The sequence below is a fragment of the Bos mutus genome, chromosome 25 (assembly GCF_027580195.1).
Source record: "Bos mutus isolate GX-2022 chromosome 25, NWIPB_WYAK_1.1, whole genome shotgun sequence".
NCBI classification, from domain to species: Eukaryota; Metazoa; Chordata; class Mammalia; order Artiodactyla; family Bovidae; genus Bos; species Bos mutus.
The window spans coordinates 39,342,045-39,613,218 of NC_091641.1; the positions used below are offsets into that span (position 1 = coordinate 39,342,045).

The following is a 271,174-nucleotide window of genomic DNA, read 5'->3' on the forward strand; positions in this document are numbered from 1 at the left end:
GCAGGAATCTCCTGTCCACATCTGTGGACACCGTCCACGGCGTGCTAGGCGTGAGAATGAAGCTAGGATTTCTTCCACGATGCCGGCGGCGCTTGCAAACATTATCTGGTTGACTTCCATTATCAACCTATTTGACAGATAGGAAAACAATTTCAGAGAAGTGGAATAATTTGCCCAGGTCACACAACTCCTAGATCTTGGAGTCCCATATTGCCTCACGACTCCGTGCAGCTTCCAAACTCATCAACATTTCAATGCAAGGTGAGGAGCAGGAATGAAATGACCAGAGCACCAAGAAGGAGGGGTCAGCTCTGCCAGTGATGAGGAGTAGGAGGTGGAAGCAGAGACAGAATTAGGTAAACCTAACCTCAAAGGATGCATGGAAGGGAAAGCAGTTGCCTTTGGCGGTTAGGGACTGTGTGCTCAAGGCCATCCTCCTAATAGGGGCCATATAAATACTGGTAGAACAAACAACAACATTTTTTCCGATTTTTTAAATTGTAAAATGTTTGGACCTCCCTGGTGGTCCAGTGGTTAAGACTCCATGCTTCCACTGCTGGGTTCACGAGTTCCATTCCTAGTGGGGGAACTAAGATCCTCCATTCCACATGCCCCCCATGGGGCAGGGGGGGCGGCATGCAAAATGTTTAAATACTTAAATACTTAAAGAGTAAAATGAATACCCACTTACTCTCCATCTAGATTTAACAATCAAAATAAATAATGTGTATAGCACTTTAGGAGAAGGCAATGGCACCCCACTCCAGTACTCTTGCCTGGAAAATCCCATGGACGGAGGAGTCTGATGGGCTGCAGTCCATGGGTGCAGAGTCGCTCAGAGTCGGACGCAACTGAGCAACTTCACTTTCGCTTTCCACTTTCATGCACTGGAGAAGGAAATGGCAACCCACTCCAGTGTTCTTGCCTGGAGAATCCCAGGGACAGAGGAGCCTGGTGGGCTGCCGTCTATGGGGTCACACAGAGTCAGACACGTCTGAAGTGACTTAGCATAGCATAGCATAGCACTTTATGGGGCTTCCCTGTGGCTCAGATGGTAAAGCTTCTACCTGCAGTGTAGGAGGCCCCTGTTTGATCCCTGGGTCAGGAAGATTCCCTGGAGAAGGGAATGGCTACCCACTCCAGTATTCTTGCCTGGAGAATCCCATGGACAGAGGAGCCTGCAAGGCTACAGTCCATGGGGTCACAAAAGAGTCAGACACAACTTAGCAACTAAAGAGCAAACACAGTACTTTATAACATATAAAGCCTCTGGTTTAAGGTTACCATAATGCAAATGAAGCTCTCATTTGGTGACCTATTCTGACACTCTTAATGCATTACCTGGGACAGGTCAAAACCACCCATCACACCCCACTTTGGAGAGTTGGCATCCTCTCCCACTTTTTCCACCCACTGAGGGAGTCAGAGGTTGTCCCAGAAGTTGGTTCACCCTCAGAGACAACACCCACTCCAGTGTTCTTGCCTGGAGAATCCCAGGGATGGGGGACCCTGGTGGGCTGCCATCTATGGGGTCGCACAGAGTCGGACACGACTGAAGTGACTTAGCAGCAGCAGCAGAGACAACAGCTACAATATGTTTCTCAGAGGGAAGTTCATTACCTGGAAACTCACTTTGAACTTGAATGGTTAGCCTCTCAAAGTCTCAGATTTCTCCCTTAAAATTCAATATACTGGTGGATGAGGGAGAGTTTGGGTCACAGTGGGATCCATTATTTTCAACTTCAGATTAACACAGGAACTCTTCCACAATCTTCCCAACAGGGCTTTCTATTCTCTTAATAATAGATATGTATTATGTTCAGATCCCCTGGAAAAGGGAATGGCTACCCACTCTAGTATTCTCTAATGGAGAATACCATGGACAGAAGAGCCTGGTGGGCCACAGTCCATGTGTCACAAAGAGTCAGACATGACTGACTGACTAACACTTTCACTTAATTATATTCAACGTCATAAACCTCTTTTATCATGAGGGTTGGGGAGACAGGATTGATATGTGCTTTGAAGCTAAACTAATTATGAAATGATTTTTTAACTTATCTTTTTTCTTATTATAAAGGTAATACATATTGATTTTAAAGGCCCCAAATGATGCAAACTTGAATATTGTCGAATGTGATACCCCTGATGACCAGGAATGGAGAAAAAGTCAGAGTGTCAGGGCTGACAGCACAGGTTGGACCCTTGGCAGCAGTTCCACTGGATCTAGATTTGTCATGTCCCCAAATAAGCACACAGACATGTATAGTCACAGATGTACAGAAAGAAGAGCTCATCAACACTCCATTTGTTAATCAAACATCTAAAATGCATCCTGAAGACTATAATGCTATTTTCACATTTCTTCATTAAAAAAAAAAAAAAATCACTGGGGACTTCCCTGGTGGTTCAGTGGTAAAGAATCTGCCTGACGATGCTGGAGACACGAGTTCAATTCCTGATCCAGGAAGATTCCCACATACTGCAGAGCAACTAAGCTCGTGTGCCACAACTATTGAGCCTGTGCTCTAGAGCCCGGGAGCCGCAAATACTGAGTCCATGTGCTGCAGCTACTGATGCTTGGGCGCCCTTGAGCCCGTGCTCCCTGACAAGAGAAGCCACTGTGTTGAAAAGTTGGCGCATCACAACTAGTGAGCAAGCCCCCGCTCTTTGCAACTAGAGAAAAGCCTGAGCAGCACCAAAGACCGAGCACAGGCAAAAGTAAATAAATAAATAAATAAATTTTTAAAAATATATCATTGGATGGGACTTCCCTGCTGGTCCAGTGGCTGGGACTCTGAGCTCCCAATGCAGGGTGCCTGAGTTCGAACCCTGGTCAGGGAACTAGACCCTACATGCCGCAACTGGGGATCCCGCACTTGGCAACGAAGATCCTGCGTGCCTCAACTAGGACCTGGGGTGGTCAAATAAATAAATATTAAAAAGGAAAAAAATAACTGGAACCGCAAAAAATGAAAGCATTGTGAGCCTCTCTTGACCTAGGAAAGCCTCAGCAGCAACAAAGCACTATCTTTCAATACCTCTCTGCCTCAGAATTGCTCCTGTTGCAAAAAGCGTCACTGAAATTGCAAAACATCCTGCTGTAGAGTGGAAAGTCCCACTTCCTACGAAGTTTAGTCATAGGTACCTTAGTCTTAGCTTAGAGGAGTTTCCTGGCCAGTCAGATCAGCGTCAGAGCTCCCAGGAACCGGAAGGATGCTTTGTGGCATTGCACAATTTCATCACTTCTGTGGAAGCAGTGGGAGACTGCCTTCCAGAATCTTGTGCAGGTCCTGGTCCCAGAAAAATCCCAGTTAAAACCCTTCTGGCCCAACCTGAGAATTTCACACATCTGATATTTGCACCATAAAGGTGCATTTGAGTTCATCCATTTTTTTAAGGGAAGATGTTGGGTTTGAGTCTTATTTTCTCACCAGGATCCAGAAAACCAGATGTTATCAGTTGTTAAATCCCAAACACTGAATAGTCTGTAAAATACAAAGCACATGGACCATCAATATAAATTCAACCAATTGAAACTCAAGGAAGCCTTGATCCCAGGTTGATCATACTCAGGGCTGTTTGTTCAGCCAGACATCAGAATGCTGTCACTGACCTGCTGGAATGATCAGCATGGCCCATTTTGAGCCTCATTGGTCAGCCGTAAAGGTGACATCCAGGGTTAATGATGAATAGTAAAATAAAGTATCGTTATTGGAGGGAGACAGTATTACAAAGTGGTTAATAGAGTGAGTTTGAACCCTGACTCTGGGGCAGGTCTCTAACCCACTAATCCCAGCTGTAGTGAATCCTGAATGAATCCTGCTCTGAAGGGATGCTGCACAGATTTTAGAGAACAATGGGTATAAAGCACAGAGTTTAAAAAAAAGGCACAGAGTAAGCATCATTCAGAGGTAACTGTATCACCAACAAAACATTTGGAAAAATATCTGTAAGCCAAACATTTCATGACAAAGACAGCAAGTTTCAATCAGGATATGGCATTATTTGCCAACTCAGTGATAGAAATGCCACCATTTTGCAACCACCATTCTAGCAACTGATTTAGGAAGGGATCATCAATGAAGGCTAACACCATGGGGTGAAAGACTGAGAGCACAAGACCCTTCCACATGCCAGTTTACATGTTAATAACAAAGAAAGAAAATGACCTTTTACAATGGAGAGATCTCAAGGATAAACAGGATATATCCTCAATCTAATAATGAGGAAACAATCGCACAAATCTACACTGAGGGACATTGTGCTTGGAACAGACTTTTTTTAAAACATTAATGTCTTCAAAGGAAGAATTTCAAAAGGTGAGGGGTGGGTTTCCCTAGTGGCTCAGTGGATGAGAATCCACCTGCCAACTCAGGGGTCACAGATTCAATCCCTGGCCTGGGAAGATCCCACGTACTTCGGAGCAACTGAGCCCATGTGCTGCAACTACTGAAGCCTGAGCACCCTAGAGCCCATGCTCTGCAACAAGAGAAGCCGCTGCGATGAGAAACCTGTGCCATAACCAGAGAGTAGCCCCTGCTCTCCGCAGCTAGATAAAAGCCCACACTCAGCAATAAGGACCCAGCACAGCCAAAAATAAACAAGTTAATTAATTTTAAAAAGTGAGGGGAGAAAATTCCCTGGTGGTTCAGTGATTAAGACTCTGTTCCCAGTGCAGGAGGCACAGGTCTGATCCCTGGTTGGTGAGCTAAGATCCCACATGCTGCACAGCAAGGCCAAAAAAAAAAAAAAATTAATAATAAAAATGTTAAAAATAAAAGATGGGGGGATGTGAAAGTGTTCTAGATGACAGGAGACTACAATGATATGACAACTAAAAGCAATGCATGATCTCTGACTGGATTCTAGTTAGGAAAAAAAATTTTTTTTAATGAGCTATCAAAGACATTATCAGGATAACTGGGGCATTTGATTACAGACGGATTGTAGTATTGTTAACAATATTAGATTCCCTGAGTGTGATAACAGTATTGTGATTATTTAAAATAATATCCTTGGAAAAAAAAAAATATCCTTGGGAATTCCCTGGCGGTCCAGTGGTTGGGACTTGGTGCTTTCACCGCTGTGGCCCAGGTTCAGTCTCTGGCCGGGGAATTAAGATTCCATTCCGCAAGCCCAGAGGCGTGGCCATAAATAAATACATAAGTAATTATCCTCATATTCTTGTTCTTAATATTTAGGATGGTTAGGGTATTTGGAATGATACCTGATATGTTTTCAACTTATTCCTAAATGCTTCAAAAAAGAAAAAACAGAAGTGTGCACGGGTGTATGAGAGGGAGAGAATCACCAAACATAATATGTAAACAACTGATGAACAGGGGTTGAGAGCATATACGTGTTCGTTGTACTATGCTCTTAACTTTTCTGTGGATTTGAAATTTTTCAGAAACAAAATTGAGGATAAAAATCACTGTAGCAGAGAGAGAGCAGTTAAGAGAGGAAGAAGTCACTCCGCCCACACCACGTCCATTAGCTTCGGGGCCATGGCTGGGGCCCCACACTGGGCTGTGAGCCCTAAGGACACCTTTTCACCCTTGTTTCTCCAGCATCCTGGCCCAGAACATGTGTTCAGTAACCGTACGTGTATGATGCCCTCCCTCCGGGGTCTGCTCCTAGGAAGTCATGGCAGAGTCAACTCTGGGACAAATGAGTCACGGTGGTGGTCCCAGGCGTGGCATTCCTAGGCCTTTATGTTCCTGGAAGAACCAGACAACTGGAACTACTTCCACAGGAGTGATCCTAGGGCTTTTCTCTTGGCATGCCTCCAGACCTCGCCTGTCTCCTCTGACAGGGAAGGGCAGAGTTGCAGGGCTGTATCTGCTGCTCCTCATCCTCCTACCATTGGCTCCAGAGGGTTAATAAAACCCCAAGAGTCTGGAGGAGAGAAGCTGACCAGAGGGACTGACCCTCATTGTGATTCTCTCCAGCATGGGACCAGGGACTCTGTTCCCCACTCCCACTCCCACCTTCCTGGGAGGAAGGAGGGAAGCATCTGAGAGGCTTCCAAAGATCAAGAATCTGGAATCCAATCCCAGACCCTCCCTCAAAGACTAACCCACCACTCCGAAGTCCAGCCTGGGTCAGTGACAGCTGGCGTGCAGGACCACCATGTGTCTGACAAGGCATTGAGCCCTCCCACCTGGAAAAACCTCTGATTCTTTGAAGAAGAGGATGCAAGCCAGCAATGACACACTAACAGCCTTAGTCTTGGTTCCCCACCAAAACACAGAGCACTTCCTGTGCCTTTTCCGTTATTTCACAAGCTGCATCTTTTCACTCTCTGGGCACCAGGACAGACAGTAGTTTCTTCCCTCAGAAGCAGGACGACTGCCTGCAGTCTCTTCTGGTCACCACCATGGTCAGGACCCGGAGTGACCATCTACTCTACTCCCTGGAAGAGCTTTTGCCCTATGACTTCGAGAAGTTCAAGTTCAAGCTGCAGAACACCAGCCTGGAGAAGGAGCACCTCCGGATCCCCCGGGGCCAACTGCAGACAGCCGAGCCAGTGAAGCTGGCCTCTCTGATGGTCAATCACTATGGGGAGGAGTATGCCGTGCAGCTAACCCTGCAGGTCCTGAGGGCCATCAACCAGCACCTCCTGGCAGAGGAGCTTCACCAGGTGATCAGCCCAGGTAAGCGGCCCCAAGCGCCCTCCTCTTTCAGTGCAACTGCTGGCTGTTCGTGGAGTTGGGAGGAAGGTACAAGAGGGAACTTGTGTTCAGGCCAGTGCATACTGACTTGGGGGTCCGGAGTCCCAGGTCTGCGACAACTCCTGTGACTTCTTCAGCTGATCAAGTTCTGTCCCCTTCTCTGGTCTTTGCAGCTGGAGCAAAGCTAAAGCTCCCAGTGGCTTTAAAAAAACAAACAAACCCAGGAGGTTGAGGTTCTGATTATGGGGCCAGATCAGGAGAGGCAGGGGCTGGATGCCTGCTGGTAGAGTCCTTCACTTCATTTGACATTAACACCTACAGACGAGTATCTTCGGTTGAGCAAGAAACTAACCACTCCTATCAACTGGGTTGATGGGTAACATTGTTATCTCTTTTCAGTTTTGAGTTCTCCTCTAACACATGTCACAAAAGTATTCTAAAATTCTCAAAAGGGCTTTCTCCTTCCTTCCTTTTCTTTCTTTCCCTCCTTATTTCTCTTTCATCTTTTCTTTCTTTCCTCTTTTCCTTCCTTCTTCTTCTACCCCTTTGCTGTCACTTTCTGATTTTATTACACTGTGATCAAAGAATGTGGTCTATTGGATTTCTGCTTTTCGAGAGTCTTTTTTTTTTTTTTTTTTTGAGATTTGGTGGGGGCAGGGGCGCTACTCTGGGACCAGTTTAAAAAAACTATTCTTCGATGTCTGAAATTTTCTTCTATATCTAGATTTGTTTTTTCTTTTTTTTTTTTTTCAAAATACCGCAACGGCGAGGGGCTGCGGCGGCTGGGGGGCACGCTCCTCCACACGACTTCGCAGCGCCTCTATATCTAGATTTTAAGAATATATCAGGAATGCTTTTCATGTCCTTCTATGAGGTAGAGCAGTTTACATAACAAAATTTCTCTGCTCTTTGAAAGAGTGATAAAGCTAGACTGTAATCTGAACCTGGTATAATTTAATGAGGATAATTTTTAATTTTTTTTTTATTTTAAAACTTGGTTATGAGCCTCTTCAGGGTTTTTCACCAGTTCCTGAGGCAGTTTTTGTAAAATATGTTTTCCTGGAAAGCCAACAACAAAGTGTTTTAAGCAATCTTAATTTTACTATGGACTTTTTCAAACCAAAAATTAAGGTGCTAATTATAGGTTATTTTCTTTAGTAGTGGTTTTCAAATTGTATCCCAGAAAGACATTTCAGGGATTCTTTAGAAAGTTGGCAAATACTTGATTCAAAATTTATGAATTGTTTAACTTACAAAACTAACAAATTCATATTAAAATGTGCCATTAACCAAATTTTAAAATACTGGAGGCCATCAGTGTGATAGTTCATACTATACTTGAACTCCTTTTTATGGAGATGTTGAAATTCAGCCCTTTCTGTCATTTATGTTTAATTAAATATTGCCCTGACATTTCCAGGCAAACTTGTTTTTTAAACTGTTTACACTGAACTGAATAAGTTAGGATTTTATTCATTTCATGAAACCAAATTTACAGCAAAATATTAGCTTCTAAAGTTTTTTTTAATGTGAATTTATTTAACTGGAGGCTAATTACTTTACAATATTGTATTGGTTTTGCCATACATCAACATGAATCCGCCACGGGTGTACACGTGTTCTCCACCCTGTTCCTCATGACCCTTGATTTCAAACTTTTGCACCTATCTTTATTGACTGATAACTGAGTTTTGTAGATCTGTAAATCACACACAAATGTATACCAATTACTGTATACCAATAAACTATTCTATGTAAGACCTTATGTTGGAAACAACTTCTGCATAAAAAAGTTTGAAAAGTACTACTTCAGAAATAAGACAGCAGATAATGAATATGATCTTATTAAATGCTAATTGACTGCCATTGTCTAGAATGTCCTGAACTTCCCTAATTTCTGAGGGGGTTCTCTCTTCTCTCCCTTTCCCCAAATCTTGACTGTGAGCACCGGGCATTCCCATGCCTTTTCATCTCATTGTCTTTTCAGAGTGTCGGATACAAGAAAGTGACACAGACAGCTCAGCAATGTCGGGTTCCTCTGGGGAGATGAAGCCCAAGAGCCTAAAGACCCCAGATGGTCTGGAAGGTGACAAGCAGCGACAAAGTGCTGATGGGGCTGGCTGCCCACCCTCCAGCCAGCCTGAGGCTAGCAGGGGGCCCCAGAAGAAGCCTCTGGGCAAACAACGAGATCAGAAAGGTTCTGAGGGCCTGGAGGTGCAGAGCAAGCTGGGGGCCAAGAACACGACTCTGTCTTCCAAGAGAAGCCCCTTCCTCACCAAGGTGCCGCGAGAGAAGGAGAAAGGGAGCTGTCCAAGCGTCAGGCTGCGGAGGAACGCCAGCTCTGCAGGAAGGCTCCAGGGACTCACCAGCGGGTCGTTGGCTGGGTCCCCAGGAAGGAAAGAAACAAAGATATCGGAAGTATATTTACCTTCAGGAAAGAAGCGACCCAAAAGTCTTGAACTTACCATTTCTCCAGAAGAGACAGGACCCCTCAATCCAGAAATTCTTCTGCTTCAGGAGAAAATGAACACTGAGAATCCAAGCTCAGCAACCACTGCCAGCGAAGTGGCCACTCTGAAAACGGGACCGACCGTGACTCTGGAGAAAGGCTTCAGGAATCCAGGGCATGCCACGACCCTGGAGGGGACAGCACTCAGGAATACACCTTTAAGTGTACCACTGGCTGGAAAGATGATGATTGGGGAGCATCTAGAACCCACAGCTCCTTCAGAGAGGAGTGGAACTGGGGCTCCGAAGGCCTCCAGTGTGCCCCATGAGCCTTCAGATCCAGAAGTCTCTCCATCTTCAGGTAAGAAAGGACCTCAGGGTCCAGAAGACCTGGTATCCTTAGGAATGATGACTGGTGCAGGTTTTCCCGTGTGTGTGCACAGTTGACTCTTTGTGACCCTGTGGACTGTAGCTCGCCAGGCTCCTCTGTCCATGGAATTTCATAGACAAGGATACTGGAGTGGGTTGCCATTTCCTACTCTAGGGCATCTTCCCAACCCAGGGATCAAACTTATGTCTGTGTTTCCTGCGCTGGCAGACAGATTCCTTGCCACTGCACCACCTGGGAAGATGCATAAGCCTGCTTTTGTCTCTACTCTAACCATTTCACTGGACCCTTGAGTCCACCTTGAGGGCCTCAATCCTTTGAAAATCTGATTGTAGGTTCTGAATCCTGAAAAAAGGCATATCTGCACATCTTCACAAAATGTTGCAATGTTGAATACATTTCAGCTAGTTAGCTCTTAGACACTTCTTTAGAATCCCCAAGGGCTTCTGAACCTCAGGTTGATCATCTGGGAAAGACTAGGTAAATATCACCTTACAGTACTCCATGGCAGTATGTCAAGGGGCTGAGATTCTGCCAGTCTGTCTCTCTGAGCAGAGAGGAAGCTGGTGGCCAAAATTGTAGGTCTCTTTTACTAGAGGCAGAACTTAGGATGATGGGTTGTGAATGACAGAAACACCAAAGTAACAGAACTGAAACAAGATAGACATTTGTTCCCCTTTCACAAAAATGACACATAGTCTGGGATGAATGTGGTACCCTCTGGCTAGGAACCCCAGCTCCTGCTGCTTTTCTGCTCCACAGAGTTTGAAGCTCATGGTCTCAGATGGTAGCATCCTCATTCCAGGCAACAGGATGGAGGGACAAAGGAGAATGGTATCACTTAGGGAAGGTTTTTGGAAGTTTCTAGATGCTGCCCATGATGCCTCTGTTTACAGCTTCTTGGCCAGAATGTACAGACATACCTCAGCAGTAAAGTGGGTTTTGTTCCAGACCACTGCAATAATGCAAATATTGCAGTAAGCCAGTCACAGCAAAGTTTTGGTTTTCCAGTATATATGTCTACACTATATTGTAGTCTGTATTAAGTGTACAATTATGTCTAAAAAAACAATGTATATACCTTTTATTTTTGTCCTCACTGCATGGCTGTGTGATCTCCATTCCTCCACCAGGGACTGAACCTGGGCCATGGCAGTGAAAGGGTTGAATCTAACCACCAGACCACCAGGGAACATCCACACCTTAATTTAAAAATACTTTATTGATAAAGAATGTTCACCATCATCTGGTAGCACAGGGATGTCGCAAACCTTTATTTTGTAAAAAATGAAGTGTCCCAATAAAGGGAAGTGCAATGAAATGAGGTGTGTCTGGAGTCACATGACCACACCTAACTGCTAGGGAGGCTGGGAAATGTAGTTTTGGGGGAGCAGGGGTGAGGAAGCAGTAATATGGACCACAAACAATGTCATCATAAGGGAAGAGGGAAACTGTCACTGGGGAGCTCGCAGTCTCACTTACAGATATGAGTTCCTGGGACCCTGAGAGAGGAGGTGGTGGGAGGGGACTCGCGGATTAAGTGTGTTTCTATTTCCTCTTGTGTCTCCTATTATTTCTGTTTTATGAAGCTGTGCTGGTCTTGGAGCAGAGCTGGTCACGGCTGTAGGTCATCACGGTGGGTTACACCCTTCAGCCTTGTAAAATTACTGCTGTACTTTCACATCATGTTTTCTGAATTACAATGTGAGCAGTGGCTCATTCATTCCTTCATTCAACACACACGTCCCAAATGTTTACCAGGTGCCAGGGGTTCTGCTAGGGTCTCTGGGTTCAACCATTAGCGAGTAACCATCCCCTGAGAACTCAAGTTATGCACCCTCTCAGTGGTGGTATGTGGTAAAGCCAACACCAGTAGAATGTCTTCCCATCTTTATACCACCTGTGTCAGTGTATGTGCAGGAGGAAGGCATAGAATTTATAGCAAAACGCCTTTCTTTAGGATAAATGCCTGACAATTCCAAGTTTCAGGACTGGCATGAGATCCAGGCCTTAGCCCTCAGTCCGAGTGTTCTCACTGGAGGGAAGTTGGGGGAGGCCAAGCTAGGAAAAGGCCTCAGTCTAACAGAGAATATTCACATCCCAGGCACAGATTCTCACCACGCTGATTTGCAGCGTCCCCTGGTAGCATCTTGGGTTTGTCACTCAGGAGCTTTTTTTTTCCATTGCTGTGTCCTCAGGGAGGCTGCAGGACAAGGCTGTGTGTCCTCTCTGCCGTGCCCAGGAAGGAGACCCGGTTGGTGGCAGCTGTGTGCACATCTCCTGCAGCTGCTCTGCGGCTTCCAGGGACCCTGAGGCCTCACTCAGCCGCTCAGCCAGCTGCCCCCGGTGCCAGGACTTGCTCCCGGGGAAGAGCCATGGAAGCCGTGAGTGGCAGGAGGGCCTGCAGATGGCCAGTCTGAACCCCAAGAGCCTGCCACAGTGTGAGCGTCACATGAAGCAAGCACAGCTGCTCTTCTGCGAGGACCATGGGGAGCTCATTTGCCTTATCTGCCGGCTGAGCCAGGAGCACCGGGGCCACCGGGTGCGCCCCATTGAGGAGGCTGCCCTGGAATACAAGGTAGGGCTTCCTGCATTGGGACCCTTCTCTGCTGGGCACCTGAACACACCAGAGGGGTTCCCTGAAACGCTAGGAGCTGGTGCATTAGCCAGCATTCTTGGGCTGTAAATGGCAAACACATACAAATAGAGCCAGCAAAGAGGGATGCTGCACGTAGCTCAGAGGTCTATGGGAATCTAACTTCAGATTTGGCTGAATCCAGGTGCTTACAAGAAATCTTCCTCACCACCTCTTGGCTCTGCTTCTTTTGGTGTGATGGGGTCATTCTTCCTCTGGTTACCTCTCCCCATGCTCCTGGCTGCAGCACCCCCAGCTTTATTCCCTGAAGCAAATTTTCCCATCTAGGGTTGGCACCAACTAAAGATGGCAGGGGCCAAAGTTTAAGCTTCAACAAATGTTTTTTGTGTGTGTGTTTTTCAGGAGCAAATTCAGAAGCAGTTGGACCATCTGAAGGAGTTGAGAAAATCTGGAGAGGAGCAGAGATCTCAGGGCGATAAGAAAACAGTGAACTCCCTGGTAAGGTTGGGGGTGGTCTGTGGCCTGTCATTGACTGGGTTCACCCCTGTAGAAGGAAGCAGGGAACCCAGAGTGAGCAGGGGTCCCTCAAGTCCTGTACTGGCTCACAGGGAAACATAGCTGATCACATATTTAGAGTCGTCTGCTCCTGGGGGGCAGGGAATAACAGGTGTCCAGAGATGGGCTTGTCCCTGGGGATGGAGTCCACCTCCAGCAAGGGGCATCTCCCAGGACCCGGTCACACTTTCTTAGACTCACCACAAAATGGTTTAGAGAAACGGATGCTGTAAGTGAGGAATGAGATTGAGGAAAGGGGAGGAGAGACTTTCTACTTTAAATACTGCTCCATGTTGTTTTCATAATTGCTGTTATCTTTTTTTTTACAAAAGCCGTATTTATTTTTAAAATATATGGTTAAAGTGGACATTGTCTTTTAAAACTGTGGTTCTGTAACACTGCAGATTCCAATAAGTACCACTTAGTAGCCTTCCTGTTAAGGTGTCGTCCAGACTCTTGGATGCTTTAGTTGCTTCTGTTTTGCCTTCGTGCGGAGGTGCCTAACCCACAGAGCCTTGATTTGTCTGATGCATTTCTGTTGGTTGGATTTCATCTCCCTGAATTCCAAACTTGTCAGGACCCACCACACGGCAGTGAGAAACAGGCAAAGAAAACAAAGGGCAGGATGAGAAGGAGGGGGGGTGGCAGATGTCCAGGTGTCTGACTTTTGGGAAACTGCTGAAAGAAAGAAAGAAAGTGAAGTTGCTCAGTTGTGTCTGACTCTTTGCAACCCCATGGACTGTAGCCTACCAGGCTTATCTGTCCATGGGATTCTCCAGGCAAGAATACTGGAGTGGGTTACCATTTCCTTCTCCAGGGGATCTTCCTGACCCAGGGATTGAACCCAGGTCTCCCACATTCCAGGCAGACGCTTTAACCTCTGAGCCAGCTGAATGGTAGTCAAATGAAAACCCTTTCCTATAACCCCAGGTGGCTTGAACTTGTGGGTGGAGCAGAGGTCAGGGGTGCTCCTGGTGGAGTGGAGGACGCTGAGGCAGGAGCCTGGGCTGCTCAGGGAAAGAAAAGTGTCCAGCCTTCCCTTCAGATGCAGTGACATGGGCCCTTATGAAAAGGAAATGCTGTTTTCAGGCCTTCACCTCCTCCTCCTTTTTCAAATAATGAAAAAAAAATTTTTTTAATCATAGAAAAGAGGGTAGGAAACCTCCTTTTTACAGCAGAAAGCCAGCTAAAACAAGTACAGAAGAAGAATAATTGAACTAGAAGATTTCCACTATACAGTTGGCACCAACAGGGATCAGCAACAGAAGCTAAATTTTTTAGGAAAAAACCAGCAGAGAACAGCATACTTATATACTCTCAAACTACCACTCCCCAAATTACTTAGTAATTATAAAGGAAATAATATATATTTACAGTAGTGACCGTAGACCCCTCCTTAACCAGTTACCAACCATAGAATCCCTATACTGATGATGGCAAACTGGATAGTCTTTGCCTCCCAATGGGATGGGCTAGAAAGAGCATGGCATTAGGTCTATGGCACCCTCACCCCCTACCCCATGTTTCTCCTGAATTTAATCATGAGCAAAACTATCAGAGAATTTTAGAATATAGGCCATTGAACAGGACGGTTGACCCGTCCTCTTAAAAAAAAAAAAAGTCCACATTACTGCCATCAACCACAAAAGGTGTCCCAGATTCCATGTTTAGGAACATCACATTGGAAGCTTGAGACTCACCACATGTCTCAAGTTAGACACATGTGGGAGTATCTATGCCCACATGTTTAGTGCTTAGTTGCTCAGTCGTGTCTGACTCTTTGCAACCCCATGGACTGTAACCCACCAGGCTCCTCTATCCATGGGGATTCTCCATGGGGATTCTCCAGGCAAGAATACTGGAGTGGGTTGCCATGCCCTCCTCCAGGGGATCTTCCTAATCCAGGGAACAAACCCAGGTCTCCCGCACTGCAGATTCTTTACCGTCTGAGCCACCAGAGAAGCCCATCTATGCCACAGAAACAGCAAATGCCACAACCCAGTCTTGGTTTTGTTGTTGATAGTCTAGACTCAGACAGTGAGTGATGGGGAAAGTGACTCGTGCGGACCAGAGGCACAGGTGTGTGTCTGTGGTGCTGTGCTGTAAAGACTGGGAGAACACTCTTCCACATTCGAAACCCAGCATGTGATTCAGCAAAGGCTGCTGACTGTAACGTGGAAGGTGTGTGGTTCTGCACGCATCGAGTTCATAGTCTTACTCCTTAATTACAGAAAAATACCAGGCAGTGTCGAAACCACTATCATATGTCAACTAGGAGACCACAGGTGGCAGGGGAACAGGGGCCAGGCAAACATCCACAAAGCGTCCTGGGAGGTCCTGGGCTGTCTGGAATTTACACCAGAGTTCTACCCACTAGCAGTCTTTGCTGTGTCTAGCAGTTTAGCTAATCAATGAATGTGCCCATATTAAAAATTAACAACAAAAGGTGCAGAAACATTTTTGGTTCAAAAGAACTTGAGAGATTTAGTCCTGTCCTTTTGAGCCAAAAATGAGGTTTCTTCTATACAGTCTATGTGAAGGGTCCTCTCCCTCCTTGGATGAAAGAAAGTTATCCTAGAGCAACTTCACCTGTCCATTGCAACTTTCTAGTGATGAGAAAGTCATGGGTGGCCAGTGTGCAAGAGTATTGGAAGTCAAGTTCACTTGCATCCAAATAGATGGACTGACTTGCCCCCATTCAGGGGGAGGACAGAGGACTCCCCCTTTGGAAGGTGGCCTTCTGGGTATTCCCTGAGCACACAGGCCCTTACACCTCCCTGACTTCTGTTCCCCAGAAACAAGCTGAAACCCAAAAGCAGAGAATCCAGTACCAGTTGGAGCAGCTGTGCCAATTTTTAGAGCAGCAGGAGCGGCTCTTTGTGGCCTGGTTAGAGGAGTTGGGCCAGACCATCGGCCAGGTTAGGGAGACATATGGCACCCAAAGGACGAGGGACATCGTCCTTCTCGACAAGCTGATTGGGGAGCTGGAGGCCAAGCAGTGCCAGCCAGAGTGGGAGCTTATGAAGGTGAGTGCGGCTGAGCCTGGCCTTCCTCTGTCCGTTGTGCCCAGTAGGATGACAGGGGCTCCCAATACTGCCATCAGCTCTCCCCAACCCAGTGGTGAGGCCCTTGGGGCTGGGGTGGGACTTGTCCTTGCTGACCCATAATGCCTCTTGTGCCCAGACCCCTGCAATGCATTTTCAGGAACCCATGGTGGCCTAGAATCTAGGGGATCCCCCGGCATCTCCCAGGTGTCAGCAGACTTTGGGTACGGTTGTGGGCAGGCCCCAGCTGAGTTGCCACCTTGGTGATTAGAACTGGGGAGAGGGGCCCTGTTTTTGCTGATACTCTGGGGCAGGGAGAACAGGAGTGAGCACAGCCCTTACAACACTGGTGATGGAGAACTTCCCTCTTTTCTCTCCTAGGACATTGGAGTCACCTTGCACAGGTACCAAGAGGTCCCCTGATGATCCCTTGGTGGGGGGGGGGGGGTCCTGCAGGCAGCATCTGGAGAGGCAGCCCTAGGAGGGAGATGCTCCCAACCCTGGGGATGTGCCTCCTCCCATCTCCTGCAGCTTCCAAAGGCCTTTCTGGATTTGTGTAGGGAGAATGGGAGCATGATCAGGAGGGGAGTGTGGGATTGAAGATGGAACCCAATGAACATGCCTGTCACATGGTGGTGGCTTCCTAGGAAACCTCCCCGAACAGCCTGTGTCCTGTGCAATTCACCTTGTGAAAACTGTTCCTGCAGGACTGCCTGCTTGCAGGCACAGGGAGAGAGGCACTTTCCAGAAGTGGATCTTCTAAGCCCAGCAGGCAGCGGTGGAGGGGGTGGGCAAGAGAAGGGGAAGAGATGGGGAAGGGAGGGGAGGAAGGGAAGGGGAAGGAGGCTGGAACCTACAATCACTCAAGGGAACATTACAAGATCTTGACATTCAGGCCCTGGCTGAAAAATTAAATCTGAATCTTCAGGGGTATGACCCAAGCATCCATTTTTTTGAAGAATTTTTTTTGGTGGTGAAATACATGTAACACAAAATTTGCCATTTTAAGCATTTAAAAATGTACAGTTCAGTGAGTACCTTCATATCATCATACATCACAGTACTGAACATCACCATGATCCAACCCTAGAACTCTCTCATCTTCCCAAAAGGAAACTCCGTACTATTATACAACTTCCCAATCTCCCCTCCCCCAACCCCTGGCAACCACCATTTTACTGTCTTTATGTATTCCACTACTCTAGCTACATCATATAAGTGGAATTATGCAGTATTTATGTTTTTGTGTTTATCTCACTTAGCGTATCTTCAAGGTTCATTCATGTTGTAGAATGTGCCAGAATTCCATTCCTTTTATTTTTTTACATTTATTTTATGGCTGGGCTGCATCTTGGATCTTAGTTTCCCAATCAGGAATCAAACTTGTGGCCCCTGCAGTGGAGTCTTAACAAGTGAATCACCAGGGAAATCCCCTATTCCTTTTTAAATTTTGGCTGCACTGGGTATTCCTTGTGTGAGTTTAATTGCTCTGCGGCATGCAGGGCCTTAGTTCCCCAACCAGGGATCAAGCCTCACCCTCTCCACTGGAAGCTCGGAGTGTTAACCACTGGATTGCCAGGAAAGTCCCCTGGTGTCTGTGGTTTTTAAAACTCCCCTGGAGAGCCCACCCCCTGGCCAGTGTTGAGGACCAGTGTTTAGAACTTGAAGCCCAGGAAGGAAGCTTTCTTTTTGAAGTGGGTCTGGGCTGGGTGTGCCTGGTGGAAGCTGCACCTCCCTTCCAGTTCATGAGACCTTGGGCCACCCCCATGCTCCAGCCCTCTTTTGCCAATGGTCTTTTTGCCTCTAGGGCCAAGATGGTGACTGTCCCTGAGCTGTGGGCCACACCACCAGAGGTGAAAGAGAAGATCCACCTGCTCTACCAGAAATCAGAGTTTGTGGAGAAGCGCGTGAAGCACTTCTTGGGTAGGTGGGCTTGCAGGAGAATGGGAGGCGCCCCCTCACCTGCCTTCAAGAGCCATGTAGCCCGGACCCCCTGGCGTCCCTTTTCTATCTTCCTTGTCCTTTCTGACTCTGCCTTCAGCCTGTCCCAGATCTGTCCCCATCTGGGGAACCTAACTCAAACTCCTTCTCTCCTTTTAGAGACCCTGCGCTCAGAAGTGGAAACGTTCAATGGTGAGTATGGTGGTGGTAGTTTGTGTTGGCCAGGGGTCCCTTGTGCTGTTGATTTCTAGGCATTATTTAGAAGATTAAAAAAAAAAAAAAACCTATAACAAAGGTGGGAGAAAAGTCATGACAAGTTCTCATAGTCTCTGAGCCAGGGTCACTGCCAGACCACAGAATATCCAAGGCCGGCTTGGGTGCCAGGGAGGAATGGCAGCCTGTGAAGTCAGAGGAAGCCAGGCAGGTCCTGAGCAGGGAGGAGGGGTCCTTGTCTTTCCTTGTTGTGGGGATTGGGGCAGATGTAGTCCCTCTGACTGGGGATGCTCAGCATTGCCCGTATCTCCTTTTTCTCTGTAGTTGCAGAACTGATTGGTGGTCAGGCACCCTGAGGCGAGTAGCCTTGGCCTGCTGGGTCCCTGCTCGGTCCCCCAGTGCGTTCCTGAAGAAGGACCCTGTCCACGTTTCCTGGATGTGGGGAAAACCCTGTGGGGATGTTGTCCATGGACCTGAAGTCAGGAATTCTGTTCTCTCTGCAGTTAATGTGATTCTGGAAGCAGAAACTGTCCACTCCAACCTCATCTTTCATCTTCTCTGATGATGTGAAGAGTGAGAGCCTTGGGGAAAAAAAGTGCGACCATCTACCTGCTAGTCCAGGAAAATTCTATAGCTGATTCGTGGTGCTGGGCTCTCTGAGCCTGCTCTCTAGCCACCATGACTGAGAAGTGAAGGTGGGAGACAAGCCAGGGTGGGTCCTGGGTGTCTGCAACGCAGCCACGAGCAGCAAGGAGAACATGACTCTGTCACCAGAGAATGGGCATTTGGTAGAAACAATGAGGCAGTAAACTGAATGCCAGGCATGCACCTTTCTCCAGATCCAGATGGGGGAGCCCTGCTGGCATGGGGGCATCTCCGTTGACTACAAGATGGGGACATCTCCTTTTACAATGTGACAGCCAAATCCCACATCCCTCACAGCCACTGGCTACTTTCCCCCTGGGCCCCTTCAAACTATCCTCAGCCCCAGGACACATGATGGAGAGAAGAACATGGATCCTCTGACCATCTGTCCAGTGGGGGTGGCCACGGCCTCCCTGAATACCGGACACTTTGCATCTCCCTTCAGGCTCCTGGCTTTGAATCTTGAATCCATACACTCGACAGTCATTACTGGGTTCCAGTGCTGTGGGGAATATAATCAATAAAAAAACAGTCCCCGTGCCCAAGGAGTTTATGGAACAGAAGCAGAAGTAGGTCACAAATAGTGGTAAGGATAAAGAGAACACACATACAGATGATACAAGGCTTTCAGAGTACACAGCTGTTGCTTAATAAATCCTTAAGAATTAGCACCTAAGATGCTCCTGAGACAGAGCCCATCCTCATTTTCCCTCAGGACCCTTGGCAAGGATGTGTTCCTTCATTCTACCTTCCCCTGTCTTGAGGACTTAGGAAACCTGAAGAAAAACAAGCAGACTAGATCACTACAAATCACTTTTGTACCTGGATTAATGAACTGTGGCTGGACCTCATAAATAAATCGCTTAGAAAATGTAGTTGTAATTGCATTTGTTGTCACTCAGTTGATTACTGTGAGATTCTGTTTGCATACAGAAGACCATGAAGGAGATGGGGCTGCTGTTACTATTCTTCCTGAGCTCTATCGGCCAATCTGTGGGTCTGTGGAATGTTAGGTTCTAGTTCATTCTCCATTTAGAGAGACATAAAGAGAGAGGGGGAAGGAGAGGGACAGACTCGGAGTTTGGGGACAGTAGATGCAAACTATTATGTTGAGAATGGATAAACAACAAGGTCCTACTGTATAGCACTGGGAACTATATCCAGTCTCCTGGGATAGACCAAATGAAAAGGAATATAAAAAAAGAATGTCTGTATGTGTATAACCAAGTCACACTGCTGTATGGCAGAGATTAGCACAACATTGTAAATCAACTATACTTCAAAAGAAAAAAATTAACACAGCCAAAGAATAAAATGACATATAGAGAGGGATGTAAGAAAAGAGGAGGATCAAATGAAGATTGAACCACAAACTCCTGCTACCCCAACTCCTCTTCCCATCTTCACAGTGGAGCCTAGATTCTCCATGGTTGTGACCAGAGCACAAAACACATGCTTTCCTTTCTTCATGGAGCTTTGTTCTACATGCATAATCGACATGCTGACACAGCTCACGTGCCCTGTTTGCTCAGCTGTTCCCTGGGTTTGGCATTTGTTGTTACCAATTCTCCCTTGCTATCTTTCCATGAACAGCTTGGTGTACGTTTTCTGCCACCTTCCCATACACACGATTTTTCCTCCAATTGTTCCTAAAACTGTTTCAGAACGTGAACTATTTGACAATACTTTCAGTGGTTGGCCATACAATCCTTCAGAAAGATTTTAAATGTTTCATGCCTGAAGCAGTGTTGATCATTTACAAAATTTTTGCCGATATGATAGAAATGTAATGAGATTTTACCTGTGTTTTACTTCATTACCTGAAATTGAGGCTATGAATTTTTCCATGTGAACTTCTACTTTTTTGCTTCATTCTGTCAACACACATATTTGATAAACAATCCATAATAGTAATAGTTTCATTCAAGCCAAACTGAGGACAACAGCCTGGGAGACACAGATTTAAGAAGTACTTGAACTGTGTTCCATAGAACCTCAAAATGGGGGGAGGTTCATACAGGCAAAACCCCAAAGCTACATAAGTTGTTTGTCAAGAATTATAATTGAAGCTGGCAAGAATAAGAGTGCTTATTAAGTAAGGACTGGTTGGGGTCCAAAATGGTTGCAAAGTTACAAGGGGAGACCTTGGCCCATTAGGTTGCAGCTGGCAGCTACTAGCAGATACATTTCTGAGAATGGTTTGTGCTATCCTTGAGTCTGATACAGTTCAGAAAATTGAGGTTCTCAATGATGCAAGCACAAGTCTGAAATTAAATCACAATCACTATCCTGCTCTATTTTGGATGCCTGAATCACAGTCTTATATCTTGGCAGAACAAGGAACATTGGGCTTCCCTGGTGGTCCAGTGGTTAAGAATTTGCCTTGCAATGCAGGGGACACGGGTTCGATCCCTGGCCAGGAAGATTCCACATGCCGTGGGGCAACTAAGCCTATACTCCACGACTATTGAGCCTGTGCTCTAAAGCCAGAGAGCTGTAACTACTGAGCTCACGGGCTGCAACTATTCAAGCTCAAGACACAGCAAGAAAAGCCACAATGAGAAGCTCACACACTGCAACAAGAGAGTAATTCTCACTCCCAGCAATTACAGAAAAGCCCACGCACAGCAACAAAGGCCCAGCATGGCCAAAAAGTAGTATTAATAAAAAAGAACAAAAAACATCAAACATGACAGGTTTCAAATGAGGCAGATTAGCATGCACACAACTAGTTAGCATGACCCTGGTGTCTGGGAAGAGAACCTCATCTTTAATGGAGTACTAGCATTGGCGTTATGGGGGTGGGAGGGGAACATTTATCCCTATCTTCAAAGAGGACATTTTCAACAATCTGGTAGCTGTAGTCTTTTTTTTTAATGGTTAAAGAATATGTACAATGTAAGTCAGACAACCCATAAAACAGGCTATTCTAATTAGCATAAAGTTCAAGCCAAATCATTTTTAAGCAAGAATGACTTCCCCATACCTCAACATGTTAAAAACTGCTTTCATCAAGTCTATAAAAATGGTACAGTTCCTTTAACTACTTGCTATGTGGGATCCAGATACTCAATGAGTTTTTTGTAGTACTTTTACATAAATATTTTAAGTATTAAATATTTGTATTTGTAGGATGTAATTTTCCCTATCAGGTGGTTTTTTTAAATTGAGATATAATTCACATATCATAAAATGCACCCTTTTAAATACACAACTAAATAGGTTTTAGTATATCCACAATGTGTGGATCAACACTAATTCCACAACATTTTCATCACCCCCAAAACAAGCCTTGCACCCATTAGCAGTCACTGGTCTTGCCCCTCTGCCCTCAGGCCAAGACTACCACTAACTATTTTTTATCTCTATGGATTTGCCTGTTCTGGACATTTCACATAAGAATTACAATATATGGTTTTGTGTGACTGGTTTCTTTGGCTCAGCAGTGTGTCAAAAGTTCATTCATGTTGCAGCATGTATCACTGCTTTGTTCCTTTTTACTGTTAAATAACTCATTATATGGATATACATCTTCTTAATCTGTTCTGCAGACAAGTGGGTTGTTTCTACTTTTCAGCCAGTATGAACAATGCTATTTGTGTATAGGTTTTCATTTCTCTTGGGTTTATACCTAGGAATGGAATTATTTGATCCTATTGGAGAAGGCAATGGCAACCCACTCCAGTACTCTTGCCTGGAAAATTCCATGGACGGAGGAGCCTGGTGGGCTGCAGTCCATGGGGTTGCTAGGAGTCGGACATGACTGAGCGACTTCACTTTCACTTTTCACTTTCATGCATTGGAGAAGGAAATGGCAACCCACTCGTGTTCTTGCCTGGAGAATCTCAGGGACGGCAGAGCCTGGTGGGCTGCCATCTATGGGGTCGCACTGAGTCGGACACGATATGAAGCAACTTAGCAGCAGCAGCATAGTAATTCTTGATGCTTTTGAACTATTGTGTTGGAGAAGACTCTTGAGAGTCCCTTGGACTGCAAGATCAAACCAGTCAATCCTAAAGGAAATCAGCCCTGAATATTCATTGGAAGGACTGATGCTGAAGATGAATCTCCAATAATTTGGTCACCTGATGAAAAAAACTGACTCATGAAAGAGACCGTGATGCTGGGAAAGATTGAGAGCAGGAGGAGAAGGGGATAACAGAGGATAAGATGGTTGGATGACATTACTGACTGGATGGACATGAGTTTGAGCAAGCTCTGGGAGTGGATGATGGACAGAGAAGCCTGGCCATGCTGCAGTCCATGGGGTTGCACAGTCTGAAATGACTGAGCAACGGAACTGAACTGATAATAATTCTATGCTGATATTTTGAAAGACTGCCAAACTGTGGCTAAGCATCTTTTCTTTCTTTCTTTTTTTCACTACACTGTCATGCATCCAATGTCTTAGTTCCCCAACCAGGAATTAAACCAATGGACTGTCAGGGAATTCCCACTAAATATCTTTTCAAATGTCAGTATCATTTAGCTTTCCTCCTCTATGGAATGGTTCCATGGCCTTTGCCTCAGTCTTCGGTCAGTTGGCAGGAGCTCTGCGCGCTGGGAATGCCTTATTCTTTATTTGACTTATCTTGCACAATTACATTCCAGTCTACCGCTTGTTTGACTTTATCAATATTATTTTCTAAAGTTTCTTTTCTTAATACATTCTCACAAGTTTATATTCTACTTTAAGGCACCTCAGTTTCCTACTCTGTCTCAATATTAAACTTAGCGTTCTTGTAAATATGCTTTCATTGGCTATTAAATCCCAATTTGGGGGTATATAAAGACAGGAGTCTTCCTTTTTTCCAGGAAGAACAGACAACTTTTGCTAGTACCAAAAAGCCACCCTTTCATACAAGTCGACATATATTCAGACCAATTTTAGCATTTATTGTTCTATTTATTCACTCGTAGTTCAAACTATACAGCTTTGATTAAAGAAGGTTTTTGTTTTTGTTTCGTAATTTTGATGTCTGGAAAGACAGGTATTCTTTAACTTGTTGCTATACAGTTTTTGTGTTTTTTTTTTTTTGCCACACAGTTTTGACAATAGTCTCTTCAAAACACATTTTAGACCATGGCTGAATCACCCAGTTTCCGTTAAGAAACGAGACTCGTTTATATTTTCACTTTAGTCATCCTGACTGACAGTGACTTTACACAGAGAAATAAGGCAATCTCTGCTCTTGTGTGGCCCAAAATCTTGACCAATACCTCCCTGGCGAATGAACCGAGTATGTGAACAAGGCAGAAAGAAAAGATAAACGGAGAACGGAAGCGGAATGGACAATTACGATTCCTCAGAAAGTAAGATGGCCGGTCCAGACCGCAGTGTAGGAGTTGGCATACAGGAGAGGGGAGCGTCGCCCGGCTCTGACCAACGGGCGGCCCCTACCGAAAGAGACGGCTGTAACAGAACCCTAGACCTGATAGAGGCCAGAACCCACCACCAACTCACCGCCACCTCAGTTTTTTGATAGACCCCAGGTGCTGCGGCGGAAACTGCGGCTACCTAGCACAGACTTTCCGGTCCTCCCGACAGCCCACTTCCGGTCGAGCCCCGATCCTGCTCGGCCCCAACCGCTGAGCCTGACGATCTCCCATTGGCTGTGTGGCGCTGAACTACATTTCCCAGCAGCCCTGTAGTTAGCCCTTCCGTACTTGGAGTGGTGCCAACCAGGTTTGGCGGGCTGGAGCTAGCCTTTAGTTTTCCGTCTCCCAGGTACAGCCGCAGAGAAAGCAGATGCTGCCAACCTGGCCTCCCTGCGGTCCTGAAAGTCCTGCTGGTCGGCCTCGAGCCTCGCCTTCTGAAGCGCAGACTGCCCGCTCCAAGCGAGGAGACCAGGCTTCCGCACCGGAAACAAGGCACCGGGCGTGACGTCACGGCCGCCTAGGCACCCGGTCTCCCAGAAGACACCGCGTCCCGGTCGTCCTCACCAACTAACCGCAGCTCACACAAATAATAGCTGGCTGACAGTGAGGACACCCCGAAGGGCGAGGGTTGGGCTGGGCCTCTCGCGCCTAGTTTCCCAGTCTCCCCCCTGAGTCTGGGTCCGGGGTTGTCCCCAGCGTGCGCCCAGGCACAGCAGAACCCCAAAAGGTGAGGGGCTCCGGGAGGGCGGGAACCAGACTGAGGCGGCCTCTAGGGAGCGAAACAGGGGCCATTGCTGGAGCGCACCCCAGGCAATGCCGCCAGCTGGGCTTTGCGGTGAAGATGCTCCTTGGCCAGTGGGAGAGGCTGCAGAGTGGGCCTGGCCCGGTGGGCCCTACTGGGATGCCCCCTGTTCCTCTTACAAGACTTTGAGGGCGGAAAACAGTCGGCTGGCCACATGTAGACCCTCTCATGCAGCCTTGCGGTTGCTCCTTGGGCCAACTGCCCCCTGAAGGACATCCTAGGGACATGAGGTACAAGGGCTACGATGAGGCCAGGTTCAGTGGCCAAGCTGACCTCTAACCAGATGCCCTCGTTATTGAACCTCGGATTTCCTGTCTTTTGTCCCTCCCCCCTTTTTTTTTCCAGCGTGAGTGAAACCATTTTTCCTAATGGAGTTTGCCCTTCACATTATCGTGAGGAAGACCCTTGGTCTTCTGCCGGTTGTCTTTGCTCCGTTGAGGTTTGGACATCAGCTTCCATTCGCAGGATATTCCTTTCAGGTCTTGCTGAGAGTATCAGGTTCAGGGGTCTTCCTTTCAGTTGTGAGTTCCCTACCCCAGCTTATCTTTCCTTACTGATGTAGATTTCACGTGGCCTCACTGCCCAAGAAACATATTGGAGTAGAGGTATGCTCAGCCTGACCCATGGTTTCTCTCATCTACAGCTGACTGACAGGTTTTCTCCAGTAAGAGGTGGCTCTTGAAGCTCTGCAGAAACAAGTGTGGTGTGTGATTTCAAAGCACGATGGCTGCAAAAGTGGTCCCTATGCCCCCCAAGCCAAAGCGGTCCTTTATACTGAGAGTCCCTCCCAACTCCAAGCTGGGCCAAGACCTACTTCGAGATGCTACTAGTGGACCCAAGACCATCCACCAACTGGTTCTGGAGCACTTCCTCACCTTCTTGCCCAAGCCAAGCTTAGTCCAACCCAGTCAGAAAATCAAGGAGACCTTGGTTATTGTCAAGGATGTGAGCTCAAACCTTCAGAATAGAGGTAAGAAGCATATACTGTTTCACTAGAAGAAAGAGGGTGGTACTGGAGATTGAGCTAGGCTTCCATAGTAATAGGGAATTCAAGTTAGGAAGGTGGGTGTTGAAACAAGGAGTTGATTCCAATAAGTCAACATGCCAGGAAGAGGGAGTTTGTTTTTTTTTCCTTCAAGCTGGGTTTGAGTGATTTGCTAAGTGTGTGTAAAGCCATAGAATAGACTAACTTTTTTTGTAGTGTCACTTTTACTCACACATTGGGGAGGGGGAATCTTTTTTTTTTTTGCCATAACATGCAGCATGTGGGATCTTAGTTCCCCAACGAGGGATCAAATCTGCGCCCCCTGCGTTAGAAAGGTGGAATCTTATACACTGAACTGCCAGGGAAGCCTGGGGAGTATATTTTTACGATAAAGAAACGTTGATGAATTATTGAATTGACTTCAGCTTATGTGGAATCTTGTAAACTTTTGTGCTTGCTATGGACATCTTCAGACTTTACCCCAACCTTCCCCTTAGTGGTAATGGAAACTTTAAAAGGTGCTTAGGGGAATCACCTTTTTTTTTTAATGAAAAGACGCCATGTAGGTTCAAGACCCTGTGGTTTGAGGCTTGACCTCTGACTGGGCTCGTAGGAGCAGAAAAAACTATGAGTTACCTACCGAAGGAATGATCTGGCTTCAAAATGTGGGTAGAATCTTTGTATTAGAGTCACTGACTTTCCTTTAACTGCAGCTTCCTCTTTCCCCAGGGCAACCTCGCCCCTTAGTGAAGCTTCTACCTAGAGAAGAAATCCAGCAGAAACAGGAGACAGTATCTCTGTGTCTGAAATCTGAATCTGAGGTGGGTTCAGCTTTCCTGTTCACTGTTTGGGTGCATCGCCCTCTCTGCTCTCGCAGCCCTCCCACATATAAAAACACACTCTAGGGAGTCAGCAGGGAGACTGGGCTCATTCTTCACTGCCTTCTTAGACAGTTGTGTTCTGTTTTTCCTCTGGCTTCTCTCTGAGCCTGGCTTTCCCGTCTGCGTGAGACTTGTAGATCCCTTTCACCATCCCTTCCCCAATCTTTGTGTCTCAGTCTTTCTTAACAGCGAGGCTGTCAAGGAACCTCTGTTACTAAGAGGAAGGGGGCCTGTTGTTCTTTCAGAAACTGGTGGTCTTTGAGGATTTGAATGTATTTCACTCCCAAGAAGAATGTGTAAGCCTGGATCCTGCTCAGCAGCCCACCTCAGAGATGGAAGAAGACAGCATTGGGGAGATGATGTTACTGGGTAAGAAACCAAGTCCCTTGTAAGTTTAGATTGAAGGCTATGGGAAAAGCATGATTCTGTTTCATCTCAAATTTTTTTTTGAGACACTGGTCACACCAGCTAAGTACATGTTCACATGCATATTTTTGTTTTATTATATGTGGCAGAGCCTTCTCCAGCTGTGAGTGGCCATTTTTCCTGTATCTTTGGGGCAGCAAGGGTGGAGGGCATCTCTCTTAGTAATCAAGACCTGTGGCTGATGTGCTAACATGAAACATTTAAGCAGAAAACGCACGCATACTGTTTCTGAATCCACTTTCTGCATCCAGTGGTATTCTCAACAGATACATTTTACATCACTGTTTTCGTTGGACACTTGATAATTCTTTTTTAAGTCTTATTTTGTCATTGGTGTTCAATAGCTGTGAAGCCTACTAGTGTAAGAGAAAATATATCCCATTTTTGATGGAAGTATTATCTAGCATTTGTTAAGCACATGTATGCCAGTATGTGCTAGACACTATTCTAAGTACTTTACGTGCATTTATTATCTCATGTAATTCTCATGATAGCACTGTGGGGTATAGGAATCATTGTTATGTTATAGGTGATGGAACTGAAGTAGAGAAAAGTTAAATTTGCTGAAGGTCACACAGCAGTAAGTAGTAGAGCAGGGTTTTTTGTGTTTTTTTAATAATTATTTATTTGGCTGCATCAAGTCTTACTTGCAACATGTGAACTCTTAGTTGCCGCATTCGGTATCTAGTTCCCTGACAAGGATTGAGTCTGGGCCCCCTGTATTGGGAGGACAAAGTCTTAACCACTAAACCACCAGGGAAGTCCCACCATTATCATCTTTAATGGGAAACACTGAGAGGCATTCCCACTAGAATTAGGATACAACAGCAAAGCCCACTATCACTACTACTATTTAACATTGTGTTTTGGGTGGCCTCCCTGGTGTTTCAGATGGTAAAGAGTCTGCCTGCAATTCAAGAGTCCTGGGTTCAATCCCTGGGTTGGGAAGACCCCTGGAGAAGGGAATGGCTCCCCACTCTAGTATTCTTGCCTGGAGAATCCCATGGACAGAGGAACCTAGCAGGCTATAGTCTATGGGGTTGCAAAGAGTCGGACACGACTGAGCAACCGACACTTTCACTTTCTTTTCAGGTGTTAGCTAGTACAGTTAAATGAGAAAGAAACTAAACATACAAGAATTTAAGAGAAAGATAAAACTACATCTATTTACATATGGTATAAATGTGTAGCTGGAAAATTCTAGAGAATGTCTGAAAACTTATTACACATAATAGGTGTATTCAGTAAGGCTGCTGCTGCTGCTGCTAAGTCGCTTCAGTCATGTCTGACTCTATGACCCCAGAGACAGCAGCCCACCAGGCTCCCCTGTCCCTGGGATTCTCCAGGCAAGAACACTGGAGTGGCTTGCCATTTCCTTCTTCAGTGCGTGAAAGTGAAAAGTGAAAGTGAAGTCGCTCAGGTTGTCTACTTGAAAGTTACACAGTCGTGTCCGACTCCTAGCGACCCCATGGACTGCAGTCTACCAGGCTCCTCCGTCCATGGGATTTTCCAGGCAAGAGTACTGGAGTGGGGTGCCATTGCCTTCTCCGATTCAGTAAGGCAATGAGATGTAAAATTTTTATACAGAAATCATTTATGGAAATACAGTCATTTAGAACAGGGGTCCCCAACCTCCAGGATCTAATGCCTGATGATCCGAGATGGGGCTGATGTAAAGTGCACAATAAGTATAATGTGGTTAAATCATCCTGAAACCCACCCTCCTACCCAAAGGGTCCATGGAAAAATTATCTTCCCATGAAGCCAGTCCCTGGTTCCAGAAAGGTTGGAGACCAGTGATTTAGAAGATATGCATTAGGAACAAAAAAAGATTAAGCATCTAGAAATAAACTTAAGAAATGTACAAAAATGATGAGGAAAATAAAACACTTCGAAAGGACACAAAAGTAAATTTGAATGAATGGAAAGAAATATCATGTTCTTGGTTAGAAAGATTTAATACTGAAAAGGTCAGTTCTCCCGAAATTAATTTATGAATTCAATGAGTACCTTTACTAAAACCAGTAGGATTTCCCCCCCTGGAACTGGACAGTGTGATTTCAAATTCAAGTGGAAAAATAACTGCAAATAACCAGGAAAATTGGAAAGAAGAGCAGTGAGGCAGGAGAGTTATAGCCTACCAAGTGTTTAAGCAGCCTCTAAAACCTTTCATGAAAACAATATATAGTTTTGGCATGTGAGTAGCTAGACCAGTGGGATGGAATAAGAAGTGCAGCTGCTGCTGCTGCTAAGCCACTTCAGTCGTGTCCGACTCTGTGTGACCCCAGAGACGGCAGCCCACCAGGGTCCCCCATCCCTGGGATTCTCCAGGCAAGAACAGTGGAGTGGGTTGCCATTTCCTTCTCCAATGCATGAAAGTGAAAAGTGAAAGTGAAGTCACTCAGTCGTGTCTAACTCTTCGTGACCCCATGGACTGCAGCCCATCAGGCTCCTCCATCCATGGGATTTTCCAGGCAAGAGTACTGGAGTGGGGTGCCATTGCCTTCTCCGAAGAAGTGCAGAAATAGCTTCAAATACACATGGGGATTTAGTTTGTGATAAAGTTGGAATCCCCAGTCAGCAAGGTAAAGAGGGACTTTTTGATAAAAGGTCCAATGAAGACTTAGCCTCTTGGTGAGTCATATCTTACTTTGCACACCAAGAACTCCAGGTGGGTCAAAGATTTTAAATGTTTTTTAAAAAACAATTAGAGCATGTGGGTGAATTCCTTTATAACCATGGGATAGGATGACTTTTCTGATAAAGACTCAAAAATCCAGAAGTCTTAAAAGATCAGTAAGGTAAATACATAAAAATTTTTAAACTTTTTAATGGCAAAATAAATATTTAAACAGATAAAGTGTAGTAAATTCTAGGTACATACATGACTACTGGAAAAACTATAGCTTTGACTAGGTGGACCTTTGTCAACAAAGTAACGTCTCTGCTTTTTAATATGCTGTCTAGGTTGGTCATAGCTTTTCTTCCAAGGAGCAAGCGTCTTAATTTCATGGCCACAGTCACCATCTGCAGTGATTTTGGAGCCCAAGAAAATGAAGTCTGTCACTGTTTCCATTGTTTCCCCATCTATTTGCCATGAAGTGATGGGACCAGATGCCATGATCTTAAATTTTTTTAATGTTGAGTTTTAAGCCAACTTTTTCACTCTCCTCTTTCACTTTCATCAAGAGGCTCTTTAGTTCTTCTTCGTTTTCTGCCATAAGGGTGGTGTCATCTGCATATCTGAGGTTATTGATATTTCTCCCGGCAATCTTGATTTCAACTTGTGCTTCATCCAGACCAGCATTTTGCATGATGTACTCTGTATATAAGTTAAATAAGCAGGGTGACAATATACAGCCTCGACATACTCCTTTCCCAATTTGGAACCAGTCTGTTCCATGTCTGGTTCTAACTGTTGCTTCTTGACGTGCATGCAGATTTCTCAGGAGGCAGGTAAGGTGGTCTGGTATTCTCATCTCTTTTAGGAATTTTCCACAGTTTGTTGTGAGCCACACAGTCAAAAGCTTCAGCGTAGTCAATGAAACAGAAGTAGATGTTTTTCTGGAATTCTCTTGGTTTTTCTACGATCCACCAGATGTTGGCAATTTGATCTCTGGTTCCTCTGTTTTTTCTAAATCCAGCTTGAACATCTGGAAGTTCTAGGTTCACATACTGTTGAAGCCTAGCTTAGAGAATTTTGAGCATTACTTTGGTAGCATGTGAGATGAATGCAACTGTGGGGTTGAACATTCTTTGGCATTGCCTTTCTTTCTTTGGGATTGGAATGAGACAGGAATTAGAGTAAGGCTTTTCAGTGTAATTTTCATATTTTGATTTAGAGCCATATAAATATATCAGCTACTAAAATTCTTCTCTATTTTTAAAGTTAGTACAATGAAGGAATGTAAAATGCAATTGAGTTTCAGTTAACTGTTCTCAAAACAGATATTTAGTTCTTTAATTTAACCTAATGTTTATAAGAAAAAGGGATTAGGGAGAATAAATATTGGAAAAGAGGGGGAATCAAAATGTGATTTATATTTATAAAATTTAAAGGATCAATTAAAACATTATGATATTTAATAGTTTTACAGTAGGTCAGTAGGAATAAATAAATAACTATCAGTAGCATTCTTAAACACAAAATAATGAGAGCTCTCCTTCAGAATGACTATAACATAGGAGGAATATAGAGAGATGTTTTATATGGTAAATAGAAGAGATTTTTTGAATATTGGAGAGAAACAGGTCTAAAAGGGAAAACTAAAATCAGGTAAAGATATCAGTGCCCTCCAGACTTATACTGTAAATGTACTCTGTCAAATTGGTGAAAGAAGTGAATGTTCTGACTAACTCTACCAATATTAGACACGTTACGAACAACAAACAGTGTGATACTAAACTTCAAAAGTATCAGAGTTAAATAAAAATAAGTCATAAAAGAATGGCCAGCTCTTTCGCTCAGGCCCGTGGCGCCGGCAGGATGGGCAAGTGTCGCAGTCTTCGTACTGCCAGGAAGCTCCGTAGCCACCGACAAGACCAGAAGTGGCATGATAAGCAGTACAAGAAAGCCCATCTGGGCACAGCCCTGAAGGCCAACCCTTTTGGCGGCGCTTCTCACGCTAAGGGAATTGTACTGGAAAAAGTAGGAGTTGAAGCCAAACAGCCAAATTCTGCAATCAGGAAGTGTGTCAGAGTTCAGCTAATCAAGAATGGCAAAAAAATCACTGCTTTTGTACCCAATGATGGTTGCTTGAATTTTATTGAGGAAAATGATGAAGTTCTGGTTGCTGGATTTGGTCGCAAAGGTCATGCTGTTGGTGACATTCCTGGAGTCCTCTTTAAGGTTGTCAAAGTAGCCAATGTCTCTCTTTTGGCTTTATACAAAGGCAAGAAGGAAAGACCAAGATCATAAATTTTGATGATGAAAGCACGATAGTAATAAATTTTCCTATACCAAAAAAAAAAAGAATGGCCAGAAAACAATAGAAATTTATTGGATTTTAAAAGACTGATTTTCTGGTTTTAAGTTGTGGGGTTATTATAGAAAAAGAATTTAATTTAAAAAATATCAATGATAAAGAGATTAAGATTTATAATATATACAATTTATGTATTTTTATTTATTTTTGGCTCCATTGGGTCTTTGTTGCTGCAGGCTAGCTTTCTCTGGTTGCAGTGCTCGGGCTTCCCAATGCAGTGTCTTCTCTTGTTGCAGAGCATGGGCTGTAGGGTGCTTGGGCTCTGTAGTTGTGGTGCACAGGCTTAGTTGCTCCTCAGCATGTGAGATCTTCCTGGACTAGGGATTGAACCCATGTCCCGTGCATTGGCAGGTAGATTCTCAATTCCTGGGTCACCAGGGAAGTGCTATAAAATTTATTTAAATTTATAAATGTGTCAGCCAATAGATAAATTATTAGTTTGCAATAATCAAAGTGCAAAATAAAGCTACAATGAGAAACCATTTTATACCTATTAAATATTTGAAAATTATATCTACTACCAGCAAGATTAGTTAAAATTGATACCTAGCCACATGTTGATGGTTATATTGAAATCTGTACAGTTCCTTTGGAAAGCAGTATGTCAGTTCATCTTAAGAGCTGCAGTAAAAAAAAAAATTGTCCTGTGCTTTGGCCCAACATTTTCATTATCCTAAGGGGATCATTAAATGAAATAATTTTTTAAAAAAGAAATCTATTGGTGTGAAAGTGCTAAATCCAGCAGAGATTCACATTCTGGCTTTAGGATCAGTCACATTATCTAAAGTGGTTGATTTCATCCTTTAATTTCACTAAGTTGCCCAGAGTCAGGCAAAGTCCCTTGTCATTCCACCTGTTCATAGCATACTTTTTTTTTTTTTGCTTTGTTATCCAGTCTTTGTAATCTGGTGGGGTTTTTTTTTTTTGGAACTCTTCACAAATTTGCGTGTCATCCTTGCACAGGGGCCATGCTAGTCTTCTCTGTATCTTTCCCATTTTAGTATATGTGCTACCAGGAGCAAGTGCTGTAATCTGTCATTTTACACAGGCTTTTTTTGGAAATACAAGTCCTAAGTATACAGCTCAGATTTCCACAAAATGAACACATTTGTCTAAAATCAACTAATACCCCAGATATCCCTCTTGTGATCCTGTTCAGTCACTAGTTTCCATTCTCCCCCGAAAAATGACAACCATTGACTTCTACCATAGTTTTCATTTTATCAATTGTAGTAGTCTTTTTTTTAATGTAGATCATTTTTTCTCTGTGGCTACACTGTGCAGCATGCAGGATCTTTAGTCCCCTGACCAGGGATCAAATTCAGTGGAAGCACAGGTTCTTAACCACTGGATTGCCAGGAAAGTTCGCTGTAGTAATCCTTTCATGTCCTAAAAAATAATACACTGTGTGAAAATACTTTGCTTCCTTTAGTTGTGGTCATTTGAATTGTTTGCAGTTTTTCACTATATTGGATGTTATAATATTAGCTAATATTATAATATAGTGAAAACCTGGAAGTAACTCATCTTACCATTTACTTACTAGCCTCCTAAAGATTACAAGTAGTACCTTTTAATATTTATGTCCTAAAAAAGAAAATATTTATGTCCTTCACCCACTGGTCCTTATTAGCTCAGTGATTTACACATAATATAAGATCAGTATGAACTTGTTGAGTAATTGGTGCCTATTCAGAAAACAAACATGGAAATCTTTCAGTCTAGTTCCACACATTTCATTAAAAAAAAAAAAGAGAGGACTATGTGCTTTCATTATGGGTAAGGGAAGATTTATCAGTCATGTATCTCATCCTCAATAAGGATGAGGAAGTGTTGATGGCAACTGTTTGCCCGTCAGATTTCTGATTTTCAAGGTTATGGTCTCATGAGAAATCTAACTTGGGTTTTCCTGCATGGTATCATATCCCTCAAAAATTATTATATTTTCTCTCTGTTTCAACAGTCAGTGGCAGTAATCCTGAGGGTGAAGAGCTTCAGACGGAACCTGTAGAGGATGAAGATCATAGAGAAGAGTCTTCAGATTGTGATGAAATGGATTGTTCCATGGTCCCTGAGCAGTCTCCAGATTGCCAAAAAGAAGAAAGATTAAATACATCTATTCCAAAGGAAAGGAAAATGAGAAATCTTTTAGTTACCATTGAAAATGATACTCCTCTAGAGGAACTCTCAAAATACGTGGATATTAATGTTATCGCACTTACCCGAAATCGTAGAACAAGAAGATGGTATACTTGTCCACTGTGTGGGAAACAATTTAATGAGAGTTCTTACCTTATTTCCCACCAGAGGACTCACACTGGAGAAAAGCCCTATGACTGCAGTCACTGTGGGAAAAGCTTTAATCATAAAACAAACCTTAATAAGCATGAGAGAATCCATACAGGAGAGAAGCCTTATTCATGTTCTCAGTGTGGGAAAAACTTCCGTCAGAATTCTCATCGAAGTCGCCATGAAGGAATCCATATAAGGGAAAAGATACTTAAGTGTCCAGAATGTGGGAAAACCTTCCCAGAAAACAAAGAGTTTGTGATTCACTTGCAGAGTCATAAGGCCAAGAGGCCATATGGTTGTAAAAAGTGTGGGAGAAGATTTGGTCGGCTGTCGAACTGTACCCGGCATGAAAAAACCCACTCAGCATGTAAGACCCGAAAACAGAAGTGACATGAGGGAAAGGTCTGATGATACCACCTCAAACTGAAATACTCCATAAATAATTCTGAATTGCCAGGCTGTTTGAAAAGTTACAGATAAGAAAACCTCATTATAGCCAAAATGGGATAAATATTCAAGTTTGCTGAAACCTCAAGTTTTTAGAAAATTCACAGGGAAAACAAAACATCCTCAAGGGCTATACCTCAGTTAGCAACCAGGCTTTTTGGACAGAGAGCTTTCTTTTGTGAACTTACGCAACAATGTACAGCTCACAGATCCCTTTCCCAAAAAAGGCTTTGAAATACAAGTCTGGGGGCTGCTTACTTTAAGGTGAAGACTGATAAGTGTACTGAAAGTATCAGAATATTCCATTCCCCCCCCCACACACACACACATAGGAATTCACACCTGAGAAATAATGTAAAGATCCTTATCTGAAACTGTTCCCCTAAAAGAACCAAATTGCTGACTTGGTAATAAGTCAACAGCTTTTATCAGCCATTCATATCACCATCTAAAGATACCCTGAAAGCTTGAGATGAAAGGGATTGTTTACTTTGGAATATAGGAAAACACAGCAACTGAATGTCAAAGACTTACTCCATCATTTGTATGTGATCTAAAAACTAATGATCAATTTCAATAACTTGCAGTTTGTGGTGAAAAGTGATGTTTACAGAAATCCTCTTCACAGTGTAATTTAAAAGTGTCTGCTGTTCTTATTGTATTTTGTGCAGCTGTTAATTGCTCAAACAGCTCTCTCATGCCTTTGCCTTGCCGGAAGAAGTTTGGGTCACTCAGGCCTGGCCACCCAGCCCTGCTCCTGGAAAAACTTCTGAATTTTGTCCCTCTGTTGAGTCAGGAAAACCTGCCAGGAAGGAAACCCCAGGAACGTACAGAGGGGGAAGAAGACATAGGCTTGGATCCGTGGCTGGTCAAGAACCTTGACATTTGTTTAGTCCACATCAGACCTTTGGCAATGGGTGGTCACTACCTCACAAGCATAGTGTTTTACTTTTAGACATTATCTCTCCAGTGGCTCGCTCACATTACCCCTCAGGAGATAGGGTTCCAGTGTCCTCATTGTAGTGGACATTTGTTCTCTGTGGCTTCCTGGTACCCACACTTTCCTGACTTGTCTGCCGGAGGCAAGGCCAGCGGTGCCTTCACAGGACCCATCCTATGATGTGTCGTTTTCAGATTCTCCATCAGTCTTGCTTCTCTTAGATTTCCTTAGGTTGTAATTTGGTATCTGGATTGGAATAGGCCAAATCCTGTACACTAGTGGTGGAAAATTACCTTTACACGTTTTGTTCCCATCCAGAAACCTACCTTCCATTGATTAGAGTATTCTGAGTATGTTTTTTTCTAATTTTCTTCAGGTAAGTTCTTCACAAAATTTTGTTTTTGTAAATAGTTGTTTTTTTTCCCCCAATTGTATTTTTCTAGTTGGTTATTGCTCTTGCATAGGAAAGTTATTCTTAATTATATATTTGCAAAACTAGCTACTTCTGTGAATGTAATTTTCAGTAATTTCTCGGTTCTGTTAAAATTTGTGATTAAAAATTATACCATCTATAAATAATAGTTTTGTTTCTTCCTTTCTGCCTGTTGCTCTTTTTTGTTGTTGTTACATTTAAAATACGTGGTTCTAAACTTTGTTGTGGTACAAAGCATACTAAGAGAAGGATGTTTTATGATACAGTTGTCTTGAGTCGTAGTCCAAGATAGAAAAAGGAACCCCAACACTTAAAAGCCACATTAAAACAGGCCTTTATCCATGTTGTGTATTTCAAGCCTACTGTACCCTTTAAAATAAGGGACAAAACAGGCTGTCAGCATTATTCTCTTACTCATTTGCAAGTCTGGCCAGGGTTTACCCAGTTATGCAGAGGGACCCACCTGCACACCCAAAAAAATTCAAAGGCTAAATGACTGTTGGACAGAAAAGGGCGAGGGTGAGGTCCCAGAGGTGAGAGGGTCCTGTCCCCTGCCCAAGGTTGGGCCACAGAGTCCCCAAGATGTTTGGGTAGGTGACTCTCAAGAACCCTACCCCTTCCCCACACCCAGCAAATGCCTTCCGTGCCCCACATGTAGAGCGTGCAAAGTCAAGTTCCCAGGGAGAGCACCCCGAGAAGCTGTTAACAATTTTAAAAGCAATTGGATAAGATAATATGTAGGTAATTTATTGACTATGCCAAAGCCTTTGACTGTGTGGATCACAATAAACTGTGGCAAATTCTGAAAGAGATGGGAATACCAGACCACCTGACCTGCCTCTTGAGAAACCTGTATGCAGGTCAGGAAGCAACAGTTAGAACTGGACATGCAACAACAGACTGGCTCCAAATAGGAAAAGGAGTATGTCAAGGCTGTATATTGTCACCCTTCTTATTTAACTTATATGCAGAGTACATCATGAGAAACGCTGGACTGGAAGAAGCACAAGCTGGAATCAGGATTGCTGGGAGAAATATCAATAACCTCAGATATGCAGATGACACCACCCTTATGGCAGAAAGTGAAGAGGAACTCAAAAGCCTCTTGATGAAAGAGGAGAGTGAAAAAGTTGGCTTAAAGCTCAACATACAGAAAACTAAGATCATGGCATCTGGTCCCATCACTTCATGGCAAATAGAAGGGGAAACGGTGGAAATAGTGTCAGACTTCTGGGCTCCAAAATCACTGCAGATGGTGATTGCAGCCATGAAATTAAAAGATGCTTACTCCTTGGAAGGAAAGTTATGACCAATCTAGATAGCATATTCAAAAGCAGAGACATTACTTTGCCAACAAAGGTCCATCTAGTCAGGGCTATGGTTTTTCCCGTGGTCATGTATGGATGTGAGAGTTGGACTGTGAAGAAAGCTGAGTGCCGAAGAATTGATGCTTTTGAACTGTGGTGTTGGAGAAGACTCTTGAGAGTCCCTTGGACTGCAAGGAGATCCAACCAGTCCATCCTAAAGGAGATCAGTCCTGGGTGTTCATTGGAAGGACTGATGCTGAGGCTGAAACTCCAATACTTTGGCCACCTCATGTGAAGAGTTGACTCATTGGAAAAGACCCTGATGCTGGGACAGATTGGGGGCAGGAGGAAAAGGGGACGACAGAGGATGAGATGGCTGGATGGCATCACCGACTCGATGGACGTGAGTTTGAGTAAACTCTGGGAGTTGGTCATGGACAGGGAGGCCTGGCGTGCTGCAATTCATGGGGTTGCAAATATTTGGACATGACTGAGCGACTGAACTGAACTGAATGTATTGTTGGGCCTATAGCACATAGAAATGTAACATCTGTGAAGCAATATAGTTCCCAATAACAGCAAAGAAGCAAAGTCCTATAAAGCTTTATAGGACTAAGGAAATTATGGCAGACAGTAAGGTAATAATTATAAGAATGTATTGTTTGTAACATTGATACAATATGTAAACCAATAATACATAATAATGCTTAAAATGGGGAGGGAATAAAACCATATAGAAGAAGCATTTCTGTATACAATAGGAATTAAGCTAGTATAAATCTGATGCTGATGATCAGTTAATCCTAGAGCAACCACTAAAAAACCCAAAAAATATAGTAAAAATTACTGGTGTTAAAATGCTACATTAGAAAGTACAGAATAAATGCAAAAGAGCAGGAAAGACAAAAAAGGCACAGGACACAGAAAACAGAAAGTTAAATGGTAGATATTAGTATTACAAGTGAGTGGGGGTACTTCACTGGCAGTCAGGTGGTTAAAACTCTGTGCTTCCAACACAGGTGCACCGGTTCAATCCCTAGTCAGGAAACTAAGATCCCACATGCTTCCCAGTACAGCCATAAAAAAAAGTGAGTGGGTTAAAAATCCAATCAAAAGTCAGAGATCATTAAACTGGATTAAAAAACATGATCAAAGTATATGTTGTCTACAGGGTACACACTGGATTCAAAGACACATTGAATTGAAAGAAGGATGCAAAGAGATGTCATGCAAATAGAAACCACAGAAGACCTGAATGGTTACAATAATATTAGACAAAATATTAGACAAGTTTTTACTCTAGATAAAAGGGATACCTTATAACAGTAAAAAGATAAAACAAGATTATATAAAACAGATAAATATGCCTGTATCTAATAGAGCACAAAAATACATGGAGCAAAGGTTGGGGATTTCTTTCAGACTTTGGAAGAACAGGTATTGTCCCTCTTATTACAAATAATTCTTGGATATATAAGACTAAAAATGGAAAATGCTTACCATTTATCCCTTTAGACAAAAATACCAACACACAATTACAAAGAATATAAAAAATTGTTATAAACAGAAATCGCCTTGGATTCAAATTCTGTCCATTTTCATAAAAGATATCATCGTAGCTCTCTCTGAAGTTAAGGGGAACTGCCCTATTTTTTGTCTTTATCCTTCATCCTTCTCAGTGATGTTTTAACCAGTTCCATCTATTTATCAATGTTTTATTTTCTGCAGTCATTTTCAAAATATAAAGTTGTACTTTTAAATAGTAATACTTCCTTTATGTTTTAATTAAGTAACAGGGTGACTAGTGAGTTTACTTTGCTAGAGCAACTTGATGGAAATACAGAAGGGAAGGAAAATAAAATTGTGGAGACTATTCAGAAGTTTAGAAAGACTATTATAATATGTAAGTGGAAGATCATGATATAGGTTTCTAGTATAAAGATTAAAAGACAAATTTTAAGTTTTACATGATGGAAAAAATAAAAATATAATTTTCTTAGAAATTAGTTCCCTTTGGGCTTTTCTTAGCCTATTTCATTACTGAGCAGAAAAAAATTTCATAGCAATCACTTTTCCAAGAGCCCCTTTTATGTCCTGGTTTCTCAGGCTGTAGATGAAGGGGTTCAGCATGGGGGTCACCACAGAGAACATCACACCAGCTGCTACATCTGTCTCCGCTGCGTGGGAGGACAAAGGGTTGAAATACAAAAATATGATGGTGCCATAGAAGAGGAACACCACAGCCAGGTGGGAGCCACAGGTGGAGAAGGCTTTCCATCTCCCCTTTGTGGATGGGATCCTCAGGACAGCACAGGTGATGAGGACATATGAAGCCAGGATGCAAACGAACGGGGTGATCATGATCAGGGCACCCTCAGTCAGAATCATCACCTCATTGAGGTGTGTGTCAGAGCAGGAGAGTTTGAGGAGGGGGGTCACATCACAGAAGAAATGTGGGATGGTATTGTCTGCACAGAAGGAGAGTCGAGCCATCAGCAGGGTGTGCAAGAGCATGTCCAGAATGGCAGTGACCCACGACCCAGTGACCAGCAGGGCACAGAGCTGGGGGGTCATCTTTGCTGAATAGTGTAAGGGGTGGCATACAGCCACAAAGCGGTCATAGGCCATCACAGCCAGGAGGAAATTGTCCATGTCCATGAACATAAAAACAAAATACATCTGCGTCAGACACTCAGAGAAAGAGATGGTCTGGCTCCTGAGTACGTGGTTGGCCAACACCTTGGGGACAGTGGTGGAGGAGAAGCAGGTGTCCACGAAGGACAGGTTGCAGAGGAAGAAGTACATGGGAATGTGCAGGTGGGAGTCCATGATGATGGCTAGGAGGATGAGCAGGTTTCCCAGGACTGTGGCCAGGTACATGGTCAGGAAGAGCAGGAAGAGGAGCTGCTGCTGCTGCTGGGGCTGCCTGGAGAGCCCCAGGAGGAGGAACTCAGAGACTCTCGACTGGTTCGCCTCTACCATGGGGCTGGACTAAGATGCAGAGATGAGAAGCAGAGGTCAGAAACCTAGAAGCTAATGGTTTGGGTGCAATAATCAAAGCTCCAGCGGCAAAGGCAATGGCATCCCATTCCAATACTCTTGCCTGGAAAATCCCATGGACGGAGGAGCCTGGTAGGCTGCAGTCCATGGGGTCCTGAAGAGTTGGACACGACTGAGCGACTTCACTTTCACTTTTCCCTTTCATGCATTGGAGAAGGAAATGGCAACCCACTCCAGTGCTCTTGCCTGGAGAATCCCAGGGACGGGGGAGCCTGGTGGGCTGCCGTCTATGGGGTCGCACAGAGTTGGACACGACTGAAGTGACTTAGCAGCAGCAGCGGCAGCAGCAACCATAGTTATGCTAATAAACCCTCCCTCAGAGTTGCTCAAGGGCTTCCCAGGTGGCACTAGTGGTAAAGAACCCACTGCCAATGCAGGAGACATAAGAGAAGCAGGTTCAATCCCTGGGTTGGGAAGATCCCCTGAAGGAGGGCATGGCAACCCACTCCAGTATTCTTGCCTGGAGAACCCTATGGACAGAGGAACCTGGTGGGCTACAGTCCATGGGGTCACAAAGAGTCGGACACAACTGAAGTGACTCCATGCACGCAGAGTTGCTCAGTCAGAATCTGCCCCTACTCCCCACACCCTCAACTTCCAACTCCCAGTCCTACATGATGCTGGTCCCATTGGATTAATTTTTAAAATTATATCAAATATAACATAAAGTAATGCACAGCCCTCCCCTGCCGCTATGTGTGTCTCTATTAAGGTTCCCAGTCTTTCTCCTACTTAGTAGTTCGTAGAGAGAAGAGAAACAGTTGGTATTGGGTTTATCTCAAGCTCCAGCTGAGGACAGCTCCTACTCCCTGGATCTGGAAGATTTAATGAAGGAGGTCCTTCCACAAACTCCACCCATTAATAAAGAAATATTTAGACTTCCCTAATGGTCCATTGGTTAAGATTCTGAGCTCCCACTGCAGGGGGTGTGGGTTCAACCCCTGGTCAGGGGACTAAGATCCCACATGCTATACAGCACAACCCAAAAAAGAAAGAAATATTGACTGTTACCATCTCACCTGGAGAAGCTTGTGCTGTTGCCATCAAGTGTGCTTCACCTTTGAGGAACTGGCCAGGGCTCCTCTTTATTATAAGGTTTGGAAAGCCTTGGAAGGATAGGTAGGTCCTGAGCAGGTGAGGAGCAGAGTGTTCATGACCTCAGCTTTCTTTGCAGGAAGGATGTTTTTTGGAGAGGGGGGGGCAGGGTTGGCCAGAAATGGTTACTTACAGTAGCCTCCATGGCCATTGGGATCAGATTCCCTGAGAGCCTTATTAGAGACAAGCAGAAAATAATTGTCCCACCTGTTTCCTGGTCCCTATGAGCCCAACAATGAAAACAAAGTATATGATCTAACTTCAGGATCAGAACTTGGAGATAAAGCAGTCTGAGTGGAGAGGAGTTCCAGAGAAAATCCTTTGAAATCTCCAATTTCATCACCTTGCTAATCTGGGCTTGTGCTTATGTATTTGACAATTCAGCTATTAAAAGGTCTTCTTCTTAGCTCAGAAAGTGGGGTTATTGCAGTGTTATCTGAATAAGCCTCTTCTTTGTAGAGCTAGTGATGTATTTGCGGATAGGGAAGCTGGGGTGGGGGAGAGTTGTGCTTCTTCCTGTAAAGCATCTGATGTAAAGGATCAGCCTGGAGGGAGAGATGTAGCAGACAGCACAGCATCTCCCGATTGAGAAACTCCAGGCTCCCAGAGCAGACTTCTGTGGGGATGTCTTCCCAGCACACAGTGGGTCACCCTTTTCTGGGGATGGTCATCAATCCATACTCACAGGAGTGTGGGCTCCAGCAGCCCAATTTAGAACCCACCATCTCCTCCCAGTGAGGATTTGTGATGGATTTGGAACTTTGCACTGATGCTGAGGACCTGTGGGTTATTCCCAGTATGACTTGGTCTGGATGGGGAAATCCAGAAGCTTGCAACTCTCTCTTGTCTGCCTCATAGATGGAGAAGGAACAATCTATGCAGAAAAGCAAAAAAAAAAAAAAAAAAAGCACAGAAACAACAATGAGCTGGAGAGAATATTAGTGGCCACCCTGTTCAGAGTTCAAGTCCTTTCCTTTTTAAAAAATATTTCTTTGTTTAAATGTTTCTTTCTTTGTGTGTGCTCGTCATGTCCAACTCTTTGTGACCCCATGGACTGTAGCTCGCCAGGCTCCTCTGTCCACGGGATTCTCCAGGCAATAATATTTCAGCAGGTTGCCATTCCCTATTCAGGGAATTCCCTGGTGGCTCAGATGGTAAAGAATCTGCCTCCAGTGAGGGAGACCTGGGTTTGATCTCTGGTTTGGGAAGATCCCCTGGAGGAGGGCATAGCAACCCACTGCAGTATTCTTTCCTGGAGAATCCCCATGGCAGAGGAACCTGGCAGCCTACAGTCAATGGGGTCACAAAGAGTCGGACAAGACTGAGTGACTAAGCACAGCACATTCCAGGGGATCTTCCCAACCCAGGGGTCAAACCCACATCCCCTGCATTGACAGGCAGGTTCTTTACCAGTACTGCTACCCGGGAAGCCCCTAATATTTGTTCATGTGGCTGTGCCCAGTCTTAGTTGCAGCATGGGGACTCTTAGTTGCATGTGGGATCTAGTTCCCTGACCCGAGCCCCCTGCATTTGAAGTCTTAGCCACTGGACCACCAGGGAAGTCCCTCAAGTCCTTTTCTGATGGTTGGGTACTGTGGCCTCACTCACAGTTCTTAGGTGAATATAATAGAGTCTTGCCAATTAAGCAGAAAAATATTTCTTGAAACTGATAATTCTTACTTTAAAAACATGGAGCAACTGGAGAAGTAGGCTCAGGAGGTCACATGGCAGCTAGAGTGGCCCAGATCATCCACAGCACAGGCTGGATTGGCAGGTTTATCCCAGCATGAACCTCACAGCTCATGACTCCGACACAGCTAGCACTGGGCACAAGTTGCCACCAGAAGCGCTGTTGCCCAGCAATCCCTTGTTGCTGCAATAGCTGCCACTGCTAGGAAAATCTCCTTGCTCCCTTTCTTGTGTCAAGGCTGACTCAGGATATCTAATGGGTCCACACATGCCCACAGCTTAGCTCCTAGAGGGGCTGGGATAGAAGTGATTCAGAGTTTTCTGTGACACAGGAAGAAGTAGGCTTTTCTTCCCCATCAGAATGACAAGGTAGGTATTTTTACCTAAGCTTTGGAAGGAGTCACAGAAGTTGGGAAGCCAAAGAAGATAAACTCCCATTGGAATCCATCCTCCCAGCTGTAATATTAACACACAATCCTCTCACCTACTTACCCTTCAATAGAGAAATTCTCTGGTCTAACGTAATACAAGTATCCTTCTCACCACAGAAGAACATGAGTTACTGTATCCAGGAGCCAAACTAAAATCTTCCCTTCTCCAATCATGATCCCAATATGACTTTCTATAACTTCTGAATCAAACTTGAAAGCTAAGCAATAACTACATACACTACATACATGTAAAACAGAAGGACGGAGAGAAAAGAAGAAAGCTAACTACCTCGAGAGATAAATATAAGCATAACAGAAAGAGGGAAATGTGACTGAATGATGTAATATTCATTTCCATAGGTAGTCACGAATGATTAATTGATATCAATAATTTCCTTTATCCACAATCTTTAAATTTTTTTATTTATTTTTATTTTTTTGGCTGGGCTGGGTCTTCATTGCTGCAAGTGGGGACTACTCTCTAGTTGCAGTGCGTGGGCTTCCTGTTGCAGTGTCTTCTCTTGTTACGGAGCACAGGTTCTAAAGTGTGGGCTTCAGTAGTCGTGGCAAACCGGCTTAGTTGTCCTGTGGCAAGTGGAGTCTTCCCAGACCAGGGATTGAACTCGTGCCTCTTGCATTGGCAGGGGGATTCTTAACCAGTGACCCACCTGGGAAGTCTCCCTTATCCACAACTGAATTCATGTTCCATTTACCTTTAGCCAGCATCTCAGCTACTCAAGGTTTTAAAAAAATCTGAATAGTAACCTAAATTCTCATGTCTGAGAGATCTGACCTTCTTATGATCTTGCCCATATAAGACTCTCCTAGAGAAGGCAATGGCACCCGACTCCAGTACTCTTGCCTGGAAAATCCCATGGATGGAGGAGCCTGGCAGGCTGCAGTCCATGGGGTTGCTAAGAGTCGGACACAACTGAGCGACTTCATTCTCACTTTCCACTTTCATGCACTGGAGAAGAAAATGGCAACCCACTCCAGTGTTCTTGCCTGGAGAATCCCAGAGACAGGGGAGCCTGGTGGGCTGCCTACTATGGGGTCGCACAGAGTCGGACACGACTGAAGTGACTTAGCAGCAGCAGCAGCAGTCTTTTATTAACTCCCATCACAGGACATGGCAATTCCAGAATCTCTCAGGGAGATCTTTCCACCCATAATCATCTCTGCTACCACTGTGCAGCAGAAAAACTACTCTCTATAGACAGTCAAACACCTAACAATATTAGAATCTCCTTTTGTTCAGTTTATCCAGCAGCAAAAGGATCCCAAATTGGCCAGCAGGAAGTCTCTTCAGAGCCCAGTACTGCTGGGGTAAAAAGCAAAATGTTGCAAGTACATCAAGAGGTATTACAAAAAGAGGTGCCTACTTCTACCTCTTGTTTCCTTGCCCCATAAACTGCTACCTGGGAAAAAAGTTTGGCATATATTGTCCACTGGTATGAAACTTATACTGTATTCTATAAAACAGCACCCTAATCTTACAGGGTAACCTTGCTATGTGCATGTGTGCTCAGTCATGTCTGATTCTTTACATCCCCATGGGCTGCAGCCTGCCCGGCTCCTCTGTCCATAGAATTTTCCAGGCAAGAATACTGGAGTGGGTTGCCATTTCCTCTTCCAAGGGATCTTCCCAACCCAGAAACTGAATCCAAGTCTCCTGCATTGGCAGGCAGATTCTTTACCACTTAGCCACCTGGTAACCTCAACTGGGGTCAAAACTGAGTCTTTAAAAGACCATTTCTCTATTCCTAAGGTCAACTGTTCCTGGTAATGGTGTGGAAGTAAACACCAAAGAATCCCATGGACACCGGCCTTATCCTTTGTGTAAGTTATCTGTGGTCAAGTAACAAGTTATATCAAAACTTTGCAACTTAAAACAATAAACATTTATATCACACAGTTCCTATAGGTCATGAATCCAGTCATGAATGGTTTAGTTGAATGGTTCAGGATCAGGGCCTCTCATAAGACTGCAGTTATCTGCAGATTCTCAGTCATCTGAAAGCTCAACTGTGGTGGAGGATGAGTGTCCAAGATGGCTTGCTCACACATTGCTATTGGCAGGAAGCCTCAGTTCCTCGTGTGGAGTTCTCCAGGGAGCTAACTTGATATGTCCTTGCAACAGAGGAGCTCATTTCCCCCCGAGCAAGTGATTCAAGACAGCAGCATAGAAGCCACAGTACCTTTAATACTGAGCTCTAGAAGTCACACAGCATCATTTCCGTAAAAACCTATAACTCACACAGTGCTGCAGACCGAATATCCCAGCAAAATTTGTATGTTGAAATCCTAATCCTCAGGTGATGAAGCCTATGGAAGGTGATTAGCTCATGAGGGCAGAGCCTTCGCCAACAGGATCAGCACCCTTCTAAGAGCCCTGAAACAGCTCCCTTGTCCCTTCTACCATATGCAGTAGAACTGCCATCTATGATCCAGGAAGTGTGCTCTCACCACACAACAAATGTGCCAGGATCTTGATTTTACACTTTCTAGCCTCAAGAACTGTGAAAAATAAATTTCTTTTCAAAGAAATGTATTGGTTGCATCAGATCTTAACTGAATTATGTGGGGTCGGTTGAGGCATTTGAACTCTTAGTTGCATCATGTGGGATTGAACCCAGGCACCCTGCATTGAGAGCTTGTGGAGTCTTAGCCACTGGACCACCAGGGAAGTCCCCCAAATAAATTTCTGTTATGCACAAGCTACCCAGTCCATGATATTTTGTTACAGAAGCCCCAGTACATTGAGACATAAATCAGCCCAATTCACTGTGTGAAGAGATTACACAAGACTAGGATTGCCCACGGAGAAGGCAATGGCAACCCACTCCAGTATTCTTGCCTGGAAAATCTCATGGACTGAGGAGCCTGGTAGGCTGCAGTCCATGGGGTCGCTAAGAGTTGGACACGACTGGGTGACTTCACTTTTACTTTTCACTTTCATGCATTGGAGGAGGAAATGGCAACCCACTCCAGTGTTCTTGCCTGGAGAATCCCAGGGACGGTGGGGCCTGGTGGGCTGCCGTCTATGGGGTCGCACAGAGTCGGACACGACTGAAGCGACTTAGCAGCAGCAGGATTGCCCAGGACTATCCTGACAACTGGCTACCACATTCCTTTTACTATAAAGTGAGTTCCTTGGTTAGAAACGATGTTGGTGGGATGCCAAGTTGATGAATAGATTCATTCATCCCTAACACATATGCTATCAGTCTTTCGACTTCAGGTTGATTAAGCACGTCCTCGTGTACATCAGTTTCCCTTTCCTGACTGCTTCTGCACATTCCCAAATAACCATGCTCACCATAAACTGTATTTATATCACCCCTCACCATCACTTTCCTTATGTCATCTTGATTAAGTAGTAGCAGAAGCAATTATATATATCAACACTGCCTCCTAGACTAGAAATCTCGGGAAGCCGAAGGCAGAGATTCTCAAAAATTAACCTGCACAGAAATCATCTAGAATGTTTTTAAAGTGAAGGTTCTGACTCAGAAAGTCTGGGATGGAGCCTGAGCTTAGGCATTCCTAACAATCGCCCAGGCAGTGACGCCAGGTCCTCGGATCACACTGGGCGGTAGCAAGCCCTCAGCAATGGAGTAAAAGGAGCCCTTACCCCGAATAGGGTACACCGGTTTTTGCGGTGCTGGTTTCCCAGTCCACCTTGCCTTTTGAAAGGACATCCAGATTGGAACTCAGACGTTGACTTCCTAGAGTTTCAGGCTCTGTTAGTAGGAGATAGGAATCCTGAAAACCTCGGGACCCATCCTAACCGGGAACTCCAGAGAGATTGAACAGAGACCTAAAGGACCGGGACTAGGTGACGTGTGGAAGCCTCATGGGATCCACCAGTTGCCCAGATTTAGCAGGCACCAACCCCAGAGGGCCTCTTTGCAGCATTTTGAGGTCAAGGCAGAACCACTAACTACATCGCTGAACATCCGCTCCACACCGGAGGTCCCAGCCTGCGGTACTTCCGGTGAAAGAATCCGCCCCTCTTTCCCAAGGAGACCGCGCAGAGCTGAGACTCCGCCTCCCGCCTATCTAATTGGGCAGGAGCACGTGGGTGCGGAGCGGCAAGGGGCGGAGCAAGGCAAGCCTGTCCACGCCGCCTCTGACTGGCCCAGTCGAGGGCCTGTTCAGTGCTTCCGGGAAGAGGTCCCACCGTGTCCGCGCCTCCTGCCCTGCGCATGCGCGTGAGGGGCGCGCATAGGGACGCCCTGTAAAGGGCAGCAGACTCCTTAACACCGAGGTGGGGTTGTGGGTGCTGGAGATGGAAAACTCCCGGGACCCCCGAAAGCTTAACGTCCAAAGTAAAGCGTATTTCAGTGCAGTGGGGTTTTTGTTGTTCTGTTTTTTTTCGCCTTGCAAGTGCAGGGCCTCAAAAAGTTGGGTAAAAACTCAGAATTGTTCCTTTCTGCAGAAATCTTTAATAAAAGGCGAAAGAGTTAAATGTTCTGAAAAGAAACCAGAGTATCGATGCGGTGTTTTTTCAAAGCGAAATCAATGCAAAAAAATCTTGGAACAAAATATCAAAGTTTAAAGACAAACTCAGTAAATAGAGCTTCCGTTGATCAAGAGAAAATATCTAAGACGGCAGTTCTTTCTTGAAGCCAAAATAGGAAGAGAACTAGATTTTGAAAATATTACTGATGTTTGATTCCACTGAACTTAGTGTCAAATACAAACATCAACCAGACATTAGTTAAAGTGGTGAAGCCGACTCTGTTCAATACTTACAATGATTCCCCCTTATCCTTGGGGGGTATGATCCAAGACCCCCAGTGAATACCTGAAACTATGGATCTACTGAACCGTCTATATAGTATTTTTCTTGTACTAACATAATTGTGATACAGTTTAATTTATAAAATAGGCACAATAAGATATTAACAATAAAATTAATAAGATAGAACACTTACAGTGATATACTGTAATAAATGGAGAAGGAAATGGCAACCCACTCGAGTATTCTTGCCTGAAAAATTCCATTGACAGAGGAACCTGGCAGTCTATAGTCCACCAGGTCCCAAAGAGTCCAACATGACTGAGCAACTGAGCACACACATTGTAATAAAATTATGTGAATATTGTCTCTCTCAAAATATCATGTACAAATGAAATGCCATTCCGTCTTAACTAAGCACTCATTACACACAATGGCTGTAATTTTTGCACTTTGGAGTGAAACAGCAAAACTTGCACAAATTTCTTCCGTTCAGTTCAGTCACTCAATCATGCCTGACTCTTTGCGACCCCATGAATCGCAGCAGGCCAGCCCTCCCTGTCCATCACCAACTCCCGGAGTTCACTCAGACTCACATCCACCAAGTCAGTGATGCCATCCAGCCATCTCATCCTCTGTCATCCCCTTCTCCTCCTGACCCCAATCCCTCCCAGCATCAGAGTCTTTTCCAATGAGTCAACTCTTCACATGAGGTGGCCAAAGTACTGGAGTTTCAGCTTTAGCATCAGTCCTTCCAAATTTCTTACTTTTTCACAATTTCAAAAAAGATTGTTATGGTAGATCTTAGCAATCTCAGCATATTTTTTTCATCCTTTCCTTATCAGGTTGAAAACTTCGATCTTTTTACTTAAAAGAAGCACTTTATGGCTTCTCTTTGGTGAATCTGAATTTCCAGAATCACTACTCTCGTACTTTGAGGCTGTTAATAAGTAAAATAAGGGGTGACTTGAACACAAGCACTGCAATACCAGGACAGTTGACCTGAAAACCCAGAGAACTGCTAAGTGACTAATGGTCAGGATGTGCTGGATGAACAGATAATTCACGTCCTGGGCTGGACAGAGCAGAGGTGGCATTAAATTCCATCAGGCTACGCGTAATCGTGTGAAACTGAGAACTTATGAAGTGTTTATTTCTGGAATTTTTCATTTAATATTTTTCAAACCACAGTTGACCATGAGTAGCTAAAACTGCAGAAAGTGAAACTGTGAATAACGGGGCAGGGGGTGGGGGACTAGTGTACTGACAGCAAGGGAAGAAGCTTGAGCACAGTTTCTGCAGAGGTTATTGGGCCTTTTGAAGGGAGATGAGGGAGTCAAGAGAGGGGATGGTGGGGGCTCAAGGAGAGAAGTGAAAAATTACAGAAAGCAGGACAAGAGGGTTAATTTTTGTGAAAATGTTTTGGAAAAAATTAACCATTAAAAACTACATTAAAACATGTATATAGGCTTCCATAACACTTGAAAGGTGGTGGAGATCTGAGCCAAACCCATCAGCTCCTTCAGGAAACTTTCTCATCTACCTCTCCAGTGACTTCCCCATATTGATTCAGTCATATAATCATTTATTTAGGCAAATAATAATTCTAGAGCAACCACTACATGCCAATTGAAAAAAAATTAAAAACTTGGTCCTTGCACTAGTGGAGATACAGTCTAACTGAGGTAGGGAGCATGAGAATGAAAAAACAAAATAATTACTTCAAGGAAATTGATTTAAGCTACTTACTCATTCTTCATGAAACATGCTACACTTTACATGAACCAGACCCAGTGCCCAACGCTGAGTGTACAAATGAAATGCCATCCATCTTAACTAAGCACTCATTACACACAACGGCTGCAATTTTTGCACTTTGGAGTGCAACAGCAAAACTTGCATAAATTTCTTACTTCTTCACAATTTCAAAAAAGATGACCCAATCCTTATTGCCAGAATGGAAGACCCAAGAAGAATGCAAAAAAAACTGCAGAAGACAGTTATACAGGAAAAGGCAAGCAATTCTGTGGGGATACCATATTAGATTCCAAGGGCTGCTGTAACAAAGTGCCACAAACTAGATGGCTTTAAACAACAGAAATTTATCTCACAGCTCTGGAGGCTAGAAGTCCAAAATCCAGGTGTTGGCAAGGTTGCTTCCTTCTGAATGTTCTGAGGGAGAATTCATTCCACTGTCTGGCTGCAGCAACCCTGGGGATCCTTAGGTTGCTTACTGCCAGCAATCCAGATGGTGCTTGTAAATGCATCGCTCCAGTCACTCAGCTGATTGCCAACTGAGAAAGTACATTGGGGTTCCCTGGTGGTCTAGTGGTTAAGAATACACCTTCAAGCAAGGGACAATGGTTAGATTGCTGATTCAGAAAGATCCCACATGCCATGGAGCAACAAAGCTCATGTGCCATAACTACTGAGCCAGGACACCTAGAGCCTCTGCTCTGCAGCAAGAGAAGCCACTGCAATGAGAAGTCCACATGCCACAATAAAGAACAGCCCCTGCTCGCCACAACTAGAGCAAACCCAACTGCAGCAAGGAAGACCCACCACAGCCAAAAACTAAATAAATAAAACTATTTTTTGTAAGTGCATTAGAACCCCTAGGGAAACTTTAGGGGGAAAATAACTAATGCCCAAGTCCCAGCACAAAGATACTAATTTAACTGGTCAAGGTTTAGCCCAGCATTAGTATATATACTTTCAAAGCTCCATGGCTGATAATATCAAACATCCGAGATTGAAAACCAATAGTGGTTTCTGAGAATATTTCCAGAAGGGAAATGCAAACATATTTGTTATGTGTAACTTTTAAAAGTGATCACTTAGAAATGAAAACGACCTTTTGGCAAAGTAATTTAAAACACAGTAACTAGAAATAAATGCAATTACCTGTTTAAAGGGTTGTACTTAAGTCCCAGTTCATTGCTAAGTATCTGCTGAGAGTATTTCTTTATTCTGAGTTCTTTGTAGACACTGACAGATTGCTACATTTCAGGGAATTGGCAAAGATTTACACAACTGCCAATGAAAGATCTATGGTACCATCATCAAGAAGAGCATGTTTTCCTGCCAATCACTTTTTGCAAGGCCCCTTTCAAGTCCCTGTTCCTCAGGCTGTAGATGAAAGGATTCAGCATGGGGGTCACCACCGTGTACATCACAGTAGCTACAGTGTCCTTCTCAGAAGAATGTGAGGATGAAGGGTTGAAATACACAGCAATGATGGTGCCATAGAAGAGGAACACCACAGCCAGGTGGGAGCCACAGGTGGAGAAGGCTTTCCATCTCCCCTTTGTGGATGGGATCCTCAGGACAGCACAGGTGATAAGGACATATGAAGCCAGGATGCAAACGAACGGGGTGATCATGATCAGGGCTGCCTCAGTCAGTATCATCACCTCATTGAGGTGTGTGTCAGAGCAGGAGAGTTTGAGGAGGGGGGTCATATCACAGAAGAAGTGGGGGATGGCATTGTCTGCACAGAAGGAGAGTCGAGCCATCAGCAGGGTGTGCAAGAGCATATCCAGAATGGCAGTGACCCATGACCCAGTGACCAGCAGGGCACAGAGCTGAGGGGTCATCTTCGCTGAATAGTGTAAGGGGTGGCATACAGCCACAAAGCGGTCATAGGCCATTACAGCCAGGAGGAAATTGTCCATGTCCACGAACATGAAAACAAAGTACATCTGCGTCAGACACCCAGAGAAAGAGATGGTCTGTCTCCCGAGTATGTGGTTGGCCAGCACCTTGGGGACAGTGGTGGAGGAGAAGCAGATGTCCACGAAAGACAGGTTGAAGAGGAAGAAGTACATGGGGATGTGCAGGCGGGAGTCCACGCTGATGGCTAGGAGGATAAGCAGGTTTCCCAGGACGGTGGCCAGGTACATGGTGAGGAAGAGCAGGAAGAGGAGCTGCTGGTGCTGGGGCTGCCTGGAGAGCCCCAGGAGGAGGAACTCAGAGACACTCGACTGGTTTGCCCCTCTCCTAAGCTGAATCTGGGTGAAGAGACAACAGCGAAATCAGAAACCCAGACAAGGAAGGTCAATAACTGCGAAATCGGGCTCCAGGCAGGATCACATTTGCAAATCAGTTTACAGATTTGCTGCTCCCAGTTGTGCACCCCACCTACGCTCCTGATCTCCAACACTCAGTTCTGATGTTTTCCCCACTGGACTCACTGATTCTTATGTTATTAGAATCCCATGGACAGAGGACCTGTAGGGCTACAGTCTATGGGGTTGCAAAAAGTCAGACACGACTGAGCACCTAAAACTTTAGCCCTCGTGTGGCTGCTTTGGGGAATGACAGTCTTTGCTGACTGGTCTGGAAGAGCCCTGAATAGAACAACCAACTGCTTGTTTAGTAGCAAGGCCATGTTCAACTCTTTGTGATTCCATGGACTATCGCTCACCAGGCTCCTCCATCCATGGAATTCTCTAGGCAAGAATATTTAAGTGGGTTGCCATTTCCTCCTCCAGGGGATCTTTCCTGAACCAGGGATCCAACCTGCATTGGCAGGCATTGCCAGGCAGATTCTTTACCACTGAGGCACCAGGGAAGCTGATGAACAATCAGCTGATGGTGTATTATTATCTTGAAAATACCATTGCTTTCTCCCCTGTGCTTTATTGAGGATTTATTGAGGCATAACTGACAAAATTTTTATTAAAAAAATCTGAAAACAGGCAAGCTTCTACACAGCATGACTCTTTGACTATATGCTGCTGCTGCTGCTAAGTCACTTCAGTCATGTCTGACTCTGTGCAACCCCATAGATGGCAGCCCACCAGGCTCCCCAGTCCCTGGGGTTCTCCAGGCAAGAATACTGGAGTGGGTTGCCATTTCCTTCTCCAATGCATGAAAGTGAAAAGTGAAAGTGAAGTTGCTCAGTCATGTCTGACTCTTCGCAACCCCATGGATTTCAGTCTACCAGGCTCCTCTGTGCATGGGATTTTCCAGGCAAGAGTACTGGAGTGGGGTGCCATTGCATTCTCCCTTTGAGTATATAGTCTCTGCTTAAATACTCCAGTTCTTCCCCTACCCACCTAACTCATACATGGCTCTTAAAGAAACAAGAAGAATGGTTGATCATTACTGGGTTCATCTTGAGTGACACCTGATGGACTCATGACCTCCTGCTATTAACTTCCTGTATCTGGAAGACATGGCAGAGGAGGTTCCTTTAAAGATTTCCTGTCTTAATAGATATCAGTGTCTTCACTGCTGTATTCTTACCTGGGGGAGGTTGGTGCTTACTGCCATCAAGCGTTCTTCATGTCTGGATAAGTGGTCATCAGTGCTTCTATCCATTTCGAGGACCAGAATGTCTTAGAAACACAGACAGGTCCTGTGAGTGGGGAGCAGGGTTCATGGTCCTAGTCCCCTGTACAGGAATAATATTTGGGGCAATCACAGAGCAGGTGTTTGCAAGAACTTCACAACCATTGGGACCAAATTCCCTAAGAGCCTCATTAGAGAGAAGAACAAGGATTTAATAACTGAGTCTCTCCATCTACGGGCACAGGCCCAGATCAGCCAGGTCCCAGGTTTGAGGTCCCAGGGAATTTTGTCTGGGATTTATCGCCATAGTGCTGTCTTCATTTCTTTTTTTTTTCCCAGAAAAAATATGGAATGCTTCATGAATTTGCATGTCATCCTTGTGCAGGGGCCATGCTAATCTGTCTTCATTTCTAGTATCTTCAAGTTTTGACCCAAGAGTGACATCTAAACCTTAGACAATATTTTTTACCACCATCATGTGGTACAAAGAGGCCAAAAAGTAGGCAAGACAATTATTTATGCAGTGGCATTGTGTTTTAAAAAATGAACATACCTTACTTTATTTTAAAAATAATGTTACATATGTATTAACTGTTGGCCCTGCTTGGTCTTCGTTGCTGTGTGGGCTTTCTTCTAGCCGCAGCCAGTGGGGGCCACTCTCTAGTTGTGGTGTGCAGCCCCTCACTGCGGCGGCTTCTCTCGTTGCAGAGCACGGGCTCTAGAGCGGAGGCTCAGTAGTCGCGGTGCACAGGCTTAGTTGCTCCACAGAATGTGGCATCTTCCCAGACCAGGGATCACACTGTGTCTCCTTCATTGGCAGGCAGATTCTTTACCACTGAACCACCAGGGAAGCCCCATACCTTACTTTAAAAATACTTTTTTTTTGCCAAAAAAGTGCTAACCGTTATCTGAGTCTTGAGAGAGCCAGAATCTCTTGCAGTAGTAACATCGAAGATTACTGATTATATGTCACTATAAAACTATCATAATAATGAAAAAGTTTCACATATTGCAAGAATTACCAAAATAGGACAGAGACACAAAGTGAGCAAATGTTTCTGGGGAGAAGGCACCAAGAGACTTGTTTGACACAGAGCTGCCACCAACTTTCAATTTGCTAAAAAAAAAAAAAAAAATGCAGTAACTATGTAGCAAAATAGAATGAGGCACGCCTGTGTTACTCCCAGCAGGGGCAGGAGCCAGAGTGCCTGCATTTACACCAGTTCCTAAGCCCCGATTCTCAGAGAATGATGTGATAAGGACAAGTACCACCTGCATACACAATGCATGTGTCACAGGAGAGGATTCCTCAGCTTAAGAAATCAGATCTTGTCACTGGGGATAAGCCTGGCTGAACTTTGCCCGAAAAGAATACATTACACTGCTGCTGCTAAGTCACTTCAGTCGTGTCCAACTCTGTGCGACCCCATAGGTGGCAGCCCACCAGGCTCCCCTGTCCCTGGAACTCTCCAGGCAAGAACACTGGAGTGGGTTGCCATTTCCTTCTCCAGTGCGTGAAAGTGAATGAAAGTGAAGTCGCTCAGTCGTGTCTGACCCTCAGCGACCCCATGGACTGCAGCCCACCAGGCTCCTCCATCCATGGGATTCTCCAGGCAGGAGTACTGGGGTGGGGTGCCATTGCCTACACTGGATGGTGAAAAATCTGCCCTTTGCTCTGGAAAGACACACTGTTTCTATCTTCCAGTGCTGTTCATTATAGAAACATCCTTGAACAAATGGTCTAGAACAAAAGAAGTGAATGTCTCTGGTCACAAAATGTGCAGAAAAGCAATAAACACATGGAGAACTGTGTCTTACAAAGCACGTATTAATTTTATACTCGTGATTTTTTTTAAATAAATGTATTTATTTATTTTTGACTGAACTGGGTCTTCGTTGCTGCACAGGGATTTTCTCTGGCTGTGGAGAGCAGGAGATACTCCCTAGTTGCGAGGGCTTCTCATTGCCATGGCTTCTCTTGTTTCAGAGTCTGGGCTCCAGAGTACAGGCATCAGTGGTTGTGGCAACAGGCTTAGTTGCCCCGAGGAAGGTGTGGAATCTTCCTGGACCAGGGATGGAACCCATGTCCCCTGCATTGGCAGGTGGATTTTTAGCCGCTGGACTACCAGGGAAGTCTGTTTCCTTTATTTGTAGCCGGGAATGGGAGATGGAAACATTCATCAGTGACTATTCTTTCTAAGTATAGAATTATATTCTAATTTTCTCTAGTGTACTAGAAGCTTAAAAAAAAAAAAAAAAAGACACTGACACAGGGAAAGAACCCTTCATCAAGTCAACTATTTTAGAAAGTCTGAGAGAATGAATGAACACAAGCTGAAAGGAAGTAGAGATGTGATTTTAATATTAACTAAAGCCTGCTTTAAGATGAAAAAGGATTAAAGAGGATAAAGATCTTTCAGTTCCTAACAGATACAATCTATGATGAATGTGTAACATTCATGAAGCTCCATGCCCTCCATAACCCAGCATCAAATCAAAAGGTAAAATCTATTTAATATACAGAGAAAATAGTTGAAATGTTTATTACTTTACAGATCAATCAACATCCAAATATTATAGAGAAAATAGTTAAAATGTTCACTACTTTACAAATCAATCAATATCCAAATATTATCATCTTCATATACACTTAGGTGAATCCTGATTCACAGATACAGCTATGATGTAGAAGAAATCTGATTGAAGTCCATTCCACATAAAAAAAGACCCCAAGGATCCAGCAGGAATCTCAAAGGTAGAAGGGTAAATCTGAGCTGGGTGTTCACGGGCAGAGCTGGTTTGACAGAGTGGAGTTGGGAGCCCCCATGCATGGAGCCACCATGGAGCAGAGTCAGAATTTTATGGAGGATAAAATAAACTTGACCTCCAATAGCTGTGACCCGAGGCCAGAGGTGGACCCCCAAAGGGATGTGAGCCACGAGCATCAATGCTGCAGCAAAACAGGCCTCCAGGAGATCAAACAAGATCAAGGTTCAGTAGCTACACTGGGTTCTAGCAACTCACACAATCATGGCCTTGGGCGGGTCCAACTTCTCCATTCTCTCTCCACCTGGCAGCAGAAAGCAAGACTGACTGACTCCTTTGAGTGAATTTCTGAGATGCTCTGACACCAAGAGAAAGGTACTGACTTCCTGACAGTTTTATCAGGTGGGGTGGGACAGAAATAATGAAGAAATAAAGGAATGATGACCTTAATTTTTACTCCAAGTTTGGGCAATAGGTATGTAGGCTAACTGTGACACTAAGGAACACAAAGATGTCTACACCAGGAAGTGTACAGCTGTGTTATTTATAGCACAGAGACACTTTAAGTTGTCCAGAGTCAATGAATAAATAAATTGCAAATCCATGAGTGGATAAAATATTATATGGCCATTAAAATCAAATTTCTAAGACTTTTACTGAGATGGGAAGAAGGAGGTGGAAAATGAGAACACAAATGAGAAAAGTGCAGCCAACTTTTCTAAAGCTATGCTAACTCACTTCAGTCCTGTCTGACTCTGTGTGACCCCATGGAAGGCAGCCCACCAGGCTTCTCCGTCTGTGGGATTCTCCAGGCAAGAACACTGGAGTGGGTTGCCATTTCCTTCTCCAATACATGAAAGTGGAAAGTGAAAGTGAAGTCGCTCAGTCCTGTCTGACTCTTAGCGACCCCATGGACTACAGCCTACCAGGCTCCTCCATCCATGGGATTTTCCAAGCAACAGTACTGGAGTGGGGTGCCATTGCCTTCTTCCATGTGTAATACTGAAGTTATCTTGGAGCAGCAAATTTACAAGATATTTTGATCATCTTCTTAGTGATTTTTTTAATGTTCCATAGTATGTAGGTATTACCTGTCAAGTAACAAGTGATTTTTAAATGAGGCAAATTTTAAACTCCTTCTCAAGCAAGAATGTTCAAATTAAAAGTTAAGGCAAGGATTTCCCTGGTGATATACTGGTAAAGAACTTGCCTTCCAATGTGGGAGATGCGGGTTCCATCCCTGGTTGGGGAACTAAGATGGTATATACCTCTGGGTAACACAGCCCCTTCACTGCAATGAAGACCCAGCACAGCCAAAATAGATAAAAGTTTAGGCGACATTCATTCATCCTTTTTTTATTTTTCTTTCAGCTAGATCTGAGTATTGCCTTTGGTCTAAGAGCAGTGCCAGACACTAGGGAATAAAGTGAATAGCATGTGAATTTGGGTATGGACTGTCTCATAATATGTGGGAAATCCTTGTGGCGGGGAAGAATAAACCAAAGGAAAAAACAGAGCTCGAGAATCAGAAGGGCTCGTGGAGGACGAGGTGGCATTTGACTTGGTTTGAAGGTTGTGGCAGAGGGTTGCTAGCCAGGGAGGAAAGCAAGGGACGTGGGTCCCGGCAGAAGGAAGAGCAAATGTTGATTTGGATTCCTAGTATCAAAAATTGCCCGGATGACCCCGCCCCCTAAGATCAGACAGCCAATCAGGATGCTCACAGGGGTTTCCGCATTCTGTGCCGCTTCGCCTCTCCAAGCTCTGAAGCAAAAGTCCACCTGAGCCCTGAGTCTCACCTGAAATATTACTATCGACTTTAGTCCTCATATTTCACTCGGTTGTTTCTTTATCTGCGTCTCATAACCACTCTTGTGAGCGTTTTTGTGACCCAGTCTTTATGACTCACCATGACAGAGAGCACGTAAGATGATGGAGACCAGTGATTCTTCATCCCGACTGCACAATAGAATCGCGAGATTTCTAAAATCTCAGTGTTAGGGCCCCACATCCAGAGATTCTGATCTAGTTGGTCTGTGCTGGGACCTGGACATCAGTGGGTGGGCAGTAACTTCCAGGTGACTTTAATATTCAAAAATATGTGGAACCTGTATCTTTCTAAACATACCACTTAAAAATTGGATGTGGTTGTAAAATAATTCAAAAGTTAGTCATTAAAAAAAAAAACGTCTCTTTACTTGGTAGATGCAGCAGGGTTATAGGTGAATTAGGTCCACAAATAAATAATGATTGTCTTCTACATGCCCCTCAGTTCAGTTCAGTCGCTCAGTCGTGTCCGACTCTTTGCGACCCCATGAATTGCAGCACGCCAGGCCTCCCTGTCCATCAACGTTTCCTTCCAGACTGCCCTTGGCAAAATGGCTCAACAGCTACTTAGTTACTAAGAAAATAAATCTGCATGGGGAGGAGGCTCAGTTTTGATTGTCTCCTGAGACAGAAAACATTTTCCTGCCAACCACTTTTCCAAGAGCCCTTTTCAAGTCTCTGTTCCTCAGGCTGTAGATGAAAGGATTCAGCATGGGGGTCACCACCGTGTACATCACAGTAGCTACAGTGTCCTTCTCCGACGAGTGGGAGGACAAAGGGTTGAAATACACAGCAATGATGGTGCCATAGAAGAGGGAAACCATAGCCACGTGGGAGCCACAGGTAGAGAAGGCTTTCCATCTCCCCTTTGTGGATGGGATCCTCAGGACAGCACAGGTGATAAGGACATATGAAGCCAGGATGCAAACCAACGGGGTGATCATGATCAGGGCACCCTCAGTCAGAATCATCACCTCATTGAGGTGTGTGTCAGAGCAGGAGAGTTTGAGGAGGGGGGTCACATCACAGAAGAAATGGGGGATGGCATTGTCTGCACAGAAGGAGAGTCGAGCCATCAGCAGGGTGTGCAACAGGACATTCAAGTTGGCGATGATCCACGACCCAGTGACCAGCAGGGCACAGAGCTGAGGGGTCATCTTTGCTGAATAGTGTAAGGGGTGGCATACAGCCACAAAGCGGTCATAGGCCATCACAGCCAGGAGGAAATTGTCCATGTCCACGAACATGAAAACAAAGTACATCTGCGTCAGACACCCAGAGAAAGAGATGGTCTGTCTCCCGAGTATGTGGTTGGCCAGCACTTTGGGGACAGTGGTAGAGGAGAAGCAGATGTCCACGAAAGACAGGTTGAAGAGGAAGAAGTACATGGGGATGTGCAGGCGGGAGTCCATGCTAATGGCTAGGAGGATGAGCAGGTTTCCCAGGACGGTGGCCAGGTACATGGTCAGGAAGAGCAGGAAGAGGAGCTGCTGCTGCTGGGGCTGCCTGGAGAGCCCCAGGAGGAGGAACTCAGAGACTCTCGACTGGTTTGCCTCTCCCATGTGGCTGGGAGCCTAGACCCAAAAGCAGACAGCAGCAGGAAAAATTCAAAAGTCTGGAAATGATGGTCAAAATGGGGCAATTAAGAAGAATGCAAGGAAAAAGGCAGTGGTATTAAAACCTTGCTGAGGCATTAGCACTTTTCTCCAGATATGTTTTGTGCCTCTTTTATTAGCAAAATGAGGGCTGTTTCCCTATGCTCGTGCTGTACCTCTAGAAGGACACTGAGAAAATGTGACAGTGGTTTTGTCCATAATTTTTGTGTATGTTTAAACTTTCTACCATAATCATGTATTTTTTAATGTAAGTATCAGAAACACTACAGATACAGGAATATTAATAGAGACTTTATTATTTATGATGAGTACTGGATAACACAAGTGTAAAAGGTTGACATAGAGACTGACATGTAGTAAGCATATACCCTGAAACAGAGTACTGATGTCATTGATATTAATATCATTAGTGATGTTGCCTTAGAGAATATTTTTTAGTTCCCTTACCTCTAATCTGTAGCTGTTACACATTCCTAGCACACCTGCTCTGAGGATGATATAATGATCAATCAAAAACTGCTACTAATGATAGTATCGCTGCTACTTCTTCCTGGGCTCAAATTTCTGGAGCAATTTACAGAGCTCTGAGTCAGCCTTTTTGGCTATGTGTGCTGAGCTCCCTAACTCAAATTCCTAAAATTAAAATGGAAACAACCCAGAGGATTGGCAGAAACTCAGTCCATTTGTTTTCCTCACAGTTCAGAGTCTCATAAACAGATAAAACATTCTGGCTATACCCGAGCAAGAACTGCAGATGAGCTCAGAACTGTTTCTACAAAGTCACTAAAGGAAGATGTAATGAGGAGCGCCCCCTTAAGGCTTTACACCTTGCTGCTGCTGCTGCTGCTAAGTCCCTTCAGTCGTGTCTGACTCTGTGCAACCCCATAGGCAGCAGCCCACCAATAAATAAATTTACATAAATAAATAAATAAATGATTGATGAAGTCCCACCCATCTGACTCTTACCCAGGAAGAATGTAGTCTTCATGGTCCCCAGAATTCCCATGTTTGCTTCTCTTTTCTAGACCTGGCAAGAGATTTTTTTTCTGAAGGAGAGGGACTCATCTTTGGGTTTTTAGGCTGAGTCTGCATGAACAAGGGGATGGGGTGCACAGACACAGCCCTTTGTGCAAGAAGGATGTTTGGGTATCACATGGTCAGCTCTTTACAAGAGACTAGATGGCCACTAGGGCCATATGCCCTGAGGGCCTCATTAGAGACAAGCAGATAGTCACTGTCTCCTCTCCTCTGTGGGCTTTTTTTGGATCCAACACTGGTAATAAAGACCTGTCATCAGAGTTATATAATTGCTGCTTCAGGACTTGGCAACACTGGAAATGATGTAATCTTGGGGATCGTCAGCATCCGCAACCCTTCTGCTAGAGAAAACTCCCAATTCTATATTTTATCCCCCACCTAGCCTTGCTGGGAAATACACATGAAGCTGGATAAGGGTTAAACTTTGGATAACCTAGATCAGTACTGAATTCCAGACCCACATCATCGGTTGTATGACTTTGAGAAAGCTACCGATCTTCAGAGAATTACAAATTTTCACTCTCTGTAGAAAGGAGAAATAATAATCACCTTGTAGAATTGTGAGATTAAATGAGGTAATTTATGTTAAACACCCATGACCTCTAACTTCATCAATGCACTAGGCTAGGACCATGACCACTAGGTGAAGGTTAAAGTTATTTGTGATGTTTATACCCTTTGTTTTCTGCTTAATCACCTGTGTTTGGGATAAATAACATTTGGAAATAGTGTCACATATTTATCTTCATATGTCAATAGTTATTTTTACAATGGGTCAGTGGAAAAATCTTTCATTCTATATTTTAATTTGGGGGTAAATGAGGTAGAAATAGGAAACATTGCTGAATTCATTTATAAATTGGTAGAACACGGATGTTAATGAGGAACAGAGAATTCCTGAGTCCAATACATAGTGTTGTATTTGTGCTGAGGGCAAGATCTGGCTTTAAGATGCCCAATAAAGCCTTTAATCTTATGCATTGCAATTTACTTCCTGAGTTCATAGTATTAAAGGGTTACTCATAAAAACCATACACCTGGGTCATAAGTGACTGTTGAACTCCTTTAAAAAAAAAAAAAAAAAAGAGGTCCTTTAGACATCAGAGTGTTTCTGCTTCCCTGGTGGCTCAGAGGTAAAGCATCTGCCCGCAATGTTGGAGACCTGGGTTCAATCCCTGGGTCAGGAAAACCCCCTGGAGAAGGAAATGGCAAGCAACTCTGGTACTCTTGCCTGGAAAATCCCATGGACAGAGAAGCCTGGTAGGCTACAGTCCATGGGGTCGCAAAGAGTCGGACACGACTGAGCGACTTCACTTTCACTTTCTAGCTAGTCATCCACTACTTGGGTTATTGATCATCAATATATTTCCTATGCTAACTAGGGCATTTTAATAAACATCTTTAACCAGCTCCCAGTAACTCAAAGGGTTTCCCAGGTGGCGCTAGTGGTAAAGAACGCACCTGCCAATATAGCAGACAAATGTGGGTTCAATCCATGGGTTGGGAGGATGCCCTGGAGGAGGCATGGCAACCCACTCCAGTATTCTTGCCTGGGGACTCCCATGGACAGAGGAGCCTGGCGGGCTGCTAACCATGTGGTTGCAAAGAGTCGGACATGGCTGAAGTGACCCAGCACGCATGCAGTAACTCAAAATAAGAATCTCAGGACTGTAATGAGCCTTCACATCTCCATCAGATACATGCTATGACATCAAGTTCTCTACATTCCATCTCCAAAAATAGGCCAATGTCCCCACATACGAAATTAATTATCAAAGATCTGGGGAGGGGGAGGAGAATGGTGACTGGATTATCAGCTTAAGGAGAAATAGACTCTATTTGTTGATGTAACTGCAAAGCCTAAAGTTCTTCTTGCAAAGCCTGTGTGTTTCAGACAGGGCTAGATTCAGGGGCCCAAATAATGACATCAGGACCTGTATTTCTCTATCCTCTACTCTGTTTGCTTCTGTTTGTCTTCACTCTGCAGACTGTCTCCATGTGGCAAGAAGGTAGCCATCAGTACGTCCAAACTCACATCTTCCCAGACTAACCATAGAAGGGCGCTTCTATCAGTTTATTGGCACTGTTGTTAGGCAAGATTATGATCAATCCTTCTTGAATCATATGCCCAGATCAGAATTAACCATGCCTGGTGGGAAAGTGGGGTATTCTGGTCAACATGTGTCATAAACCCAGGCCATTCCATACGGGAATTCAGTGATGGAAATTTATCACCAGGACTAAATGGAGGAAAGGAGTAGTCTCACAAATATATCCAGAAGAAAAGAGAAAGGAAAGAAATGGGAAGGAATGCTATGGAACACATATACATATATGTTCCATATATATGTACACAGAACACAAACATATATGTTTTATATATATATATAAACAAAATATATAAATATCAGTTACTATTGTCACGCGAGTGTACGTTCCTCAGTTCTTTGTCTCATCACAACAAAGATTTGGAGTGACGGACATTAAAGCCCTCGGCGAGTCACAGCTCTTGGGTCTTGGACAAACCGTGTTATAGCTCTTAAGCAAATCAGTGTTACAGCTCTATTTTATTTAGAAGATAACAGGAGAATCCATCCTCGAAGCGTGAGGGCATGCCAACCCAAAGACTCGAAGAGAAGAGAGTGGAGGAGCGTGCAGGGGAGGGGGAGAGAGAGAAAGAGAGAGAGAGAGAGAAAGAGCGCAGCCCGCAGGAGAGAAAGAGAGCAAACGCTTTGGCTCCTCCTTTTATCTGCTTTTTCCTCCACCTGGGCCTGCTCTATGTAAATTGGGCTTAGCCAGGAGTGCTGTTTGTTCTACCTGAAGTCTTCACTCTGGTCCTCGGACCTTCCTTTGACCTTCCTTTGTTCTATTTTCTCTGGCTTTTCCCTTCCTTGCCTTTTAGCCACCGCCAATTTGGACTCCTTTTCCCTATTCTACCTACGTAACACTATGATCCACTAGAGTCACTCCATCAACTGACCTGAGTTAAGCAAAGGATTGGAGAAGGAATATTCAAGACACAAGAATAAATTAGTAAGCGATTTTAAAAGTTAGAGTGAACTAAAAAAAAAAAACCATAATTAATGACAATCCAGTAGCATTCAGCATACCTAGCACCCAGATCTTGGTTTCTAAATACCATTCTCTACTAAAAGGAAACAGGATTCCTTACAGAAAGGGCTGTTTCCAGGTGTGGGCAGAAAAAAAGTAAGGTGAGTGAGTCTAGAACATTATGTGTGTGCCAAAAAATAAGGAAAGGCTCAAAGTCCAATGTGGATGTATATGAACTGCAAATGACTTTCAAATGGATCACCGTATCCATATATGATGCTTAATGTACTATTTTATTTTGTCCTGCCGTGAGGCTTGTGGGGTCTTAATTCCCAGGCCAGAGATTCAACCCACACTCTGGGCAGTGAGAGCATGCAATCCTAAACCACTGGATTGCTGGGGAATTCCCTGTTCTATTCTTTCAACTTTCAATTTTCTTCAGGATTGAAAATTTTCAAATTGAAGATTTGTGATAAACAGAGATTTTTGAAAATAAACAAAGATGCTAGCTTGAAAGGGCTCTCCCACTGGTTGAATCTGGAATAATTTAAGCATCAAAGAGAATAATAGGGAATTCCCTGGATGGCCAGTGTTTAGGACTCTGGGCTTTCACTGTGGAGGGGGCAGTTTTCCACCCCTGGTGTGAGAACTAAGATCCCACAAGCTGCATAGTGCAGCCAAACAAAACAAAACAAAAACCTATAAGTGATTAAAAACTACTTCTTTTATTTATTTATATATCTCTGGCTATGCTGGGTCTTTATTGCAGTGCAGGCTTTTCTCCAGTGTTGCCTGTGCAAGGGCCTCTCATTGTGATGGATTTAGAGCTCAGTAGCTGTGGTTCCCAGGCTTAGTTGCTCTTCTGCGTTTTGGATCCTCCCAGCCCAGTGATCAAACCCTTGTCTCCTGCATTGGCAGGCGTATTCTTTACCACAGAGTCCTACCAAGTGTTGGGACCAGCGCAACAACGAACCGACCTGAGGGAGCATTTCTGCAGAAGAATAAGGAAAAATAAGACTCAGAAATAAGGTGGGGATCAGAGGGCTGATGCCGCTCGCAGGCAAAAGCCCAGATCCTAATCCTTGCATGCCTTTTATTGCTAACATCTACTTCCTTGTAGGAAGTCAAGAAACACCTGAAGTAACAGGCAAATTTGGCCTTGGAATACGGAATGAAGCAGGGCAAAGACTAATAGAGTTTTGCCAAGAAAACGCACTGGTCATAACAAACACCCTCTTCCAACAACACAAGAGAAGACTCTATACATGGACATCACCAGATGGTCAACACCGAAATCAGATTGATTATATTCTTTGCAGCCAAAGATGGAGAAGCTCTATACAGTCAGCAAAAACAGACCAGGAGCTGACTGTGGCTCAGACCATGAACTCCTTATTGCCAAATTCAGACTTAAATTGAAGAAAGTAGGGAAAACCACTAGACTATTCAGGTATGACCTAAATCAAATCCCTTATGATTATACAGTGGAAGTGAGAAATAGACTTAAGGGCCTAGATCTGATAGATAGAGTGCCTGATGAACTGTGGAATGAGGTTTGTGACATTGTACAGGAGACAGGGATCAAGACCATCCCCATGGAAAATAAATGCAAAAAAGCAAAATGGCTGGGGAGGCCTTACAAATAGCTGTGAAAAGAAAAGAAGAGAAAAGCAAAGGAGAAAAGGAAAGATATGAACATCTGGATGCAGAGTTCCAAAGAATAGCAAGAAGAGATAAGAAAGCCTTCTTCAAAAACAAAAAAAAAAGAAAGAAAGAAAGCCTTCCTCAGCAATCAATGCAAAGAAATAGAGGAAAACAACAGAATGGGAAAGACTAGAGATCTCTTCAAGAAAATTAGAGATATCAAGGGAACATTTCATGCAAAGATGGGCTCGATAAAGGACAGAAATGGTATGGACCTAACAGAAGCAGAAGATATTAAGAAGAGATGGCAAGAATACACAGAAGAACTGTACAAAAAAGGTCTTCATGACCCAGATAATCACGATGGTGTGATCACTCACCTAGAGCCAGACATCCTGGAATGTGAAGTCAAGTGGGCCTTGGAAAGCATCACTACAAACAAAGCTAGTGGAGGTGATGGAATTCCAGTTGAGCTATTTCAAATCCTGAAAGATGATGCTGTGAAAGTGCTGCACTCAATATGCCAGCAAATGTGGAAAACTCAGCAGTGGCCACAGGACTGGAAAAGGTCTGTTTTCATTCCAATCCCAAAGAAAGGCAATGCCAAAGAATGCTCAAACTACCGCACAATTGCGCTCATCTCACACACTAGTAAAGTAATGCTCAAAATTCTCCAAGCCAGGCTTCAGCAATACTTGAACTGTGAACTTCCTGATGTTCAAGCTGGTTTTAGAAAAGGCAGAGGAACCAGAGATCAAATTGCCAACATCTGCTGGATCATGTAAAAAGCAAGAGAGTTCCAGAAAAACATTTATTTCTGCTTTATTGACTATGCCAAAGCCTTTGACTGTGTGGATCACAATAAACTGTAGAAAATTCTGAAAGAGATGGGAATACCAGACCACCTGATCTGCCTCTTGAGAAATCTGTATGCAGGTCAGGAAGCAACAGTTAGAACTGGACATGGAACAACAGACTGGTTCCAAATAGGAAAAGGAGTACGTCAAGGCTGTATATTGTCACCCTGTTTATTTAACTTATATGCAGAGTACATCATGAGAAATGCTGGACTGGAAGAAACACAAGCTGGAATCAAGATTTCTGGGAGAAATATCAATAACCTCAGATATGCAGATGACACCACCCTTATGGCAGAAAATGAAGAGGAACTCAAAAGCCTCTTGATGAAAGTGAAAGTGGAGAGTGAAAAAGTTGGCTTAAAGCTCAACATTCAGAAAACGAAGATCATGGCATCTGGTCCCATCACTTCATGGGAAATAGATGGGGAAACAGTGGAAACCGTGTCAGACTTTATTTTTGGGGGCTCCAAAATCACTGCAGATGGTGACTGCAGCCATGAAATTAAAAGACGCTTACTCCTTGGAAGGAAAGTTATGACCAACCTGGATAGCATATTCAAAAGCAGAGACATTACTTTGCCAACAAAGGTTCGTCTGGTCAAGGCTATGGTTTTTCCTGTGGTCATGTATGGATGTGAGAGTTGGACTGTGAAGAAGGCTGAGCACCGAAGAATTGATGCTTTTGAACTGTGGTGTTGGAGAAGACTCTTGAGAGTCCCTTGGACTGCAAGGAGATCCAACCAGTCCATTCTAAAGGAGATCAGCCCTGGGATTTCTTTGGAAGGAATGATGCAGCTGAAACTCCAGTACTTTGGCCACCTCATACGAAGAGCTGACTCATTGGAAAAGACCCTGATGCTGGGAGGGATTGGGGGCAGGAGGAGAAGGGGACGACAGAGGATGAGATGGCTGGATGGCATCACTGACTCGATGGACATGAGTCTGAGTGAACTCCGGGAGTTGGTGATGGACAGGGAGGCCTGGCGTGCTGTGATTCATGGGGTCGCAAAGAGTCGGACGTGACTGAGTGACTGATCTGATCTGACTGCCTTGTACGTGCTCTAGATATCTGTTTTTTTACAATCTCAGATCAGGGATAAAGAAATATAATGCACAGTCCTCAATGTCAAACCTTCAGGCCTTTCATGACTCTGTTTAGCCCCACAGCTAGTGACAACCTTTCTCAGCAACTCCCTCAAGACTCTGGTTATGAGAACCTTCACTAATGGCATTCCATCAGTCATATCTGTACTTCAACATCTTGTTTTCAAGATGTTTTTCCATGATATACTTTTTACTGCTCCCAGCCCTTTGCCTGGGGGTGGTGAGAAAGTCATTCTTATTTTTCAAAGAAGCCCTGTTAATTATAGTACAGGCCTGTGCATAGCATATTCCCTACACCAAGGAAGTCCTATAAGTGATTATAAAATATTAAATATGTCAAAATTTGTGAATCAGTATTAACGCTATTTTTAAAAGAGAAAATTTAAGGTAATTTGCCATAAACAAGTTTAAGTGTTAGTCGTTAAGGTCTGTCCGACTCTGTGCGACCCCAGGGACTGTAGCCCCCCAGACTCCTCTGTCCATGGGATTTTCCAGGCAAGAACACCGGAGTGGGTTGCCATGCCCTCCTTCAGGAGATCTTCCCCACCCAGGGATCAAACCGGATCTCCTGAATAACTGAAGGTGAAAATGAACAATTAAAGGAATGAACTTAGCATTTACTCTTTTTCTTCTTCCTTCTCCCTCTCCCTCTCCCCTCCCTCTTTCTCCGCTTCTTTAGGAGAGTCGGCGACAACGTCGTTGCTTCGGGGAAGGAAGTCGTCCAAGGGCTGTGGGTGAGGCAGGTCCGCTTCTTCTCCAACATCACAGGCTGCGGGCTGCGCAGGACGGCGCGCGCTCTGCGGATGGCGGCCGCGCGCAACTCCGGCGGCTGCGGTGGATGGCCCGGGCGGTCGTGGGGCTGGTGGTCCGCACGTATAAAGGGGCCTGCTTTCGCGGGCCGGAACTCCGCTCCATCACCACCTGACCCCTCTGCAGTCAGCAGCGGCTCCGCACTCGCAGTCTTGGGATGAATGAGCCCGTCTTAACTGAAGGCATTGCGGGCCTTCGGCCTATTGGGTTCGGTGCTGAGTCTGCTTATTCCTCCTGACCTAGAGGCTGGAGGTTCCACACGCCCATCCCTTGCTTATGAGCCTACAGGGCGGCAGCTCCTCTCCTTGCGACGGACGGACACGGGAAAAAGCGAAAAGTTCGTTATATAGACTATGCCAGTTAAGAAATACAGAAAACTGATGCTGATGGCAGGCAGGAAAATATACCACTTAAGACCTGCTTTTATGAAGTCTTCTGCTAGTAGTGAGGCTCTGATGTCACCATGAAGGGATTTAGTGCTTTTCTAGATATAAGGAGATGCAAGGATTGAGATCATAACGTGAAAGTGAAAGTCGCTCAGTCATATCCGACTCTTTGCGACCCCATCAACTATACAGTCCATGGAATTCTCTAGGCCAGGATACTGGAGTGGGTAGCCATTCCCTTCGTTTGGGCATCTTCCCAACCCAGGGATCAACCCAGATCTCCCACATTGCAGGCAGACGCTTTACCCTCCGAGCCACCAATGGCAATCCACTCCAGTACTCTTGCCTAGAAAATCCCACGGAGGGAGGAGCCTGGTATCCATGGGGTCGCAAAGAGTCGGACACGACTGAGCAACTTCACTTTCACTTTTACTTCACCTTTATGAAGTCACTACCACCAATCCTCTTTACCAGCAAAACAACAGTTACCAAGTTACCAGAAAACGTTAGTAATAACTCCAACTCCAGTGCAACACCATAGGATTTGTTGAAGCCTTTGCTTTCCAACTCCACCAGCAAGAAATCTGGCTCCTGCTAATCTCAATATAGTAACGTATTTGTGAAGTCCTCTTGTTGTTGCTGTTGTTGTTCAGTCACTAGCTCTTTTTGGACTCTTTGCGACCCCATGGACTGCAGCACACCAGGCTTCCCTGTCCTTCACTATCTCCCAGAGTTTGCTCAAACTTATGTCCATTGAGTCGGTAATGCCATCTAACCATCTCATCCTCTGTTGTCCCCTTCTCCTGCCATCAATCTTTCTCAGCATCAAGGTCTTTTCCAATGAGTCAGCCACTTCAGGTGGCCAAAGTACTGGAGCTTCAGCTTCAGTATCTGTCCTTCCAATGAATATTCAGAGTTGATTTTCTTTAGGATTGACTGGTTTGATCTCCTTGTAGTAAAAGGGACTCTCCAGCACCACAGTTCAAAAACATCAATTCTTTGGCACTCAGCCTTCTTTATGGTCCAACTGTCACATCCAAACATGAGTACTGGGAGAACCATAGCTTTGACTGTACAGCAAAGTCCAGCAACTTTGCCTTGCCAACAAAGTCCCCTGTACACAGCCTATTTCCTGACCTTACCAGGCTGCCTTCTGAGTTGGCTGTCTCAGGATGAAATGACCCTGCCATCTGGCCCTTGTCAAGTTAGCCCTCCTGTCAGATTCCACATGTGAACTGTTTGTACCAGTATGTATGCCCTTGGTTCTCTAGACAAATGACTCCAACTAGAAACAACTTTGCCTCCCAGAGGACTTTGGACAGTGTGTGGAGACATTGTTGGTTGTCACAAGGAGGCTACTGACATCTAGAGGCCAAGGATATTGCTAAACATTCTGCCATGCACAGGCAACCCCCCTTCCCCCCACCCCCGACAGAACCATCTGATTCAAAATTTCGGAAGTACTGAGGCTGAGACTATAATGCATCTCATTGATAATTTGTATATTATTATGTGGGAAATTATAATAACTTAGTTATGGCTCAGCAGGTAAAGAATCTGCCTGCAGTGCCGGAGACAAGCAGACATGGGTTCAGTCCCTCGGTGGGGAAGATCCCTGGAGGAGGAAAATAGCAGCCCACTCCAGTTATTCTTGCCTGGAAAATCCCATGGACAGAGGAGCCTGGTTGGCTACAGTCCAAGGGGTCGCAAACAGTTGGACATGACTGGGCGACTAAGCACAGATAAGATAAAATATATTATTTTATTGACTTCATTTTTAAGAATTTAATGAGGCTACTAGAAAAAAATTTTCTAAAATATTTATTTATTTGGCTGCACCAGGTCTAGTAGAGGCATGCAGTGTCTTTAGTTGAGGCATGTGGGATCTAGTGCCCAACTGGGCCCCTTGCATTGTGAGCATAGAGTCTTAGCCCCTGGACCATGAAAAGTGAATGTGAAGTCGCTCAGTCGTGTCCGACTCCTAGCGACCCCATGGACTGCAGCCTACCAGGCTCCCCTGTCCCTGGGATTTTCCAGGCAAGAGTACTGGAGTGGGTTGCCATTGCCTTCTGCATGAGGGAAGCCCCTACTAGAAAATTGTTTGTTACAAATGTGACATTTGCTGCTTCCAGGATTCTCTCAGGAGGCATTATATCTGGCTGTCTTTTTTTATTCTGTTTTCTTTTTTGTAATTGTTTTCTTGGTTGCCCTTTTTAAAAATTGATATAGTACTATAGATACCATCTTTCTAAGTCTTGCTAAATTTAAGAACTTTCATTCAAAGACACCTTTTGGTATGTATTTAAGAGAATCCTGGCTTTCGTGCCTTCCCCTGCAAAAAGGAAAAAAAAAAATCTGCACGCCCAACGTGGGGCTCGAACCCACGACCCTGAGATTAAGAGTCTCATGCTCTACCGACTGAGCTAGCCGGGCTCACAGGGAATCTACACTCTTCAGGAGATAGTGTGCACCTACTACCTGACAAGACCCTGAAGATGAAGTGGGACCACCACCAACAGCTGCTGCGGGAGGATAAGAGTCCGGTCGGAGCAGGGACTCCTTGGGCTGGGAGCCAGCGAAACCCACCGAACTGGGCTGCACCGCCTGGCGGGGAGCATGCATTTTCCCATAAGCTCTGGACCCCAAACGTGTCCCAACATACCAGAGGTCACTCGCCTAATAGAGTCATCCATTCACTCAAGTGTTGATTGAACGCTTAATGTATGCCAAGCACTGAGGATACCGCAGTTGACAAATTAGATTTTTAAGAAAGAGGAAGAAAGGGGGCCAGACTCCAGATCAAAGGAAATTGCTGCTGTTCATTTTTGTTTCCTTCTTCACCAGACTCGACGCCTGCAGTTTGTTAACACAACAGGCAAGCAGGAAGTGCGGTAGGAGTCTTTTAAGGGGTGATTCTCTCTTCCCTGTTAGGAAACTTGCCCTGCCCTCTTCAGTTATTAAAAGAAGAAAGAAAGAGAAAAGAAAATAGATGTTTCTGAGGACATGGGGCACTTTCTCCTGGCCTGTGATTATAAAAAGTCACAAAAGTAGCTATACTGAAATAACAGAAGTCCAGGCAGAAAATCGCCCACAGTCCTAACCCAGATCAAGTCAACGTTATCATTGCCCCCCTTACTTTCAATTCTCCCCTAAGTACCCCTTCAGTTCTTACACCCACATTTCAAAGGGGCAAGCTCTGCTGTCCACATTTTCTGTTTAGTTTTTGATCTGTGTATTTCTGCATTTTGCTAGAGCTTCTTTTTTTCTCCCCTTCCTTCCTGGGTCCTTCCACACCTGATTCCTTTCTGTACAGTCATGCAGGGACAGCTGCAGCTTAGGAGTTACTGTTTGTTATGTAAGAAATGCATCAAGCACGCCTTTCAGAGCAAGAACTTCCAAGTCGACTGGGATAGACTGAACATTCTTTTCTGAGGTTGAACAGTATTAATGAAGGAAAGTATATTCCATCTGTCTCCCACAGATGGCCATTCCCATCTCCCTTTTATTTATTATTTACCAAACTCTGCTGCAATAAAAACATCCTTGTACTTACATCAGTCGTTTTATCTCTGAGACAGATTCAAAGAATTGGAATTAGAGGATCAAAGAATAGACTGCTTTGCAAAATTCGAACGAAACCACACATATTCCCACATTAAGATGTATGTGTAACCACATATTTTTTTCCCATTTAGATGTATGGGAACGCCGTCTTTGTCCTTCCTTGTTAGAGATTGTGGGGAATCTTTGTATCTTACGATCTATTATGATCTATTTATCTAATGATCCAAAATGCAACTCTCCATTTAAGGAAAGACAGGCCATCTTTCATACTACCCCAGGTGGGACTCGAACCCACAATCCCTGGCTTAGGAGGCCAGTGCCTTATCCATTAGGCCACTGGGGCTGCTGCCAAGACTGTCCCCAAGAACTTGGGAAGAAGGAATAACTAGTGGCCAGTAGTTAGAAAGTGATTCAGGAATTGGTTTGGGTGCTTATTAGAAACCTGGTTGAGTCCTTACAAGGTCCCAGTCTCTGTTCAAGTCGCCAAGGAACAGAGTCCTGAGCGAAACAGACAATCGCGACTCGCGACAGAGCTCCTGTGCGCGCCGCGCCCTCGCCGCCCGCCGCGCCCTCCTCTCCCTGCATTCCCGCGGCTCCTCCAGCGCTCCCCGGAGTCCGGTTTGTCGGCTTCCTCCAGCGGGAGTCTCAGGCTCCGGAACGCCCTGGGTTGTCCTGCGGATGACAGATGCAGCGAGCAGTGAGGGTCCCTGGCTGCATCAGTCCGCGGCGCGTTGGGCAGGACCACCCTGCGGCGTGTGTGATAAACGTTCAGTCCTCCGGGGACGCGGCTGGACAGAAGACCCGGGTGAGCGCAGGGCTGGAAGAAGGCGTGCGGGGCCAACACCGCGAGCAGGGGAGGCGACCCCTCCGCGCCCGCCGAGGCTCAGCCGCAGGCGGCAGTCAGAATTTCCCCCAAAGCCTCCTGCGTTGGGCATCGTCACCCAGGGCTTGGCAACGTCCGGGAGACCGCCCGCCCGCAGAATACGCCCCGCCCGACCTCGCTTTTCCAGGCCAAACCACACCCTTGGAGCTGCCCAAAGCCGAAGTCCGCGGGATTGGGACACACCCCCTGCAATTTCCCTCGCCACCCACCTTTCTTTCTTCACTGAAGTTCATAATTAATCCGAAGGGTAAAAAGTCAGCAGAATCCAGAGCCGCTCAAGATCCGACCCCCACCCCCACCCTACCGCATCCCCTCAGGAGAGCTCCCGGGACCTCAGATTCTCCTCTCGTCACCCCCTATCCCGATTTCATCCTTTGTCACTCGAGCAACAAGATTATCCATGCGCAGTCCAGATTCCAATCTCCTTCAATCTCCTCCAATAAGTCCTTTATGACTAAAAAAAAAAAAATCCAGGACAGAATCAGAGGACAAACTTTGATTCAGTTGCCGCGGCTTCTAATCTCCTTTGTCCTGTTGGTCCTGGCAGTCTGGCCACCCGCCCGGATGAAGCGGCGGGCTAGGAGTGGGGGGCGCGGGAGCCACCGGCCCGGAGACTGGGGAGAAACCAGCCTGGGAACAACACGGCGGACGCTGAGAGGAAACAGGATGCTGTAGACGTGGGCCCCTTGTGCCTCGGGTGTACTTCGTCCCACGGGGGCGCGCGGTCTCTGCACAGGCTCGCCTTTTAAAGCGATTGTATTTTATTTAGTAAAAGGGGCCGGGAGGAGGAGACGCCGGGGAACACGCATTGCAGAAGCAGCTGGCGGCGTTGTGGCGGGACGACTGTGTTCCTGTTCATACTCGTCTTTGGGGGTCACAGATTCCAGGGGGGACCCAAGAGCAGATCCTGGGCTCTGCCTCGGTCTCCCGGAGCCCAAGGCGGTCACGTTTGCCGAGATTGGCAGGTGTCCCTGGTCCCACGGCAACTTCGGGCCGCCATCGTCTCTCTGGTTTGCCACATCCGTTTAAATTGGGCCCGGAATTTCTTGACTTTTCCAAAAGCAAGCTCTTCACTGCCTTGAGGTTTGTTTGTTTTTTATATCCAACATTTTCAGTTGTTTTTATAAAGAGGGTTGGTCCCCAAAACCCATTTGTGTTACTGGAAACCTTGACTCTGCCAGGGTGTTTTTCTTTATAACTTCTTTAAAACTGTTTATAGTTTTTTAACCAATAAGTTAGTGTTTTTGTTTGTTTTTTAACAAATTTGGAGAGAGATGGTTCCCCCACTCCCTCCAGGAAATCAAATCCAATAGTCGAATCAGCCTTGGAGTTCTGCAGCAGACTCTGGAAAAAGAGGAGATTTGGCCTGAGGGATGGCCCTGCTCTCCGTCAGTGGTGACCCAGACCTACAGGGTGACTGACCCTGGCATGTGGTTGCCCCTGGAAGTGGGGAGTCTTTGCGCTTTACTGAAAGCAGCTCTCCAGATTTGGAGCTCCTTAAGGGTCAAATTCAAACTCCACCTGGACCCCCAGCCGCCAAAAATGGGGCCCAACACAGCCTGAGGTTCAGAGCGGGGGACAGGACCCCTATCCTGACAGCATGGGCCCCAGGTCTCCATGCCCAACCCTGGCTCCCGGAACCCTTCCCTGACCTGGGGCTGTGAAGCCAGGGCAGACCTGGGAGTGCCCAGGTGAGGGGCGACAGTAGACAGAGAGAAGGAGGAAGAGAAGTGAATCAAGAAAGAGGAGGAAGACCTTGGGTGCCGGAATCAGGCCCGATACATTACTGGACACTTAGCAGGAATGTTTGAGTCTCAGTGGAGTAATTAATTGCTGGACTCGAAGCCTGAAAGGTAGGTGATCTGGGGACACTGTTTCAGGTTTTCTCCCCCGCCGGCCTTAACCTGACCGAAGCCCCGAAGAAATTGCTCCGCACGGTGATGTCCACACCCCTGAATCCCCAAGACTCCTACTAAAAGTTTAAAAGTATCTGGAAACAGCTTGAAGCTTTTAAATGTTTTCTCTAATTCTCTCGAAGTGTGGAGCTTTGAAGTACAAGATCTGGGGACTTGGAATCCCCAAGACTCCTACTAAAAGTTTAAATGTATCTGGAAACAGCTTGAAGCTTTTAAATGTTTTCTCTAATTCTCTCGAAGTGTGGAGCTTTTAAGTACAAGATCTGGGGACTTGGCGTAGTTCTCAAATCTCTAGAGAAGAGCTGTTTTCATGTAAAAACGGAAATAAACGGGCTCGTCCGGGATTTGAACCCGGGACCTCTCGCACCCTAAGCGAGAATCATACCCCTAGACCAACGAGCCACACAAATTGTACCCTCTGGGTCTCTTCTGTGACTCCGTGGCATCCCCGATATGGAATTCGGGAGACCAGTAAGGTGGGGCGGGGAGGAAACTCCAATTTCAGACCCATGGGAAAGTGTTGAGCTCATAGATTAGTGGGCAAGGGGAGGACGCCAGAGCTTCCTGTGCCAGCAAGTTGGGAAGCAGCCCCTGGACCCTACCCGCACCCCCGCCCCCAAGCAAGTCTAGTGGTCCCTGTGCTCAGATTACAATAAGCCCAACGCCGGGAAAGACGGGCTGTACTAGCATCCCGGCTTGGCCTTTAGGTGACTTTGCTGACACTTCTTGCAGCCAGGAACATGTTTGAGGAGGAGCTGGGGTAAAAGCCAGCAAGGAGCTGTGGGTCCGGCTGGGCAGTTGAGTGCCCTTTGATGGCAGGTCACAGGATTGCCTTGCTTGGAAAAGGCGCTCCCCAAGGTGTAGTATCCTGGTATTCATCTGATGCTCACTGATGCTCACCTGCTGAGTTTCTCCGGACTCCAAAAGGTGCAAACGAAGAAAAGACAACGCCCAACGTGGGGCTCAAACCCACGACCCTGAGATTAAGAGTCTCATGCTCTACCGACTGAGCTAGCCGGGCAACCATGAAGAAACCCTACCCTTGCATATATTGATGGGGTAATGTGAAGGTGATGGGACCTAGGTGACGGGTACTGACTTAGACGTGGACACCAGGGTCGGGTGGTCAGTAGCCAAAGGTTCCTGGGCCTCACAGGGAGTCCCTGCTTCAAGCTCCACTCTCCATCTACGATCCCTTCTACGATAACAGTTCCTCTAGTCCAGGACTTCCCTCACCACCCCGTAGCTGGGGAACCCAGTCTGGCCCCTGTGCCCACCCAGCTCACCTGACGGTGGGCTTAGGGAGGAGGAGCTGGGCGAAGTCGCACAGAGAGAGCAGCACAAACCTAGGGCGAAATGCACAATTGACCCCTGGGGTGACATCTGGATTATTTCCAGTTTCTTGGCTGTTTTGAATAAAACAACTATAGACTTGTGTACAGATTTTTGTGTGAACAGAAAGAAGTCTTCATTTTTCTGAGATAAATACCCAAATTGCTGGGTTATATGGTGGTTATAAGTTTAGTTTTTAAAAGAAATGCCACAGTGTTTTCCAGCACGAGTGTACGATTTTACATTCCCACCAGCAATGTATGGGGTGACTCACTGTCTCCAATAAAATGTTCAACAGAAGTAGAGAGTGTCAGCATCCTTGTTGCATTTCTAACCTCAGATAGAATATTTTCAGGGTTTCACCACAAACTTGAAATTTGCTGCAGTATTTTGTAGATAATTTGGGCAAGTTATGGGTACTAACAGCTTTCACAAAGTTATTTAGAATATACTTTTATTATCTTCTTAATTTATCCAATAACTGTAAAGTCATTCTCTAACATGGGTTATGTGTATCTTCTGTCATTATTTCTTATTCAGTTTTTGCAGAGTTCATCAATAGCATTAACTTTTTGTCATTAATCTCTATTGTATGCTTGTATGCTTGTTTTCAACATCATTATTATCTTTTTTTTTTTTTTTAGTTCAACCAGTTTATTGCTACCAACCATCTCCCTCCAGCCTCATGTATGCGTGCTCAGTCATGTAACTCCATGGACTGCAGTCCGCCAGGCTCCTCTGTCCATGGACTTTTCCAGGCAAGAGTACTAGAGTGGGTTGCCATTTCCTTCTCCATCAACATCATTATTTTCAGCTCTTCATCGTTTCTCCCCTTGTTCTAATTTATCTGGGTTTATTTTTTGCTGTACTTTTTCTAATTTCTTGTCATTAGCTTTAAGCTTGTCTTCTTTATTATACACATCTAAGGCTATCAATTTTCCTCTAACTACTGCTTTAGCTGTGTCTTAAAGGTTTTGATATATAGTATTTTTCATCATCATTTACTTCAAAGTATTTTAAATCCTACTGTAATTTCTTCCTTAACTCATATAACTTCTAGAAGTGTATTGCTTAATTTGTAATATTAGGATATTTTAGGTTTTTTGTTTATTGTATATTATTTATTTTGACGTATTTTTAGTTTACCATTTCTTTCATATTTCGAAACCATTGCATACATCTATTGAGATTTGTTTCACTTTTTGCGTATTTTTAAACAAATACAGTCCTGTTTCATTCTTCTAGAGCATTTTACATAGCTTCGGTTCTCAAATATATTTTCATTATTGTCTTTCATATCTTTATACATAGTAAGGATAGTTGTGTTATAATCTGTATCTATTAATCCTAGCATTTTTCCAACTTTATTTTCACATCTATTGTTCACTGGTTGTTGCTCATGATGCCTAGTTTCCTTGTTATTTTTCATTGTGGCGTCCCATGGCACTCTTTCCAGCATATGCTGAAGACATCCCGGCAAGCACCTGAGACCCCACAGGGGGGTGGGGGTCCCAGTGTCCACCTCTTGCACCTCAAAGGCGGCCTCCGCAGAACAGGGCAGAGGGGATTTGGCTCCTGTCAGGCGCTGGGGCCCAGGACCTTGGGTACCCAGGGGTGCCGGAAGTCCCTGGACTCCTGCTGACTTCCGGCAAGGAAGGAGGGAAGACGCATGAGTCCACGCCAGGTAGAGTGACTGGATTTAGAGTGATGCGAATGCCTGCAGCCCATCGCCTCTCCCCAAGTGGATGCCTTGCCCTCTTGACTAGGGACTGTGGGGCCCAGGCTTGACAGTTCAGAGGCCTCCAACCGAGTAAAAACTGGCTCTTTATGTACAGAGGAAGGAAACACCTCTCCAGTCTTCCGTGCCTGGAACTTGGACTAACAAAGCAGCTTGTGGCCAGATTCGTGGAGACACTTTAGCTCCTGGGCCTCAAAAAAAGTTTTAAAATGACAAGGGGAAGCACAGAGTGGCTCCTGAGACCCGCCGACTGGGGAGGAAAAATAGGGCTCGTCCGGGATTTGAACCCGGGACCTCTCGCACCCTAAGCGAGAATCATACCCCTAGACCAACGAGCCACATGCTTACGCATCTTGGATCTCCTCTTCCACCCGTGGGATCGCGGCTGGACCGGCCATGCCATGGAACTGACGCGGAATGGAGACTCCAATTTCAAGCCCACTGGGAAATGCAGAATCCCAGGACTGATGGACCCGGAGAAAACTGAGCGCTCCCCCAATCCGGAGCCCCGCGTCGCCTCCCCTCGGCCCTAGGACGACAGAGAGCCCCGGACCAGGAAGGGCGGCCGGCCTCTGTCCCCGGGCCGCTCATCGGTCATCGGTCACTTCGCAGGCCTCCTCGCAGCCGCGAGCGCAGGGAACCTGCTGGACAAAGCCGGCGAGGGACTCCGGGGTGCGCGGGAGCGCTCGAGAGCGGGCGGGGGCGCGGAGGGTCCCGGAGCCGCGATCTCTGGGACGCTCGCTTTGGGGGCGGCCGAACCCCCAAGACGTGGCCCCCGGTGATCGCTCAACAAACGCCGGCGGAGTGCACGGAGGGGACACCGCCTCGGCCTCGGCCTCCCGCGCTGCTCTCGCTTCTCCCGGGTCGGCTCCCAGCTCCCGCCCCCGCAGGTCAAAACCTAGAAAGCGCGTTTCGGACGCGGGGCCCCCAACCCACAAGGTTGACTGTGAGAATCGCTTTGTTCTACCGACTGATCCAGCAAAGGTCCCGGCCTCAGATGCCCTAGGATGGCCTGATCTGGGGGTGGTCCCTAGAGGGGGGCGGGTTAGCCCATCAACCAGACCGCGCACCTGGACGGGTCACGATGCCCCTCCCAGCCCAGCTGGGGGAGGAGGCGGGCCCTGCAGTCGGGCTGGGGAGGAGGAGGCCGCCCTCGGAGCAGCGAGAGCCCGCGTCCAGGAGTCGGGGGTCAGGTCGGGGCAGAGTCTGCAGTCGATATGTTCTCCCTCGACGTCCAGCCACTCCCCAGCCCCTCCGGATACTTAGCCCCATTTCTTCACCCTCTCATCAGGGAAAGCCCCGGGGACGATACCCCGACACAAGAATGAAATTGTGCCCAGGGAAGCCCGGGAGTCTCTTTCTCTCTCCCCGCCTCCCCGCCACTAAAATGCAACTTTAAGTTACAGTAGGGCTGATTGGGGGCTGGAGCAGTGATCCTCCCGAATCATCAGAGACCTGGAGCCCAAAGGCAGCCTACGAGGCACTTTCCTTTACTCTGTTTGCAGGAGCGTTACCGCATGTCCCTCTCTCTGAGGACGCTGTCTAGTCTGCGTCTCCCCGATGCTTCCACAAGACCAAACCTCAATCCTCCGCTTAAAGAAAAGGGACGGGCTCGTCCGGGATTTGAACCCGGGACCTCTCGCACCCAAAGCGAGAATCATACCCCTAGACCAACGAGCCACTACATCATTCTCTCTCCCGCCTCCAGTCCTTCTGCAGGTGACTCCAGTGAAGCTCGCTGCCATAGCTCAGATGTCAGCGTGCGCACCGGAGAATCCGGCTCTCGGGGATCGCCGGGTCGCGGGTTCGCAGCCGCAGTCCGGTTTCAGAGCGACGTTTCGATTATCTGCTCCTCGTGCGGCGGGAACTGGAGGAAGACACCCCCCCACCCCCACCCCCCGATCCAGCTGCAGCTTTGCTCAGTTCTGCCTCAAATAGAGGCAGGAGATTTCCCTCCCAGAACACCTCGCCCGCAAGAGGCCTCTCTTAGGGACCGAAGGGTCCCTGGGCCTGAGGCAAAACAGACTCTGGAACTACTGAACAACCCTATATCCCTCTACTTAATCGACACCTGAACCAAATTTCTCCCCCAACAGAGCAGTCTCTGAGCGAGAGGAGGAGGAGGTTCCTCAGGACCGCTTATTGTCCAGGGGTAGGAGTCTCCATTAGGTGCAAGAGGGTCAAATTCCCAGAGCAGCCTAGGTCTTCACACCTTTTAATTTGGGGGACTTATCAGCCTTTAAGGGCGCTGGTTCTTCCCTTGTCCTGAACTTACTCTCCTAGCCTTCCAGAAATGGGAGTCTAGAAGTTCCCATGTGAGGCCCAACCGTTACAAGAAGCAGACAAGGCGAGGGCAGGGCCCAGCGTGGCTTTCTATGGTGAGCAGGAATCTGTTTATGTCTGCACCCTGTGCCTCCAACAGGGCACTTTTTAGTCGGGAATGGACAGCTGGGAGCAGAAACCAGCACACGTGGCACTGGAATCCACAACAAGCAGCAAAAACTACACCCAACGTGGGGCTCGAACCCACGACCCTGAGATTAAGAGTCTCATGCTCTACCGACTGAGCTAGCCGGGCGGCTGAGGGTACCCGACTATGGCCAGGTTTCCGAAGTTGACGGGGTGTGGACCGCCCCAAACGAAAGTATGGAGCAGGTACCAGGGTCAGTGGGTAAGTGGAGTGCCTGGATTTGAGGTGGGGGTGGGCTCCGGCTGCAAACGCCAGCAGCGCATCGCCTCTCCCCACGCCGATGCCTTGGCCTCCTGACCGAGAACCTTCGGGTCCAGGCTTGACGGTTCTGAGACCTGCCACCGGCGAAGAACGGGCTCCCGATGCAGAGGAAGGAAACATCTCTGTCTTCCGTTCCTCGTTCCTCCAGCACAGGCTGACACTGTAGCTTGTTAGGAGACTCACGGAGACACTTTGGCTACTGGGTCTCAATGAAAAATTTTAAAACGACAATGGAAGGGCTCAGAGTGGGCCCTGAGACCCGCAAGTGGGGAAGAAAAGCAGGGCTCGTCCGGGATTTGAACCCGGGACCTCTCGCACCCAAAGCGAGAATCATACCCCTAGACCAACGAGCCGCACACACCTGGCTCCCTCCCGCGGTCCTTCCGCAGGTGACTCCGGTGAAGCTCGCCGCCATAGTTCAGTTGTCGGTGTCCCCACCTGCGAACCCCAGGTCACAGGTTCGTAGCTGCAGTCCAGTTTCAGAGGGACGGTTGGATTATCTGCTCCTCGTCCGGCGGGAGCTGGAGGAGACCCCGCAGCTGCAGCTCTGCTCAGTTCTGGCCTCAAACGGAGGCAGGAGACTCCGCGCGCCCAGGGCACCTCGTCTGCAAGAGGCCTCACCTAGGGACCGAGTGAGGGAGGCCTGAGTGAGGGAGGCGGGCAAAACAGATTCTGGAAGAATCCTATATTCCTCTAGTTAATCGACACCTGAATCCAATTCTGCCCCAACGGAGCAGCGTGACTGAACTAGAGGAGGAGCGGGGGGCGGTTTCCAGCCATGGCTCCCTGGTCCAGGGGAAGGAGGAGGGGCTCAGGTTTTCACACTTTGTTTTTTTAAATTGGGACCAGTGTTCCCTGAGGAGGAAAACCCCTGTGAGCCTTAAATGGCGTTGATTCTTGCCTTGTCCTGATCGGCTTACTTTCTTGACCTTCCAGGAATAGGAGTCTACAAGCCCCCATGAGAGACCCAACCGGTACAAGGCGCTGACAAGGACGAGGGCAGGACCCAGCATGGCTTCCGCTGTTGTTCAGCCGCTCAGTCGTGTCCGACTCTATGTGACCCCATGGACGTCAGCACGCCAGGCCTCCCCGTCCATCATCAACTCCAGGAGTTTGCTCTAACTCACGGTCATTGATTCAATGATGCCATCCAACCATCATCCTCTGCCACCCCCTTCTCCTCCTGCCTTCAGTTTTTCCCAACATCAGGGTCTTTTCCAATGAGTTGGCTCTTGGCATCAGGTGGCCAAAGGATTGGAGCTTCAGCATCAGTCCTTCCAATGAATATTCAGGGTTGATTTCCTTTAGGATGGACTGGTTTGATCTCCTCGTAGTGCAAGGGAGTCTTAAGGGTCTTCTCGAACAACACATTTCAAAAGCATCAATGGAGATCAGAAATTTGTGTGTGTCTGCACCCTGTGCCTCCAACAGGGCACCTTTTAGTCGGAAATGGACACCTGGGAGCAGAAGACCAACCCATGTGGGGCAGGAATCCAAATAGGCGGCAAAAACTACGCCCAACGTGGGGCTCGAACCCACGACCCTGAGATTAAGAGTCTCATGCTCTACCGACTGAGCTAGCCGGGCGGCCGCACAAAGCCACCTGCAGACAGGTGTCGGAATTTGACGGCTGTGCTGCTGCTGCTGCTAAGTCGCTTCAGTCGTGTCTGACTCTGTGCGACCCCAGAGACGGCAGCCCACCAGGCTCCCCCGTCCTTGGGATTCTCCAGGCAAGAACACTGGAATGGCTTTCCATTTCCTTCTCCAATGCATGAAAGTGAAAAGTGAAAGTGAAGTCGCTTAGGTTGTCTACTTGAAAGTTATACAGTCGTGTCCGACTCCCAGCGACCCCATGGACCGCAGCCCACCAGGCTCCTCTGTCCATGGGATTTTCCAGGCAAGAGTACTGGAGTGGGCTGCCATTGCCTTCTCCCACGGCTGTGGACCGCCTCAAATGCAGGATGGAGTAAGTCCCGGGGTCAGCGGGGCCATGGGGTGACTGGATTTGAAGCGGGGCTGGGCTCCAGACGCAAACGCCAACAGCGCATCACCTCTGCACGCCGATATCCTGGCCTCCTGACCTGGGACTGTGGGGCCCAGGCTTGACGGTTCAGAGACCTGCAAGCGGAGAACCACCGGCTCTTGATGCAGAAGAAGGGAACCTCTCTCAGTCTTCCGTGCCTGAAACTCGGACTGAAAAAGTAGCTTGTTAAGACACTCGTGGAGACACTTTGGCTACTGGGCCTCAATGAAAATTTTGAAACGACAACAAGGGGAGGCACAGAGTGGACCCTGAGACCCGCAAGTGGGGAAGAAAAGCAGGGCTCGTCCGGGATTTGAACCCGGGACCTCTCGCACCCTAAGCGAGAATCATACCCCTAGACCAACGAGCCGCACACACCAAGGATTTTAGCTCCCCTCTCTGATGCCGTGGTGTCTGGGAGCTGGACCCGCGACGCCAGTGAAGTGGTGCAGAAGGGAGACCCCAATTTCAGACCCACTGGGAAGTGCGGGGTGCCAAGAATGGTGCGCGCGGAGAAAACCCAGCGCTCCCGGGCCGGCAAAACGGACAGAAGCCCCTGCGCTCCGACAGTCCGGGGTCCGCGCCGCCTCCCCTCCGCCGTCGGACGACAGAGAGCCCCGGACCAGGAAGGGCGTTCGGCCTCTGTCCCCGCGCCGCTCATCGGTCACTTCGCAGGCCACCTCGCAGCCGCGAGCGCAGGGAACCCGCTGGACAAAGCCGGCGAGGGACTCCGGGTCGCGCGTGCAGGTGGGGAGCGCTCGAGAGCGGGCGGGGGCGCGGAGGGTCCCGGAGCCTCGATATCTGGGACGCTCGCTTTGCGGGCGGCCGAACCCCCAAGACGTGGCCCCGGGTGATCGCTCAACAAACGCTGGCAGAGTGCATCGAGGGGACACCGCTTCCGCCTCGGCCTCCCGTGTTGCTCGCGCTTCTCCCGGTCAGCTCCCTGATCCCGCCCCCGCAGGTCAAAACCAAGACAGCTCTCTTCGGACTTGGGGCCCCCAACCCCCGAGGCTGAATGTGAGAGTCGCTTTGTTCTACCGACTGATTCGGCCGGACAGCAGCGGTCCTGGCCTCAGATGCCCTAGGCGCGCCTTGAGTCTCCCCGAAGCTTCCACCAGGTGTGCCTTCAGTCCTCCTCTTAAAGAAAAAGGACGGGCTCGTCCGGGATTTGAACCCGGGACCTCTCGCACCCAAAGCGAGAATCATACCCCTAGACCAACGAGCCAACACACACCTCCCACCCCCTCCCCCCGTCCCTCTGCAGGTGACTCCCGAGAAGCTCGCCGCTGTAGCTCAGTTGTCAGTGTGTGCACCTGCGAAACCCGCTCTGTGGGTTCTTGAGGTCGCGGGTTCGCAGCCGAACTCCGGTTGCAGACAGACGGTTAGATTATCTGCTCCTCTTGCGGCGGGAGCTGGAGAGAGACCCCGCAGCTGCAGCTCTGATCAGTTTTGGCCTCAAATGGAGGCAGGAGACTGGCCGCCCAGAACACCTCGCCTGCAGTCGTCCTCACACGGGGACCGATGGGGGGCGGGGGGCGGGGGGAGGCGATGCCTGGGCCTCCTGAGGAAGTGAGGAAAACAGATTCTGGAAGAACCCTAGATTTCTGAATCCAATTCTGCCCCAACGGTGCAACGTTTTTGAGCGAGAGGAGGAGGAGGAGGCGGTTTCCGGCCATGGATCCCAGGTCCAGGGGAAGGAGGAGGGGCTCAGGTTTTTACTCTTTTTTGTGTTTTGATTGGGACCAGTCCTGGTGGGCTGCTGTCTATGCGGTCGCACAGAGTCGGATACGACTGAAGCGACTTAGCAGCAGCAGCAGCAGCAGTGTTCCCTGAGGAGGAAAACCCTTGTGACCCTTAAAGGGCGTTGGTTCTTGCTTTGTCCTGACCTGCTTACTCCCTTGACCTTCCAGAAATGGGAGTCTAGTTATCCCGAATAGAGGCTCATCTGCTACAAAGAGCAGACAATTCCCAGGGCAAGATCGAGGCTGGCTTCCTAAGGTGAGCAGGAATCTGTATGTCTGCACCCTGTGCCTCCAACAGGACAGTTTTAAATCGGAAATCTACAGCTGGGAGCAGAGAATCCAAATAGGTGGCAAAAACTACGCCCAACGTGGGGCTCGAACCCACGACCCTGAGATTAAGAGTCTCATGCTCTACCGACTGAGCTAGCCGGGCGGCTGCACAGAGCCGTCTGCAGACAAGTGTCGGAACTTGACGGCTGTGGACCGCCCCAAATGACAGGATGGAGTAAGTCCCGGGGTCAGCGGGGCCATGGGGTGACTGGATTTGAGGCGGGGCTGGGCTCCAGACGCAAACGCCAACAGCGCATCACCTCTCTGCACGCCGATATCCTGGCCTCCTGACCTGGGACTGTGGGGCCCAGGCTTGACGGTTCAGAGACCTGCAAGCGAAGAACCACCGGCTCTTGATGTAGAGGAAAGGAACCTCTCAATCTTCCGTGCCTGGAACTCGGACTGAAAAAGTAGCTTGTTAAGACACTCGTGGAGACACTTTGGCTACTGGGCCTCAATGAAAATTTTGAAACGACGACAAGGGGAGGCACAGAGTGGGCCCTGAGACCCGCAAGTGGGGAAGAAAAGCAGGGCTCGTCCGGGATTTGAACCTGGACCTCTCGCACCCTAAGCGAGAATCATACCCTAGACCAACGAGCCGCACACACCAAGGTTTTAGCTCCTCTCTGATGCCGTGGTGTCTGGGAGCTGGACCCGCGACGCCAGTGAGGTGGTGCGAAAGGGAGACCCCAATTTCAGACCCACTGGGAAGTGCGGGGTTCCAGGAATGGTGCGCGCGGAGAAAACCCAGCGCTCCCGGGCCGGCAAAACGGACAGAAGCCCCTGCGCTCCGACAGTCCGGGGTCCGCGCCGCCTCCCCTCCGCCGTCGGGCGACAGAGAGCCCCGGACCAGGAAGGGCGGCCGGCCTCTGTCCCCGCGCCGCTCATCGGTCACTTCGCAGGCCACCTCGCAGCCGCGAGCGCAGGGAACCCGCTGGACAAAGCCGGCGAGGACTCCGGGTCGCGCGTGCAGGTGGGGAGCGCTCGAGAGCGGGCGGGGCGCGGAGGGTCCCGGAGCCTCGATATCTGGGACGCTCGCTTTGCGGGCGGCCGAACCCCCAAGACGTGGTCCCGGGTGATCGCTCAACAAATGCCGGCGGAGTGCATCGAGAGGACACCGCCTCCGCCTCGGCCTCCCGTGCTGCTAGCGCTTCTCCCGGCTCAGCTCCCCGCTCCCGCCCCCGCAGGTCAAAACCAAGACAGCTCTCTTCGGACTTGGGGCCCCCAACCCCCGAGGCTGAATGTGAGAGTCGCTTTGTTCTACCGACTGATCCGGCCGGACAGCAGCGGTCCTGGCCTCAGATGCCCTAGGCGCGCCTTGCGTCTCCCCGAAGCTTCCACCAGGTCTGCCTTCAGTCCTCTTAAAGAAAAAGGACGGGCTCGTCCGGGATTTGAACCCGGGACCTCTCGCACCCAAAGCGAGAATCATACCCCTAGACCAACGAGCCAACACACACCTCCCACCCCCTCCCCCCGTCCCTCTGCAGGTGACTCCCGAGAAGCTCGCCGCTGTAGCTCAGTTGTCAGTGTGTGCACCTGCGAAACCCGCTCTGTGGGTTCTTGAGGTCGCGGGTTCGCAGCCGAACTCCGGTTGCAGACAGACGGTTAGATTATCTGCTCCTCTTGCGGCGGGAGCTGGAGGGAGACCCCGCAGCTGCAGCTCGGATCAGTTTTGGCCTCAAATGGAGGCAGGAGACTGGCCGCCCAGAACACCTCGCCTGCAGTCGTCCTCACACGGGGACCGATGGGGGGTGGGGGGGGGCGGCGGTGCCTGGGCCTCCTGAGGAAGTGAGGAAAACAGATTTTGGAAGAACCCTAGATTTCTGAATCCAATTCTGCCCCAACGGTGCAACGTTTTTGAGCGAGAGGAGGAGGGGGAGGCGGTTTCCGGCCATGGATCCCAGGTCCAGGGGAAGGAGGAGGGGCTCAGGTTTTTACACTCTTTTGTATTTTGATTAGAACCAGTCCTGGTGGTGGAGAAGTGGTACTGTTGCCTGGAGAATCCATGGACAGAGGAGCCTGGTAGGCTGCAGTCCATGGGGTCGCTGAGTCGGACACGACTGAGTCGACTTTTCACTTTCATGCATTGGAGGAGGAAATGGCAACCCACTCCAGTGTTCTTCCCTGGAGAATCCCTTGGACAGAGGAGCCTGGTGGGCTGCCGTCTATGCTGTCGCAGAGTCACACAACTGAAGCAGCAGCAGCAGCAGCAGTGTCCCTGAGGAGGAAAACCCTTGTGACCCTTAAAGGGCGTTGGTTCTTGCTTTGTCCTGACCTGACCCCTTGCTGCTACTCCCTTGACCTTCCAGAAATGGGAGTCTAGTTATCCCCCGAATAGAGGCCCATCTGCTACAAAGAGCAGACAATTCTGAGGGCAGGACCCAGGCTGGCTTCCTAAGGTGAGCAGGAATCTGTATGTCTGCACCCTGTGCCTCCAACAGGACAGTTTTAAATCGGAAATCTACAGCTGGGAGCAGAAGACCAACAGTGAGCCAAGAATCCAAATAGGTGGCAAAAACTACGCCCAACGTGGGGCTCGAACCCACGACCCTGAGATTAAGAGTCTCATGCTCTACCGACTGAGCTAGCCAGGCGGCTGCACAGAGCCGTCTGCAGACAAGTGTCGGAACTTGACGGCTGTGGACCGCCCCAAATGACAGGATGGAGTAAGTCCCGGGGTCAGCGGGACGTGGAGGGACTGGATTTGAGGCGGGCTGGGCTCCAGACGCAAACGCCAACAGCGCATCACCTCTCTGCACGCCGATATCCTGGCCTCCTGACCTGGGACTGTGGGGCCCAGGCTTGACGGTTCAGAGACCTGCAAGCGAAGAACCACCGGCTCTTGATGTAGAGGAAAGGAACCTCTCAATCTTCCGTGCCTGGAACTCGGACTGAAAAAGTAGCTTGTTAAGACACTCGTGGAGACACTTTGGCTACTGGGCCTCAATGAAAATTTTGAAACGACGACAAGGGGAGGCACAGAGTGGGCCCTGAGACCCGCAAGTGGGGAAGAAAAGCAGGGCTCGTCCGGGATTTGAACCCGGGACCTCTCGCACCCTAAGCGAGAATCATACCCCTAGACCAACGAGCCGCACACACCAAGGTTTTTAGCTCCCCTCTCTGATGCCGTGGTGTCTGGGAGCTGGACCCGCGACGCCAGTGAGGTGGTGCGAAAGGGAGACCCCAATTTCAGACCCACTGGGAAGTGCGGGGTTCCAGGAATGACGCGCGCGGAGAAAACCCAGCGCTCCCGGGCCGGCAAAACGGACAGAAGCCCCTGCGCTCCGACAGTCCGGGGTCCGCGCCGCCTCCCCTCCGCCGTCGGGCGACAGAGAGCCCCGGACCAGGAAGGGCGTTCGGCCTCTGTCCCCGCGCCGCTCATCGGTCACTTCGCAGGCCACCTCGCAGCCGCGAGCGCAGGGGACCCGCTGGACAAAGCCGGCGAGGGACTCCGGGTCGCGCGTGCAGGTGGGGAGCGCTCGAGAGCGGGCGGGGGCGCGGAGGGTCCCGGAGCCTCGATCTCTGGGACGCTCGCTTTGCGGGCGGCCGAACCCCCAAGACGTGGCCCCGGGTGATCGCTCAACAAATGCCGGCGGAGTGCATCGAGAGGACACCGCCTCCGCCTCGGCCTCCCGTGCTGCTAGCGCTTCTCCCGGCTCAGCTCCCCGCTCCCGCCCCCGCAGGTCAAAACCAAGACAGCCCTCTTCGAACGTGGGGCCCCCAACCCCCGAGGCTGAATGTGAGAGTCGCTTTGTTCTACCGACTGATCCGGCCGGACAGCAGCGGTCCTGGCCTCAGATGCCCTAGGCGCGCCTTGCGTCTCCCCGAAGCTTCCACCAGGTCTGCCTTCAGTCCTCTTAAAGAAAAAGGACGGGCTCGTCCGGGATTTGAACCCGGGACCTCTCGCACCCAAAGCGAGAATCATACCCCTAGACCAACGAGCCAACACACACCTCCCACCCCCTCCCCCCGTCCCTCTGCAGGTGACTCCCGAGAAGCTCGCCGCTGTAGCTCAGTTGTCAGTGTGTGCACCTGCGAAACCCGCTCTGTGGGTTCTTGAGGTCGCGGGTTCGCAGCCGAACTCCGGTTGCAGACAGACGGTTAGATTATCTGCTCCTCTTGCGGCGGGAGCTGGAGGGAGACCCCGCAGCTGCAGCTCGGATCAGTTTTGGCCTCAAATGGAGGCAGGAGACTGGCCGCCCAGAACACCTCGCCTGCAGTCGTCCTCACACGGGGACCGATGGGGGGTGGGGGGTGGGGCGGTGCCTGGGCCTCCTGAGGAAGTGAGGAAAACAGATTTTGGAAGAACCCTAGATTTCTGAATCCAATTCTGCCCCAACGGTGCAACGTTTTTGAGCGAGAGGAGGAGGGGGAGGCGGTTTCCGGCCATGGATCCCAGGTCCAGGGGAAGGAGGAGGGGCTCAGGTTTTTACACTCTTTTGTATTTTGATTAGAACCAGTCCTGGTGGTGGAGAAGGCAATGGCACCCCACTTCAGTACTCTTGCCTGGAGAATCCCATGGACAGAGGAGCCTGGTAGGCTGCAGTCCATGGGGTCGCTGAGTCGGACACGACTGAGCGACTTCACTTTGACTTTTCACTTTCATGCATTGGAGGAGGAAATGGCAACCCACTCCAGTGTTCTTCCCTGGAGAATCCCTTGGACAGAGGAGCCTGGTGGGCTGCCGTCTATGCTGTCGCACAGAGTCGGACACAACTGAAGCGACTTAGCAGCAGCAGCAGCAGCAGTGTTCCCTGAGGAGGAAAACCCTTGTGACCCTTAAAGGGCGTTGGTTCTTGCTTTGTCCTGACCTGCTTACTCCCTTGCTGCTAAGTCACTTCAGTCGTGTCCGACTCTGTGCGACCCCGTAGACGGCTTACTCCCTTGACCTTCCATAAATGGGAGTCTAGCTATCCCGAATAGAGGCCCATCTGCTACAAAGAGCAGACAACTCTGAGGGCAGGACCCAGGCTGGCTTCCTAAGGTGAGCAGGAATCTGTATGTCTGCACCCTGTGCCTCCAACAGGGCAGTTTTAAATCGGAAATCTACAGCTGGGAGCAGAAGACCAACCCACGTGAGCCAAGAATCCAAATAGGTGGCAAAAACTACGCCCAACGTGGGGCTCGAACCCACGACCCTGAGATTAAGAGTCTCATGCTCTACCGACTGAGCTAGCCGGGCGGCTGCACAGAGCCGTCTGCAGACAAGTGTCGGAACTTGACGGCTGTGGACCGCCCCAAATGACAGGATGGAGTAAGTCCCGGGGTCAGCGAGGACGTGGAGGGACTGGATTTGAGGCGGGGCTGGGCTCCAGACGCAAATGCCAGCAGCGCATCTCCTCTCTGCACGCCAATATCCTGGCCTCCTGACCTGGGACTGTGGGACCCAGGCTTGACGGTTCAGAGACCTGCAAGCGAAGAACCACCGGCTCTTAATGCAGAGGAAGGGAACCTCTCTCAGTCTTCCGTGTCTGGAACTCGGACTGAAAATGTAGCTTGTAAAGACACTCGTGGAGACACTTTGGCTACTGGGCCTCAATGAAAATTTTGAAACGACGACAAGGGGAGGCACAGAGTGGGCCCTGAGACCCGCAAGTGGGGAAGAAAAGCAGGGCTCGTCCGGGATTTGAACCCGGGACCTCTCGCACCCTAAGCGAGAATCATACCCCTAGACCAACGAGCCGCACACACTACGGGTTTTGGCTCCCCTCTCTGATGCCGTGGTGTCTGGGAGCTGGACCCGCGACGCCAGTGAGGTGGTGCCGAAGGGAGACCCCAATTTCAGACCCACTGGGAAGTGCGGGGTTCCAGGAATGACGCGCGCGGAGAAAACCCAGCGCTCCCGGGCCGGCAAAACGGACAGAAGCCCCTGCGCTCCGACAGTCCGGGGTCCGCGCCGCCTCCCTTCCGCCGTCGGGCGACAGAGAGCCCCGGACCAGGAAGGGCGTTCGGCCTCTGTCCCCGCGCCGCTCATCGGTCACTTCGCAGGCCACCTCGCAGCCGCGAGCGCAGGGGACCCGCTGGACAAAGCCGGCGAGGGACTCCGGGTCGCGCGTGCAGGTGGGGAGCGCTCGAGAGCGGGCGGGGGCGCGGAGGGTCCCGGAGCCTCGATCTCTGGGACGCTCGCTTTGCGGGCGGCCGAACCCCCAAGACGTGGCCCCGGGTGATCGCTCAACAAATGCTGGCGGAGTGCATCGAGAGGACACCGCCTCCGCCTCGGCCTCCCGTGCTGCTAGCGCTTCTCCCGGCTCAGCTCCCCGCTCCCGCCCCCGCAGGTCAAAACCAAGACAGCCCTCTTCGAACGTGGGGCCCCCAACCCCCGAGGCTGAATGTGAGAGTCGCTTTGTTCTACCGACTGATCCGGCCGGACAGCAGCGGTCCTGGCCTCAGATGCCCTAGACACACCTTGCGTCTCCCCGACGCTCCATCAGGTCGACCTGCAGTTCTCCTTTTAAAGAAAAGGAACGGGCTCGTCCGGGATTTGAACCCGGGACCTCTCGCACCCAAAGCGAGAATCATACCCCTAGACCAAGGAGCCGACACACACAACAACCCCTCCCCCATTCCCTCTGCAGGTGACTCCGGGGAAGCTCGCCGTTGTAGCTCAGTTGTCAGTGTGTGCACCTGCAAAACCCGCTCTGTGGGTTCTTGAGGTCGCGGGTTCGCAGCCGAACTCCGGCCTCAGACAGATGGTTAGCTCATTGGCTCCTCCTGCTGTGGGAGATGGAGGGAGACTGGGAAGCTGCAGCTCTCCGTTCTTGGGAGGTCCCTGAAGCCACCCACCCACCTGGCCTCAAGTGGCTGCCGTTGACTCCAGCCCTGCACCTCGCCCGCAGGCGGCTCTCTCCAGGACCTATCGGGGGTGCCTGGACCTGAGGCAAAGCAGACTCTGCAACTACCGGAACAACCTTTTATCCCTCTATTTAATTGACATCTGAACCAAATTCTCCTCCAAACAGAGCACTATCTCAGCAAGAGGAGGAGAAGGCGGAGGTTCCCAGGGAAGGCTCACTGGTTCAGGCGTGAGTGAAAGTCGCTCAGTCGTGTCCGACTCTTTGTGACCCAATGGACTATACAGTCCGTGGAATTCTTCAGGCCAGAATACTGGATCCATAAGCCATTCCCTTTTCCAAGGGATCTTCCCAACCCAGGGAGACGAACCCAAGTCTCCTGCATAGCAGGCGGATTCTTTACCAGCTGAGCCACTAGGAGTCTCCATTAGGAGCAAAAGGGTCGAATTCCCCGGGCAGCCTAGGTCTTCACACTTTTTAATTGGGGGGCTTGTCAGCTTTAACGGGCATTAGTTCTGGCCTTGTCCTGAACTCCTTACTCCCCTCGCCTTCCAAAAATGGGAGTCTACAAGCCCCCACGAGAGGCCCAAACGCTCAAAGGAGAGGACCACAGCGAGGGCAGGACCCAGCATAGACGCCTATGGTGATCAGGAATTTATGTGTTTCCACTCACTGAGCCTTTAACAGGGCAGTTTTTAGTCGGGAGTGGACAGCTGGGAGTAGAAAACTAGCTCACATGGGACAGGAATCCACAATATACAGAGAAAAAAAAAAGGCATCGAAAAAGTCGCCCAAAGTGGGGCTCAAACCCACGACGACCCTGAGATTAAGCTAGCCGGGCAGCTGCGCTTTGCCACGTGCTCCGAATTTCCGAAGGTGACTGGCTATAGACCACTCCAAATGACAGGAGAGGGCAGGATCGGGGTCAGAGGGGACATGGAGTCCTCTCCGGGCATTCTGAGTGTCTAGACTGCCTAGAATCTGTGGTGTCCTCAGACAGAGGAGGAGCTGTGCGGGGCTGCAGTGGGGCTCCGCACTGACGGATGGACGGCAGTTGGCTGGTGGCTCAGCGGCGGCCAGAAGCCCTGCAGCATGGACAGAACTCAGGGCAGACCCAAGCGGGATGATCTCACAACGTGTAGACGGACACTCGGCCCCAAATGAGGATGGGCCCACCTACTTGCTGTTGCCAAATATCTGTTAAAGCCACGTCTGGGCTCAGGATGATGCCAGGGTCTGCTTCAGATTATGGGTATTTTCAGCTGCACAGGTGGCCCTCAACCCAAACCACCAAAGTCAGACGCAGCCTGAGATCCCGGATGTTGCCTGGTACTGAGTTGAATTCGGTCTTTCTCTGGGCTCTGACACAGCCTGAGGCCCACATGTTGACTCCAGTCCCCACCATGAGGCCAGGGGATGTGGGTGTGTCAGCTTGAGGAGGCGCCAGGAATATGAGGACACAGCTCCTGCCTCAGGGTGGTGGAAAGCAGGCCTGAGCCGTGGGTTCCTTCTGCCAAAATATTTTGCTGAGCCCCAACTGACTCTGAGTCTGGTCGGATCACTGATGGGAACCCTCAGGATCCAGAGCTAGAAGCTGCCATCTGGGACAAGACTCTTCAGGTTTCTGCCCAAAGTGGGGTGGAAGAGAGTGAGGTGTGGAAGAGTGTGGGACAAGAGTGGGCCCAGGGAGCTGGGAGGGGGCCTCAGAGAGAAAACCAGTGCTTCCAGCAGCCCAGAGTTGCCTGGCTCAGGGAGGTGGCCTGTGGTGGGCAGACAGGATGGAAGCTCAAGCAAGAATTAGTTTTGCAGTCTTGAGACACTGTTCTAAATGATTTACCAAAAAAAAAATTAACTTAATATCCCAAGCAAATCTTTGAGGCATGAGCTGCTATTATCCCCACTCTACAGATGGGGCCCTTGAGAGGCCCTTGAGAGCCCAGGCTTGGTGGGTCCAGATCTGTGAAGTCCAGATGGGGAATAGAGGAGCCTGGTCCTGTAGCCCTCCCCCAACCCTAAAAGAACTGCCCAGGATTTGCATCCTGGACCACTCACACCTAGAGGGAGGCTCAAAACCCCAGGCCACCAGCCACTTGGGTGTGGAGATTTCCTAGATCTCCACAAGGTTACTAGAGTGCTCCTGAAACTGAGGTTCAGGGACAGAGTCTGTGCAGGGAAGTATGGATGTGTGGGTCAGGGACATAGATCAGTCCACAGTGTCCCAAAGTGATACCCAGGGCAAGGGGGGGAGAGCAGGGCTTGGACCCCAGGACTCCCTGTCACTACCTACTCCCTCCTGTCTCAACCCCTTTGCTCTCCATCATAAAGTAAAAGCACCTGGAATCAGAGTCTGTCATTCCAGGCACACCACAAAAATGTCCTGAGGGCAAGGGAAGGGCTTGTCCAGCATTTGAATCTGCCCACAGAGAGGGATCAGAGAAGGCAATGGCACCCCACTCCAGTACTCTTGCCTGGAAAATCCCATGGATGGAGGAGCCTGGTAGGCTGCAGTCCATGGGGTCGCTAAGACAGCGACTTCACTTTCACTTTTCACTTTCATGCATTGGAGAAGGAAATAGCAACCCACTCCAGTGTTCTTGCCTGGAGAATCTCAGAGGTGGGGGAGTCTGGTGGGCTGATGTCTATGGGGTCGCACAGAGTCCAACATGACTGAAGTGACTTAGCAACAGCAGAGAGGGGTAGGATGTGAGTCTCACTTGGTGTGAGGGCACCAGGGGCCCTATGGAACCATCCAAAGCCATCTGAAGAGTATAACTGAGGCACGGAGACCCCAGTCAGTCAGGGAGCAGAACCTACACCACAGCAATAGGGCAGGGACCCCTCCAGGCCTGGCTTTGTCTTTTCTTGTTTAAGACACACCCTCCCTGCTCCCTCTGCCCCGAATGTCTCCTGAGGGGAAAATCACACCCCAAATCGGTGTCCTTTCTTCCTCCTCATACGATAAGGTGACTAAGACTTTGTGTTTGTTTTCTCAGAAAAGTGAAAGTCGCTTAGTCCTGTCTGACTCTTTGCCACCCTCCATGGACTATACAGTCCTTGGAATTCTCCGGCAAGAAAACTGGAGCCATAAACTGTTCCCTTCTCCAGGGGATCTTCCCAACCCAGGGATGGAACTCAGGTCTACCCACATTACAGGTGGATTCTTTACCAGCTGTGCCACCAGGGAAGCCGTTTCTCAGGAAGATTTCTCCAAATCGGATTCGGAGTTATTGAAAAGCCCATGCAAAGCCTATGCAAATGACAGGGGTTCCCAAAATAGGAAACCCCGCCCAACGTGGGGCTCGAACCCACGACCCTGAGATTAAGAGTCTCATGCTCTACCGACTGAGCTAGCCGGGCCTTGCTAGAACAGGTCAAGCCCACGTGACTGGCTGGCTACTCCTACATCGCCTTTTCTTCCCATCTTCTTCCTCCTGCCAGAGGTTACAGGCACTGAATCGCGGAGCTGCTGTCTTCCACTCTTGACCCAAGCTCTAGGTCCGCAGAGGAAAGTCGGGTCCCCAGTCCCTCGCTCCAGCGAGTACTCGCTGGAGCCTCCACAGCGAGTCCCCTTTGCTCCGGTAGGGGCAATTTGTGGTCTGGGGTCGCAGAGTCCTCAGCCTGGACGCCCGGAGTGCGAGAAGCTGCGACCTCCTCCCTTCCTTAGCATCATCCCAGATCGGGTCCCGGATTCGAGCCCCAAGGGCGTCGTCGTGGGACAAGGTGCCGCGCGCGGCTCGGAGGACGAGTGCGGAGGTTCTGAACTCCATCTCCTTCCCCAACTCGGTCCTTGCCCACAGGTCCCATCCGGGTCCCGTGGTCCCCCTGAGTCTCCAGGTGAGACGAGCAGAGGGTGAGGGACACTTCTTCCAGCAGGAAAAGTCTGTAGCCACCGCCTTCCCTGTGCTGGGCACTAAAAAGGGGGGAGAGGTGATGGATCCCCTCCTCCTGGAGCTTTCCCGGCTTGCCCCTCCTGAAAGCGACAGTGTCTGGAAACTCGGGGATGCCCAAGACTGTCGTGAAGGGCCAGTCGCCCCCAAGGCCAGCACCGTACCCTTAAACCAAAGAGCCAGAACGAAGATGACGCATTCTGGTCCTTGGTCGCCCTGACACCGCCCTTCCTCCCCTCTCCCCCGCCCCCCGCCCCGCAACTAGGGCAGAGGCGGGATTCTCTGCTCCGAGAGAGGGAACCTGGGGGAAGTTTCGGTGCCGATACCCTGAAGGGGATGGTGAGGTTATGCTTGGTGTTCTAGGGTCCGGGGTTCGGTGATACACACTCAGGGTGGCTTCCACCACCACCCCCACCTCCACCCCGACTCCCTCCTCCATCCCCACCAGGCGCGGGGGGACTTGGGCAACCCTGGGACCCTAGGGTACCGGGCACAAGGGTGCATATATCCCAAGCCCGTGCTTGTCCCTAAACAAAGGAAGCAGCGCAGCAAAATACTGGAACAGAAGTCTCGCGCTCTAAGTGTAGAAGGGGCGGGTCCTGGACAGGAAGCGAGCGCCTGAAGAGCACGCCCCGGTGGCCTAATGGAGAAGGCACTGGCCTCCTAAGCCAGGGATTGTGGGTTCGAGTCCCACCCGGGGTAATCGGTCACATTTTGGCATCTGTATGTTGGGGTGGCTTCTGTCAGCAAAAACTGTTGTCAACCTCATCCCTGAGAGCTGCACCTTCTAGGACCCCCAAAGTTGGAGGACGGGTGTTTCTTTAGGTGTCTCCAGTGAAAGTGAGGAAGGAAGGGAGCTGGCTAGGGGATAAGGGACATGTCACAGAGGAGCAAAATCTTTAAAGTTCTGATATGTCCTTAAACTATTTAGAATGTTTACATTTAAAAATCAATGTACTTTTTATAGACTGAAAAAGACCATATGATCATCTCAATACATGCAGTAAAGGCACTTGATAAGTCCAACCTCCATTCCTGATTTTAAAAACTCTTAGCAAACTAGTGTTTGAGGGGTAGATGGAAGAGATAACAAAGCCATGAGAAAAATGTTGAGGATGATGAATTTGTTCATTATTTTGACTCTGGTGATGGTTTGGGAGTACACAAAGGTCAAAATGTATGAAATTGTGTACTTTAAATGTGTTACACTCTATTATATAAAAATTTTTAAAAATTGAAGTATAAATGATGTACAATATTTTATGTTACAGGTGTACAATATAGTGATTCACAATTTTAAAGATTATACTTCATTCATAATTACTAGAAAAATTGACTTTATTCCCTGTGTTGTACAGTATATCATTGTAGCTTATTTTGTACATAGTAGTTTCTACCTATTAATCCCTTATCCCATATGCCCCTTTCCCTGTTCCATCTCCTCACTGGTAGCCATTGGCTTTTTCTCTAAATATCTGTGAGTCTGAATAAAGCTTTTTTTTTTTTTCTTTTTTAATGACCACAAATTATTTGACACTCTTTGCAGTGAGGAGTGGGGGTCTTTGGACTGACCCCACTTGAACCTCAGTGAACTGTGGCTGTGACTTCTTCATATAATAATGTAGGGCTGAAGTGACACTGTAGGACCTTCAAGGTTGGATTCTAAGCGGCTGCAGCTTCCATCTTGTCCAGTAGAACACATACGTGGGGTTCCAAGTTGCCAGGTAAGAAATTCAATGAGCTAAACTAAAAGTTGGCAAATATATTTTTTTCTTTATTTTTTGATTGGAGGATAATTGCTTAACAATGTTGTGTTGGTTTCTGCCCTACAACAATGTAAATAAGTCATATATATATATATATATATATATATATATATATATGAAGGAAATGGCAACCCACTCCAGTACTCTTGCCTGGAAAATTCCACGGATTGAGGAGCCTGGTAGGCTCTGGTCCATGGGGTCGCAAAGAGTCGGAAGCGACTGAGTGACTTCACTTTCTTTCTTTCTATAGTTCCTTTTGGAGAAGGAAATGGCAACCCACTTCAGTGTTCTTGCCTGGAGAATCCCATGGACGGAGGGGCCTGGTGGGCTACAGTATATGGGCTTGCAAAGAGTCAGACACCACCAAGCAACTAACACACACACACACACACATACACATGTATAAGCCTCCCTTCCAATGGTGAATGTATGTAGTGGAAGAATTTTGAATTCTGGAACAAAAGAAGAATGCCTTCAATCAAATTTCTATTTAACATCTTATTAGATGTCAGATCTTAACTACTCTATTGGGGATCAACCCGAGACTCCAGCAATGAAAACGGCGAATCTTGATTAACCACTGGACCACCAGGGAATTCCCACAGATTTTTAAAATAGTAACAAAAAGGTGAAATTAAGTGCAGTATATTTTAACTAAACCAATATATATCTAAAGTATCATTTCAACAAGTTATCAGATCTCTTACTTTATTTGGATCGAGTTTTCAAAAGCCAATGTGTATTTTTACACCTTTACCAACGCATCTCGGACCAGCCGGAAGAAACCCGTGTCCAGTTTCGGGAAAAAGCTGCGTGCGGGGAAGGAAGAACCGAGCAGAGCTGTGCGCTGGAGCAGGGACCGTGAGTTCAGGTTCCCGGGCTCGGGAGAGGTAGAGGGGTGTGAGCCGGGGTCAGCATCAACAAGGAGGGGCCTGAAGTGGAGCGCAGCAACCGTGGCCGGATAAATCTCTAGGTTTGCTCTCGGTTCTCCGGGCTCTAAAACTATGGGTAACCCGGAAAGGGTAACCTGGGCTCGTCCGGGATTTGAACCCGGGACCTCTCGCACCCGAAGCGAGAATCATACCCCTAGACCAACGAGCCACCCCTGCAAAGTCGCTCTCAACTCTTCGTTTACAACTATTCCCATCCTTGCTCGAGTCAGGTTTATTCCGAAGTAGACTGGCAGAGGGGCCCTTGAATTGGGGCGGGGAGACCCAGGAAACCCAGGCCAGCAGGGGCAGAAAGAGAGGCCCGCTAAGCCAGGATCAGGAAGGGTTGATTCCTGGACCACAGGGGGATTGATCCCCGCCCTAGGGGAGTGAGCAGCAGAAACATGGGGGCGGGGGGCGGGGGGCGTGGGACCAGAGGCTTGGATGAGCGGGAGGGCATCTTACAGGACGAGCACCGGCAGTCCAGGGGACCCCGAGCCTCAGGCTGACAGCGTGGGGCTGTGGATTGTGGCTACGGAGCAGGCAGGCACAGGGGACTGGCATCAAGCAGGCGCCGATCCCCTAAGGTGGGGCCTGTGCCCTAGAACCTCCAGAGGAGGAGGATCAGGGGAAGGAGGTGACCGCTTCGCCTTATGCGCCTGGCCCCAGGACTGCCAGCCTGTGCGCGGGAGAAGAGTGGCGGATCCCCCTTCTGATCCCCAAAGCCCCACACGGTGGGAGAGGACCACCTTGGGAGCCTCCTGCGGTTCTGGGCAAATCCCTTCCATGGGAAAAGTAAGGCAGGGTGGAGTCAACAGGGGCTGGCTCATTTGAACAGTTCAGTGGGTTTTAGGGTGTGGGGGCTGGGTGATCAAGCCCTGGGTGATTCGGGCCAGGGGAAATATTGGCTTGGTGTGTGAAAGTTAGATAAAGACATGACTCAGTGTGTGGACTGAATTTGTTGGTTTGCAAACTGTTTACTTCCTCTAGGAATTAGCTAGCCCTGGGGTTGGGAGTCTGTCACCAGCCAGCAGGCACCTCCAAAAGATCAAACCATCAAGAAATGAAGATCTTCCCTGTCTCCTTCTTTATGAAAGTTCCATGCTTTCTCCGTGACCCTAGGTCGTCGTTGTTGCTTAGCTGCTCAGTCGTGTGGGACTCTTTCTGACTCTGGACTGTAGCGGACCAGGCGCCTCCGGCCATGGGTTTCCTAGGCAAGAATACCGGAGTGAGTTGCCGTTTTCTTTTCCTAGTTCGAGGTCTTGAAATTTGGTCCCCGGGATCTGTGATTGGTGTGGCTAGGACTCTGTGAATGTTTGCTTGCCGCATAAGACTCTGAACTCCCCTAACGCAGCTTAACAAAAGCTACGCCCAACGTGGGGCTCGAACCCACGACCCTGAGATTAAGAGTCTCATGCTCTACCGACTGAGCTAGCCGGGCGGCTCTTTGATCTTTTTTTCTTTGAAGGAACCACCCCTGTCCATAGGTCCCTGCTGTGCACAGCTTGGCCCCTTCCAGTTTACTTGAGAAACAGCCAAGAAGCCTCAGGTTTGAAGACTGCGAGGGGGCAGGACGGCCTCGACTGAAATGCAGAGACTTGCCTAGGGTGCCCAGGGAAGGGGGGAAAGGGGAGGCTGACCCAGACGGACAGATGGAGGCCAGGTGGGAGCGTGCAGCGCTGGGAGGTCAGTGCCTGGGCCCCTGAAGCCCCATGCACGGTCCCAGGACCCCGCACGCAGGAGGCAGCCCCATGAAACTGCCTTCTTGCTTCCCAGATATGGGATCAGAACCCAAGTTTCCCCCGACCATCCCTCCTCCCGTGGGGTGGGAAGATCAGGACCCTCTTGCAGACGGAGGACGGAGTCCTGAAGATTAGGCTCACTAGAAATGGGTAGCACAAGGCGTTCTTATCTACGGTGGTCTTGGGGTGAGTCGCCAGGGCCTGCAAGAGCTCTTGAGGACGAATCTGGGCCCCGTGGCCCCCGCCCCCAATACACACTACCCACCCCACCCCAACCTACACCCTGATTTAGGGCGGACCGTGTGGCCTGAACCGGAATGACCCAGGAGACCCGCTGCAACCCTGGAGGGGGAACCCGGTACCCAGGGGGTGTGACGCAGTGTCCAGCCAGGGCCAACTTCTTCCTTCCCAGTCAGTTTCTGGAATAAGGAAGGGAACTGTGAGGCACCTAGAGCTACACGGGGGCTTTGGGAGCCCAGCCCAGGAGCCCCAGGGTCTGCCCTGGACCCTGGTCCCCCTTCCTGTAGGGTGAACTTGGCTTTGATCCAAGGTCAGTGGCTGGGGCTGGCCAGTTGGTCTTGAGTTTGGGTTTCAAGGGGAGCCCTCATGTGGTCCCTGCGACTGGGCCTGGGCCAGAGGGAGGGCCCAGGGGCAGTGGATGGGTGGAGAGGCGATCCCCTGGCCCCTGGGGCCCAGAGTGTCGATCTCATTTCTCTCTGGAGAGTAAGGCAGATCCTCCAGCCACAAGCTCTGCTTCCCTCCAGGGAGGGAGGATCTGGGGACCACCCAAACTGAGTGAGGGAGAGGAGAGAGGAGGACGTGGATGACACCAAGGAAAAATAGGAGCCCATATGCTGTGGCTTGTTCGTGTAGGGGTGTGATTCTTGCTTTGGGAGTGGGAGGTCCTGGGTTCAAATCCCAAATGAACCCCTATGGTTAGCTGGTTTAGGGGTTTTTGTTTGTTTGTTTTTTTTTTTAGGAAAATCTGTCAGTGGTTCAGCACCACAGACACTGGCATTCCAGACTGCAGAGATGAGGATATACATCAGACTGAGAGAGAGCAGATGCCAAGGACCACCAGCCAGAAGGACTTCTCTGTTCTGAGGGTGCTTTTCTTGCTTTAGATGTGAGAGGTCCCGAATTCAACCCCAAGAGTTCTCTTCAGAACCAAGCAGGCAGGGCCTGGCTGTACTGTCTGTGTAGACCAACAGCCCTCGGTGTTGGAGCCAGCTAGGAGTGTGGGGCTGCTGGCTCAGGGTGTCACTCAGGCAGACAGGGCCCCCTGGGGCAGGGGGAAAGACTGGGCTCAAAGGGTAGCCCCTTCCATAGCAATCACCCCCACACCCAGCCCAAGGGGCCACCTGCAGGAGCTGTTTCTGATGGCCTCTTCTGTTCCTAAACCACATGACTCCTGTACTCAGGGCAACACTTTTGGCCTAGTTCTGCAGTCCCCAAACTGTGTGTGAAGGCACCTTTATGGCATTTTAAATTTTCCAGGGATGTTTTGAAGTTTTGAGAGAAAGAGCAATAGTCAACATCCATTAGACACCATTCTATGTGAACCACTGGTTCGAGGCCGTTCAGTTTCAAGTTTTATGATTATATATATATATATATATTTTTTTTTTTTTGCAAAGTTAAGTTTTCTGTGGCTTCTGTGGAAAAAGCAAGCACTGCTGGAAAATCAATGTGAGTGGGAACTTAGAGTGGCGGTGTTCAATCTGATTCTGGGGTTGGAGAAGCTGTACAGGGCCCATCAAGTGCACACACTCCATTAGAAAATAATGATGATTATTCAAAAGGAATATAAAAATAGTATTAACAGTATTCTTCTCAAAAAGGCACTGTGCTGGGTTGAATGGTGTCCTAATGCTCATGGTCATCCAGAATCTCAGAAGGTAGGGTGCCTGAACAGTAGTATATTTATTAGGTGTTATATATATATCTCTCTCTCAGAATCAAACATATATAGAGCGTCATAAAACTTGAAACTGAACTGCCTTAAACAAGTGGATTTGTCCAGGATTTGAACCCAGGACTTCATGCACCCAAAGGAGGAATCATACCCCTACACCAACAAGCTATCATAATCTTACTGACTGTCCTTGGTGTCATCCACGTCCTCCTCTCTCCTCTCCCTCATTCAGTTTAGGCGGTCCCCCAGATCCTCCCTCCCCGGAGGGAAGGGGGGCTTGTGGCTGGAGGATCTGCCTTACTCTCCAGAGAGAAATGAGATCGACACTGTGGGCCCCAGAGGCTGGGGAGGTCGCCTCTCCACCCATCCACTGCCCCTGGGCTCTCCCTCTGGCCCAGGCCCAGTCGCAGGGACTGCATGAGGGCTCCCCGTGAAACCCAAACTGGAGACCAACTGACCAGCCCCAGCCACTGACCTTGGATCAAAGCCAAGTCTCACCCTCCAGGAAGGGGGACTAGGGTCCAGGGCAGACCCTGGGGCTCCTGGGCTGGGCTCCCAAAGTCCCCGTGTAGCTCTAGGTGCCTCACAGTTCCCTTCCTTATTCCAGAAACTGACTGGGAAGGAAGAAGTTGGCCCTGGCTGGACACTGCGTCACACCCCCTGGGTACCGGGTTCCCTGTCCCAGGGTTGCAGCGGGTCTCCTGGGTCGTTCTGGATAATTCAGGCGGGCCGCCTAAAGCGGGGCGGGGTAGGGCGTGGCGTGGCAAGTGAGTGGTGAGTATTCGGGGCAGGGGTCAGGGGGACCAAGGTTTGGCCCTAGGAGCTCTCGCAGGCCCTGGGGACTCACCCCCAGACCACTGTAGAAAAGAACGCCTTGTGCCACCTATCTTAGTGACCTTGCCCTCCCGTCTGCAAGAGGGTCCTGATTTCCCTCCGGCCCTCACGGGAGGGAGGGACGGTTGGGGGAAGCTTGGGTTCTGATCCCATATCTGGGAAGCAAGAAGACAATTTCGTGGGGCCGCCTCCTGCGTGCGGGGTCCCGTGACGTGCATGGGATTCAGGGGCCCAGGCACCGGTGTCTCAGCGCGGCGCGCTCCGGGGCCTCCATATGCCTGTCCGTCTGGGTCAGCTTCCGCCCCCCACCTCGCCCCTCCCCGCCCCGCTAAGCAAGTCTCTAAATTACGGTCAAGGCTGTCCCGCGCCCTCGCAGCCTTCAAACCTGAGGCTTCCTGGCAGTTTTTCGAAAAAACTGGGAGAAGCCAAGCTGTGCACAGCAGGGACCTATGGACAGGGATCGATCTTCCAAAGGAGAGACAGGGTAAACAAGCAGCCCGGCTAGCTCAGTCGGTAGAGCATGAGACTCTTAATCTCAGGGTCGTGGGTTCGAGCCCCACGTTGGGCGCAGCTTTTGTTAAGCTGGTAAGGGAGTTCAGATTCTTCCATGTGGAGCAAGCATTCACAGAATCCTAGCCACACATATCTGCAGATGGGGCTACTGGTAAAGCAGCCACCTGCCAATGTAGGAGACAGAGAGACGCAGTTTCGATCCATGTGTCAGGAGGATCCTCTGAATGGCAACCCACTCCAGTATTCTTGCCGGGAGAATCCCACGGACAAAGGAGCCTGGCGAGCTACAGCCCATAGGGTCGCGAAGAGTCAGACACGACTGAGACGACTTAGCACGCACACACACAAGTTGCCCAGATTGTGGTAATTTGTTAGGGCAACCACAGCTAACACTGGTCCTGAAGGTAAGACTTTTCCACCCCTCCCATAAAGCTACTAAGGTATACGGACCTAACTATTCTGTACCCCAGACCGTTCTTTCTTTTCACCTAAGAACACCAGGAAATATTCCTGAGACTAAGTGTGCCTTAGTCTGGCCGGAGTAGCAGCCTGGGTCCTGGGACCTGGAGTTCCAAGGGTCCGGGGGAGGGGCAGGGGCAGCCTCGCTGATGGCACTCTAAGAGAAGTCTGGGTTCCTACCAAAAAAGAAAGCAAACCTGCTCCCGTCAAACACCCAGCCTGCCCTTTTAGAAGGCTAGACCCTTGACAGAAAACAAGAAAATCCGTTGATGGAAACTGTATCCCGTCATCCTCGCTTTCCCCCAAATCGGGAAGCGAAACGCCCCGTGTCCATGTCCTTTTTACTGGGGAGAGTGGAGCAAAGTTGAGAGCCCCCCCCCCTCCCCCCGCCAAATAAGAGACCACCGATTGCCGGGCCCGGGGGTGAGGGGCGGGTTGGGGAGGGAAGTTCTGAGCAGCCCCTCCTCAGGCACGCGGGGAGTCCTGCTTCGGAGGAGCCTCCTGATGGCGCTCCCCAAACCTCGGTGCCTGGAACTGGCCGGGGCGCTCCGGGCCCGGAGAGTCGCCCTCCATCCCCGCCCTGCCCACCCCCGCCGCCGGCACCTACACCCCGGGCGGCGGGCACCTGGGGCTCCCGGAGTCCGGGGTTCTATGAGCTCCTAGTCAAGTGCAGCGGCGCCGGTCGCTCGGGGTTTACTAAATCTAAGATCCAGGGGCTGGGCGTCTTCTCGGGCCAGGTATTCAAAAGCTGGCTGGCGGGCCAAAGGTCTGAACCGCTTCGCTCAAGGTGGAGACGGAAGTCTGCGGCTGAAATGTGTGACGATCCAGGGAACCGATTAGGTTGCTGGCAACGTAGGTCCCCTGGCTGCCTGTATCGGTAAAAACCTCTGGAAACGGTTCTTAGTATTTTCCTTCTGGTGGTGTGCCGCCCCTGTGGCCTCTTCATCATCCAAAAAGCACACGCCCAACGTGGGGCTCGAACCCACGACCCTGAGATTAAGAGTCTCATGCTCTACCGACTGAGCTAGCCGGGCTTAGACGAGGGGCGTTTTTGACTCCCCGCAGCTGAGTCCCAAAGGCGGGTCCTGCAAAAAAAAAGAAGAAGAAGAAAAAAAAATCGGCACAGGTGCGGGCGTCCTGGAGCCCGCCCTCTGGGCATTCAGGCGGTTGGCACAGTCCCTGGACGTCCAGCTGGGCATCGTCCCCCCTCCGCCTCCCCGCGCCCTCCGCCGCCTCTCCCCGGACCCCCATTCTCATGCAGTTGTCGGCAGGCAGGGATTCTTTCTCTTACTGTTAAAGTGGAACTTTTGGCCTGGGGCCATTAGTCACAGCCCTGGGTCAGGGTCTCTCAGGGTGGTCCTCGGGGGTTGAGGGTGGGGGCAAGGAACAGCCCCTCTCCTGGGTCCGAGTATGGCTCAGAGGAGCCCGGATCATGGCTCCCTCTGCCTATGTAATCCGGAATCTAACTCATGATTGAGCTCCCATCTATTTATGGCTTCAGTTGTTTAAAATGACCTTAAGAATCAGCCCCTTGCGCTCCTCTTCTGACCTATGCGCAGCACCACAGAGTCCCAGAGGGGAGGGCTCGTGGGCTACTCCTTTGCTCCTGTGTAGGGTCCTCGCATCCGCGACTCCAGGGAGCCACTGCTCTGCCCACGACCACCTGTGTCTTGGGACTATCTTGGAAGAGTCAGAAACTGATCCTGGGCCCTTCCCAGGATGCTTCGTCTGTTCAGAAGGTCTCTGGGACGGGGGTGGGGGGATGGGGGGATGGGGGGTGGGGGGTGGGGCGGGGGGGGGCACATTGTTTACCATTCCTGCTGAGCTTGGAAAACCCATCCTGGGTAGGATTGTGTTCCTGACCTCTCTCCTCTTACCCACAAAGTTCCAGAGTCTAGAAAAGCTGCCGCTACTGAAAAGTCAGAAGGACTAGACTGGGACATTCCAGGGACCCCTTCCTGCCTCCCTCCCCCTGCCCCCCCACAGTACCAAGTGACAGCTCTAGCTTTGAAGGTCCATTGGAGGAGATCAGAAATGCTAATACCCAAAGCTGAAGCTCCATTTGCCCCAAACCCGGGCAATAGAAACCTTCTCCAAGACCCAACACACTGTTCCTGCTCCGGGTGGAGCCCGGGCCCAGGATCCCTGGCTTAAAAGGCCAAGAGACCCAGCAGGCCCTGGGCCTTCCCCCACAACAAGGCTAAGTCTTCCCATCCTTCCACCCGTGGACCCTGCATCAGCCCCTCTTCCAACACCCACTCCAGTCAACCCCACTGCCTCTGCTCTGCCCCACATCTCCCCCTCTTCTCTCTGCCCCCAGGTCAGCACTCGAACCAGCCTTCCTGGCCTTCCAGGTGTGTGTGTGTGTCTGCTCAAAGGTCACAGCCTCCCCCACTGGGGCTGGTGCCCTTAGAGCTGGTCCCTGCAGAGTTCTCAGCACAGGGCCTGGTACATGGAGTGTGTGGGATGAGTCAGAATGCACAGTGGGGAGGAGGGTCACTGAGGTCGCAGGGTCAACAGGGACATGCAAGGGTGGTATCTCAGGTCTGACAAGTCCCGGCAGAATCTAGGTGTGAGCTCTTCTGAACGTTTTAGGGCCTGGGCTTGGGTGTACAGGGAAGAGCGGGCCCTCTGCCGAGCTCTGAAGAGGGCAGAGCCTCCGGGCAGGGGCCCGGGGATGGTGGTGGTGGCGGGTGGCCTGTGGACAAGGCCACCAGCTCAGGGATGGAGGCTCCCGCGGGAGGGCCCTGGGAAAGGCCCAGGCCACATTAGTTGCTCCTCTGGGGTGACCAGTGCACGTGGCCCCTAAGCCTCAGGAGACCCACATTTCTCTGAATATAATTCTCTTCCATGGAGAAGACTGACAGCTGTGTAGCTCGTGGCCTTGTCGGGAGCAGAAGAATCCAGGCACCGCGGCTCCAGCTCTGTTCCCAGTCCCCAGCCTTTGGTTGTAGAGAGAGGAAAGGACCCTCAAGTTCCTCTGCGGTGGAGGCCTCAGTGATGGTGGCCTGGCGTCGCCAGTCGAGCCAGGACTAGGGGAGGCAGAACGGAGTACCAGATGTCCAGAGGATCAGGCTCCCGGACCTGGTGCGCACAGGGGCGGCGACACTGCACTCTCCTCTTCTAGACGGCAGAGAACTGAACTTACCGGAGCCCTTTGTGAAGCACCTCGGAAGCCCTTTGTGAAGCACCTCGGAAGCGGGGAGCCGTGGCCCTGAGGCTGGACAGGGAAGTGATGTGACGATAATATGGAATGGGCAAAGAAAGTGTTACTGTGGCTCGTTGGTCTAGGGGTATGATTCTCGCTTAGGGTGCGAGAGGTCCCGGGTTCAAATCCCGGACGAGCCCATCTTTTTATCCCCAGAACTCCCAGTGTACCTATTCCAGGGCCTCTTGTGGACACCAAGTGTGGTCTGATGTACCATCACCCGCCCACCCCATCCACTCAGCCCGCTAGCCTGAGCGGAAGGGCTAGAGGTCCAGAATCTGAGTCCTGAATTTGGGCTCCACATTAAATAGCTTAGCGGGTGGGAATTATGAAGAGAGAGCCCCAGGCACAGCGGGCGACCACAGCTCCCGCCTGGGACGCCGAACCCTGCCCGCGTCCCTGTGCCGCGCGGCACAGGCAGGTGGTTTTCCCCGCCTGGCCGCCAGGGGGCGCGCCGCGCCAACGCTGCCGCGCGATGAAGAGCAGCGCTTCCTCCCCGCCCGGGTCTGGGAAGGCTCCCGGGTCCGTTCCGGCCGGGGGAACATCTGGCCGCCCGGCTTTGCTGCTGCTGTTCTTAACGACCCGTGCGGGGTCGGGCGGAGAAGGCAATGGCACCCCACTCCAGTACTCTTGCCTGGAAAATCCCATGGACGGAGGAGCCTGGTTGGCTGCGGTCCATGGGGTCGCTAAGAGTCGGACACGACTGAGCGACTTCACTTTCCCTTTTCACTTTCATGCATTGGAAAGGAAAATGGCAACCCACTCCTCTTGCCTGGAGAATCCCAGGGACGCGGGAGCCTGGTGGGCTGCCGTCTATGGGGTCGCACAGAGTCGGACACGACTGAAGCGACTTAGCGCAGCAGCAGCGGGGTCGGAAAGCTCCCCTGGACCACCACCCCTCTTCCCACGGGGTGAAAGGAGATAGTAGGGAGCCCGTGCAGGACTGCTCCGAGCATCCACCTGAGGAAATGGACCCCTTAACTTCGGCCGAAGTGTCTCCTCACCTCCCTTTTCCCCTCCTGGGACCTGAAACGTCGGGGCCGTTGGCCCAGCACCTAGTAGCAGCGTCCCCTCCTCCCCCGCCCTGCTTTAATCCGGCTTCTAATGATGGACATTAACGTTCCCCCCAACCTTCTCTTTGTTCACTCGGGGAGCAGTAGGAGGCGCCCCTCCTGCCTCCTGCCAGGGGCCGTCGGCGGAAGCCTAGTGGACAGTATGAACTCTCACTCCAGCCCAGCAGGTCCCATCCTGTGGGAATTGCCCTCAGCAGACAGCAACAGGGTGACCCCCTCTTTCCCTACCGGGGGGCGCCTGCTCAGAGAAGGCTGCTAACCCGGAAGATTTAAATGAGATCTAGAGTCTCATAATGCCGAAACTGTCCAAGATGCAATTGAAAACCACTGATGAAACTGAGAACCAGAAAAATGTCAATTTGAAGGATAAATGACAATCAAGAGAAGCTGACTCAGGTATTGGAACCATCGGCCAAGGAAGGCAAACGTGGTTAAGCAGCCATGTAAAAATGCTTCAGAGAGCAATTACAAGCCACTTAAAACAAATTTAAAAATGAAAGTCTCAAATAAATAAAATAAAGAATAACCAACTGAGAAGCTTAGAACAGAAACATACAATAATCAAAATAAAAAAACTTAATTGACAGGCAATGGCAGGATCAACAGGACAGACGAATCAGTTGAAGATATAACAATAGATATTACCCAATCTGAAGAACAGAGAAAATAAACTTAAAAAAATAAACCAAGTAACAGAGCCTCAAGGCTTTGTGGGGCTTTAACAAAATATATAATATTGGAGTCTTGAAGACCTAAGAGAAGAGAAAGATGGGGCTAAACAGTGTTAGAAGAAATAGTAACTAAAAAAAGAAAAAGAGAAATGAAATCGCTGAAAGTTTCTGGTGGATTAAAAAAATAAATAAAATTTAGAAGAGGATGTACTTGCACCTCTCCATTCTTTGATCAAAGAATAAAGTTTTCAAAATAAACCTTACTTTTAAAAGTTTTGAAACAAAAAAATTAAGCAGAATCACATAACCCCTCATCCCCCACCCCCACACCAGAGCCTCCCCTGTCTCTGTGTATATTTGAAACCTGTGTACGACATTGTTTCACCCATAAAAGTTTTTTGCCTTAACTCTACAAATAAAGTCCTCCGTTTTAAAATAATCTAATGCCATATGCACATCCAACAGCATTAAGGATGGCCCCACAGTATTCTATGGTGCTCAGTGCCTGCAGGCTCCTGCTGCCTCCTAACCTCCCTTTGCATTCGGCTGGCTGGTTTCAGGATGCAGGCCAGCTCTGCACATGGGGACTGATGGAGTCTGAAATCTCAAGGGATCCTCAGAAAATTCTCTGAAGCACCCTGTCTCCAGAATTTGGGGTAGCGGGGATGGGGGGGAGCAGATAACCTCTGCCCTCACTCCCAGTCCACTGTATATCTGAAGTGGCTTTCTGCTCTAGAGAGGCAAGCTGGGAGGGGGATGTGGCAGGGTAGCCTCATCCTCAGCCTACCCAGGTCTCACAAGTGCGGGGCAAGCATCTGCTTTCTTCCTCCAGGGCCACCTCACTTCTGATTCTGAATCCTGGGAGACTGGCCGAAACAGGAGTGAGCAGGGTAGGTGTCCTGGTGGGTGCCCCGGGGTCTCCAACCCCTTCCAGCAATCCACCACCAGGTCCTTGGTTCCAACAATTCAAGATCACCCAAAGGACAGACCGAGAAGGGTTGGGCAAAATAAAACTTTAAATAAAAAAAAAGTTTATTTTAGATAATGGGCAGGAAGCATGGATGGTGTCATGTGAACATAGAATCCAGTAGAATCCAGCATGTCTAACAATTCTTTTCAGTTCACGGGTTTGTTTGTGCAAATACAGTGGTGGGTCCCTTGCCATTGCCCGATTTCAGTTGATCTCCTCATCCAGGAGTATCCCGATCAGCTTGGGCAGGTCCACCCTCAGTTCTGTGCCAGTTGCAGGGCTCCTGGCAGCTGCTGAACAGCTGTCTGTCTGTCCCTCTGTCAGTGTGGCATCTCACCCCACATGTCCCTTACTCTATCCCAGTCCCCCTACTCCCCTCGACTCCCCCCACTTTCCCTGACTCCCCCATTTTCCCTCACTCACCCACCCCTCCCACTTCCCCCCACTCCCCTGCCCCTGCAAGGCTGCTTTCCTGCTGGGGATTCGGGGAATTCTGGGCAGTCTAAACACACAGAAGGCCCTGAGAGGACTCCACATCCCTGCTAACCCAGGGACGTACCCCACCCAGTCATTTGGGGTGATCCACAGCCAGTCAAGTTCTGAAGCTTGGCTGGAGTCTACCAGTCACATGTGCCCGGCTAGCTCAGTCGGTAGAGCATGAGACTCTTAATCTCAGGGTCGTGGGTTCAAGCCCCACGTTGGGCGTCCTTTTGACAGGATCTCTAAGCAATTCCTGCCTTTCTGTTTAGGAACAAAATGCACCAAAGGTGAAGTCACGCAGCCTGTGACTTTGCACCGCGCTACCCTGCCCAAGCTCTCATAAGCCCAAAATGTCCACTCCTTACAGTGGATCTGCTAACTCACCAGATTTCTCAACTTCTTTAACCAAAGGAACCCTAGAAATAGATCCATTAACGATTTGAACCTGGATTCTAGACCAAACCCACACACCAGTTTTTCCTTTGGTTTATTTAGGGGAGCGAGCGAGCCAGCTACTACTATCTCTGCATCTGCAGGACAACATGTCCACGGTCATAAAAAGCTCAGCTTACACTAGGATGCTCCTTTGGGAGTCAGGGGAGAACCGAGTTCCATGTTCTCTCTACCAGGAGTGGCCCTGTAGATCTGAGCAACCCAGACCACTGCTCGGAAGGATGAGGATGACAGCTGAGGTGGGAATATCCATATCCGGTGAACGTAACAACAGTGTGTCCCCGGGACACAGCCTTTTATTAAAAGCAGGGCTCGTCCGGGATTTGAACCCGGGACCTCTCGCACCCTAAGCGAGAATCATACCCCTAGACCAACGAGCCACACAATGGTAGTCTCCTCCCCTCCTGATGAACTCAACATAGCTCTGTCCTCCCTGGTCCGGGACTGTCCCTGATTCCTCAGTCCATGGATGGTTCCCTTTTCCCCGTGAGTGTCATGAATGGAAGGATTTGATTCCGTGGACGGGGGTGGGAGAAGGGGTGGGAGGGGGCGGACATGGGACTTTCCTCATTGTCCCACGCTGAGGCTCCAAGTTGGCGAGTTCCAATGGAGGTTTTGGAGGGTTCGGCTTCTCCCCTCTCCTTCTCTGTACAAGGAACACTGAGGCGATCAGCTCAGCAGAGCACCCCCATTTTGCCTCTGTCACCGGACTGAGGCCTGGGCTGCAGAATGAAGCTTGAAGTAGAGTTCGGATCCCGTCCTCGACGTCGCGGGCTCCTAGATGCCTCCAGGACCACCTGGCTCCGCCAGCACCCACTGAAAACACCTGCCGAGGGGTTGCCAGTCTCACAGCTGGTCCAGCCTGGAGAACCGCCTCCAGAGTCCCAGACTCGAATCCCAGTGCAGACCGCAGCCAGGAAGGGGCCCCAGCGATGGGTGGGGGTTTAAGTAGGGAGTAAAAGGACAAGGGAGGAAGTTGCTCAGAAAAGATGCCCCAAGGTGCTGTCGCCGCTGATGTGACCTGGGTCACGGTGACTTCCTGTCTACTGAACACACACGGACCCCTGACCTCAGTGACCCTGTTCTGGCCACTTGCATCCAGCGGGTCTGGGTCCACCACCCACTGTGCCTGCCCCATGATCCATTCTCACAGGGCCAGGACCCACACCCGCTCTGCCAGGAGTTCTGTTTCAGCCCTAAGGTGACCAGAAAAAGCAAATGGGGCTCCTTGGGGATTTGATGCCAAATTTGATGCCAAAAAGCTCCACAGGGAGCTTCCTCTGCAGTGCTCACTTCCCGTTCCCTGGACAGATGACAGTCAGACCCCAGCTGCAGGCAGAACCTAGACTCAGGGCCTGCCGTAGAGGACAGCAGACCTTGGGTGCCCAAGTAGGGAGGGGGTTGAGGCAGCTCGGAGGGAGGGGCAGCCCTGACACAAAGATGAGTGGACCTGCTGCTGGAGGCAGTGGTGGTTTCCCTTCAAGGAATGCGAGTCTTAAAAGGTTCTGTCTGTGGGGGAAGAAAGTGCTGGCCAGGGAGCCTGGTTACCCTGGTTGATGCCCACTAGGCCTCAAAGGCCAAAGAGGCCTCCCTGGACATCCAAATGGGACCCAGGGTTCTGTTCAGGAAACGCACTCAGTAGGGGACTTGAGAGTCAGGAGGCATGAAAGGGGCACCGAGCATGCAAGACTCCAGGCTTAACCAGAGAAACTGGGGCGATTAGATCAGAGAAGAGGGTCACCAGCCCCCTGCCCCCTCTGCATGTGCTGGGCAGCTCTGGCCCTGTGGCAGCTCGCCTGGCAGGGGCTCTGTGCCTTAATACCCTGGGGAGGCCCGACTCTGGGCCTGGGATCAGAAAGCCGCCTAGATTGGGGGCCCTCAGATTCCTACCAAAGTCTCAGTCCCTTCCTGTATCAGCCATGTCTTTTCTGTATTCTGTTGTTTAGACGTCTGGAACCTTGCTGACTCTGGAGCAAAGGCCTCTCCCAAGGTTGGGCAATTCTTTTTTTTTTTTTTTAACATTAAAAACATTTATTTTTGAATTTTTAATTGGAAGATAATTGCTTTACAGTATTGTGTTGGTTTCTGCCATTCATCAACGTGAATCATGCATAAGTTATATGTCCCCTCCCTCTTGAACCTTCCTCCCTGGTCAATTGTGCTCAGTTTTTCAGTCGTGTTGGACTCTTTGCGACCCCATGGCTTGTAGCCCGCCAGGCTCCTCCGTCCATGGAAAATTTCCAGGCCAGAATATTGGAGTGGGTTCCCATTTCCTACTCCAGGGGATCTTCCAGGCCCACCGACCTGGTCAGTTCTTCGAGACAGCAAACAATTCCTCCGTCAGCAGGCATTTTTCAAAGGTAAACCAACCAACCCAGGGTCCACAGCCCACGACCACCTGTTTTATCAAACTCTCACCCTCTGGGCCACAATCCACCTGCAGAGTCACCTCAAGGCCAGGAAACAGACAACCAGGGACAGCACCTGTGCCCCCGAGCCCACCGAACTTATTTCAGCCAGCCATTTAAACCTGTCTTCCCTGCCTGACCTGTTTCACCCTCCCTGAAGCCACAAGAAAGTCTCCTGCCCACATTTTCTTCTTCCTTCCGACACTGGTGCGTTCCCCGTCCCCCCTCCCCCCACGGAGACGTGCCACCTCCTCTTGGAAACTGTAATGAGCCATCTTCTCAGTAGCTGGATCTGTTGGCCTCAGAAAATAATAATAAAACCTATGAAAACACCGTGGTTCTTCTAGCGGGAGAGGAGACCCCGTGTCCGGAGCACCGCCCCCTGGACCCCGGTGGGGACTGGTGGTCCATTTTGCGGCCCCATGCTCAGTCTCCTCTGCGGTTTCCTTCCTTGCCTGGGTCGTGGAAGACCCTTTGGGCAGCCCCTCGAATAGGAAAGGCATTGAAACGTGGGCTTGTCCTTTACTTGGGTCATAAAATTTGAGTTTGTTACCCAAAGTATAAACACACGCCCCAAGTCACATCATCACCCAGTCCAGTGACCGTCTGGCACACGGAGCTGGTCTCCCGAGAGCCGAGACTGACTCATCTCGGTCTCCTCCCCCAGCGCCAGGCCCAGAGCGACCCCAGCGCAGTGATGGCCACTTGGCAGAACAGAACCGAGCGCGGACGATCGGATCGTGGCCGGCGGGAACCACGATTCGGTCCCTCAGGACTCCGCAGAGTTACGAAGTCTTCAAACCGAAAGCTAGCTGGTGTCTGGGGAAAGGGAAAAAGAAAAAACGCTGGGCTCGTCCGGGATTTGAACCCGGGACCTCTCGCACCCAAAGCGAGAATCATACCCCTAGACCAACGAGCCGGTGTTACAGTGGCTCCTGGTGCCTGTCCTTGGAGGCCTGAGACCGCGGCTCCGCCCTCGGATCCCGGCCTGAGAATCCGCAGCCAGATCCTGTGGATGGTTTTGGTTTCGATTCGAGAAGGAGAGGAGGAGGCGCAGCGCGGCCGGAATCTCCGGGTGAGGGGGCTCCCGCGCGCTCTGGCCCCCGGGCCGCGGAGCCAGATCCCCGCCCCGCCCCCATCCCCCCACCCCCACCCCCACCCCCGGCCACGAGGGCCACGCAGTCCGCAGCAGCTAGAGGAGGGGGAGGGACCGTGCTGCTGGGCGAATGTGGTCTCCCATGGTGGACCCCAGGACAGAAATTTCACCCAACATGCGACACGAGGAGAATGAGACTCGGCCACCTCCCATCCGGCCGGTCCGGGGTGACCCTCGAGCTTCTCCTGGTCCCTCCTGGTCTGGGCTCGGCCGCAGGAAACCCTCACGGATCTGGAACCTGATGTAGGGGTCAGAACTGGGGGTAGTGCTCACTTCTCCCCGAAGGGCAGCTGCTCCAAATTTTTGTACGAGCAAGGGGTCCACATCCCCCTACTCCACCCCCACCCTCCGGGGAAGGAAGGTCTCCCGGCTTGTCCCGGAGGCGAGGCCATCAACCCTTCCCGATCGGCTTAATGCTGCTGCTGCTGCTGCTGCTGCTGCTGCTGCTAAGTCGCTTCACTCGTGTCCGACTCTGTGCGACCCCATAAACGGCAGCCCACCAAGCTCCCCCGTCCCTGGGATCCTTCAGGCAAGAATACTGGAGTGGATTGCCATGCTACCTCTCCTGAAAGGGGCTGAGAGTTTGAAAATGAGAAATCGCCGGTGATTGGAACCCGGCACCTGCCACACCCTAACGGAGGGAGGCGATGTGCGCGGGATTCAGAGTGCGTCTCTACTAGTTTTAGGTTCAGCGAAGTTCAGGAGAACTGTAGCTCCCCCTTCCGCAACAGCCCGGCTAGCTCAGTCGGTAGAGCATGAGACTCTTAATCTCAGGGTCGTGGGTTCGAGCCCCACGTTGGGCGCAGCTTTTGCCCCTAGGGCTTTACAGCTAAACCAAAGTGATTTTAGAGAGCGACAAGGTCCATATAAACTAATCTTCTTCCCACGGGGCTTCTTTCTGAGTTCGAAGTTGCTAGACCAGGGAGACTGGCACACTGAGTCTCAGCAGAGCATCTTGTTTCATCTTTGTTTCATTATATGTGTTTTGGAATTTAAAAGCTGAAACTGTAAGTTTCAGCACACGGAGAAATCCTTTTCTAGGAGCTTTAAAAAAAATTTTTTTTTAATTTGGCTGCAGTAGGTCTTAGTTACCGCACGCGGGATCTTCCTCTAGGAATTTTCTTGCAATTCCTGAGATCCCGGCAAGGCCAAGAATTGTCCCCAAAACTAGGACTGGAACCCACTTTCTTATGAGATCAGTCTGAGTTCTACATACTGAACGACAGCAACAAGAGGAGACTAGGAGATGGATTTTCAGCTAACTCTGGCCCTGCGCCGGGACCTACACGGTGCTCCGTCTGTATCCAGGGGCGATCCCCAGCCAGGAGCCTCGCCTCCTCGCACCCTGTGTGTCCCCACAGGCATCCGCTGCGCTTTCCTCCCTCCTGGGGGAGATGAGCAGGGAAGGGAGCTCCTCATCTCCTTTCTAAAGTAGAAAGCTGGAAGTCGTGGGACACCTCAGATAGAGGTGAGGTCCTCCGCTCCCCAAGAAGCAGCAGTGAGGATGTGACTTCCTTTCTGAGAGTGAGACAGGGGAGCTGGAAAGCTTAGCGATGCCACTCCTGAGGCTCTCAGGATGTTGGGTCATCTGGGGATCTAGGTTCCAAGGTGGGGGTAAGAGAGGGGCAGGAGAGGGCTTGGGGAGGTGCCTGCCAGGTCGTGTCTCTCTTGGTGGCTGGATTGGGGCACCCTACTCACCCAAAAGAGAGGGACCCGACTGTACTCATCAGAGTTCTGTTATAGTCTGTCTTTCTGGGGGAAGTTAGGGAGAGATTATGATTGATTGTAAAGAACTGGCTCCCACAATGAAGCCGGAGAGATAAATTTAAAAACTAGCCCATTTGTCTATCCTGTGTCCTCCTCTCCCTTACAGATGCCTCCTCAGAATGTTCCCTTCACTAACCGATTACACAAAAATCCCTGTCTCAGCTTTTCTAGGAAATACGTCCTAAAATAGTTGTGTCCTAAAATATGTCCTAAAACAGTCTAAGAATGAATTGTTATGGAACCAAACTTGAGTCGGCTCAGCCTCGTGCAGTAAAGCCAATCTACTGGTGCTGAGTCGTGGTGAAGGAGTTTATTACAGACTCCAAGCAAGAAGTCCAGGCAGCTAGTGCTCAGAAGGCTCAAACTCCAGAGAGGGTTTTCAGGGAAAGGTTTTAAAGACAAGGTGAGGGATGGGAGTCGTGGGGTGGGTGTTCAGCTCATGAACATTGTGGGGAACTAAGATCCCACATACCGAGCCGGACACCCATCACTTCACAAAATTACCTTTTGTGTATGTGTGTGTGTGTTGAGAACACTTAAGGTCTACATTTAACAATTTCAGGTATACAATAAGGTATTATTAACTATAGTTGGATGCTGTACATCAGATCTCCACAACTTATTCATCTTATAATTAAAACTTTGTATCTTTGTAACAACCTCTTCCCATTACTCCCACCCTCCCCCCACCAACAAATGGGTTTATTGACTGCTGCCTGGACCCTGGTTTGGTAATGAATTTGGACTTGAGCTCCTTGCCAGTGGAAAATGGGATACTGGTAACGCCTGACATGCAGCAGCACCGTGATTAAGCCGCCTATCACGTGGTTGATTATGACGAAGTGCCAACAGAAGCAGGTGCCCTGGGGGACCACGTGGCTCCTGCACTTGACTCTTGCAGCAGTAGAGGTGACCACAAGGACTGTGATGTGGGAAGGACTCCCCTGGGGGCGCCTGTTTGTTTGAAGAAAGAAAATGACAAGATCAGGCCTTTAAACTTTCAGCCTAAGTCACGCCCAGAGATCCAGGGATATTTTCTGTCAGCCATAGAATAATCGTATAGCTGCAGGGCTGACACTGCTGAAAATCAAACACATAACTGAATGATGTATATTGCGGAATGACACTGTAAGTTGAGTTCACAGCCTCGAGAGATCTTTTCTGTGAAAGGAAAGGCGTTGATTACGAAGGAGTGGAGCCAAAGCCTGGAGAAGTTTAGGTGGTCTTGGACTAAGTTGAGATCTTGAACCCCTGAGTCACTTGGAGTCTCCCTTGCCAGTGAAAACAGACTGTTCTGATATCTGGGGAAAGTAGCTTTCCTCTGTTTGAATATACCACAATAATCTCACCTGGAGTGGTTGTCTTGCAAGGGGAGGAGAGTTCTCCTCAAAGCCCACACCAGCCAGCCTTGTTACCCTCTAACGCTGGTTGTCCCATAACTACAGTTAGATCAGCACGCTGCAGGAGCAAGTACAAAGGCTCGCCTGGGAGGAACTCATTCATATGCCCAAAGAATGATGCTGGTAGAAAACTAGGGAACGTGTGTGGGAATGGATCTGAGGATGTTAGAATAAAGAGGACGGGATGTGATTTTTGGATCTAGTGAAGTTATTGTTCTGGGCGTACATCCCAGCAAGCCTGTGTTTATTTCTTAATTTTTTTTAGCAGACAGATCTTTTATTAAATGACAGAGGATAATACACTCCTGAAACACGAGAGCAGGTTGACTGCAAAGGAGTGGCTAAAGCCTGTGTTTAAATGTTATTCATGCAGCTGAATGTTTCTTGGTTGGTTGGCTAAGGACTGAACACAGTGGTGGCCTGTGTTTAAGGGGATTAGAATTCAAGAATGTCCCTGGCATCATGTAAAGAAAGGAACTCAGACTCTGCAAGATAGAAATGCTTCAATGAGTCTGTCATATTTGATGAGCACACCCACCACCCCACTGAGAGGGCCCTGAGGACACTCCCTTCCATAAGTCAGGGAGAGACGTCAGTGAGGGAAACACTGGCAGCTTGGATAGCTCTGTGGTCACTGTTCTCTGCAGGCCACATATGATGGTGGGAGATGCTGCATTGAGATGAAGTTCCTGATTTGAGAAGGGATGACAGGACCCCAGGTGCCTGGGAAAGTAGAAGAAGTAAGCCCAGAGCTGGAGGATCAGAAGAATCTCGTTCATGGTCTTTAAAAGGAAAAGAAAACTATGTGCATATATACTATATATATACAGTCGCTTCAGTTATATACGACTCCTTGTGACCCTATGGACTTTGCTTTTACTTTATTTTTGTAAATTTTTATCAAATATATTATCATATAATTTCTTTTTTTGTTTCATATATGATATTATACATGTTTCAATGCCATTCTCCCAAATCATCCCACCCTCTCCCTCTCCCACAGAGTCCAAAAGACTGTTCTATACATCTGTGTCTCTTTTGCTGTCTCGCATACAGGGTTATCGTTACCATCTTTCTAAATTCCATATATATGGATTAGTATACTGTATTGGTGTTTTTCTTTCTGGCTTACTTCACTCTGTATAATAGGCTCCAGTTTCATCCACCTCATTAGAACTGATTCAAATGTATTCTTTTTAATGGCTGAGTAATACTCCATTGTGTATATGTACCACAGCTTTCTTATCCATTCATCTGCTGATGGACATCTGGGTTGCTTCCATGTCCTGGCTATTATAAACAGTGCTGCAATGAACACTGGGGTACACGTGTCTCTTTCAATTCTGGTTTCCTCAGTGTGTATGCCCAACAGTGGGATTGCTGGGTCATAAGGCAATGGCACCCCACTCCACTACTCTTGCCTGGAAAATCCCATGGATTGAGAAGCCTGGTGGGTTACAGTCCATGGGGTCGCTAAGGGTCACACACGACTGAGCGACTTTACTTTCACTTTTCACTTTCATGCATTGGAGAAAGAAATGGCAACCTACTCCAGTGTTCTTGCCTGGAGAATCCCAGGGATGGGGGAGCCTGGTGGGCTGCCGTCTATGGGGTCGCACAGAGTCAGACACGACTGAAGCGACTTAGCAGCAGCAGCAGCAGCAAGGCAGTTCTATTTACAGTTTTTTAAGGAATCTCCACACTGCTCTCCATAGTGGCTGTACTAGTTTGCATTCCCACCAACAGAGTTAGAGGGTTCCCTTTTCTCCACACCCTCTCCAGCATTTATTGTCTGTAGACTTTTGGATAGCAGCCATTCTGACCGGCGTGAGATGGTACATCATTGGGGTTTTGATTTGCATTTGTCTGATAATAAGTGATGTTGAGCATCTTTTCATGTGTTTGTTAGCCATCTGTATGTCTTCTTTGGAGAAATGTCTGTTTAGTTCTTTGGCCCATTTTTTGATTGGGTCGTTTATTTTTCTGGAATTGAGCTGCAGGAGTTGCTTGTATATTTTTGAGATTAGTTCTTTGTCAGTTGCTTCATTTGCTATTATTTTCTCCCATTCTGAAGGCTGTCTTTTCACCTTGCTTAGAGTTTCCTTTGTTGTACAGAAGCCTTTAATTTTAATTAGGTCCCATTTGTTTATTTTTGCTTTTATTTCAATATTCTGGGAGGTGGGTCTGACCTCCCTATGGACTTTGTGATGCTATGGACCACCATGGGAAGAATACTGGAGTGGGTTGCCATTCCTGTCTCCAGGGGATCTTCCCAACCCAGGGATCAAACCCATATTTCCTGCAGCTTCTGCATTGCAGGAGGATTCTTTACCACTGAGTCACTGGGGAAGCCCATGAGATATAGCAATTCAGTTCAGCCGCTCAGTCATGTCCAACACTTTGCAACCCCATGGACTGCAGCACACCAGGCTTCCCTATTCATCATCATCTCCCGGAGCTTGCTCAAACTCATGTCCATCAAGTTGGTGATGCCATCCAACCATCTCATCCTCTGTCGTCCCCTTCTCCTCCTGCCTTCACTCTTTCCCAGCATCAGGGTCTTTTCCAGTGAGTTAGTTCTTTGTATCAGGTGGCCAAAGTATTGCAGCTTCAGCTTCAGCATCAGTCCTTCCAATGAATATTCAGGACTGATTTCCTTTCAGATGGACTGGTTTGATCTCCTTGCAGTCCAAGGGACTCTCAAGAGTCTTCTCCAACACCACAGTTCAAAAGCATCAATTCTTCAGTGCTCAGCTTTCTTCATGGTCCAACACTCACATCCATAAATGACTACTGGAAAAAACACAGCTTTGACTATACGGACCTTTGACGGCAAAGTAATATCTTTGCATCTATATATATGACAAAGCCTCAGCGATCATCTCCTCTGTGGGTATGTAGTAGAGGAGGTTTCTAATTTTACTCTCCACCATGCCCTGAAATTTGGGAGATTTTTACCTTGAGGATGAAGGCATATATTGCATGGATTTAAAAGAGAGAAAACTTCATCATGGACTATTTCAAGCAAGAACTAAAGCAGAGAAAAATAGTATAATGTGTTCAGTTAAGACATTATCACCTCATAGAAAAACTTGTTTTGTGTATACCTCGATCCAGTCCATTATCTTTTTTTCCAGCTTTACTGAGATATAACTGACAAATAAAAATGATGTATATTGAAGGTGTACAATGACGGTTTGATATATATATTTACATCGTAAAATATTTACAACAGTGAAGTTAATTAACACATCCATCACCTCACATATTACCTGATGTGTGTGATGAAAACGCTTAAGATCTCTCTTTGCAAATTTCATGTATACAGTACAATACTATTAACTGTAGTCACTACCCAGCCCACTATTTTAAAGCACATTGGCTGTCACATAATTTAATCTCTAAATAACTGGCTGTGTTTATAAAAAATAGACTTTTTTAAAATATAAGTAACCACAATACAATTAATACATCTAGAAAAATGAATAATTATTTCTATATCAAGTAGAAGGGACGGTTGTTAAAATAACGTAAAGAATGCAAGCACTCTTCTGACATCTGAAAACGTGCATGTTTTTATGGGAGACTCGTTCAGGGTGGCGGCTGGCTGAGTAACCCCCTGGGGGGCCTTAATTTCCCACTCGGGTAGTAGACAGCCGGCTTCATTTAACTTTTATCCCCCCTGCTCTAGAAGGTTTAAAATACAACTTTTTTTTTTTTTCCCTTTTACCCCGGGTGGGACTCGAACCCACAATCCCTGGCTTAGGAGGCCAATGCCTTATCCATTAGGCCACCGGGGCTGATGAAAAACCTTTTTCGACAGTCTTAGACCAGCCTCTCTCTCACCTTCCCGCGGTTCTGTACAGCATCCCGGCTCCAGCTTGGCTTGATTTTGGTCCTCCTGACAACCATATGCGACCGGTGCATTCGCTCAGATCCCGCCCGCCCCCGAGCATCCCGGGACCCCAGGGAGACTGCGCATGCGCGAAGGAAACTGCTCAAAGACCCAAGGTAGCAGTTAGCTCCACCGTCTTGACTGGGATACTATCCTCGCTTAGGGTACACAAGGTCTGGGCATCAAATCCCGGACGAGCTCTTTCCCCCTTCTTTTAGGAGAATCTACGTCCCGTGAGAACTAGCATCAATAAGGAGTTCACTAGGCAAAATGTGGGCGCGAAGGGGAGAGAGGGCACAGCCCGGAGCTTGGGGAAAGCGTCGGTCACGACCTTCATTCTCCTCTTCGCGTTGCTTCTTAGACCAAGAGTGTTTCCTAGTCCCAAATCTACGCGGTTTTTAGCAGAGCCCAGTGGTCTTAGGTCTTTGTCCTAAGGACCCTCCGTGATGGCTCTGTATATGCCCACCTAGCTCAGTGTGTAGAGTGTGGAACTGTAATATCAGAGAGCCCGGCGTTTACTCTCCTATCAGAAGATGGGTATTCTTTCCCCTCTCGAAGATATTTGTCATTGTGGTTCCCAGAAGTGGGGTCGGGGGAGGCGCGAGCGGAATTAGATGAAGGCAGTCAAAAGGTACAAACTTCCAGCTGTAAGGAAGTACTGAGATACAGTGTACAACATAATAAAGATAATTAACACTGCTGTGTTAGAAGAGCTCATCTTTAGAGTTAAGAGAGTAAACCCCGAGTTTTCATCACAAGGATGATGGATGGTCACTAAACCATGATTGTAATAATGATTGTGATGTATGTGAATTGAATCATTATGTTGTACACCTTAAACTTATACAGTGCTGTATGTCAATTACATCTCAGTAAAAGTGGGGGAAATAATTAAAATGTTTATCTTAGTGCAATTTCTCTTCTTTTTATTTATGAGTCCTTAGCAAACCACTGAAACATCACGAAACTGATAAAGGAGACAGTGACACTCCCCATGACCTCAAGATTACTTGCGCCCTCTATTGGGGTACAGGCTCAGCTGCCATTCCCCCACCGTCCTCCCTGGGGGGAGAAGGTCCCATCGCCTTGGTCATTCCACTTAGCCAGAAATTCCTTAGCCAGAACTTGGTTCCTCAGGGACAGTCATTTTTTCTGGGTAAAATGATGGCTCAATCCTGGGCATATTCTTTACATTAAAATTTTAAATATACATTCACACTAATCGACTCTTGAGAGTCCCTTGGACTGCAAGGAGATCCAACCAGTCCATTCTAAAGGAGCTCAGCCTTGGGTGTTCTTTGGAAGGAATGATCCTAAAGCTGAAATTCCAGTACTTTGGCCACCTCATGCAAAGAGTTGACTCATTGGAAAAAACTCTGATGCTGGGAGGGATTGAGGGAAGGAGAAGAAGGGAACGACAGAGGATGAGATGGCTGGATGGCATTACTGACTCGATGGACGTGAGTCTGAGTGAACTCCGGGAGTTGGTGATGGACAGGGAGGCCTGGCGTGCTGCAATTCATGGGGTCGCAAAGAGTCGGACACGACTGAGCGATTGAACTGAACTGAACTGAACCATTTAAGGGTATATTCACTGCAAGAAATCGAAATTACCTATTATAATTAAAAAAATTTTTTAGTGTTTAAATATGTGCGTAACATTATATTTGCCATTTTGACCATTTTTAGTGTACATTTTAGTGGCATCAGTTACATTTACCGTATTGCGCAACCACCATCACTTCTATCTATTTCCAAAACTTTTTCATCACAATAATCTTTTATATTTTTAAATGCCCCCGACCCCTTGAGGGTGGGCCACCCCGCAAAAGTCCAACCCCTCATCTGTCGCAGTTCTAGTCATCTGAACTGTATTCATGCAGCCAGTCGCCCCTGGGCTCCTGGGACTCATGGCCGGGGTTCCAGGGTCAGCAGTCCGTCCGGGTTTGATCAGCGTGGGTCTCCCCACAGCGCCCAAGGGTTCACCTTGGGGTTCCAAGTCTCTTAGCAGCAGGGATGCATCTGAGGGGCAGGAGGGAGTGTGGCTGACAGCCCGAGGGTCCTAGGCTTGCGTAAGGAGCAGTTGGGAGGCACGGAAAATTTTAAATCTAAGGAGGAAAACTGAACGCTGCAACGACCACGAAGGGACTCGAACCCTCAATCTTCTGATCCGGAATCAGACGCCTTATCCATTAGGCCACGCGGCCTTGCGAAGGATGGTCTCTCAGCTTTTCTCATAAACCTTTTGCAAGCGCCTGCGTAGTGCCGCCCCTAAGTGCGCGTGCGCACACTGGCCCGGCGCCTCGCCCCCGGGGCTCCTGGTGAGCCGGGCTCTGAGCCCGCAGCTGGGCGGCGCGACTGAGCACCGCTGAGGTGGCCGTGCAACTCAGAGTTCGAGCCCGCGTGATGCTGCCCAAGCCCCTCCTGTCCCCAGGGTTCCTGATCTCTTCTCCCACAGCCCCAGGCCCACGCTGAGGCGGGGCTGCCCGCTGCTCCCGCAGCCCCTTTGCTTCCCCTATCGCAGCACCACTAAACCTGCCGTCCAACCCCGTCCGCGGCCCCAGCGTGCGGTGCAGGTGGGGTGGGGGTGCTGGGAGGGTGCTGTGGACCCTGGGCTTCCCCTTCCCAGGACATCCAGCGCCGCCCAGCCCACGTGGGGCTTTCTTAGCCCCGTCTTCCCCCGGTGGGCCCAGCCTCCGAAGTGCCCGGCGCTTCATACATCATCTCGCTTATTGTCCTAGTTCTCTGCATGCGGGCGCTATTCACGTGTCCAGCGATCACCACGTTTATTCCATGCCAGCCGAGCCTCCTGTGTTATCGCGCCGTTTTTAGGAGAGGAAACCGAGGGGTGGACGGGGTCACTGGCGGTGCTGGTGTGCGGCCCCCCACTGTCAGCACTCCTGGGTGGCCGCAGGCGCGGTCAGACCTGCAGGCAGAGCCGGCGCCTCAGGGAGCTGCGGATCTCCAGACAGGCCTTGCGGCGGTCATCACAGTCGGGACCCAGCACGTCCAGCTCACACACCTGCCGATTGACCTGTGTGGACCACACTCAGCCTGTGTCCAGGACGGCCAGGTTCCCCACGCCCGCGCCCAGCCTGGCACTCAGTGTATTGTGAGGCCTGGAGTTTCAAGTGCTGCCTTGACATCTTTGGGGCTCACAGGCCCCCTCGGTTTCCCTGCTCTTGTTAGATGTGCCCCCCACCCAGCAGGGAAGGCCCCTCTCGCGGCTAGTTCCCCCACCAACCAGATCAGATGCCCTCCACCCCCTCTCTCATCCTGAAGGGCTTCAGTTCCCTGCCAACCTGTGAAATTAGTCCAACAAGTACCCCACATCCTGCATGTACAGGGCCTGTGTCTGCAGCCCCTGCTGGTTCTCTCTGCTCCCCAGGGCAACCCCGAATGGCCTGTGGGGCCCAAGGTGGCCTTGTCCCCCAGCTGTGAGCACATGTGGCTAATAACTGCTGGCCGTGGCTCTGTCCAGTGCCCAGTGTTGTGTGTTCAACTATCTCATGTTTCTGAGGGCAAAGGACTTCCTCCCTCAGCAAAAGGAAGACTAGGAGGTGAGCAGAACACCGGAGCTGAGAAGAAGGCTGAATCCAGTCCCTCTCCCCAGGCCACCCCCACTACCCCCCAACTCACCTCAGTCATCAGCTCCAGGAGGTCTGCCTTGGGGTCAGCTCTGAGGACCTCCACCAGCGTCTGGATAAAGTCTGAGCCCTTCTCATCCCGATAGGCCACACAGCCTAGGCCAGGGGTCCAGGACCAGAAGGTCACAATTGGTCCCCTCCCAGTTGCCTTCCAGTCCCCAGGGGCCTTTTGTTAGTGGAAGAGGGGGCAAGCACACAGGACCCCAGGGTTTGGGGTAGGGAGCAGCGCCTTCTTGCTTCTGGATTAAGTTGTTGCTCAAGGTTTGTGGAGTGAGTATACCATGGACTCGATGTCTAAGAAACATTTACTGTGAACCCACTATGTGGACCTCATGGACCTTACAGCCTAGACGAGAGGAGTCAAGTCAAGTGCTTAGCAGAGCCAGCCCTCAGTTTGAGCTCTCCATGTTACTATTGTCACAAAAAATAAATATGGAAGAAAGATGGCTTAACTGCAATGGGGCTGCACCCCAACAGCCAAGCCCCAGATGTCCCTAACGCCACTTCAGATCTCTGGCCAGGAGGTTGGGCTCTGTGTAACTGGGTTTCATGATGACCTTACCTTCAGCGGCTGCATAGACCATCAGCACATCTGCTTGGTTAGGGCTCCCTGGAGTGGGGCCCCTGGAGGACCTGCCTGCAAGAGGGACCGACACCTTTTACCCAGCATCCCAGGACTCCACCTTCCCCGAGGGCCCCCTCAAGTCCGGCTCAAGGGCACACAAAGCAGTAGAAAGAGTGCAGGGCAGGAAAGACAGATCCGGTTTCAAATCTCAGCCTTGCCACTTACCAGCTGTGTGACCTGAGAAGAGCTATTTTCCCTTCCTGTCTCCAGGGCTGTTTCGGGCTCAAGCAGGGGGAAAAATTCTCGATTTTCAAAGGTCCTTACCCTTTAGGAAGGTTTCCCTTCCTGTCCTCTTGGCAAAGAGAGGAGAGAGGTGGCAGCAGGATCCCAGCTCAAAGCCCCAGAAATGCCCTCTGGCAGCTTCCCCACCAGCCCTACCCAAGCCCTCCGGTAGGCAGACCCACCTTGCACATCAGTACAGACGTGGAGGACATCGGCCTGGGAGGGGGTGGCTGGTGGTGCCCGCAGCCAGCGTCTGAACCAGGGGAGAGCTGCAGGTCCCACGCCCGCATCCCTGTGCCCTGGGGATGGAGGGGACAGTCAGGTCCTTTCACTCAGAAGACACCCCAGGGTGCTTCCAGGGTTCTAGCCCCCAACCCCCAGAGCTTCTGGGCCAGCCTGCCAGGCCGGAAACACTCAGAACACTAAATGACACGTGCTGAGGGTGAAGGCTCAGGTTCATGGACATGACCTCTAGGAGAGGCTGGGAGGCGGGCAGGAGAAGGGGAGTGCTCAGGCTTTCTGGAGGAGGTGAACAACAAGTCCTGAGAGGCTGAGCGCAGGATGAGGAGAGGAAGGGCAGCAGGAGGCAGGCCTCCAGGGCGGGCCCGGGGCCTGCTCACCCCCACGGCAAGCCTGAAGCAGGAAGATCTTGGGGCGGCCCCGCAGCGCCCCGCAGTGGCTCAGCTCCTGCACAAGCACCTCCAGCTGCCTCTCTTGCCCGTCAGCCCCCAGGAGCTGCCCCTGAGGCCCCCCGTGGGCCATGAGGGCCACAAGGGCACAGCTCACGGGGCCCCTGTGGGCGTCCAGCCGCTTCCGGAACTGGGCCATCTCCTCCTGGAAAGTCTGGGAGTGGGGGATGAGATCGGGCCTGGGCCAGTGTCATGGCCTCCCTAGTACCTGGTGTCCCCTTCCTGGGTGGTTTCGGTAGCCCTCAGCCCACACTACCTCCCACCTCCTGCCAGCCTCAGGCCCAGGGAGAGTAAGACCTTTTTTTAACCAACCTCCCTGCTGCAAAGCCTGGCATGGCCTCATTGGAGGTGATGTGGATCCAGCTTCCTGCAGCTGGTTCTCCGATCACCACGGAGAAATTGCACCAAAAAGTTAAGGGCCATGAGGGGAGAGCAGTGAGCTGACAGCTGTCTGGGAAGGAACGAGAGACCCTCCCAGGAAAAGCCTGAGGGTCCATCTAGAGCCTTGAGCAGGGGCCGGCGTGAGAGGTGGCAGCGGCCCGGGAGACTGGACTTGCAGGAGCAGGGAAGTGGGTTTGCATAGATGCATGCATGCAACAGGGAGGCTGGGGGTGCATTTCTGCCCACAATTGGTAAGAGGCCCCGGACAGAGTCCCCAGGGTCTGGGTGGGGGGTACCCTTCCTTCAGAGGACCTTCAGAAGTTCTGGGCTTCCCCTCACCTGGGCTGTAGGGTCTGTCCTCAGGGTGGTCTCGAAGCCCAGGGCCTGGCACAAGCCCCCCAGCGCCTCCACATCGTGCTGGGCCCCCAGCCGGCCCTGGGTCACAGCCAGGAGGAGGGCGGCCCTGGCCCCGGACAGGTCATACTGAGCGCTGGGGCCGGGCTCTGGCTACAGACAGGGCTAAGTGGGTTCAATGCAGTCGGAGGACCTCCCGGCTCCTTGCCCCAGCCCAGGTCTCCCCGTGCCTCCATGCCTCCATCCCATTCAGAACTGCTGCCATGTGGTTGGACCCCTGCCCTGCCTCCTCACCTCGGGCCCCCAGGGCTCCACGTTCCCTAGGCATAGTGCCCCCCGCAAGGAGCTCCGAAGCACTGGGCAGTAGGCAGCCCCTGCGGACTCTTCAGCTGTCCTGGAGAAGACCTAGGGGCAGAGGACTCTTCAGGCGGCCACTCTGTGGGGGTGCAGTTATGGGGGTGCCCTGGCTCCAGGGAACAGCTTGGCCAGGCTCTTTGGGATCCCCTGCCAGAATGGAGGGAGGAGACAGGAAAGAAAGGGAAGGCCCGAGGGAGGTCCTAGTCAAGCTCAGGGTCACAGAATTCCAAGACATGGATGGCCGCAGGGAGACAGTGGCCGAGCCATTAGGCACGCTGCTCCCTGGCCCGGCACCGAGGTGGGGTGCTCCCAGAGTGGGTCAGGGCCCACCCGGGAAGGCCCGTGGGGTGGGCGCCACCTAAGGAGAACTGTGGAGCAGAGCTGGGGCCCACCCTCACCTCTGGGGTCAGCCAATGACCACCCACTGCCCAGTGAGAACTTTGGGCCTCAAGACCAGACCTGATTCCCAGGGACCCACAGGTCTGATGGGACCGTCATGGCTGGGTGAGTGTGAACAGGGGTGGATGGGAATTCAAGCACCCACCCTTGGGTGATGAGGGGCACAGCTGATGCCTGGAGGGTCTGTGCCAGGCTGGGATGACAGGGTGGGGGGGGGGCAGGACTCCAAGCAGAGGAGCAGCCTGGGCAAAGGCACAGAGCTGAGCAGATGCTGGAAAACCTGGGGTGCCCTCAGTGGGTTGAGGACAGGCATGGGAGGGGATGGGAAGTGAGGCTTAGAGGCTGACGCCCATGTGTAGACAAGCCTTATTGTGGCATGAGTGGGGGTAATGGATTCAGATGGGGATGAGATCGGGCCTCAGCCAGGGTCACAGCCTCCCCAGTACCTGGAGGCCCTCCCTCTGGGTGGTTTCTCTGGCCCCCTAGAGAACACATCGGCGCCGTCATACCCCTCCCGGGACGCCCCGCCTGGGCCTTCACCTCCGTTAGCAGCTGCAGCAGTGACCAGTGAGGACGGCGGCCGCAGAGCTCGCCCAGGCTGGCGAGGAAGGCCCCAGGCTCGGGGACAGCTGGGTGGAGAAGCAGCAGCACACGGGCCTGGAGGGAGGGTCTCGGCCCTCCTGCCCACCCCACCCCCACTCTGTTCGGCCCCCCACCCGGGGGCTCGGCCGGCCCACTCACCCCCGGGAGCGCTGGAGAGCAGCAGGAAGACCTTGGGGCGGCCCCACAGGGCCTTGCAGCGGCTCAGCTCCCGGACCAGCTGCTGCGACTGCCTCAGCTGCCAGGGGCGGGCCACCAAGGCCACGAAAGCACAGCCCACCGAGCCCCCATGGGCATCCAGCTGCTCCCGGAACCTCGTCAGCTCCCCACGGAAGCCCTGGGGCAGAAGCGAGTGCCAGCCTGAGTGCAGGGAGGCCCCAGGCGGGGCTGAGGGCAGAGGTTGGGGGAGTGGGGGCAGGTGAGGGCTCACCTGGATGGAGGCCTCCTGCCTCCGGCAGCTCTCAAAGCCCAGGGTCTGGAACACACCCTCCAGGAGAGCGGCCGTAGAGGCTGACACCTCAGGGCTGCAGAGGGCCAGGGCCACCCTTGGGTCTTTCACGCTGTACTTACCCTGGGGAGGCAAGGCCAGAGCTGGGCCAGGGTGGGGCTCAACCTGGAGGCAGCGAGGGGCTAGGCCAGACAGCACCTACCTTTCTTCCCAGGCTCTCCTGAGCATCCGCCACCTGTGAGGCCACCTGCAGGGTCCCAGCCACCAAGAAAGCCATGGGGATGATGTCGGGGCTTCCTTCGAACAGCTTCAGTGCCAATGCTCTGGGTCCCAGGGCCTGGCCTCTCTCCGAGTCTTATCCCATCAGCTCTGTTTATGAGAAGAGTTGGACTCTGCCCCCTGCCCTGGAACCCTGGGTCCTGGACACCCCTAGGCCCTGGTCTGTTCCCTGGCTCCCATTGGCTACTTCCTGCCTGGCACTAACACACCCCCACCTGCGCCAGGAGCCTGTGCCCAGTCTATTCTTAGCTTCTGGCCCACCTGCTATCTGATCTCGTTACACTCCAGTGTCTCCCTTCTGAGCCGCCACCAGCACTGAAAAAATTCATGCCCTGCCCCCGCCACCCACCACCCCTACTCACTCATTCAGGGCACGTATAGGAGCCTGCCACACAGCAACTGCCAGCCTGGGGGCATGGGGAGCAGCGAAGGCACCACCCCAGAGGCAGGAACCCCTGGCTGGACTCTGCTCTCCAGGGAGAGCCCCGCAGCTTCATTGGGGAAATGGGGTCCGTCCAGCAACCTTGGGATGAAGCCTGGGTTACATGGGGGCCAGAGAGGCTGGCGCACAGACTGGGGGACAACACATCTTGTCTCGGCTCACCCCCACTGTCTTGCAGGTGGCCCCAAGGCCACCACCTGCTGAACTGGAAAGGACTTGGCAAGGTAGAAGGTGATCTCAGCACACACCCACCAGCTCCGCAGGAGCCCAGGCCCAGGCCAGGCAGGGGAGGGTCAGATGTGAAAGTCTGCTTGGTGTCCATTTCATCTCAGCAGTACTCCCTCCCTAGGGTCCAGCACAGGGTCCAGGCAAGAGCACGAGCCCCTGCCCTGGCCAGTCACGGGCTCCAAGTTGTCTCATTTCAAGGGACAGAGCGCGGGCCCCAGTGAAAACCCCGGCCCCCAGTTAGCCGCCCACTCTCCTGCAGGGTAGGGAAGGGTGTGTCGGCTGTCCCACCGTGAGCTGTCCTCAGGCCGGGGCAGGCGCTGGCTGACACGGGGACGCCCCCGAGGCTCACGGCAGCCCCTGGAGCTCAGGCCACCCAGAAGCTGAGACGGTGGCCCCACCCAATGACGGTCCAGCACCAGATGCTACAGAACCACCAGGTCAGGAGGCCCAGGATGAATTCCAGGCCCCCCCACCCCCCACTCCCAGCAGCCACCAAAAGAACAGGAGAAGCTTGGAGAAAGTTTCCATGTTTATTCTCATCTTTCTGCTGCCCTTCTAAGGCCAGCTGGGCCAGCTCGTTGGGAGGGCCTGTGGTCAGTCCCTGTGAATGCCCTTCTGCAGGGACTGCAATGCCTCAGGAGTCAGCAACAGCGTGCCGACAGAGCACTAGCATGAAGTACCGTAAACCCCGAGATTCGAGGGGGTGGGGGGCAGCGGAGGCAGCCAGCCTCGGCCGGCCCTGTTCTTCGTCTGCACAGTTGGCCTCTGTCCCTGGAGCCCACGCCGCCCTCCCCAGCTGGTGGAGGGTGACTCTCGGGAACTCAGCTGGGGGCAGGTTGGCTGAGAGCAGAGGCGGGCAGCTTCTGTGCCGCTGGGACAGGCCAGAGAGGCCAGTGCCTGGACATGGAAAGGGGTGGAGGCCAGCAAGCCTCTGAGCCCAGGATCCACTTCTTCACAGGTGTGGGCCGACCCCTCCCCCGACCCCCGACCCCAGCAGCACCCTGAGGCTTAGCCTCCCTCCCACAGGAAGTCACAGGACGGCAGGACAGAAGGCCTGGCCCATGGACCCAGCCCAGAGGCTGGGAGCAAAGAGCCACGGGGCCAAGCAGGGCTGAAGAGGGCTCTGGGATGGGGACTCCAGGCCCTGCCCGAGTCCTGACTTCCCTGTGTGTCAGCCTCTCCCCCGTGCTCAGGCCACCCGCCTGCAACGTGCTGGGGCTTCAGGAAACGAGGGGCAAGAAAAACCTTGGAGCATTAGAAGTCTGGCAGTGAGGTCACGGAGGACTCCATGCCCCGAGGCGTCAGCCAGGGTCCCAGGAGGGCAGGGCCGCCGGTTCCGTGAGCGGGAAGCCACACTGAGATGGTGGATTCGGGTGGGTAGGTCCCGCTCCCGTCCTCAGCCCACAGGCTGGGCCATCTTGGCGTGCAGGCTCTGGTGGGCGATGAGGTGGGCGCGCTGCTTGAAGCTCTTGTCGCACTCACCGCAGCCGAAGGGCCGCTCGCCCGTGTGCACGCGCCGGTGGTCCAGCAGGTAGGAGCGCAGTGAAAAGCTCTTGCCGCAGTCACTGCAGCCAAAGGGCTTCTCGCCCGTGTGGATGCGCTGGTGGTCAGCCAGGTAGGCGCTGCGGCTGAAGCTCTTGCCGCACTGGGTGCAGGAGAAGGGCTTCTGGCCCGTGTGCACGCCCTGGTGGCGCACCAGATCCGAGGAGCTGCGGAAACTCTTGTCGCACTCCTGGCACTTGTGCGGCTTCTCGCCCGTGTGCGTGCGCTGGTGGCGCGCCAGGTCGGAGCCCCAGCGGAAGCGCTTGCCGCACTGGCCGCAGCTGTGCGGCTTCTCGGCCGCCAGGTCCCGGAGCTGCCGCCGGTGCGTGGGCGGCCGGCCCCGCCGCGCCCCCACCACCCGCCCCCGGGGCGCCCCCGGCCGGGCCCCACCCTCCCAGGCCTCCTCCGGCCTCCAGGATGCGGTCTCGTTGCCAGCAGCCTGGTCCGGGAGCGCCGTCACCACCTCCTCCAGCCGGGACTTCTCACTGTGGCTCCTGTGCCCCAAACCTGCAAGGGATAGTAGGCAGCCTCCTAAGTGCCATGCGGTTCCGGGGCCACAGAGGAGAGGAGCGGGAACGGGGCTCCGGGCTAGCGCCTGGGCGCTCAGTCTGACAGCCCTGCACTCCAGAAGACCAGCCTCCATGCAACAGGGACATGAGAACGACGGCAGAGAAACCGTTTGGAGCACCCAAGGGGTTTGCCAGGGTTCCGGAACAGACGTATTTACTAACTACAGACCTAACCGATCTACCGCACCTTCCACTTACTAACTACAGGCTTAAACAATCTATGCCTGGGATCCCACCCAGAGCCCCGGCTGTGCCCAATGCTTACCCAGGGCAACATTCCGAGAGTTCTCCCTTTTTATGTCCCAGAAGAGATCCCTCTGGGCAGGGTCCAGGGACCCCCATTCTTCCCGGGAGAAATAAAAGGGAATGTCTCCAAATGTCACAGGTCCCTAGAATGAGGTGAGGAAGCCCAGCTCAGAGTTGCCTTGCTCAGGACTCCCCAGGCAGGTATGGGTGGAGATAGGAAGGGCGCTGGGATGGGAACAGGATGGGTCCTGGCAGGAAAAGGATGGATGGAGGAGGCCTTGTGAGAAGGAGAGATCCATTTCAGGGACTCATCAGGGTCAGAGGGGACAAAGGGATGGGTAACTCACCCCAGAGGCAAAGCAGCTATCTGTCGTCTCTCTGGTGCTCCCCTGTTTAAGAGCTGGAAGCTGGGCTGTGGGGAAGAATGGAGCCTCAGATAGCCTGGCCCAGGCCGGCAGCAAGGGCTCTCACATGCTGTCTTTCTCACACACACACACACACACCACATGCCTTACACACACAGACACCCATGCCACACACACACACACACACACACACACACACACCCCACATACACACACCATGCACACACCACACACACACACACACAGACACACACCATACACCACACACATGCCTTACACACACATGCCACACATAGACACATACCACAGAGACATACACACACCACACACACACATGCCTTGCACACACAAAGACACACCATACACACATGCCTTGTACACACACACACCACATGCCTTGCACACACACCCACATACACACACCCTGCCTTGCTGGAACAGAAATACCCTACCTGCTCCCCTTAGGGTAACACCTGAGAAGGACTCAGGCCCCTGACCAGCCACTCTGCCACCTTCAAGCTTACTCACCACCACGGCTGTGCGGCTCCCAGGGTACAGGTGGCCGGCTTCGTGTCCCCGCCCTCCAGGGAGGCCCCTGGGCCTGGGACCCCTGGACTGCAGCCTCAGGTTCCGCCCGCTCTGAGGGCACATCCTGTGCAGGAACCACAACACGCTCATCAGCATCGAGACCAGACCGGGGAGACAGAGTTTAATCCCTGGGAAGGAGACACAGGACACATTCCTCAGGAGGCTGGGGGTGGGCAAGGTGGTCAGCACGGAGCCCCCAGGGAGACCAGAAGACACTGGGCAGTGTTATCTCCCCGACCAAGCATGAGGCAAGGACCAGCCTCCAAAGGCCAGAATCAGAAAGCCACTTAGCAAGGGGCCGTGGTGGGAGACCTTCCTGTCAAGGGCAAGACCCCACTCCCAGGCAACACATCAGCATCTCCCCAGATGCCTCCCAAGAACACAAATAAACGTTTGCAGATCCTGTGGAGCCAAAAGCTGCTTTCTCGGAACATGCCTCCTCTGGTCCTGCTGCTGCCCTCCAAAGTCACCAAAAAGAAACCAGATTCACTTGGATGGTATCTTTCAGAAAGGCCACACATTATGACAAGCTCCCGTGGACGCTCCCTCGGCTCTCCGTGTCCTCTCCAACCCCCGCCTCTGACCTATGGAGGACTCATCTCTAGGGAGACAGCCAGCTCTCCTCAGTTCACATGCCATCCAGGTGCCCCCAAGGTGGGGGAGGGGCCCCTCACCTGTGACCAAGCTTTCACTGGCTGCTTCTGCAGGTCCTCCACCAAGGCGACAGCCTCCTCGCCACTGCCTGGGCACCGCTGGCACACCCAGTCCTGGACGCCCAGGGGCAGCACGCTCAAGAACTGCTCCAGCACCAGCAGCTCCAGGATCTGCTCCTTGGTGCGCAGCTCAGGCCGTAGCCAGCGGCAGCAGAGCTCCCAGAGCTGGCTGAAGGCCTCGTGGGGCCCGCCTGCATCCCCGTAGCAGAACTGCCGAAAGCGCTGGCGGCACACCTCTGGGTCCCCGTGGTCCTCTGGCTGGGCAGGGTCCTGCTCCCAGGAGGAATCTTCTACCTTCACAATCAGAAGCCCTTCTCCCTCCTCAGGGGCTTGGTCCTGAGGCTCTGGGGGGGCTGCCATCGCCCTGGCCTAGGGCTCAGGGCCAGTCAGCCTCAGCCTGGGTCTTCAGTCTCCCAGAGGGTTCCCCAGTGGCAGCGGGGCTGGCATCTGGACAGGCAGTCCTGGGGAAAGAGCAAAAGAGTGGGGCGGGGGGCGTGGTATATGAGCAAGCACCGGCCTGGAAGGACGTCCAGGGACTCTAGCTCCAATTCCTCCTGACCTTAGGGCCTTTATAGGCGCTCCTCTGATGTTTAGCTCATGCTTCTCTCTCTCTCTCCTCCCAGTACAGGTGCAAGGCCCCTTATCCTCAGTTCCCAAATCCCAAACTCCCAGGTTTTCACCACCTGGTCTACTGACGTGAGATGAGCATATTTATAATTTCCTTTTATCCCAGGTAATGTAAATGTTCATATGTTGTATGGCAGAAATATTAATGTATTTGTTCAGTTCATAAAAATTCATCAAGCTGAATTCTTTTTTTTTTAGTTCCACCAGTTTATTGCTACCAACCCATCTCCCACAACCCTCATGCACATGTGCTCAGTCACGTAACCCCATGGACTGCAGCCCGCCAGGCTCCTCTGTCCATGGACCTTTCCAGGCAAGAATATTGGAGTGGGTTGCCATTTCCTTCTCCCAGGCTGAACTTCTGATGTATTTTCTGTATATGATTCTTCAATTAAAAAAAAAAAAAAATTCTTTTAACTGGGAATTTTGTGGTTGGTTCAGTGGTTAGGACTTGATGCTTTCACTGCTAGGGAGTTGAGTTCAATCGCTGGTTGAGGAACTAAGATTCTGCAAACTTTGTGGTGCTTCCAAAAAAAAAATTTTTTTTTAAACTAATGTTTTGATTACTGAGTGTTGTCCCAGATTCTCCTGGTAGTGTTATTGTTATACAATATATGTGCTGTATTATCTTTCTCAATCTGAAAACTTAATTCCAAAAGAGACACCACCTGGAGCCATCCATTATCCATAGATACACATGAACATGACACATAGTTATACCTTATTGCAACTCTACACCACAGTGAAACGTGTGTATTTTGGGTTTCTACAATTGCTTTTTTTTTAAGTAATTTTAATTATTTTACTTTTGGCTGCACTGGCTTTTCTCTAGTCGTGGACACTGGTGGGGCTACTTTCTAGTTGCCCTGCGCAGGCTTCTCATTGAACTAGCTTTTCTTGTTGCCCAGCACAGGCTCTAGGGCACAGGGGCGACATTGGTTGTGGCACGTGGGCTCAGGAGTTGTGGCGCACAGGCTTAATTGCTCCGCGGCCTGTGGGGTCTTCCTGGATCGGGGATCCAACCCATGTCTCCTGCACTGGCAGTCGAAGACTCTTGGCCACTGAGCCACCAGGGAAGCCCTTTAATTGCTTTTTTTGTTTCAAGAAAAAAAGTGATTATGAACCATTGTAATAAAAGGAGGGATTTAAACAATACAGTAATACATCAAAGAGAAATTCTTCCTTCCACATTGCAGCTGCTCCCCCATTAATAGTCTGACAGCTGACCTCCCAAATCTTTCCCGGAGCAATTACTGGAAATGTATCCACAGAAATGGGGGGAGGGGGAGGGAGGGGAGTGCTTTGTGCGTGTTTTTACATAAATGAGTTCTTACTGCAACACGGTTTAGTAATCTGCCTTTCTACCTAATAATGCTTCTTCAGCAGCCACTCTAGGAGATCCTGCAGTACGGATATACTCGTTTCTTAATGAGTACCCATCCCAGCTGAGCGAGGCACTCAGATCGTTTCCAATTCTTTTCTACTATACGCGAAGCACGTCCTTTACTTTATTCTCCTACTCCTTACAAAACCCCTGAAAGGTACGCTCTCCACGCTCATCCGCCAGTGACCGAGGAGGAGGCTCCGCTCGGAGAGAGCCAGGGACTCACCAGAGTCGCTCAGCAGGACTCGGCAGTCGGGAGCGCGGACCCGGCCGGAGCCCCGCCAGGGTCCCAGGAGCCTTGCCTGCCCGGAGATGAGAGGCGGAGGGGCGGGCGGCTGAAGCGACGCCCCAGGCTTTCCCCTCCGCACCTCCAAGCGGTGCGCGGCCCCTTCGGCCTAAGCCTCCGGGGGCCGGGCCGGGCCGCCCAGAGACCGGTACTAAAACTAAGGTGCCTGGCGGGCCGCGTCGCCGGTCCCGCCCCTAGACACACACCGCCCACAACAGCCCAGGCGATCCCAGTTTCCGCCGCCTGCTCTGGGTGCCGGAAGTTCGCGCGGGGCCCGCTGGGAAGCGACATAGCGCACGCGTCGAGGCACGCACTAAGCACTACACTCCCCAGGAGGCCGTTCTCCCACTATACCCGCCTTCTTTCTGACGGATGACCAATGAATGGGCAGAATTCCCAAGGATGGCCAATCAGAAGGCAGTGACCCATGCACAGCCGCACCCATTCCCCCAGTCTGAGGAGACTCGCACAGTCTTCATCTCTCTTGGTTTTTCAGTTTTTTTGGTGCTCCTCTGGCCCCTGAAGGGCGTAAAGGGGAAGCCAAGACTCGCCTGGTGGGCAGATACATGGCTTATCCGAGCTACGAGTGGGACGCCAGTTCCGCCGGAAGGGATGCTCAGGCGCGGACTCTTCCGTCGGTCCTCGGCATTTCCCGCTCCAGAGTGGGTCGAGTACTGGGGGGACCGTGGTCCAGGAGCTGGAGCTCGGCGCTGGGAGACCCCTTTATAGCTTATAGGGTCCCGCCCAAGCCTTCATCTGCTCTTAGTGGATGCTTGCTGTGGAAGTAGTTCAGTGAGGGGCGGGGGACCTCCGGCGGCGATTCTTTGTCCCTGAGAGTCGACCAGGGTCTCTCAGCCGGACGCGGCCGTCGGCGACGCTCACCCCGAAGGACCCCCGCCCTCTGCCACCGATAGATTTGACTGAAGGACAGCGGGGCTCTCCGGGCTGGGGACAATCTGAAGCAGGGGGGCCGCATCGGAAAAGCTTTGTACATCTGTCCGTGCTTCCACCCTCACTCGTTTTGGAGATCTGAGGCTCCAAAATCTTTTTCTGAAGTGGAAAATCCTTTCGTGTCTGGTTGTTTGATTTTGCAAGAATTGCATCCTTAGTGTAGGCAAGAAAATAAACTTGTCAAGGTATCCATATCCACAAAGCTAGCTTCCTCAGTCAGCTCACGTGGCACTCCATCAAAGTGGTTTTTCCTAACCCTATGTAAACAGCTCCTGCCCCCTACCTCCCCCCGCTGTTATGCCTCTGCCCTGCCTTATTTTTCTTCCCAACCTTTATCACTACCTGATGTATCTGTATAATATTTAAATCCATTACTCGACTATAATTTTCACAAGATCAGACTTTTCACTGCTCTACTTCCATCACCTAAAATATTGTGCTCGGCACAATATTTGTTGAATAACTAAAGATAAAAATAACTGAAAGGATATCTAGTAAGGTCATTCATAAATAAGCACTATTAATATTTCAGTGTTCTATGAATATTTCTAATATATATCTGGAATCGTTCTATTTAAGTTATGTTTCGTTGGCTCAAAAGTCTATCGAAGGTATGTTTCCAAAGCAGCATTTATAAATAAAATCCATCTTGCAAGCTGCACAGTATTCCAGAGCAGGAAGGTTCCATATTCCAGTTAAAGTCTCTTACTCGTGGACACTTAGGTTGTTTCCATTTTCCCGTATTTGTAGATCTTCACTGCATACACCTTTCTGTATTTGTTCGAACAACTTACTGGACGGGATGAGCCCAGTCTGTTCAATTGAGACTGATGACGTGGATGTTATTGGGTCCCTCGCCGCCCCCTACTGGCCCCAGGGGAGAACGGCACAGGAGGTTTTTTTGCATTGTGGCCTTAGTGTTCTTCCAACGCCCTCTACTGACAAAGACTAACATCTAATTGGCTGGCGAAGGAGAAACGTCTAAGAATCTGGCTCCATTATCACAAAGAAGGACCAAAGGGGTTTACTGGGGGGGGTCTGAGAGACAATAAATTAATAGCCGGCACACCGACCAAATACTCTATTGGGCATTCCTGGTAGTTGGTAAATTATTCGTATGTAGTTATATTGAAGTTGACCATCTTATTGCATTTTCTTTTCCTTCTGATAGTTTTAGTTTATTTTTCTAGCTAGAAAATATAAATATATATTGTAAAGAGTAAAATTTTTCTTTCCATAAAAGTTATATTCATTTCTAGAATTTGTACTTATTATTTTTCTTTGTCGTATAGCATTGTCCAGAACTCCCAAAGTGTTAAAAATCAGGACAGGGACTTCCCTCTGGTTAGGTAAAACTCTGGACTTCCAATGAAGTGAGCCGATGTTCGAGATCCCTGGTCAGGGAACTAGATCCCACATGACACAACTAAGATCCTGGTGCAGCTAAAAATAATAAATGAATGAATAAAAAGAAATAAATATTGAAAAAACTCAGGACAGCAGGCATCATTGGCTTGGGTAATGAAAATACATTTTGTTTGTCTCTGATATATATTTCCATGCTTGTATTATGGAGCATCTATTCTCATTTGAAGAAGAACTAGTGGTTCCTCAGTATCAGTTTTCTCTTTCAATAGTAAGTTTTCAGTGGGCATGTGGCCCTTAAAAATAAAGACTATGTATTTCCCAGTCTACTGCATTGAAGTATGGCCATGTATTTGTACTGAAGACAATGATACATGAGCAGATGTGCTGTATGTATCTTACTAGAAAGGGGTTCTATCTTCCTATTCTCTTTTCCCCAACTGCTAGCAGGAATTTGGACATGGGGGCATGGACCATGCAGATGACACTAACCCTATGGGTGTCAAAGCAAGAAGGTGGAAGTGCCTGGATTCCTGATAATTGTGGGTGGATTTATGCCCAGATGATGGTGTAAGAGAGAGACAGATCCTGAGATTAAGCCACTCTTATTCTGGATCTCTATTTTAACCAGAATGTAAACCCTAACTAGCATTACTGCCTACTAAGAGTTTATCCTTGCCTGGGAGATTGCATGCACAGAGGAGCCTGGCAGGCTGCAGTCCATGGGATCTCAAAGAGTCGGACACAACTGCGTACACGCATGCACACACAGAGCGCACTTTATGCAGGGTAGCTGATTTCCCCACCTAAAGTCTTTCCCCATCTCAAGCAAATAATGTTCAAAGCCTCTGAGCTGAGTCTTTCTTCTCACCCAGCCTACTGGAAAATTGACAGTGGTCCTAGTGCCTTTCCTGTCAAACCTAAACCCAAGCTAAAATCAGGTTTTCTTCCAGTCTTTAAAGAAAAATGGTAAAAATACATTTTTTTTATTTTTATAATTTCCCTAGGGGATACTGGATATTCAGAATTTCTATGTGATCTTGACTAAATCTTGATATTATGATTTTTCCAGGAAATCATCCCTTTCATCAACAATTTCAGATTTATTAACATGAAGTTGTACATAATATTCCCATTTGGTTAAAATTTTAAAAATCGGCACATATGGTTAAGTCCCACTGCTTGTTTGGGGTCAGTGAGGTGAGATTTTAACGGTGGTGGGGCAGCAGGCTTGGAGGAGTCTAGGTATCTACTGACTTTGTGGATTAGGGCTGCCATGCCAGTCCTGCCATAAGCTATCTCCAGCCCACCTACAGGTGTTGTCTTAAGAAATTCACTTCTGTCTTGTTTAAGATCATCTTTATTTTGGGTCTCTATTATTTGCAGTTGAACTGAATCCTGATTCATTACCTCATAGGGTTGTTATAAAGATTAAATAAATGAGAGAATACACATAGACTACTTAGCCTAATACTAACTTTTAACACAAGGAAACACTCAATAAAGAATGGTTATTCTCAGGGAATTATGCATCACCAGGAGCCTGTCAAACGGTCATGCCACAGGAAAGAGGACTCACGCACGAAAGACAGCAGGAGTTAGGACCTCCCAGGCATCTTTTCCACTTTCCCTGGAAGATTTGAGCCCAGCTTGTTCTGGTCAGTGGCCTGTTGGATCTTAATCATTAGGGCTCAACTGGCGCTTTGTTAGTTGAGAACAGAAAAACTGGCATTAGTTCCAGGAGGTGACAGGCACAAGCCACAGAGTCCTGCCTCTGCAACCCAGGCAGGAAGCCTGCCTGATCACACATCTCTGGATGGCCGAGGAGCATGAGAATGCGGACGCCACGGTAGGACCATCTTCAAGAACGCCCGTTCTCCACCCTTCACACAAGACACCAGGGAGAAATCGCAGGCCACAGCCTCTCTCAGTCTCACCTTTCTAATCAACCCCCACCCCTCCCTTCCACTACTGGTGTCATTTCAACTCCTGGAACACCAATCTCTTTCTCAGGGCAGGGCTTTTATCCGTTCTGTTTCCTTAGCTTGGAAGGTCCTACCCCCAAAGCCTGAACGTTCCTTCCTGGGAGGGGCCGTCTCCGACAACCAGTACCTAACATCCTCCCTTACTTCACCCGGTTCCTTTCTTTCTGGCACCTGTCACTACTTGAAAGTAATGTATATGTCATTTATACGTTTACACTGCTTGTTAGTCTCCCTTACTAGAGCGGAACCCCTTGAGGGCACGGATCTTGTCTGGCTTTTGCATCGCTTATTCTTCGATATTTAGCAAAGGACCTGGAAGGCACGTTTTCATTTCGTATTTGAAAAATGAAGGAGTGAATGCAGCAAAGCCCGTATTTAACGTTTCCTCGCCCTTTACCATCCACCCCTGCGCGCCACTCATCACCACGTACCCCTCCAGTATGGACTGCCTCATTTTACCCGGGTCCCAGCAAAAGAATCAAGGTCTTCTTCAGGCCGTTTCCACACCCGACTCTTCCAGGCAGCCCAGTTAGGCCCTGCTCTAAGGCTCAGCAGGTGTTAGTGTGCCGGCAGGAGGCGTCTGGGCTCTCGCTGAGCTCCTGTACCGGGGCCACGACTCGCCGGCTACCGTGCACAGGCCAGCCATTTCCAGGGCCTCATGTGGTCTCTGGGCTCGGGCTCCCGGGGTCTCTGGGCAGCAAATCTCAGCTCTCCGCAAGAAGCTAAGCTGGAAGCGGCTGTGGCCCGAGCCCTCGCCTTCTGTCCGCCCCCTCTCTAGGACGGCAGGAGGTTTGGAGTCTCGGTGGTAGGCCAGGGGCCTGAGCTGAGCGAAAAAGACAAAGTTCCAAAGCCCAAAGCGTCGACCAGTTGCCAGGCAACCGTGCGGCGTGGGGGCGTGAGGGGGAGCGGATGCCTAGAGAACAAACATCGGTCGTGATTGGTCACTTTTGCTGGAGCCCACCCCTACTCCGCCTCGACACTTGACTGGCAAAGGCCAACGTGGGAGGGGCGGGACCTTATGGAACCCGTCCTCCTGGATATAAGGCGACACCCAGACCGCCAACTCTGCGAGGTCACACGAGTTTGGGAGGAGTTTCTCAGGCTATTCCAGTGCTGAATCAGCCGACGTCCCCGACCCGGCCCGGCCCGGCCCGGCCCGGGGACGGCATTATGCCTTTAGCAAGGACTTGGGCCGGGGAATTCCCTGGCGGTCCAGTGGTTAAGAACTCGAAGTTTTCATTTAATTTCATCAAGGCCAAGGGTAAAACAGGCAGGTAGGCTCAGGCAGGGCAAATTACAAAGGACTATAATGAAAGCTGAGCGCCGAAGAATTGATGCTTTTGAACTGTGGTGTTGGAGAAGACTCTTGAGAGTCCCTTGGACTGCAAGGAGATTAAACCAGTCCATCCTAAAGGAAATCAGTCCTCAATATTCATTGGAAGGAATGATGCTGAAACTCCAATACTCTGGCCACCTGATGTGAAGAACCAACTCATCTGAAAAGACCCTGATGCTGGGAAAGATTGAAAGCGGGAGAAGGGGATGACAGAGAATGAGATGGTTGGATGGCATCACTGACTTGATGGACATGAGTTTGAGTAAACTCCAGGAGTTGGTGAAGGACAGGGAAGCCAGGCATGCTGCAGTCCATGGGGTTGCAAAGAGTCAGACACAACTGAGAGACTGAACTGAACTGTGCAAAGAGGCCAAGGAGGTGAGAAGTAGGAGCAGGAGATGGCATCAGCTTCAGAAAGGACCAGGAGAAGTAGGGGGTCCCTGGTAAGTGAGAAATCCTCACTGGATTGAAGCTGGGACCCCAGGGATGCAGGTGAAAATGTGCAGCCACAAAATGCAGGCCCTAGTGCCTGAGACAGGAGACAAAGTAGGCAGAAGACACTGAGCATGAATTCCCATGCTGACTCTGCCCTGCTCCCGACTCCCTAGGAAAAGAGGCATGGCAGGGTCCAGGGCTCAGCGGGAATACCTAATGACAACAGCAGCAGAAGTGGCTGGTTGGCTTCAGGTTGGAAACCTCTAGATTCTGGAATGGGTCCCAAGCCAGGTAAAGGCTGGGGAGGAAGGTGCCTTCTCAGAGGACTGAGTGAGAATGCATAGTTGCCCCGGAAGGCTCCACTTTCCCCACGAGTCCAGGATCAGCTTCCAGGGCCCCATGAAAGGAAGCTATAGGCTGTCGCTTGAATTCCAAGGCCTTTAATTTGCGGCGAGCATGCCTGGTCCTCATCTGAGCTTCTCCTGTGTTGCCACCCCCATGCCAGCACCTCCCTGCCTCCCTTCCTGGGTCTCCCAGGTCACACTCCCACACCAGATGCCCCGGCCCCTCCCTCCCAGCCTCCTAGGTAGGGGCAGGCGGGGGTGCTGCCAGAGTCCCGGCCGCCCCCAGCATCAGCATGGCCAGGGCCTTGGGCCCCGCCGTGTGGATCTTCTCGTGCCGATGCAGGTTGGAACGCCGGCTAAAGCTCTTGCCGCACAGCGGGCAGGAATAGGGCCGGACGCCTCGGTGGGTGCGCTGGTGGGCAGTGAGGTGCGAGCTGTGGCTGAAGCTCTTGCCGCAGTCGAGGCAGTGGTAGGGCTTCTCGCCGGTGTGTGTGCGGTTGTGCGCAATGAGGTTGGATCGCTGGCTGAAGCACTTACCGCACTCGGGGCACGGGTAGGGCTTGACCCCGGTGTGGGTGCGCTGGTGGGTGACCAGGGCCGAGCTCTGCGTGAAGCACTTGCCACAGATGGGGCACTTGTGCGGCTTGGCGCCCGTGTGGGTGCCCTGGTGGGTGACCAGGTCCGAGCGGCGGGTGAAGCGCTTGGCACAGCGGTCGCACACATAGGGCTTCTCGCCCGTGTGGATGCGCTGGTGCTGGATCAGCGTCGAGTGGTGGCTGAAGCTCTTCCAGCAGGATGGGCAGGTGTAGGGCTTCTCGCCCGTGTGGATGATCTGGTGCTGGATGAGGTGCGAGCTGCGGCCGAAGCGCTTGCCGCAGTCCGTGCAGGCGTAGGGCTTCTCGCCCGTGTGCGTGCGCCGGTGCGTCACCAGGTGCGAGTGCCAGCTGAAGGCCTTGCCGCACTGCTCGCACTTGTAGGTCTTCTTGCCCGCCTCGCTGTCCAGCGCCAGGCCCTCCTCGCTGCTCTCGGGGGCGGCCGTCCCCCCTTCTCTGGGTTGCTCCGCGAAGTGGCCCTCCTGGGTTTTCGGGAGGTCGGTGTCAGGCGGGGCTGATTCCAGCTGTGCCTCCTCCACGGGACAGGGCTGCACATCGTCCTTGGCTGGCCCTGAGTTCTGGCCGCTGGCTGCTCGCTGCCCGCACCGCGGGGCCTCCCCCTGGGCTCTTCCCATTCTGCTTTTGAAGGACTTTGCATCGCCAAGGGCTCCCAGGGATGCAGCCAGCTCCTCCTTGTCCACCTCCACCACTCCTGGATAAACAGGGTTTCCAGCAAGAGAGAGGCTTTCATGAGGGCCCCAGGGGAGTTCTGGAGATGGACATGAGGGCAAGCACCTGCGGGGCACCCTGGAAGCAAGAGCCACCTCCACACAGGAGCGGGGGTGGGTGGCCCGGCCCCAGGAGGGGCTCTGTGTCTGCACCCCACAAGAAACAGCCCGTGCTGACCTGGGGCATCAAAGAGTGACAACCAAGACCCCACTACCCCGCCCACCTGTCCCCTCTGCACGCACCTCTTTTCTCCTCCTCCTCATGTCCCAACTGCCTGCTGGAGCCCGGGGCCTCACCCTTGCCCTGCACTTGAGAGGCCCAGAAAGGTCTGCTGAAGGGAAACCCTGCTTGGAAAGAGATGCTGCGCTCAGTCAGGGCCCTTTGGGCTGCACAGTGGGAGATACCAGCACCCACCCCCTGGAGAGGTGATGGAGCGAAAGAGGGGGTGCAGCTCTGCAAACACAGGGCAAATCCAGATGGCCACACCCTCTCAGGACACAGTTTCCCAGGCATCGTCCGGACACTCTTCTCAGGGCTGGCCACCCCTGTGTCACACAGCCCCCAGCAGTGGCCCCCTCAGTCAGAATCCAGATGCATCTTCCTCTCCTGCACCTGCACCTTCCCAGGACCACAAAGAGGGCTCCTGGGACAGGGGCAGTGGGCAGAGAGAGGCCAGAGGGAGGGCCTGGCTGAGAGGGCCAGGGACACCGACCACCCGTAAGTCAGGGACCAGGCCCATTTGCCAAGTCCCCCAGGTTTGAGGGCCTAGGAATTCTGGTCAAGCCAGGAAGACAGCAGAGGGGGCCCGGGCTTCATGACCTGATCCAAGCCCCATGGGAGGGAAGGAATGTGTGGACCAATGGGTGGTTTAGGGCATTCATGAGGCCCACCATGGGGCTGCGAGTGGAGGTTGGTTCTATCTGATCTCCCTGGACCTGCTGGCTGAGGCCCCAGAGAGTCCCAACACTGGGTGCCGAGCAAACCTGAGATGATTACAGGCGTGAGCAGAGCCACTGCTGTGATCCTGAGGCCCACCACCAAAGTCAGAAGGCGGAATCACCCAGTCTGTGGCTCCACCGGGACTAGGCGGTGTATAATAGACACGCAGACAGACTGACTGACCAAATGAACGCTCTGATTTTTCCATAAACCCTCACAAAATTCTGTCATGAAAACTAGAGCCTAAAACTGAGGAGTCAAAGCCCTGGGACTTAAATACTCACCATGAGAAAAACCAAGGGAACCAAGGCCCCTCTGAGAAGAGGACATGGCCCTGGGAGGGGGATGTAACAGCTCAGAGTCAAAGGCCCGGAGGGACCAGCTGGCACCGTTACCTGTCCCCTGGGCCTGCAGCCTGGCCCGGAGCCAAGCTTTCTGCTCAGACACCTCTGAAGCTGGGCTTGGAGGGGAGAAGAAGGGGAGCTACTGGAAGGAGCTAGGGAAGAACTAGAGCACAGTCTCCAGATGGGCATTGTCCAGCATGGCAGCTGCTGGCCATGCGTGGCTACTTCAACTCAAATCTGAGCTGATTAAAATGAGATAAAAGAGCTCAGTGGCTCCAGCTGCATTTCAAGGACTCACTAGCTACATCTGGCTTGTGGCTACCACATCAGCACAGAAAGAACACGTCTACCACTAGGAAGGTTCTATAGGACAGCGGGGTCCGGATGAACTGCAAGAGGGGATTCAAGCCCTGGAAATGGGAGAGGAGGTGGCAGTGGACGGGCCCCGCTCTGATTCCCCAGCCCTTACCCAAGGAGAGCCCGCTCCTCTTCTGCAGGACCTCCCTGTAGAAGCTCTGCTGGGTGTGGTCCAGCCGCCCCCATTCCTCCCGGGAGAGGTACAGAGCCATGTCCTCAAAGGTCACCGGCATCTGAAATAACACAGAAGGCCCCCTCTCCAGGACATGCCCCATCTCCAGGATTCATCAGGACATGGTGGAGGCGCTCAGTGGTGCCAGGACGAGGACAGACCTGGACCCCCATCCTGCCGACTTGGGTGAGGCCCGCCCTGGGTCTGCTGGTGAAGCAGGGCAGCTGCCTAAGGAAGACTTTTGGGGGCAAGAACCATGCGACTGTGGACAGCACAGGAGAAAAGCAAGACTCCCTTTCGGCACCACTTCCAAAGCTCAGGGTCTCTGGCTCCCACCCTCAGGTCCAGCGCTAGGATCTGGAGCACAGCTCTGTCACAGATGCTGTCCCTCCATGTCCTTTGGCTCTGCCTCCAGCCCTGGATGTGGACACTCACCTGGGACCAGGCGGTGAGGAGCGCCGCAGCCATCTGCCGGTCTCTGGTCCTCCCCTCGCGGGAGAGCACAGGGGTCTGGGGGGCTGGGAGGGCTGAGAGAGGAGAGAGGTCCTCAGGCGGCCACCTCGCCCTGCTTGGCCCTCCTGCTCCCGGGAGTAAATGAATGCCAGGCCCACCAGGGACCCCCCGCTGCCTCCAACTCCACCCCCCAACCTGACCCGAGAGGAGGGTCAGTGGGCTCTGAGGGTGAGTCGGGCAGCTTCTGCAGGGAAGGTGGGGCAGACACCTGGGTCTTCCTACCTGGGCTGGGAGCAGGGAAAGGGCCCCTCTCCCCGTTCCCTTTCTCACCTCCTCCAGGCAGGAAACACACTTTCTCCTTAGTGCCCTGGCTTAGGGGCACCCAGCCCCGCGCTCCTTCAGCTCTGGTCTCCTGTGACACCCCTTCAGGGTGCGGCTCCTCTGGCTCCATCTTGATGTGGGGTGACTCCCGGGCCTCTCCTAGAGGCACTGTCCCCTCTGACTCAGAGAGCATTTCTTGACAAGAATGCCCATGACCTGGAGTCTAGGAATGACGGCTGCATCAGCACTGGGACAGAGGATGGGAGGCACAGAGGCAGACCCCGCGGGTGGTGGAGCGTACACCCAAGTGCAAGACTGCCCTGCTCCCCTCTCCGTCCCCAAGACCCGCACACCCTGGTTCATGCCCACCAGCAAGCAGGATCATGGGGGAAGGAAGGGAGGCTGGACATGGCCCTGCAGGTGCCCATGGGGCAGACACCTCTTCCCAACGTGAGCCTCACACCTCCCATAGCAGTGTGGATTGTTATTCTCTAAAAAAAAGCAAGAGCATTCCAGAAAAACATCTATTTGTGCTTTATTGACTATGCCAAAGCCTTTGACTGTGTGGATCACAATAAACTGTGGAAAATTCCGAAAGAGATGGGAATACCAGACCACCTGACCTGCCTCCTGAGAAATGTGTATGCAGGTCAGGAAGCAATGGTTAGAACTGGACATGGAACAACAGACTTGTTCCAAATAGGAAAAGGAGTATGTCAAGGCTGTATATTGTCACCCTGCTTATTTAACTTATATGCAGAGTACATCATAAGAAACGCTGGACTGGAGGAAGCACAGGCTGGAATCAAGATTGCTGGGAGAAATACCAATAACCTCAGATATGCAGATGACACCACCCTTATGGCAGAAAGTGAAGAAGAACTAAAGAGCCTCCTGATGAAAGTGAAAAAGTTGGCTTAAAGCTCAACATTCAGAAAACCAAGATCATGGCATTTGGTCCCATCGCTTCATGGCAAATAGATGGGGACACAGTGGCTGACTATTTTTCTGGGCTCCAAAATCACTGCAGATGGTAATTGCAGCCATGAAATTAAAAGACGCTTACTCCGTGGAAGGAAATTTATGACCAACCTAGACAGCATATTAAAAAGCAGAGACATTACTTTGCCAACAAAGGTCCGTCTAGTCAAGTCTATGGTTTTTCCAGTGGTCATGTATGGATGTGAGAATTGGACTATAAAGAAAGCTGAGCACAGAAGAATTGATACTTTTGAACTGTGGTGTTGGAGAAGACTCTTGAGAGTCCCTTGGACTGCAAGGAGATCAACCAGTCCATCCTAAAGGAGATCAGTCCTGGGTGTTCATTGGAAGGACTAATGTTGAAGCTGAAACTCCAATACTTTGGCCACCTCATGCGAAGAGCTGACTCACTGGAAAAGACCCTGATGCTGGGAAAGATTGAGGGCAGGAGGAGAAGGGGATGACAGAGGATGAGATGGCTGGACGGCATCAATGACTCAATGGACATGGGTTTGGGTGGACTCCGGGAGTTGGTGATGGACAGGGAGGCCTGGCGTGCTGCGGTTCAGGGGGTTGCAAAGAGTCAGACACAACCGAGCGACTGAACTGAACTGAATACATGAGGAAACAGTGTAGTTGGGTCGGGTGAATAGTGTTCCTCCAAAATTCATGTCTACTTGGAACCTTATTTGGATTAAAGGTCTTTCAGATGTAATGGAGTCTAAGGTCCATAGAGTCGCAAAGAGTCGGACACAACTGAAGCAACTCAGCACAGATGTAATGAGTTAAGGATCTTGAAATCATCCTGGAATCAGTTGGGCCCTAAATCCAGTGACTGGTGTCTGTATATAAGGAGAGGACACAAGGATTTCCCAGTGGTCCAGTGGTTAGGACTCCAAGCTTTCACTGCCAAGGGCCAGGGTTTCATCTCTGATCGTGGAACTAGGACCCCACAAGTCAAAACAAAACAACAAAATAGAGGGCAGAGAAACAGAGGCAAAGCCACGTGAAGTTGTTAGTAGAGATCAGAGCGATGCTGTCAGAAGCCCAGGGACGCCTGGAGCCGCCAGAAGCTGACAGGCAGGAAGGATCCTCCCCCAGAGCCTTCGGAGGGGGCCCTGCCAACACGTTGATTTTGGGGTTCTGGCCTTCAAATGTGTGAGAGAATAAATTCTGGTTGTTTTAAGCCACCCATTTTGTGGTCCTTTGTTACAGCAAACACAGGAACCTAACACACCCAGGCTCTGAGATCAGACAATGGCCCAAGGTCACAGAGCTGGGAGTGACTTGACCAAGACTGGAACTCAAGTGGAGCTGACCTGCAAGTCACCTCCAGGGCCACCACTTCTTGAAAGTGACAGGAAGGCCTGTGGCCTTGGGCCATTTCAGGCCTTACTCAATTGCTCAAAGAAGCTGGAGTTTCTGATTTGGAAAAAGTCTAAGAGTACCTCTAAATGTGTTGAGTCCCTGCGTCCATCTAGGTCTGATGGAAAGAAAACTCCCAGGCTCGTCTCCTTCAGCACTGCCTCCCACGGTGGGACTTCCAGGGCCCTCCCTGCCCGCTTCACAGCAGCCTCAGGGCCCAGCCCTCTGGGAGGCTGAGGGGCAGGCTTTGGAGTCAGGCTGCCGGGGCTGAAATCCATAACCTCTGGTCACTAGCCTTTCAGCCCAAAGCAGAGCAGAGCATTGCGGAAAGTCACTTCCCTTGCACTGGGAGGTCCTGTGAGGCCTCATCTCACCCATAGCACTGGGTACCAGCCAGCCTCCTGCTGGGAACTCAAGTCTATCCCTCCACCTCCCAACCACCTGGGTACAGGTTAGGGTCTGGACGAGAAACACCTCAAGCCGGGAATCAGAGTGCCTGGGAGCCACATGGGCCTGGTGGCCTCTGAGACCCAGCTGCTCTACCTCCGCACTGGTGACATGCGAGAGCTACCCTCTCCAGAAAGTTCTAGATGAACAAAGAGCGGTGCTGGTAATTATTATTATCACTCTCCTGTGGGAGCTGACAGAATCCAACATCAGCAGAGAATGCTATGGGCCTGTGAGGCCCATTGGGTGTTACAAAGGCATGATGGAAGGGAAACTGAGCAGCGGTAAAAATTCTTTGTGCTTCTATGATATGAACACAGAAAACAAACACTTGATTTGTCTTTGCACTTGCAGCCACTGGAATCCTAGTTGAGGAGTTCCAGGTTGCTCTGACCCAGGATCTAGTTGCTATGGGTGGTGCTGGTTTACAAGCTGCAGTAATGAGCTCCTAGGGGCTGACAAGCTGCACAGAGACGACTCCCCTGCCTATTATCTTCTCCCAGCCTCCCCACCACCTGGCGAGACAGGTGGGCATGGCAGGCACATGATCCGCATTTTACAGATGACACGCCTGGTTCCCAGAGGCCAGGGGCCCTGCACAAGGTCGCACACTCAGCTGCAGCTGACTCAGGTTCCCCCACGGCTGGTGACCCTGGTCCTCCCTCAGGTTGTTAATTACACACACACAGGTACAGGAAGGACTAAGTGCTCAGGCCCAGAGTGAGAGGAGCTGGGGACCCAGGCAGAGGGGTGAGGCTTGCCATGTGCCCATTTGCCCAGAGCAAATCCCACCTGTAGGACCCCCCATGTAACCCCCTTACCATATTATATAGCTTTTGGTCTGCTGACTATGAATTCACCAGGCAAAGGAAAACAGTCCCATAGAAGTCAATTCCCTGGTGGAAGGTATTTCCCATCATACCTTCTCTTCAACACCCCTAAACTCATTTACCAGCCTTGCTCCCTCAGAGAGTCTAACTCTTTCAAATGCCCTGTCCTGAAAATCCCCTCCCACTCCAATCCTTCCAGTGCATGCCTCCCCTTCCCAACACCCCATTCATACCTCTCGGGCTCTCTCCTTGTCCTGGGCAGCCCGGATGCCTCCGTCGTCTGCAGACATTTTTTTTTATCTCAGAGCCAGAAAGCACCGTTGAGTCGTTTTGTGCTTGTGTTGGCCAAGCCCCCTCCAGCTTCTGGCCAGGAGCCTGGAGGAGCAGAAGGAAATCAGCCAGCGTCCCCTGGACACCCCCTGAAAGCCCCGAAATCCCCACGCGGGACCAGACCCATCCTTGGCCCCAATCGGACGTAAAGCCTCCCGGACGCCCTCCAACGGCCTCCCTCTCTAAACTGTTTTTGGTTCCTCGCTCTGACTGAATGCTGTTTTCTGTGATCCCCTTTATCGCTGAAGCAACAACTCCGAATCTCAGAGCAGCTGGGTTAGGGAAAGCTGGGGGAATTTGGAATCTGTATCTCCCGTCACGAAGAGCGTAAAGATCTGCAGAGATGCTACCAAACAGGTGCTGAGTGGGGCCCCGCCCGCCGCAGCCAGCTCGGCGGAGGAATCGAGGCTCCGGAGTCTCCCGGCCCCGGACACACACACACACACCCTGCCCTCGACCTGACTCGGTCCCACCTGGGATCCCGAAATTGAGCCGCCCGCTGTCAGCAGCCCTCCCTGCGGCTGCAACCACCCGCCCGGGCCGGGCGTCCATGCTGCTCACGGTCCCGCACGAATGATGTCCTTCCTCTCTCCGAACCCGGTCCAGGCCTCCTCCTCTCCCCGCCAGCCCGTAGCCTTCCACCTTTGACCCCGGCCCTTCCTGCCAGCCGGCCACCCTCGCGGCTCTCGGGATCCAGGCGCCCTCCCAGCCCCGCTCTCACCGACGTGGAGGCGGAGGGGGCGCTACGGGCGGCGGAGCCCCCGCCCCCGGGGAAGGGAGTCTCCGCAGCCTGCACCGGGCGCAAGGAGCCGGGTGGAGACCGGGATTAGGGACGACAGGAAGTCCCTCCCAGATCCCGTTCCCCGCGCAGCTGCAGCCCTACAGGGTTCCCAGCCTGGAGGGTTCCGGGTCTGGGGTCCCGAGGCCGGCTGCACCTGCTCTCGGCCGGTCAGGAGATGACTCCCCAGATCCTCCTTGCTGGCTCACGACCGCTTTACCCGGCCTGTACTCGTGAAACCAGCCAAGCAGGGGCGCCAAAGCGGGAACATAGATTTTGTCGAAGGATTTTGATATTTGAAAACGTTTCAGATTTGCAGCTGTCCTTACAGGACGGACACTGCCCAGTGGAGGAACACGGTGCTCCTTTTCAGTACACAGTTTCTGAAGGTCTTATCGGTGTCTCCGTGGAGACATCCTTGGATTTCATTTAAGGCTCCCAGAGTGGTCAGCAGGTCCTCTGAGTTCACCTTAAGGCTGGCATGGAGGTCTCGCTGCCTAAGAGCAATCCTAGGAAACAGAGAGACCTGGGAACAACTCTCTACCCACAACTACCCCACATGCCTCACACCTTGGAAAGATGTGGGATTGATCTGATTTTTTTCCAGACACCTTCCCCCTACCCCCAGCTCCCTCTCAAGGCTAGGGGTAAAAGTGACATAGGGGCCTGACCCAGCCACCCCTGACCCAGCATGGGGTCCCAAACCCTCAGACAGCCCTCCCTGCGGCTGCAACCACCCGCCCGAGCCGGGCGTCCATGCTGCTCACGGTCCCGCACGAATGATGTCCTTCCTCTCTCCGAAACCGGTACAGGCTTCCTCCTCTCCGCACAGGAGAGGGTTCATAGTCCACCTCTGGTGGGTTCATAGTCCACCTCTCTGCCTCTATCTTTCCTTCGGACCCTGAGAACTAAGTTTCCCAAAATAGGAGAGCAGAGACTATGCTTCTCTTCCTGGGGCAAGGCACCCATTCCTCCTTAACAGGGCACAGGAGACCGGGTGTCAGGAAAGGGGTGAGGGTCAGCCCTGTAGGCAGATACCAGGAAGATTCCTCCTGCAAACGTTCCCAGGCCCCCTGCCTTCTGCCCATCAGAGTCCTCCGAGATGCATCCACGTCACCCAGGAAGACAGACACCACTGGCCCCTGTACCACCCCCTTGGTGTGCTTGCTATGTGCACTCAACAAGGGTTTAATTAAAAACAACAACAACAACAACAACAAAAACTTAGATCCCAAAACAAAACTTAGGAGAGTCCCCATGAGATTGACTGTCTTGAGAAAGAAGAACAACCAGAGCAATCCTGAACCCATATTTCTCCCATTAGGGAATCTGCTCTCAGTTTACCACCTTTGGTTCCCCACTTGGCCCTTGCAGCATTTTGGGGGTTTGCAGCAAATTGGGTTTGCAATTCTGCTTGTGGAGTTCAACTTGTTTTAGGAGTCCTAGAATTCTGAGGGATTCTACTACTCTGTCAGAAATGAAAAATTGAAAAATGAAAAAATGAAAAATGATGAAAGAAAAATTACCCCTGGAGTTTGATTCTGGTCAATAAATAGTGTTTTCAAGCCAGAGAGGGTTATAAACTGAGGGAAAAGGCACAAGGGGCCTTGGAAAAGATGAACTGTGCAGTCTGGGAGTGTTTCTTCATCAAGTCGGTGTCCAGAGTAAAGGAATTCACCCTGAGGTGGACCATCTCACACATGGCAGACCCAGGAATATACCAAGGGCAGAGAGAGAGTGTGTGTCCTGATTCCTGGGCAAATGTTTCTCTATCAGACAAAAGGGGCTACTTCAGGGATACTGAGAAAGCCCACAGGTTTGGATGCCAATATGGGATCACCTAAATTAGACCAAATAAAGTCTCAGCATTTATTTAACTGTTCAGAAAATATTTATTGAGTACCTACTATATGGCAGACATTAACTCTTTGGAAATGAGAGGAAACCGTCTAGGAGGAAGGATTATCAATATTTGCTGTGTGAGAATTGCAGTCCCTGAAAGACTTCAGAAAGGTGCCAGGGCAGAGTGAGTCAATAAGTAAAGCGGTCAAAAACGTAAATGATTTCAGTAACCAGGTAGTACTGAAGATCCCCTGGAGAAGGGAAAGGCTACCCACTCCAGTATTCTGGCCTGGAGAATTCCATGGACTGCATAGTCCACGGGGTCACAAAGAGTCAGACACGACTGAGCGACTTTCACTTCACAACCAGCTAGTACAATAAACGATCCGTGCTCGGGGTGTAACACTGGAGTGAGAGGGCCTTCAAGGTTCTCAAGAAACCACACTTTGTTTAAAGGGGATGGTTGGGGGTTTGATATAGCCAAAAACTTGAGGATTTTTCAAGAGAAGCCACAAAAGAATTCAATTTTTATGTGGAATATCCTGATGTTTTGGATGTTCATGACCAAAACCAACAAGCAGTTTAAGAACTGTATACAATTCCAGCAGAAGACATCTGCTGTCTCGTTCACAGGCCACCAGGTTAGGGGTGTACTTACCTCAGGAGCCTGTTTATAAAAGAATTGTCACGGATGAAGGGGCTTTTTGGAACTTCGGGCACGGGAAATGCTCAACAAATGCCAACTCTGGTATCCTGTGACTTCAGTGAGCTTGAGTAAGAAAATGCCATCTTTAGTAAATACTGGGTTGGACAAAATGGATTTTTGGTCAACCCAATAACTCTGTGAATTACCCCTAGACTGGCCTGCAAGCTGATTCAGGTCTTAAAGAGGACCTCACAAAAACAGCCAGGATAATAAAAACGAGGGGAAAAAATCATTTGCTACAAGAAAAACAAAAACAAATATGTACTAATTAAGACGGTTAAACCAGGCTGGAGACAGGGCACTGCAGAGATTTATTTAGCCTTAGGAAAGAGAGAGGATAAGGCAAATAAAGGAATGTGAGAGAAGTCAAGAAAAACAGGAATAATCGAGTAATATCAGATCAAATGTTAACCACTGAAAAAGAAGAAAAAGAAGACGCTTGCTCTTTGGAAGAAAAGCTATAACCAACCTAGACAGCATATTAAAAAGCAGAGACATTACTTTGCCAACAAAGGTCTATCTAGTCAAAGCTATGGTTTTTCCAGTAGTCATGTATGGATGTGAGGGCTGGACTATGAAGAACTCTGAGCGCCGACGAATCGATACTTTTGAACTGTGGTGTTGGAGAAGACTCTTGAGAGTCCCTTGGACTGCAAGGAGATCAAACCAGTCCATTCTAAAGAAAATTAGTTCTGAATATTCATTGGAAGGACTAATGTTTAAGCTGAAACTCCAATACTTTGGCCACCAGATGCGAAGAACTGACTTATTGGAAAAGACCCTGATGCTGGGCAAGACTGAAGGCAGGAAGAGAAGGGGACGTCAGAGGATGCGATGGTTGGATGGCATCACCGACTCGATGGACACGAGTTTGAGCAAGCTCCGGGAGTTGGTGAAGGACGGGGAAGTCGGGCATGCTGCAGTCCATGGGGCCGCAAAGAGTCGGACACGATTGAGCGACTGAAATGAACTGATAAGTGTTAGGTAGATGGAGCCATTAAAAAAAAATTTAAGAAGGAAAATAACTAAGAACTCTCAGGGCAGCTGGAGACCATGTCGTGAGTGTTCGGGCGGCCGGCGGCCCGCTGACCCCCGGAGGCGTAGAGGGAACCCGCGACTCCATCCCCTGGCTTCGAGGTGGCAGCTGGAGGACGCGTTCGGAGCCACGCGAGGCCCAGGACACGCACAAGTCGGCACAACCCAGATGGCGCTGCCAGCAGAATACGGACGCGGGGAGCGCGTCGTCCAGGCAACGACTCTACCCCGCCCCGCGCCCGCGGGAGACACTGTGATTGGCTATCTTCCGCATGGTCCCTCCCACAGAACGCAATCCAGTCTCCCTTACCTGCGCGCTCTCGTCCGCGCCCCTGAGGGCAGTCCCGCCCGGCCTGGAGGGCTATCCTGTTGCTACCTGACCTTGGCTGGTGTGCCCACGTTTCCCGTCCGGCTGCCCATTTCAACTTCCGGTTTTCCTGGGTCTCTCGTGGAGCCCGCCTGTGGACCAGGGGCACGTGGGCAACTGGGGCGATAAGGACCGAGGGGCGGACGCCCGGGAGTCCTCGAGTTCCCCGTGGGGAGAATGGGGCTGGCTGCGCGAGGGCCCTCTGCCCGAGAGCGCCGGCTCCGAAGACCCGCGAGCGCGAATTCCCGCCCAGCGCTCAGTTCAGCCTCCCGGGCCACGGATCTCCGCCCTTCCACGTCCGATGGGAGTTTTGTTCCAAAAATGAGAGTGTATGCTGCTGACTTGCCCCCTCTACGTAGGTGACACATATCTTACAGATGTTCAGTATGAAAAACATAGAAATAGAGAAAGCAAAGCATGCAGCCTGTCAAAGATAAACACAACCAGACATTAGTAAGTGGTGAAAACAGGTTTTATGCGGTATCTACAGACAGCAGGGCAAAGAGCTGAGCTCCATCCTATGTGCAGAGGTGACTGGGTGTTTCAAAGGGAGAACTGGGGTGTGGTGGGGAGGTCAGTAGAGTCAGAAAAGTGAAAAATCACAAAGAGCCGGTCAGTGAAGATGCAGGGGGGAGGGGGGGGGAGGGGGGGTGTCTGCCAGCTGGCAGATGTGGGAGTTCGGAGTCCATCCTCCCACGGGGAAGGGAGACACAGGCCCTGTTCTTTCTGATGAGTACATTTCACAGGTATGACTCTCAGGGCTGTGAGGGATGCTTCTGGGTTGAAAGAGACATATGTTCACATTATAAGCCTTGTTTAGTAAATGCTCTAAGAAAGTGAGGTGAGGGGCCCATCATCAGGTGTTGGCTAGAACAAATAGTAAATTCTACAATGTGGAGCTATCTCGGGCAGGCATTTTAAAGGGGGGCTGCAGTCATCATAGCCTTATGCTGCTGGAAGCCGTGCTAGAGTTCGGTCAAGTCTTGGTGCAGATTTGGACAGACGGTTATGTGCCAAGAGTTCTGCCGTTCTCAAGCAGTGCCTTGCTGTTTTGTAACTGTGGCACATTCTGTTGTGTGGCTACATCACAATCTACTCACCACCCACTCCTTGATGCCCCAGCCTTGCAGCAACTGAAACTACCCAGCAGCTCTTATGATGGAACCTTTGCTTCTTTGCAAGGAGTGAACAGACTAACATCTGGTTTTTGAAAAATACTTTGGTATTGGCTGTGCTGGGTCTTCCTTGCTGTGCAGGGGCTTTCTCTAGTTGTGGACAGCGGGGGCTACTCCCTAGTTGTGGTGTGTGGGTTTCTCTTTGCGGTGGCTTCTCTTCTTATGGAGCATGGGCTCTAGGGCTTGTGGGCTTCAGTAGCTGCTGCATATGGGCTCAGTAGTTTTGGCTCTCGGGCTTCAAAGTGCAGGCTCAGTAGCTGTGGCACTGGGGCTTAGCCCTGAGGCTTGTGGATCTTCCTGGACCAGGGATTGAACCTGTGTCCCCTGCACTGCAAGGTGGATTCTTAACCACGGGAACACCAGGGAGGCCCCTAACCTCTGATCTTGCAAACAGGGCAGGTAGAGAGACTGCCAACCCCAAACCTGGCTCCTGGATCTCAGCTGTGATGCTGGCTCAGAAGTCTGCCCATCACAGTTGGCACATACGGCCCTTTCCTGCCCTGGGCAAGCTCCAGGAGGACAAGGAGGCTCCTCCCTAGGCAGCAGCTCCAAGCATTTCTTACCATGATTGTCAAGTCTGGCAGCTTCAGCCAGGCAACCCATGAACACCAGGACCAGAAAAGCCCCCAGAAATGTAGAGTTGACTGGATGTTTCCCAAACACCCACATTCCACCTTCCAGAACATTGTCTCTACCTGGGCACCAAAGACAGCTTACAGTACAGGTAGGAAGGGGACTGTCTACTGAGACTGAGCTCAGTAGTCACTCCACCTGGCTCTTTGGGGTAGATATTAGAGTAAATTAACTTATTTTCTCCTTAGAAGTTGCTGCATTTTTAGGAAACCAGGTCACTGTCATTATCCCTAAATACCCTTCGCTGTTGCTCTGTCTGCCTCCTGCTGTCAGATACCCTAAAGTGTCCCCCAGTCTTGGGTAGAGTTTCAGCCCGCACTCACTCACAAAAGTGAAAGACACTGATGCAGGGATGCGGGCACTTAGGAGGCGTTGTGACTGGCTACGCATCAGAGAACCCTCCTGGAGGCCACTCATGGGAGCAGATGACAATGGCACTCAGACACCGGCCCTTGATGTCGTTTTCAGCTAATGTTTCCAGCCCTTCATCCTGCTGCATGCAGTCTCTGCCCCCTACCCTCAGCTCGCAGACTCCCTCCTCTACATATCATGTGGTCTTTCACAAATATCTCTATTTTTTTTTCACTTGACTGGGTATGAAAAGAAATGTAGAACTTCCATTAGTTTTACTTCTCCTTTTAAAAATCCTATTTTTGTGAATGCTTTATAATGCGAAAAAAATCAGTAATGATAGGAATCGGGGCTCCGTGGAGAAATGGCTGGTCCTAGGACTGAGCGGAGAAACGCACAAGATGTCTGCAGACATCGGGAAAGGACATGGTACCAGCTCCCTGCACAGGTGGGACAGAACCTTCTGAACCTGAATATCCACATACCCTGTGACACAGCGATTCCCTCCTGGGCACACGCCCCACAGTCACACACCTGTATGGTTCCCAGAGACTTACAAGAACTATTAAGTATGGCCCAAACTGAACCCCCTCCCCGCTCACGTAGCGACACAATGAATAAACACCACCACGGGGGCGTATCTTCAGGGAATAAGCAACACGTGGATGAGTCCCCCACTGTGGAGTAAGGTCAGAGGAGAGTTCCTCTCGTGTGACTTCATTTGCACGGAGTTGCAAAACAGACCAAGCAAATCTGCTGTGATTGGAAGTCAAGATCGAGATTATGGGGGAATGGAAGTGACCACAAGGGGGCACCAGAGTAGAGTACCAGTGAATTCTGATTTGATTGGGATGTTGGCTCAAGGGCTGTTTTCAGTTGGAATTTCAAGATGTTCTTCATTTTGAGTTTGTGCACATATTTGTGCAGTTCACCTAAAAGTTCACTTTAAAAGAAAAAAGGAGGGAGACTTCCCTGGTGGTTCAGTGGTTAAGACTGCACTTCCAGTGCAGGGGGCAAGGGGTTCGGTTGGGGAACTAAGATTCCCACATGCTGTGCAGTGTATGGGGTGGGGTGGGGTGGGAGAGACAAAAAAAGGAAGTGAATGAAAAGAAGCCAGTTAGGCCATTGCTATGATCCAGGCAAGAGATGGTGGTGACCTGGACTTGGTAGTGGCAGTGGAGGTAGAGAAACACAGATGTAAGCAATGTTCAGGCTATCAGACCTATGGAACTTGGGGACTGATGAGATGGTTAAGGCTCCATGCTTCCAATGCAGGGGGCACAGGTTCGATCCCTGGTCAGGGAACTAAGATCCCACAAGCTGCATGTTGTGGTCAAAATAAATTAATTAATTAAAATAAAATTGGGGAAGGGGTGGCAGGTACCATGTCCAACCACAAAGGCAAGCCAAGGAGATAGATGAGGAAAATAAAGCATTCAAACTGATACAGAAAGAGCAGAAGAATCTTGAGGAACTAAAAGCTAAGGGGCCTCTGGTCACAGGTAGAATTTAGAAATCTGGGAAAAGGGAGTGTCTGAGGCAATGACGATCCTTAATCTCATGCATGTTTAAACATCTGGATTCCCTGCCATAACATCTGTTACCACCTATAGCTAGAATGAAGGGGCTTCCCTGGTGGCTCAGATGGTAAAGAATCTGCCTGCAATACAGGAGGCTCAGGTTTGATCCCTGGGTCAGGAAGATTCCCTGGAGAAGGGAATGGCTACCCACTCCAATATTCTTGCCTGAAAAACTCCATGGACAGAGGAGCCTGGCAGGCTACAGTCTATGGGGTTGCAGAGTCGGACACGACTGAGTGACTAATACACACATAGCTAGAATGAAGTGTTGTCTTGGAACCTATTGTACCTTTAAGAAAAAACTTCTGTTAAAAATAAATAAATCATACAGTGATTCACCTTCTCTTTAGTTCTCACTTTTTTCTGCTTTAACTGTGAGATCATAGTAAACTTAGCCCAGATTCCTGCCAAAGTGTGGTTCTTAAGTCTTTATTCTGTCCTGATTTCTGTACCACCTGGAATTAAACCAACTCATTAAAAAAAAAAAAGAATGAAGAGGAGGACTTCCCTGGTGGTCCAGTGGTCAAGAATCCACCTTCCAATGCAGTGAACACGGAGTTTAATCCCTGGTGAGGAAACTAAGATTCTACTCGCCCCGGGGCAACTGAGCCTGCCCTGCTGAGCACTGCCCCCCTCCCCGCCCCCTCCCCTTCAAGAGCTGGTGTGCCCCAACAAAAGCAGTCCGAATACCAGGAGCAAGACCCAGTGCAGCCAGAATAAATGAAAGAATGTATCTCAAAATTTCTTACATATATAAAAATAATGAGGTAGTGAGGTGGGATCAGTGTGGCATGTTCAGAAACTGAAAGGCAAAGGAAAAGAGGACAGAAGATGAGATCCGTGGCAGGAAGGGGCTTTGGGCTGAGCCCCAGGCCGAGCTGTCTGGACTTAGTTCTGAGTGCCACAGAAAGCCATGGAGGAGCTTTGAGCAGCACAGTGACGGGATGCAATTAAATGACCTGCCCAAGTCACACAGCAACAATTGGCAGAGCTGACTGCAGCTGGAGCTCGCAGAGCCAACGGCTGGCTCCTGCCAAAGACACAAGCTGAAAAGCCTGGGGGACAGCTTTCATTTACAGACACTCAAGACAGAGCTGAACAGGCAGTGCTCACTCCTGCTCTCATCAGAATGCCCAGTGCCTTTGTCCCAGGGCTGGTCCTTAGTGAGGGTTCTGACTGTGCCATAAACACTCCTAATTACTCCTTTAAGATGGCAGCTGCCCAGAGGAAAATGCTAAGCTGTTACTAATGCAGTTTAGAAACGTACTTAAGCCACTGGATAGTGAGTGTCACTCAGCCGTTTCCTACTCTTTGCGACCCCATACAGGCCATGGAATTCTCCAGGCCAGAATCCTGGACTGGGTAGCCTTTCCCTTCTCCAGGGGATCTTCCCAACCTAGGGATCAAACCCAGGTCTCCCGCATTGCAGGTGGATTCTTTACCAGCTGAGCCACAAGGGAAGCTCAAGCCCCTGGATAAGCCAGAGCCTAATCAAGGGATCATAGTGTTTTTAACAGTAGCTCTTCCCAGAGCTGGAGAAGGATTTTCTTCTTTTGCCCTGAATTATTCTAAATGGAGGAATCCTATGGAAACTGAAAATACAAGAAACTTGTTTTTCTTTCGCAATCTCTGAAGAGATAACAGAAAAGATGAAGACCGCATCAGTATTTTCAAGGACTTTCGCTGACCTGGATAATACTGGACACTTTTTTTCATATTTAATAAATAAATGGTAAGTTGGGGCTTATTTTTTGTTTGTTTTTAGACACCAATTACTTTCCCAAAATCTAAGGTAACAACTAGAATAGTTTGTGTTCACTTTCAAGATAATTTTAGAAGATATTGATATATACACTAAACAGGTGGATGTATATTAGAAATCCTTTCGGGATGCGTTTATCGTTTACTAAATGGAGTAAAGTAACAAACCAGCAACTTCACAAGAATTTTCCTCTCTTAGCGGCTAACACTCTGGGACAGGAGAGTGTATTTTCAAAGATGAGGACGAATTTGAAGGGACTTAAATGTGCATTAAGCCTCTTTTTTTTTGGCTTGCGGCATCTTAGTTCCCCCACTGGGGACTGAATTTCCGCCCCACAGTGAAAGCGCGGAGTCAACCACTGGACTGTCAGGGAATTCCCCTAAGCACCCTGCCCCCCTATTTTTTTCTGCGAAGTAATTTGAACTGCTGCTGCTGCTGCTGAGTCACTTCAGTCGTGTCCGACTCTGTGTGACCCCATAGACGTTAGCCCACCAGGCTCCACCGTCCCTGGGATTCTCCAGGCAAGAATACTGGAGTGGGCTGCCATTTCCTTCTCCAATGCGTGAAAGTGAAGTTGCTCAGTCGTGTCTGACCCTCAGCGACCCCATGGACCACAGCTTTCCAGGCTCCTCCGACCATGGGATTTTCCAGGCAAGAGTAATGGAGTGGGGTGCCATTGCCTTCTCCAATTTGAGCTAATAAAAGTCAAAAGGAATCCTCTCCTCAGTGATCTGGTCCTGCCCGGATTGTAAGCCTCAAGGGGGCAGCACTCGTGTTTGTATTCAGCACTGGGTCCCTGGGGTCAGGGACCACGCTTGGACGCACTCAGGGAAGCAAATTCCCCGAATGAATGATGCGCGCGCGAGATGGGCCAGGAGCACGGATATTAGTCAGGGCCCATCGCTGGGCGGCGAGTTAGTGGTGGAGGAGGCCAAAAGCTAGTGTTGATCTTGCGTCACTTGCCTTGCTGCCGGGACGCTGTTTCTGGGGGTTGGGTCAACTCCATTTCTGCTTTTCTGACAGATTTCCAGGGAAGGTGTGCACCTGAGTCGGACGCCTGGAAGTCACTGTCAGCAGCGATCACCGAGCCTGGCCGCTGCGCTCCCGGCCAGCTCCCGGAGGTTCTCACTGAGGCCCGATGCACCAAGACCACCACGTCGGATCATTACCCGAGGAGGCCACGACCTTTCTGCAGCTCTGCCCCATCGCGTCCGGACGGGGCCCGCTGCTCCCGGTCGCAGGGCTCGGACCTCGCCTAGTCAAATAGGGCCGCAGCGCTCGGCGCGCGGGTGGGTCATGGAGGCGGGGCCGGGGAGGCGGTGCCCGGGTTGGGGCGTGGAGGCCCGGAGGAGGTGAAGGGGTGCAGGACACACCTCCTCTCCACCGCCCCGGCCACGCCCAGGGGTGTGGCCTCATTTCTACGACCATGGTAGGGTTTCATAGTCCCGCCCCGTGTGAGGTTCCCGGCAGCGCCCCGTCCCGTCCACCCGTAAAGTGCGGGGAGTTAGCCTCGCGGGGCGCCAGCCGCACGGTGCCAGTAAACATTGCAGGACGGGGGGCTCTGCCCGGCCGTTCCTCAGGCATTCCGTCCATCCTCACATGTGCCAGGCGCTAGGCACGGAGCAGAGAAGGGATACCGCCCACTGTCCGGTGAGATCCACACTAGACAGTTAAAATAAAGGAACAAAGTCCAGGTGCTGTCAGTGCAGGAGACCAGACCCGCCCCGGGGAACCAGAGCGAGCGCAGGGTCGGCCACTGAGAATGTGGCCCAGCACCCCCCAAACAGCAGGCGCCCTGGACGCCCAGCCGGACACCACGGACTCCCCAAAGGGAGGCGCGCATCCCTCTGGGGCCAAGGACGTGACCCAAAAAGGCCCTTTAGAGCGAAGGGAAAGGCTTGACTTTGGAGTTGGACTCAAGGCTGTTGGTGAGGCTCCTGGGAGCCCCACTTAGTCACTGATAAAGAGGGGACAGAACCCACCCCTAAAGATTCTTGGGAGGGATTTAGGCGGCAGTGTCGACAGGCGACCTCTCTTCCCCAACACGTGGTCCTGCTCTGTTTTCTTTTTAGTACCTGTGGTTTGCTCCTGTAAACCCCCTGAAGTCTGGAACTGTCCCTCACATTTAGCTCAGTATCCTCAACACCAACAGCAGGCCCTTGGCAAAGATTTGCTGCATGAATGAAATGCTGACCAAAGAACCACGCACACAGCAGGCTTTTTTTTCTGGCCATACATGGAGATAAGGGGGACCTCCCAGACTCAGGCTTGAACCTGCTCCGCCTGCAGTGGAAGCACATGGTCTTAACCACTGAACTGCCACGGAAACCCCAGCAAGCGTTTTTAAATGGCAGCTCTTGGCCCCCACCAAACATACAGGTTGACAGACCCTCAAGGGGCACAGGGCCGGTCCTGACTAGGTGGGTCGGAGGGGTAGTTAGACTCTCAAATGCCAGCCAGGGTTGGAATCTTAACCCGCTGCTTTGTCTATTTCCCTGGCCCCGCCCTCTCCCCAAACCACTCCCAAACTGGGAGGTTAAGGGTTAACTCAAGGAAGCCCCCCTCACCACCTGGATGGGATTGGGGCAGGCAACTTCCTGTTCCATTTTCCCGGAGTCCTTCCCCAGGTTGGCTGAGGCTGACTCTGGCCTTAGGGGCCCTCAGAGAACACCCCCACGAGTGGTGAGTTGCAGAGAGGCTGGGGTGCAGGCTGCCAAGGACAAACTTAAGGGGTTCCTTGTAGCTTGGAGAGAGAAAGGGGGCTCCAGGCCTCTGGCGGGCTGGTGGGATAAGGCATTAGAGTGCCAGAAGAGTCTTGGGCGGACGTGGTTGGTCTGTGCTGGGAAGCCCACTGCTGGGGAGTCCAGGGCTGGGAAGACTGGGAGGCCTGTGTAAGTGGGGGCATTTGGGAGGATCGCGGGACTTCCTGTGACGTGGGCTTGCTATGCCCTCTGGGGAGCAGAAGGCAGGCTCCACGTTCCCCCAGGTGGACTGACTGGGCTCCTCGACTCAGCTCAGCACTAGAGGGGAGCGCAGCCAACAAAGACGAGCGATCCAGGGAGCAAGGGAAAGTTTCTGGCCAAGGACCCCGGCTCTGGGCGCCCCTGTTGTCTGGGCGGGTCTTGCGGCTGCACCTCCACCCGGGCTGGTCTACCTTAAGCCTCTCCGCCACTCTAGGCTCCAAGTTAAGCTGGTCAAACACCGGAGGATGGCTGAAGAGCGCCACACCCTGCCTCTTGCAACCCAGCTCACCCCCTACAGATGCGCATATTCACAGAGCTTTTGTCCTGCAGACTTGGGGGCGGGAGAGACTCTCCAGGCCAACGTCCCTTGAATTCCACCTCTTTCAAACCTTTTGGTGAGACCTCACCTGAAGCTTGTGGCATCCCAAGAGTTTAGGCCTGAGGGTTGGAAATTTGAATGCCCTTAGTTTTTCAGATTTGTGCTGTAATATTTGGGTTTAGACTAGGCAGATCGCACACGGCAGGAGGGTAATTGGGTCCTTTTCTGTTTCTGAGCTTTTGCACCGTAAGATCGGTGTTCTCTCCTTAAAGCAAATCTTCGCTTCCCCTGGTGTGACCATGAGCAAGTCACCCATCCTCTAGGAGCTTGGTCTTTGCACCTGTCGAATGGAGAAATTATAGTTTACTGCTTGGGATGCAGTGAGATGAAGCGACCCTAAGCAGAGAAGCTCTCAGTACATGCCAGCTGTTAACACTGCGTTCTGATCACATGTGACTGGTTCTGTGTCACTTTTTTGCTCATGCTACCAAAACACAAGAAAACAAAAACCCGTTTTCTTGAAAGGTAAAGACCTCTTCTGCCCCAGACATGTTTGCATGCCTTCCTCAATAATTACAACTGCAAAGTAGATAGGTGGGTCATGTGTGTGGCATCCCAGAAGAGAGGTGTCAATGAGTGGAAGCAACCCTGTGTGCCAACATGTAGGAAAGAACGGAAGTTGAACAAGGCTCTGGGGGAGAGGATGGAGGTGGGGAAAGCTGGGAGATTCTGGAGTGGTTGGGGGAGACTGGAGAGTGGCAGGAAGGAGTGGGTAAGATGAGGGAGAGGAAGGGAAGCTGGGAAGATGCTGGAGGGGGTGGAGGGAGGCTGGGGCTTGGGGGCTGGTCAGGTAGCCAGGACACAGGCCTGGGTCTGTGTTTTAGCATCACAACCCTCTCCTCTGAGCTGGGAAGTGCTAGGCTCAGTTTCCTGTGTTCTTTAACCGCATTCAACCCCCACTCACCCCACCTGAAAAGGAGGTTCAGAGATCCCTCAACCCCGAATGAAGAGGGCTTAAACTATCAAAGCTCTTGGCCAGGCCGACCTCTCCCTGACTCCATCACCAAGGCTGGGTTGCCTTCTTGGAAGAATGTCTGTATCTCTGTGTCTAGGTGTCCTGGGCTGTAACATGGTCATGATAGGACGAGCTATTAGCCATGGTTGTTTGTGTTTTCACTCAGTGAGAACAGCCAGCACTTAGACGTGCGCCCAGCGTGTACAGTCTGCAGGTGTGGGCACCGCTCTGCTGCCTTTACCTGGTGGGAAGCGATGCAGGAGGGCTTCTGCCCAAGTCTCTGCCTTGGATGTTCATGTGTGGGTAGGGGAACAGGTCTGGAAAATGCTTTTTTGCAGCCCTGAGGCTGGAGAACAGGGAGGGCAAAAAGATGTTGGAACTTAGGTTTCCATATCCATAAAGTAATCCCTGCCCGGATTGAAATATAAAAGTGACTCAGGAGTTCCAGGGCGGTCCAGTGACTTGGGATTCCACGTTTTCACTGCCAAGGGCACAGGTTCAATCCCTGGTCAGGAAGCTAGGTTCCTGCAAGCCACGTGGCTGAGCCAAAACATAAAATAAAAGTGCCTCAAAGCTCTGGAACAAAAGTACAAGCTTCTTTGGAAGTGTAAGCCTCCTGGCTGGGTTGTGCTGAAGGACTGAACTGAGTCCTCTAGGGGTGGGGCTGAACCTCCCCCTAGGTAGGTCTCTGCTAGCCCCAAAGGAAGGAACAGTCTTACAGAACCAGTGCCCCCTGTTGCCAAGTTAGAAGCACTTTTTTTTTTATTGTTAGCTAGACTCACAGGGATGTTGTGATGGATACCTCCCAGTGGACAAAGGAAGAATCCAGGATTTCTTTAAAAAACAAAAACAAAAACTAGGAAAGAAAGGGAAATGTTTGCATCTCCCACTCATCACCCAGCTCCCCAGGCTGCACCTACTGTACACCTCTCTGCTTTGGCCTGCCTCGGGGACACATGTGTCACAAACCTCTGAAGGCAGTCAGCTTAGTCTCTCATGTGGAAACCCACCCACCGACCCCGTCTCCCTGGCTCATCCTGGCCTGTCTCCTGGGATGGAACCCAGGGAACGAGACTGGGACACTAGTTGGGAGGTCAGCCCTGCCCTGGTCAGCTGGGTGATCTTGGCTTTGACCCCTGAAAGCCACCTCCAGCACCAGAAAGTGAGAATCAGGACGTCTGGTTAAGGAGTGATCCCATGCATGAACTATACCCACCGCCCACCCTTTTATCTTTAAAATTCTCAAACTTCCAGAGAAGTTGAAAGAGCAATGCAATGAACATCCATACGCCCACCTCCCGGATTCGACAATTGCTATAATTTTGCCACTTTTGCCTTGTTGATCCATAAGTGTGGATGAAACCTCACGCCTCTTCAATTCCAGATCCTTAACATTTTCTAAGAATGAAGACACTTCCAACATTGTGCAAGGCTGGAATCCCATCTCAGAAGTTAGTAGTCATTTCCCTTATTGCCCAGGGCTCCACCAGATTCAGATTTCCCCAACTATTTCCCCAAAGCTTTTTTCCCAGAATAACTTTTAGCACCACCATCCCTTAAAGGTCAGGATCCAGTCAAGGTTCGCACGTTTCCTTAAATCAGCTGTTAGTCTCCTCTACAGCAATGTGCCTACAGGCACTTATTTTTTTATAACAGACTTGGAAGAACTTGGACCAGGTTTCTGGGAATGTCCGGTCTTTCGGATCTGTTCAGCTGTTTACTCAATGGATCATTTGGCTTGTTTGTTTTATAATCGTTTTTAAAATATTTTATTTATTTATTTTTGGCTGTGTTGGGTCTTAGTTGCGGCACATGGGCTCGGTAGTTGCAGAGCACGAGCTTCTCTCTAGCCATGGAGCCCGGACTTAGTCGCTGTGCGGCCTGTGGGATCTTAGTTCCTCAACCAGGGAAGTCCCTGTTTTATAAATGTGATATGTAACATTGAGTAACTTTAAGATATACAGCATTTTATTTATATATTATAATATGATTCAGATGTAGCAATAAGTATCATATTACATAATGTATTACAGTACGATATTATTATCTGTATTTGCTATACTGTGCATTAGATCGCTATGGCTTATTTACTACTTGTTACAACTTTGTATCTTTAAACACTATCACTCTTAGCCTCTCCGCCAACTTGTTCTTATTCCCTGCAATGCCCTTTAACTGGAAGTTGGGTCTAAAGGCTGGATTGGATTGCGACGGAGCATTTTTGGCAAGGACTCCCCCTTCAGTGGTGCCAGGTACCCCCTGTGGTACCATATCAAGAGGCAGGGACAGCCAGACTGTCCTCTTTCGGGGCTGCCAACTCTGGTCCCTGGGGCAAACCGAGGTGACCTTCTCAGTGCTGCAGGAAGGAATGGATGATACTGAGCAATTTGATTTCTCTGCTTTGTTTGGTCAGGCTGAGCCACTACCCGTGACCCGTTTGAGAAGAGATTCCTCTGGAGACCACACCTGCAGGCACCCCTTAACACCCCAGGTGTGGGAGCCAGGAGGGAGAGACTTGAACACGAGAGCAACCACGGTGAGGAGTCCCCAAGGTGAAGGATGCTTGCAGAACCCAGCCCAGCTGCAGGGGAGCCGGAGCAGCTCGGAGCAGTCAAGCTGGAGGAAGAGGAGGAGGCTGCCAGCCAGGAGGACCCTGGGCGGCCAGAGGCCAGGCCCCGGCCTGAGGTGGCTCACCAGCTCTTCAGGTGCTTCCAGTACCAGGAGGACATGGGGCCGAGGGCGTCCCTGAGCCGGCTCCGGGAGCTCTGTAACCACTGGCTGCGACCGGCTCTGCACACCAAGAAGCAGATCCTGGAGCTGCTGGTGCTCGAGCAGTTCCTGAGTGTGCTGCCCCCACACCTCCTGGCCCGGCTGCAGGGCCAGCAGCTCAGGGATGGTGAAGAGGTGGTACTGCTGCTAGAAGGTGTCCAGAGGGAGTCTAGCAACGTAGGGCCGCTGGTAAGAGGGGCGGCCAGTGGGCTGGACAGCAGGGGGAAAGGCAGGGACTTTATCACCCTGTTAAGAAATCACTGAGCTGAGACTTTGCTGGTGGTCCAGTGGTTAAGACTCCGTGCTTCCATGGCAGGGGGTTCGATCCCTGGTTGGGGCACTAAGGTCCCACTTGTCTTCCTCTGCCAGTTCCTTCTTGACCTCCTAACTCCCTCCCTCCCTGTCTGAGCTTCATCTTTCCACCGTGCCACTGCCCTTCGGAGTTAGTAGGACATGGATTACTGTCCTGTCTGTCCCCTGACATGGGTGTGCTCTGAACAGGATTTCAGTTTTAATGCTGGCAAGAATTGTCCCCGTGCAGACGTCACCTTGGAGGAACAGGGGGGCTCTTTCCAAGTCTCCAGCCACAGTCCCAAGAAGGAAGCAGCTTCAGAAGGGCCTCCAGCTCTGGAACCATCACAGGCGCTCCCGCCATCCCAATCGGGGCCCTCCAAGCCTGCTGAGATGGGGGACTGGAGACGCCCCCTGAGTTCAAGGCAGCCACTGAGCCCAGGTCCCAAGAGGACTTTGCAGGCCCCGCAAGAGAGCGGTGAGGCGCCGGGGCCCTAGGGAGATGGAGGCCTGGGGTGTGGGGGGAGCTGGGGGGCCAGGTGGGTGTGGGCAGGGAGGGAAAGGGGGCGGCCTCCTGAGCTGGCGGGAATGGCGGAGAGTCCCAGGGCCCTGGCCATGGCTGCACAACCCCGAGGCCGCACGGTGGTAGGGCTGCCTTCTCACAGCTCTCTGTCTCCCCCCAGTGCCGTCAGCCCTCCAGGGCCCCGAGCTGTGGCCAGAGGAGAGCTCGGGAGATCAGGAGCTGGCAGCAGTGCTGGTGAGCTGGGCGAGTGCCCTCACTCCAGGCCTATCTCCTGCTCTGCAATGTTCTCCGACTCTGCTTTCAGCAAACCCCTGTCTTCCTTAATTTAAACCTGGAGAGCTCTTCATCTCTCTTAGGTCCCCGAGCCCCGTTCCTCACTCACTGACAATCTCTGCCATCCCTTTGTCACAGGAGTCCCTGACCTTTGAGGACGTCCCAGCAAAGAAGGCTTGGCCTGTGCATCCTCTGGGTGAGACAGCCTTTTCCTGGGTTTATGACCACTGAAGGTTTTTTGTATGTCCAAGATGACCCCTGACTTTTTGGCCTCTTTGGCTAAAAATGAGCTATTTTGATGAGGTGATATATATTTATATAGATCTATATTGATATGTCCATATCTATATAGATATAATTTTAAGGCTCTTTGCATCTAATCATCAACCGCCCCCCCTCCAAACTCTGAGCTTTTAAAATAAGTGGTTGAGAATTCCCTGGTGGTCCAGTGGTTTGGACTCCAGGCTTTCACTGCCATGGGCCCTGCTTCAATTCCTGGTCAAGGAACTAAGATTCCCCAAGCTATTTGACATGGCCAAGAAAAAAAAAATGTGGTCATGGCAAATACTGTATGGTATTACTTATATGTGGAATCTAAAATATGACACATGTCAACTGATCTATGAAATACACAGAACACTCGTGGTTGCCAAGGGGGAGGGAGGAGTAGATTGGAAGTTTAGGATTAGCAGATACCAATTATTACATATATTAATACAGTGGAAAAACAACAATGTCCTACTCGATCTCCTGTAATAAAACATAAGAGAAAAGGATATATATATATATAATTGAAAGAGTTTGCTATACAACAGAAATTAACACAACATTGTAAATCAACTATACTTCAATAAAATTAATTACAACAGCTAAAATTAAATAATATAAGGGACTTCTCTGGTGGTCTACTGGCTATGACTGCACTCCCAATACAGGGAGCCTGGGTCAGGGAACTAGATCCCACGAGGTGGCAACTATTAATAAGAGTTCACGTGCTACAATGAAGATTCCGTGTGTTGCAACTAAGACACAGCACAGCCAAATATATACATAAATATTTTAATTAATTAAATAAAATCGGTGGTCATGGGAAGGCTTGCTAACCGATATAGGTCTCCATTTGGGAGAATGACATAGTGGTGATGATTGCCTGACATTATAAACAGGCCTAATGGACCAGAATTATACACCTTACAACTGGTAAACTGTATGTTATTTGGGTTTTACCCCACCCTCTGCCCACCTACAAACTTTGCAGAATTCTTGGTGTCTTTCCGCTTCGGGGCACTGAGGTTCTAGCGATTCCCAGAAGGCCCTCTGAAAAAGCCCGACCTGTCCTGTTTTCTGCTTCTTTTTTAGGAACTGGAGGCAGAACCCTAGAAGAGGCTTTTAAGGCAGAAGAGCCGAAAGGGGTGTCCTGGCCCTCGGCTGCCTCAGCAAACTCTCAGGCAGAGAGCCCCAGGGTGGCAGAAGAGCCCCACGCCCAGTCGCTAGGATCAGGCCCTGAGACGAGCAGCCCCGGAGGAGAAATGTCCCCTCCAGGCAGGAGTGACGTTCTCAAGGTCAAAGCAGCCGAGGACGCCCCCAAGTCGGACCCGGAGTTCAAGTTCATCTGCACAGACTGCGGCATCAGCTTCCCGCAGTTGGCCCGCCTGGAGGCGCACCAGCTGCGCTCACACCCGGGCGCGCGGTCCTTCTTGTGCCTGTGCTGCGGGAAGGCCTTCGGCCGCAGCTCTATCCTCAAGCTGCACATGCGCACGCACACAGACGAGCGGCCGCACACCTGCCACCTGTGCGGCCACCGCTTCCGCCAGAGCTCGCACCTGAACAAACACCTGCAGACGCACTCCTCCGAGCCCGCCTTCCTGTGCGCCGAATGTGGCCAGGGCTTCCAGCGCCGGGCGCGCCTCACGCAGCACCTGCTGGCGCACGCCCAGGACCAGAAGCCCCCCGGCGGCACCCCGGAGACCAAGCCCCCGGCACCCCCCGAGCTGACCGTAGTCCTGTGCTCCCACTGCGGCCAGACCTTCCAGCGCCGCTCCAGCCTCAAGCGCCACCTGCGGATCCACGCCAAGGACAAGGGCCACCAGTGCTCCGAGTGCTCGGGCAGCTTGCGCCCCGGGCCTGAGCGCCGGCCCTATGTGTGCGGCGAGTGTGGCAAGGCTTTCCGGCGCAGCGAGCACCTGGGGGCCCACTGGCGCGTGCACACGGGCGAGCGGCCCTTCTCTTGCCAGGTGTGCGGCCGCAGCTTCAGTCAGAGCTCCCAGTTGGTCTGTCACCAGCGGGTGCACACGGGCGAGAAGCCCTACGGATGCCCGCACTGCGGAAAGCGCTTCATGCGGCGGGCGGGCCTCGCCCGCCACCTCCTGACCCACGGTGGCCCAAGGCCCCACCACTGTACCCAGTGTGGCAAGAGCTTCAGCCAGACCCAGGACCTCGCCCGCCACCGGCGCAGCCACACAGGCGAGAAGCCCTGCCGCTGCAGCGAGTGCGGCGAGGGCTTCAGCCAGAGCGCCCACCTGGCGCGCCACCAGCGCATCCACACCGGGGAGAAACCCCATGTCTGTGACACCTGCGGTCACCGCTTCCGAAACAGCTCCAACCTGGCCCGCCACCGCCGCAGCCACACGGGCGAGCGGCCCTACAGCTGCGAGCAATGCGGCCGGAGCTTCCGGCGCAACGCCCACCTGCAGCGGCATCTGGCCACCCACGCCGGGGCGGGGGACGAGGCCGCATCTGGGCCGGCTGAGCCCCCCCAGGAGTGCCCGGAGTGTGGCAAGGTCTTCAGCCGCAGCTGCAACCTGCTGCGGCATATGCTGGTGCACACTGGGGCCCGGCCCTACTCGTGCACACAGTGTGGCCGCAGCTTCAGCCGCAACTCCCACCTGCTGCGCCACCTGAGAACCCACGCCCGAGAGACTCTGTACTAGCTGCTCCCGCTTCGGCGGGGCCGATCGCAGCGCATCTCCCTGGGCTGCCGCGCACGCGCCCTGCTCCCACCCACCTCCAGTCACCTCCCTCTGGCTCCACTGACCCCGCATGGTAATTCTTCCCTTGCACAGAAGCATCTCGTCCAGACCTCAGGAATGTATTTTAAAATACCCAAAGTAAAACAGCCTTCTGAACATGGCCCCTCTTTATGTTTTTTTTAAGTGCCACCTGGAGAAGGCAATGGCACCCCACTCCAATACTCTTGCCTGGAAAATCCCATGGATGGAGGAGCCTGGTAGGCTGCAGTCCATGGGGTCGCTAGAGTCAGACATGACTGAGCGACTTCACTTTCACTTTTCACTTTCATGCATTGGAGAAGGAAATGGCACCCCACTCCAGTGTTCTTGCCTGGAGAATCCCAGGGACGGGGGAGCCTGGTGGGCTGCCGTCTATGGGGTCACACAGAGTTGGACACGACTGAAGTGACTTAGCAGCAGCAGTTACCCTCTCCACTGGGTCTGTGGTGATGCTCTCTGCTTCCCCCACCCCTTCAAGAGCAGGCTGGGTGGGAGTGGATCCAAGGAGAGTTCCTCCCCCCGGAAAAGGCTCACTGTGAGTGTGTGTATGTCTGTCAGGGTGTGTGTGTGTATCTGTCAGGGTGTGTGTGTGTGTGTGTGTCTGTCTGTCAGGGGGTGTGTGTGTATGCTGTCAGGGTGTGTGTGTGTGTGTGTGCGTGCGTGCATGCACGCATGCATGTGTGCATTGTGAGGGGAGAAGACAGCTGTTAGACCCAACTGTGGGCAAGGCCAACCAGTCTCACCCTGGAGTGATTTCTCCTCTGGAGTCCACCACTAACCCCTGTGTTCAGTACAATATCCTCCAGCGTATTTGGCTGTTTAATTAAAATTGAATAAAACTTAAAATCCCAGGTGTTAGATTAATACGGGAAACCTGTTCTTGTGGAAGGTTGGTAACTAATTCAAACAAAATGCTAGCAGTTAGTGGGTGATTAATTCAAACTGAAAAACTAAACCTGCCTGCAGGTAAGTTGGGTTGACTGTTGGGGGACCCCTAATCACGCATAGGGGCTTCCCTGGTAGCTCAGCTGGTAAAGAATCTGCCTGCAATGTAGGAGCCCCGGATTGGATTCCTGGGTCAGGAAGACCCCCTGGAGAAGGGATAGGCTACCCACTCCACTTGGACTTCCCTGATGGCTCAGTCGGTAAAGAATCCACCTGCAATGCAGGAGACCTGGGTTTGACCCCCTGGAGGAGAATGTGGCAACCCACTCCATTATTCTTGCCTGGAGAATCCCCATGGACAGAGGGGCCTGGTGGGCTACAGTCCATGGGGTCTCAAAGAGTCAGACATGACTGAGTGACTGAACACAGCACAGCACAACCGCCCATAATCCTCTTAAAAACCGGGAGCTGGTTTCTAGGTTTGCTCCACCTTCTTCCTGCCCATCAGGCCCACTTGGTTGGCCTCTTCCTCTGGTGCACAGATTTTAAATCACATGACTTCTGGTAAGAATACAGGAGGAGAAAAGCAGCGCACTCCAGCTCCAGAGCACAATACCTTTACCCGGTGGCTTTTCAACCACAAAAATACCATATTTTAATTACTGCCCCTCCATCAACCAGACACATAACTGCTCCTTAGCAAATGCTTGTGGAAAGGAAGTGAACTCATCAACCAGAGCTCAAGCAGCTGAAGGAGAACCAGCCCTGAATCTGGGGAAAGTAGAGGTGATTCCTGGGCACAGCTGGGAGGGAGAGCTCTGAGCCTGGGGGAGTGCAGCCCTTCAGGGTGGGGAGGAAGACTGGGCTACAGAGAACCCCTGAAAACTGCTGTGGGTACCTCCCTGAGGCAGGAAGTCAGGGCTGGGGAGGTGAGGTAGGGACCTAGGGTAGGGGGATGTGTCCTCAGAGGTGGTGAGCCAGGCTGGCCCTCAGGCCTTGCTCGCTGGCCCCCAGTCTCTGCCTTGAGGCCCAGGTGAGGGACGCCACAGGCCCAGAAGCCCACTCCCGCCCTCCTACCCTGCTTTCCCTCCTGGCCCAGGTTTGGGCGCCCTCCCTCCCCTTCCCCTGGCCCCTGGGGCTCTGGTCTTGGAAGAAAGATGGTAGAGCTTCCAAGCCCCAGCTGGAGTACTGAAGGCCAGGAGAGAGAGGTCAGGAGAAGACAAGAGGGGTCAAAGCCCCTCCCCCAAGCTCCCTGTGCCCTAGGAGTGTGATGGTCCAGTCCTCCCCACCAGTCAGTCCACGACCAGTGTTCCTGTTCTGGGAAACAAACTCACTCAGAAAGACAATGCAGATAGTGGAGTGCAGTTTATTACACCAGGGGGCCTGAGGTAGAGTCTCCTCTTAGCCAAGGACCCCTTATATACCCTAAATGTACATGCTCAAACCCACCTCCCCAAATTCTCTGAAACCAGTCTGAAATAAAGGAAAAAGAAAGATACAATCAAAGTTAACCTGTGATCATATGCCTTGAGCCTAAGTAGTTAACAGTGGACAATTATCAATAAGCCTGTGGTCATATCCCAATAAGCATAATAGAATTCATGATTCTATTTGGTTACACAGATAATTAGGGAATTCTTTTAGGCAATGGAGAGTCTAGGTACGAGCCCTGGGGCTCTTCCATCGGCGGTGGGGGGTTTTCCAGTTGGTACATCGTTTCCATAGATACTGGGCACATAGCTCAAAGTCCACAGTCTGACCCAAGATGGAGTCCTGCTTGCAAGATGGAGCCTGTTCTGTCTGTTTCCTCCTTCATTCCCAGTTACAGATTAGAGAGTCCAGTGGCTTTTGCTTATCCATCCAGCACCAGGACCCCCACCTGGATCCATCTGACCCACCACCTCTGCCTGTAGCCATCCGACCCCCAGCCTCTCATCCACACAGACACTCCATTTGGGTCAACTGACTTTTATTAGGACATCAGCACTACAGTGACAGGCAGGTCAGACCTGGTGCAGGAAAATTCAGGCAGGGAGAGTTAGATGGGCTGGGTGGTGCCCTCCCTGAAGGGGAGGGGGTGAGGCAGGCTATGAGGATGGGTCAAGGGTGAGCAGGAGGGTAAAGGGTGCATCAGAAGATGCCCTGTGAGAAGGGGAAATTGAGGCGTCTAGATGAGGCCAAGCTCCCTGGGGACCCCTTGGGGCTTCTAGACCTGGATAAGGCTCCTGAAGAGCTGCTCCAGAGAGGAGCAAAAATCATTCAACACTCTCCAGACGGCCTCAGCCGCTATGCGCAAGCCCTGTAGGCAGGCAGCCGCTATCTGATGAAGCCACTCCAGGGCTTTCTGAAACTTCTGCTGCAGTCGCTGCAGGAGCTCTTTAAATAGCTCAAGTATCCAGTCATACCAATTCCTTGAAGTGGAGGAGTCAAAGGGCTGGTTCTGGCCTGGGGGACTGTAGGAGCCAGAGGGCTCACAGACTCTGCGACGCAACTCCTGCAGTGTTTCACGAAGCAATGGACAGGATTCCTGCAGGGATGGGAGGCTGTTCAGGTACATGTCTGGGGCAATGTCCTGACCGAGCCGAGGCCTCCCAGCCTTTAGGAGACTCTGGGACCCAGAAGCCCATGAATGAAAACTGCCTCCCTTCCTGCCAACAGCTCCACAGACAAGAGGACTTTTCCCAAAACCTGAGCCTGGTCGTTGGGTCCCCTCGAGAAATGAGCCCTGGTGCTTTATTGTACCTGAAGATGGAATGACCTCTGAACTCAGCATGAGGCCCCAGGGCTCACAGGCAGGGGGCTGAAGGCAGGGCTCTGCTCACCGCACACTGAGTGAGGAGGCTGATGCCCCAAGGCTGCCCTCCGGAGCTCTCAGGGCCCCCCAGCCCCGCTCCGGGGAGCTCTGTGCACCTGTGGCAGGACCAATGACAAGACAGACCAGTGGGGAAGGGAATCAAGAGGGGCTGAGATGTCAGCTCAAACTCACCGAGTTGTTAACTTGAGCATCCACGGCGTCAGCCATATCTGCACTGCATATGCTCTGAGGAAAGAAAATGTGGAGACTGCCCACGTGGCTTGCAGCTGAGCTCTGTTGTCCCCACTGGGCCTCCCATGGGTCCAGGAGAGTCAGAAGGAAGACAGACGTCCAGACCCAGTACCCTGGCTGATCCCAACCCTGGGGACTCAACTTCAGGGGAAGGGCAAGACCCAAACTCACCTCCATTAAAATAAGATCTGAGCAGACCTATTGGGAAAATATCACTCAGTTTAAAATTCCCCTACCCTCTCTCACTTCGAGTCTCAATCTCAAGCCCGAGTCTGTGCTCACTGGTGTCCCCTCTCCCCCGGTGGCTGTGGACCAGGCATCTGACACTGCTGTTCTGTCATACTGCCCTGTGACTTGCACACCTCCCCCAGCAGCCCTGGGCCTCCGTATCCCCCACCTGTGCAGTCAGTGGATACAATGGATACACAGGTGAATTTTGTGCAGTGTAGGGACTGGGCCCTGAGCTATCACCTTCATCATCACCATCATCATGAAATTGTTAGGGGAAACACACTGACTGAAACTGCCCACCCTGGCCAGGCACCACCATAACCATCTGCCTGAGTAATTTTAGGACAGGAGGTCCTAGTGAGGAACAGGGAACTAACAAGCTGCCAGTAACTGGAAGAGTTGGGGAAAGCTCAAAAGGAGACAGGACGTGTCTGACCACCTCCCAGAATCCTTCTCGCTGGCATCCATCTTGGCTGAGCAAGGTGTGCGCCACCAGGCAGGACTCCGAGTCAGAACAACTGGCCAAAGACAGCCCAGAAACTAATTCCATCACCATGAAGCCCAAGACTGTGAGCCAGCAGGCAGAGCAGTTCTCCTGGTTTCCCTTACCCTCCTGCGCCCCACCCGGGCGCCCTTTCTCAATAAACTCTCTTGCTTTGTCAGCACGTATGTCTCCTCAGAGAATTATTTCCGAGTGTTAGACAAGAGCCCACTCTCAGGCGCTGGAAAAGGTCTTCCTTCCTGCAACAAAGCCACCCTATTCCACTTAAACTGGACAGAGGGGAGTGCACTGACCCACCTCTTCTTCAGACTTCTTTTGAAGGTTTGTACAAAACAATTCCACGAATTGAAACTGTGAAGAGAGACAGAGTTGGGACAAAGAGGCCTGGTCCTTTCACTCCTGGGTCCCAGGTGGGCCAGAACATTCTCAGTTTCACCCAGCTTCCCCATCCCCTTAACCATACATGAGGAAGAACTTCTTACCAATTTGGCTTTGAGGGAATTGATGAAATCGTCGATGTCCTGTGGAGATGACAGTAACACCCAGGCTGATGAGACCTCACCAACCATTGCAGACCTGTTACACACTCACACAAGGAGGACCCTTCCCCTGGACTAGGCGGGTCAACCTGGTTACAGATGCCTAGCCCTCCGTGGTCCCACTAGAGCAGACCAGGGAGGAACTGGTCAGTTCTCTGACCCTGCAGACCCCCGGCCCCCAGCCCCTTTCCCTCCAGACACTTGACACCATCTCGGAGGTGGCAGGCGCCCCACCGACCCCTCGGGAGACTCCACCTAACGGCGGGAATCTGGTGCTGTCCCCACTGCCCTCCTGGCCCTGCGTGGTCAGTGTGGCTCACAGGGCATGCAGGGCTTCCGTCTGCACACCCTGTGTCCCAGGGCCCCATCCTGTCAGCCCAGCATCACACGTGTCTGGGCACGAAAACACCTTGCGGGGCCGTGGGGACACTCTGCTGCCTTCATTGTCCTCTCGCTGGACCTGGCTGCTCAGCCTGGGTCACCCCAGATGACCACTCCCAGACACCGGTGTTCCATGGCCCAGAGCCCCTGAGCATCTGATCATGCTCAGGACTGAGGTGGGCGGATTGGTACAGAGTGGGGAGGGCTCCCCAAAGGGAAAGAATAGACTCTGAGCTCAGCGTGGCTTCAGCTGCTGATCCAGGCCCTAGAGAAATGCTAGAAATGTTTCTAGTAAAACACCACATGCCTCTACCCCCAGGTTTCCAGGCTGTAGAAAAAGTCTCCAGAGATGACTCATTCCTCTGACCCTGGAGACCCTCCATTTGCAGCTCTCTCACCAGGATGTCGACTCTAATTCCTAAAGTGACTCCTTTGTCCCATGACTCTGGTTCCTCAGTTCTCTGCAGCCCAGACCAGCCCACCAGGACCTGCACAGAGCTGCTGCCATACCTGTCTTCCAGCAGGAATGCCGCCCCAGAGCCAGGACCTGCTGCGTAAGGACGGGGCTCTAGGGTGGGGGGAGTCTGGGGGAGAATGGATGCGTGTATATGTATGGCTGAAACTATCACAACATTGTTAATCGTCTCTATTCCCACACAAAATCAAAAGTTAAAATAAAGAGAGCAAGAGAGAATGAGACAGAAAGAGAGAGAGAAATCTTTGTGCACAAACCCTTTTAGAAATGGAGAGAAAACAAATAGTTGAAGTCCAGCTGAGAATTTTCCAAATGAAATAAAAGAGAGGGCTCAGAGCAACAGGCTTGTATAGGGTCTGTGTCAGTAACTGTTCAGAATGTCGGGGTAGAGATAGCAGAGCACTCCCCGTCGCCGCCCCGGATCGCTGTGAGAGAGGACCCTGTCAACTGCATGGGTCACAGGTCTTCAAGGCCAATCTCCCCGGAGGGTCCCCCACTTCGGCCCAGGGAGGTTGGGACAGAGGCAAGTTAGGAAATTCTAGGGCCCAACCTTCTCCCCACTCTTGCGATCACTCACCTTAGCGGGAAGCCATGGTGCTCCAAGGCTCTGCCACTGTAAGGCGGTGGGAGGGAGGGTGTGAGGAAAAGTGATCTGGAGAAGCAGGCTCGCCCACCACCCTGGAGCAAGTTCTGCCTGCAGGTCTCCCCTCTTTCCTCAGCCCAGGCGCCCGGAGCCCCTCACCTGAGAGCCTGCGGCAGAGCCCCAGCTAGCAGTCCACTGCAGAGCAGTCCAGACTCAGCATCCCCTGAGAGTCAGGGACTTAAGGGCAGAGGAGGGAGGGGTGGGAGGGTGGAGCCATCGAAGAGCCCAGGAAGCCGGCTGGGGCGGGGGTTTGTGTGTGTGTGTGACAGAAATAGAACTAGAGCAGGGCCAAGACAGAAAGAAGGCAAGATGGGCTGACAGAGTTCTGAGGGGCTTGGGCGGAGAGGGCGTGTGCCTGACACTCTAGGTCCCTGGACAGGCCCCTCCTCCCTGAGCTGGGACGGGATCTCTGAGCCCAGCTAGGGCCTCACCCTCCACCCGCACCCATCAACTAGGGGGCAGGGAGGGACAGGGAAGTCCAGACTTGGGACAGCACGTTGAGGAAGCTTGCGGAGCTCCAGAAAAGGATGTCAACCAGGTGGGGGTTAAGATACAGGGGAAGGCGACCAGGGCCCTCGAACAGACTGCACCCCACTCCACATCCAGAGAAGCTTCAGTAGCCGCCCTGCCCTCAGGAAGTCACAGGACCTGCAAGGACCCTGAGGTGCAGACTCTCCCCGGGGCCCCGGTATCAAGGGCAGGGCCAGGCCTGATTGCCTGACACAAAGGATGGGGCCCAGGAGGGTCTGAAGGGAGCCTTGCTGACCAACTGACCCCAATGACCAGGGTCTCCTGAGCCCCATGGGGGGGGCCCTTCAGTCCCAAGCTACAGTGGCAGGGGTCTCCCTGGCCCTGGCCGTCCCCACAGGGCTTGACTCTCACAGCCTGGCCCACCTCCCCCTGAGAACAGCCCCTCACAGCCCAACACAGCCATGGCCCTGTGTCTGTCTCAGAGACCCAGGGCCGCCATAATAAAGAGCCACAGACCCGGGTCTCAGCGACACACGTATATTCTCTCCCAGTGGAGCCAAGGCTCACTGTGTGTGTCTGTCGGTGTGTCTGTATGTGTGTGTCTGTTGGGGTGTGTGGCAGAGGCGGGGTGTGTGTTGTGGGGAAAGACAGCTATTAGAGCCAACTGTGGGCGAGGCCAACCAGCCTCACCCTGGAGTGATTTCTCTTCTCGAGTCCACCCCCGTGTTTAGTACAATATCGTCCAGTGTATTTGCCTGTTTAATTAAAATTGAATAAAACTTAAAAGCGCAGATGTTAGATTAATACGGGAAACCTGTTCTTGTGGAACTTTGGTAACTAATTCACACTGAAAATGCTAGCAGCTGATTACTTCAAACTGAAAAACGAAACCTGCCTGCACGTAAGTTGGGTTGACTGTTGAGGACCCCTAAACACACTATGTAAATTGGGCCAGCCAGGAGTGCTGTTGGTTCTACCTGAGGTCCTCACTCCGGTCCTCGGACCTTCCTTTGCTCTGTTTTCGCTGGCTTTTCCCTTCCTTGTCTTTTAGCCACTGCCATTCTGGACTCCTGATTCCTATTCTAACTACCTAACAACCTCAAGCAGCCATTCTCCACCCCTAAGCCATCATCCTCCAGGGCCCACTACCAGGCAACCCCTAAGTCTGCTTTTTACTTTTTGAGGTACCACTGGAATATTTCCCAAGGTCATAAAACCACGTCACATTGCCAGCAGCAGTATATCAAAGTTCGAATTTGCCTGATCTTCATCAGCACTTATTATCACAACCTTTTGATTCTGGCATCCTAGTGGGCATGAAGTGGTATCTCACCCTGATTTTTATTTGCAGTTCCCCGGAGACAAACGCTGTTGAGCAACCCTTCATGTGTTTGTGGACCATGTTTATACAGTTCTTGGAGAACTGTATACACTGATCCTCAGCACGTTTTTAAACTGGGGTATTTGTCTTTTTATTTTAAGTTGTCAGAAGAGTTTTATGCTCCGGGTACCAATCCCTTATCAGATACATCGTTTGCACAATTTTTGTTCCCATTGTGTGGTTGTCTTTTCATTTTCCTGATGGTTTACTTTAAAACACAGAAGCTTTTGCATTGTTATCTTGGGACTGTTCGTTCATTTCAGTCACTCAGTCAAGTCCCACTCTTTGAGACCCCATGGGCTTCAGCATGCAAAGGCTTTAAGTGTCCATTTTACCAACTTTATAGCTGTACTTCCCATTCTTTAAAAAATATAATTCAATGCAATGTGGCATTTTTGTGAAGCAGACTTCATGAAGTCTGAGAGGCTGAAGAAGTGTCCGTTGTCACAGCAAAAGGAGCCTCAGATGGGGCATCCCTCTCTGGGCGCCTCCAACCAACTTTTGTTGCCCCCCAGCTCATCCTCAGCCACGCTGTCCCCCATCAATGCTGGATTCCAGCCTCTTCTGTAAAACAGTGATTCCGGTCCGTCACGTTCCTGCCACCAAACTTCAGCCTGGCTGCATCACTGCTCCAAGGAAATGAGGGTTTTCTCTCCTGTTATTTTTATTGTCCTGCTTTGGGGCTGACAAGCTTTTTGAAGACAAGTTTCCTCCTCCTTGTACTTAGAAAGGGTCCTGACAGAGGCCCAGATGGCTTCTAGTGCCTTTGAATTCCCAGGTCGCTGGCTGGTTGAAGACACCGGGCTGTCATCCTCCTTCTGGCCTTGTCATGGCCACGCTGGGCTCCATGTCCCTGGGTCACCTCTGGGCTGCACTGTGGGTCCGCTGAGGCTGGTGGCACATTAACAAATGGTGGGTCTGTGACTCCACCCATGAGGGGTGAACCTCTCTAACCCAGGCGATGAGCTGGGATCTGTAAACACAGGAAGAGGTTAGAGAACTTACCAGAGACACAGAAAAGCCACAAGACAAACAGATGCAGCTGCTGGCCCAGCTCCCTTGCCCAGGAGGACCACGCCCCACCCCCACCACACAGTTTGTTAAATGCAGATTCCTGTCCCCAGACCTCAGAGTGTAGATTCAGATGAGGACATGGAATCTGCATTTTCAGTCTCCAGGGTCATGCTCTCTCTCTGTTTTTTTTTTTTGCAAGATCAAGGGACTTGAGGGATCTTACTTCTGGGACAAGAAATTTAACTCAGGCCATGACAGTGAAAGCACCTGATTCCAATCAGTGACCACCAGGCAACTCCATTCTTGGGTCATCCTGTGTGGAATATTCCAGAAATGGATTTGCAGAGTCACTGGGTTTTAGATCCTGAATTCTGTGACGAGTCTGGGGTGGGGGAGGTCAATGAGGTGGCTCAGGTTCCACCCACTCATCACCCAGGAACGATGAGGAAGCCGTGACCCAGACAGAGAGGGGGCCAGTCCACTGTCTTCCCACCAGCATGAGCTGATGGGAGCCAAGCAGCTCCCGAGAGGACGGCAGGGGCTCAGGTGTGGAGGAGCAGGGAGGGGTCCAGGTGCAGGAGGGTGTCCCCTGAAAGTGGCAGTTCTGGTTCCAGGGTGCTGACCGGAAAGAAGGTACACGGGGCCAACTGTGGAGCATCATCTATGTGTGAGCAGTGATGTCACCCAGGACTTGGGGCACAGTGACCAGGGGTGGTCTCAGGGCTGATGTGGGGTCCCCAGCAATGTAGGTTGATTGGGATGTCACAGAAGGAGGAGAAGGGTGACAAAAATCACAGAGGGCCCAGAGAGCCAGGGCTGGGGTTCAGGGTCCTGGGGTGGACGGTGGGGCCTGTCCCTAAAGACCCAAACAGCTTGGCACAGTTGTTGACAGGAGTGGCCTGGGCTGCCTGGCACACAGACTGGGGCCTTCAGAAGGAATGAAGGCCGTCTGGGCTCTGAGCCCTCTGGGGTCCCCTTGATCCAAAGCAAAGTGGCAGGTGTCTCCCTGCCCTGGCCTGCCCCACAGGGCTTGTTGCTCCCAGCCTGGCCAGCCTCCTTGCTGAGGCAACAGCCTCTCAGCCCAGCACCTCCATGGCCTTCTCATAAGTCTTCCAGGCCCAGGACCACCATAACAAAGAACCACAGACCCAACAACATGTCTTCAACAAGCATGAGCTGATGGGATTTATTCTCTGCTTTATTCTCTCACAGGGGAGCCTAGAAGTGGAGGCCAAGGATCAGTAGGTATGGTTCCTCTGAGAGCCCTGAGGGAAGCCTGTGTTCCAGGTCTCTCCTAGGCTTTAGATAGCCATCTCCACATTGACACGGCATCCTCTCCAGACATGTATGTGTCTCTTAATCCCCCATTTTCATAAGGTCACCAGTCATAATGAATTAGGGCCCACCCCAAGGACCACGTTCACCTTGATCCCTTGTAAAGACCACCTCCAGATGACGTGGCATTCAGAGGACTTCGGCATAGGAATCTGGAGACACAGTGTGACTTCTGATATCCTTGAAGGACAACTGGATTTGGAAAGTAGAGGTGTTTCTTGGGCACAGCTGGAAGGGAAAGCTCTGAGCCTGGGGCTGGAAGGTTCAGTCGTTTAGGTGTTGGGAGGAAGACAGGGCTACGGGAGTCCGCACATGTCACAGGTTTAGGTTTAAGACTCCTGCAAGACTCCTGGGAGGAATGTTTCCAGGAGAGAGGACAGGTCAGCTAAGAGACTGAGGAACTGGGAGAACCCACAGCATGGGGGTCATTAATTTACCGTGATTCCTGACTGCTAATGAAGGAGATGCAAGGGACCTGGGTTCAATGCCAGGGCATAGGAAGATCCTGGAAACAAATGACACCCTCTGAGTATCCTTGAAGGGCAATCCCATTTGGATGAGGGCTGTTTCTTGGGCCACAGTCCGTAGAAGCAAAGCCCTGAGCCAGGGGTGGGAGGCACTCACAGCATATCAAGGCATGTTGGGAGGAAGACAGGTGCCAGGGAGTGCCACATGTCACAGGTGACCTGGTTTAAAACAGAGGCAAGACTGCCCGGGAGAAAGGAGGGCATCCCAGGCAAAAGGAGCAGCATGTGCAGAGACCCCAACAGGAGAGAAAGGAGCTTGGCCCCCAGCCAAGGACTATTGCGCAGGCGAGGAGATGCAGAGCAGCGTCCTGCAGATGAGACGGGGTCTGACAGGTCAGTGAGAGCCTTAGGTCCTCAGTTGTGTCTGACTGTGCCACTCGTGAACTGAAGGCTGCCAGGCTCATTTCGCCTCTCCCTGAATTCTTTCTGAGCTGAAGCATAAAAGACCAGAGTTCACCAGATCAGATCAGATCAGATCAGTCGCTCAGTCGTGTCCGACTCTTTCCGACCCCATCAATCGCAGAAAGCAGGCCTCCCTGTCCATCACCAACTCCCAGAGTGCACTCAGACTCACGTCGATCGAGTCAGTGATACCATGGCCATCTCATCCAGGGTCGTCCCCTTCTCCTCCTGCCCCAAAAGGAATCCCTCCCAGCATCAGAGTCTTTTCAATGAGTCAACTCCTCGCAGAGGTGGCCAAAATACTGGAATTTCAGCTTTAGCATCATTCCTTCCAAAGAAATCCCAGGCGTGATCTCCTGCAGAATGGACTGGTTGGATCTCCCTGCAGTCAGTGGGACTCTCAAGTCTTCTCAGTTGTGTCTGTTCAAAAGCATCAATTCTTCAGGCACTCAGCCTTCTTTTCACCTCCAACTGAACATCCATACTGACCACAGAAAAACCATAAAGGACCAGATGGACCTTTGTTATCCCATGAAATACCACCTAAGGGTTTCAAATGGCTATCCCATGCTAAATGGAGTACAAAACATCTTCTTTACAGCAAATCACCCACTGAAAACTGCTGTCTATAACTTGCATGTGCTGGTTAAAAGGTCAAAGAAGTGAGATGACTGATATTCACATAAGTAATATTTCATTTGTTCAGAATTCTCCATAGGAAGAAAGAAACTTGTGCCCAGAATCCCTGGAAATTGCACCTATTCCATTCACATCACTCCCTCCTGCACCTTGGAGGACTCTTTCCTCCATATTTTTATTGGATTTTGTTCTGTTACCTCCTGAGTTTATATTGTCCATGCACAAATCACATATCATTGGTCAAAAACAAACATTTCTTTGGGAGGGGAAATGTTTAGAAAATGTATTTCATGTAACTTACATTGAAATGGAGAAAAGATTTAATCTAAAAACAACAACAAAAAAAAAACTCATATTGACGTTGAAACAGGGAAGAAATTTAATGTTAAACAAAAAATCCATACTATCAACGGTTATAATCACCATTGTGAGAAGTAGTATATCAGATGTAAGGTCATTATGTAAAAAGAAATAAAGGAAATAGTCAAGTGCAGGTTTAGCATAGGAGACTTGCATACTGATGGGGAGGTGAGGCAGGGACGGGGCCAGGAAGACAAGGCTGCTCAGGGCCTGGCAGTGGGCGGCTTCTTGCAGCAGGGAACTCAGGCCAGAGGTAGGCCTTCCAGTGTCAGGCCTGTCAGAGGGACCCCCTGGAAGTGAAGGGGGAAGGGTGGGGCCGGAATGGGGCTCTGCCACAAGGAACTCCCAGACAGGCTGCTGTCCTCCTCAGACAGGAAGGCGCAGGCCCAGGAGACAGGGAGAGCCTTCCTCCAGGTCTCCTGCCCTGCTGGGGCCTCAGCTGACAGCAAGCTGGGTCCCTTAGGATGATGAGGGCACTAAGATGCTAGTGTCAGGATCAGGGTCCACCACTGACTCCTCCTGCGAGACCCACAGCCGGCCCTCAGGGGTCCCCCTCGCTGAGGATCAGCTCAGCACCCCATCTGACATGGTTTGGAGCCACAGGCAGAGGCACAGAGGCATGCTGACCCACGGAAGGCACCTTGGTCCTTGGCGCCTCCGGGCTTCCAAGCCTCTCCCACATCCCTGGGTCAGCAGAGCATCCCTGTCCCTGACAGACAGGTCAGACCTGGAGAAGGGAAACCTGGCCTGATGCTGTGGTGTCGTCCCTGCAGGACAGGAGGTGAGGGCAGTTAAAGGATGGGTCAAGAGTGAGCAGGAGGGTAAAGGTCGCTTCACAAGATGGTTTGCGGGAAGGGGATGGTGCAGGCCTTCTGGATGAGGTGGAGTTCCTCCAGAACCACCTGGGGCTCCTAGACCTGGATGAGGTTTCTGAAGAGCTGCCCCAGGAGGAGCAGAAATCCATCAGCACTCCCCAGACGGCCCTCACCGCACTGCAGATGGCCTCCAGGAAGGCCGTCGCCTTCTCCTTCAGCCAAGGTGCCGCCTTCTCCCGCAGCCAGGTGAGCGCATCCCAACACCGCTGCTGGAGACTCTGCAGAATTACTTGGAACCTCCCCAGGGCTCTGGCCCAGATGCTCTCTTCCGGATTCTGGACCTCCAGACGGGCAGAGACTGAAGGTCTCTGGATTCTGCGGCGTACTCCTTGCCGTGCTTCCTGAAGCAAGGGACTGGACTCCTGCAGGGATTCCTGCATGGATGGGGGCCTTTCAGGGACCTGCCCTGGGAGAGGCAGACCCTGGTCCTGACCTGACCGAGGCCTCCCAGCCCTTGTAAGAGGCTGGGGCTCAGAAGCCCAGCCCAGGCCAACCCAGACTGCCTGCCTTCAGGCCAACAGCTCAGCAGACATGAGCACTTCTCCCAGAGACTGGGCCTGGCCCCTCGGTTCCCCTTGAAGAACGAACCCTGGTGCTTGGTTGTACCTGCCTGCAGGTGGTTGGCCTCTGAACCCAGCACCAGGCCCACGGGGCTCATAGCAGGAAGCTCAGTCCAGGGCTCTGGCCACCATGTGCTGAGTGGGGAGGCTGATGCCCACAAGGCTGCACCACCTGAGATTTCAGGGACCCCCCCTTCATCCCCCACTCCAGGGAGCTCTGTGCACTTGCAGCAGCCCCAAGGACAAGAGAGACCAGTGGGGAGGGAAGGAAGGAAGGCACTGAGACAGTGGCTCCAACTCACGGGAAGGTTCTCTTGAATGTGATCTTCTATGAATTCACAGATGTCCTCGCTGAGTCCCTCCTGGGAGAGGAAGTGTGCAGTCTGCACTCCTGCCTCCCTGCTGAGGTCAGTGGTCCCCATTGGCCTCCTGTGCATCCAGGTGAGTCTGAAGGGAGCCAGGGCCCCAGACCCCATACCCTGGCTGATCCAGCTCTGAGGACTACCCTTAGCATGGGATCAAGGTCCAAACTCACCTCCATCTCTGCTAGGACTGCCTCCATCTGGTGGGGAAAAAACACTCTGTTTAAAACACCCCCACCCTCTCTCACTTTCACCCTGAATCCCAAGCCCCAGCTAGTTCTCATCTCTGCCCAGTCACCCCAATAACTAACCCTCAACCCGGGGACCATGCTCTGGCATCCCTGCCCTGCCCTCGTTGCCCTGTGGCCTGGACGCCGCCCTCAGCATCCCTGGCCTCCGTATCCCCTCCCTGTGCACTCACCTGCCACACAGGTGTGCGTCTGTCCAGTGTAAGGACTGGGCGCTGAGCTGTGACCCTCATCATCACCATGACTTTGAACCCACCCCACCTCCCTCACACTGGGGAGGGTCGGGGTTGGGGCACACTGACCCACCTGTGTTTCTTCTGGTTCATTTCCCATCTCATCACAGAAATCATCCACCCGGTTGTGCTGTGAACAGAGATGGACTTGAGTAAAAGAAGCTCGGTTCTTTTCCCTGCTGGGTCCCAAGTGGGCCAGATCGTTCTCGGCTTCACCCAGCAAAACCCAAGCCTCCCGAGCCCCCAGCTATTCGTGGGGATCAGCCTCTTACCATCCTGGTCCTCAGAGAAGCCAGGTTATGTGGGACTCCCTGTGGAGGTAACAGTGAAACTCAGGTTCTGGTCTTGTAACCACCGAGACCTGTTTTACACACACACACACACACACACGCACACTCACCCAAGGAGGACCCTTGCCCTGGAGTAGGTGGGTCAACCTGTTTCCCAGATGCCTAGCCCTCCGTGTCCCGCTGAGAGCTGACCAGGGAGGAACTGGCACTGTCCTCTTGGGTCTGAGGCACTGACAGAGACAGTGGCCAGTCTTCCTGACATCTGACCCTGCAGACCCCCGGCCCCCAGCCCCTCCCCTCCAGACGCTTTATGAGTCATGGAGGAGGGAGGTGCCCCACTGACCCCACGGGGGACTCCACCTAACGGCGGGAATCTGGGGGGTCCCTGCTGCCCTCCTGGCCCTGTGTGGTCAGTGCAGCTCATAGCGCCTGCAGGGCTCCCGTCTGCATACCCTGTGTCCCGGGGCCCCATCCTGTCAGCCCAGCATCACACAAGACTGGGCAAGTAAACACCTCGCAGGTCCATGGGGACACTCTCTGCCCTCATCCTCTCACTGGACCTGGCCACTCAACCTGGGTCAGCCCACAATGACCACTGCCAGACACCGGTGTTCCATGGCCTGGAGCTCCTGAGCATCTGGTCACCCTCAGAACTAGGTAGTTGAGTGGGACAGTGGGCGGAGGGCACCCCAAAGGGTAGGAATAGACTCTGAGCTCAGCATGGCTTCACCTGTTGATCCAGGCCCTGAGAGAAATGCTTTCAGCTTTTCTGTGAAAATCCTGGCCAGCCAACTAGACCCCACACGCTGCAACTAAGATCATTCAGAGACAAAAGAAATTCAATAAATAGGAATAAGCATTAGAAGGAGCCCGAGGATGGCTGATTCCTAGGACACTGCAGACGCTCCACATCCGGCTCACCCACCAGCATGATGACTCTAATTCCTACACTCACTCCCTGGTCCATTGCTCCTTCCTGGGTCCCAACACAGGCCCCCACACTGAGCTGCCCCCCAAACCGAACGCCCAGCAGGAGCCCCAGCCCCACAGCCAGGACCTGCTACATAAGGAAAGGGCTCAGAGCAACAGGAAACTGGAGCGTGCTTGTCAACAATTATCCAGAATTTCAGGATGGTGACAAGCAGAGCATTCGACCAGGGTCATTGTGAGACGGGGCGCTTTGATGGCCCGGGTCCCATGTTTTGACCCTCTGCTTCCCCAGTGGGAAGGAAATGGCAACCCGCTCCAGTATCTCTGCCTGGAGAAGCCCATGGACAGGGGAGCCTGGTGGGCTACAGTCCCCGGGTTCGCAAAGAATTGGACACCACTGAGCGACTCACACTTTCACTTTCTCCTGCGGCCACCCCAGGGCCCAGGGAGGGTGGGACAGAGGCTGCTGTGCACAGAGCAGTCAGCAGGGCTGGGGCTGAGCTGGTGGGAGCGGGGACAGGTGGCAAATGAGACTCCAGGCCCACTCTCCCCTCATCTCTTGTCACTCACTTTAGCGAAGCACATGGTGGCTCAGGGTCCTCCCGCTGGGACCTGGTGGAGGAAGAGTGGGAGGAAAAGTGCTTCAGAGAAGAGGGCTCGCCCACCACCCTGGAGGGTCCTCCGCCTGCAGGTCTCCCCCACCCCCACGCCGGGCTCCCCAGAGCCCCTCACCTGAGATCCTGCAGCCAGAGCTCCAGCTGAGCACTGCCCCGCTGCCTGCTGAGCCCCAGCGACTTAAGAGCCGGCCAGGGAGGGGCAGAGAGGGTGGAGCCCTGCTCAGGAGGAGGCAGGGTCAGCTGGGTGTGTTTGAGACAGAAACTGAGATAGAAATAGAAGCAGAAACAGAAGAGGAAGGGGGGAGTCAGAAGGAGGGGAAGACGTGGAGCCAGAATCTGAGGGGCGGGGCGGGAAGGGCGTGTCCCTCACACTCAGGGTCCCAGGACAGGACCCTTCTCCCTGAGCTGGGTGGGGATCTGTGAGCCCAGCTTGGCTAGGACCCCCCCACCATCGGCTAGAGCACGCGGAGGGACGGGGTAAAGTCCAGACTTGGGATGATAGTTTGAGGAAGCTTCAGGGGGAGCCGACCAGGGCCCTTGAACAGACTGCACCCCACATCCAGAGAAGCTTCTGTAGCCGCCCTGCCCTCAGGAAGTCACAGGACCTGCAGGGGCCCTGAGGTGGAGACTCTCCCCCCTGCATCCAGGGCAGGGCCGGGCCTGTGTGCCTCACCCACAGGATGTGTCCCTCAGAAGGGGCAGAAGGGAGCCTTGCTGGCCGTCTGGGCCCCGCTGACCAGGGTCTCCTGAGCCCTGCTCGGGCCCCCGGGCCTCAGTCACCATGGCAGGGGTCTCCCTGGCCCTGGCCAGCCCCACAGGGCTTGACTCTCCCAGCCTGGCCCACCTCCCCCTGAGACCACAGCCCCTCACAGCCATGGCCTGGCATCCGTCTTAGAGACCCAGGGCTGCCACATCAAAGAGCCACAGACCCGGGTCTCAGCAACACATTTACGCTCACAGTGGAGCCTCGAAATTGAAATCAAGGCGTCAGCAGGCAGCGGTTGCTCTGAGAGCCCTGAGGGAAGCATGTGTTCCAGGCTTCTCTCCTAGGTGTGTAGACAGCTGTCTCCAGGTCTGCATGGCGCCCTCCCTAGACAAGTATCTGTCTCCTAATTCCCCATTTTCCTAAGGTCACCAGTCATAATGGATTAGGGCCCACCCTAAGGGCCTCATGCTCACTTGATTCCCTGTAAAGACTCCCCTCCAGGTGCTGGTGGTTAGGACTTCACTGTGTGAATTTAGGGGAACACGATTCAGTGTCTAATATCCTTGAAGAGGAACCGGGCTCTTGATGGGCCACCCGTGTGCACCCCACGGGGACAACCTACGAATCCTGCTCCTCAGGGAAAGTCTCTCTTGGACCCACCATACCCCAGCCGGCACCCCTGCCCCTTAGGGACCCGTTCAGTTGTCTGAAACTCCCTTCCCACACCCAGGAAGTCCAGATCCTTCCCTGAGCCACCTCAAAACTCCGGGCGGGAGGGAGACAACAGAGCCACACTTGCTTTAGCTGTGGGCTTCCCTGGTGGCTGAGGGTAAAGAATCCGCCTGCAATGCGGGAGACCTGGGTTTGATCCTGGGTCAGAAAGATCCCCCTGGAGAAAGGAACCCGCTCCAGTATCACGGCTCAGAGAATTCCATGGACTGCATAGTCCATGGGTCAGAGAGTCAGGCACAGCTGAGCAGCTTTCACTTGCTTCAGCTGCACACCTCATTTCCAGGTCGTATTTCCAGTGATCTGGCTGCCTGAGACATGACACTGGGCACCTCCACATCTGTCTCAGAAAGGCCACCTCCTGAAAGGCATTTCATGTCTCACGTTGGGCTGAACCCTTTTCTTTATAGAGTTTTAGTGAGATGTAATTCACATATCATACAATTCACCCAGGAAAGTGCCTAATTTAATGCTCAGTACTACTCAACCATCATCACCATCAATTTGAGAACACTTTTATCATCTCCAGAAACCATCCTGCACCCCTAAGCCATCATCCCCATGGCCCACCACCATGCAATCCCTAAGTCTGCTTTTAACTTTTTGAGGTACCACTAGACTATTTCCCCAGGCTCAGTGGTAAAGAATCTGCCTGCAATGCTGAGAGATCCAGGTTCAATCTGTGGGTCAGGGAAGATCCCTGGGAGGAAGACATGGCAACCCACTCCAATATTGTTGCCTGGAAAACCCCATGGACAGAGGAGCCTGGGGCTACAGTCTATGGGGCCATGGAGACAGCATTGAGCGTGCACGACCACACACAACGGTCGAATAAGTTTTCCGGCTCCATGCCCTTACCACATGTATCATCTGCAACTTTTTGTCCCCATTCTGTGTCTTTTTACTTTTCCGGTGTTGCCCTTTGAAATACTAAAGTTTTGAGTGTTTATATTTTAATAATTTGTCTCATTTATTTCCCATTCTTTAAATAACATAATTCAATACCATGTGGCATTTTTGTGAACCTGACTTCATGACGTGTGAGAGGCTGGACAAGTGTCCATTGTTGCAGCGAAAGGAGCCTCAGGTGTCACATGGGACATCCCTCTCTGGGCGCCTCCAACCAACTCTTGGTTGCCCCCCAGCTCATCCTCAGCCACCCTGTCCCCCATCAATGCTGGATTCCAGCCTCTTCTGGAAAACAGTGATTCGGGTCTGTCACGTTCCTGCCACCAAACTTCGCCTTGGGGCTCCATCACTGCTCCGAGGAAATGAAGGGGTTTCTCTCCTGTTATTTTTATTGTCCTGCTTCGGGGCTGATAAGCTTTTTGAAGACAAGTTTCCTCCTCCTCATACTTAGAAAGGGTCCTGACAGAGGCCCAGATGGCTTCTGGTGCCTTTGAATTCCCAGGTGGCTGGCTGGTTGAAGACACCGGGCTGTCATCCTCCTTCTGGCCTGGTCGTGACCACGCTGGGCTCCATGCCCCTGAGTCAGCTCTTGCAGCACTGAGGGCCCGCTGAGGCTGGTGGCACATTAAGAAATGGTGGGTATGTGACTCCAGCCATGGGGGTGAACCTCTCTCACCCAGGCTGTGAGTAGGCTCTGTAAACACAGGAAGAGGTTGGCCCCTGGGTGGAGAACATGGAGGGGACGCACAAGTCAGAAGACAGAGACCTGAGATGGCAGCTGCTGGCCCTGGTCCCTTGAAGATCGGGGCCACCCCCAGCCCACCCCCACATCAACCACCCAGTTTGTTCAAATGCAGATTCCTGGCCCCAGACCCAGAGTGAGGATTCACAGTGAAGACATGGAATCCGCATTTTTCAAGTTCCCTAGGTCATTCTCTCTTTCTCTCGGACCACATCGATCAGCTTGAAGGATTTGAGTTCTGGGATTAGAAATTTAACTCAGGCCATGACAGTGAGAGCACCAGATTCTAATCACTGGACCACCAGGGAACTCCCTTCCTGGGTCACCCTGTGTGGAATGTTCCAGAAGCAGAGTTGCAGAGGCACTCATTTAGATTCTGAATTCAGTGGGGAAGGGGGTCATTGAGGTGGCCCAGGTTCCACCCACCTGTCACCCAGGAACACTGAGGAGGCAGTGACCCCAGACTGAGAGGGGACCAGTCCACTGTCCTCCCACCAGCATTGAGCTGATGGGAGCCAAGGGGTTCTGGAGAGGGTGGCAGAGGCTCAGGTGAAGTGGTGGGAGAGGTGTTTTAGGAGCAGGAGGGTGTCGTACTGAATGTGGGTGGTTCTGGTACCAGCGTGCTGACCAGAAAGGATGGGCCACAGGGGTGGGCCATCTGAGGAGCATCACCCACGTGTGAACCACGGATGTCACCCCGGACTTGGGACACATGCTCTGGAGTGGTCGCAGAGCTGGGTTTGGGACCCCACCAATGTGCTTCGATTGGGACATCGTGGAGGGAGGACAGGATGAGAAACGTTAGAGCAGAGGCTGGAGAGCCTGCTCAGCACGGGGGAGTGGGGCTGTCCTGTAGAGCCAAGCACTTGGGACAGCTGCTGCTGTTGGCAGGCGGGGTGGGGCTGCAGGAATTCAGCCGCCTGAGCTCCGGGAAAGGCCAGGTGTTCCGGGAAAAGGAGAGTCCTGCGGGGTCATGGCCAGGGGCAGGGGAGGAAGGAAGGGTCAGGGGAGGAAGGAAGGCCCAGGAGGCCACACTCAGGGCATTCAGTGCCAGGGCCGGCCCTGTGTCTCCGCCCTCCTGGACTTAGCTCCACCTGCATCCCCAGCTGCATCCTGGCTGAGCCCAGCCCCTGGGACAGACTTCCCACAGCCACAACCCGCAGGGGCCCCATGGGCGATCCGCTCCCTTCCACGCAGCCGCAGGTTCCCTTCAGGGGGAGGCCAGGCCCCCCACCAGCAGGGACAGAAGAGGCAGGAGGAGCACCGAAGGCCGCCCCGCAGCCCGACTGATTCCGCACTGACAGTCGCAGTCTCCGGGCTTAAGCGTCGCTCTGGGGGGTCTGGGGGCCCGAGGGCCCACAGTGGGGGCGGGACAGTCCAGGAACTTGGGACCCATGGGTTGGGGGAGTCTGGCTCGGCTTTGATGCTGCCCTTGGGGAAGCGCCAGTAGTGGAGGCCCTTGAAGAAGTAGGTGTCACCTGCGGGGAAGGAGATGTTTCAGGGGCTGGTAGCACGCCTGCCCACCCTCCAAACCCCTCTCTCCGCACCGCTTCTCCCCCCACCCCGGGGTCTGTAGGCCCCACCACCCCCACGGTCCCTGGGCCCCCATCGCCCAGTCCCCCGGATGCGCGAGCTCTCCCACCTGTGTTGCTGACAGTGACATCGTCGGGGGCCGACGGTGCGCCCTCCCAGAGGCTCAGGTCGCGCGGGTAGCCGGGGTCCGGGCGCGCCGCCGCCTCGTCGTACCGCCAGTACTGCCGCCCCCGGATCAGGTAGGTCTTCCCGTTGAGCGGCCAGGAGAACACGGCGTCCACCTCCGTCCCGGGGGGCAGCCCCAGCTCGGTGAGCGGGCGCGCGGCGCCCTCTAGCAGCCGGTCCTGGAACGACCAGAACTGCGGGCCTGCGGGCGGGGCAGGGGCCCGGGTGAGCCGCGCTGCGCATGCCCCGCGCTAGCGCCCCCGCCCCCAAACCCGGACCGCACTGACCGCTAAATAAGAGGATCCGGCCGTCCGGGTGACGGGCGTAGGCGGCCTGAATGACCTTCACCTGGGTTGGCAGCCCCTCCCAGAAGCGGTGGAGCCGGGCGGGCCGGGGTGACACCAGCTGTCCCGAGGGCTGGAGGCGCCAGAACCAGGGGCCTGGGTTGGGGGCGATTGGGGGTTGGAAGAAGGGGTGGGCGTATAGGCGTGAGATGAGATGGCAGGAGGTCACCCCTTCTGTACACCCCTCTACTACCGCGCACCCACCTTGCCCGCCAGGGTGTGGCTTGGACACAGTTCAGGGTTTCCCCTCCCACCGCTGGGGGCGGGGCGGGGCGGGGGGCGCAGGTCCATCAAAAATCAAGGCTGCAGTGGCTCTAGGGTGACCGGCTGGGCCAGGAGTTTCCCATTTTTGGCACTGAAAGTCCGGCATCCCTGCGACCCTCGGGGCCCGGGCGGCGGGTCACTCTAAGTGGATGCGAAGCCAGCTGTATGCGTCCGGGGAGATGGAAGTCACTTACCTTTGAAGAAGAAAGTTTCGCCTCGGATGTTGGCGATGGCGTCAAAATTGCCATCACATCGATCAGGGAGGGGTTGGGGGGTGCTGGGAAGGAAAAGAGAGGTGAGCAGAGAGGAGGGGCGGGGTCCCGCTCCTTTTATTTAACCTTTACCACATCCTACAAAGCAAGGACTCTCACCTGCCCATCTGGAGAGGAGGACCCTGAGGTTAGGGAGCGCATCCAAAGCCTCCTACCTGGAGAGGACTCACCTGTCCGGGGGCAGGGCAGGGGGCGGGGGAGGAGGAGCCAGGGGCTTCCGTGTGGGCTTGTCATATGGGGTTTGGGGTGCTCTCCCTGTGGAGAAAGGGTTACAGGGCTGGGTCCCCTGAGGCTACTGCAGAGGCCACCAGGGGGCGAGCACCCCGCCGCCTGCGGTACCGTAGAGCTGCTGCAGGCCTTCGCGGTCGTCCTGAGACAGGCGGTACTCGGCGGGGTTGCCCACTGGGCCCTGGTAAAAGGGCCTCATGATGGAGTCGGGCGCTGAGGAGTGGCCCAGGCCCAGGGCGTGGCCGAACTCATGAACAGCCACCGCAAACAGGTCCGTCCCCTCGCCATCTGGGGAGGAAGGGAGAATGCGCTGGAGCCGGGCTCCACCCCCACCCTGGCGCCCCCAGGAAGCCCCGGAGAAAGGGGCCTTCTGGTGGACACAGCCAGGAGACCCTCCGAGGTGGCCGTGGCCTCCTCTGCGCGGACCCCCTCCCTGAGTCATCTTTTCCCTCCTCTGTGGGTGCACTTGTTCGGAAGATAGTCTCCTGTAGCCTGGTTTGGTAGTGCTGCACACCGGGGGGGACGGGCTGAAAAGACCTCAGAGCAGACTAGGGAAAGAGCAGGAGGAAACGGCATGGACAGGGGAAGGAGCAACTGTATAAGGATGGAGCCCCTGCCCCAGCAAGGCAACATACAGAAACATGTGGGGAGACCTCCCCGCTGGTCCCCACGCTCCCAATGCAGGGGGTCTAGGTCAGGGAACTAGATTCCACGGGCTGCAACTGAGAGCCTGCAGGCTGCAAGATCCCAAGGGCCGCAAGGAAGACCCGGCACAGCCAAATGCATAAATGAATATTCTTTAAAAAAAAAAAAAGGAAACATTCTAGAGGAAGCAGGATCCTCTGGGTGTGTGGTTCTCTGGAGGGAGCCCCAGCTCTGGGGAAACTCCCTTCTGGCAGCTCCAGAGGCCCCGCCCCTCTGCACCATTCTCACTCCCACCCACAGGGAAGGTAGGTCAGACTCCATGGCCCCCCTCCTCCTCCTTCCATCCCCACCCGGCTAGTGCCCAGGACCCCCAGTCCTCTATTTCTGCTCCATCTCTCCATCCCACAGCCTCCATCCCCCACCCCTGCAGCCTGCATCTCTCGGAACTCGGAACTCGAAGCTCTAGCAAGCACTCTCTAACCACAGCCCGCTGGCCCTGGCGCCCAACCTCTCTGACCACAGAAGGCTTTTCCCTGGGGACCCAGCCCAGGCGCCAGGACCAAGCTGTCTCCACGCTCCCAGCTGCTGGCTGAATCCCAGCTCCTCATTGATTCCCGAGCCAGTGAGAGGCTAAGAAGGCACAGAGACAGCAAGAGACAAGCAGCGCCCCCCGCCACCCCCAGGTTGATCTACTGTCATGGAAATGTCTAACTAGAGTGAGCAGTGGTGAAAGTGCAATTATTGGAAGTAACCTGGTGAACTGAAAAGCAAATTTCTCTCCACCCGTCAAGGCCACTAAGTGAGAATCTAAGGACAAGATGAGTGAGTCGTGAGCAGAGCAGCAAAGGCTTTTCCTCAATTACTTCTACCTCCTATCCTCATTTTACAGGTGAGGAAACTGAGGCACAGAGAGGTCAAGTTAAATGACAGAGACGGAACCCTGGCTGGGCTGTCCTGCTTCTCAGCAGTGGTTTCAGATGTCTGTCAAACTCATAAGTACTGATGAATTCCCATGTTGACTGTGGCTTTTCTCAATATGTGCTGAGAGCTTTTTCTAAGAAACTGGACGGAGGACATTTGGTGTCTTAATCAGGTAGATCTTTTTTGTATTTTACCACGTGCCCCACCCGGTGTCCTTGCCTCTCCTCTGGCCACACCCCTTCCTTGCACCCTTGTCACGCTATTTAGCTAGGGAAATTACACAACCATGCAGATCCAGCCGCAGAGACTCCCGGTGCTCATCTCTGGGGGGTCCTCTGCACCTCCCCTCACCCTCACCCACAGCCTCAGCAGGCAGCTCCTTTGCTCCCCCCATTCAGCCTCAAATCCAGACTCAAAGCCCCTCCAGGTGCTACCCAGTCCCAGCCCCAGCCCGCAACTCTTAGATGACAAATTTCCTGTTTCATCAAGACAGGCCGCTTGTGTCATTGGTAAGCTTCTGTTCATGGGGCACAGAGCTTCATCCCCCACCAGCTCATCTCCTGCTTCTTGCCCTGCCCTGGGAGAGATCCTTGCCTCACTCACCTCCTCCAGGACAAGGACAAAGCCCCACCCATCCGTTCATCTCTGCCTTCATGCATGCATGCATCTGTCCCTCCATCCATCCGTGTGTCCGTTCATCAGTTCATTGATCCATCCGTTAATCCGCGATTCATACACTCATCCCCCACCTCTATTGTCTCATCCACTGTCCCCGAGTCTTCAAGACTCCCTCATCCTAGGGCACCCCCTGGACCTGTCTGCCCACCATCCACACCCCGCACCCCGCCAGCAAGCTCTCTGCTCAGCAGTCTGAACTCAGCCTTCTGTTGCTCAGCTCCTCTCATGCCTCTGTGGTCTGGATTCTCCCTCCACCCACCAAGCCATTGGGCACTAAGGTCACTTTGTCCCCACATGGCGAGATCCAACCATAAGTAAGTTACTGGATGACTTGAAGCCCCGCTCACTGCTGCCCACTTCCTCCTTCACTTGTCTTCCTAATCACCTTTCAGCCTAGTTTTTCTCCATTTGCTTTCATCCTTCCCCAACCCCTCCACCTGCTGCCCTCCCCTTAACTGTGAGACTTCCCCACCTCTGAACTTGGTCTTCACATTCTACCTTCTCCTGGAACCTGACCCCCCAGGTACCACCAACTCTCAAATGTGCTGGGAGACCCAGCTCATAGTGGCCAACAGTGAACAGTGTGCTGAGAGCTGTAGATGAATTACTGGTTTCATCTGCAAGCCCATGAGACCAGTACATACTATGATCCCCATTCCTCAGGTGAGGAAACTGAGCCCTCTGAGGCCAAGTAACTGGCACACGCAGCAGCAGGCGGGGGAACCCTGAATTGAGTTCAGCTCCAACCCCAAGTTCTTAAATGCTGTTATACAGCCTCCCTGCGGTGGATCTGTGTCTGCTATCCCCACCTCACCTGAGTCCGTCTGCAGAGCCTGAGGACCCATCCCCAGCAAATGGCTCTCCCTCCTGGCCCAGCCTCCCCCAGCAGTTCCAGGGATGGGAAGTGGGAGAGCTGGGCCCCCTGCCTCCAGGCAGAACCAACCCTGGGGTGCTATTTACGCTCCAGAGAGCTCCAGAGAGTTCCCTGCGGGGTCAGGCTCTTCTCCAGCTGAGACCACATCCTAGCTTAGCTTCTCCCCCCTCCCTCCCCCGACGTCTCTCCTGCTTCCCTTTCCCCTGGGAACGTGCCCCCCAAAACTGCTTGCACAAGAATTTTCCTCTCACGCGCCAGTCCTGGGAAACCTGACTTGAGTTGGAGGAATCCAAATTCTAGCACAAGATACTGGATCATCAACGCACCACCTGCACCGACTCGGCGCTGCAGACACAGGCCCCGACCTGAACTCACCTGCCCTCCCCAGCCTGCTCCTCCTCCCCGCCCTCTTCTCACCTGCATTAATGGGACACCATCCTCCAGGGCCTTTGAGCCAGAAACCTGGCTGGTATCCGGCCATCCTCACTCCCTTTGCTGCCGAATCCAATCAGATCCCAATCTCTGTCCATCCTGATGGACTCCCCACTGAGCTGCCCACTGCCCTCCAGCCCAACTCCCATCGCCCCCACCATCTCTTACCTGGACCCCCAGCTACCTCCCTGCCTCCCTGTCCCCATCTTGCCCCCCAGGGCAGCCAGTGGTATCTCTGGAATGCAGAACTTCCCACAGCTCCCACTGCCTTTGGAATCCCATTGTCCAGGCCCCGCCACATGCCCTCCCAGGCCCCTCATCATATGAGACTGGCCCTCCATCCTCTGCGGTCCGCTCCTAACAGCACGTGTGTGCCTTCCAGCCCCGAATATCCCAGACCGATCCTCACCCCTGTACCCCCACCTCTGACTCCCCTGGCCTCAGCGAGCTCACTGGCTTGTGCTTTATATGTCCCCTCCCACCCCCACCCTGGTACTCCAGGAGAGTGGGACCCTGGGCGCTAGTTGGCACGCACTGTCTACATATGTGAAACAAGCAAAGTCACCGCTTCCAGGAAGTCCCCATCCCTTCAGCCAGCCTTTGTGTGAGCACCCCCAGGCTTAAGGACTTCCTCTGTTGTGATTCCACGTAATTGTGACACCCTGTGTAGCAACTGCCAGTTACTCTTCTGACTCAGCTACTGGCAGACCTGAGTTCTTGCCCTTTTGAGTCCTTGGCCCCAACTTGGACTTCCCCTCTGTGATGGGCAATTTTCTGTGTCAACTTGGCCAGACTAGGGTGCCCCAATGCCTGATTAAGTACCAGTCAAGATGTTGTTGTGGAGGTTATTTTATCAGCATGAATAACATCTATAAGCCACGGTAAGTAGAGCAGATTATCCTCCATAGTGTGGGCGGGGCCCGTCTAATCAGTTGAAGGCATTAAAAACCAAAACTGAGGTTTCCTGGAGAAGAAAGAATTCTGCCCAAAGACGGCAACATGGAAAGCCTGCCAGCTGCCTTGCTCTGCAAATACTGGACTCAAAATTGCACCATCAAGTCTCCTGAATTTCCAATTTGCAGGCCTGCCCTACAGATTTTGGAGCTCACCAGCCTCTGCAATTCTGTGAGCCAGTTCCTTAAAGTAAATCACTTTCTCCACACACACGTGCACACACCCATCCTACTGGTTCTGTTTCTCTAGAGAAGCCCAACTGATAGAGTGTCCATCAGTAAACGTAATGTAAACTTCATTCTTAAGGACAGGCAGGTCTGGACAGGGGACCTCTCAGAAGAGGGGAGATGGTACCTTTTGACCCAAAAGTCCAGGTCTCCTCATCGTCGAAGTGCGTGTCCCCAGAGATAGGGTGCTCCCCCGGGAAGAAGGCATGGGCCAGGGTGCCCCCCTGCCCGTCGAAGGGGTAGCTGTCCTGGTGATAGGCCCGGGCAAAGTCGATGAGGATGTCAGGCTCCGTGGGCCCCTGCGAACCCACCTCCTGGAACCTGAGGTCTGACTCGGCGCCCCAGGTGGTCAGGGCGTGGTGCATGAGGGTCCGCACAGTCTCCTGGCTCAGCCCAGAGCCCTGGGGGAAGGAGTTGACCCTGGAAAGAGGAGGGCCAAGTGAGGGGCTCTGAGGAGAGAGGGCAGACAAAAGAAGCTGGGGCCCAGCGGGCAGCCCCAGGGTGGTCAACAGGGCACCAGGACTGACCTCCACGTCAGTGTCCGCTTCTTCCACACGCTGCCGCTCAGAGCGTACCGGCGCCGCCGCCTCACCAGCCCTGCTGCCCCCAGCACGTCGGGCAGCGAGCAGCGGGGTTTATGCATCGTGGCCACCGTCAGCGGGTCTGCAGGAGAGGTTGCGGCAGACGGGGAATCAGCAGCAGGCGCGAGCTAGCATTTTCCATGGGCAAACTGAGTTTCCAAGAGCTACAGACACTTGCTCACAAAGGCCCCACAGCTTGCACTGGGATCCGGGCTATCTGATTCTGAACACCAGCTCGTACCAAACTATGGCACTGCCCTCTGGGTATGATCACCCTTCACACCTGGTCCTGGATGGACACAAGAGTCTCAGGCCAGGATCTGAGCGGCCCGCTTACCTGAGTCCTGGCAGCTGGACTCCAGAGAAAGAACCCTGGGGGTGCCAGGAGAATGCCTCTCTTAAAGGTTGGAAGCCCCTAGGAGGCTACTCACACCTCACAGGCTAGCTCCCGAGTCCCCATCACATCCAGGTCAAGTTCAAAGTCCCCGGGCCAGCCAGGTATCTGGTCTCTGGTGGCAAGCCCCTCCCAGGTCAGGTCACCCGGAATCCTACTGCCCAGCTCAGCTCCATTCCCAGCAGTCCCCTCAGCTCCACATGAAGGTCCAACCTCATCTTGTCGTTTGAAGTGACAAGGAGCAACTGAGCACATCCTGGGGCCAGAAGGTTCTACCTCCCTCGCATCTGGACGGGACCCCTCTGCTTCCCTCTTCCTCTCATTTAACCCAAGGGAGGAGCCTCTCAGCTCTGCCTCTGAAATACACATTCTGGATTCACTGCTTCTCATCACATCCTTGCCTGAACACTGGTCTCTGTGCTCCCCACTCTCCATCCTCCACCAGTAAGCAGTAAATAGTAAAGTAAATGTCACTCAGTCGTGTCCGACTCTTTGTGACCCCATGGACTGTAGCCTACCAGGTTCCTCTGTCCATGGGATTTTCCAGGCAAGAATACTGGAGTGGGTTGCCATTTCCTTCTCCAGGAGATCTTCCCAACCCAGGGATCGAACCCAGGTCTCCCGCGTTGTAGGCAGACGCTTTATCATCTGAGCTACCAGGGAAGTCCAGTAAGCAGAGGAAACTAAACTGTAAATCAGGTCTCCTTGCCTCCCTCCTTCAAACCCTCTCAGCGATTCTTATCACTTTTGAAGTCAAACCAAAACACCCTTCCTGGCTCTTGTTTGGCTCTGCAGTCCGCCTTTCATCACAGGCATACAAGCCTGTGTCTGCCACAGGGCCTTTGCACCGGCCTGCGAGATCGCCTCCCACATTCCCCCTCTTTGTGTCCTAGGAATTCTTCATGTCACATGAGCTCCTCCCAGCTCACGTGACCTATTTCAGAGGGGCCTGCCCTGCCCGGACCAGCCCCTGAGGATCATTAACATTTTATTTTTTTCAGAACACTCATCACTGTTATTGCTCTGAGCCTCTCTCCCTCTAGAACGTTAGCTCCACGTGAGCGGGGACCTCATCTACCTCGTTCGCCACTATACCAGTGGAGCCTGGAATGACCTCACATGTCAGTTCATCGGGAAAAGATTCCTGATAAATATTTACTGAAACAGGAATGTCTTAGCACCTCCAGGGTTGGGACCTGAGGTCAGCATGTTCATAGACCCTGGTGATTCAGCTACATGCAGATGTTTAGACCCTGCAGTTGGTGGTGTGGGCAACAATGGTCAGGCTGGGTGCAGGGCCAAGACAGGGCTGGGGAGGGGGTGGAGGCCACGTACCCAGGACGCCTGTCTCCGGCAGGCCGGCAAACCTCTGCATGACCTTGATCGCATCCCGCAGTTTTGCAGGGCTCTGCAGCTGGGCCTGGGCGGGGTGAGGGGGCGGCAAGTAGCCATAGCGGGTCAGCCAGTCCTAGACCAGAATTGGGAACAGGGGAAGCAGAAAGGCTTGTGGAGGGACTCTCCCATCCAACCACCATCCTGGAAGCCTCACCACTCACCAGGCATGGCCAGCCCCGGGGAACCGTCTGCTCCCCACCTCAAGGTCCAGGCCCTCCAGCCCCGGCTTTGCTAGTGTTCATCTGTTCCCAAGAGTGCCCACTTCCCCACCCCAACCCTTTTTCAGATTTCCAAATTCCGGCCCTCAACCTCCTGACGAATCCAAGAATTCGGGTCCCCAGTCTCCACCCTCGGTCACGAATCCAAGGATTCGGGTCCCCAGTCTCCATCCTCGGTCACTCTTTGGACATTTGGAAAGCGTCCCCAGCCTTCTCTGAACCCAGAAGTCCAGGCCCCGGGCTCCCCTCTCTCAGCTCTGTTGCAGGTCTGAGCCGGCGGACCCCTGCACTCACCACGCCCAGGCTCACGTCCTGCGCCGAGGGCTCCCGGGCGCGCGCGGGCGGCTGCAGCAGCGGGAGCAGCAAGGCCAGGAGCCGGAGCATGGCGCTCTCCTCCCCGGCGGCCGGCTGGGCTCCCGGGGACCTGCCCCGCACCGCCCTGGAGATCTGGGGAGGAGGTCGGGGGCCCGGAGAGGCTCAAGGGACCTGGCACCGCGTACGAGGAGTGGGCAAGGGGGTGAAAGGGTGGCGCGCGGGGACCCGGGACCTTGGGAGGTACGATGCGGGGGGTACTGGGGCGTCCAGCCGAGGGCCGGGAAGGTTGAGAGGGAGCGGGCTCCGGGTCTGCGGCACGGCCTCCGGGGGGTGCGCACAGGTCCGGTCCGCGCCGACGGCCCGTCGTCCGGACAGGAGGGCTAGCCCGGCGGGGCGGGGCGGGGGCGGGGCGGGGAAGGCGAAGACTGCTGGGGCCAACCTTACGTCGTCAGTGATGGCTAAAGACCCTACCGGATCCAAGGCCTCCCAGACTGCTTCAGAGAGCCCGGCCGCAAGTTTCTCTTCCCAGATCCCTGCTCTAATGGGACTCTCCGGAGGGCCGCTCGCTTCTGCTTTCTCAGATCCGCGCCGCCCGGCCCGGGGGAGGGGCGGCTCGGGGCCCTCCCCTCCCCCACCGCCCTTCCCGGAGACCCCCGGGCGCGCGGCCGGCGCTTCGGCTAGGGGATTTCCGGGCGGCGGGCGGCTGGGCTACTTCCCCCTCCAAGGGGCCGCGGCACGCCCCCCGCCCATCCCTGCCAGCCCCGCACTCCTCCCACCCCGCCCCCCCGCCGCCCGGGTGTGCGCGCCTGGGGCTGCCTATGGTCCCCGAATTAATTCCCCTAACTACGTGGGCTGCGAGGGTCTCTGCTTCCCACGCCGAGGTTCTAGCGTCTCTAGATCCCAGACCCGGGGACTACCTAGGGGCAAGTACTAGGCTTTTAAAATCCTCGCTAGGCTTCCCAGGTGGCTCAGTGGTAAAGAATACGCCTGCCAATGCAGGAGACTCAGGTTTGATCCCTAGGTCAGGAGGATCCCCCGGAGAAGGAAATGGCAACTCACTCCACTGTTCTTGCCTGGGAAGTGCCTTGGACAGAGGAGCGTGGCGGGCTACAGTCCACAGGGTCCCAAAGACTCGGACACCACTTAGAGACTAAACAACATCGCAGGAGCTGGAGCGCCTGTGGCAGGTCGGTTGGAGCGCAGCGCAGAAGAGGGGGCGAATGGGAAGAGACCCGGGAGGCAGAGCCGCCGCTCACGCCCGCGGGGAGCCGGGTGCTGGGAGGCCGAGCAGCTGGAAAAAGATGAGGAGGAAGCGGGGGTGGACTTCCTGTCGGGGGCGGGGGGGGGCGGTCTGCAGAGCTGGGCCGCGATGGGACCCCCGTGTGCCTTTTAAACAAAATAAACAGTGAGCAGGATTAGCAAGGTAGAAATGCAAACTAAAACATCGAGATCCTGTGCTGAGCCGCTGGGGCTGCAAGAACAAACCACCACAGACCAGGTGGCCCGAACAACAGCAGTTTATTTCCTTACTTCTGGAGGCAAGGTTGTTTTTCCCAAGGCTTCTCACCTTGCAGGTGGCTCCGTGGTCCTTCCTCTGCCCAGGCAGCCCTGGTGTCTTGGTGTCCATATCCCCGCTTCTCATAGACACCAGTCACACTGGACGAGGACCCACCCCAACTGCCTCATTTTACCTTAATGGCCTCTTTAAAGTCCTGTCTCCAAATGCAGTCACATTTTGAGGGGCTGGGGATTAGGACTTCAACCTATGTATTTAGGGACACGGCTCAGTCCATATTGGATCCCCGTGTGCAATGAAAACGTCCCCTCCTCCTCCTCCTGGGTCTCCTTTGCTCTCTTGCACACGGCCACACTCACAACACTTCTGACACCAGATGTGTGGGGTTTCTTCCCGCATCAGACAGTTCTGTGTGACACCAGCCAGGGTGTCCTTCAGTTCTGACCATAGCTAGAGTTATCTAAGATCCCACAGGTTAAGAGTTCAGGCCCACAAGACTGCTCCCGCTTCAGATGCAGGCAGGAGGTCTGCAGGTCACCCCAGGTCAGCCAAGTTGGCTACAAGTCAGAGGTTCCCATGCCTTCCCCCTCCTTGGATTCAGTTATTTGTTAGACCAGCTCACAGAACTCAGGGAAACACTGGGATTTTCCTGGTGGTCCAATGGCTAAGACTGTGCTCCCAGTGCAAGGGGCCCAGGGTTCTATCCCTGGTCAGGGAACTAGATCCTGAATGCCACAACTAAAGAGCACACGGGCTACAACCAGTGCACCTAAATAAGCCCCCCAAAAAACAATATGTAACTTGAAAGACACTGGTATGTCACAGAATTCCACGCAGTCAGCAATCACCCCCATCCGTAGCCAGGATGAGGTTGCAGGCTTCCATCTGATCTTGTCAGGTTCCAAAAGCAAGAGTAGTCTTGGCACAAGTGGCCTCACCCTTCCGGGCATCTGGTTGTAATTGAGCTAAGAGACAATATCATCTCTTGCTCTGAGCCTCTTTCAAGGCGTTAATGTAATACTGGCTTTCCCTTATGACATAATTAATTTATCTTTATATTAGCTCCTGTTGCGCCTTCTCTATACTGAACCTGTTCCGCCTTCTCTGCATTGATTCCCCAAAGGCTTCCACCTTTGGAAGGGACATTAGGTTGGGCTACTGTCCTGGTCCAGACTGCAGGCAGCGATGCTAGTCCAGTCGGTGTCTCCCTCCTCGGCCCACAGAGGCTGTGGTCACACAGGTGCAGAACTGGTGAGCTTTTTTTTTTTTTTAAAGAAAAGCAAAGTGTTGATTTACACCTTGGTCTGTATACAAGATGATGCTGTGAAAGTGCTGCACTCAATATGCCAGCAAATTTGGAAAACTCAGCAGTGGCCACAGGACTGGAGAAGGTCAGTTTTCATTCCAATCCCAAAGAAAGGCAATGCCAAAGAATGCTCAAACTACCGCACAATTGCACTCATCTCACACACTAGTAAAGTAATGCTCAAAATTCTCCAAGCCAGGCTTCAGCAATATGTGGACCATGAACCTCCTGATGTTCAAGCTGGTTTTAGAAAAAGCAGAGGAACCAGAGATCAAATTGCCAACATCTGCTGAAACACGGAAAAAGCAAGAGAGTTCCAGAAAAACATCTATTTCTGCTTTATTGACGATGCCAAAGCCTTTGACTGTGTGGATCACAATGAACTGTGGAAAATTCTTCAAGAGATGGGAATACCAGACCACCTGACCTGCCTCTTGAGAAACCTGTATGCAGGTCAGGAAGCAACAGAACTGGACATAGAACAACAGACTGGTTCCAAATAGGAAAAGGAGTATGTCAAGGCTGTATATTGTCACCCTGCTTATTTAACTTATATGCAGAGTACATCATGAGAAACGCTGGACTGGAAGAAGCACAAGCTGGAATCAAGATTTCTGGGAGAAATATCAATAACCTCAGATATGCAGATGACACCACCCTTATGGCAGAAAGTGAAGAGGAACTCAAAAGCCTCTTGATGAAAATGAAAGTGGAGAGTGAAAAAGTTGGCTTAAAGCTCAACATTCAGAAAACGAAGATCATGGCATCTGGTCCCATCACTTCATGAGAAATAGATGGGGAAACAGTGGAAACAGTGTCAGACTTTATTTTTCTGGGCTCCAAAATCACTGCAGATGGTGACTGCAGCCATGAAATTAAAAGACGCTTACTCCTTGGAAGGAAAGTGATGACCAACCTAGATAGCATATTCAAAAGCAGAGACATTACTTTGCCAACAAAGGTTCGTCTAGTCAAGGCTATGGTTTTTCCTGTGGTCATGTATGGATGTGAGAGTTGGACTGTGAAGAAGGCTGAGCGCCGAAGAATTGATGCTTTTGAACTGTGGTGTTGGAGAAGACTCTTGAGAGTCCCTTGGACTGCAAGGAGATCCAACCAGTCCATTCTGAAGGAGATCAGCCCTGGGATTTCTTTGGAAGGAATGATGCTAAAGCTGAAACTCCAGTACTTTGGCCACCTCATGCGAAGAGTTGACTCATTGGAAAAGACTCTGATGCTGGGAGGGATTGGAGGCAGGAGGAGAAGGGGACGACAGAGGATGAGATGGCTGGATGGCATCACCGACTTGATGGATGTGAGTCTGGGTGAACTCCAGGAGTTGGTAATGGACAGGGAGGCCTGGCGTGCTGCAATTCATGGGATTGCAAAGAGTCGGACACGACTGAGCGACTGAACTGTATACAAGAGTTCCCGGGGGAACCTGCCTCTGAGAGCCTGCTCCTTTTTGTCTCAGAAACAGGTGGGAGGTGGAGGGCTCAGGATACAGCCTTGGAGCTGGTGAGCTATCTTTAAACAGCACCACTGTAGCTGCATTCGCTGTCGACACTAACTTTGTCGGGGGGTGAAGGCGTATGTTGCCCCAGCAGGCACTTAGGAATTCTGACATAAGGTTTGAAGTAGTGTTTCTGTCTCTTATTTGGGAATCATTGCTGTCTTGGGCACTTGTATTTGCAGCCCTGATCACAGGAGCAGGTGTGTGCTACGTCACTTCTGACTCTTTGCAACCCTATGGACTATGCAGCCCACCAGGCTCCTCTGTCCATGGGATTCTCCAGGCAAGAATACTGGAGTGGGTTGCATGCCCTCCTCCAGGGGATCTTCCTGACCCAGGGATCAAACCCACATCTCTTATGTCTCTTGAATTGGCAGGTGGGTTCTTTACCACTAGCGCCACTTGGGAAGCCAGATGGGAAGAAAAAAAATGGTGTGATGGGAAACAACAACAAAAAAAATGAGTTGGTGTATGGGTATCTTCCTGCCTTGGCAAAAATGCGGTTCTCTCCACTTTGTCTTCCCCAGACCCACCAGAAAAACAGAGACATCCTCCAGTGGGGACACTCCTTTGGCCACGCTCATATCTGTGTTACAAGTGGAGGTGTGTAACCCAGCTCTTTATTGGTCTCATTTTAAACAACTAGTGTTTCAACTGCTTGCTCCAATTCCCTACCAAACGGGTACTCTGGACATCACGGGCAACCAAGTGGGGTCCTTGGTCTGAAGAAATGATGACCGGCCACGCAAATTGGCACAGTATCTTCTGTTGCAGATCTCTTATATCATTCTGAGCATTTGTATCTACCACTGGGTAAGCAAAGCCCACTCCAGAGTTGGGGTCAATTCCAGGCAGGACACATGTGCATCCCCAGGACATCAGCATTAGCCTCACCTGCCAGTTACGATCCAGGCCTGCCCCCCAGAGAACATGCCACCCCAGGAGGGGGTATAAGAGGACCATGCCTAGATTCAGCCCCATCTCAATATTGCTGCAGGGGCCCCATGCGCACTTATTTCATGGGTCCAGGTCGTGGCTACCTTAAGTGAACACACTGAATCTGTGCTTGTTAAGCTGGAAGAGGGTTCCAGCAATGGACACTGAAATGTCATATCCTACTTACAAGTGCCCTCAGATTTCCAAAGTGATTTCCACAGGGCTGTGCCCCATAGGGGCATCCTTTTATTTATTTATTTCTAATTTTTTGTTTTTGGCCTGGCCTCTCAGCTTCCAGGATCTTAGTGCCCCAACCAGGAATCAAACCCAGGTCTGCAGTGGAAGTACAGGTTAGGAGTCCTCACCACTGGCCCACCAGGGAAGTCCCCAGGCATCCCTTTAAGAAGCTAGTTTTCCATCACCCTCCTGCCTGACCGTGAGTCTGTAGAAACCAAATCATAGGAAATTTCACCACCGCCAAGTCTCCCATCACAGCTCGGAAAACAGCTTGCAGTTCAGCCCACCAGGCTGACCTGTTTTCACCTTCTTTGATCAGAGTGGTGATCTTCCAAAGACGAGATTGTCTGTTCACCTGGGAACTACTGTCCACAGACCGAGCAGCGATTTGAAGGTCAGTTAAGAGCTGTTAATGGGGCATTCCCTGTCCAGAGATGGAATTCAGAACTGCTCACATAGATGCAGATTCAGTCCTCAGAGAAGAGGCTCCCCGCTCCTGACGGTCTCCCCAGGCAGCACCATCCTGGGAAAACCACTTCCATCTTATGGTGGGACATTTCTGGGCACTGCCATCTCCTTTGGAGCATTTTTCTGACATCTGCCTAGACGTTATGGATATTTCAGCTTTCAAGATCATTGTATGTCCTTCAGTCATAGGGTAGCTTCAGTTAACATCTGAAAACTAGGTACTGTAATCCCTTATCTAGGAACCTTCAAGTTGCAAACTTTCAAAGATGCAAGTGCACACTGGCATATCCAGTCACATAAGGTGCGAGTGACATTACAGCTTGCTGTCCGTCTCCTATTGCTGACAACCTTTCAGCTCTCCCATCTCCCACCTCCTCTCCCTGCTCCAGTCAGTAACTCTTCTTCCTGTTCACTTGATGCCAGCCCCTGTATGCCAGCTGTTGCACTGTATTACTGTACTTTTCAGGGTATGGTGTGGTAAGATTAAAAATGTTTCTTTTATTTTTTGTTTTTTAATATACTATTTGAGTGAAAAGTATTATAAGACCATTACAGTTCAGGACTGCATAGCTGATTGTGTTAGCTGGGTACCTAGATTAGCTTTTTTGGACTCCAAACACACTCTTGGAATGGAACTTGTTCATATGTAGGGGACTTACTGTAGTAAATAACCCTGGAAACTCTCTAGTTCAAAGTCCCAGTAGTCATCACTGGGCATGCTCACAGGCTTTTGCCTTAAGCCACAGTCTACACTCCACATAGGGCTACTGCGCAGAGATTTGTCTGAGCCAGCACCCCACCTTCTATTCCACACTGTGTGGACTCGGGCAATCTTGCTGATTCCTGTTTAACCTTGCTTGAAATTCAGATTTGCACACCTTCCATTTCACAGTACTATTTAGGGAAACAGTGCCCAGTCAGATACAGTGTCAATCCAATAATTCAGTTCAGTTCAGTTCAGTTGCTCAGTCATGTCCCACTCTTTGCAACCCCACGGACTGCAGCACACCAGGCTTCCCTATCCATCACCAGCTCCTGGAACTTGCTCAACTCATGCCCATCCAGTCAGTGACGCCATCCAACCATCTCATCCTCTGTTGTCCCCTTCTCTTCTTGCCTTCAATCTTTCCCAGCATCAGGGTCTTGTCCAGTGAGTCAGTTCTTCACATCAGGTGGCCAAAATATTGGAGCTTCAGCCTCAGTCCTTGCAATGAATATTCAGGACTGATTTCCTTTAGGATTGACTGGTTTGATCTCCTTGCAGTCCAAGGGACTCTCAAGAGTCTTCTCCACCATTACAGTTCAAAAGCATCAATTCTTCAGCATCAGCTTTCTTTATGGTCCAACTCTCACATCCATACATGATTACTGGAAAAACCATAGCTCTGACTAGACAGACCTTTGTTGGCAAAGTAATGTCTCTGCTTTTTAATATGCTGTCTAGGTTGGTCATAGCTTTTCTTCCAAGGAGCAAGTGTCTTCTAATTTCATGGAAATTAAAATTTCATTGAAATCTTTTCATTTCGATCCCATAATTGCACTCAGGTAAAAGAGGCACTTCACATAAAGTCTGATTGAATATTCCAATTAGTAGAATTCCAACTAGTAGAACTTTTACGTTAATTCCACAGACCCTGTGATTTCATCTATAGGTTTGGAGTTTATGATACCAGGTAGGGGAAATGTGCCCAGTAGGACATAATATTCATTCCCATGAAACATTAGGTAGAGGAGACACAACTGCTCACATAAAGGCTTTTTAAACTTCCCGCCTTCCATAAGGTCATGAACTCTTGCCATTCTGTGCTCTGTTCTCTCAATCTAATTGCAGCCAAGTCAGGGCTTCATACACAGAGTTTTGGTACCACAGTGAGTGAGGCTCCTGTGTCCAGGAGTGCTGGGAACTTCCCTTCTCCCCCCACCCCACCCCGACAGTTTCCCACTCTTGTACAAAAGGCTTTGGATCAGAGAAGATTCTGGAAGATAGTGATGCAAGAAGCACCAGAAACCTGTCTCCCCACCTGGACAGCAACTGCAGGGCAGAGTCTCTCTGATGGAACTGTTCTGGAACCCTGAAGGCTTCCAACTTCAAGGGGAAGCCTCCGATTGTAAATGGGCATCCTGTCAGCTCTCAGTCTGGTAGCAGCCGCCCATCCCCCACCTGGAGGGCTTGCAGAAAGGACCGTGAGCAGAAACAAGCCGGTCCTCCAGGGGTGGGGGATCTGGGCTGTGACGGCTTATCACCGAGGTGCAGACAGAGGGGGCGGAAGTCATTCTTGCAGCCCCTGCCCCCTGCTGCAGCCTCCGACCCCTCATTCCCAAGTGAGGGTTTAAAGGGCCGAACCCCTTTTTCACCACCTTTTTTCGATTTTCCCCTTTCAGGAGTCAGACACTAAAGAAGAGGACATTACAAAAAAAGAAGAAACACTACATTCGTGGGGAAAATTAGAAAGTGACTGAGTGTGCCCTAGGCTCAGAAAAGACCTAAGAACATATAGAATTCACATTTCAGTCAGAGACAGCCTATAACATTAAAGAAATAAAAATAAAAAAGCTCCCAAACAACAACAAAAATCAACAAACCCTGGGGAAGGGAGAGAATCTGATTTTCAGAGTTACCACATTATTAGATTAAAATGTCCGGTGTTCAACAAAAATCACAGGGCAAACAAAGAGGCAGGAAACATGGCCAGTTCAAAGGAAAAACATTGACAGAAAACTGTCCCTGGAAGACTCGTGTGCGTGCGTGCTAAGTCGTGTCTGACTCTTTGCAACCCCTGGCTGTAGCCCACCAGGCTCCTCTGTCCATGGGATTCTCCGGGCAAGAACACTGGAGTGGGTTGCCCTGCCCTCCTCCATGGAATCTTCCTGACCCAGGGATCGAATCTGCGTTTCTTTCTCTCTTGCATTGGCAGGTGGGTTCTTTACCACTAGCGTCACCTGGGAAGCCCTGAGAAAGACTTAATGGCAGACAAATTCTATTCAATTCCACGAATATCTGGTACTTAGAGTTGTCAAATTCACAGAGACAGGAAGTACAGTGGTGACTGCTGGGGGCCAAGAGTGGGGAGAAGGGGTAGTCTGTGTTTAATGGGGACAGAATTTCAGTTTTATAAGCTGAAAGGAGTTGTGGGAATGAGGGTGCTCATTTCTGCACAGCAATATGACTGTATTTAATACCGCTGACCTCTACACTTAAAAATGGTCAAGATGATAAATTTCATATACGTGTATTATACCACAATAAGAAAAAAAGGTTAATTTTTGGAAAACCATATGATTCCTTTTGTGTTTAGCAAATGCAAACCCATCTACTGGGATAGAAAGCAGTTGGTTGCGGGGAGGCAGAAGGGAGGAATTGAAACTGAGCAGAACACTGTGGTACCCTTCCCACCCCAAACACAAAGGTCCTTCCATGCCCCTGCCTCTTGTTTATAGAAAAGCTGAAGTCACCCAAGTTTGATCCCTGGTCAGAGAACTAGATCCCACGTACCACAACTAGAAGACCCGGCACAGCCGAAGGAGAAAAGGAAAGCTGAAGCCTCCCGAGCCTCCCTGAGTCACAAGAGCCTGCTCAAGCAGTTAATGATCCGGACAATAGAATCACAGCACCTTTCAGTGTCGGATGTACACTCCTGAGTTGTTTTACAGATACTGTAACTGCTCCTGGGGGAAAAGGCTAACTGAATGATGACCAGACAGCAGCCATGATATAAGCTGCGCCATCTTGAGCAATACTGAATTTACAGTGAGCATCATTCCAAGAACTGTCCCCAAGAGAATGGGATTAATGCTATCGCTCATAATAGGCTGTATCTTTGTGGGCGTCACAATAACTGTAGCTTGTTCTGGCCACATGTGTGAGTGGGCAACTGAAATTGTCAGCAGAGATGCTCCAGACCCATGTCGACATATTCCACTCTAAGAATAGGCACCCTATATCAGCAGGAGAAAGTTGTAGGAGACAGACCTTTGCCCATGATGCTGTGGAAATGGAGTGATGTCCAAGAGTGGGGATTTGTAAGCAACTTTTTGCAGGAAAAGAGGTTTGTTTTTTGGGGTTTTTTTTGCAGGAAAGAGCTCTCTGCAGGAGGTCCCTTTTGGCTTGTCACTTTAGCAAAGCCGTATTGTAACTAACCTCCGGCCCAAGCCCACTTTTCAAATCTTTTGCTCACACAATACTTTGCCTAACCTGTTTCTTTCCTTAGATCAAAGAAATAGAGATGAAGAAAAAGGAATTAACAGATGGCTAGATTTCTTCCTTAGCTTCCCCTTCAGTAATCTCCCAAAGAAATTGTGTGAACAAGGTAACATCTAAAGAAAGGTTACAAGGCTGCCTGCAAAGGGGGATGGCGATCAATGATTAGCTGAGATTACTTTCCGTTTTTCTCTTTCGAAACTTTCATGGCCAAGCAGAACTTCAGAGAGAGTTCTGGGACACAAGTCTGCCTTCTCCCCACGTTGCTAGCTTCCCATTTTTTTTTTCTGGCCACATGCAGGGTTCTCAACCAGGGATCAAACCTGTGCCTCCTGCACTGGAAGCCTGGGTCTTAATTACTGGGTCACCGGGGAAGTCCCTCCCTCCGCTTGTTTTCCTTTGTTTCATTCTGTCGATATTCACTTTATTCACCTTATTTTTAATAACCCTTTAAAAATTGTTCACCTGCTGAGATCTGTCTCTTGATTCTCTACTCTGCCTTTCCCGATTTTCTTGTTAATTAGCCTGATTTTTTTTAGTAAGACCCAGAAGGGGGAGCTGGGACCACAAATTCATAAGGCTTCCTGAACTGTCCTTTGGTTTTGGCAGCAGTCAGGTTATCTGAGGTACTCATGCAGAAGGGCCACCCCAACCACAGCACGTACTGTGACCCTGGTGAGGGGCAGCCTCAGTGGGTGAACGTCCAGGTCACTTTATATTTAATGTCTGTGGATTTGGCCGCACCAGATCTTAGTGGCGGCGCAGGGGACCTTTTAGTTGGAACATGTGGGATCTAGTTCCCCAACCAGAGATCAAACCTGGGCCCCCTGCATTGGGAATATGGAGTCTTAGCCACCAGACCACCAGGGAAGTCCCTCCAGGTCATCCCAAAGTCCCTCCGGGTCATCCCAGGTGGATGGCAAACTGCATTATCAGCCGCTTCATCTGGAGCCTTCCTTTTGGTGTTTATGAGGGGAGATGGAGAATTTCTAATTTCTCCTTCTCAGGGAAATTAGACCTTATGGGGGCTTTTAGTTTACCAGGCTGGCTGTTCCCTCGGAAATAACCTCCTGAAGGGCTGGAGACCGTAAAACCATCTGTGATGGCTTCATGTTGAGCTGTGTGTCCCGACTCAGACATGCCCTCAACACTCTGCAGATTCAGAACCAGGGAACAGCCCCTAAGCTAGCAACTCTCACCATCCCTTTCAGTAAAGGGTCTTCAAGAAGGTGAGGATAAGGATACACAAAACGAGAAGTCCCCTCCAGGCTGTCCCCTGCTCTCAGTAGCTCCTTGGGTTTGCCCTTCCCTACACCCTGACTCCCTTCCTGGTGACTCGAGGTCTCAGAGGTACTTACAGTTGTCCCAGCGTGACTCTTCCCTCCATGGCTGGCGCTAGACTAGTGGTCAAACCTCAGATTCACCAAAATCTGCCCAGTACCAAGATTCCAGCCAGCACTCCCTTTTACTTTCCTTCTAGCTATTACAGATAACAACAATAGCTGGCAGAATATTAATAGTTTGCCTTATTCTTATTAGTTTTCATTTCTTTATGCCTCCCTTAAACCAACTCCCTGGGAGTTGGATCCATTCCTAAATTCTGTTGCCAGCTGTTACTTTCAGTACTTGAGTGGGCTTCCCTGGTAGCTCAATGGTAGAGAACCCGCCTCCCAGTGCAGGAGACACAGGTTCGATCCCTGGGTCAGGAAGATCTCCCGGAGGAGGGCATGGCAACCCAGTCCAGTATTCCTGCCTGGGAAATCCCATGGACAGAGTAGCCTGGCAGGCTTCAGTCCATGGGGTTGCAAAGAATCAGACATGACTGAGCAACTAAACAACAAAAACAAAAATCTGAGTACAGCACAGCTGCTTCTCCAGACTGTGGGTGACCATATGGCCACCAGGAACCAGAATCTCTGCAACCCCTGCCCTTGCATCCTTTCTCTTTCCAACCCACCTGTTTCCATGAGTTCCAGCAAAACCCACTTCACTGACACCAACTTAACCAAAGTCTCATCTCTTCTAGCCTCGTTATTAACAAGGGGTTTAGGAGCTTTGCACCAGAAACTGAGAGCAGAGACTGATAAATAAGTTTTCTATTAGTTCATATCATGTCCGTCATCAGATTGGCAAAAATTAAAAAGCCTTGTATTCGTTAGGTTCGGGCCAGATGAAACTCACACTCTGCTTATAGGAGTATGTTTCATGGTTGCTCTGTAATGGGATCAAACCTTCCACACAAAATTTGGTTCAGGGGACTTCTGCAGGGGGTTCAGTGGCTAAGACGCCATGCTCCCAATGCAGGGGGCCTGGGTTCAACCCCTGGCCTGGGAGCTAGATCCTACATACTGCAACTAAGAGTTCACAAGCCGCAACTGAAGATCCTGCGTGCTGCAACTAAGACCCAAATAAATAAGCAAAATTACATTTAAAAATAAATGTGGTTCAGATGTGAAGATTGATGAGGCCACACGGAGCAAGAGAACAGGATGAGATTGGTGACTCACATAGTGAGGCTTCCTGGGGTGAGCCGGGCAGGTGCTCCAGCAGATCTGAAATGGCTTGAGAGGGCGAGGAGGGGCGTTCACTGTGGTCAGGGGGAGAGGCTGGGCTGAGGGCCCCTGCACTCTGGCCAGAGCGCTCCTGGATTCAATTTCTCTCCTCTGCATGGGAGCGGGCATCAGGGCCTTCTTATTACTCTGTCCAGATGTGGGACAAGAAGGAAGAGGAAGCCTGTTTTAGGCCATCAACAAACATTAGAAATGGTGTTAGACTTTTTACTACAGAGTGTAAATTAATACCTACCATTTGGAAACCAGTTGGGCCATATTTACTAAAGCCGAAGGAGCCCAAAAAATGACCGCAAATTCTACTCCCGCGGAGAGGCAGAAGCTACTCCTTTTCCCCTGAACCTGGGCTGACTCAGTGCCTTGTCTGACCAGAAGCTTGCTGTAGAAGTGACGGTTCTGGGAACTTCAGGACTTCCCTGGTGGTCCCATGGTTAAGACTCCACCTGCCAATGTAGGAGAGCCGGGTTAGCTCCCGGGTCCCAGGAAGACTCCACGTGCCGCACGGCAGCTTAGTCTGTGCGCCACAGCGACTGAGCCCGCCCTCTAGAGCTGGAGAGCCGCAACTACTGAAGCCGGTGTCCCAGGGCCGGTTCCCGCAACGGGAGAAGCCCGCACTCCATAATGAAGAGCAGCCCAGTGCAAAGCAACAAAGATCAGCGCAGCCAAAAATAAGTGAATGAATTAAAAAAAAAAAAAGAAGCCTGGCAGCTTCTGCTCTGGTTTCTTGGAACCTCATTTTGGGGAAGTCAGCTGCTTCCAGTCAAGGATAGTCTCCCTGGGAGGAAATTCAGGCGGCCACGTGCAGAGGCTGCATCCAGAAACGCTGTCTGACCCCAGCTGACCCAGCCAGCCAGCCCAGGCGCCAGATGTGGGAGCTGAGACACCATCTGACTTCAGCCCCACCACCGTCTTACCTGCAACCGCATGAGAGTCCAGCAGAAGCCAGCCGACCCTCAGAATGGTGAGAGAGAAAACCAAGAGGCTTGTTGTTCCCAGCCTCTAAATGGTGGGATAGTTACTACCCAGCAAGAGGTCACTCGAACACCTCCCCCACCCCACTGATTTCAGAAGTAGATGAACAACAGCATAAAATTTCCACCCAAGAGTCCACGGAAATCTGTGTACAACGATGAGGATCTGCATTAAAACACTGTTTATAACTTGGAAAAAGTGCCAGGAGGCTAAGTGCTCAGTGATAGGCGAGTGGAGAAATAAACTGGGGCATAAACATTGGATGAAATACCTTACAGCTGTTAAGTACAAACTAAAAATCTAAATACATCTTCCTGGATAAGTCTGAGAACATTCTGGAAAACAGCTGCTCGAATTCTTCCCCACAAAGTCAATGTCCCGAAAGACACATAAGAAGGCAGGGGGAGTGTTGTTGATGAAAGGAGAGTAAAGAGAAACGGTCAGTTGATCACATGTGAGAAAGGTACGTGGTTCCGTAGCGGGGTATCTGCGTCCTCAGAGAGGCAAGCTGAAGTAGCTGATGCTTAGCAAAATGTTTGCAAGTGCGTGTCATGAACTTGCACTTGTCATGAACTCTCTCATGAAAGAGAGAGAGAGAAAGCCAGTGTGACACAACGGCCACCGCTGGGAGCCAAGTGGAGGGTATTTGTTATGTCATTCCTGTAACTTTCCTTTGTGCGTGTGTGTGTTAGTTGCTCAATTGTGTCCAACTCTTTGTGACCCCATGGACTGCAGCCTGCCAGGCTCCTCTGTCCGTGGAATTCTCTAGGCAAGAACACTGGAGTAGATTGCCATTCCCTTCTCCTGGGGATCTTCCCGACCCAGAGATTGAACCCCAGGTCTCCCGCATTGCAGGCAGATTCTTTACTGTCTGAGCCACCCGGGTCTTTGTTGCCATACGCGGGATCTATGATCCTCCTGCGGTGTGCCAGCTCGTCATTGAGACATTCAAGATGTGAACGCTTAGTTTCGTCATGCGGGATCTTTAGTTATAGCATGTGGGATTTAGATCCCTGTGCATTGGGAGCTCGGAGTCTTCGCCCCTGGCCCACCAGGGAAGTCCTCGGCTCTATTGATTCCACTGATATGCACAACATGGGTGAATTCAGCAGCGTTATGCTGGGTCAAAACAGCCAGGCACCAAAGACACACATCGGATGTGATTCTGATGCAGGAGATTTACAACTGGCCTCCTGTTGGCATCTCTTGGGGCACCAAGAAGTGGGCTTCAGGCTGGCTACTTACTTACAACTGTTAGCATTTCTTGAGACAAGAGACAGGTGGGCTCCAGCTAAGGCATTTACACTTAGCCTCCCGTTTGCCCTCTGAAATGGAAGTAACAACAGAAACAGGGTGAAGAGCCAATGTTTCTCTCTTGTAGATAATAGTGTTTGTCTCTTAAGATAATAGTCATGGCAGTAGTCAAGGTGAGGGCAAAGAGGGACAGAAGCCTGTTTGAGTAAAGGATTAAGGTATCTCCACTTGCCCCTCTTTTGGGACAAGGAAGACTCTACACATGTGCAGAAAAACTCCTTGTGGGACAAAGGTCAAGGGATAACGCCAGGCCATAATGAGTCTTTCTTCTCCCAGAAGCCTTCACGTTGAGATCCGTCTTGGCTGAGGGGTGTATGCACACCAGGGGAGTGTCCCAAGGTAGGTCAGGTGTGGATAAAGGAACCAGATAATTGGCCTGAAGGAAGACAAAGACCCGGAAGAACTGTCCTGTATAAACAAATCAGCCAGCTGTCTTCTGCCCTCCTTCTCACTCAGGGGGACGCTCACACCCTTTCTCTCTGGGTGTCCATCCCTGCCTTGCCTCTGGCTTAACTAAACAAACCATTTCTCTATGTCCTCTCCAACTTGTCACACTGTGTCTCTAACAATAAACTTTGTACCTGTATTTACAGTTTGTGCCTCTGGGATAAGTGCGATTTTCAATGGAGACAAACATCCAGGGGAAGATAGCTTCTAGCCTCTAGCCCTTGCTGGTCCTGTGGCTAGGACTGATGGTTCTCTCTCATCCAGGCTTCTCAGGTTCAACTCCTGGGCAGGGAATTAAGATCTCGTTTCACCCCACTGCTCACTGCTACCTCAGTTCAGTTCAGTTCAGTTCAGTCGCTCAGTCGTGTCCGACTCTTTGCGACCCCATGAATCGCAGCACGCCAGGCCTCCCTGTCCATCACCAACTCCCGGTGTTCACTCAGACTCACATCCATCGAGTTCGTGATGCCATCCAGCCATCTCATCCTCTGTCGTCCCCTTCTCCTCCTGCCTCCAATCCCTCCCAGCATCAGAGTCTTTTCCAATGAGGCAACTCTTCGCATGAGGCGGCCAAAGTACTGGAGTTTCAGCTTCAGCATCATTCCTTCCAAAGAAATCCCAGGGCTGATCTCCTTCAGGATGGACTGGTTGGATCTCCTTGCAGTCCAAGGGACTCTCAAGAGTCTTCTCCAACACCACAGTTCAAAAGCATCAATTCTTCGGCGCTCAGCCTTCTTCACAGTCCAACTCTCACATCCATACATGAACCACAGGAAAAACCATAGCCTTGACTAGACGAACCTTTGTTGGCAAAGTAATGTCTCTGCTTTTGAATATGCTATCTAGGTTGGTCATCACTTTCCTTCCAAGGAGTAAGCGTCTTTTAATTTCATGGCTGCAGTCACCATCTGCAGTGATTTTGGAGCCCAGAAAAATAAAGTCTGACACTGTTTCCACTGTTTCCCCATCTATTTCCCATGAAGTGATGGGACCAGATGCCATGATCTTTGTTTTCTGAATGTTGAGCTTTAAGCCAACTTTTTCACTCTCCACTTTCACTTTCATCAAGAGGCTTTTGAGTTCCTCTTCACTTTCTACCATAAGGGTGGTGTCATCTGCATATCTGAGGTTATTGATATTTCTCCCAGCAATCTTGACTCCAGCTTGTGTTTCTTCCAGTCCAGCGTTTCTCATGATGTACTCTGCATATAAGTTAAATAAGCAGGGTGACAATATACAGCCTGGACGTACTCCTTTTCCTATTTGGGACCAGTCTGTTGTTCCATGTCCAGTTCTAACTGTTGCTTCCTGACTTGCATACAGGTTTCTCAAGAGGCAGGTCAGGTGGTCTAGTATTCCCATCTCTTTCAGAATTTTCCACAGTTTATTGTGATCCACACAGTCAAAGGCTTTGGCATAGTCAAGAAAGCAGAAATAGATGTTTTTCTGGAACTCTCTTGCTTTTTCCATGATCCAGCGGTTGTTGGCAATTTGATCTCTGGTTCCTCTGCCTTTTCTAAAACCAGCTGGAACATCAGGAAGTTCACGGTTCACATATTGCTGAAGCCTGGCTTGGAGAATTTTGAGCATTACTTTACTAGTGTGTGAGATGAGTGCAATTGTGCGGTAGTCTGAGCATTCTTTGGCATTGCCTTTCTTTGGGATTGGAATGAAAACTGACCTTTTCCAGTCCTATGGCCGCTGCTGAGTTTTCCAAATGTGCTGGCATATTGAGTGCAGCACTTTCACAGCATCATCTTTCAGGATTTGAAATAGCTCAACTGGAATTCCATCACCTCCACTAGCTTTGTTCGTAGTGATGCTTTCTAAGGCCTACTTGACTTCACATTCCAGGATGTCTGGCTCTCGATGAGTGATCACACCATCGTGATTATCTAGGTCGTGAAGATCTTTTTTGTACAGTTCTTCTGTGTATTCTTGCCACCTTTCCTTAATATCTTCTGCTTCTGTTAGGTCCATACCATTTCTGTCCTTTATTGAGCTCATCTTTGCATGAAATGTTCCCTTGGTATCTCTGATTTTCTTGAAGAGATCTCTAGTCTTTCCCATTCTGTTGTTTTCCTCTATTTCTTTGCATTGATCGCTGAGAAAGGCTTTCTTATCTCTTCTTGCTATTCTTTGGAACTCTGCATTCAGATGCTTATATCTTTCCTTTTCTTCTTTGCTTTTCGGCTTCTTTCTTTTCACAGCTATTTGTAAGGCCTCCCCAGACAGCCATTTTGCTTTTTTGCATTTCTTTTCCATGGGGATGGTCTTGATCCCTGTCTCCTGTACAATGTCACGAACCTCATTCCATAGCTCATCAGGCACTCTATCTATCAGATCTAGGCCCTTAAATCTATTTCTCACTTCCACTGTATAATCATAAGGGATTTGATTTAGGTCATACCTGTATGGTCTAGTGGTTTTCCCTACTTTCTTCAATTTCAGTCTGAATTTGGCAATAAGGAGTTCATGGTCTGAGCCATAGTCAGCTCCTGGTCTTGTTTTTGCTGACTGTATACAGCTTCTCCATCTTTGGCTGCAAAGAATATAATCAATCTGATTTCGGTGTTGACCATCTGGTGATGTCCATGTGTAGAGTCTTCTCTTGTGTTGTTGGAAGAGGGTGTTTGCTATGACCAATGCATTTTCTTGACAAAACTCTATTAGTCTTTGCCCTGCTTCGTTCCATATTCCAAGGCCATATTTGCCTGTTACTCCAGGTGTTTCTTGACTTCCTACTTTTGTATTCCAGTCCCCTATAATGAAAAGGACATCTTTTTTGGGTGTTAGTTCTAAAAGGTCTTGTAGGTCTTCATAGAACCGTTCAACTTCAGCTTCTTCAGTGTTACTGGTTGGGGCAGACTTGGATTACTGTGATATTGAATGGTTTGCCTTGGAAACGAACAGAGATCATTCTGTTGTGTTTGAGATTGCATCCAAGTACTGCATTTTGGACTCTTGTTGACCATGATGGCTACTCCATTTCTTCTGAGGGATTCCTGCCCGCAGTAGTAGATATAATGGTCATCTGAGTTAAAACCATCCATTCCAGTCCATTTTAGTTCACTGATTCCTAGAATGTCGACATTCACTCTTGCCATCTCTTGTTTGACCACTTCCTATTTGCCTTGATTCATGGACCTGACATTCCAGGTTCCTACGAATAAAGCTAGTGGAGGTGATGGAATTCCAGTTGAGCTATTCCAAATCCTGAAAGATGATGCTATGAAAGTGCTGCACTCAATATGCCAGCACATTTGGAAAACTCAGCAGTGGCCACAGGACTGGAGAAGGTCAGTTTTCATTCCAATCCCAAAGAAAGGCAATGCCAAAGAATGCTCAAACTACCACACAATTGCACTCATCTCACACGCTAGTAAAGTAATGCTCAAAATTCTCCAAGCCAGGCTTCAGCAATATGTGAACCGTGAACTTCCTGATGTTCCAGCTGGTTTTAGAAAAGGCAGAGGAACCAGAGATCAAATTGCCAACAACCGCTGGATCATGGAAAAAGCAAGAGAGTTTCAGAAAAACATCTATTTCTGTTTTCTTGACTATGCCAAAGCCTTTGACTGTGTGGATCACAATAAACTATGGAAAATTCTGAAAGACATGGGAATACCAGACCACCTGATCTGCCTCTTGAGAAATTTGTATGCAGGTCAGGAAGCAACAGTTAGAACTGGACATGGAACAACAGACTGGTTCCAAATAGGAAAAGGAGTACGTCCAGGCTGTATATTGTCACCTGCTTATTTAACTTATATGCAGAGTACATCATGAGAAACGCTGGACTGGAAGAAACACAAGCTGGAATCAAGATTGCTGGGAGAAATATCAATAACCTCAGATATGCAGATGACACCACCCTTATGGTAGAAAGTGAAGAGGAACTCAAAAGCCTCTTGATGAAAGTGAAAGTGGAGAGTGAAAAAGTTGGCTTAAAGCTCAACATTCAGAAAACAAAGATCATGGCATCTGGTCCCATCACTTCATGGGAAATAGATGGGGAAACAGTGGAAACAGTGTCAGACTTTATTTTTCTGGGCTCCAAAATCACTGCAGATGGTGACTGCAGCCATGAAATTAAAAGACGCTTACTCCTTGGAAGGAAAGTGATGACCAACCTAGATAGCATATTCAAAAGCAGAGACATTACTTTGCCAACAAAGGTCCGTCTAGTCAAGGCTATGGTTTTTCCTGTGGTCATGTATGGATGTGAGAGTTGGACTGTGAAGAAGGCTGAGCGCCGAAGAATTGATGCTTTTGAACTGTGGTGTTGGAGAAGACTCTTGAGAGTCCCTTGGACTGCAAGGAGATCCAACCAGTCCATCCTGAAGGAGATCCGCCCTGGGATTTCTTTGGAAGGAATGATGCTGAAGCTGAAACTCCAGTACTTTGGCCACCTCATGCAAAGAGTTGCCTCATTGGAAAAGACTCTGATGCTGGGAGGGATTGGAGGCAGGAGGAGAAGGGGACGACAGAGGATGAGATGGCTGGATGGCAACACGAACTCGATGGATGTGAGTCTGAGTGAACTCCGGGAGTTGGTGATGGACAGGGAGGCCTGGCGTGCTGGGATTCATGGGGTCACAAAGAATCGGACATGACTGAGGGACTGATCTGATCTCATCTGATGCAATATTGCTCTTTACAGCATCGGACCTTGCTTCTATCACCAGTCACATCCACATCCCTTCATTCTTTCTTTTTTTTTTTTTTCCTTCATTCTTTTTGGAGTTATTTCTCCACTGATCTCCAGTAGCATATTGGGCACCTACTGACCTGGGGAGTTTCTCTTTCAGTATCCTATCATTTTGCCTTTTCATACTGTTCATAGGGTTCTCAAGGCAGGAATACTGAAGTGGTTTGCCATTCCCTTCTCCAGTGGACCACATTCTGTCAGATCTCTCCACCATGACCCACCCATCTTGGGTTGTTGCCCCACGGGCATGGCTTAGTTTCATTGAGTTAGACAAGGCTGTGGTCCTAGTGTGATTAGATTGACTAGTTTTCTGTGAGTATGGTTTCAGTGAGTCTGCCCTCTGATGCCCTCTTGCAACACCTACCATCTTACTTGGGTTTCTCTTACCTTGGGCGTGGGGTATCTCTTCACGGCTGCTCCAGCAAAGTGCAGCCGCTGCTCCTTACGTTGGACGAGGGGTATCTCCTCACCGCCGCCGTTCCTGACCTTCAACGTGGAATAGCTCCTCTAGGCCCTTTTGCGCCTGCGCAGCCACCGCTCCTTGGACGTGGGGTTGGTCCTCCCGGCACTGCTGCCTCGCTGTGATCAGTTTCATTCAGAGAGCGTTCTGGTGTGAAATGAAATATTTCCTGCAGTACCAATGAGCAAGAGATGTCCCAGCTATCCATGATTCCCCACCCTCCAAATCTGAACTTCCGAGCCATGCCAAAAGGTGGCGCCACTCCCTACATGCGGAACTCAAGGATGTCACAGTCAGGATTGATTACAGTCCTGCAGTGTGCCCTAAGGGAATTCAAGAGACGGATACCTCTGTAAAAATGCAGGATTCTGGTCCCAGATAGCTGAGATGCATGTGAAAGGAATGACTTCAATAATCCCAGACACTCCTGGTGGCTCAGGCAGTAAAGAACTTGCCTGCATTGCAGGAGACTCACGTTTAATCCCTGGGTCAGGAAGATCCCCTGGAGAAGGGAGTGGCAACCCACTCCAGTATTCTTGCCTGGAGAATCCCATGAACAGAGGAGCCTGGCAGAACTGATCAACTAACACGATCACTTGCTTTCACTTGCATCTTCCCATACATAGAAGAATGCTAAATTCCTTAACGTGATCTTTGGTTTTCTTTACTTAACAATAATATTTGATGTTCAGACCACCTGCCCTCTTTGTTGCAAGCCTGTTTATAGCCTGACTCCCTCTCCCACCTCAGAGCAGTCTCTCAGGGCTACCTGAAGTGCTGTCTCCCAGGCTCGGAGTCCCTAAGGTTCCCACCGAATAAAATAACTATCTAAGGCTGTGACTAGTTGACTCTGGAAGAGGCAAAGTCAAGCTGATCGGTGGTTGCCAGGCGATAAGCCCTGCGGAAGGAGCCTGGGGAGCTCTGAGTACTGGACCACAGAGCTGGGAGAGATGCCACCAACAGAGGCTCCAGGAGGAGCCAGCCCTGCCCACAACTGACCCCCAGAACTATGAAACAATTTGTTCCTGTTGTTTGAGCCATGCAGTTTGTGGTCATTTGTTAGAGAAGCCCTAGGAAATGAACGTGTATATGTGCTCAGTTCAGTTCAGTTCAGTCGCTCAGTCGTGTCCGACTCTTTGCAACCCCATGAACAGCAGCACGCCAGGCCTCCCTGTCCATCACCAACTCTCAGTTGTGTCCAATTCTTTGCGACCTCATGGTCTATAGCCCACCAGGCTCCTCTGTCCTTGGAATTTCCCAGGCAAGAATACTGGAGTGGGTTGCCATGCCCTCTTCCAGAGAATCTTCCCAACCCAGGGATCGAACCCACATCTCTTGTGTATCCTGGGCTGGCAGGCGGATTCTTTACCACCACAGCACCACCTGGGAAGCCCAAAGGAAATGAATACCCACCAATAAAACGTCATTTTTTTTTAAGTTGAGGAAAAAAAAAAACTTGGAAATAACAGGCTAAATGAAAAAAGCAAGTTTCAGAACAATGTATTCAGTGTAAAACATTTTATAGGAAGGTTTTTAAAGGCCCCAAACAATACAGCTTATTGTTCATAGGCTTTGCATATGTTGAAATCACCGGGAGGTGCCCTGGTCTGGAAGTGCACCAACCCCTAGGTTGCCTTGATGGAGGGGGTGGAGCATTCTGCCGGCTTCCCCCACCCAGCGGAGTCCTTGTGAGGCCTGCAGAGGCTTCCCCAAGGAGGAAATGCCAAGATTTGGAACACTAGGCGGGGGAGAGCATTCAGGGCTAAGCCCAGGCTTGGAGGCTAAAGGAGGCGGGCTTGCTTGAGGGCCACCTGGTGACCAGAGGACTGGATATCTTCCCTTCTTTTATCTGAACCTGTCCCAGTATCGCTAGGGCTTCCCTGCGGCCACTCTGTCCCTCTTCTCCATCTTCACCTGGAATCAGCAAGGAGCCTGGAGGCCAGATTCAAATGCCCCAAGAATGAGCTTGTCCGGGAGGCAGGCAAGCTGGGATGAAGCGCTGGTCACGCAGGCATAGACAAATCACTTTGCCTCCCTGAGCTGGTAAACTGTGAATGGTCATGACCTCACAGGGCCATGAGGATGGAATACACTGTAATATTAACACATATGGTGAGTCACTTCTTATGGCCCTGCTGAGCACCAGCGCAGCCTAAGTGCTCGCACCTTACCTTCACCCTCATTCAACTGTCAGAACTCCATTAGCTGGGGACTGTGATCACCTCCATTCTATAGATGGGGAAACTGAGGGCAGCTGAATGACTCAGACACACACAGCTGGGATCTAGACTGAAGCCATGCAATGCCAGCACCTGTGAGCTACACTCTGTGATGTGTTGTTTTATTGGTTCATTTCTAGTTTACATAGGTCTACACCTCCTCCAACCTCCTGGGGTGGACTGTGAACCTCCTAGGAGTAGGGCCTTCATGACTTGTCTCCAGGGGAGCCCAGCCACTGCCCAGTAGGACTGGGGCTCAGGGAAGGCATGCTGAGTGTGGGTGTGGTATGGGTGGAGCCCTGGGTGATCCTGGCGCTTGGAGGGAGTTGCGCAGCAGCACAGAGGCAAGGCTGGGGTGCCTCCACCCCGCTGAAGTCCACCAGGTTGTCACCCAGGTGCTGTGGAAGAATGTGGCGGCTTTACCAGGTGAGGCAGCCCACAGACCACTTTGCGATGGAACTGGTGGTGCCCCTGCTCTATGCTGGCAGGAAACCCTGTCCCAGCCCAGGACGCAGGAGTCCCAGCCTGGAACTGTCCCTCACATCCAATTCCCCACAAGTCAGGAGTCCCAGCTCCCATCCTCCTCCTGTTTTTCTAAGACTCAGCCAGACAGGACCCCAGTTCTCCAAGGCTCAGAAACCCTGACACACCCACAGTCAGAGGGGCAGGGGACCCAGCCAGTACTGGCTGGCAAAAGCTGATATGGACGTCTCTGCCCATCTCCACATTCAAAGATGTCATGTCAGTAGCTTGAAATCAGCTTTGGGGCTTTCCCTGGTGGTACAATAGTTGAGAATCGCACTTCTAGGACTTCCCTGGTGGCACAGTGGATAAGAATCTGCATGCCAATGCAGGGGACACGGGTCCTATCCCCGGTCTGGGAAGATTCTAACTGCCTTGGAGTAACTAAGCCCGTGTGTGACAACTTTTGATCCTGTGTGCTGCAACTACTGAAGACCGTGTGCCTAGAGACGATGCTCTGCTACAAGGGAAGCCACCTCAATGAGAAGCCTGTGCACCACGATGAGGAGTAGCCCCGCTCTTCGCAACTAGGGAAAGTCTGGGCACAGCAACAAAGACCCAGTGCAACCAAAATAAATAAATTTTAAAAAAAGAAAAAAGAATCATGCTTCGACTGCAAGGGGCATGGGTTCGATCCCTGGTTAGGGAAGTAAGATCCACACGCTGCCAAGTGCTGCCAAAAAAAAGAAAGAAAGAAAAATGTAATCAGCTTTGGAGGGAGTATTTATAGCACAGAAATGGGCAGAATTAACAAGTCAAGGCTTTCTCTTTCCCCTGATAGCCTGTTATTAAAGACTTACTAACACACCACTGCTCCCAGCCCTCCATCTGTCCCCACTCACTAGGCCAGGAGCCCCTTTCACAGGGACCCAGGGAGCCCTGGAAGTCTGAGACTCTCGAGAAGCCACCAGGTCATGGCTGGGGCATCGCCTGCAAGCCCCAGGCTGCCCTGGGCTCAACCCTGGAACTCAGCCATGGGTTCTCCCAGTCTCCTCACCCCGTCCTCTGCCGGTGACTCTGCAGCCTAGGAGCCGATAGCCTCAGGTTGGGAGGAGCACAGGCTAACGTGTGATTATGGGCAAGTCACTTCAGCCGTCTTCACCTGCCACACAGGAATCAGCCTAAGAAGTCACACCTGTGCTGCTCACGTTCAACTCCTGTCCATGTGACCCCAAGCAAGATAGATCCTTGCTAGGCCTCAGTTTCCTCATCTGTAAAACGGGGATAATGGTAGTTCCTGCTTCATGAGGATGTCATGAAAGTAAATAAGAGCTTTCTTAGCAGAGTGCTTAATACCCGCTAGATTTGCTGCTGTCGTTAGTAATGTCCTATCTCACAGGGCAGTTGTGAGGGGAAAGGGAACCGACGTCTATGTTCAGCGTAGGGTGTGCACACAGCAGGTGCTCGATTAATGGGCCCTGTCCTTTTCGGCGGCAGCGAAATGGGTCAGCGGCTCTGACCTGGGTGGAGTTGCCTTTCTTTAGGCCCCACCTGGCCATTCCGGCCACCAGGGGGCGCCCCGTGGCCCCGCCCCTCACCTGTGCGGGTGGTGCACCCGGCGCCGCCCCCGGAAGAGGGTATCCGGGGCCGCGGGGACCTCGGAGGCAGCCCGGCGCCGTCGGGTGAGAGCCGAGGGGGCGCGAGGACAGGGGCCATTTCGAGCTTCGGGCGGACCGGGCCGGGCCAAAAGGGCGCGGGCCGATGGGGCGGGCAGGGGTGGCCGGGCCGGACTCTGGGGACCGGGAAACCCCGGGAGCGGGCAGGAAGGAAGGCGGGAAGGCTGTGGCTGGGCTTCCGACGCCGAGGGTTGGGGGTCGAGAGGCTGGTGTCCCCGACGCCCGGTGGGGGTGCTAAGAGCTGGTAGCTCAGTGCGGGGAGGGGCGAAGAGGCGGGATGCCCCCGAGTCCCAGAGCGGGCTGGACCCGCAGGGGCCACGTCGGGGAGACCCCCGGTCCGTCCGGGGGCAGTTGAGCTGGGAAGACCGCGGATGCCTGGGTCCTGCGGAGAGGCCTGGGGTTTGGCACCTGCCAAGAGGAGGAAGGGAAAAGTCAGGTGTTTGTGTGTGTGTGTGCGCGCGCCCGCACTCACAGTGGGTGAGGAAGCCCCAGGCATGTTGGTGGGGGGTAACATGGGGAAAAGGCCAGGGAACCCCGTGGGTCCCCTCCCTCCTGAGCCCCAGAGCCCTTGAATTGCGGCCTCTGGCGGCCCTGGGGGAGCGCCGCCAGGCTCCTTCCCCAGGGCCGGGCGGGAAGTAAACAGAAACCTGGAGTGGCCAGAAGGCAGTGCCCAGCGCGGGCACAACCTGTTACCTCCCCGGGTGGCTGGGAACTGGGGCCCTGGGCCAGCGGTCCAGAAGCAGCGGGCTGAGGGTCTGGGGACCTGAGGAAATAGGGGAACAAGGACGGGGGCGCTGGAGGCCAGGGAACATGGGCCTGGGCTTCTGGAAGGGGAGGGGGCTGGACTTCTGAGGGGTAAGGGGTTAGGACACCTACGTTCCCAAGGCCCTGGATTCTTGGGAGAAGAGGCTGGATTTATCTCTTGAGTCCTGAGTCCCAAGAACCCGGGTTCGGGGCAGAGTTTCCCAGCTGGTGAACCAAAACAGCTGGGGCCTAGGGAAGAGGAAGCGGGGGTAGAGGGGAGCGGTGCAGTGGCTGGGGTGGGCTGTGGTCCTGGAGCACTGGGACAAGTTCCCGGGGGCAGAAACCATCCACCAGAGGCAGGAGCCCGGGCAGCTCTCTTCCTGCTTCTCCCTGCCTCAGTTTACCCTGGGGACATTAACGGAACTGGGAGAACAAGACACAGATCATTAACCCTTCTTGGCCCGGAAGACTCAGAGGGCCAGTGGCAGGTGAAGAATTTCAAGAGAGCCGCGTCTTGGCCAGCGGGGGGGGGCAAACCCCTTTGGGTTGCAGAGGAGGAGTCCTGTCGCCACCTCTCCTCACAGCCCTACTTGCCCCTACAGATGCTGCCAGTGCCATGAACTCCCCAGAAGGGCCCAGCTTTCCGGCCGGGCTGCTCTCAGGGGGCGCCTCCCCCAGCGGTGATGAGGGCTTCTTCCCCTTTGTGCTGGAGCGGCGGGACTCATTCCTGGGAGGGGGCCCAGGGCCTGAGGAGCCAGAGGACCTGGCCTTGCAGCTGCAGCAAAAGGAGAAAGACCTGCTGTTGGCAGCGGAGCTTGGCAAGATGCTTCTGGAGCGCAATGAGGAGCTGCAGCGGCAGCTGGACACGCTGAACGCCCAGCGCGCTGAGCGTGAAGAAGTGAGCTGGCAGCAGAGGGCAGGGCTGGGGGGTGGAGGACAGGGGGTAGGGACCAGGTAGGGGGCAGAGGGACGAAAGCAGGGTTGCCTCTGGAACAGCAGTCCAGGGCTGGGACCAGTCTCCCTGGCAGTGTTGCCCAATGGTTAAGAACATGGGCTCCGGGACAACCCAGTGGTCCAGCGTTTCGGACTCCGTGTTTCCAATGCAGGGATGCAGTTTCCATCCCTGACTGGGGAACTAAAGGTCCCACAGGCTGCCCACTGCAGAGAAAAGAACACAGGTTCCGAGGGCAAGGCAGGACCCGAGTTCAGATCCCTGCCAGGCTGTGTGACCTTGAGCAAGCCGCTGGCCTTCTCTGAACCTTGGGTCTGGCTCCTCAGCAGTATTGCACAAACCCCAGCCAACAGATCCTAGGCACTCTCTCCCTGTCTGGCTCTGGGCTAAGCACTTTCCACTCATGATCTTGGCCAATTCTCACTCAGCTCTGGGAGATACACATGGTTCCCTCCGCCCATGCTGTGGCCACTCTCACCCTGGGAGTCACATCTGGCCCCCTACACACCCAGGACACCACTGACTCCTGTATCCATGTTGTCGGCCCCACACCCTCCCCACTTGGCCACCTAATGGGCATCTCAACAGAAGTGGCACCGGATTCCGTGGTCCCATCGCCTGCTGCCCGCCCCAGCTTCCCACCGCAGGGCCCCAGCCTGAGCATCTCCGCGACCTCTTTCCTCCCACACTGGCAAGTCCTGTTGATTCTTTTTTGAAACTAGACACCAAGTCTTCTCACTTCTCATCATCTCTCCAAGCTGGCCGCAGTGCCATCATCTCTGCCCCAGACACAGCAGCTGCCTCCTCACTGGTCCCCAGCTTCCACCTTGCCCCTTGAGCTCCTTGTCCACGGGGTAGCCAAAGGGATCTTCAAAAACTGCAAATCAGATCATTTCAGTCTTTGCCCAGAATCTCCCAATGGCTTCCCCTCATTTAGAATGAAACCAAAAGTTCTCACCAGGGCCTAAACGTCCTAAGTGAGCCCCCCGACCTCACCTCAGCCACGTGGCCCCTCCTCTGAGGGGGCCTTTTTTCAGTTCCCTGAGCAACCCACACTTATGGCCTCAGGGCCTTTGCACCTGCTGTTCCTTGGTGTAGCCCTCTTCTTGCCCTACAGGAGTCAACTTAGACACCACTTCCTCCTGAAGGAGCCCCCACCGCATCTCACTCCTCTTCATCACTTCTCAGGGTTTCTTTAGAGCCCTCAATGTGCCCCTCTCCGAAACTGCCTGGTTCAAATGTGTTCATTTGCCTCTGGACTCTAAGCTATTTCAGGCAGTGAATTTGGTGGTCTCACTTACTGCTGATAGCCAGACCCCAAAATGGGGCAAGCTCAGGAAATATTGGATGGATGAATAGATGGATGGATGAATGGCTAGATGGATGGATGGGACTTGGAGGTGTTAGGGAGCTTGCCTGACCACAAAGCAGAAGCGGAGCTGGGCATTGGCCAGAGCAATAGGGCAACAGGACCCCAGACTGGTGGGCTAATCCTAGAGCTGTGTTGTCCACACCCCCCGCTGCCCCACGGTATTTGGTTAACGATTTGTCTGTCTGGGTTAGAATCCCTGCTCTAGTAACTCACTGTGTGTCCTTGGGCAAGGCATTTAACCTCTCTGAGGCCCAGTTTCTTCATCTGTAAAATGAAGATGTTAAAGATTTTAAAGGCTTCCCTGGTGGCTCAGCAGCAGGACATGTGGATTCAATGCCTGGGTCAGGAAGATCGCCTGGGGAATGAAATGGCAAACAGCTCCAGGATTCTCATTTGGGAAATTCCGTGGACAGAGGAGCTTTGCAGGCTACAGTCTATGGGGTTGCAAGAGTAGGACACGACTTGGTGACTAAACACCAACAAAAGGATTCTAATTCCCGTGGAGTAAAGACAATAATATAGGTGAAGCCCTAGCAGGAGGGCTTGCTAATCATCACAGCAGCTATGGTAGTGTCACCGTCCTGCATGGAGTCTACAGAGGGGTGAGCGGGCAGACGCTGGCCTCTGACTTGCCCGCCTCCCCAAGCTGGTCCTCTGGGTGTGCCAGGAGCGTCCCCCCACTGGTTATACAGGTTCTGGGGGAGGGCGGGCAGAGGCGTGGGGCCGGGTGCGGCTGCCCAGGGTTAATTAGAGGGAGCTGGCCAGGAGGAGCTGGGGGAGAGGGGTTGAGCAGAGGCGGAATCTCCAGAGCACACAGCTGTGTGAGGCCATGGGCCGGGGCTTCAATTCTGCCAGACTCAGGCGCCATAAACGGCGCCTGCAACCTCGGGCCCAGAAGCCCCGGCGGCAGCCAGAGGTGAGTGGGCACCGGGGAGCCTCGCCCAACTCAGGCCCAGGGTCAGCCCCTCCAGAAACCGCTCTATGGCTCCTCTGCCTCCTCTACTATCCGAGGCTGCGTCTTGCCCCCCTGCCCGCTCCCCCCAGCTCTGTCCTGTCTCTGGCTCTCAGGCCTGCCTCAGACCCCCTGAGACACCGCCCCCCCCAGGTCTCTGCCTGTCGTTCTGTGTCCCCTCCAGTCTCACTGTTCCTTCTCTGTCTCCGCCCCTCTGTCCCGGCTCTACAGCAGCTGCAGCAGGAGAACCATGAACTGCGCCGGGGCCTGGCAGCCCGGGGAGCCGAGTGGGAGGCCAGGGCAGTGGAACTGGAGAGGGACGTGGAGGCCCTTAGGGCCCAGCTCGGGGAGCAGCGTTCTGAGCAGCAGGACAGTGGCCGGGAGCGGGCTCGGGCCCTCAGTGAACTTGGCGAACAGAACCTCCGGCTCAGCCAGCAGCTGGCCCAGGTGGGACGACCCTGACCCCGGGTCCCTCGGCAAGGAGGGGGCGGACACCCGGTCCTGGTGGGGGTGGGTGCGCTGGGCCAAGTCCTGGTGGGGGTGGTTGCGCTGGCCCAGGCTGGATGGCCCTGACCCTGGGTTCCATAGCAAGGAGGGGCGGACGTCTGGGGATGGAAGTGCTGGGCCTGTTGCTGCGTGGGCCAGCTGAGGACTCTGTTGATCCCCAACCCCATCCCCAGGCCTCACAGACTGAGCAGGAGCTTCAGCGGGAACTGGACAGCCTTCAAGGGCAGTGCCAGGCTCAGGCCCTGGCTGGGGCAGAGCTGAGGACGCGGCTGGAGAGTCTGCAGGGGGAGGTCAGTGCCAACTGGGGCTGGGGGTCTGTTAAGCAGGAAAGGCTGGCCTGGGGGCTGTCTGGGCCCAGCCTTGCCCTCCCACTCTTAGCTCTGATGGGCTTTTCCCCAGAATCAGATGCTCCAGAGTCGCCGGCAGGACCTGGAGGCCCAGATTCGAGGTCTGCGTGAGGAGCTGGAGAAGGGACGGGGCAAGCTGCAGGCCACCCATGAGGAGCTGCTGCTGCTGCGGCGGGAGAGGCGAGAGCACGGTCTAGAGGTGGCTGGCAGGGCTGGGGTGGGTGGGCGAGTCAGGCTGGGGACCTGGACCATTGCCTTGGGGCCTCCTGGGAGAAGACCCCAGAGTTGGGTCACCGGGAGCCCTAGCAGCCGGGCCAGAAGGGCAAAGGCATTAGCACAAGGGCAAGTGGGAGCCACAGAGACTGACTGGGGCTGGTGGTTCTAGGATGCATCAGAGACCAGCAGCTGGAGGCCAGGGATGGGCCCGAGGCGAGAGCTCCCCATCGGAGGTGATGGGGACCTGGACCAGGTCTGGGTGTGAAAACAGAGGAAAGAAAATGAAAGGAGGCAGTATGCCTTGATGTTTGAGATCTTAGAAGGTTGCGCTTGCTTTGAGGTCAGATTACCAGGGTTCTTATCCCAGGGTCCCTCCCTACTCTTGTGGGACACCAGCCTCAGTTTCCCCATCTGTGAGATGGGTGCATGATGCATGGCTGCGGGAAGGGTGTGATACGTTCAGCAGGTCGCCTGGCTGAGAAGAGAGGATCAGTCAGGGCCAGGTGACAGCTTTAGTAAGAAGGTGGGCCGGCCCGGTCAGGGACGGGGCGGGGCTTTTCCAGGTGACCGGATGGGGCGGGACTGGAGGGAGGGTGACTGGAGGCTTTGAAGTCTGGGTACTTGTCGGGGCCCTGCTCTATAGGTGAGGCAAGTGGCATGTGCCGAGGGGGACTGCGGGTCCCACGGCCGCCCCGCGCTGTGGGAGCGGGAGCAGACTTTGGCGCTGGGCCGGGCGGACGCCCGGGGATGCCTGACTCCCGCGGCGCGCTGGCGCCCCCTGTCGGCCGGCGGTGGGGGCATCCGGGTGACGCTCACGCTTTCGCCTTCTGCCGCAGCTGGAACGCGCACGCTCCGAGACTGAGGAGGCGCTGAGCGCGCTGCGGAGGCTGCAGCGGCGCGTCTCGGAGCTGGAGGAGGAATCGCGCCTCCAGGACGCCGACCTCTCGGGAGCCTCGCTGCAGTTAGAGCTCGCCCACAGCCTAGACAGCGACCAGGACCAAAACCAGAACACGGACAGAAGCGGAGGTGCTCTGGTGAGCGAGCTCTCAGCCCACCAGGCTCCACACTCACCATCCCGGAGGGCTGCAGACTCCGCCCCTCCTTTTTTATCCCTAGAAGGTTTGACACTGCCCTGATCTATTTCTTTGGTGGACAGACCACTCTATCCCCGGAGACCCAAGAAGCATCCAGCCAGCATCGTTCGCCCGAAGAGGAGAGGTTGGAGCCTCCCAGGAAGGGAACATCCCTGAGCCCAGAGGAGATATTGGGAGAAGAGGAGGAGGAAGTGTTCCGGTTACAGGTCGAGGTAGGGGGAGCATAGTATTGGATGCAAAGCTCCTCTCAATGTCAGTTTCTCTTTCCCATCTACACCGCCAAGCCTTTCCCCACGAATCCCTCTCTACTTGAATACTCCTTCATCCCAACAAACTTGCCATCAAGTTTCAACAGCCAGCCTGTATGTCACCTCCTCCAGGAAGACTTCCTGAACTACACTCCCCCTTAAGTCCCATCTCCTCCATGTATCTTTCCTGCAGGCTTAGACCATCCATCTAACCCCGACCCACCCCACCCCGCTAGGCATTCAGAAGATTCATCTCCAGCACAGGATCATTAGCTGTCAGGGTTGTTTGTGGAGCAGGTAGAGATGGGAGGTGGGAGGTACCGGAAGGCAGCGAACTAGAGTCTGGACTTCCTTGAGGAGCAAGCGCTGGGACAACCAAGGGGCCTAACTGCCTCTCCGTATTTTACCCTGGCCGCAGATGGCGATGCAGCAGGCAGAGCTACAGTCCCTGCGGGAGGAACTGCAAAGGCAGAAGGAACTGCGGGTGCAGGACCCCGAGGAGGCCTTAAGCAGCGCCCTCTCGGACCGAGAGGAGGCCATGAACAAGTAAGCATCTGCAACCATTCACCACCGCCCGGGGCCCTCTGACTTCCCTCGTTTGGTATTAGTGGTCTCACTTCCGCCTGGGTCCAGGACCCCCCTATCACCCCTGCACGCTGAAGCCCCAGCGTCCTCGGACCTGCTCTTTGCCCCTCGCCTGCAGGGTCCTGGAACTGTCCCTGGAGCTCAGCCGCGTTTCTCTGGAGCGGGACTCCCTCTCCCGGGAGCTGCTTCGCACCATCCGCCAGAAGGTGGCGCTGACTCAAGAGCTGGAGGCCTGGCAGGTGAGGGGCGGGGCGCATGGGGCCGACAGGGAGGGGCCGGTGGGGGCGGGGCCGGACGCTGACCCACCCCGCCGGCCCGCCCACAGGACGACATGCAGGTGGTCATCGGCCAGCAGCTGCGGTCGCAACGCCAGCAAGAGCTGAGTGCGGCCACCTCCGCCCCGCGCCCCGCCCCAACGCGCTTCTCCCTGCGCCTGAGCCCTGGGCCTGCCGGCGGCTTCTTCAGCACCCTCTTCCGAAGGACCTGAGCGCCGGGAACAGGCAGGGCTGGCTTTGCCCTCTTGGCTCACTTTCCTTTTCTGGCCAACGGAGCGATGGGTCCCGATTGTCTGCCAAAGGCAGCTGGTGCCCTCCTCTCCCTTGGAGGCTGGGCAAGGGCTCACTGGGAGCAGGGGCCAGCTTTGGGGGCCAGAGACCCCAGACGGGTGGCAGGGGCACGTGTGGCAGAGCTGTTTATCAAATCTATATAAATCTATCTTTTCTAGGCATTAAGCCCCCTGGCCCTCAGCTGCGGGTCGGGGATGGGGGTGGGTATTTATGTATCAAGATCAGACAGAGTAATATATAAATCATTACACCGACTTGGCCTCTGTTCTTGGGAAGAAAGCACATTGAAAAAAAAAGCCACTAATTTTATTTGTATAAAAAAAAGAAGAAAACACTGTGAACCCCTGAGATGGAGGTGGAGACGCTGTTGGAGGTCAGAAGGACAGAGAGAAAGCTCGGTAGCCCAGATTAGTGAAGACGTCCACTCTGCAGCTGTTGCCCGCAGCTGTCAGGACCTAGAAACAACAGGGGAGTGACTGACCTGCCCCAACACCCTGGCCTCCCAGGGTCCCCACCACCCCTGCCCGGACCTACCTTGCACTCAGGGGCTGCTGGTTGCTGGTTGAGGCTGAGGCTTAGCAGTCCCGGGGAGGAGCCAGGCACTTGGGCCTTGAGCTCCCCACTCAGCTGCCACTGGTTGACACAGCGGCCCTGTCCAGCTGATAGAATCTGTGGAAGACAGGGAGAGAGCTCAGAGTTCAGGGCTGGAGGAAGAGCAGGGCAGGGACAGCAGAAACAAGACAGAGGGCCTCACCAGGTCCTGGTAGAAGGTGACATGCTTCTGTGGCGCCCGCATGGGGAAGACGGTGGTGGGTGTGGAGGATCGGAGGTGCCAGAGGGTGAGTGCTGGGCCTCCTCCGCAGACCTGGGCAGAAAGATGGGGGTCCCCAGTTACTGTGAGCCATGGGCCCTCAGCCAGACAAGGCCCGAGCTGCCACCCCAGCCTGCATGCTGCCTGGCTCACCATCCAGTCCGAGTCAGTTGCCAAACATCCGATCCAGCGCCCATTGTGGGGCCTCGAGCACTCCTGGGAGGGAGGAGAACAGAGCAGAAGATGACATCGGAGATGCCCAGGAAGGAAGAAGGGAGGACAGAGCGTGGGGTGTGCCCTCACCTCGTGCTTGTAGACCTCGATTGTCTGGACCTCCTTGGCTGTGCGCAGGTCTGCGGAGGAAGAACCATGAGAGGCATCCTCCTCGCCCCAGCCTCCCTTACCACCAGTCTTCCCTCCAATGCGACATTCCTTACCCCAAAGCCGCACGGCCCCATCCTCGCCGCCCGACAGCACCTCCGGGCTCCGCTCCCGCAGTGCCAAGCAGTGGATGTAGTCCGTGTGGCCCCGGAGGGCCCACTGCAGGGAGAGGGGCAGTGTCAGGACAAGACCCAGGAGGAACACCGTTGCCCCTGCTCCCCCGGCCCTGCTCTCTCACCATGAAGGTCCCTGTCTCAAGGTCCATCGCATGCAGCTGACAGTCTCCCCCCGCCAGGATGAGCAAATTCTCCTGCAGAGGAAGGCGGGATGGAGTCAGAAGTCAGGGTCAAGTCAGGCCAGGGAGAGGGGAAGGATCAAAATCTGGGCCAAAAACAGGACAGGGAAGAGCCCCGAATTTACAAAGGACTCAAACCTTGGGCACGAGAAGCAGAGCATTGATCTCAGGTACTTCCAGGCTGGTCCTGAGGGAAGGAAAACAGAGTCAACTCTGGTGAGGTGGCACCTTCACCCCCAGGTGCCCTCTGCTCACAGGGCCTGGCTCACCTGTATGGGGGCTGACGACGCCACAGCTCCTTACAGCCCTTCATGGAGAGAAATGCTTGTTGTATAATCGCTGAATCATGTGACTCTCTGTGACCCCATGCACTGGGTGGCCTCAAAGGCTCTCTCTGTGTCTGGGTACCTCGCCCTTCCCCCAGCTCCACACTCACCTTCTTAAGGATCTCCGCCCAAAGCCAGGCCTTCACCTCCCCATCCCCAGCACTCAGCAGATGTCGATCAGTGGAGACCATGCTGTAGACGGGCCCGTCATGGGCTAAAAGGAAGCACAGAAGCTGAGTGACCTCGTCCTGCTCCTGTCATCCACCCTGGGGTCCCCCAAGCCAGACTCAATGCCTGCACCCACCTTGGAAGGTCACCATGGGCTTCTTACTTTCCTCTTTGGCCTCGGAGCTCAAAGCAGCAGACAAGCTGAAGGGAAAGGGGAGAGGGGCCTGAGTGTCAGAAGAAGGGGGCATTAGCCCCCCAGAGGGCCAACTGCCAGAGCTCATGGACAGTGGGGAGCAGGGGCAAGGGTACCTAAAGATAGCTATCTGTCCATAATTGTTGCCAGCTGCCAGGAACTTCCCACAGGGTGAGACGCTCTGGGAGAATACGGTCATGTGCAGCCGCTGCAGGGCCTCAAACACTTCCATCTGTGGAGAGAGGCTGGATGAAGGCAGGCTGGGGCGTCCGAGACCTCTGATCCACATACTCCTTCCTGCTTCCCCTGCAGCAGTCAGGCCTCCCACCACCCAGTTCTCCTTTGAGACAGCCCACCAAGTGGGCCTTGCCCATATAGGTCCCAGGGGCGGCTCCAGGGAGGTGAGGAAGGGGAGAGCTGAGGCATGATGCCTAGTGGAAATCTGAGCAAAGACTCAGCCTCTCCTCCCGGTTTCCTTAACTGTCAAATAGAGCTCATGGGAGATTTTGTCATGATTGGATGAGCTACTGTACATAGCGTCGCAGTTTCTGCCTTCGCTCAGAAACTGCTTAAAAAACTACTCTATTACTCCAATACAGAAAAACGTACTGACCCCTGATCCGCATCCTGTGACTTTCACGTTAGGCCCCTGAGGTATTTCTGGGTTATCCTCCCTCCCCCGGGTCAGAATCCGATCCCACCAACAGCCCACGCAAAACAGGGCTCAGGGCACGACTCCCTGCCCTGCCCCTTCGGAGCCGGGCGTGAACTACAAATCCCAGAAGGCACTGCGCATCGCCCCCCCTCACCTGACCCAGAGGCACCGCTTGCTGCGCCGCTCGCTCCATCTCGAGAACTAAAAGTCCCAGAGTGCTCCGCCCGCAACGCAGCCTCACGAGTCCGGAAGTACCAGTGGGCGCCTCCCCTTCGCGGTTCCTCACCTACCCGATACTGTTGGCCGGCCGGCGTGAAGACGGCCACCGCGTAACCCAAGTCCCAGGAGCGGAGGTGACCACCGAGAAGACACCCCAACACCAAGTGGCGCCCACCGCGACCCCGCTACGTCGGGTCCCCTCCCCCACCCCGCTGAGCAGACCCGCCTTCCAGCTGCGTGCGGTTCTTCTTCCGCGCCTGCGCGGAACCTGGCCGCGCGCGCGCCTAAAGCCACGCCCCACGCGCTGGGTCACGCCCTCAAAGGCTCCGCCCCTGCCGCCTGGATCCCACCCCTCTGCCCGCAGGACCCCGAACCCCAATGATCCTGCAGCAACCCCTGGAGCGAGGCCCCCAGGGTCGGGCCCAGCGCGACCCGCGGGCCGCCTCGGGGGCTTCTGGAGGCCTGGACGCGAGGTGTGTGTGGGTGTGGGGGGCCCTGGGTGGGCCCGGCCCAGGGTCCCAGGAGTTTTGGCTGGGGCCTCGAGCAGGTCTGCAGGATGACACGCGGTGGGGCTAATTGGCAGGGCTTGGGCATAAGCTGAGACAAGGTTGGAGACCTCCGAGGCAGGCTCCTGGATGGTCTGGGAGAGAGGGTGACTTAGACGTCAGCGACAGGCATGGGCCGGGGGGCTGCTGGCTGACGTTGCAGGCTCAGGCGGGCAGATCCTGGGGATGGCGCCAAGAGGGTGGGGTGCTCCTAGCTCTCTTTTCTTCCCAGCTCCCCTCTCCGAGGAGCTGTGCCCATGAGCACCAAGCGGCGCCTGGAGGAGGAGCAGTGAGTTTGGGGGCAGGGAGGGACTCCCATCAAGTCCTCCGTCATCTCAGGTCCCCATCAGGCTACCTCTCCTCTGAATCCCAGCCTTCCTGCCTCCCCGTCTCTCCCCAGGGAGCCCCTGCGCAAGCAGTTCCTGTCCGAGGAGAACATGGCCACCCACTTCTCTCGACTCAGCCTGCACAATGACCACCCTTACTGCAGCCCCCCCAGAGCATTCCCCCCAGCTCTGCCCCCACTCAGGTAGGCACCATCCACAGTCCGCCAGCTGGGCCTTCCAGGGGATCATACCCAGTCCTAGGAGCCCATTTCCAGGCTCTGCCTCACACTGCTATTTTTAGCTTCTGGCCAACCTCTGTTGTTTCCCTACTTGGCTCCTTGGAAGGTGCCAGCAGTCCAGGAGCCCCTGGGGACCTGGACCAGGTGGGGCGTGGCTCTGCCAGGCCAGCCTCTGCCCCTGTGCCCTGTTATTTCCTCTTCCAGAAGCCCTTGCTCTGAGCTGCTTCTCTGGCGCTACCCTGGGAACCTGATCCCTGAGGCTCTCCGGCTGCTGAGGCTGGGGGACACTCCCACCCCCCACTACCCTGCATCCCCAGCTGGGGACATGATGGAGCTCTGAGATCTGGGGAGCAGTGCCCCTGGCCCCCCCACTTCTTCCCCTGAACAAGGGAGAGCAGCACTCCCATGAAGGGACCAGCTGCCCTGCTTTTCCTCCAGACCAGGCCTCTGGGCACAGGACCTCCCCTCAACAGAGGACACAGAGCCCTGAGGTGGAAGGGGCAGGAACATGGGAAAGGAGGCCATCCCTTCCCCGCTGAGAATTGAATAAAGATTGCTGAGTGAATGAAAGCTTCAATCTGGAACCCAGGCTCTTTGGGGAAGGGAGGGCAGGGAGGGGTGCTGAATGCCGGATTTCTCCTCAAGCACTTCCCTGGAAAACGGTCGCGGCCGGCCAGGTCCTGGCAGGCTGGGCTCAGGCATTGAGAATGGGTGAGTCAGAGCCTCGCCCCCACCCCCGCGGTGACTCACTCCTCCCCTCCAGCTCTGGGAAGTCAGGCTGGGATCATGCCACTCTCCAAACCATTTAAAGTTAAAGATTCTTTTATTAATAAATTCTCTCCCCCTCCACATTTTCTCCCCAAATAAATATCTTCCCCTGTCTTAGGGGGTCCGAGGGGGGCAGTGTCTTAGGGCCAGCCCCATTAGAGGGCCAGCCCTCTAGTGTTAGGAACAGGTCCCTAACCCCCCAGGCTGAGATCCCAAGTGGTGGAATTTCAGTACATCTGAGTGGGTGGGACCTGGTGTTGTGTCGGTCCCTCAGGTCAGCCTGGCCCCCAGGCCATGTTGGGGGTGGGGGTGGGGACCCTTGTGCAAATGCTGCGGTTCCTTGGCGTCAGCTGTCTGGCATGAGCCAGCCAGGGTCTCCTTTTCTATTCTGGAGCCAGAGACAGGGCAGTCAGACACCTTGGAAGGCCCTTCGGAAGCTTGGGCCCAGACCTTAGAGAAGTGATTCACTGTCCCCCATCCCTCCACACCCCTGTGGTTGGAGCAGCCTGGCTCTGGCTGTGTCTGGGAGGCTGGGGCTGGCTCCAGAATGAATGAATGAATGATGAGCGGGCACAGCCTCCTGCTGGCAGGGGGCGCGCCCTGTCACTGGATCAGGGCCACGCCAGGACAGCTCTCCCCACCGGTCTCCTCGATGGGGGCTGCAAAATAAGAAGAGGGGTGTCAGGAGTGGGGAAGATGTTGAGAAATGATGGGGGACCAGTGGACGGGTGGGGACATACTTACTGGTAAACTTCTCTCTCCTGCGGCACCGTCTCCAGACCAGGAAGCCAGAAAGTAGCCCCAGCACGAGGGCCAGGCCCAGGGCGCCCCCCAGGATGGGCCACAGCAACCTGAAGGGGGCTGGAGGGGCCGCAGTGCCTGGGGGCGGGACTTCAAGTCAGACCTCGCTCCTCTCAGGCCAGCCCCACCCCCTAGATCGGAACCTCCAGGCTTCCCTCCCCCAGGTCCCTACCCCGGCGAGAGCCCCTTCCTCAGTCCAGCCTCCACCCCCCACCCCGATTAATTTCCCAGATCTCAAGTCCCTTGCTCCCCCGCTCCACCCCGCAAGCCTCTCCCCTAGCTTGGGGTCTGCTTGCCCCGGCCCCGCCCCCACTCACAGCCCAGGCAGAAGTCGCTGTGCGGTCTCGCCCGGCACGAGGCACAGTCCATGCACTTGTCTAGGTCCGCGCTCCAGGAGGTGCCGCGAGAGCAGGGGGTGGTGCCTGGGGAGGGGGCCGCGGATCAGAGGCTGGGGGCGGGGCGCGGCTATTTTGGGGGCTGAGGTCAGGGTCGGCCCGGCTCGAATAACGTGAGTCACCGTCGCCCTCCGCATTCCTCACAGGTGACCGCACGGCCCGACCGGGACACGGCAGCGCAGGGGAGCAGGGGGCATAGTGCGGAACGCTTTGGGGGGGGGGCAGTCAGGTCCCCATAACCGGCCCCCCCACCCCGCTGCAGGCGGGTGACTCATTCCCGGGCACTGGGCCCGACCCCGGTCCCTCCCCCCGCATAGCTGGGCACTGAAGTCACCGGATAGAAGGGGGCACCCCACATGGTATAGGGGGCACGGAGGTCTGTGTCCCTCAACAGCCCCCCACTCTTCGGTTAAGGCGGGGTGGGCAGACCTGGTATTGATCAGGTTGGGGGCGTGCCGCCTTACCAGACGAGACATCCCTCTCTCAAACTTTCTCCACTTCCGAGTTCAGACTCTCAGGACAGAAACACCCCGCCCCCCACGTCGGACAGGCGGGAAACTGAGGCCCGGACTACGGAAGAAGCTGGGAGAGGGATGGGACCTCTCCTGATCAGGGGATGCCGTATCTGAGGACTGTCTGATCCCGGATCCCCGTGTCCGCCTGGTCCCCCAGTTCTGACCCGCCTCTAGGCTCCTGGTGCCGGCTCCCGGATCCCGGCCCGGGGACTCCCCCCGCTCCCACGCCCTCCCGCCCGGCCGTGAACCGGCATACCTGGCACTCTCTCCCCGGCCGCGGCGCGCAGCAGCGCCAGCCCGAGCCCCAGCACGAGGAGCCGCAGCAGCGGGCGTAGCGGGCAGGGAGCCATGGTGCTCGTCTGGCAGCCGCTGCCGTCTGCGCTCGCCACCCGTGGACCGGGGCACACAGCGGCGGCCCCGCCCCCGCCCCCGCCTTCCGGGGCGGACCCCTCGTCTTGGCCCGGCCCCCACGATCCGCCTCTAGACGGCCCATCCCGCCCTGCCCCGCCCGCTAAGTTTAGGCATTCCCTCAACAAACGCCTCCTCTGCGCCGGAGCGGCCAGAATGCCAAAGAGAGGCAGATGTGGCCTTGCCTTCTCGGTGGCTGAAGCCCGGGAGGTGTGTGTTGGGCGAGGGAGCGGGTCTGACACGAAACAACCCATCTCAGAAATAACTGCAGCTTTCTTAAGGGCCCCGAGGGTATAATAATATAACAAAAATAATACTACTGTGTCGTTTCATTTCTACCTTGGGACATTTGTTGATGTTTGTTGTTCAATTGCTCAGTGGTGTCCGACTGTTTGCGACGCCATGGACTGCAGCACGCCAGACCTTCCTGTCCTTCACTCTCTCCTGAGTTTGCTCAAACTCATGTCCATCGAGTCGGTGATGCCATCCAACCATCTCATCCTCTGTCGTCCCCTTCTCCTCCTGCCTTCAATCTTTCCCAGCATCAGGGTCTTTTCCAATGAGTCCGCTCTTCACATCAGGGCTTCCCTGATAGCCTGCAATGCAGGAGACCCCGGTTCGATTCCTGGGTTGGGAAAGTCCCCTGAAGAAGTGATAGCTACCCACTCCAGTATTCTTGGGCTTCCCTTGTGGCTCAGCTGGTAAGGAATCCAGCCCCAGTGCGGGTAGACCACGGACTGTATAGCCCGTGGACTCGCAAAGAGTCAGCCGCGACTTTCACTTCACTTCACTTCACTCTTCGCATTCGGTGGCCAAAATATTGGAGCTTCAGCTTCAGCATCAGTCCTTCCAATGAATATTCAGGATTGGTTTCTTTTAGGATTGACTGGTAAAATGCTGTCTCCCTTTTTCGGAGTGAAATGAGGCTCGGGAAGGTTAGGTGAGTTCCGGAGTCCAGACCCGAGCTCTGTTCGGCCCCGCACCGCGCGCCTTCCCAGCGGGCAGAACTGCAGCCGGCTGCTACCAGGGGCCCGGGCCAGAGGTGTGCAAGCAGAGGCTGCAGGCTCGAGCGCCCCTTACTGACCAGGTTGGGATTCACCGCAAGTCGGACAAGGGTCTCTGCCCCTCCCCAGGGCGGTGGGCCGGTGACGTCACTGCCTCTTTAAAGACCCCCGCCTCCGCCCCCATCTCCACATTCTGCCGGCTACTCAGAGTCTTTGTGGACTCCTCAGGTGAGCCTGGGCAGGTGCGCCTGTCGTGGGGGAAGGGGTAGACACCGGGGATTGCGGGGCGCATGGGTCGTGGCAGAGTTGGGTTGCGGTGCATGAGACGAACCTGAGCTGATTTGACCGCGAGCCCCTGGGGGCGGGGGGACGCCTGCACCCGAACCGGGGCCCTGAAGGGGTCCTTCGGCGGAAGGGTTAAGTGCCCCTCCCCCTGCCCAGGACAAAGGCACCGAAACCCGGGAGCCCCTCCCCCACCTGTGCTGCTCTCTAGGGCCGAGCCCTTCTCCCCCTCACCTGTACGAGCGGACCCCGCGGCGAGCGCCGCCCTTAGGCCCCTCCAGGGTGCGCGGCTTCCACGGCGGGGGGCTGAGGACACCCTCCTTCGGGCCAGACTCAGGGGAAATAGGGATCGAGAGCGGGAGGGGACGCCCTCGGATGAGCCGAGGCCATAGCGTGTGGAAAGGGAAGGGGCCGAGAGCAGGGGCGCGCTTGTAAGGCTGAGGTGCCGGGTGCCTAGGCTAGCGTGGCCCCCACCCTAACCCGGGAGGAGAGGCCTGGAGGGCTGACCCTGGGGTTGGGATTGGCGCTGTACGGCCCGCCCCGTCCGATCTCCCCTGAGGTCATGAGTTCTCCAGGGTTGTGGGCGCGGTGCAAAGGAATGGAGAGTCTGCCCTCTGGCCACCCGCTGGGGCTGGTGCTAAGTTTAGGTCCCAGCCGTGCGCGGGAACTTTGTGCAATGGAGGATCATAGGGGGACCCTGAAAGGAACTGATCGCCCCCCAAACGACCTCCGAGACAAATGAGGATGTGAGGGGGCCAGAGTTGCCCCAGAGGAGCTGGTTCACTGGACAGACTCCAAAGGTGGAGTTTCCCCCAATTTAGGGGAAATTGGGCCCTAAGAGGATGGCATTTGGGGCAAGAATACACAAGAAAATGTCACCAACCTTGGGAGTCTGTTGTGTAGGCAGGGCAGAGGGCAGGACTCCAGGGGGCAGCTGGGGACCTTGGGAAAGGAAGTACTTTGGGTGGGAAGGGCTGGTGTTATTGTTTTGTTGTGTTTCTTCTCCACCTCTCCTGCCCCATCCAGGTTTTGAATGGGTGGAGCTGGTTTGAACCAGGCAGTGGTGAGCAAGGCCAGGACTGTCTGGCCACCGTCCACACTATATCTTAAAATCAAACTAGCAGCCACCTGTTTGGGGGCATGGATCCAAGTTGGGGTGAAGGGTTTGGACACTTACGTTGGATGCTAAGAGGAAACTTGGATCTGTTCTTGGTGTTAAAACTAAGTTTTAAGCCTGGAATTCATGGCTAGAGCCAACCCACTACCCATTTGCCCTGTGGAAACTACTGAAAAATTGCATCCTGTTGTTTCATCCCTTTTATCCCTTTGTACCCAAAGGGCCATGGGCTAACCTTTACATGTGTGTGTGTATGTTAGTAGTTCAGTCATGTCTTTGCAACCCTGCAGACTGTAGCTCACCAGGCTCCTCTGTCCATGGAATTCTCCAGGCAAGAATCCTGGAATGGGTTGCCATGTCCTTCTCCAGGGGATCTTCCCGACCTAGGGATCAAACCCAGATCTCCTGCATTGCAGGTGGATTCTTTACTGTTTGAGCCACAATGGAACCCCAGCATTTGCGTGAAAAGAAAGTGAAAGTGAAGTCGCTCAGTTGTGTCCCGACTCTTTGCCTGTCCGACCCTTTGCGACCCCATGGACTGTAGCCTGTCAGGCTCCTCTGTCCATGGGATTCTCCAGGCAAGAATACTGGAGTGGGCTGCCATTTCCTAGGGAGAAAAATTAATGCTGAAGCATTAAATGCTCATTTGCCCTTGAGAAAATAAGGCTTGGAGCTTGCCTTGCCCATGTACAGGGTTCATACTGACTTCCAGGGTTCATACTCTTGGTGTCCTGTGTGGTGGCTATGGCATGTGGCAAGGGACCTAGCGTTCATTGAGAATGAGGGGCTGAGCCAGCTGGTCTTACCCTTACTCTACTTTTGTCCCCCAGCGCAGCGTCTCAGCCCCAGCCTCGCCATGGCTTCCGCTGGTCTGCAAATCCTGGGGATCATCCTGACTCTGTTTGGCTGGGTGAATGCCCTGGTGTCCTGCACCCTGCCCCTGTGGAAGGTGACCGCCTTCATCGGCAACAGCATCGTGGTGGCCCAGGTGGTGTGGGAGGGGCTGTGGATGTCCTGCGTGGTGCAGAGCACGGGCCAGATGCAGTGCAAGGTGTACGACTCGCTGCTGGCGCTGCCGCAGGACCTGCAGGCCGCCCGGGCCCTCTGCGTCATCACTCTCCTCGTGGCCCTGCTTGGCCTGCTGGTCTACCTTGCCGGAGCCAAGTGCACCACCTGCGTGGAGGACAAGAACTCCAAGGCCCGCCTGGTGCTCACCTCTGGGATCATCTTTGTCATCTCGGGGGTCCTGACCCTGATCCCTGTGTGCTGGACCGCCCACACCATCATCCAGGACTTCTACAACCCTCTGGTGGTCGAGGCCCAAAAGCGGGAGCTGGGAGCTTCCCTCTACCTGGGCTGGGCGGCTTCCGGCCTTTTGTTGCTGGGTGGGGGGCTACTGTGCTGCACCTGCCCCTCTGGGGGCTCCCGGAGCTCCAGCCATTATATGGCCCGATACTCAGTATCAGCCCCACATACCGCCTCTCGGGGTCCCTCCGAATACCCCACTAAGAATTACGTCTAATTTGGGTAGGGGAGTGGGGGCTCCTTTGACAGTGGAGTCTAACCCACTGCACTGGAGTCATGGAGATGGTGATCCATAACAGCTTTGGGATTGTTTTGGCTTCTTATTGGGGGTGGGGGGCAGTGGTTAATCCACTTGATAACCTACCTGGGGTCTGCTACTGGTGTTCCTCACTTTGGAAGATGGAGCCAAAAAGGTGATGCTTCAGTTTCTGGATTGTTCTCCACCCTGGACAACCCTCTCTTAGAGACCAACCTGGAACTGTGGTCCCCATGTGAAGGATACCACGCTGTGCCCTGCTGGTGCTGGGGCCAGGGCCTCCATAGGACAAGCCTTTCCTTGCTGGTCAAGCCTCTGGAACCCCCAGGGGCTCTCGAGCCTTATGTAGCCTCCAGAAGAGCAGGTGATAAGTTACCAAAGACCCGCCAGTCTCCAAGTCTTCTGACCTCTGGCTCCTGCATCCTGAGTCATGTTCCCCTTGTGCTGACCCCTGACCCTCCTACTCCAGCCCCTGTGCACTTCCCATATCCTGCCCACACTCACCAGTTGTTACTAAATAAAGCATGTTTTGTTTGATTACTTACCTTTGGTGTTGCTGGGGAGGTTGCTGAATGCCAGACTGGCAGGAGAAGGTGGGCATGACTGTCACACCTCCCGTGTTCCGTCCCCTGCCCCGTGACTCGCATGGCCTGAGTGAGGTCACTGCCTGGGCATGACCTGGAGCAGGCCTTGCCTGACAAACCCACGGGAGGCCATCAGGTCTTCCCAGCCCAACCACAAATACTCTGTTTATTCTGAGTTACAAATGCTCTGTTTATTCCCTACTTGAAGGTGGGGTGAGGGGGGAAGGTGATGGGCAGGGTCTCTGGGCCTAGAGGAGAGCAGCTGCTCTGGATCCCCGTAGTGGCCAGGCAGAGAGGGCCAACTCCAGGCCAGAGAAGGCATAAGGAGCTACTGCTCTTTGGGTGAAGCCCAGGTTCTGGGAGCAAGGGAGGACTCGGGAAGAGGAGGACCAGCCTGAATCCAGGACAGAAGAAGAAAGAAGCAGGAGCACTGGCCAGGCTGCAGGTGGGGCCTCCACGGAGGAGGGTCTAGGCTCAGTCGGGCCGGGTGCTGAGACTAGCTCTGCAGCCAGGCCTGCTCCTGCCTCTGGAAAGTGGGTTCCACCTGGCAGAGGGGTGAGAGTGGAAGGCAAGGTTGAGAGCGGGGCAGCCAGCACAAGGTCAAGGTTTCCAGCAGCAGGCTTCCTGGGACATTTGCCTCACACGTAGTCCCTCTTGTCCAGCCCAGATGCCCCCGAGCGGGAGGGGATAGAGTAGCCCAGCCTCGGTCCCCGGGGCCGCTCGATCTGAGGCGGGGGGCACGTGCAACACAGTAGCCCCCCTCCCAGCAGAAGAAGGGCGGACGCGGCCCAGCCCAGGTAGAGGGAGGCTCCCAGCTCCCGCTTGAGGGCCTCGGCCACCAGGGGGTTGTAGAAGTCCTGGATGATGGCGTGGGCCGTCCAGCACACGGGGATGAGCACCAGGATGCCCGCAAGGAGGAGGAGGACTCCCGCGGTGAGCACGATGCGGGCCTTGGCTCCTTCGTCCTCCACGCAGGTGGTGCACTGGGCACCCGTGATGGCCACCAGCACTCCGAGCAGGGCCAGCAGGAGGGCGATGACGCAGAGGGCCCGGGCGGCCTGCAGGTCCTGCGGCAGCGCCAGCAGCGAGTCGTACACCTTGCACTGCATCTGACCCGTGCTCTGCACCACGCAGGACATCCACAGCCCCTCCCACACCACCTGGGCCACCACGATGCTGTTGCCGATGAAGGCGGTCACCTTCCACAGGGGCAGGGCACAGGACACCAGGGTCCCCAGCCAGCCCAGCACAGCCAGGGTCATACCCAGGAGTTCAAGGCCAGTGGAAGCCATCTGTCCCCTCCCTCAGTCAGGTCTTCCCCACTCTAAGCGGCCCGGTTGATCAGAGGAGTGGGTCTGATGCTCCACGCCTGTGGGAACGCAGGTGGGGGGTCTCTGTGTCCAGCAAGGGCGCGTCAGCGTCCTCTGACCCACACAGCACTCACCACATCCGAGAGCCTCTTGCAGGCACCTCCTCGCTCTGTGCCCTTCACAGATGTGTCTCTGAACCCCCAGCAACAAATCCACCCTCAGTCTCGCTCAGCTGAGTGGCTGCCGTTCCCAAGCGGGTTCCGTTGCCCCTCAGGTGCCCTGCAGTCGGTCCCGCCGCCGCCGTCTGACCGTCTGACCAGCTTGCACAGACTCTCCCGCCGACCCACCTGCCGGCAGAGGAGAGCCAAGCTGAGCCACGTCCCTTGACGGGGCTTGGTGCAGGTTCTGGGCCTGAGCAGCTCACTCGGCGGTGCCACCTGAGGACTCCTGGCTGCCGAAGAGGGGTTTTAAGGCCGAGGAGGGGGAGGAGCCAGAGTGATGGGAGGAGGCAGGGCTGGGGGTGGGGGGGCTCAGAGTCGCAGGGGGATTGGTGACCAGGAACGAACCAGGGAGGAAAGAACCTCCACGCCTGTGGGGACGCAGGGACAAAGGAATGAGGAGGAGACAGGACTGGCCCTGACTCAGGCTGAAAGTGGGAGGACCCCTTGGGCACCATGCTGAGCCTCCTGAAACCCGGCCCCCCGCTGTCTTTGCTCTCCCCCTCCCCATTTTGTTTCTGTTTCATGTTGCAGATGCACCAGCTTCCCCAGTATCACACACCCTTGTCCCCCCAGCCCACCCACCCAGCACTCTCTGGAATCTGATCCATCTCCCGTCTCAGCCTAGTGGCTCTGGCGGCTCCCGAGGGAGAGGGCCCCGCCCGCATTGTTCCCTTGGCGACAGGTGCCTGGCGCCCAGCTCAGGTGGCATCGCCCAGGCAACGGCCTAGAAAACCACCCCCCACCACTACCTTGACTTCAGCTCAGGTGTGCCTTCCCCCTCCTGTTGCTGCCACTGGGGGCTGAGCTGAGTGGCTGAGGGTGTCGTGGGGCCGGGGGATAAAGAGCCTCTTGTGATGGTGGGGGAAGGGGGAGAGTAGAAGGGGGTGAACCCTGGTTGGGGGACAGCCCAGCGCCCGGCTCTGTTTGGGGAGACACCACAGGGGAGGGCGAGGTGGGTGAGGCCCAGGTGACTTGGGAGTCCCTGAGCCCTGCCTCGCAGAACTCAGGACGCACACCCCTTCCTGAAGACCCCATCAGAGCCCAGGACTCCCCTTGTGGAAACAGCCCAGCCTGGGGGTCACACAGACCATGGCTCAAATCCTTCCCGCTCCCCCTCCAACCTACCCACCTCCCCAGCCAGGAGCAAATTCATAGAAGGTCAAGCCTCCCTGGGTCAAAGACCCCTTTGAGAAACCTCACAGGACCCACAAACAGCAGCCCCTCATTTAGGGGGGAGGCATAAGCTCCTTCAAGCCCCTCCCTTGGTATTAAGCACTGAGCTTTATTGTGTGAAAAGGGAGTTGGGGGCTGATAAAAATTCCTATCTCCAGGGTGATGGGGAGGACTCCAGGGGGAGAGCCTCTCCTCTCCCCCCACTCTCCCTGCGGAAGCTGGAGCTCATCTGGCCTATGGGGGCAGGGATGGGAGGGCACCGCCCCCCCCACGAACACCTAGTCTCTGCTCTGCTCTGCTTGGGACACTGGGGGAGAGGTCATCCCCTTGTCCTCCTCGTCCACCCAGTGGGGCTGCATTTACAAAGAATTCTAACTTCAAGTGGCTGCAATGCTCTGGGAACAGCTTTCAGCAATTCTTTGGAAAAGAAGTTTATATCTTGATCAGATCTGTAAAGGGATGGGCACCCCCAGAAAAGCAGGAGAATCCCTCCCCCTTAAATGAAGAGACTGAGTGAGTGAAAGTCACTTAGTCCTGTCCAACTCTTTGAGGCCCCATGGACTATACAGTCCATGGAATTCTCCAGGCCAGAATACTGGAGTGGGTAGCCATTCCCTTCTCCAGGGGATCTTCCCAACCCAGGGATCAAACCCAGGCCTCCAGCATTGCAGGCGGAGAGACTGAGGCCAGTGCCAATCAGAGGGTTTGACAGGTGGACTCCAGTGGCTGGGGAGCCTCCCCAGAGACGGGCAGAGACCTTGCCCAGAGAGGAGCAGAGTGTTGGCCAACCTGGTTGCCCTGGCCTGAGAGTGGGGAGGAGGGTGCTGATGCAAAGGCTGGGAAATAACCAGAGCTCCCTGCTGGCTGGGATGAGCAGGGGGAAGCAAGGGTGGGTTGTCCAGCTCGTCCAGGCCCCTGAGGACTCACATTTCATGGGGGAAGGGGGAATGTGGAGAAAGAAGAAGGGCAAATAGAGGCAAGCCTTCAGTGGGCTCCCTCCAGGGCTGCCAGGAATCCAGTCACACAGGTTTGGGTAGGTGTCAGGCGGGAACCAGCCCCGTTCTCAGGAGGGCCCACCGACCCGCGCATACAAAAGGCCTCCCATCCTGGACAGCCCCAGCCTGGGGCCTTTTCTCTCTCCAGGCCTGGAGACAGTCTGCCTCTGGCCCAGAGTATAAGGCCACCAGCTCATCTTGATTTGCCTGGTAATTACTAGTTTGAGCAGAGTCCTGCATCAGGGTGCGGGGGACGGGGACAGTGGGTCAGCCTGCAGTCAGAACTGGCTTTACTGTGTTAGTCGTTCAGTCATGTCTGACTCTGTGCGACCCCATGGACTGTAGCCCTCCAGGCTCCTCTGTCCGTGGGATTCTCCAGGCAAGAATACTGGAGTGGGTTGCCATTTCGTCCTCCAGGGGATCTTCCCCACCCAGGGATCGAACCTGGGTCTCCTGCATTGCAGGGAGATTCTCTCCTGTCTAAGTCACCGGGGAAGCCCAGGGAAGAAGCGTCAGGGACGCCTTGCTTTCGAGGCCCACCAAGCCCACTGGCGGCTCTACCCTGCCCGCCTGCCCGCCCCACCTAGGCGACAGGGCCTCGTGGCAGCACTGCACACACCAGGTAAGCTTGTGCCCAGAGATGGCACTAAGCAGCCCCTAGGTTTCCTAGATCCCATCATCTACCCTCTACACTGCCCCTCGTGCAGCCTCGTGGGAGGTGGGCGCTCAGGAGATGAAGATGCCCCCTCTCACTGTTGCCCCCAGAGACCAATCCCAGCCACACCTGCCGCACATCTCTGCTCTTCTCCCTCCTGATAAGGCACCTACTCCCACAGCTCAGAGGGGGAGTCAACGTGGGGACATTCGTCAGAGAACAAGGAGGGGGGAGGACCGGGGCTGGAATGTGCCGCCCACCCTCAGCCCTCAGCCCTCCTTAGGCCACAGCTAGGAGGCCCCGGGCCCTCTCTAGGGTTTTCTGGTCAGCCTTGATTCAGTAGGATCTGGGAACTGAAGGGTTAAAGTTGGGGTCTACAGAGGGGCAGGGACTCGGGTTGGAAGGCCATTGTTGGGGAGAGACCAGCACCCCCACTGTGAAGTTACCATCTCAATGACAATTTACCAAGTCCCCAGGAATCGCCGCCTCCAGGGAGAGAGGTGGGAGGGGAACCTTCCCTGCTGTTCAGGGGTTGGGGGGCGGGGAGAAGCGGGGAGGAAACCGAGTGAAAGAGCCAAATCGAACCTTTGTTCTCTTCAGGAGGGCGGAGGGGCTGGAGGCTCAGGTGGGCCCAAGAGACCGGGGCTCAGATGGAGGCGAGGGGGGAGGGGTCAGTGCCAACCCTATAGTCCATCTCGATCCCCTTACAGGGGAACAGGACAAAAGAGGGGGAACTGACCAGAGCCACCAGGGGTCAGGAGGTGGCTATGGGGGCTGCACAACAACCCCAAAGGCTGTGTCACCCCATTTCCTGAGGCCCTGATATAGAGGCAGAAAGCCCCCGGCTGCTGAACCAAAAGGAGCAGAGGAAATTGACATCCCAGTAATAATTTTCCTGAGCTCACATCCCCATTTTATAGGCAGGGAAGGAAGCTCAGAGAGTGAAGGAACTTGGCCAAGAAAACACGTGGGAAACAGGACAAGCCTGGTGCAACCACAGACCAACTTCAAAGCCACAGGCTCCATGCCCAGCATCACTGAACTTCCCGATGGTGAGCTGGGCCTCCTGGTGCGCTTTTCCCCGAGGCAGTGCCATCTGTCCATGGCCGGGCTGAGCCTCCGTAAACACATCCCCCTGCGTCTGACTATGCGGGAAGCCACCCTCCACCTGGGGTCACTTTCACCCTGTCCGCGTTCCTATAGCGGGGCTTCCCAGGTGATGCCAGTGGTAAAGAACCTGCCTGACAATTCAGGAGACATAAAACACTCGGGTTCCATCTCTGGGCTGGGAATATCCCCTGGAGGAGGAAATGGTAACCCACTCCAGGATTCTTGCCTGGAGAATCTCATGGAGGAGCCTGGCGGGGCCCAGTTCGTGGGGTTGCAAAGAGGTGGGCACGAGACTTTGTGACTTAGTACGCGAGCATGTGTCCCTGTTGCAGAAAGGGCTGTGTTGGCTTGCCACCCACAGATCAGTGGACTCTGGGTTAGACCTGGTGTCAACCCCACACAGGTCTCACTGGGCAAATTCACAACTGCCTAATCTCGGTGTCACCTGGCTATAAACCAGAGGGAGAAGCCTGCCCTGCCAAACTCTAGGGCCACTGGCCCAGGCCCCATGTGCCCTGCATATCTTAGGATTTATTGGAGGTATTGATTGTGTGTGTGTGTGTGTGAGCATAATGACAGTTTCACTTGTAAACCTGTGCCGGCTCCATTGACTGGGTAACGATTAACTTTATTATCAGTCATACTTGTCAGCTTTCCACCAGCAGCAGTTATCCATCTGAAGCTCTGAGAATGTTGTCTTCTTTAGGAGCCCACGTTGTCTTGTCTTTGTTTACTGTCTGAGTCTTGGCTCAGAGGGCAGGAGGGCCATAGGACACAAAGAGGGGAGAGGAAGCAGTGAGCTGGCAGCCATGGGGACTGGGCCACCGTTCAGCTCAGGGGAAAGTCAGTCTATTTTTCTCGTTCGTCACTGAGGCTTCCCTTGTGGCTCAGCTGGTAAAGAATCCGCTTGCAATGCGGGAGACCTGGCTTGGGAAGATTCCATGGAGAAGGGAAAGGCTACCCACTCCAGTATTCTGGCCTGGAGAATTCCCTGGCAAAGAGTTCACAAATTCGACTCGCAAAGAGTCGGACACGACTGAGCGACTTTCACTCACTGAGAGCTTTATCAAGACACTAGGTCTGTTGGGTCCTGCTCAGGGACTCCAAGGGCACCCAAGTCTCAGGTTTAGCAAAGGATAGAGCCTAAAACACGGTTTAGGGAAACTGAAAGAGAGCATGGCAGGTGGGTCAGCCCCACAGCAGGAGGACACTGCCTGTATAGATGAGGGTGGCTCCCAAGCCCTGGGAGAGATTAAAGGCAGGAGGAGAAGGGGACGGACGACAGAGGATGAGATGGTTGGATGGCATCACCAACTCAATGGACATGAGTTTGAGCAAAGTCCGGGAGATGATGAAGGACACGGAAGCCCAGCATGCTGTGATCCCCAGGGTCCCAAAGAGTCAGACACGACTTATCAACTGAACAACCCAAGCTCTGGAATGTCTCAAGATCCTTAATTACTTAATCCTTAATCATTCTGGACTTAGGGTGGGCCCTGTATTCAATGGCAAGTGTCATAAGAGAAAAAAGATGGGGTGAGATATGAGATACAGATACAAGGGAGAAGGTCCTCTGAAGATGGAGGCAGAGTTTGGAGTGATGGAGTCACAAACCAAGGAACACATGGAACTGCCAGAAACGTCAAGGAAGAATGCTACCCTAGACCCTTGGGAAGAAGTGTGGCCTGGGGACATCCTGATTTTGGACTTCTGGCTTCCAGAACCAGGAAAGAATAAACTCCTATTTTAAGTCACCCAGTTTGTGGTGGTTTGCTACAGCAGTCTCGGGAAACTCATCCACTTCCTTTCTTGCTCCTGGGTCCCAGGCTCTCAGAGGTCCGCCGAGGTCAAGTTGGCTTCCTGATACCACTCCTGATCTGCTGTAGAAGAGCCCACTGAGATAGGGCGTCTGCCTGGTTACCTGAGCCCAAGCCACCTGAGTAACAAAGGGAACTTTATTCTGTGCTGTACACGCTGGGGAGAAGGGGGGTGAAAGCGGGTGGTAAGGATGCGGAGAGGACAGGGGCTTCCTCTCATGACTCACCCTGGGAGCTTTCCTATCCTGTCGGTGTGACTTCACAGCCCTTGCATGTGACACTCCTGTTACAAGGCCAAGTATCGATTGTCCATCAGCACCACTGGTTTCCTGGTGCTCCCAGGCCCAGGGGACCCTAGGATCTATTTCAGCTGAAAGTTTGACTTCTTAAGACTTAGAAGGCATGTCTGAGTTTCCAAGAAGCCATACAAACTTGAGCAGAGGACTTTAGTGATAGTATTCAAACCTTTTATTATACAAGAGAAAATGAGACATTTTGCATACTGGCAACCCACTCCAGTGTTCTTGCCTGGAGAATCCCAGGGACGTCGGAGCCTGGTGGGCTGCCGTCTATGGGGTCGCACAGAGTCGGACACGACTGAAGTGACTTAGCAGCAGCAGCAGTAAAAGTATTTCAAGTTTTTTGTTTTCATTTTCTCGAGCGGTGTGCTGTGGGCTCCTCAGCCCCACCCGCCCAGATCACCAGCCAGTTTATCAGTACAGGGAATTAGTTCCATTCTCAAATGACCAGGCCAGAGGCTTCTTGTAAGGCAGTAGGAAAAAATGGAAGAAATGACTCCAATCTTCAAATGAGTTTATTTTCAGGCCCGATCTTTCCTTCTCCAACCTAAGCTGCTCCGGACACGCCCTCCCTTCTCCCCAGGCCGTGCTCCGACCCACGCCTTCTGAACCTGCCCGAGGGGAAGGCGGCGAGGGGCACAGTCCCTGGGTCCAGGTAGGGCTGCCTACTTACCCGCCCGCAGCCCCTCCTGGGCGGGGAGGGCCGGGTCTTCAGCAGGGAGGAGACAAGAAGAAGTAGGGCGGCGGGGGCGGCGGCGGCGGCGGCAGCGGCGGGGGGAAGGCGGGCAGTGGCCAGGAGTCTCGAGGCACGGGGGGCGCCAGCAGGTTGAAGGGCGAGGGCCGTGCAGGCAGCGGCGGCAGCGGCTGCGGGGGCGGCTCGGCGATGAGGGGCGGGCGGCCGCGCGCGCCCACGGGACCGGGAGTGGCGGCGGCCGCGGCCTCTGGCAGCGGGGGCAATGGCAAGTGCGCGGGCGCCGGCGCGGGCGCGGGGAGCCGCGGCAGGTCCTGCAGGGCGAGCGCGGCAGCGGGTGGCGCGGGCACGCAGGCCTCGGGCGGCAGCTCCGGCAGCGCCACGTGGGCGCCTGGGCCCCAGGGAGCCAGCGGCGCGGGCCGCAGCGGGAGCGCAGGCAGCGGCGGCAGCTCCGCCAGGGCGAGTGCCGAGGTCGGCGGCGGCGGCGGCGCGGGGCTCAAGCCCGGAGGGAGTCCCGGCAACGGCGGGTGAGGCAGGGACGGCGCGGGCGGGGGGGTCAGGGACAGCGACACGGGGGACCGGCCCAGCCGCGAGTGGACGCGGGCGCGGGCCAGCCGCGGATGCGAGCGGGAGCGGGGAAGCCGGGCAGCCAGCTTGGCCACAGCCGCAGCTCCAGAGCCCACAGCGCGCGGCTCGCCGAGGCCTTCTCCCTCCAGCAGGTGGCCACGCGTCGCTCTGAGAGAGGCCCAGCCAATCGGTCGTGCGCTGCCGCACTCCAGCCAATCAAAGGCCAGTGCGCCGGCGACCTACACATTTCTCCCGCCGGCGTCAGGAGCTATCACTGACAGCCAATCAGAGACAGTAGCGCTCTCTGTCTAGCCCTTCTTCCCGCCCCTCCCTCAGCCCCAGCCAATCACAGTGCTCCAAGGTGCCACAGGCTTCATCCCCACTATCCCTGAGAACAGACACTGCGTGTTCAGTGGGCGCCCCCAACTGGCCTGAGCGTCCACTTAGCCTCTGCAGCCCAGCTTCGACGCCCCGACCCCCACCTCCTCCCCCTGTGACAGCCCTAGAACAGATCTTATGGATCGCCTCTTTTTTGGGGTTTGTCCTTAAGAGATGCTCTTTGTGGGTCAAGATCCATGCAAATTTCCATCCAGTGATCTGTGCGTGTACATGTGTGTGCTAGTCACTCAGTCGTGTCCGACTCTTTGCGACTCCATGGATTTTCCAGGGAAGAATATTGGAGTGAGTTCTCATTCTCTTCTCCAGGGGATCTTCCTGACCCAGGGGTCTAACCCGGGTCTGCTACATTGCAGCAGATTCTTTACCGTTTCAGCCACCAGGGAAGCCCATAGAAAAGATGAAAAGATACCAACTCAATAGCAAAGCTTGACATGTAGCATTTGCGGTAACGTTGCTGCTGCTGCTAAGTCGCTTCAGTCGTGTCCGACTCTGTGCGACCTCATAGACGGCAGCCCACCAGGCTCTGCCATCCCTGGGATTCTCCAGGCAAGAACACTGGAGTGGGTTGCCATTTCCTCCTCCAATGCATGAAAGTGAAAAGTGAAAGTGAAGTCGCTCAGGGGTGTCCTACTCCTAGCGACCCCATGGACTGCAGCCTACCAGGCTCCTCCGTCCATGGGATTTTCCAGGCAAGAGTACTGGAGTGGGGTGCCATTAAGAATGGTTATAAAAGACAAACTGGTGACAAAAGAAAAAAAGGAAAAATGGTCGATCCGATTTAAAGTCGGAATATGAAGTTCAAGAGGCAGCCAGGAACCAGGTTGGTTCTGGTGCTCAGTTATGTCTGATTCCTTGAAATCCACAGGACTGTAGCCCACCAGGCTCCTCTGTCCATGGAATTTTCCAGGCAAGAATACTGGAGTGGGCTGCTATTTCCATCTCCAGGTGATCTTCCCAATCGAGGGATCAAACCCACATCTCTTGTAACTCCTGCCTGGCAGGCCGATTCTTTACCACTGCACCACCTGCCGGAAGCCCGAAGTCAGAATATAGAAATCTTTATTAAAACAATATTAGGGGGAAAAAAACCACAACAATATTAGGGTCTTCCCTGGTGGTCCAGTGGTTATTTGCCTCTCAATGGAGGGGACTCTGGTTCGCTCCCTCAGGAAACAACTCCTGAAGCCCGCATCCTAGAGCCAGTGCTCCACCTCAACGAGAAACCGCACACTGCAACCAGAGAATAGCCCCTGCTTGCCGCAAGTAGAGAAAGCCCATTTGCAACAAAGATGACCCAGCACAGCCAAAAGTAAACAAATAAAACAACAACAATAAATTATTAGAACATTTCTAGGTTGGTTAGAAGGGATAGCATCCACTGCCCTCTCTGAGACAGTGCTTAGTGGCCTCTCTACCCAGATGTTGCTCTTAATCCTGTTCTCTAGTAGAGATGATGTGGTTTGTTCCACATCTCAGGGCAGAGAAACACAAGATGATTTGTTTTTCCCTAATTTTACTTAATTTTTTATACCATTTCAGACTGTTGCTTGATGTGAGGTGACCCCAAAGTGACTTTTTAGAAATACTTTTAATTTATTTTTTGTTTCACTGGGTCTTTGTTGCTGTATGCAGTCTTTCTCTAATTGTACTAGAGTTGGGCTATTCTTTCTTGCGGTGCACAGGTTTCGAACAGGCTTCAGTAGTCGTGGCACATGGGCTTTGTTGCTCTACCCCATGAACAGTATGAAAAAGTATGAAAAGGCAAAATGATAGGATACTGAAAGAGAAACTCCCCAGGTCAGTAGGTGCCCAATATGCTACTGGAAATCAGTGGAGAAATAACTCCAGAAAGAATGAGGGGATGGAGCCAAAGCAAAAAGAATACCCAGCTGTGGATGTGACTGGTGATAGAAGCAAGGTCCGATGCTGTAAAGAGCAATACTGCATAGGAACCTGGAATGTCAGGTCCATGAATCAAGGCAAATTGGAAGTGGTCAAACAAGAGATGGCAAGAGTGAATGTCGACATTCTAGGAATCAGCGAACTGAAATGGGCTGGAATGGGTGAATTTAACTCAAATGACCATTATATCTACTACTGCAGGCAGGAATCCCTCAGAAGAAATGGAGTGGCCATCATGGTCAACAAAAGAGTCCGAAATGCAGTACTTGGATGCAATCTCAAAAACGACAGAATGATCTCTGTTCGTTTCCAAGGCAAACCATTCAATATCACAGTAATCCAAGTCTATGCCCCAACCAGTAACGCTGAAGAAGCTGAAGTTGAATGGTTCTATGAAGACCTACAAGACCTTTTAGAACTAACACCCAAAAAAGATGTCCTTTTCATTATAGGGGACTGGAATGCAAAAGTAGGAAGTCAAGAAACACCTGGATCAACAGGCAAATTTGGCCTTGGAATATGGAATGAAGCAGGGCAAAGACTAATAGAGTTTTGCCAAGAAAATGCACTGGTCATAACAAACACCCTCTTCCAACAACACAAGAGAAGACTCTATACATGGACATCACCAGATAGTCAACACCAAAATCAGATTGATTATATTCTTTGCAGCCAAAGATGGAGAAGCTGTATACAATCAGCAAAAACAAGACCAGGAGCTGACTGTGGCTCAGACCATGAACTCCTTATTGCCAAATTCAGACTGAAATTGAAGAAAGTAGGGAAAACCACTAGACCATTCAGGTATGACCTAAATCAAATCCCTTATGATTATACAGTGGAAGTGAGAAATAGATTTAAGGGCCCAGATCTGATAGACAGAGTGCCTGATGAGCTATGGAATGAGGTTCGTGACATTGTACAGGAGACAGGGATCAAGACCATCCCCATGGAAAAGAAATGCAAAAAAGCAAAATGGCTGTCTGGGGAGGCCTTACAAATAGCTGTGAAAAGAAGAGAAGCAAAAAGCAAAGGAGAAAAGGAAAGATATAAACATCTGAATGCAGAGTTCCAAAGAATAGCAAGAAGAGATAAGAAAGCCTTCCTCAGTGATCAATGCAAAGAAATAGAGGAAAACAACAGAATGGGAAAGATTAGAGATCTCTTCAAGAAAATCAGAGATACCAAAGGAATGTTTCATGCAAAGATGGGCTTGATAAAGGACAGAAATGGTATGGCCCTAACAGAAGCAGAAGCAGAAGATATCAAGAAGAGATGGCAAGAATACACAGAAGAACTGTACAAAAAAGATCTTCATGACCCAGATAATCACGATGGTGTGATCACTCACCTAGAGCCAGACATCCTGGAATGTGAAGTCAAGTGGGCCTTAGAAAACATCACTACGAACAAAGCTAGTGGAGGTGACAGAATTCCAGTTGAGCTATTCCAAATCCTGAAAGATGATGCTGTGAAAGTGCTGCACTCAATATGCCAGCACATTTGGAAAACTCAGCAGTGGCCACAGGACTGGAAAAGGTCAGTTTTCATTCCAATCCCAAAGAAAGGCAATGCCAAAGAATGCTCAAACTACCGCACAATTGCACTCATCTCACACGCTAATAAAGTAATGCTCAAAATTCTCCAAGCCAGGCTTCAGCAATATGTGAACCGTGAACTTCCTGATGTTCCAGCTGGTTTTAGAAAAGGCAGAGGAACCAGAGATCAAATTGCCAACAACCGCTGGATCATGGAAAAAGCAAGAGAGTTCCAGAAAAACATCTATTTCTGCTTTCTTGACTATGCCAAAGCCTTTGACTGTGTGGATCACAATAAACTGTGGAAAATTCTGAAAGAGATGGGAATACCAGACCACCTGACCTGCCTCTTGAGAAACCTGTATGCAGGTCAGGAAGCAACAGAACTGGACATGGAACAACAGACTGGTTCCAAATAGGAAAAGGAGTACATCAAGGCTATATATTGTCACCCTGCTTATTTAACTTATATGCAGAGTACATCACGAGAAACGCTGGACTGGAAGAAACACAAGCTGGAATCAAGATTGCTGGGAGAAATATCAATAACCTCAGATATGCAGATGACACCACCCTTATGGCAGAAAGTGAAGAGGAACTAAAAAGCCTCTTGATGAAGGTGAAAGTGGAGAGTGAAAAAGTTGGCTTAAAGCTCAACATTCAGAAAATGAAGATCATGGCATCCGGTCCCATCACTTCATGGGAAATAGATGGGGAAACAGTGGAAACAGTGTCAGACTTTATTTTTCTGGGCTCCAAAATCACTGCAGATGGTGACTGCAGCCATGAAATTAAAAGACGCTTACTCCTTGGAAGGAAAGTGATGACCAACCTAGATAGCATATTCAAAAGCAGAGACATTACTTTGCCAACAAAAGTTCATCTAGTCAAGGCTATGGTTTTTCCTGTGGTCATGTATGGATGTGAGAGTTGGACTGTGAAGAAGGCTGAGTGCCAAATAATTCATGCTTTTGAACTGTGGTGTTGAATAAGACTCTTGAGAGTCCCTTGGACTGCAAGGAGATCCAACCAGTCCATTCTAAAGGAGATCAGCCCTGGGATTTCTTTGGAAGGAATGATGCTAAAGCTGAAACTCCAGTACTTTGGCCACCTCATGCAAAGAGTTGACTCATTGGAAAAGACTCTGATGCTGGGAGGGATTGGGGGCAAGAGGAGAAGGGGACGACAGAGGATGAGATGGCTGGATGGCATCACTGACTCGATAGACATGAGTCTGAGTGAACTCCGGGAGTTGGTGATGGACAGGGATGCCTGGCGTGCTTCGATTCATGGGGTCGCAAAGAGTCGGACACAACTGAGCGACTGATCTGATCTGATCTGGCATGTGGAATATTCCTTGGCCAGGGATTGGACCTGTACCCCCTGCATTGGTGGTGGATTCTTATCCACTATACTACTAGGAAAGTCCACAGGATGATATTTTAAGAATCAATGTGTGCTTAATTGCTCAGTCACGTTCAATTCTTGCAACCCCATAGACTGTAGCCTGCCAGGATCCTCTGTCCATGGGATTCTCCAGGCAAAAATACTGGAGTGGGTTGCCATTTCCTCCTCCAGGGACTCTTCCTGACCCAGGGATCGAACCCAGGTCTCCTGCATAGCAGTCAGACTCTTTACCGACTGAGCTTCTTAGAAAAAAAAAGTGAAGTCGCTCAGTCGTGTCCAAGTCTTTGAGACCCCACAGACTGTAGCCTATCAGGCTCCTCCGTCCATGGGATTTTCCAGGCAAGAGTGCTGGAGTGGATTGCCATTTCCTTCTCCAGGGGATCTTCCCGACCCAGGAATCGAACCCAAGTCTCCCGCATTGCAGGCAGACGCTTTACCGTCTGAGCCGCAGGGGAAGCCCAAAGAATCAATACTTTTATGAAAAAGCAAAAGCCTACAATGATTCTCAAATAGAGCAAATTAAATGAGGTAGGCTGAGAGATACTTCCCTGGTGGCTCAGATGGTAAAGCGTCTGTCTACGATTCAGAAGACCCGGGTTTGATCCCTGGGTTGGGAAGATCCCTTGGAGAAGGAAATGGCAATCCACTCCAGTACTATTGCCTGGAAAATCCCATGGACAGAAGAGCCTGGTAGGCTACAGTCCATGGGGTTGCAAAGAGTCGGACATGACTGAGCGACTTCACGTTCAAGAGATATCAGGCTGGAATTCCAATAATGTTTACACAACCTCCTCAAGGTTGCGCACACTGCAGTCAGGTTTTGGTCTATTATCTGTTATCTTAAATCACACCATAGAAAAACAATCTGAGTTCCTCCCTGGGTGGCAAATCCCATCAACTCTATTCAGCTCAAATTTTTCAGTTAAGGTAAAACTTCACCAGATTTCAAGAGGTGTAGACTGGGGGAGGCATAGCTCAGAACAGAGACTCAAGGACACTGGTTCTGGGACCACCCAAGCCCCAGGTCAAAGTTCAGAAGAGCAGATTAATCCCCAGTTGTGCAACCTCAATTCTGGACCCAGCCTAGGAGAATAAATTTGCTTCCACATTTCTGGGTGATTAAATTTATAATCGTGGGATGAGAAAAAGAAGCATTCAAGTAGCACTGATTACTGATACTGGATTAGTAACTAGCTTTTTAAAATGTTTGAAAGTGTTCAGTAATCTGAGATATTAAATGTCTGAGTGATTTCCAAGAACCCCTTAAGTGCTTAGGATTTGTACACACACACACACCCCAACCCTGTTAAGAGATCAAGTAGATTATGTGCATAATTATTTGAAGTGTCTAAGGGAATTGAGTATCAGGCTTGTAAAGCATGCTAAATATTTAGGGAGAAGCTGATCTGACAAATTTATAATCTGAGTATTAATCTAAGAATGTGAAAGTGAGTTTTACATCCAAATTATAAAATGAATCAATACAATGATATCTGGAAGCAAGTATAAAGGCTTAAGGAAAACTAAATTTTTAGTGGATCATTTTAGTAAGTTAATTATCAATTAAAACACAAGTAATGTACTGGAGTGGATTGCCATTTCCTTCTCCAGGGGATCTTCCTGACCCAGGGATTGAACCCGGGTCTCCCGCATTGTAAACAGATGCTTAACTGGCTGAGCCACCAGGGAAGTCCTAATGTATCATGTGGGCTTCCCAGGGGGCTCAGTGGGTAAAGAATCCACCTACAATGCAGGAGATGCAGGTTTGATCCCTGGGTTGGGAAGATCCCCTGGAGGAGGGCATGGCAACCCACTCCAGTATTCTTGCCTGGAGAATCCCATGGACAGAGGAGCCTGGCCGGCTACAGTCCATAGGGTCGCAGAGTCAGACACGACTGACTCAACTGAGCATGAACACAATGTGTAACACACAAGTCCCCTAACCTGGACATGGCTCCATCTCTACATTGTGACCATGTGTTGTCCCTGAGAGCAGGCCTGAGTTTGTTCTATGCTCATGTGGCCCCTATCTGGAGCACAGCCCCTGGCACACAGCTGTGTTCATGTTTGTTGAAGGAATGAATAAGGTGCTGGGTGGAGGCTGCAGGCCCAGGCGGTCCCCCAGCCCAGCTGGTGATCCCCCCACACAGCACACAGAGGCAAACAGGGAAGCACACTGCCTTTATTGAGACTTCCAGCCTGCAGGAAACCCCAGGCCAGAGGCCAAGCCGGAGGGTCTGGCCGGCCTTGCCTGAAGACCAGGCTTGCATGCAGAGGCGCTCAGGACAGGCCGTGGGTGTGCTCGGGTGCTCAGCATTTCCCAAGAAGTCAGCGGCCTAGGCATAGACAGAGCAGGGCCCAGCTGAGCTCTGGCCCCTGCTCACCTCCTGGGGGACACGGGCCCTCTATCGGATCTCTGGGGCCAGCCACCCACCAGGCACCCACAGGTGGCCAGAGAGCCACTATCTGTTCCTCCCACAGGTCGGGGTTGCCCCCAGTGCAGCCCGGAGGGTTGATGATGGTGGCATGGGGTGGCTGGGGGCGGGGCCCTGAGTTCCCTCTCACCTCCAAAGCCATTTCCCAGGGGGCCATTGCTGCCTCTTTTCACCTCAGGGCCTCCTAAGGCACAGAGACAAGCCAGGGCACCCAGGTCAGCAGAGGACTTCGGAGTCCTTCTGCTCACTCCCAGCTTTACCCAAGGCCCTGGGAGACCCCTACTCACCCAAGGGCCCAGGGCCCAGCTCTGGCCTCAGCTGCCCATAGGGCCCTGGGGGAGAGATGGAGGTGAGGATACTGAGTCCCTCATGCCCACCTCTACGCCCTCTGCCGGGAGTGCCCGCCTCCCTCTCTGCAGGGCAGTCAGGTGGGCCCAGAGCCCAGTTCCCTGCAGCCACTCCGGCAACAGCACTCTTCCGCACACCCCATTACCTGGTTGGCTCCCGACTTCTGGGTATGTGCCTCCGACCCGGTATGTAGGCTTCAAGGCAGCCCCCCAGGCCCGGAGGGAGGGCCAGGGAAAGCCCCTCAGGCCCGCAGCCTGACCTGAAGGAGGAGAGCCGCTTGGGACCCCTGCCCTCTGGAGCTGGGTGTCCAGGATGCGCTGGTCCTTCCTGGTTCTCAAAGCCCCCTGCCCACCTGGCCTGGTCCCCACCGGCCTTGCTAGGGCCCCCTCTGCCCTCTCAGTGTGTCTTACCATTTCGTCCAGGGCCTGGAGTGGCCACTTTGGGGAGCACAGGGGCAGCTTCCCCACACTCGTGAGAGAACCAGCCCTTTCCCTACCCCCTTGCACTCAGTCGCTTAGGCCCAACTCACCGTTCAGAAAGCCATCGGCCCCTGGGAACCCTGGAGGACGAAAGACAAGGTCAGAAACACGAGCACCCCTGAGCCCAAAGCCCCCCACCTCACCCCCAGCCCCCCAGGCACCTGGCTGTGGGCGGACCTCAGGGAAGAACCCGGCTCCCAGACCACCGTTGCCGTTGCCGTAGCCCAAACCTGCAGGAAAGCGGTGGGAGGGGGGCTGGTTGGGGAGGGGCGGGGGCCGCAGGGGGTGGGGGCAGGGTGACCTGCTCATGGAGAGACAGGGAGGGGTGGGCAGACAGACCGACTGACTCAGAGGCAATTTAGAGAGGGCCTCCCACAATCCTGCCCCTGCAGGCAGCTAAGGGCGACAGCCCAGTTTCAGGAAGCCATGGCTCCCCCAACCCCGGGCACCTCCCTCCCCACCTGTTCAGTTGGTCACTCTACTCTGACCTGAGACTGGACCCACACCACACAGGCTCTGGCCATCCATGTGGCCCAGCGCTTAGTATGCGAGAGCCTGGCAAGTACGGACAGAGACAGACACACAGACAAGCCATGCTCGCCGTGAGGGGGTGCGACTCATGCCCAACATGGGGGCCCAGGGGGCTCACCGACTTTCTGGGGCCTGAGGCCACCACCAAAGCCTGGGGGAGAGGAGGCTGGGTCAGAGATAACCTGGGCTGGCGGAGGCAGGGGATGGGAAAGGGGGAATGGGAAGGGGAAGCTCAGAAGGGCCTCCTCACCCAGTCCTGCTCCTGGTCCGTAGCCATTCGGGGGCTGGTACCCTGTGAGGGGAAATGGAGGTGAGTGGGGAGGACCCCGACTTGCCCTCACTCCTTGGGGCCCGTGTGTGGACCTTGGGGACTCTGAGGCAGAAGGGACTCTCCTCATCCCCAGGGAATGGAAATCAGAAGACATGAAGTCAGAAAGCAGCGCGAGAGACCAAGGGTAGACTCAGAGAGGGACTTCCTGGCCTTAAGACGCCTGAACACCTGAGGCCGCCAGGAAACAAGGGAGATGGAATGGCATCATCTGGCACGGAGAGGGAGCAGACAGACACACACCTGCTTCCTGAGGTTTCGGTCCCCACTGGAGGGCTGGAGTAGGCACTAGAAGGAAGGCCAGGGGACAGGAGTGAGCCCCTGGCGAGGCAGGTGGGGTATGCCCCAGGAAGCCACGGGGGAAGGGCTGGGGCCGGGGGTGCTGTCATACAGGCAGTCACACGGGGTCTCAGGGCCAGGGTTCAGGCTCTTCTTCACTGACTTGCTGGAGATCGGGCCAGGGGGCTTCTGAGCAGCCCAGCCAACCCCAGCCCCTCCTGGGACCAATTACCCACCATGGCCGCTCAGGTCCCCCAGTCGGCACTGACCTGGGAACTTGCCATCCTGCCCTGGGAGAGGTGGCTGGGATTTCAGGCCCCAGCCACCCCCTTTACCAGAAGGGATCCCTGGAGTGGGAGGCTTGGCAAGAACCCCACTACTGCAGGGACCTCGATGGGGAGGAAGGGAGAGGGCAGTGACCCCAGGCCGGCGCCGCCTCCAGGCTGCCCTCCTGGCCTCCACCTGGTCAAGCCATGACCTGCGGTGGCTTTTAGGGCAGATGAGGTGCTGCCAGGGGGACAGTAGCCATGTCAGAAAAAGCCCAGCTTCCACGGGTCACAGTCTGCTCTGGGGACAAGAGGACTCAGCCGCCTGCTGTGGTTCCTGCTATTGCCCACCCCGCCCCAGCATCCAACAACATTCCCCCACTTCCCTCTGTTCCACCCCTGTCTCACCTGGCTGGGCCCCCAGCCCATTGCCGTTGCCATATCCTGGAGGGGAGAAATGGATGTGAAGGGCACTGGGCGAGGGTGGGGGGTGGGGGCGAGGCGGGTTCTGAAAGGAGAGGCAGGAGGTGGTGCAGGACAGGGAGGGGAGGCTCACCTGGCTTCTGAGGTTTCAGACCCACTCCGAGGCCTGCAGGGGAGACGGAGGGCACCTCAGGCCCAACCAGCCCTCCTGGCGGAAGGAGCACTCTCCCCCCACCCCAGGCCCCCACCAGACTCACCTGGGAGGAGCTGTGGCCCGTTCCCCAGCGGCGGCGTGTATCCTGGGAGGAAGCGTGGACATGAGGGCAGGGGCCCAGGACGCTTCAGAGAGGGCAGAGGAGAAGAGGATAGACTCACCTGGCTTCAGAGGGCTCACGATCCCTCCCAGGCCTGGGGGGAGACCAGCAGAGGCTGAGTGACCGTGGACCCCACCCTGCCCCTCCTCTTCCCAAGGACCCAGCTCTTCATCCAGTGGGGCCACCTCCCCACCCCCCAGAACTCCAGGCCTGCCCCTGCCCCGCACCTGGCTGGGCCCCTTGGCCTGGGAAAGCTCCAGCTCCCAGTCCATTCCTGTAAACTGGAGAGACAGAGGCAGGGGTTACGAGGAAGAGCAAGGGCGGGAGGAGATGGTTTCTGGGGGTAGAGAGAAGGCGGGGCTCCAATCCTGACAGCAAGTCCAGACCGCACCGGGGGGCCCTGCAGTGTGACTCGAGTCTGCCAGGGTCGACCTGGAGATGACAGCGTCACGGGCTCAGGCCCACAAGACTGCTCCCCCCACCCCACCCCGCATTTCTGCCACCAGTTTCCTGTCCAGGTTGTCACCTGTGCTTCTGACCAGCTGGCTGTAGATCAGAGATTCCCATGACCCCCTCCTTAGAGAGGGGTTTGATTAATTTGTTAGAGCAGCTCACAGAACACAGGGAAACATTTTACTTATCAGATAATCGATTTACTAGAAAAGCAGGGACTAGACCCGTAGGCAGGCACTTAACTGCTCCCATCCCCTCTGAGCACACCACTCCCAGCACCTCCATGGGGTCATCTGCCCAGTGTTGTTATTTGCTCAGTCATAGCCAACTCTTTCGGAGAAGGCAATGGCACCCCACTCCAGTACTTTTGCCTGGAAAATCTCATGGACGGAGCAACCTGGTAGGCTGCAGTCCACGGGGTCGCTAAGAGTCGGACACGACTGAGCGACTTCATTTTCACTTTTCACTTTCATGCATTGGAGAAGGAAATGGCAACCCACTCCAGTGTTCTTGCCTGGAGAATCCCAGGGACGGGGGAGCCTGGTGGGCTGCGGTCTATGGGGTCACACAGAGTCGGACACGACTGAAGTGACTTAGCAGCAGCAGCAGCAGCAGCAGCCAACTCTTTGCGACCCCATGGACTATAGCCGCCAGGCTCCCCTGTCCAAGGGATTTCCCAGGCAAGAATACCAGAGTGGGTTGCCATTTCCTTCTCCACCCAAGGCTCAAACCTATGTCTCCTGTGTCTCCTGCATTGGCAGGTGGGTTCTTTACCACTGTACTACCTGGGAAGCCCTATTTCCTCTTACAAATCACAGTATCACAGGGCAGGTAGAGAGAAAAGGAGAGTTTACCTGGCTTTTGAGGCTCCATGGCCTCAGCAACTCCTAGAGAAGAAGGAGGTGGGAGCAGGTGAGGGACCATGACCTGTTCTGAGCCTCTCCCCCTCCATCTGCCCCCCAGCACCCACTCTTGTACCTGGGCCATAGACGACGGGAGCTGCAGGCCCTGTGGGGACCGGGCGGGGAGAGGCTGAGGTGCACAGGAAGCCGGAAACTGGGGCCCCCTTCCTCCCAGTGTAGGGACCAGAGAACTTGGAGCCTCCTCTGCTACATGGCCACCCTCTCCAAGGAGCCCAGGAGGGGCGCCTCAGAGCAGGATCTAAGCCCTTGCCCCCTCTTCTCTCCTTCTCGCCTAGCCTCCAGCTTCTCCCAATTCCTCAGTTCTGAGCTGGGGGGCTGGTGGGGACCCCATCACCCATCCTGACCCTCAGAGGCCTGGAGGGAGGCAGGAGAGAATGCCCAGGCACGACCTCCACCCCAGAGCCCGCGAGTCTCACCTGGCTGGACGCCCAGTCCGTTACCATTCCCAAATCCTGGGGGGGCGGGGGAGATGGAGGTGGGCATGTGAAAGGAGGCAGGGAAGCTCAGGGTTTTGGGGAGACAGGGAGAGGCGGCTAAGACGGGCTCACCTGGCTTCTGGGGCTTCACGCCGGCCGCCAGGCCTGGTGAGGGACACACAGTAAGTGCGGGCCCCCGGGCCCCCGGGGCCCCCGCTGCCTCCCTGGGCAGGGCCCCCCTACCTGCTCCATAGCCGTTTTCAGCCGCAGGGCCTGTGCAGGGTGGGGGGCGGTGATAAGACTAGTCGTGAGGCTGAGGGGTGAGGCCAGCATGGGGGCCCCTCGGTATTGCCCCCTCCTCTCCCCAGGGTCCTTGGAGCCCCTGGACACCCTCCACTTGTGAAGGGGGAGAAGGCCAGAGGGACCCAGGAGGGTCAGGACAGCCTGCTCGCCTCTGACACCTGGGGTTTCCCATGCCACTAGGCCTGGGCAGGCAGGGGGGCTGACGTGGACTCCTCTAGGCCTCCCTGGACCCCTAGGCCCCAAGATTCAGTTTCCTGCGGCCCCCACCTCTCACGTCCCTTCTCACCCCCACCCCCTGAGGCCCGGGCCCAGCTACCTTCACCCGGCCTGGCTCCCAGTCCGTTTCCATTACCGTAGCCTGGGGAGGGAAGTGGGGCAGGAGGGCAGCGTTTGAAGGTGAACCCCTTCAAAGCAGGAGAGAGACGAGGCAGGGGGCTCCAGGGGGTCTCCCCCTTACCTGGCTTCTGAAGCCAGCCTCGTCTGCCCTCTACTCAGAGCCTGCCCTCCGGACCCCCTGCCCCGGGAAGGCCCACGCTCAACCCACGCCCAGATCTTAGAGCGAGGAGGCAGGGGGTGGGGGCACTCTGATTCCGGGGGTCCATGGAGAGAGACGAGGCCAGGGTAGGACTCCCCTGGCTTCTGGGGTTTCATGCTCCCCACGAAGCCTGAAGAAGACATGGGAACAGGGGGAGAAGCCTGCCCAAAACCCCCCATCCTGGGCACCCGAGGGCCCCTCTGCTCCTACCTGCTCCATATCCCTGCGGTGTTGCTGGGCCTGTGGGGAGAGGAAGGGTGAGCTGGGCGGATTTGGGGTCTGGCTGAGGCGGAAGCCAAGCCAGAAGGCTGGAATCCTGGGGTTTCCTCCCAGCACCCCTCAATCATTCCCCAGCCCTCATGAGGCCTGGAAAGGAGGCGGGAAAGGACATAGGCATGTGGAAGCCTCCAGACTCCACCACTCTCACCTGGCTGAGCTCCCAGTCCGTTTCCATTCCCAAATCCTGGGGGGACAGATGGAGGTGAAGGTGAGGGGGGGAAGGGGCCGCAAACTCCAGGTAGGGGACAGAGACACAGGTGGGGCTGAGGCTCACCTGGCTTCTGAGTTTGCACACCCCCTCCAAAGCCTGGAGAAAAATGGGGAGCAGGTGACAGACCACCCCAGAGCTCCAGCACCCCGACACTGGCTTCTCCCAACCCTCTGGTACCTGCTCCGTAGCCATTCTGAGCCAGGGGGCCTGTGGGGGAGGGAGGGGTGAGAAAGGAGTTTGGGGCCCTGGCTAAGATGGGGGGCAAGTGTCAGTCGCTCAGTTGTGTTGAACTCTTTAGACCCTGTGGACTTGTAACCCACCAGGCTCCTCTGTCCATGGGGTTGTCCAGGCGAGAGACCTGGAGTGGGTTGCCGTTTCCTTCTCCAGGGGATCTTCCCAACCCAGGGATTGAACACAGGTCTCATGCATTGCGGAGGCGGATTCTTTATCATCTGAGCCACCAGGCAAGTCCCAGTGGCCCCCTCCAGAGCCCAGGCAAAACCAGGGTCCCAGAGGCTCTCCCCAAGCCCCTCTCAATCCCTCATCAATCCTGCCCCTCAAAGGCCTGGGGGCGGGGGGATGGAAGAGGAGGCCCAGATGCGGACCCCCCATCCCACCCCAGCTGGGCAGGTCCTCGTCCTGGTGTCCAGCCTCCCTGTGGAGCCTGAAAGCCATCCTGCCTGCCTGGGGTCCCCCCTGGTGTCACCCCCACCCCCACCAACCAGGCAGGAAGGGGGCCCTTGACATCCCTTCATCAACCACATACTCTGCTCTCAGCATGGGCTCTTGTCACCATGGCCCGTGGCCACTTCCAGAGCCTGTTCCCTCTCTGGTCCTCTCTCTGGGATGCCCTAGCTAAAGATTTCTCAGTGGGGCACGGTCTGCCTCTGGCCCCTCCTCCCAAGAATGTGCCCCCCCACCACCTGGCTGCTGAATGAGTATTTGCTGTGGGACCCCAGATGGGACAGCGGGTCTCACCTGGCTTCTGAGGTTTCAGCCCTCCTGCTCCAAGGCCTGGGGACAAGGAGAATGTCCAGTGAGTCCACCCGGATCCCGTCTTCCCTCAGAGCCAGGGGCAGCCCCCTCCCCTTCATCCACCACCCCCTGGGTGAGCCCTCAGGCCCTAGAGCTCCGGGCCTCACCCGGCTGGGCTCCGTTCCCAGTCCTGAATCCTGGGGAGACAGCGAGAGGCCTGAGACTGAAGCAGGGCTTGAAAGGAGCACAGACACAGAGAGGACGGACAGACAGACCGACCGAGAGCCCGACAGGGCAGAGCGGGACTCACCTGGCTTCTGGGGTTTCCCGACCCCTCCAAAGCCTGAGGAGAGACCGGCAGGTCAAGGACCCTGGAGTGCCCCCTCCGGGCCTCCCCCCTCAACTTCCCCTGGTCCCCTCCCTACCTGGTCCAAAGCCATTTGGAGCTGCGAGACCTGGGTGGGCGGGGGGACATAGGAAATCCAGACAATGCTGACGTGGGGGTGAGCCCCAGCCTGGACCCCTGCCCTCCCCCCAATTCTTCTATCCAGCCTGGGTAGGTTCACAAGAGGGGTGGGGAGGTCCCCGTGGGGACCTGTGCCAGGAAAAGGGCTGGGGAGACAGCGGCAGCTGAGACAGGAACCGCAGATCCTCCAGCCTTCCTCCTCCTTCTGGCCCCGAAGACTCCTGGGGTCTTATCCACACTGATCCCACTCTGACTGCTGCACACCCCAACCCCCCTGCAATGCCAGCAGCCTCCTCCCTAAGTTCTCCTACTCCAGGTAGACCAGCTCTTTCACTCCCAGCGTAAAACCACAAAGGTGAATCCCACAGCTAGGTTCAGGTCCCCGCTGGCCTCCAGCCCTGGGCTCTGCCCTCCGGCTTTCCGCCCTTGGTGGGTTCTCCCCCAA

General features: G+C 52.1%; 19 protein-coding genes, 35 non-coding genes and 1 pseudogene across 72 annotated transcripts; 13 read left to right on the forward strand and 42 right to left on the reverse strand.

Moving 5' to 3' along the window:
- The first annotated feature begins 6,044 nt into the window (after positions 1-6,044).
- MEFV (MEFV innate immunity regulator, pyrin) lies at positions 6,045-19,581 on the forward strand. The gene is made up of 9 exons (XM_070362354.1): positions 6,045-6,659; positions 8,665-9,486; positions 11,712-12,091; positions 12,512-12,607; positions 15,460-15,690; positions 16,090-16,112; positions 17,516-17,631; positions 17,809-17,841; positions 18,366-19,581. The coding sequence occupies exons 1-9, from the start codon at positions 6,383-6,385 to the stop codon at positions 18,422-18,424; spliced, it is 2,037 nt and encodes a 678-aa protein (XP_070218455.1). The 5' UTR covers positions 6,045-6,382; the 3' UTR covers positions 18,425-19,581.
- Positions 19,582-24,432: 4,851 nt separating this feature from the next.
- On the forward strand, positions 24,433-36,214 carry ZNF200 (zinc finger protein 200). Its single transcript, XM_005911260.3, has 5 exons — positions 24,433-24,613; positions 25,332-25,658; positions 26,403-26,494; positions 26,800-26,923; positions 33,929-36,214. Exons 2-5 carry the CDS (start codon positions 25,412-25,414, stop codon positions 34,645-34,647), a joined length of 1,182 nt encoding a protein of 393 aa, XP_005911322.1. The 5' UTR covers positions 24,433-24,613; positions 25,332-25,411; the 3' UTR covers positions 34,648-36,214.
- Positions 31,413-31,955, forward strand: LOC138985561 (small ribosomal subunit protein uS12-like). The gene has a single exon (XM_070362373.1). It carries the CDS (start codon positions 31,428-31,430, stop codon positions 31,896-31,898), a length of 471 nt encoding a protein of 156 aa, XP_070218474.1. The 5' UTR covers positions 31,413-31,427; the 3' UTR covers positions 31,899-31,955.
- LOC138985662 (U6 spliceosomal RNA) lies at positions 32,884-32,987 on the reverse strand. The gene has a single exon (XR_011462707.1). It is a non-coding gene; the product is annotated as a U6 spliceosomal RNA (small nuclear RNA).
- Positions 36,215-39,421: 3,207 nt separating the features above from the next.
- Positions 39,422-40,366, reverse strand: LOC102284215 (olfactory receptor 1F1). The gene has a single exon (XM_005911264.2). It carries the CDS (start codon positions 40,364-40,366, stop codon positions 39,422-39,424), a length of 945 nt encoding a protein of 314 aa, XP_005911326.2.
- A 7,673-nt stretch (positions 40,367-48,039) lies between these two features.
- On the reverse strand, positions 48,040-48,154 carry LOC138985651 (U5 spliceosomal RNA). Its single transcript, XR_011462697.1, has one exon. It is a non-coding gene; the product is annotated as a U5 spliceosomal RNA (small nuclear RNA).
- Positions 48,155-51,465: 3,311 nt separating this feature from the next.
- Positions 51,466-53,728, reverse strand: LOC102283938 (olfactory receptor 1F1). Its single transcript, XM_070362582.1, has 2 exons — positions 53,654-53,728; positions 51,466-52,413 (listed from the first exon to the last, which is right to left on the reverse strand). Exons 1-2 carry the CDS (start codon positions 53,726-53,728, stop codon positions 51,466-51,468), a joined length of 1,023 nt encoding a protein of 340 aa, XP_070218683.1.
- Positions 53,729-54,038: 310 nt separating this feature from the next.
- On the reverse strand, positions 54,039-54,135 carry LOC138985666 (U6 spliceosomal RNA; annotated as a pseudogene).
- A 4,758-nt stretch (positions 54,136-58,893) lies between these two features.
- LOC102268573 (olfactory receptor 1F1-like) lies at positions 58,894-59,850 on the reverse strand. Its single transcript, XM_014479457.2, has one exon. It carries the CDS (start codon positions 59,848-59,850, stop codon positions 58,894-58,896), a length of 957 nt encoding a protein of 318 aa, XP_014334943.2.
- Positions 59,851-71,157: 11,307 nt separating this feature from the next.
- On the reverse strand, positions 71,158-71,230 carry TRNAK-CUU (transfer RNA lysine (anticodon CUU)). Its single transcript has one exon. It is a non-coding gene; the product is annotated as a tRNA-Lys (tRNA).
- A 1,401-nt stretch (positions 71,231-72,631) lies between these two features.
- Positions 72,632-72,704, reverse strand: TRNAR-CCU (transfer RNA arginine (anticodon CCU)). The gene has a single exon. It is a non-coding gene; the product is annotated as a tRNA-Arg (tRNA).
- Positions 72,705-75,490: 2,786 nt separating this feature from the next.
- On the reverse strand, positions 75,491-75,562 carry TRNAP-AGG (transfer RNA proline (anticodon AGG)). The gene has a single exon. It is a non-coding gene; the product is annotated as a tRNA-Pro (tRNA).
- Positions 75,563-76,108: 546 nt separating this feature from the next.
- On the reverse strand, positions 76,109-76,181 carry TRNAK-CUU (transfer RNA lysine (anticodon CUU)). Its single transcript has one exon. It is a non-coding gene; the product is annotated as a tRNA-Lys (tRNA).
- A 2,315-nt stretch (positions 76,182-78,496) lies between these two features.
- TRNAP-AGG (transfer RNA proline (anticodon AGG)) lies at positions 78,497-78,568 on the reverse strand. The gene has a single exon. It is a non-coding gene; the product is annotated as a tRNA-Pro (tRNA).
- Positions 78,569-79,838: 1,270 nt separating this feature from the next.
- TRNAP-UGG (transfer RNA proline (anticodon UGG)) lies at positions 79,839-79,910 on the reverse strand. The gene has a single exon. It is a non-coding gene; the product is annotated as a tRNA-Pro (tRNA).
- An 825-nt stretch (positions 79,911-80,735) lies between these two features.
- On the reverse strand, positions 80,736-80,808 carry TRNAK-CUU (transfer RNA lysine (anticodon CUU)). The gene has a single exon. It is a non-coding gene; the product is annotated as a tRNA-Lys (tRNA).
- A 434-nt stretch (positions 80,809-81,242) lies between these two features.
- TRNAP-UGG (transfer RNA proline (anticodon UGG)) lies at positions 81,243-81,314 on the reverse strand. The gene has a single exon. It is a non-coding gene; the product is annotated as a tRNA-Pro (tRNA).
- Positions 81,315-82,475: 1,161 nt separating this feature from the next.
- TRNAK-CUU (transfer RNA lysine (anticodon CUU)) lies at positions 82,476-82,548 on the reverse strand. The gene has a single exon. It is a non-coding gene; the product is annotated as a tRNA-Lys (tRNA).
- Positions 82,549-83,282: 734 nt separating this feature from the next.
- TRNAP-AGG (transfer RNA proline (anticodon AGG)) lies at positions 83,283-83,354 on the reverse strand. Its single transcript has one exon. It is a non-coding gene; the product is annotated as a tRNA-Pro (tRNA).
- Positions 83,355-84,137: 783 nt separating this feature from the next.
- Positions 84,138-84,209, reverse strand: TRNAP-UGG (transfer RNA proline (anticodon UGG)). Its single transcript has one exon. It is a non-coding gene; the product is annotated as a tRNA-Pro (tRNA).
- An 877-nt stretch (positions 84,210-85,086) lies between these two features.
- Positions 85,087-85,159, reverse strand: TRNAK-CUU (transfer RNA lysine (anticodon CUU)). Its single transcript has one exon. It is a non-coding gene; the product is annotated as a tRNA-Lys (tRNA).
- A 1,273-nt stretch (positions 85,160-86,432) lies between these two features.
- TRNAP-UGG (transfer RNA proline (anticodon UGG)) lies at positions 86,433-86,504 on the reverse strand. Its single transcript has one exon. It is a non-coding gene; the product is annotated as a tRNA-Pro (tRNA).
- Positions 86,505-87,577: 1,073 nt separating this feature from the next.
- On the reverse strand, positions 87,578-87,650 carry TRNAK-CUU (transfer RNA lysine (anticodon CUU)). The gene has a single exon. It is a non-coding gene; the product is annotated as a tRNA-Lys (tRNA).
- Positions 87,651-88,075: 425 nt separating this feature from the next.
- Positions 88,076-88,147, reverse strand: TRNAP-AGG (transfer RNA proline (anticodon AGG)). The gene has a single exon. It is a non-coding gene; the product is annotated as a tRNA-Pro (tRNA).
- A 781-nt stretch (positions 88,148-88,928) lies between these two features.
- On the reverse strand, positions 88,929-89,000 carry TRNAP-UGG (transfer RNA proline (anticodon UGG)). Its single transcript has one exon. It is a non-coding gene; the product is annotated as a tRNA-Pro (tRNA).
- A 1,165-nt stretch (positions 89,001-90,165) lies between these two features.
- Positions 90,166-90,238, reverse strand: TRNAK-CUU (transfer RNA lysine (anticodon CUU)). The gene has a single exon. It is a non-coding gene; the product is annotated as a tRNA-Lys (tRNA).
- Positions 90,239-90,667: 429 nt separating this feature from the next.
- TRNAP-AGG (transfer RNA proline (anticodon AGG)) lies at positions 90,668-90,739 on the reverse strand. Its single transcript has one exon. It is a non-coding gene; the product is annotated as a tRNA-Pro (tRNA).
- A 783-nt stretch (positions 90,740-91,522) lies between these two features.
- On the reverse strand, positions 91,523-91,594 carry TRNAP-UGG (transfer RNA proline (anticodon UGG)). The gene has a single exon. It is a non-coding gene; the product is annotated as a tRNA-Pro (tRNA).
- A 3,537-nt stretch (positions 91,595-95,131) lies between these two features.
- On the reverse strand, positions 95,132-95,204 carry TRNAK-CUU (transfer RNA lysine (anticodon CUU)). The gene has a single exon. It is a non-coding gene; the product is annotated as a tRNA-Lys (tRNA).
- Positions 95,205-96,363: 1,159 nt separating this feature from the next.
- Positions 96,364-96,436, forward strand: TRNAR-CCU (transfer RNA arginine (anticodon CCU)). The gene has a single exon. It is a non-coding gene; the product is annotated as a tRNA-Arg (tRNA).
- A 2,093-nt stretch (positions 96,437-98,529) lies between these two features.
- On the reverse strand, positions 98,530-98,601 carry TRNAP-CGG (transfer RNA proline (anticodon CGG)). The gene has a single exon. It is a non-coding gene; the product is annotated as a tRNA-Pro (tRNA).
- Positions 98,602-99,797: 1,196 nt separating this feature from the next.
- On the reverse strand, positions 99,798-99,870 carry TRNAK-CUU (transfer RNA lysine (anticodon CUU)). Its single transcript has one exon. It is a non-coding gene; the product is annotated as a tRNA-Lys (tRNA).
- Positions 99,871-103,415: 3,545 nt separating this feature from the next.
- TRNAK-CUU (transfer RNA lysine (anticodon CUU)) lies at positions 103,416-103,488 on the forward strand. Its single transcript has one exon. It is a non-coding gene; the product is annotated as a tRNA-Lys (tRNA).
- A 1,365-nt stretch (positions 103,489-104,853) lies between these two features.
- TRNAK-CUU (transfer RNA lysine (anticodon CUU)) lies at positions 104,854-104,926 on the reverse strand. Its single transcript has one exon. It is a non-coding gene; the product is annotated as a tRNA-Lys (tRNA).
- A 2,242-nt stretch (positions 104,927-107,168) lies between these two features.
- TRNAP-AGG (transfer RNA proline (anticodon AGG)) lies at positions 107,169-107,240 on the forward strand. The gene has a single exon. It is a non-coding gene; the product is annotated as a tRNA-Pro (tRNA).
- Positions 107,241-110,446: 3,206 nt separating this feature from the next.
- On the forward strand, positions 110,447-110,519 carry TRNAK-CUU (transfer RNA lysine (anticodon CUU)). The gene has a single exon. It is a non-coding gene; the product is annotated as a tRNA-Lys (tRNA).
- A 536-nt stretch (positions 110,520-111,055) lies between these two features.
- Positions 111,056-111,127, reverse strand: TRNAP-AGG (transfer RNA proline (anticodon AGG)). The gene has a single exon. It is a non-coding gene; the product is annotated as a tRNA-Pro (tRNA).
- A 2,875-nt stretch (positions 111,128-114,002) lies between these two features.
- TRNAP-UGG (transfer RNA proline (anticodon UGG)) lies at positions 114,003-114,074 on the reverse strand. The gene has a single exon. It is a non-coding gene; the product is annotated as a tRNA-Pro (tRNA).
- A 967-nt stretch (positions 114,075-115,041) lies between these two features.
- Positions 115,042-115,114, forward strand: TRNAK-CUU (transfer RNA lysine (anticodon CUU)). Its single transcript has one exon. It is a non-coding gene; the product is annotated as a tRNA-Lys (tRNA).
- Positions 115,115-121,205: 6,091 nt separating this feature from the next.
- On the reverse strand, positions 121,206-121,278 carry TRNAR-CCU (transfer RNA arginine (anticodon CCU)). The gene has a single exon. It is a non-coding gene; the product is annotated as a tRNA-Arg (tRNA).
- Positions 121,279-122,784: 1,506 nt separating this feature from the next.
- Positions 122,785-130,007, reverse strand: LOC102268844 (putative caspase-16). Of its 9 annotated transcripts, XR_011462608.1 has the most exons (9): positions 129,298-129,635; positions 129,078-129,218; positions 128,789-128,984; positions 128,588-128,676; positions 127,586-127,696; positions 126,050-126,166; positions 125,583-125,657; positions 125,013-125,116; positions 124,373-124,407 (listed from the first exon to the last, which is right to left on the reverse strand). XR_011462608.1 is itself a non-coding variant. In XM_070362365.1 (8 exons), exons 2-8 carry the CDS (start codon positions 129,370-129,372, stop codon positions 124,294-124,296), a joined length of 843 nt encoding a protein of 280 aa, XP_070218466.1. In that variant the 5' UTR covers positions 129,373-129,464; positions 129,737-130,007; the 3' UTR covers positions 122,785-124,293. The 9 variants fall into 9 exon arrangements, 8 of the variants coding, with proteins under 8 accessions (XP_070218466.1, XP_070218470.1, XP_070218465.1 ...); XM_070362365.1 differs by lacking the exons at positions 125,013-125,116; positions 125,583-125,657 and adding an exon at positions 129,737-130,007 and having other exon boundaries at positions 122,785-124,407; positions 129,298-129,464; XM_070362369.1 differs by lacking the exon at positions 125,013-125,116 and having other exon boundaries at positions 122,785-124,407; positions 129,298-129,641.
- TRNAR-CCG (transfer RNA arginine (anticodon CCG)) lies at positions 123,508-123,580 on the reverse strand. The gene has a single exon. It is a non-coding gene; the product is annotated as a tRNA-Arg (tRNA).
- A 548-nt stretch (positions 130,008-130,555) lies between the features above and the next one.
- ZNF213 (zinc finger protein 213) lies at positions 130,556-141,502 on the reverse strand. 2 transcript variants are annotated; one of them, XM_070362362.1, is made up of 6 exons: positions 141,097-141,502; positions 134,029-134,528; positions 133,295-133,418; positions 132,749-132,813; positions 132,421-132,544; positions 130,556-132,093 (listed from the first exon to the last, which is right to left on the reverse strand). In XM_070362362.1, exons 2-6 carry the CDS (start codon positions 134,425-134,427, stop codon positions 131,441-131,443), a joined length of 1,365 nt encoding a protein of 454 aa, XP_070218463.1. In that variant the 5' UTR covers positions 134,428-134,528; positions 141,097-141,502; the 3' UTR covers positions 130,556-131,440. The 2 variants fall into 2 exon arrangements, with proteins under 2 accessions (XP_070218463.1, XP_070218462.1); XM_070362361.1 differs by lacking the exon at positions 141,097-141,502 and adding an exon at positions 136,305-136,612.
- A 1,366-nt stretch (positions 141,503-142,868) lies between these two features.
- Positions 142,869-155,421, reverse strand: ZNF205 (zinc finger protein 205). 6 transcript variants are annotated; one of them, XM_070362359.1, is made up of 7 exons: positions 155,313-155,421; positions 150,545-150,686; positions 146,698-146,911; positions 146,350-146,441; positions 145,855-145,975; positions 144,345-144,449; positions 142,869-144,085 (listed from the first exon to the last, which is right to left on the reverse strand). In XM_070362359.1, the coding sequence occupies exons 2-7, from the start codon at positions 150,599-150,601 to the stop codon at positions 143,019-143,021; spliced, it is 1,656 nt and encodes a 551-aa protein (XP_070218460.1). In that variant the 5' UTR covers positions 150,602-150,686; positions 155,313-155,421; the 3' UTR covers positions 142,869-143,018. The 6 variants fall into 6 exon arrangements, with proteins under 6 accessions (XP_070218460.1, XP_070218459.1, XP_070218458.1 ...); XM_070362358.1 differs by lacking the exon at positions 155,313-155,421 and adding an exon at positions 151,363-151,486; XM_070362357.1 differs by lacking the exon at positions 155,313-155,421 and adding an exon at positions 151,203-151,479.
- Positions 155,422-167,726: 12,305 nt separating this feature from the next.
- ZSCAN10 (zinc finger and SCAN domain containing 10) lies at positions 167,727-171,953 on the forward strand. Its single transcript, XM_005886756.2, has 5 exons — positions 167,727-168,125; positions 168,438-168,705; positions 168,920-168,984; positions 169,162-169,219; positions 170,383-171,953. Exons 1-5 carry the CDS (start codon positions 167,727-167,729, stop codon positions 171,951-171,953), a joined length of 2,361 nt encoding a protein of 786 aa, XP_005886818.2.
- Positions 171,954-174,308: 2,355 nt separating this feature from the next.
- Positions 174,309-177,410, reverse strand: LOC106701048 (interleukin-32). The gene is made up of 5 exons (XM_014479542.2): positions 177,178-177,410; positions 176,993-177,046; positions 176,134-176,160; positions 175,903-175,956; positions 174,309-175,443 (listed from the first exon to the last, which is right to left on the reverse strand). The coding sequence occupies exons 1-5, from the start codon at positions 177,262-177,264 to the stop codon at positions 175,123-175,125; spliced, it is 543 nt and encodes a 180-aa protein (XP_014335028.2). The 5' UTR covers positions 177,265-177,410; the 3' UTR covers positions 174,309-175,122.
- An 8,348-nt stretch (positions 177,411-185,758) lies between these two features.
- Positions 185,759-189,249, reverse strand: LOC102284826 (interleukin-32). The gene is given in 8 exon segments (XM_070362494.1): positions 185,759-185,811; positions 185,814-186,111; positions 186,600-186,659; positions 186,833-186,859; positions 187,214-187,270; positions 187,413-187,451; positions 188,931-188,972; positions 189,093-189,249. Coding segments are annotated over 7 exon segments (534 nt in total). The 5' UTR covers positions 188,946-188,972; positions 189,093-189,249; the 3' UTR covers positions 185,759-185,773.
- Positions 189,250-193,135: 3,886 nt separating this feature from the next.
- On the reverse strand, positions 193,136-203,034 carry MMP25 (matrix metallopeptidase 25). Its single transcript, XM_070362601.1, is given in 11 exon segments — positions 193,136-193,470; positions 193,473-193,541; positions 193,706-193,963; positions 194,049-194,201; positions 194,564-194,646; positions 194,812-194,896; positions 194,981-195,157; positions 199,728-200,020; positions 200,128-200,263; positions 201,911-202,043; positions 202,483-203,034. Coding segments are annotated over 11 exon segments (1,674 nt in total). The 5' UTR covers positions 202,573-203,034; the 3' UTR covers positions 193,136-193,273.
- A 24,371-nt stretch (positions 203,035-227,405) lies between these two features.
- BICDL2 (BICD family like cargo adaptor 2) lies at positions 227,406-235,319 on the forward strand. The gene is made up of 10 exons (XM_005886758.3): positions 227,406-227,511; positions 228,852-229,147; positions 231,757-231,972; positions 232,206-232,322; positions 232,432-232,578; positions 233,432-233,629; positions 233,752-233,901; positions 234,356-234,483; positions 234,641-234,761; positions 234,848-235,319. The coding sequence occupies exons 2-10, from the start codon at positions 228,866-228,868 to the stop codon at positions 235,007-235,009; spliced, it is 1,521 nt and encodes a 506-aa protein (XP_005886820.1). The 5' UTR covers positions 227,406-227,511; positions 228,852-228,865; the 3' UTR covers positions 235,010-235,319.
- A 56-nt stretch (positions 235,320-235,375) lies between these two features.
- THOC6 (THO complex subunit 6) lies at positions 235,376-238,340 on the reverse strand. 3 transcript variants are annotated; one of them, XM_070362315.1, is made up of 13 exons: positions 238,208-238,340; positions 237,379-237,494; positions 237,206-237,270; positions 237,012-237,115; positions 236,845-236,882; positions 236,714-236,762; positions 236,519-236,590; positions 236,337-236,439; positions 236,203-236,252; positions 236,053-236,115; positions 235,843-235,953; positions 235,623-235,757; positions 235,376-235,543 (listed from the first exon to the last, which is right to left on the reverse strand). In XM_070362315.1, exons 2-13 carry the CDS (start codon positions 237,492-237,494, stop codon positions 235,463-235,465), a joined length of 987 nt encoding a protein of 328 aa, XP_070218416.1. In that variant the 5' UTR covers positions 238,208-238,340; the 3' UTR covers positions 235,376-235,462. The 3 variants fall into 3 exon arrangements, with proteins under 3 accessions (XP_070218416.1, XP_005886821.1, XP_070218417.1); XM_005886759.3 differs by having other exon boundaries at positions 238,072-238,212; XM_070362316.1 differs by lacking the exon at positions 238,208-238,340 and adding an exon at positions 237,876-238,014.
- HCFC1R1 (host cell factor C1 regulator 1) lies at positions 238,285-239,823 on the forward strand. 3 transcript variants are annotated; one of them, XM_014480389.2, is made up of 4 exons: positions 238,379-238,609; positions 238,914-238,970; positions 239,055-239,210; positions 239,451-239,823. In XM_014480389.2, the coding sequence occupies exons 1-4, from the start codon at positions 238,515-238,517 to the stop codon at positions 239,584-239,586; spliced, it is 444 nt and encodes a 147-aa protein (XP_014335875.1). In that variant the 5' UTR covers positions 238,379-238,514; the 3' UTR covers positions 239,587-239,823. The 3 variants fall into 3 exon arrangements, with proteins under 3 accessions (XP_005886828.1, XP_014335875.1, XP_005886827.1); XM_005886765.3 differs by having other exon boundaries at positions 239,082-239,210; XM_005886766.3 differs by lacking the exon at positions 238,914-238,970 and having other exon boundaries at positions 238,285-238,609; positions 239,082-239,210.
- Positions 239,824-240,050: 227 nt separating this feature from the next.
- On the reverse strand, positions 240,051-242,139 carry TNFRSF12A (TNF receptor superfamily member 12A). Its single transcript, XM_005886763.2, has 4 exons — positions 241,982-242,139; positions 241,133-241,237; positions 240,759-240,893; positions 240,051-240,673 (listed from the first exon to the last, which is right to left on the reverse strand). Exons 1-4 carry the CDS (start codon positions 242,073-242,075, stop codon positions 240,618-240,620), a joined length of 390 nt encoding a protein of 129 aa, XP_005886825.1. The 5' UTR covers positions 242,076-242,139; the 3' UTR covers positions 240,051-240,617.
- A 3,235-nt stretch (positions 242,140-245,374) lies between these two features.
- On the forward strand, positions 245,375-246,058 carry CLDN6 (claudin 6). The gene has a single exon (XM_005886762.3). It carries the CDS (start codon positions 245,393-245,395, stop codon positions 246,056-246,058), a length of 666 nt encoding a protein of 221 aa, XP_005886824.2. The 5' UTR covers positions 245,375-245,392.
- An 840-nt stretch (positions 246,059-246,898) lies between these two features.
- On the reverse strand, positions 246,899-247,973 carry CLDN9 (claudin 9). Its single transcript, XM_005886761.3, has one exon. It carries the CDS (start codon positions 247,971-247,973, stop codon positions 247,320-247,322), a length of 654 nt encoding a protein of 217 aa, XP_005886823.2. The 3' UTR covers positions 246,899-247,319.
- Positions 247,974-261,310: 13,337 nt separating this feature from the next.
- On the forward strand, positions 261,311-261,382 carry TRNAR-ACG (transfer RNA arginine (anticodon ACG)). The gene has a single exon. It is a non-coding gene; the product is annotated as a tRNA-Arg (tRNA).
- Positions 261,383-271,174: the final 9,792 nt, after the last annotated feature.

Coding starts and splice junctions, on each gene's coding strand:
- MEFV (XM_070362354.1), top strand. CDS start 6,383: ATGGTCAGGACCCGGAGTGACCATCTACTCTACTCCCTGGAAGAGCTT. Junction 6,660..8,664: donor TCACCAGGTGATCAGCCCAG/GTAAGCGGCCCC, acceptor TTGTCTTTTCAG/AGTGTCGGATACAAGAAAGT. Junction 12,608..15,459: donor AGAAAACAGTGAACTCCCTG/GTAAGGTTGGGG, acceptor TCTGTTCCCCAG/AAACAAGCTGAAACCCAAAA.
- ZNF200 (XM_005911260.3), top strand. CDS start 25,412: ATGGCTGCAAAAGTGGTCCCTATGCCCCCCAAGCCAAAGCGGTCCTTT. Junction 25,659..26,402: donor CTCAAACCTTCAGAATAGAG/GTAAGAAGCATA, acceptor CTCTTTCCCCAG/GGCAACCTCGCCCCTTAGTG. Junction 26,924..33,928: donor TGGGGAGATGATGTTACTGG/GTAAGAAACCAA, acceptor CTGTTTCAACAG/TCAGTGGCAGTAATCCTGAG.
- LOC138985561 (XM_070362373.1), top strand. CDS start 31,428: ATGGCCAGCTCTTTCGCTCAGGCCCGTGGCGCCGGCAGGATGGGCAAG.
- LOC102284215 (XM_005911264.2), bottom strand. CDS start 40,366: ATGGTAGAGGCGAACCAGTCGAGAGTCTCTGAGTTCCTCCTCCTGGGG.
- LOC102283938 (XM_070362582.1), bottom strand. CDS start 53,728: ATGGATAGAAGCACTGATGACCACTTATCCAGACATGAAGAACGCTTG. Junction 52,414..53,653: donor TAAGCACCAACCTCCCCCAG/GTAAGAATACAG, acceptor CTCTTCACCCAG/ATTCAGCTTAGGAGAGGGGC.
- LOC102268573 (XM_014479457.2), bottom strand. CDS start 59,850: ATGGGAGAGGCAAACCAGTCGAGAGTCTCTGAGTTCCTCCTCCTGGGG.
- LOC102268844 (XM_070362365.1), bottom strand. CDS start 129,372: ATGGCTTTCTTGGTGGCTGGGACCCTGCAGGTGGCCTCACAGGTGGCG. Junction 128,985..129,077: donor GGCAGGAGGCCTCCATCCAG/GTGAGCCCTCAC, acceptor CTTCTGCCCCAG/GGCTTCCGTGGGGAGCTGAC. Junction 126,167..127,585: donor TGGAGCCCTGGGGGCCCGAG/GTGAGGAGGCAG, acceptor CTCCATCCCCAG/GGCACAGGGATGCGGGCGTG.
- ZNF213 (XM_070362362.1), bottom strand. CDS start 134,427: ATGGCAGCCCCCCCAGAGCCTCAGGACCAAGCCCCTGAGGAGGGAGAA. Junction 132,814..133,294: donor GGAGCCGCACAGCCGTGGTG/GTGAGTAAGCTT, acceptor TCTTCCCCACAG/CCCAGCTTCCAGCTCTTAAA. Junction 132,094..132,420: donor CTCTCGGAATGTTGCCCTGG/GTAAGCATTGGG, acceptor TATCCCTTGCAG/GTTTGGGGCACAGGAGCCAC.
- ZNF205 (XM_070362359.1), bottom strand. CDS start 150,601: ATGTCTGCAGACGACGGAGGCATCCGGGCTGCCCAGGACAAGGAGAGA. Junction 144,450..145,854: donor GAGGAGCGGGCTCTCCTTGG/GTAAGGGCTGGG, acceptor TCTCTTTCCAAG/CAGGGTTTCCCTTCAGCAGA. Junction 144,086..144,344: donor TGAGGAGGAGGAGAAAAGAG/GTGCGTGCAGAG, acceptor CTGTTTATCCAG/GAGTGGTGGAGGTGGACAAG.
- ZSCAN10 (XM_005886756.2), top strand. CDS start 167,727: ATGCTTGCAGAACCCAGCCCAGCTGCAGGGGAGCCGGAGCAGCTCGGA. Junction 168,706..168,919: donor GCAGGCCCCGCAAGAGAGCG/GTGAGGCGCCGG, acceptor CAGTGCCGTCAG/CCCTCCAGGGCCCCGAGCTG. Junction 169,220..170,382: donor TTGGCCTGTGCATCCTCTGG/GTGAGACAGCCT, acceptor CTTCTTTTTTAG/GAACTGGAGGCAGAACCCTA.
- LOC106701048 (XM_014479542.2), bottom strand. CDS start 177,264: ATGGTTGGTGAGGTCTCATCAGCCTGGGTGTTACTGTCATCTCCACAG. Junction 176,161..176,992: donor AAAAGAAGTCTGAAGAAGAG/GTGGGTCAGTGC, acceptor TTTTCCCAATAG/GTCTGCTCAGATCTTATTTT. Junction 175,444..175,902: donor ATGCTCAAGTTAACAACTCG/GTGAGTTTGAGC, acceptor CCATCCCTGCAG/GAATCCTGTCCATTGCTTCG.
- BICDL2 (XM_005886758.3), top strand. CDS start 228,866: ATGAACTCCCCAGAAGGGCCCAGCTTTCCGGCCGGGCTGCTCTCAGGG. Junction 232,579..233,431: donor GGCGAGAGCACGGTCTAGAG/GTGGCTGGCAGG, acceptor CTTCTGCCGCAG/CTGGAACGCGCACGCTCCGA. Junction 233,630..233,751: donor ACAGAAGCGGAGGTGCTCTG/GTGAGCGAGCTC, acceptor TTTGGTGGACAG/ACCACTCTATCCCCGGAGAC.
- THOC6 (XM_005886759.3), bottom strand. CDS start 238,110: ATGGAGCGAGCGGCGCAGCAAGCGGTGCCTCTGGGTCAG. Junction 236,440..236,518: donor TTGAGACAGGGACCTTCATG/GTGAGAGAGCAG, acceptor CTCTCCCTGCAG/TGGGCCCTCCGGGGCCACAC. Junction 236,253..236,336: donor TGGGGCCGTGCGGCTTTGGG/GTAAGGAATGTC, acceptor CTTCCTCCGCAG/ACCTGCGCACAGCCAAGGAG.
- HCFC1R1 (XM_014480389.2), top strand. CDS start 238,515: ATGATCCTGCAGCAACCCCTGGAGCGAGGCCCCCAGGGTCGGGCCCAG. Junction 238,971..239,054: donor CGGCGCCTGGAGGAGGAGCA/GTGAGTTTGGGG, acceptor TCTGAATCCCAG/CCTTCCTGCCTCCCCGTCTC. Junction 239,211..239,450: donor CCAGCTCTGCCCCCACTCAG/GTAGGCACCATC, acceptor TTCCTCTTCCAG/AAGCCCTTGCTCTGAGCTGC.
- TNFRSF12A (XM_005886763.2), bottom strand. CDS start 242,075: ATGGCTCCCTGCCCGCTACGCCCGCTGCTGCGGCTCCTCGTGCTGGGG. Junction 241,238..241,981: donor GGCCGGGGAGAGAGTGCCAG/GTATGCCGGTTC, acceptor CCCCCTCCCCAG/GCACCACCCCCTGCTCTCGC. Junction 240,674..240,758: donor CAGGAGAGAGAAGTTTACCA/GTAAGTATGTCC, acceptor CTTATTTTGCAG/CCCCCATCGAGGAGACCGGT.
- CLDN6 (XM_005886762.3), top strand. CDS start 245,393: ATGGCTTCCGCTGGTCTGCAAATCCTGGGGATCATCCTGACTCTGTTT.
- CLDN9 (XM_005886761.3), bottom strand. CDS start 247,973: ATGGCTTCCACTGGCCTTGAACTCCTGGGTATGACCCTGGCTGTGCTG.